The following is a 288358-nucleotide window of genomic DNA, read 5'->3' as shown; positions in this document are numbered from 1 at the left end:
AGGAGGAGAGGGGAGAGGAGAGGCTAAATCAATAGGAGTATAAAACACCTGCTCCATTTCATCTCCTGGATTCCAGATGGATACAAATGCAGAACCACCGGTGCCTTCATAATGAAATCTGAAAAGTAAAAACAACACAAAGGAATAGGGATAAGTGATGAATATGTGGTGTCGAGGGCTCAAGGCAGCACATCCATTCTGAGGAAGAGAAGCTTCAAAACAATATCATTATATCACATTTAGATACATTATTCTGTAAGAGTTCCATCTCATCTAGGCCATATTTATCCAGCGTTATGATGAGTCACCAGTGGGACTAAAAGCTAGTCTCTGTCCTCAACTCTTGAAGTCTGTGAGGGTATTGATAATTATAATTGATCAACGGCTCTCTGAAATTGGAAGCGTGAGGACATTGTTTTACATGATTCCTTAGACTCTACCTGGCTATGCAAAATGTTACAGGTGATATCTCATTTTGCTCCACATTGAGCTGTGGTTGACGATTGAGGACTGGTTTCCCAGACACAGATTAAGCCTATTCCTGGACTGAAAAACTATTTCTATGGAGATTCTCCATTGAGCATGTTTTTTTTAGTGCAGATCTAATCTGTGTCTGGGAAACAGCCCTGTATGCCTGTCAGAAGACTGATCCTTACAGAGCGGTGGCAAAGAGCGAGGGGTTGGAACTCTAATGGCTCGTGGAGCTATGATCTAATAGTATAATTCCTCAGAGTCTGCTGGCAATATGCACGACTAACCACACTGGGCAAACAGTAAGCGATGCAACACACAAGGAATGCTCTGTGCTCAGCCTCAGAAATCGATCCCTGTTCTCTTGCTGTCGGCGCTCTCTCTTTCTCCGTTTTTTTCCCCTCTCTCTCTCTCTTCTTTTCTCTGTTTCTCTGTATTCTCCTCCTCCTCTCTCCACATTATTGGAAGACCAAGTGCGTGCTTACTGTTCCATCTCTCCCTTGGGATCCCAAAGATTCTATTTCTACCCACCATCATGCCATCGTACGTTGAGTTCATCTCCTCCTGAGGAAAACTCCAACTAACTTTATTTCAGTGCGAGTGGATTTCTTCCCCATTCTTTTCCACTCCTTCCTCTTCCTCCACCTCTTCCCCCTCCTCTTTCTGTCTCTTATCTATGTTCCTCATGCTCAACCTAAGAAAAGTATCCCATCATCCGAGGAACCATCCTGGCTTGTCCCAATGCAATTACAAGGCCTGTTATTTCATACCCTCCACTAGACCGCTGCACACCACTCCACTCCACTCAACCAGACAGTGGCCAGTGCACTGTAGAGGTTATTATTTCCCACTCTCCACTAGACCCCCCCCCCACACACACACACACACCCTACCTGACAGTAGCTGTACACTGTAAAGCTAATCCACAAAACAACATCCACACAAGCAACATCCACTCAAACAGATGGCTTCTCGCTCGTAGGCTACCTTTCTCTGAGATAACAGTGAAAATGTACGCTTGTATACTGGAAAGAAATGGTCCAAATAACTTCCCAAAGATTTTGTTGATTTTGTAGTTTCTTGAGCTAAGACCCTGACACTCTATGAACAAATGAAAAGTCCTTATTGGCCTGTTGAGCAGTGGCCTCAGTAGGAAATGACATTGGACTGGTAATGGGAAGGAAAGAAAATTATATTATCTGCCCTGACCATTTCAGTAGAGGAAAAGCATCATTACAACATGATGTGACATTTCATTCACTTGTAAGCAAACACACCACACACAAACAAGCAAACCCACCCACACACAATCATTTGGTTAGTAGCAGATGTTTACAGAATCTCTCTCACCTGCAGTTCAGAGCCATTCCAAACATGGCTGCACATCCAGATCAACTCCATCTCACATGACACCACACATTCTCTGTAATTGGTCAACACCACAGGCGTGGCTCTCGCTTCATCCAATCAGGAAATTCATGGCTAGAGGTTTAGGGGGAAAGAGTCACATTCCATCGAATATTGACAAGAGAAATTGTGTGAGTGTGAGTGTGAGAGAGAGAGAACGTGAAGGTATGGAAATGGTGAATCCAGTGGAGTTGATGGTGGTTGATGGTGGACCAATGCATTACCCTGCCTGCTTTGCCCTAGAGCAGAGTTTCCCACCCCATGGGGTGCACATATTGGTTTTTGCCCTAACACTACACAGCTGATTTAAATAATCAACTAATCATCAAGCTTTAATGTGTAGTGTTAGGGCAGAAACCAAAACACTGCCCTAGAGTGATATGCTTTGCAGGCAGTATTGAACCTGTAATGAACCCCATTCCATTCCACTCCCCTCCCCTGTCTCCCACTCCTCTATCCGCATAATCCCTCCTTCCTTCTCTCCCTCGACAGAGAGAGAGATGGGGGGGTAGAGGGAGATAGAGAGGGGGCAGAGGGAGGGAGGAAGAGAGAGAAAGAGATACTTCATTTATTATTGATGATTTTATATGTTGTTGTTTTGTCCAAGAACTGCATCTAACCAGTTGGTAGAATTTGAGGGATTTGGCAATTTTCGCCCCACACAGAGTCATGCCAAGGATTCATGCCAATAAAGCAAATGGCTAATATGAATTTAAAACTAAGCGGACAAGAGAGCAAGAGAACAAGATAATGAAAGAGAAAGAGAGGTAGTTTGGAGAGCAAAATAGGAGCAGAGAGTAAGAGTGAGAGACAAGGGAAGCGAGGGAGAAAAGAGAGAGAGAGAGAGAGACTGCAGGTGTGAGTCAGGCAGACTAACTTAGTGGAGGAGGTAGAGAGGTGGATGGGGAGGTCAGCTGTTTCATCATTAGCAACTGCCTCTGCTGCAGTGGCTTTCCTTTCCTCTCTCCTTCAGAGCTCCTCTGAACAGCAGACCGCTCTCTCTCCATCCATCTCTCTCTTTCTCGCTCTCCCCCTCTCTATCTCTAAAACCCAGACATGGGGAACAGACAGTATATGCTAGCTGACAAGGGATTCTCATTCGTTCCCTTGCGTTCGCGCTCTCAGCTACTCTCTCGCTTTTTCTCTCTCACACCTTCCATCTTTCCTACATCCAAACATATCCCTCGGGTAGTGCTCGGTATAAAGTATAGGATACTATCCCTCTACCTCTCCCGTTCTCTCTCTCTAAATGTCCCTTGTTTCTGGGTCTCTAGAATACCCACATGATAAACCTATTTGATATTGGCTGATATTGGCTATAAGGTGTTGTTGTTGTTCTTCCATCTGGTTGTGATGAGGCCAGACATTTCACTCCAGCCAAGGTCATTTCACAGTCCATACACAAGCACTTTTCATCTGTGAGTCAATTCCCCCCTCAGCGATCGATATTCTGAGGAATTGCTAATGCTGACATATCACACATTTCTATACATAAACAACTGCTTAACCTTTCCAGCTAAGGAGACAGTCAGTCTGTGTCCCAAATCACACTCTATTCCCCTATGGGCCCTGGCCAACAGTAGTGCACTATAAAGGGAAAAAGGTGCGATTTAGGACACCACCCTCAGCAAATGCAGGAGGCATACTACAGTCAAGTGATTGATAACAAGGTAATAATTGGACCAACTTTGGGTTTAATGGAAATGTTTGCCATGCTATAAAGCATTCGGACGGAACAGAATGAAATGGAGTAGAAATGAATGCTGGTTCCAACACACAAAAATGACTTGATTTAGTTGATGCCTATATAGCTCGGTCCTCAAGCTAGCACATCTCAATCCCCTCACTTTGTGATTTAGTTCTGTCGTTTAAACATACGCAGGCATATTGGAATAAATATTTCTAAGGTATTTTTATTCAAACATTATCTGTCACTCCAAGGGATTGGGAATGTGTCCACGATTTATCATTGTATTGATGAGCAGCTAGAAAACATTTGTGTATATCAGTATTTCAACTCATATAGCTAGTTAGGTAGTTAGCTGTGTATTCTTTACAAACACCTTAGCGACAAAAACAGCCATTTCAACTCCATTTTCAACACCCTAGACAAACCGTCTGCCAATACGAACACCCACTCACCTACAGCCTAACGAATCAAACATAATGACACCAATAAAAATAATCCTGTACTCAGCAATGCAAAAGGTGCTATATCATGTTGTTATGACCATTTGTATTTATCACAGCCATACACAGCTGCCATATCCTTTATTGACATGGCCTCCCATTCCAAACATGTGACTCAGTGCCCCTAACCCTGTATTAATACAACATGATAAACAATATTGTGATTGTGGACTACGTCATGTTCAGGTTTCACTGGAGCCTCCAGGCCTCTTTGTCTTCCAATAAAGCAGTGGATGATTGTATGGAGCTAGAGCTGTATTACATCTGACCATAGAGCTATACATTATCTCCCTGTCACTGTATCACATCTGGCCATAGAGCCATACATTATCTCTCTGTTACTGTATTACATCTGGACATAGAGATATACATTACCTCTATCACTTTATTACATCTGGCCATAGAGATATACATTACCTCTATCACATCTGACCATAGCTCATACATTATCTGTCACTGTATTACATCTGGCCATAGAGCTATACATTATCTCTATCACATCTGGCCATAGAGATATACATTATTTCTATCACATCTGGCCATAGAGCTATACATTATCTCTGTCACTGTATTGCATCTGGCCATAGAGCTATACATTATCTCTGTCACTGTATTACATCTGAGCATTGAAAGGTCAGGGGATGTCAAAGTACACCTTATGTGTTGGGCAGTCCCAACCCAGTGAGTTACTCTTTTTAAAACATCCTCTCTCTCTATTGGTGTTCCTATTCTTGCTAAACTAAGAACGGTTAAGAAGAACCTGTAACAAAATATGTTTAAAAAAAACTAACAACAAAAGTAGATTGCATTGAATGTATGATTGTATGTATGGTCTTCAATGTGCCTTACTTACAGAGAGTATGTGACTCCAGCAGTGGTGGTGTTTTATGAGCTACATCACTAGGCTCCCTAGTCCACTATCTCCTCTCATCTAAACAACCACTCTATCAAGCCCTGCTCCACTACTGTAGTTGTGATAGCCTCCGAAATCTCCACCAGGCCATTTCAGACAGGATTTTCAGTACAAACAGTGTCGCTGATCTGATCTGCAATGCAATGATAATTGGATTCAGGAAGCTGAATAGACACCAATTCCATCTTAATAACACTCTTATTGGCTGAGGGCCCAAATAGCGAAGGGCTTTTTGAGTTCCACCGCCTCCTTTAAACACAACACTCAAGAGGCTGCTCCCTAATAACTTATTCCACTCTCAGAGATGAGACCGGAGAGAACACGCACACGCGTGCATCCTCGTACACAAGCACACACACACACACACACACACACACACACACACACACACACAGTGAGATGAGACCAGAGATCATGCAGATGCCACTGGCCCGTCTACTCTTGTCTTCGTTTATGGAAGGAATACATTATTTACCATTCATTTCTATTGGGCACAAAATATTCTGAAATGCAACCAAACTGCAAATGCATACAAACAAGTTTGTACAGTCACAAGCTTGATGTAGTCAATTTCTGCTAAGAATATAGGACAAAATACTACACGTTTGAATACTTTACTTATAAGAATCTTTAGGGGTGTCAATAATTTTGATCCCTACCTTTGAGAAAAATAAGTACTACTTGTTAAACCAAATCTTTCTCTGAGCAAATGAATTAGTACAAGACAATTCCCCAGAAATGTTTGCATACAATATAGCTCTGTATTTGAATTATTTATTTTATACAGTCATTATTGCTCATCTTTATCAAGGGTGTCAATCATTTCAGACCCCACTGTATATAACAGTCAAGCAGTGACTCTTATGCGACAGCTTCCTTATTCACTGATTACATCTACATTACACACCCTTTGACCCCCCTCATCAGTCCAATAGCCCTACCCACAGACGTCAATTCAACGTCAGTTCCATGTTGGTTCAAAGTCATTTCATTGAAATGACATGGAAACAACGTGGATTCAACCAGTGTGTGCCCATTGGGAAGTCACTCCACACCATGTCAATTAGACAATCCATGGACTCCATTGGCTAATTAGCCTTAGTGTTGGGAAGCACACGGTGTGAAAGAGAGATAGGAAGAAGTCCAAATGCCCTCCAAACATTAGTTTACTTTATACTCCAAATAGTTTTGAAGCTGAATGTACGCTTTTAATACAAAAAATCGTATTGCACATCTTAATCCTCCATTTTAAGTTTATAGTGACCTGGAGCGGCTTTCAAGAAGAGACAAATGTGCCTTGGAGAAAATAAATAAAAATAATCTTGTATATCTAGCCTATTTATTCCAATTGTCTTGTATTCTTGTTGTTTACCTGCCTGAGATAAACAGAACATTAGACTCAATGATCCAGTTCAATAACTCTTAATCTTCAGATTTTACCCTCCCAAAAGAGACATTTCAACTGGAATTTCAAGTCCAGCAGAGACCAATTCAGGCTATTGAACTAGATTGCTTATTGAAGCTGGATGACTTTGATGTTTCTAATTTGATGTCACAGGGAAATGTCTTTTTGATGTCCAAGCCACACGTTTCTGGTTCTCTGAGAACGATGAGCGATGGTTTCAAAAGTTACTCATCGGCCCTTATTGAAGTCGCCCATAGGCAGCTGAGGCTGAAATAATAAACTATGTGGTCAAAGAAGGGTTTTTCTAATCAGTTGAGATTGTGTGAAGGTGACAGAGGGTTTTCTAAAAGACTAAAAGAAAGTCAAAGAATGTCTACCCAGCTTTGCTAAAGTAGTTAAGAACTATGCATCTAAAAGTTAAAACGTGTCCACTGATGCATGTATTTAAATATTAAAAACACACTGAAAATTGTCTGTAGTGCTCAATGAAAACCCAAACCCCCCTTCTTGCTAAGCAGGAAAAATTGTTAAGCGTCTATCCTGAAAAAAAACACTTCATCTCTCAGGGGACCTGGATTCGAATGCGAGCCAGAATTTTCTTTTACTTTACCTCTGCTGTCGCAGGCTGAGCAACTGAGACACTAGGCTTTGTGATGTATAGTGTGTTCCCTTTCCACAGAAGACATTTATCTGTGCATCACCTTCACTTTTAGAGGAGACGCTTTAGCGGTTAGCTGAGGAGAGGCCTTAGGCTCCTGCTCCGAGAAAGAGAGCGACAGAGAGAGAGAGGCGATAGAGAGTGGGATCAATGCAGAGATGAATGAGTGAGGCTCTGGTCATGAATGAACTCATTGGCTGTTTCAACAGGTATCTTCCAGTGTGTCTGGTATCTGGGGCAGTAGGTAACCTGGGTGGTGATCTGGGCCCGTATCGCTGGTGTAAGAAATCTGGGCTTTTAGTTCATAGGGGATAGAAATAGAGCCTTATGTTACCTGGAGGTGTAACAAGATTGTGCAGTACGTACCGGATGTCAACTCAAACATAACATCACATTGAATACATTGTGTACATTTCTTTCTAACAAGTCACAGTACAGTGTAGCACCTCCTCCACCAGCAGCATGAGAAGTGATGAACAGGTGAAGACAGACAGGTGGGATCAAAGCCTCGGCAGCTGGTGGTCTCTCCCGCCGGAGACGCACGCACACACTGGAGACAGACAGATGGCTCATCATTAATTTAGCCGAAAACACACCGGACTCAACCCACCTGAGATCTTCCATTCCCCTCCCTGCCCGTCCACCGCTCCCGCCTGTCTGCCTGTCTTTAAATAGAGTCTTCTCCTGTGGAAACTCCAGGGATCTCTTCCACCGCGCGGCTGTGGCCTACACACAGCGCACACTCGACATGGCGTAGATACCACGTCTCATTTTAGACGGCATGCAGGCACGGAAAGAAATAGGATTGTCAGCGTGAATGTTGCCGGGGTGTTTTTGAATGTTAGTCTAGTAGCCTTCATTAGCAACAGTTGCAGTACCAACAGAATCACTATGATCTTTCATGTTGAGAATGAATGATTTACGGTCTGATTATTTTCTCTGTGCAGCCAGTAGCACACATCTCAAACTGTTGCACAAAATTGGATCGCAGACAGTTCGAGTCCCAAAGCACAAATCACATCCTAGCCCCGTGGTAACACCCTGGCCTCCATCCCCACTCTGCTGTGCGACCATCATTTCATAATCAACACGTGTGCTGCGCATTATCATCCATTTGGCCCAATGAAGTGCATCGGAGCGGCGGAGCGTGCTACCTCATTGGGTGAACTCTCCTCAATCTCCTCTCTACACCACAGAGTAAGTCTGATTTACCAAGGCTGTCATAATAATGTATTCAGTGTCAGCCACCGCTGGGCTTCTGTCTTGTCGGAACGTGTTCCAATTCATCAGCCGCTACACAGGATGACTACCGTGGCTGTGAGTGCGTGTGTGGCTGTGGGGTTCCTACCTTCCTCACCACCTCAACAGAGGGAACCCGCAGTGCCGCTCATTGTAATGGCTGGAATGGAATAGATGGAACTGTATCAAACACATCGAACACATGGAAACCACGTTTGACTCAGGTCCATCGATTCCAGTCCAGCCATTACAATGAGCCCGTCCTCCTATAGCTCCTCCCACCAGCCTCCTCTGTGCACTAAGTAGTATGAAGTCATGTATTGGCCATGCATACTAAGTCAGAGACAAGTGCCCTCTGGAGTTCACTGATTGTCTGCAGCACTTAATGAAACAAAAGATAATTACTAGATCACCTCAATCAGGTGACATAGGGGAAGAGAAGGGAAGAGAGAAGAAGAGAGAGAGAAAGAGAAAGAGAGAGAGAGACAAAAACAATAGGAGGAGAGAAAGAGGCCCCAGCAGCAAATAAACTGTTAAAAAGGGATGTAATTAGTTCAGCTCAACTAGGTTCCCCACAGACCCCAGTAGAGCCATTGATTGGGTCAGGAGATGTGACTGCTCAAAGCCAGGTGGATAGCTCCCTGCTCCCAGAAGCACCACAGACAGGTGGATAGCTCCCTGCTCCCAGAAGCACCACAGACAGGTGGATTGCTCCCTGCTCCCAGAAGCACCACAGACAGGTAGATAGCTCCCTGCTCCCAGAAGCACCACAGACAGGTGGATTGCTCCCTGCTCCCAGAAGCACCACAGACAGGTAGATAGCTCCCTGCTCCCAGAAGCACCACAGACAGGTGGATTGCTCCCTGCTCCCAGAAGCACCACAGACAGGTGGATAGCTCCCTGCTCCCAGAAGCACCACAGACAGGTGGATAGCTCCCTGCTCCCAGAAGCACCACAGACAGGTGGATAGCTCCCTGCTCCCAGAAGCACCACAGACAGGTGGATAGCTCCCTGCTCCCAGAAGCACCACAGACAGGTGGATAGCTCCCTGCTCCCAGAAGCACCACAGACAGGTAGATTGCTCCCTGCTCCCAGAAGCACCACAGACAGGTGGATAGCTCCCTGCTCCCAGAAGCACCACAGACAGGTGGATTGCTCCCTGCTCCCAGAAGCACCACAGACAGGTGGATAGCTCCCTGCTCCCAGAAGCACCACAGACAGGTGGATAGCTCCCTGCTCCCAGAAGCACCACAGACAGGTGGATAGCTCCCTGCTCCCAGAAGCACCACAGACAGGTGGATAGCTCCCTGCTCCCAGAAGCACCACAGACAGGTAGATAGCTCCCTGCTCCCAGAAGCACCACAGACAGGTGGATAGCTCCCTGCTCCCAGAAGCACCACAGACAGGTGGATAGCTCCCTGCTCCCAGAAGCACCACAGACAGGTGGATAGCTCCCTGCTCCCAGAAGCACCACAGACAGGTGGATTGCTCCCTGCTCCCAGAAGCACCACAGACAGGTGGATAGCTCCCTGCTCCCAGAAGCACCACAGACAGGTGGATTGCTCCCTGCTCCCAGAAGCACCACAGACAGGTGGATAGCTCCCTGCTCCCAGAAGCACCACAGACAGGTGGATAGCTCCCTGCTCCCAGAAGCACCACAGACAGGTGGATAGCTCCCTGCTCCCAGAAGCACCACAGACAGGTGGATAGCTCCCTGCTCCCAGAAGCACCACAGACAGGTGGATAGCTCCCTGCTCCCAGAAGCACCACAGACAGGTGGATTGCTCCCTGCTCCCAGAAGCACCACAGACAGGTGGATTGCTCCCTGCTCCCAGAAGCACCACAGACAGGTGGATTGCTCCCTGCTCCCAGAAGCACCACAGACAGGTGGATAGCTCCCTGCTCCCAGAAGCACCACAGACAGGTGGATAGCTCCCTGCTCCCAGAAGCACCACAGACAGGTAGATAGCTCCCTGCTCCCAGAAGCACCACAGACAGGTGGATATCTCCCTGCTCCCAGAAGCACCACAGACAGGTGGATTGCTCCCTGCTCCCAGAAGCACCACAGACAGGTGGATTGCTCCCTGCTCCCAGAAGCACCACAGACAGGTGGATAGCTCCCTGCTCCCAGAAGCACCACAGACAGGTGGATAGCTCCCTGCTCCCAGAAGCACCACAGACAGGTAGATAGCTCCCTGCTCCCAGAAGCACCACAGACAGGTGGATATCTCCCTGCTCCCAGAAGCACCACAGACAGGTGGATATCTCCCTGCTCCCAGAAGCACCACAGACAGGTGGATAGCTCCCTGCTCCCAGAAGCACCACAGATAGCTCGGAATAGGGAATATTTAATCATCACCGTCCCTCGTTCCAATGACCCCAGCCCCCGGCCAATTAGAAGCCATCATGGGCTGGAAGTCCAGGACCCAAGATAAGTGGTGGGCTGGTGGCTTTAAAGGTCTAAGGCAGGTAGATGAGATTCTACCGTGGTGTATGTAGATGGCTGGGTTGGAATATGTTTTAGACTGTAATGTCATCTACATACTCTACGGTAGGATCTCGTCTAACTACCGTGGTGTATGTAGATGGCTGGGTTGGAATATGTTTTAGACTGTAATGTCATCTACATACTCTACGGTAGGATCTCGTCTAACTACCGTGGTGTATGTAGATGGCTGGGTTGGAATATGTTTTAGACTGTAAAGTCATCTACACAGACTATGGAAGAATCTCGTCTAACTAGGTTTTAGATTGTAAAGTCAGGCCAAACATTGTCAATTTGTAAGTCGCTCTGGATAAGAGTGTCTGCTAAATGACGTAAATGTTAAGTTTGAAGGCAAGCGATGGGAAGAATAAAAGATAGTGTGGTCAATGTTTCTAAATGGGCATACCACCCCTCATCAACCAAGTAATAAACAACAAAATACCAAACAAAACAGATTCCTATAGTCATAAAAGAGCCTGAATAAACTGTCCATGCCGTTACCCGTTTTCCTGTTCCTTAATAATTAATATTTATTGTCTGAATAAATGGACCGTAACATTAAACAAAACTGGACAAGGCGAATGTCAAAGCGAGTGGACAAAGTCTCTCCCTAGTGTCCTGACCTTTTAGCATTCTACACACAGCCATTCACAGTCTACAACTCTAAATGCCACCAAATGTCACCATCAAGGCCCAGCATTTAGGGCCGAGCCGGGCCATGCAGGCAGTGGCATAGATAGATATAGAACACAGATAAAGTTAAGGTCCAGCTTTTATCATTCAGACGTTATTCTTGAGGAAAAGCGGTTATTTTCAAAAGGACAGCCCACATAACTACATAAATGACATGAAGACATGAACACAGCAAACAAACACGAAAACTTCAACTATCACTAACAAAATCCTTTCACAACCATAATAGAACGTCAAGAAGTGCTATGAATTGAACTCCACCACAAAAGGGCCACTGTTTTAACCAGTGTAGGTGATGTCGAGGTTGATATTGTCACGCCTAAAGCCACAGTATTGTAGTGTATTCATTCTCAGTCTGGTCATGTCTCCAGTGTTCTTTCTGAGAGGGCCGGGACCTTGGCCTGGGAGACAAAGTTTCTCTACTCTGCAGAACAGCCTGGAATCTTAAGTGCTAGGGAAACACTGTTTGATTGACGTGCCTTTGTCACTCCATCACTTCTTTGCTTTTTAACCTCGAAACAAGAAAAGAACCCTGTCAGGACCATTGTGGACAGAACCTGAGCATTGGTATGTAGGGAGGAGTGTTGCTTTCATCAAGAGGACCAGGAGAGAAACAGACTGTCTAGAACTGTACAAAAGGTCATAACCTTATCATCCTGTCGGGAACGTTATCTCTCTTCTCTCTCCATGGCTTAGTGTCGTGAGGGAAAGGCTCTGAAATGGAAATAAGTCAATGCTCATTGCTTGCTCACCTTGTGCTAAATCACGCTCAAAATGGGAGGCTCACTGTCTCAAAACTAATCTAAGAGAAGTTGCGATTGCATGCCTAAATTATATCACTGACTGGAGTGATACAGTACTTAATCATCTATTCCAACACAGACCTGAACCTCAAAATACCAAAGATAAATTGGGTCCAAAATAGTCCTTCATAACAAGACTATTTGATTATGCATTGAAAATCCTCACTTCATGTAACAAATCATTAATATGCATCTATTCATTAGCAATCTTAAATTGTTGCTCCGAGCTACTCCGCATGCACAGTCACAAAAATACACCCCCGTCCCCCCCACCACCACACACATACACACCATATTAAAACATAATGAAGCAGATGCATTACTTGAGAGGGAGAATTCATTTGGACCGTGCTCCATCTTCATTTGGTCTGTAATGGTGTAATGGCCTTGTGTGTTTTTGAAAATGTCAAGCATGGAGTCTGTATGGAAATCACTTCCTGTTGTAATTATGACAAATTGAGCCTGGTTTCATAGACTGTGTTCCAAATGGCACCTTGTATAGGCCCTATACAGGGAAAGCCCCAAGAATAGTCAAAGACAATCACCCAAGTCATAGACTGTTCTCTCTGCTACCGCAGGGCAAGATGTACTGGAGCGCCAAGTCCTAGGTCCAAAAGGCTCCTTAACAGCTTCTACCCACAAGCTATAAGACTGCTGAACAATTCATCAAATGGCCCCCCGCACTATTTACAGTGTTACTTTTTACTTTATTTAGTAAATATTTATTGAACTGCATTGTTGGTTAAGTAAGTAAGTAAGTAAGTAAGCAAGCATTTCATGGCAAGGTCAACACCTGTTGTATTCAGCGCATATGACAAAAGTAGTGCACTATGTAGAGATTGGATGCCATTTGGGACGCGGTCCAGGTTCATACTCATCTCTGAAGAGTCCAGTCAGCAGGAAGCATAGTGATGTAGAGACTGTAACCTGTAGAGACACAGAGAGTAAACACAGTGTGATGAGATAGGGAATGGCTGGATGGAGAACTAGAGGCTGTGTGTGTGTGTGTGTGTGTGTGTGTGTGTGTGTGTGTGTGTGTGTGTGTGTGTGTGTGTGTGTGTGTGTGTGTGTGTGTGTGTGTGTGTGTGTGTGTGTGTGTGTGTGTGTGCATGCGTGCGCGACGTAGGGTCCTGTCATTATACCCATCTCCACCTGGGAAATCTTATAGCTCGCTACGATGGAGAAAAGAGAGGCGCAGCTAACAATGCAGCCAACAACACAGCTAGCACAGCTAACAACCTAACACAGCTAACACAGCTAACACAGCTAACACAGCTAACAACCTAACACAGCTAACAACCTAACAACACAGCTAACAACCTAACACAGCTAACAACCTAACAACACAGCTAACACAGATAACAACACAGCTAACAACCTAACAACACAGCTAACAACCTAACACAGCTAACAACCTAACAACACAGCTAACACAGATAACAACACAGCTAACAACCTAACAACACAGCAAACACAGTTAACATCCTAACACAGTTAACCTAACAACACAGCTAACAACCTAACAACAGAGCTAACACAGCTACAGAAATTTGGATGGAACACTAGAGAGAAACCCATGCAGCCATATGTTTCCCTCCTCTCCTCCTCTAGGAACCATCCAAAGGGAGACTGTACCAACCAAGCCAGCATAATGAAGGGCAGAGAGGTTAACGGGAGAGCAAGCAGTGTTCGTCCCTCCCTCTCTGTTCCCTGGGACTAAGTGCTGATGGGGTCAGGGCCTACATCTACCAGGGCTTCTTTTGAATTCATCAAATGGGACTGTCACAATCATAGACAATAATACATCAGGTTCTGTATGTATGGTCACAATGCAGTATACCTATACTGTAAACAGGACCTATAGCATCACTTGCATCATACATGCACAACTGTGAGTCACTTGAATTATGAATAGTTGAATTATGAATCAAGGGTTCATCTTAGATACTTAATTATGACAAAGCAAAAACAAGTTTAGAAATGTTTGCAAATGTATAAAAAAAATGTTTGATCACATTAACATAATTATTCTGACCTTTTACTCAGTACTTTATTGAAGCACCTTAGGCAGCGATTACAGCCTTGAGTCTTGGGTATGACACTACAAGTTTGACACACCTGTATTTGGGGAGTTTCTCCCATTCTTCTTTGCAGATCCTTTCAATCGCTGTCAGGTTGGTTGGGGAGCGTTGTTGCATAGCTATTTTCAGGTCTCTCCAGAGATGTTCAATTGGGTTCAAGTCCAGGCTCTGGCTGGGCCACTCAAGGACACTCCTGGGTTGTCTTGGCTGTGTGCTTAGGGTCGCTGTCATGTTGGAAAGTGAATCTTCGCTCCAGTCTGAGGTCCTGAGCGCTCTAGAGCAGGTTTTCATCAAGGAGTTATCTGTACTTTGCTCAGTTCATCTTTCCTTCGATCCTGACTAGTCTCCCAGTCCCTGCTGCTGAAAAACATTGCCACAGCATGATGCTGCCACCACCATGCTTCACTGTAGGGATAGTGCCAGGTTTCCTCCAGACGTGACGCTTGGCATTCAGGCCAAAGAGTTCAATCTTGGTTTCAACAGACCAGAGAATCTTGTTTCTCATGGTCTGAGAGTCTTTAGGTGCCTTTTGGCAAACTCCAAGCGGGCTGTCATGTGCCTTTTACTGAGGAGTGGCTTCCGTCTGGCCACTCTACCATAAAGGCCTGATTGGTGGAGTGCTGCAGAGATGGTTGTCCGTAGAGTCTTGGCGGTTCCAAACTTCTTCCATTTAAGAATGATGGAGGCCACTGGGTTCCTGGGGACATTCAATGCTGCAGAAATGTTTTGGTACCTTCCCCAGATCTGTGCTTTGACACAATCCTGTCTCGGAGTTCTACGGACAATTCCTTCCACCACATGGCTTGGTTTTTGCTCTGACATGTACTGTCAACTGTGGGACATTACATAGACAGGTGTGTGCCTTTCCAAGTCATGTCCAATCAATTGAATTTACCACAGGTGAACTCCAATCAAGTTGTAGAAACATCTCAAGGATGATCAATGGAAACAGGATGCACCAGAGCTCAATTTCGAGTCTCATAGCAAAGAGTCTGAATACTTGTGTAAATAAGTTATTTTTTTTTTTGTTTTTTAATACATTTGCAAAAATTTCTAAACCCCTGTTTTCACTTTGTCATTATCGGGTATTGTGTGTACAGTCGTGGTCAAAAGTTTTGAGAATGACACAAATATTAATTTTCAGTTTGTTTGATGGCAATTTGCATATACTCCAGAATGTTATGAAGAGTGATCAGATGAATTGCAATTAATTGCAAAGTCCCTCTTTGCCATGCAAATGAACTGAATCCCCAAAAAACATTTCCACTGCATTTCAGCCCTGCCACAAAAGGACCAGCTGACATCATGTCAGTGATTCTCTCGTTAACACAGATGTGAGTGTTGACAAGGACAAGGCTGGAGATCACTCTGTCATGCTGATTGAGTTCGAATAACAGACTGGAAGCTTCAAAAGAAGGGTGGTGCTTGGAATTATTTTATTTTAATTTAACTAGGCAAGTCAGTTAAGAACAAATTCTTATTTTCAATGACGGCCTAGGAACAGTGGGTTAACTGCCTGTTCAGGGGCAGAACGACAGATTTGTACCTTGTCAGCTCGGGGATTTGAACTTGCAATCTTTCGGTTACTAGTCCAACGCTCTAACCACTAGGCTACCCTGCCGCCCCATTCCGCCGGAATCAATGTTCTTCCTCGGTCAACCATGGTTACCTGCAAGGAAACATGTGCCATCATCATTGCTTTGCACAAAAAGGGCTTCACAGGCAAGGATATTGCTGCCAGTAAGATTGCACCTAAATCAACCATTTATTGGATCATCAAGAACTTCAAGGAGAGCGGTTCAATTGTTGTGTAGAAGGCTTCAGGGCGCCCAAGAAAGTCCAGCAAGCGCCAGGACCGTCTCCTAAAGTTGATTCAGCTGCGGGATTGGGGCACCACCAGTACAGAGCTTGCTCAGGAATGGCAGCAGGCAGGTGTGAGTGCATCTGCACGCACAGTGAGGCGAAGACTTTTGGAGGATGGCCTGGTGTCAAGATGGGCAGCAAAGAAGCCACTTCACTCCAGGAAAAACATCAGGGACAGACTGATATTCTGTAAAAGGTACAGGGATTGGACTGCTGAGGACTGGGGTAAAGTTATTTTCTCTGATGAATCCCCTTTCTGATTGTTCGGGGCATCCGGAAAAAGATTGTCCGGAGAAGACAAGGTGAGCGCAACCATCAGTCCTGTGTCATGCCAACAGTAAAGCATCCTGAGACCATTCATGTGTGGGGTTGCTTCTCAGCCAATGGAGTGGGAAGGGTGACTCTTTGCATCAACTCCATATAATTGTCAATAAAAGCCTTTGACACTTATGAAATGCTTGAAATTATACTCCAGTATCCATAGCAACATCTGACAAAAATATCTAAAGACACTGAAGCAGCAAACTTGTGGAAATTAATATTTGTGTCATTCTCAAAACTTTTGGCCATGAGAGTAGATTGATGAGGATTTTTTATTTTATTTAATCCATTTTAGAATAAGGCTGTAACTTAACAAAATGTGGAAGAAGTCAAGGGGTCTGAATACTTTCCGAATGCACTGTATCTACCCACAGGACACACACTGGTTGAATCAACGTTGTTTCCACGTCATTTCAATTACATTTAGTTGAACCAAAATAGAATATGTTGAATTGACATCTGTGCCCAGTGGGTAGTAATCAGGTTAAAATGTGAAAGTAAATCCTCTACCTGATACTTTACCAATGACTCCTTACCTTAGCTCACCTTTGATGCCACATGTCTCTAGATATGACTATTTCACTGTGATAGGTCATCAGTCACGGACAATCACCTTTTCTTAACTCTTCTTGAACTGCACTGTTGGTTAAGGGCTTGTAAGTAAGCATTTCACGGTAAGATCGACCCTTATTGTATTCGGCGCATGTGACAAATACAGTTTGATTTGAATAATGTTTCACATCGGAGGTGTATTTTTCATGAATCCCATTATTATCTTAATTACATGAATGACTCATCAGTCACCCCTCGAGACATCCAGGTTAACTCCCACAATTTTCAATGCTCCGGCTTAGCAGCGTCTGTACTTAATAGAGCGTCAGTTTGACAGAGAGGAACTACAGGCACGTCACTCCCTTGTCCGCTTGAATAAAATACAAAATAGTAGCTAGCGAGAGGGAGATCATGGAGGTTATTTTTAATGTGTGCATTTTGCAAATGGCTAGTTTGCATCAACTACTGTACCTTCACTAAAACCACCACTTTGGTTTCGAATCGCGACGTTCTGGCATGTCTGCCTCATGATTTGTTGGGGTAGTGTCTGAAGAGGACCCACTCCTGAATATTATTTTTTGTCCTCATCAGAGTTGACAAAAGAGTCCGTCACTGAAACCAGACCTTAGTCACTGTTGCCTAGGGTCAGGTTTTCGAGAATATCAACCACCTTGAAAAAGAACAAACCAAGAGTACCTGAAGTGAAATATTAGCCTAGTCCCACATCAATTTGTGCCATCTAGCCAGCTTGTATGGTTATTAGCCTAGTCCCAGATCAATTTGTGCCATCTTGCCACCTTGTATGGTCATTGTCACACCAATTTAGCAAGACAGCACAAACAGATCTGAGACCAGTCTAGGGCATTACAGCATAAACCCCACTGGAAAATATAATTAAAATGTTGACAATACAGTAACTAACAGGTACTGTACACCCTCCACTGCCTCTGGTGAGAGCCATTTGAATCACAAATAACATCATACATTTACAGAGCACAAGGGAAGCCACTGATGCACAATACAGCCTTGCGACTAAGGATTAAAACCCCTATGCCCCAATTTGCATCTAAATAAATAAAAACTTACACTGCATGTTACTGGTTCAACTGTATCTCAATATGCAAGCCAGCAGATAGGGGAAAATAAACTTGTTTCATGTTGCCTTGGAGACCGTGGTCATTTTACACATACATTTTTATGCTATTACACATTTTTTCTCTGGTTTTTTTTACGTTTCATTCAGGGCCTGTACTACAGTCCTATGCCACTACTGAATATAGATATTTATATTTACATATACACTACCGGTCAAAGGTTTTAGAACACCTACTCATTCAAGGGTGTTTCTTTATTTTTACTATTTTCTACATTGTAGAATAATAGTGAAGACATCAAAACTATGAAATAACACATATGGAATCAATCCGCTGACCTCAACCAAATTGAGATGATTTGGTATGAGTCGGACCGCAGAGTGAAGGAAAAGCAGCCAACAAGTGCTCAGCATATGTGGGAACTCCTTCAAGACTGTTGGAAAAACATTCCAGGTGAAGCTGGTTGAGAGAATGCCAAGAGTGTGCAAAGCTGTCATCAAGGCGAAGGGTGGCTATTTGAAGAATATAAAATATATTTTGATTTGTTGAACCCTTTTTTGGTTACTACATGATTCCATATGTTATTTCATAGTTTTGACGTCTTCACTATTATTCTACAATGTAGAAAATAGTGAAAATAAAGAAAAACACTTGAATGAGTAGGTGTTCAACATTTTTTGACTGGTAGTGTAGACTCATCCAAGGGTGCAACTTTGGTTTTAGAAGTGGGGAGGCAGATTATTTTATATATATATAGAATAAGGCTATATATATATACACAGTTGAAGTCGGAAGTTTACATACACCTTAGCCAAATACATTTAAACTCAGTTTTTCACAATTCCTGACATTTAATCCTAGTATAAATTCCATGTCTTAGGTCAGTTAGGATCACTACTTTACTTTAAGAATGTGAAATGTCAGAATAATAATAGAGAGAATTATTTATTTCAGCTTTTATTTCTTTCATCACATTCCCAGTGGGTCAGAAGTTTACATACACTCAAATAGTATTTGGTAGCATTGCCTTTAAATTGTTTATCTTGGGTCAAACGTTTCGGGTAGCCTTCCACAAGCTTCCCACAATAAATTGGGTGAATTTTGGCCCATTCCTCCTGACAGAGCTGGTGTAACTGAGTCAGGTTTGTATGCCTCCTTGCTCGCACACGCTTTTTCAGTTCTGCCCCAAAAAAATTCTATAGGATTGAGGTCAGGGCTTTGTGATGGCCACTCCAATACCTTGACTTTGTTGTCCTTATTAAGCCATTTTGCCACAACTTTTGAAGTATGCTTGGGGTCCTTGTCCATTTGGAAGACCCATTTGCGACCAAGCTTTAACTTCCTGACCGATGTCTTGAGATGTTGCTTCAATATATCCACATAATGTTCCGTCTTCATGATGATGTCTATTTTGTGAAATGCACCAGTCCCTCCTGCAGCAAAGCATCCCCACATGATGCTGCCACCCCCGTGCTTCACGATTGGAATGGTGTACTTCGGCTTGCAAGCATCCCTCTTTTTCCTCCAAACATAATGACGGTCATTATGGCCAAACAGTTCTATTTTTGTTTCATCAGACAAGAGGACATTTCTCCAAAATGTACAATCTTTGTCCCCATGTGCATTTGCAAACCATAGTCTGGCTTTTTTATGGCGGTTTTGGAGCAGTGGCTTCTTCCTTGCTGAGCGGCCTTTCAGGTTACGTCAATATAGGACTCATTTTACTGTGGATATAGATACTTTTGTACCTGTTTCCTCCAGCATCTTCACAAGGTCCTTTGCTGTTGTTCTGGGATTGATTTGCACTTCTCCCACCAAAGTACGTTCATCTCTAGGAGACAGAACGTGTCTCCTTCCTGAGCGGTATGACGGCTGCGTGGTCCCATGGTGTTTATACTTGCGCACTATTGTTTGTACAGATGAACGTGGTACCTTCAGGCATTTGGAAATTGCTCCCAAGGATGAACCAGACTTGTGGAGGTCTCCAATTTTTGGGGCTGATTTCTTTTGATTTTCCCATGATGTCAAGCAAAGAGGCACTGAGTTTGAAGGTAGGCCTTGAAATACATCCACAGGTACACCTCCAATTGACTCAAATGATGTCAATTAGACAATCAGAAGCTTCTAAAGCCATGACATCATTTTCTGGAATTTTCCAAGCTGTTTAAAGGCACAGTCAACTTAGTGTATGTAAACTTCTGACTCACTGGAATTGTGATACAGTGAGTTATAAGTGAAATAATATGTCTGTAAACAATTGTTGGAAAAATGACTTGTGTCATGCACATAGTAGATGTCCTAACCGACTTGCCAAAACTATAGTTTGATCACAAGAAATTTGTGAAGTGGTTGAAAACGAGTTTTAATGACTCCAACCTAAGTGTATGTAAACTTCTGACTTCAACTGTATATATATATATATCTATATATTTTTTTTCAATCGGATAAACACTCCAAACAGCCTACCAGACGACCCGGAGGCGTCTGCATGGTCCTAAAGCACACCGTTGCCTCCTTTCTTATCACATTCCAATGCTAAAACTGGGGGAGACAAACATTTCAGACTGTGGGGGGGGGGCTGACCCCCCGTCCCCACTGAAAGTTGCGCCCCTGGATTCATCCTGGGTTTACTGTCTGTCTTGACTTTATGACCTCTGATGTACAATCTCTAGCAAATCCATCTAACACCACGCCATGACTGCATGTCACAGAAAGTCAGATTGGACAAAGCGACATCATTGGCTTTGACTGGCTTTACCCAACTGTAAATTTGACTTTAAAACGTACTCAGGGAAACATGAAAGCCGAGGCAGGGACTGGGATTGACACATTGAGATTGATATGTATTGCATGTGAATGGGAGGTGGGAGCACACACACACACCTTACCGCCAATCATCAGTCCCCTAACCAAACCACCCAGCAAATGAAACCCAGACTTGATTGATCTCAGAGTAACCTATAGGGTTTACTGTTCTCATAATTGGTGCCCCACAGCAACAATATTGCCTCATAAATAAGAGTGTGCTAGTGATGAAATATTCATGTATAGAAACAAAAAGGGAATGGTGGTGGGCTCTCCCTATACTCTTAAAGGGCAATTCCGCCACTTCTCAACCTCATATTCATTTTCTCTAGCAACAGACGGCATTTCCATGATCTGTGGTGAAAAAGATAAGAATAAAGTTCCTAAAATATTATTCTCTGTGACATCACAGGGTAGGATTAAAATCAGGGATTTTTTTAAACGTGCAGAGAGTTGCTAGTCAGAGGGAGGGTATTTTCTTGATCCCCACGTCACCGCAAATCTCATATTGTTTGAAAATTACTTCTTAAAAATGCTTTCACTTTTGATGATGTCATCAGGCAGAGCTTTTTTACTTTATATTTTTTTCCCAACAAAATGCTGAAGTTTTCACATACACACACTGGTATTGTGCTGGAAATAATGAAAATGAGGTTGAAAAGTGGTGGAATTGCCCTTTAATGAGGAGAGCTTGAGAAATGCTGCAGGCTCCTCATTCCAATGCCAAGCGACAGCCATTGATTCAACACAGAGGGTACATCTAGATCAGAGGTGGGCAATCATTTTGACTCGAGGACCACATTGAGATTTCAAAATTCAGCCAAGTGCCAGACTATTTTATTTACGGACCAATTTGTTTGTCAAAAGCAATTTGCGGGCCAGAAAAAGGGCAGTGGGGTAAATTATTTTTGGGGGTTAAAAAACATTCCAGGCCACACTTGAATGTGTAAAACTAGATAGAAAGCATGTAGGAATTATAAAGGACATATATATTTTCAAATAATTTCCCCCATTCCCTTTTTTTTACTCAAACCTCCCGCGGGCCGGATTGAACGGGCTGTGGAGCAGTCCGCGGCGGTAGTTTGCCCACGCCTGATCTAGACTTTGGTTGCATGTCTCGTCTGCGGCATGGGCAGGCAGGTCCACAGACTTGCAAAATCACACTCGCACAGGCTAATACGACCCCCTCCTTAAAGGTTAATTAGCTGTGTGTGGTAGCTAGCAATACAGGAGACTGGAGACACTGTCAAAGGTGTTATTTGTTTGTCTATGTTATTGATTAGGCCAGCTTGTTTTCTCACAGCACATTTTGCCTCCAATGCCCACCTCCCATTGCCTGGCAGACAGACACACACGACCAGCCCCTCCAAACAGTAAGCACACTCATGATAGCGAGCAGTGAGTGGCCAACGAGGGAGCTCAGATCGCCTTTTGATGTCATGCTGCTGTGAGAACAGAGCACAGCGGACAGCTTGATACTCATGATCATTTACTATACAGAGTTTAACCGTTCTGATTCTATACAGAGTTCAGCCATCTACACTGTTCTGATTCTATACAGAGTTCAGCCATCTACACTGTTCTGATTCTATACAGAGTTCAGCCATCTACACTGTTCTGATTCTATACAGAGTTCAGCCATCTACACTGTTCTGATTCTATACAGAGCTCAGCCATCTACACTGTTCTGATTCTATACAGAGTTCAGCCATCTACACTGTTCTGATTCTTCACAGAGCTCAGCCATCTACACTGTTCTGATTCTATACAGAGTTCAGCCATCTACACTGTTCTGATTCTATACAGAGTTCAGCCATCTACACTGTTCTGATTCTATACGGAGTTCAGCCATCTACACTGTTCTGATTCTATACAGGGTTCAGCCATCTACACTGTTCTGATTCTATACAGGGTTCAGCCATCTACACTGTTCTGATTCTATACAGAGTTCAGCCATCTACACTGTTCTGATTCTATACAGGGTTCAGCCATCTACACTGTTCTGATTCTATACAGAGTTCAGCCATCTATACTGTTCTGATTCTATACAGGGTTCAGCCATCTACACGGTTCTGATTCTATACAGAGTTCAGCAATCTACACTGTTCTGATTCTATACAGGGTTCAGCCATCTACACTGTTCTGATTCTATACAGGGTTCAGCCATCTACACTGTTCTGATTCTATACAGGGTTCAGCCATCTACACTGTTCTGATTCTATACAGAGTTCAGCCATCTACACTGTTCTGATTCTATATGGAGTTCAGCCATCTACACTGTTCTGATTCTATACAGAGTTCAGCCATCTACACTGTTCTGATTCTATACAGGGTTCAGCCATCTACACTGTTCTGATTCTATACAGGGTTCAGCCATCTACACTGTTCTGATTCTATACGGAGTTCAGCCCTCTATACTGTTCTGATTCTATACAGAGTTCAGCCATTACACTGTTCTGATTCTATACAGGGTTCAGCCATCTACACTGTTCTGATTCTATACGGAGTTCAGCCCTCTATACTGTTCTGATTCTATACAGGGTTCAGCCATCTACACTGTTCTGATTCTATACAGAGTTCAGCCATCTACACTGTTCTGATTCTATACAGAGTTCAGCCATCTACACTGTTCTGATTCTATACAGGGTTCAGCCATCTACACTGTTCTGATTCTATGTGGAGTTCAGCCATCTACACTGTTCTGATTCTATACAGAGTTCAGCCATCTACACTGTTCTGATTCTATACAGAGTTCAGCCATCTACACTGTTCTGATTCTATACAGAGTTCAGCCATTACACTGTTCTGATTCTATACAGAGTTCAGCCATCTACACTGTTCTGATTCTATACAGAGTTCAGCCATTACACTGTTCTGATTCTATACAGAGTTCAGCCATCTACACTGTTCTGATTCTATACAGAGTTCAGCCATTACACTGTTCTGATTCTATATGGAGTTCAGCCATCTACACTGTTCTGATTCTATACAGGGTTCAGCCATCTACACTGTTCTGATTCTATACAGGGTTCAGCCATCTACACTGTTCTGATTCTATATGGAGTTCAGCCCTCTATACTGTTCTGATTCTATACAGGGTTCAGCCATCTACACTGTTCTGATTCTATACAGAGTTCAGCCATCTACACTGTTCTGATTCTATACAGAGTTCAGCCATCTACACTGTTCTGATTCTATACAGAGTTCAGCCATTACACTGTTCTGATTCTATATGGAGTTCAGCCATCTACACTGTTCTGATTCTATTTAAAATTAAATGTAATCCATTTTAGAATACTGTAACTGTATGAATACTGTAACGTAACAAAATTTGTAAAAAGTCAAGTGTTCTGAATACTTTCCAAATGCACTGTATACAGAGTTCAGTCATCTTACCAAGGCCTGGTCTCATAGACTAACATAGTACATGTACTCACACATTTAGTATGGTTACATAAGATAGATGGTTACTTAAGGCAATGGTCAGGATGGATGGGTGGGCGTATAATGCGAACGTTTAGCAACCCAAAGGTTGCGATTTCAAATCTCTCATCACGGACAACAGTATTTTTGCTAATTAACAACTTTTAAACTACCTACTTAGCATCTTAGCTATCCCTTCCCCTAACCCTAACCGTAACACTTTCAGCTAACCCTAACCTTAACCCTTTAACCTAACTTCTAAACTTAACCCTAACCCTTAGCCTAGCTAACGTTAGCCAGCTAGCTAACATTGGCCAACTAGCAAAAATTCATAACATATCATAGATTTTGCAAATGTGTAAGATATTGTACGTTTTGGTAGTTCGTAACATATAATACGAATTGTACATCGTAACATATCATACGTAACATATTATACTAAATGGAGAGACGGATTTACGTATAGAATAATAGAAAATGCTCTGAGACCAGGTTGCTTACCATGCAGGGGTTAGAGCCTAGAACATTGGATCTCTGGGTATGGAGAGGATTCTATCAATATTTGCAGAGTCTATCAAGGCGTGCACTGCAAAGACATACAGTGATCCTAGCCAAAATAAAAAAGTGAATCTTGTTTTAAGAGTTTAGTAACTTCTCCTTTTCGGCTGCATCTCTGATGTTTATGAAAATATATGGCAGTTCTAATGATTTATAAAACTTATAATTTATGTCCTAAATTCTTTGAAGTCCTCGTAACATTTCCCTTTTTGAAAAGATGATAGAGCGCCAGTTATCCATAATTCTGCCTTCCATAATTTGTCATAATCAGAAGCACAGTTTTAATGACTTTTGGACCTCCAAAAGTCATACTAGTCTTTGATGTCTTAAATGCTTAAGTCGAAGCCGCAAAATGGAAAGACAAAGGCTCATATTAAGCTATACTGAATGAAATGTAATGTTCCTACTGATTTAACATCTTTCAAGTTGGCTTATCCTTTGTCCTATATTTGAGTGATGAACATCCTGTTGGGTTTAGGATAACTCATGGATAACTCTGCTCCAAGTGAGAACAACCCATATTTTACCAGGTGGAAATAACCCTGGAATCAAAACCACTCTGTCACTGTCAACTGTTTCAGAATTTAATTTCATTACAGCCAAATTTATATTTTGTCACACCCTGATCTGTTTCACCTGTCCTTGTGATTGTCTCCGCCCCCTCCAGGTGTCACTTGTTTTCCCCAGTGTATTTATCTCTGTGTTTCCTGTCTCTCTGTGCCAGTTTGTCTTGTATGTCCAAGTCAACCAGTGTGGTTTGTCCCATTCGCATGCCTTCGCTATTCTCTTTTTGCTAGTCCTCCTGGTTTTGACCCTTGCCTGTTTCTGGACTCTGTACCTGCCTGCCTGACCATTCTGCCTGCCTTGACCTTGAGCCTACATACCACTCTGTACCTCCTGGACTCTGAACTGGTTTTGACCTTTTGCCTGTCCACGACCTTTCTCTTGCCTACTCCTTTTTGGATCAATAAACCTCTAAGACTCCAACCATCTGCCTCCTGTGTCTGCATCTGGGTCTCGCCTTGTGTCATGATATATTTGCCATATCAACTACAATACACCTCAGATATACTATAACCATTAGGTGTTATACATATTAATGTATAATATAATTACAATATATAATACATATTAATTGGAGAGTAAAGAAACATGATAATTATGCAGGATCTTAATCACTCTCTCTGATTAACATCATAATTTTTTATTTATTTCACCTTTATTTAACCAGGTAGGCAAGTTGAGAACAAGTTCTCATTTACAATTGCGACCTGGCCAAGATAAAGCAAAGCAGTTCGACAACATACAAAAACACAGAGTTACACATGGAGTAAAACAACATACAATCAATGATGCAGTAGAATTTTTTTTAAAATTTTAAAAAAAAAAATAAGATTATATACAATGTGAGCAAATTATGTGAGATAAGGGAGGTAAAGGCAAAAAAATGCCATGGTGGCAAAGTAAATAAAGTATAGCAAGAAAAACACTGGAATGGTAGATTTGTAGTTTGAAGAAAGTTCAGAGATAAAATATAAATAATATGGTGCAAAGGAGCAAAATAAATAAAATAAATAAATACAGTAGGGGAAGAGGTAGTAGTTTGGGCTAAATTATAGATGGGCTATGTACAGATGCAGTGATCTGTGAGCTGCTCTGACAGCTGGTGCTTAAAGCTAGTGAGGGAGATAAGTGTTTCCAGTTTCAGAGATTTTTGTAGTTCGTTCCAGTCATTGGCAGCAGAGAACTGGAAGGAGAGACGACCAAAGGAGGAGTTGGCTTTAGGGGTGACCAGAGAGATATACCTGCTGGAGCGCGTGCTACAGGTGGGTGCTGCTATGGTGACCAGTGAGCGGAGATAAGGGGGGACTTTACCTAGCAGGGTCTTGTAGATGACCTGGAGCCAATGTGTTTGGCGACGATTATGAAGCGAAGGCCAGCCAACGAGAGCGTACAGGTCGCAGTGGTGGGTAGTATATGGGGCTTTGGTGACAAAACGGATGGCACTGTGATAGACTGCATCCAGCTTGTTGAGTAGGGTATTGGAAGCTATTTTGTAAATGACATCGCCGAAGTCGAGGATTGGTAGGATGGTCAGTTTTACGAGGGTATGTTTGGCAGCATGAGTGAAGGATGCTTTGTTGCGAAATAGGAAGCCGATTCGAGATTTCACTTTGGATTGGAGATGATTGATGTGAGTCTGGAAGGAGAGTTTACAGTCTAACCAGACACCTAGGTATTTGTAGTTGTCCACAAATTCTAAGTTAGAACCATCCAGAGAAGTGATGCTGGACAGGCGGGCAGGTGCAGGCAGCGATCGGTTGAAGAGCATGCATTTAGTTTTACTTGTATTTAGGAGCAGTTGGAGACCACGGAAGGAGAGTTGAATGGCATTGATGCTCGTCTGGAGGGTTGTTAACACAGTGTCCAAAGAAGGGCCAGAAGTGTACAGAATGGTGTCGTCTGCGTAGAGGTGGATCAGAGATTCACCAGCAGCAAGAGCGACATCATTTATGTATACAGAGAAAAGAGTTGGCCCAAGAATTGAACCCTGTGGTACCCCCATAGAGACTGCCAGAGGTCCAGACAGTAGGCCCTCCGATTTGACACACTGAACTCTGTCAGAGAAGTAGTTGGTGAACCAGGCGACGCAATCGTTTGAGAAACCAAGGCTACTGAGTCTGCCGATGAGGATGTGGTGATTAACAGAGTCAAAAGCTTTGGCCAGGTCAATGAATACGGCAGCACAGTATTGTTTCTTATCGATGGCGGTTACGATGTCGTTTAGGACCTTGAGCGTGGCTGAGGTGCACCCATGACCAGCTCTGAAACCAGATTGCATAGCGGAGAGGGTGCGGTGGGATTCGAAATGGTCGGTAATCTGTTTGTTAACTTGGCTTTCGAAGACCTTAGAAAGGCAGGGTAGGATGGATATAGGTCTGTAGCAATTTGGGTCAAGAGTGTCACCTCCTTTGAAGAGGGGGATGACAGCAGCTGCTTTCCAATCTATGGGAATCTCAGACGACACGAAAGAGAAGTTGAACAGGCTAGTAATAGGGGTTGCAATAATTTCGGCAGATAATTTTAGAAAGAAAGGGTCCAGATTGTCAAGCCCAGCTGATTTGTAGGGGTCCAGATTTTGCAGCTCTTTCAGAACATCAGCTGAATGGATTTGGGAGAAGGAGAAATGGGGGAGGCTTGGGCGAGTAGCTGTGGGGGGTGCAGTGCTGTTGAATGCAGTAGGGGTAGTTAGGTGGAAAGCATGGCCAGCCGTAGAAAAATGCTTGTTGAAATTCTCAATTATAGTGGGCTTATCGGTGGTGACAGAGTTTCCTATCCTCAGTGCAGTGGGCAGTTGGGAGGAGGTGTTCTTATTCTCCATGGACTTTACAATGTCCCAGAACTTTTTAGAGTTGGAGTTGCATGAAGCGAATTTCTGTTTGAAAAAGCTAGCCTTGGCGTTTCTAACTGCCTGTGTGTATTGGTTTCTAACTTCCCTAAAAAGTTGCATATCGCGGGGGCAGTTCGATGCTAATGCAGAACGCCACAGGATATTTTTGTGTTGGTTAAGGGCAGTCAGGTCTGGGGAGAACCAAGGGCTATATCTGTTCCTGGTTCTAAATTTCTTGAAAGGGGCATGCTTATTTAAGATGGAGAGGAAGGCATTTAAAAAAATAACCAGGCATCCTCTACTGACGGGATGAGGTCAATATCCTTCCAGGATACCAGGGCCAGGTCGATTAGAAAGGCTTGCTCGTTGAAATGTTTCAGGGAGCGTTTGACAGTGATGAGTGGAGGTCGTTTGACCGCTGACCCATTACGGGTGCAGGCAATGAGGCAGTGATCGCTGAGATCTTGGTTGAAAACAGCAGAGGTGTATTTAGAGGGCACGTTGGTTAGGATGATATCTATGAGGGTGCCAGTGTTTGCGGCTTTGGGGTTGTACCTGGTGGGTTCATTAATAATTTGTGTGAGATTGAGGGCATCAAGCTTGGATTGTAGGATGGCTGGGGTGTTAAGCATGTCCCAGTTTAGGTCACCTAGTGGCACGAGCTCTGAAGATAGATGGGGGCAATCAGTTCACATATGGTGTCCAGAGCACAACTAGGGGCCGAGGGGGGTCTATAGCAGGCGGCAACGGTGAGAGACTTGTTTTTGGAGAGGTGGATTTTTAAAAGTAGAAGTTCAAATTGTTTGGGTACAGACCTGGATAGCAGGACAGAACTCTGCAGGCTATCTCTGCAGTAGATTGCAACACCGCCCCCTTTGGTCGTTCTATCTTGTCTGAAAACGTTGTAGTTAGGGATGAAGATTTCAGAGTTTTTGGTGGACTTCCTAAGCCAAGATTCAGACACAGCTAGGACATCCGGGTTGGCAGAGTGTGCTAAAGCAGTGAATAAAACAAACTTAGGGAGGAGGCTTCTAATGTTAACATGCATGAAACCAAGGTTATTACGGTTACAGAAGTCATCAAAAGAGAGCGCCTGGGGAGTAGGAGTGGAGCCAGGCACTGCAGGGCCTGGATTCACCTCTACATCCCCAGAGGAGCAGAGAAGAATAAGTATGAGGGTACGGCTAAAAGCTATAAGAATTGGTCGTCTGTGACGTCCAGAATAGAGAGAAAAAGGAGCAGGTTTCTGGGGGCGATAAAATAGCTTCAAGGTATAATGTACAGACAAAGTTATGGTGGGATGTGAGTACAGAGGAGGTAAACCTAGGCATTTAGTGATTATGAGAGAGATATTGTCTCTAGAAACATCATTGAAACCAGAAGATGTCATAGCATGTGTGGGTGGAGGAACTGAGAGGTTGGATAAGGTATAATGAGCAGGGCTAGAGGCTCTACAGTGAAATAAGCCAATAAACACTAACCAGAACAGCAATGGAGAAGGCATATTGACATTAAGGAGAGGCATGCTTAGCCGAGTGATCAAAGGGTCCAGTGAGATTCAGACAGCTAGCCGGGCCATAGGTAGCAAGCTGGTGGAAGATGGGAGGGAGGTCTGTTTTTAGCCACCTCGTGCGTTTCCGTCTGTGGGTTAGTGGGGTTCCGTGTGGAAGGGGGGACCAGTCCAAGTTGGCAAAATAGTTAGTTATAGTGGCCCAAGAAAAGTGTCCGATAGACCTATTCAGATCGCAGCCGAAAAGACAGCTAACGATTAGCGGGCCGCAGATGGGCGATCAGGTTACGTCGCGACGGAGGGGCCAGTTGGATAACTCCCTCGAGGAGATAACGTCGGTGGTCCAGTCGTGAAGACCCGATGGGGCTCCGCATCGGCAGTAAAACGGGTCAGGATAGGTGAGTTGTAGCCCAGGAGACACTTCAGCTGGCTAGCTCAGGAATAGCCCAGGAGTGGCTGACGGAACTCTTCAGCTGGCTAGCTCCGTAATAATGTGTGTTAATTCCGTGACCGACGTTGCCAATAGTCACTCAGGTAGCAGCTAGTTAGCTGCAAGATCCAGGTGTAAATGTCCAGAGCCTGCGGTAGAAATCGGGGAAAGGAGAGAGAATAGGTTCGGTATGCTCTGGTCTGAGTCGCGCTGTACAAAAACTGCCGATAGCTTTTCGAGCTAATGGATAGCTGAGGACAGCTAACCGTGGCTAGCTGAACTTCAACGTTAGCCAGTGAAAATGGCTAACCTCTTGCTAGCTTCTGTTGTGGAATTCAGATGAGGTAAATAATACTTTCTTTTTTAAATTGGTGAGGCGGGTTGCAGGAGAGTGCTTTGAGGTTGAGTTTAGAATAAAAAAAAATATATATATATTAAAAGATAAGTGAAGAAAAAAATATGTAAATATATATATACACGGGACACGACAAGAGGAGGGTAGAGGACGTCTGAACTGCTACGCCATCTTGGATGAAATAATGACAAGATTAGTGATATGACTTATATTAATAACCAGTCTTAAAAAGAACATCTAATCTAATTTAGAAAGTGAAATGAGGAGCTGTGGATATAGTGATGTAAAATTCACATTGTGATGAGTGGCTTCCTTATCATGAAAGTTCCACTATGTAGTTTATCATAATCTTTAGAATATGTTAGTAATCAATCCAATTTCCCATGATGATGAGTGACATATTTGCCATTATCATATCATGTTTTATCATGTTACAGTAGATGATTTATCATATCGAACACCTGTTTAGAATATGTCAGTGATCAATCATTTAGGTAGTCCATGCCATCTACCGTGTTTAGTTTAGTCCTCAGATCTAAACGGTTGGAGATCCCACATGGAATAGTGTGACAGACTACACACCAAGCTGTTCTCTACCTTGGCTTCTCTCCAACAAGTTTTGTACCACAAAAAGCATTGTAATGGTGCAGTGGTCTTTTTTTCCTCAAGGTACATCTTCCTATTCCAAATAAATGGATCCAGCTTGTTTCACTGGTGGAGCAATTGGGTCTTATTGATTTTGTATCCATTACAGACCTTTTCATTACATTAGAAGCCAAACCCAAATGATCTTCCACACACTTTCAGGCAGGCAGCCGACAAGCCCCCCCAAATAATTCTTACTACAACCACTACTACTTAAGGCCACTTAGTTATAAAGTAGCTTTTTGCAAGCAGTAGGCTGTTATTTTATCTTGTTTAGCATCTAGTCCGATGTTGGGGTGCAGTTGTACAACCACTTAGTCTACAGTGAGTTCTCTTTATCACAGACCTGCGTTTGGGTTTCCACTGCAAACTGCCTTCGCCGCCCTCTTACTTTCTACAATCAATTTGAGCAACTGGTCTATTTGCAAAGCTTTTGTCTTCTTAGCGATTAATTCTTCCAATTTAAATGTCTACCTTCGGTCTTCTGACCTCAGCTGAAAATAACCAATTACTTGACACTCAATCAATGAACATGAAAACGGGGGATAATGTTTTCATTGTGGGAGACGGTGGGAGAGTCATTAGACATACATAGAGAAAAGTAAGACTTGTTCTTGAAAGAACACAGGGTGTCACAAATCATTTTATTTGTAATTATCTTTTGCAAAACTCACAAAGACTTTTCAACCACTCAGGGTGCTTTTGTGCAGACATAGGCTAGCACAGCCAGACAATCTGTACAGGTAAAATAGAAAACACCGATGATTTAGTGGCGTCACAGAGTCTTGTTCCACCGTTATTAAGGAAGCATTGTTTGTCCAATGTTTATTTAAACATTTCAAGGGAACTCTCCTGTTGTGCAAAGAATTACACAACAGTTGAGCTGTCAATCATTTTTTCCCCAGTAAAAATGCATGGTAATGGTAGGAAACCATATTAGAGTGTAAACACAAGGCACTGAGAACTCACAAGTCAATAATCATCTATGAATCAATCAATATTGACCTTTGCTGACCCAATGATACCTTCTGAAAACAGCACAGTAGCAGGACATGGAACAAGGGACAGTAAACGTACAGTACCAGTCAAGAGTTTGGACCCACCTACTCATTCAAGGGTTTTTCTTTATTTTTACTATTTTCTACATTGTAGAATAATAGTGAAGACATCAACACTATGAAACAACACATATGGACACATGTAGTAACCAAAAAAGTGTAATATTTTATATATATTTTATATTTGATATTCTTCAAAGTAGCCACCCTTTGCCTTGATGACAGCTTGCCACACTCTTGGCATTCTCTCAACCAGCTTCATGATGTAGTCACCTGGAATGCATTTAAACTAACAGGTGTGCCATGTTAAAAGTTCATTTGTGGAATTTCTTTCCTTCTTAATGCAATTAAGCCAAATAGTAGTGTTGCGACAAGGTAGGGGCGGTATACAGAGATAGCCCTATTTGGTAAAAGACCAAGTTCATATTATGGCAAAAACAGCTCAAATAAGCAAAGAGAAACGACAGTCCATCACTACTTTAAGACATGAAGGTCAGTCAATGCGAAAAATTTGCAGTCGCAAAAACCATCAAGGTCTGTGATGAAACTGGCTCTCATGAGGACCACCACAGGAAAGGAAGACTCAGAGTTACCTCTGCTGCATAAGGATAACTGTCACGTTTGCTCCCGCTCCACCTCTCTGGCACCAGGCTGCCCATCATTACGCACACCTGTCACCAACGTTACGCGCACCATCGCTTCATCGGACTCACCTGGACTCTATCACGTCATTGATTGCCTCCTTTATCTGTCACTTCCTCAGTTTCATTCCCGTGTCTACATTGATGTTGTTTTGTTTCTCTTGTCCAGATGCTGTACTTGCTTCCCATCTCCCAGCATCTGTAGTGATTCCATATGTGTTATTTCATAGTTTTGATTTCTTCCCTATTATTCTACAATACAGTAAAAATAAAGAAAAACCCTGGAATGAGTAGGTGTCCAAACTTTTGACTTGTACTGTATATATTACACATATTCTTGTATCAGACCTGAGGAACTAATTAATACTTTTCCTTGACATTTCTATAAAGTACTCTTTAGAAATACACAATAAACAACGTACACACTACAGATGTAATATCGTGTGCAGGAGTCATATTTTCTATAATGGACTCCCTTTAGAAATGAACATTTCTTAGGATGTTGAGAGCACATGTTTAACCTTACAGAGGATTACAGTTCCTCTCCATATTACGTTTTCCAACCAGCAGGGAGTGGGTGCTACAATCTAATGAGAAACTAATCCGTTTTTTAACATTCTGAAGTAGCAAGAGGGTGAAAACCCACCGGGCACAGGCATAATTTCAACGTCTATTCCACATTGGTTCAATGTAATTTAATTTGAATGGAAACAACGTTGATTCAACCAGTGGGAACCCTCCTACTGCTGAAATAAAGCCTCTTGTTAAGCACCTTGAACAATGTGTTGTGTTTATCTTTTAATTAAAGCCGGAGAGATAGTGTATTAATATCGCACATACAAATGTGATGTGATTACTCAAGCCTTCTTGTCTCCTAACAAGCTACAGTACATGCACAAGAAAGAGCGGTGGTGTGTTGCGATTCTTACAAAGCTCTGAAGTTCGAATCTCACCATAGAGTGGACACCTAAGTGCTTTTATGTATGTATGCCAAAGCACGTGTATACTTGAAGAATGTAAAACTATATTTTAAGTACTTATGTATGCTACAGCATGTATAAAGTCCTTGAAAGCACACTACAATTTTCCTACGTAGTTATTTAAACAACATGGCGGCCAAGAGACTTCAAAGAAAACATTTTGTATTTCCATTTATATGGGACTTCTTTCATTGGATTTGAATGACAAACAGCATATTCAAATGTTATCTATGGCTTTGGTGTTGGATGTAAACAACATACCAAGGAACAGATGGTCTCGTTCTCCAGAGATGAGAGAACAACAAAAATTCCACCATACGAGTTGGGCATTGTGTTCCCATAGTGCGTCTCCATTGAGTTTAAATGGGATGTTTAAACCACAAGCTGACTACACCATGATAAAGATTGTAATTTAAAGGTGCGTCACGGTGGATGAAAACATATAACTCACACAAGTTTAGGTAGGAACACCTCAACAAAACCAAGAACGCTTTTTCCACATTGGTTGATGACAATATTTAGCAGACCAGCGCTCTCCAAACGTCCCTATGTCCTCCAGAATGCTTTTTCTTTCTGTCTCCAACTTCCTCAACTGTCCTCCATTATTAACAACAGTTGAAGTCCCATCATCCAAACCAATCAAGTACCATACTTCACATCAGTATGCGCGTACATTCAATACGCAAGGCCCTCTTTACTAGATGGGATCTGACTTTGTTTTACTGTGGTCTGCTTTCATGGAGGGGAGAGGATGTGGTTTGCGGTGGACAGGCCACAGCCAGGGAACAGGGAGAATCCTGGGATAATTAGTTTATTAGGGAGTTGGTGGTTGATGGGGTGGGGATGACAGAGGGGGGATACAGGGGGATGTGACAAGCCTATAGGCTGCGGGCTCTGGACTGGGGTTGTGGTTAGAGTCCATGGGGGTGTTTAGCAGTGGGAAACAGAGGATCGGATGGTATTGGACCACGGCAGAGGAACTGTGATTGACAGGCGCTGAGAGGATGGTTGCTAAAATCCCCACGGCAACCAAATGCCAACCATTCAGTTTTGCTTACTTCATCACAACACAAAGATAATCCAAATTCTTCTTTTGATCTAAGACACAATCCAACAATAAGTGTTACTATTACAAAGAACAGAAAGAGAATTAGATGTATGTTTAGTCATGTGTACTGGATGTTTATCATGTTGTCTACTATCAGCACCTCATCTTTTGTGTTTACTTCCTCAATGAGACAAAGTGGAAATGTTATATGTTTAAATACGTTTTGAGGCTGTAATAAAGTACAATAAAATTACAAACATATAACATTTCCCGCGGGGGATCGGTGGGTCCCCCGCGGGACAGTTGATCTAATGTAGGCTAATGTGATTAGCATGAGGTTGTAAGTAACAAGTAAATTTCCCAGGACTTAGACATATCTGATATTGGCAGAAAGCTTTGAACTTGAAAATGTATTAATAAACCAATTAGGCACATTTGGGCAGTCTTGATACAAAATGTTGAACAGATATTCAATGATTCATTGGATCAGTCTAAAACTTTGCGCGCACACTGCTGCCATCTAGTGGCCAAAATATAAATTCCACCTGGGCTGGAATAATACATTATGGCTTTTCTCTTGCATTTCAAAGATGATGGTACAAAACAATACAAAAACGCATGTTTTTTTCTTTGTATTATCTTTAATCCAGATCTAATGTGTTATATTCTACAACATTAATTTCACATTTCCACAAACTTCAAAGTGTTTCCTTTCAAATGATATCAAGAATATGCATATCCTTGCTTCAGGTCCTGAGCTACAGGCAGTTCGATTTGGGTATGTCATTTTAGGCAAAACATTTTTTTTTAAAAGGGGTGGATCCTTAAGAGGTTTTAGGAGAAAATGGTGTAATGGCTCTAATGATTGTGCCACTTAGGAAATGTACAGTTATAACAGAAATAGTTCACAACAATAATGAAAAAGTACTGAGAAAATATTCTTTCTGCAATTCATCAAGGGAATGACTTTCCAACTTGAACCGATGCCTAGATGTTTTAATAGATATACACACAGAAATAATGGACATTTCTCAGCTTCCACATTTGTAGTGAGGGAAGAGAGGGTGGGCACAGACAGCCGAGAGAGAGAGAGAGAGAGAGAGAGAGAGAGAGAGAGACTAACCACTTCTGGAAAAATTGGAAAACACTAAACAAACAACACAAAGAATTATCTTTCCAAAATGGAGATGTATGGGTAAACCACTTCTCCAATCTTTTTGGCTCTATAACAAAGAACAAACAGCAAAAACACATACATGATCAAATACAAATCTCAGAATCAACTATTAAAGACTTGTAACGATCATCTGAAAGAGGGGACCAAGACGCAGTGTGGTAAGTGCTCATATTAACTTTAATGAATCACTTTAAATCACACAAGAAAACAAACGTCAACAGTTCTGCCAGGTGAACACACAAGACAGAAAACAACTACCCACAAAACCCCAAAGGAAAACAAGCTGCCTAAGTATGGCTCCCAATCAGCGACAACGATGTACAGCTGTCCCTGATTGAGAGCCATACCAGGCCAAAACAAAGAAATACCAAAACATAGAAAAAAGGACATAGAATGCCCACCCAAATCACACCGTGACCAAAACTAACTAGAGACATAAAAAGGCTCTCTCAGGACAGGTTGTGACAAGACTACCAGAACCCACTGGATTCTCCAATTACCTTGAATGAACTACTGTGGTGTTGATAGTATCCTCAATGAAATGATAAAATATACAGAAAACACATTCCAATTGGCTATACTAAAACTCTTTAACATCATACTTAGCTCTGGCATCTTCCCCAATATTTGGAACCAAGGACTGATCACCCCAATCCACAAAAGTGGAGACAAATTTGACCCCAATAACTACCGTGGGATATACGTCAACAGCAACCTTGGGAAAATCCTCTGCATTATCATCAACAGCAGACTCGTACATTTCCTCAGTGAAAACAATGTACTGAGCAAATGCCAAATTGGCTTTTTACCAAATTATCGTACGACAGACCACGTATTCACCCTGCACACCCTAATTGACAAACAAACAAACCAAAACAAAGGCAAAGTCTTCTCATGCTTTGTTGATTTCAAAAAAGCTTTTGACTCAATTTGGCATGAGGGTCTGCTATACAAATTGATGGAAAGGGGTGTTGGGGGAAAAACATACGACATTATAAAATCCATGTACACAAACAACAAGTGTACGGTTAAAATTGGCAAAAAACACACACAATTCTTTCCACAGGGCCAAAGGGTGAGACAGGGATGCAGCTTAAGCCCCACCCTCTGCAACATATATATCAACAAATTGGTGAGGGCACTAGGACAGTCTGTAGCACCCGGCCTCACCCTACTAGAATCTGAAGTCAAATGTCTACTGTTTGCTGATGATCTGGTGCTTCTGTCCCCAACCAAGGAGGGCCTACAGCAGCACCTAGATCTTCTGCACAGATTCTGCCAGACCTGGGCCCTGACAGTAAATCTCAGTAAGACCAAAATAATGGTGTTCCAAAAAAGGTCCAGTTGCCAGGACCACGAATACAAATTCCATCTAGACACCGTTGCCCTAGAGCACACAAAGAACTACACATACCTCGGCCTAAACATCAGCGCCACAGGTAACTTCCACAAAGCTGTGAACGATCTGAGAGACAAGGAAAGAAGGGCCTTCTATGCCATCAAAAGGAACATAAAATTCGACATACCATTTAGGATCTGGCAAAAAAATGCTTGAATCAGTTATAGAACCCACTGCCCTTTATGGTTGTGAGGTCTGGGGTCCGCTCACCAACCAAGAATTCACAAAATGGGACAAACACCAAATTGAGACTCCACATGCAGAATTCTGCAAAAATATCCTCTGTGTACAATGTAAAACACCAAATAATGCATACAGAGCAGAATTAGGCCGATACCCATTAATTATCCAAATCCAGAAAAGAGCCGATAAATTCTACAACCATCTAAAAGGAAGCGATTCCCAAACCTTCCATAACAAAGCCATCACCTACAGAGAGATGAACCTGGAGAAGAGTACCCTAAGCAAGCTGGTCCTGGGGCTCTGTTCACAAACACAAACAGACCCCACAGAGCCCCAGGACAGCAACACAATTAGACCCAACCAAATCATGAGAAAACAAAAAGATAATTACTTGACACATTGGAAAGAATTAACAAAAAAACTGAACAAACTAGAATTCTATTTGGCCCTAAACAGAGAGTACACAGTGGCAGAGTACCTGACCACTGTGACTGACCCAAACTTAAGGAAAGCTTTGACTATGTACAGACTCAGTGAGCATAGCCTTGCTATTGAGAAAGGCCGCCGTAGGCAGACCTGGCTCTCAAGAGAAGACAGGCTGTGCACACTGCCCTTAAAAGGAGGTGGAAACTGAGCTGCACTTCCTAACCTCCTGCCAAATGTATGACCATATTAGAGACACATATTTCCCTCAGATTACACAGATCCACAAAGAATTCGAAAACAAACCCAATTTTGATAAACTTACGTATCTACTAGGTGAAATACCACAGTGTGCCATCACAGCAGCCAGATTTGTGACCTGTTACCACAAGAAAAAGGCAACCAGTGAAGAACAAACACCATTGTAAATACAACCCATATTTATGTTTATATATTTTCCCTTTTGTACTTTAACCATTTGCACATCGTTACAACACTTTATATATACATAATATGACATTTGTAATGTCTTTATTCTTTTGGAACTTCTGTGAGTGTAATGTTTACTGTTCATTTTTATTGTTTATTTCACTTTTGTATATTATCTACTTCACTTGCTTTGGAAATGTTAACATATGTTTCCCATGCCAATAAAGCCCATTGAATTGAATTGAATTGAGAGAGAGAGAGAGAGACAGAGAGAGAGAGCAAGAACAGGAAATATAGTGATGGAAAGAAAAAGGGAGGGGGAGGGAGGGAGGAAGCACTGTATTAGACATGGCTTGATTGTCTTTATGACGTGTTGGACAGGTTCTTGTCTTGTATATTCTCTGATGAGGAACTCAGCATTGCTCATTTGGCCATACAGCACTGAATACAACATATGTGGGGCCTGGGACTGTGTGTGTGAAGGGGGGGTTCGGTGTGTGTGTGGTGGGGCATCGTTGTGCGTATGTGTGTTGAAATGGAGGTGTATCAGAGTGAGTGTGTGTGTGTGTGGCGTAGTATTGGTGTGTGTACGTCACCGCACATGTGTTTGTCTACGTATGTAAAATATGTCTATGAGCTGGGTGTGGGTCGGGAGGTTTCGTCTCTTCATACTTAGTGAACTGAGAGGAGGGCACGCCGGACCTCATACCAAGACCTCATGTCACTACAACTGCTGCCCGCCACCTCATCAATAAGGGAAGCCTGCTGTGCTCCAGATGGTTGAAGCAGGGCCTCGCTTGGGCCCCTAAACAAAGTCTTCATCATCAACTGTCACCCAGAGTGGACACCAAACAACAAGCGTGCTGCGTGAGGGGGTCATTGTGTGTGTGCGTGTGTGTGTGTGTGTGTTTGTGGATGTATGTTTGCATGCGCATCTGTGTGTGACCACAGACAAATAAGGATGAATGAAAGAAAGTCCCCTCCACACATCTGTTCTTCTCCTCTTTCTACTCCTCCCTTTGTTTTCCATCCACCCATTATGTATGCAGCGTTAGTGTTGCCGCCACGTAATTAATTGGTGTCGTTAATAGAAAATGCAGCAGATTAATGAGTATTAATTAAGGCCAAGTTTTATTGTTGTGCTGTTCAGAGAGAGAGAGAGAGAGAGAGAGAGACAGAGAGAGAGAGACAGAGAGAGACAGAGAGAGAGAGAGAGACAGAGTGAGAGAGACAGAGAGAGAGAGAGAGAGAGAGAGAGAAAGAGACAGAGTGAGAGAGAGACAGAGAAAGACAGAGAGAGAGAGAGAGACGAGAGAGAGAGAGAAAGAGACAGAGTGAGAGAGAGAGAGAGAGAGAGAGAGAGAGAGAGAGAGAGAGAGAGAGTGAGACAGAGCGATAATGTGGAAGACTAAGGCTGTGTTTACACAGGCAGCCTAATTCAGATTTATTTTCTCCCATTAACAGCTCTGAAAAAGATCTGATGTGATTAGTCAAAAGACCAATTTGTGGAAAAACGATCAGAATTGGGCTGCTTGTGTTAAACGTGTGAAAGCCTAGCAGACAGAGAGAGAAAGATCCAGACTATTCATGAGAAGCAATAAACCTCTTCTCAAGTCAAAAGTGCAACAATGCTCTCAGTAACATCTCAGGGACTCCACTCCAGGCCGACTCTAGCCAACAACACACAGTGCAGTACTACATCTTCATTTGTGTACCCCTCCTTGCCTTGGCAGTACACTAGCAGCTCTGACCTTTAGAGCAAAGGAGCCAAATAAAAGGTCTGATCCAGACGATGATGACTTTATTTCTCACCCTCTGAGGTTGTGTCCCAAGTGGCACCCAATTCCCTATATAGTGCACTACTTTTGACCGTGGCCCTGTGGGACTCAATCTGAGTCTCAGGGAAACCACTCATCCCCTATCACAGATCAAACGCTTCCGTTTTCAAATACCATCACGACTCCAAAACTGCGTTTGATCCATTTAACCTTTGCCTCCCTTCACAGTATCTGGGAAAACACTATCTTCAATACAACCGGATGTTCAATACACGTACATCAACCACCAATCAATAGCGAGAATATTAGGTTCCACTGATTAGAGATGAACGATTTTGAATCAGAAGGTCGGTTGGTCACAGAGTGAGGTGGTCTTGTGATGTCATAGGGCTCTGTGGTAAAGGCATAGCAGAGATCATAAAGTGTACTATAGCTAAGCTTCTCATCTCGGTCTCTGTCTGTTTCTCTCTGGCTCCCTGCCTCTCCTCTCTCCCCTGCAGCAGCAGGCTGCATGGAGACTGTAGGTGCATATCAATCAGGGGGCGCTTTTTGATGATGCGCACAAGCACCCATCTCCTGCTATGTTCCATTTGGAACCAGTTGCATCAAAAAGGTTCAGGGATATTTTTAGGAGCTAGGTTGTTTATCTCCTTGCAAGGGAATATGAGAGGGAAATGTTCAAATCAACAACTGGTGAAGGTAATGTTAGCATCAGCGGTTATGTACATCTCTTTGTCTAACAAGCAGTTTATGGTCACATCACATGGGGTTGTGGTGACAAATAACCAGTCAGAACAGAATGTTCCGGAGCGTTACCCTGTGGTTCCCTGGGGATCCCTCTCAACCCTCTTATATCCCCGTCTGGCTGAAGGGCTGACTGGAGAGGGTTGGGTAGGGAAGATCTGTCTGGCTGAAGGGCTGACTGGAGAGGTTTAGGTAGGGAAGATCTGTCTGGCTGAAAGGCAGACTGGAGAGGGTTGGGTAGGGAAGATCTGTCTAGCTGAAGGGCTGACTGGAGAGGGTTGGGTAGGGAAGATCTGTCTGGCTGAAGGGCTGACTGGAGAGGTTTAGGTAGGGAAGCTCTGTCTGGCTGAAGGGCTGACTGGAGAGGTTTAGGTAGGGAAGCTCTGTCTAGCTGAAAGGCTGACTGGAGAGGGTTGGGTAGGGAAGATCTGTCTAGCTGAAGGGCTGACTGGAGAGGTTTAGGTAGGGAAGATCTGTCTGGCTGAAGGGCTGACTGGAGAGGTTTAGGTAGGGAAGATCTGTCTGGCTGAAGGGCTGACTGGAGAGGTTTAGGTAGGGAAGCTCTGTCTGGCTGAAGGGCTGACTGGAGAGGGTTGGGTAGGGAAGATCTGTCTAGCTGAAGGGCTGACTGGAGAGGGTTGGGTAGGGAAGATCTGTTTAGCTGAAGGGCTGACTGGAGAGGTTTAGGTAGGGAAGATCTGTCTGGCTGAAGGGCTGACTGGAGAGGTTTAGGTAGGGAAGATCTGTCTGGCTGAAGGGCTGACTGGAGAGGTTTAGGTAGGGAAGCTCTGTCTGGCTGAAGGGCTGACTGGAGAGGGTTGGGTAGGGAAGATCTGTCTGGCTGAAGGGCTGACTGGAGAGGGTTGGGTAGGGAAGATCTGTCTAGCTGAAGGGCTGACTGGAGAGGGTTGGGTAGGGAAGATCTGTCTAGCTGAAGGGCTGACTGGAGAGGGTTGGGTATAATCTGGCTCAATAATCTAGCCCTACTGCAGAGCTAGACGCAATGAACTGTATAGTGACAATCAGAATTTCCAGTAACTCCATTCATTTGAAATTGTATTTAGACATTACAATGTCTATATCTGATTTGGTTGTTCTAAAATAAGGCCTCTGCTTATAGCAACAAGAGTTTTCCCATTGTGGGTTTTCGCGTAGAGGGACAGACGTCACGCGAGTGGTGGGCCCCTCAGCCATGTTGGCACCGGGATGATGACCATACATGCATGTGTGCCCGACAGTCCGACGTCAGTCTCATGGTAGAAAACCTCGGCGCTGTATTTCTGTCTGCCTGCGTCACTCCCAGTGGACTGCATCATTTCTGCTGCACCTCAAATGACAGGCTTCTGATGCAGATAAATAAAGGGAAGGCTACTGTGGTGTAACATCTAAAGGCCAAGTGTATTAAAACAGTGCTGGGGAGGAAGGGAAGGTAGGAGGGAATTCTAAATTGATATGAAAATAATATCCTAAAGGGCTAACACTGAGGGGACCTACAGTAGTTCGGCATGCTACAGTGCATCCTGGTAGGATTCTTTCCATTTTGTATGAGACAACTTAGGAAATTAGGTAATTGAACTATGGATATTGTCTGTTGTTGTCATTGTATGGATCCCTGTTCACTTTGGGCCAAATTCTGATGTCAACTGATGAATGACATGAAAGACTGAGTTATGTGCATAGATCAAGTCTTCATTTGGCCCCTAGGCTGCGTTTAGACAGGCAACCCAATTCGGATATTATTTTCACTAATTGGTATTTTGACCAATCAGATCATCTCTGAAAAAGATCTGCTGTGAAAAGATCTGATGTGATTGGTCAAAAGACCAATTAGCGGAAAAAACATCAGAGTTGGGCTGCCTGTGTAAACACAGCCTTAGTGAATTGCCTTTCTGAAATGGACCCAAACAATTATCAAACACAAGACATTAGCACTTACTGACTTTTGTAGTATTTGTCCCAGTTCATGTGAACTGTGCCACTTTTGGGAATATCTTTCAGCTTAATCTCTTGCTCCATCAGTTAACTGTAGTAGGTGACTCATTGAGGGCGAAAAGTCTATTCAAAAAGCATGCTAATGCAGCCCAGTTCCTAACTAGTTAGCATGTAAGGCCTAGCTTCTTGAACAGCGACACTAATGCAAAGTGGGAAGCAAAAAGGGCCTCTAAAAACAAGCCTAGCAGCGGGATGCTGTTTGATGTGTTAATTTTCTTGAATGAGACAAACGAGGGAGAAAGGTCACAAGGGTACCCCCAACAAGAAGCCTGTTGTATCGCCCAGATCACAGAACCAATGGTTAGCAGTTAGCCAAACAAGAGAGCAGAAAGTGGATACTAAAGGATGAACAGATCTGGTTTATTCACCCTCATGCTTGGTAGCCTAGACTATGGTGGATATCGGAAATTTTTTAGGTTGGTAGTTACTGATATACAGGAACACATATTGGAAAATAAACTTTTCAAAGGATGTCTCCAAAATTGGGATACATTTTGGGAGCATGGTAGCCTTATCATCACTGAAGCAAAGGTTCCTTTATAGCAATGTTATTTATATCTAATTGATACTGTGCTGTTCTGTGCACTCAACCAGTTTTCATGTGTGCTTCTTTACCACAAACGTCTGTTTTGTTTGTTGACACGACCAATCAAAGTGTATGGACTGTATTGTGTGTCTCCAAATAACATGGTACTTCAATTGGTCCTTCCATCTCCTAGAATACTTGGTTGGAACGCTGTTATTAACAGTGGCTAAGTCTGCCCCCTTGCAGCAGATTCTGTCTCTGTCTGACAGCTATCTGGTAGCATATGTAATGAGGAGAAGACAGAGGTCTGAGCTCTATTCAAAAACAAGTGCACTTAGAACAGTGTTTCCCAACACCAGTCCGAGTACATCAGATAGATAGATAGCCCTGACAGAGCTCTCTGACATCACATCACTAACATGTACTAGCAAGTACTACCTCACAGGGAGAGACAGGACAAAAGAACAGAACTTTCCAAGTGAGGGGGGGGGATTAGCTGGCAGTGATTTCCCACAATGACATTTGAACTCCTGAAATGGGCCACTGTCACCCCATTGGTAATTACCTGCCAGTCAGAGCACCCGAAAGACAGAGAGAGAGAGAGAGAGAGAGAGAGAGAGAGAGAGAGAGAGAGAGAGAGAGAGAGAGAGAGAGAGAGAGAGAGAGAGAGAGAGAGAGAGAATGTAAAAGAGAGATGGGTGGGAAGAAGCGAGAGAACAAGACCGAGAGGGAGAAATAGGACGAGAGTGAGTGAGACGGAGAGAGAAAGACAAGGAGAGAGGGGTTTGTAATGAGGGCTCTGAAACAGAGGGAAAGTCATTCAGTCAGAGGCAGGCAGGAAGCAGAGACCCTGTTTCCTCTAGTAATGACAGCAATTTCAGAGCAGAGCATCAGCGTGGGCTTTTAGCTGGGAGTTGCCATTGTGTTCCACTTTAGGGGCCTAATACTGCATCCATGCTAGCCTAGCAGTTCTATGAGACAAATTGCTAGGGATGCAACAGTCCATACTTTGTCTAGACAGGGGATTGCAAACAATAAAGAAGGAGATGACAGAGACGGCGAGAGACAATACGAGAGAAAAAGCTCAGATAAGTCCCTACCATTGATTAAAAGTGTCATCAGAGGAATGAATGGGATGGTTACTCATGCCTAGTTTCCATCATGCGACTTACCTCCGGTGTTTTACTCAAAAGGATCAGACTTTCAAACACCAAGCCTGAGATACACCCCACGGAGGGAGAGGATAGAGTTTGAATGGTGCTCCCAATGCACATTAGGCTGTTCAATGGTAATATAGATTTAGTTTTGCTCATAAAAACTATCCACATGGGCTTCAAACCTGCATCCTTACATGATTAGAACAGAGAGTTCTATCTTGTCCCCAAATGCCCCAGTGTTGCCTGTCCTGGTCCTGTCCTCCTCAGCGACAGACGGGGCTCTCCCTTGGTCTCTCAAACACACACGTCTTGTCCTCCATAACAGACTGGCCTCCCTCCGTCAGCGTACAGAGGGGTTAACCTCTGACCTAGCAGCTTGGCAGAGGAGCAGCTTCCTGTCTGTGCCCTTGTGGGGTAATCGATTTGTGGCTGCAACGCCATCTGTGTGTGTGTGTGTGTGTGCGTGCGTGCGTGCGTGCGTGCGTGCGTGCGTATATATATAGGACAGACAGATGCAGTGACCTAGAGAGATCAGCGTCTTCAGGTAGATCGCTCACGCCTCACAGTTCATGGAAGACTTAACTGCCTGTCTAGCTATTCGCTACCACTAAGCTATGAAAAAAGCTGAGGAAAATTGGTCTATCAACATTTTATTCCTGGACAATAGCAATAGAAAGAGATGTAGAGATGTTTTATAAGCGCTATTTGGTAAAGAAAAAAACTAAAGTATTTTATGACAAATTGAATTTACCCACTATTTTTTATTCAATTTACCCCTCATTATTTTCAATGTATCCAAAGCTGTGGTACATTTTCATTTTCAAGATACACTACATGGTCAAAAGTTGTCGAACATCTCATTCCAAAATCATGGGCATTCATATGGAGTTGGTCCCACCCTTGCTGCTGTAACAGCCTCCACTCTTCTGGGAAGGCTTTCCACGAGATGTTGAAACATTGCTGCGGGTCTTGCTTCCGTTCAGCCACAAGAGTATTAGTGAGGTCGGGCACTGATGTTGGGCGATTAGGCCTGGCTCGCAGTCGATGTTCCAATTCATCCCAAAGGTGTTCGATGGGGTTGAGGTCAGGGCTCTGTGCAGGCCGGGCATTGTCATGCTGAAAGAGGAAAGGTCCTTCCCCAAACTGTTGCTACAAAGTTGGAAGCACAGAATCGTCTAGAATGTCATTGTATGCCGTAGCGTTAAGATTTCCCTTCACTGGAACTAAGCGGCCTAGCCTGAACCATGAAAAACAGCCGCAGACCATTATTCCTCCCCCACCAAACTTTACAGTGGGCACAAAATTCAATATCTCTCTAAACTAAATTAATGACTATACTTCCTCAAGGCAGGGTACTCATTTTGATGAAGACCCTACGATTTTCTATAGCCACAATTTCTCTGGTAAAAACCTCAGTTTCTATAGCGAGTCTACACAGGAGACAAATGAAGCTACTCCATTATGGACCGTTCAGTAGCTATTTGGCTCTCTCCAATGAGAGGGTGTTCTGTCATGGCTGTCTGTCTCAGTCCTCATCGCCTATCTCATTATGGCTGCCGTATGAATCTCTCTCCTGTTCTGCCTGACCTGCTAATGGTGGCGGGTATAAGAAAGAGAGCGTCACTTCAGGGACTGAATAGTCGGTACAGTGAGGTATCATTATTCTCAAAAGGGCGACTGTAGCTATTCACAGGCAAAATTCCATCTTGACTTGTTTGACAATGGAAGGGTATTATGGCTGAACAGCATTTAGACCCATAGGGGCAAGAGCCATGCAGGTAATGTACAATGACTGTGGTTCGCAGGTGTTCAATTCAACAATACAGACTGTATTGGAGCACAGTCAGAGGCCAGAGATGTATTAGGTGGTCCTACCTCTTAAACGCTCACCTTATTACCTTTAGTGCTACGGTTGTTGTTAACTCTTGCCCCAGGGCATAGCTGACACTATGAGAACATGGCGTCACTGAAAGACCATTGACAGACATCTCTTTTCCTAATATATAGCGTCTATTTATTCTATACAGCCCTGTGTGTTTACACCTTCCTTGGTAAAAGGACTCAGTCTACTCTAACTTACCTCCCCAGGACTTCACACACAGTGTCACGCTCAAGGGTCCATATTCTTTTGACAAGCTCTGGCGTGCTCGTGTGTCAGAGAGGGAGCACATCCGCTTGTAAACACACACACAGGCACACAGACACACGTCGAGCCATTGTGTTTGCATTATAGATCTGTGGCGGACAACAGCGGCTCCGGATACCTGCAGGTAATCACTGGGCAATGTATTTGAAGCGATACAAGCACCGATTGATTGTCTTCGACCTGTCTGTCTGTCTGACTGTCTGATGCTCCCAGGAAGTCAAAGCAGACAGTCTTTCTGTGAAGCAATGCCTCAACAATAACATTAATAACAATAACAATACCTAGCTACTTATCATTCTTAGAAAATGCAGCAGATAAGAAGAACAGACAGATACTGAAGTTACCACCAGGGAGTCCAGGATGAGGGCGTTTACATTCACTCTACCTACTTATTCTGTCCCTATGCTGAACCGCAACATCAGAGGAGGCTGGTGGGAGGAGCTATAGGAGGACAGGCTCATTGTAATGGCTGGAATGTAATAAATGGAACGGTATAAAACACATCAGACATATTGAAACCACATGTTTAACTCCGTTCCATGTATTCTATTCTAGCCATTACAATGAGCCCGTCCTCCTATAGCTCCTCCCACCAGCCTCCTCTGGTCGACATACATTAGCAGACGTGTGGATATAAAATAGACATTCTGTGTGGGTGAAGTACTCTTTCTTTCCTCTAGGTTTGACAACCCTACTCTAATTCTGTGTCTGTCTATACAACATTATACACAGGGTAATACTATAAAAGTAACTGTCCATAGACTAAACAATAATTTAAAACACATTAGGAGCTGAAAGTTGTTTATCCCGTCTGTGAATCTTTGATAAATGAGTGTTCCTCGACAGCCTTCTGCGGCTTAATGTCAAATTAATGTGTTGTTTTTTTGCCTATTACCTTGGTGACACACAATGGATGGGAACTAATTACATTTCCGGAAAAAGAGGGAAATAAAAAAAGGTTTTTCTCTTTATTCAATTTGCATTGAATGGAGTTAATGTTATTTATTTCATCTCAGGGCCTCCCTCAGTAAGGAGAATACAGACTAGATCAGAGAATAAGAGCACGTTGTTCCGGTGATTGTCTCAGAGCTGAAGAGGAGGTGTCTGAGAGCTTTGTCTTAGAGCTGTGTCTCAGAGCTGTGTCTCAGAGCTGAAGAGGAGGTGTCTCAGAGCTGTGTCTCAGAGCTGTGTCTCAGAGCTGAAGAGGAGGTGTCTCAGAGCTGTGTCTCAGAGCTGTGTCTCAGAGCTGAAGAGGAGGTGTCTCAGAGCTGTGTCTCAGAGCTGTGTCTCAGAGCTGAAGAGTAGGTGTCTCAGAGCTGTGTCTCAGAGCTGTGTCTCAGAGCTGTGTCTCAGAGCTGAAGAGGAGGTGTCTCAAGGGGATTGTTGTGTTTTCCTTACCTGTACATGGTCCCTTCTACAGTATACCTTGAGTCTGTTTCCTTCTGAGATGAAATCCAGGGTGGAACATTGTGGAGAATACAGACTGGTTACTGAAAATAACAAACCTTTTTTTAGATTCTTTCTAAACGGTGACTTTTCAAGGGTTTGGTGTGAAAGTTTTACTTACCTGGAATTCTTCAGAAATACTTTGTCAATTTCCTTCTGAGATCAAATCAATTCATGGTGGAATTCAAATAAATTCTGTTGGAGTTCATTATTACCTTTCAATTATTGTCTGATTGAAGTAGGAGCGCATATGATTAGGTGAATGAACTCACGGGCCAATCAACCCCTTCAATTAATCAAGTCTAGGGGGAGAACCAGAGACGAGACTGCTGGACTGAACTAGGCCCGTTTTCTCAAAAGCATCCATTGAGCTCAATGTTTCTAACAACGAACTTAGCCTTAAGATGCTTTTTGGGAAACAGGACGCTAGACTTGAACACTGCTCCTGATCTTTAAGCTGTAGGAAAGACAATCTGAGGAAGATTTAACCACGCAAGCATGAAACATGTGACTGGAAATGTTGTAAAGAGACTCGGGGTGAAGGAGCGCACAGTTCCATTCACACCACAGACAGGCAAAGAGTAGGAGGTGTGTTTGTGCGCGCGTGCGCGTGTGCAATGCGTGTGGTGGTAGCAGTGAATGTGTGGGAATGTGTTAAGTCTGCCATCCTCTTGGCGTCTTGGCAGGCACAACGCACCGCGCCATGTGCAGCCAAGCCAGGACGTCTCTCTGTGTCTCCGTATCAGTGTCTCATTTAATACAGTCCAGATGTATGTGATGTATTAAGCCCTGGTCTCAGTCACTGGCTGACACCCATGCATGATGTTTCCTGTCTCCACAACAGTAGGCCACAGGGGTGGATGTAGCCCAGGAAACGTGGGTGTTCTCTCTCTCTCTCTCTCTCTCTCTCTCTCTCTCTCTCTCTCTCTCTCTCTCTCTCTCTCTCTCTCTCTCTCTCTCTCTCTCTCTCTCTCTCTCTCTCTCTCTCTCTCTCTCTCTCTCTCTCTCTCTCTCTCTCTCTCTCTCTCTCTCTCTCTCTCTCTCTCTCTCTCTCTCTCTCTCTCTCTCTCTCTCTCTCTCTCTCTCTCTCTCTCTCTCTCTCTCTCTCTCTCTCTCTCTCTCTCTCTCTCTCTCTCTCTCTCTCTCTCTCTCTCTCTCTCTCTCTCTCTCTCTCTCTCTCTCTCTCTCTCTCTCTCTCTCTCTCAAGAATCCTCTTCTCATTCAGTGAGAATGTAAGACCCGTCTCAGGCACCAGAACCCTGCCAACAGTCTGCCCGATCCGCCTCCAATCCACCATTGCCAACACTCATTATCCAAAGCGCTGTTGCTCGCTCAGCCAGTGGAGGATAGAGATCCACAATCCTCAGCTTTTCCTTGTTCTTTGAGCGTTTCCCAGCGTGTCTTCATTAACTGTTGAGCAAACTGATACTACATCAACGTAGCCCGATACAGGGAATTACGTTTTTCCACAAGTATGGGAGATTGTTCTCTCTTGAGAGAGGAGTCTATTTCCGTCATGTCATGTATGGTTTATTTGCAATGTACCAGCATTCATGTTCTTGTTTGAGGTTTGTTCTTGGAGGCAGACAGACATCCAGCACAGAACATAGAGTCCAGCACCTCTCTCTCTCTCCCACACACACACACACACATCTCGTGTTGAGGCCCTTTGATCAGAGCTGTCAAGCGGCCATTATCATGCACGTCATTGTACATGACCTGGAGGCACTGTCGTTATCATAAATCATGTGGTCTTCTTCTTTGTTGGTTTGGCGTCCTGCCGCTGACCAGCGTTTCCTTAATTATACATTCCTTAATTATACAGCGGTGCAAGTTTTGGGCAGGAGTAGCCAATTTGTGTTAAGATGGTTAAGGGCAGTTTCTCTGCCTACCTCAATGTACTGTCCACCACACCCCTGTTCTGGTCTGTGAAGCCCATTGTATTGGATCTAGTCCTAACACGTTAGAACAGTCTGCCCTGCCTGTCTATGTCCTGTCTTTCTAGGTCTGCCCTGCCTCTCTATGTCCTTTCTTTCTATCTGTTGTTGGTTCTGTTTTTCTGTGCTCCGTTTTATTTACTTAACAAATAAGGAACACTCAAAATGTGCACTTATAAATCATAACAATTTTAATCAAAATACAGCTGTAGACAGAAGTCAAAAATCAAACATCACATATACAACTGATGTCTCTCATGAGTTCTGCCCCATAGGAAAAGTCCAAGTTTCTTTTATCATGCTTGTAGTCAACCCCCTGTGATGTCATTACCTGCTCCTCCTCAGACCAAGCCCATGCATACACAGCTATACAAACTTGCAAGAGATACAATAGTTCCAATGTTTTCTAAGGCCTCAGCAGTAAAAGCCCACTCCCCCAAGATGATTTATAGAGGTATGTCTGACTAGTCTCTTATCTCTTCTACTCCCCTGCAGGGTTCTGTGTTTATCTTTGAAACGCTTTCTCACAGACCCCCCATTTCTTTATAATAGGCAGAGACTTAAAGACTGTGGAACAATTCTAAAACCTTACAATGAATATATAAATATTGTTAATCTGCAGTCTAGGACCCTATAAATGTAGAGGAGGAGGGGTCCCATAGCCCCTCCCCTTCTATTAATACAACATATTATAATCAATTATTATAATACATCAACTATTTGGTGCAGCCCTATCATGACCCCAATTTGACCCCATCACTGTGCAACTTTACATTTCTGTGTCACCAGAGGATTTTTAGATCCAGAGATAAATGATTACACTGTATTAGGGATAGAAATACTTGGATGGCTGACAACTTCCTCCAGCTAAATCAGGACAAGACTGAGGTACTTATTATTGGAGCCAAAGCACAGAGAGAGAATCTGGATAAAACACCGGGTAAAAAACCTAGGTGTCATTTTAGATTCTGAACTCAATTTCGAATTAGGAATGTGACCAAAATAGGTTTCTACCACATGAGGAACATTACCAAGGTGCGGTCGTTTCTATATCATGCTGACACAGAGAGACTCATCTATGCTTTTATTACAAGCAGGCTTGACTACTGTAATGCTCTCCTGTCTGGTCTGCTCAAGAAAGCCATTGGTCAACTGCAAAACATACAGAATGCTGCAGCATGGGTACTGACCAAGACCAGATGGAGAGAACACATTACACCGGTTTTAAGGTCTCTGCACTGGCTGCCAGTGAGTTTTAGAATTCATTTGAAGATTCTTCTATTGGTTTTTAAATCAATCCAAGATTGCGAACCCCAATATGTCAGACATGTTTTGAAGGTATGTACCCAGTATGTCCCTCAGGTCCTCTGGCCTTTTAACTCTCCCAAAGCCCAGGACCAAGAGGCATGGAGAGTTATGTACCCAGTAGGTCCCTCAGGTCCTCTGGCCCTGGCCTTTTAACTATCCCAAAGCCTAGGACCAAGAGGCATGGAGAGTTATGTACCCAGTAGGTCCCTCAGGTCCTCTGGCCCTGGCCTTTTAACTATCCCAAAGCCCAGGACCAAGAGGCATGGAGAGTTATGTACCCAGTAGGTCCCTCAGGTCCTCTGGCCCTGGCCTTTTAACTATCCCAAAGCCCAGGACCAAGAGGCATGGAGAGTTATGTACCCAGTAGGTCCCTCAGGTCCTCTGGCCCTGGCCTTTTAACTCTCCCAAAGCCCAGGACCAAGAGGCATGGAGAGTTATGTACCCAGTAGGTCCCTCAGGTCCTCTGGCCCTGGCCTTTTAACTATCCCAAAGCCTAGGACCAAGAGGCATGGAGAGGCAGCCTTTAGTTATTAGGCCCCCAGCCTCTGGAATAGCCTGCCAGAGAACCTGAGGGGGGACCAAGAGGCATGGAGAGACAGCCTTTAGTTACTATACCCCCAGCCTCTGGAATAGCCTGCCAGAGAACCTGAGGGGGGACCAAGAGGCATGGAGAGACAGCCTTTAGTTACTATACCCCCAGCCTCTGGAATAGCCTGCCAGAGAACCTGAGGGGGGACCAAGAGGCATGGAGAGACAGCCTTTAGTTACTATACCCCCAGCCTCTGGAATAGCCTGCCAGAGAACCTGAGGGGGGACCAAGAGGCATGGAGAGACAGCCTTTAGTTACTATACCCCCAGCCTCTAGAATAGCCTGCCAGAGAACCTGAGGGGGGACCAAGAGGCATGGAGAGACAGCCTTTAGTTACTATACCCCCAGCCTCTAGAATAGCCTGCCAGAGAACCTGAGGGGGGACCAAGAGGCATGGAGAGACAGCCTTTAGTTACTATACCCCCAGCCTCTGGAACAGCCTACCAGAGAACCTGAGGGGGGACCAAGAGGCATGGAGAGGCAGCCTTTAGTTACTATACCCCCAGCCTCTGGAATAGCCTGCCAGAGAACCTGAGGGGGGACCAAGAGGCATGGAGAGACAGCCTTTAGTTACTATGCCCCCAGCCTCTGGAACAGCCTACCAGAGAACCTGAGGGGGGACCAAGAGGCATGGAGAGACAGCCTTTAGTTACTATGCCCCCAGCCTCTGGAACAGCCTACCAGAGAACCTGAGGGGGGACCAAGAGGCATGGAGAGACAGCCTTTAGTTATTAGGCCCCCAGCCTCTGGAATAGCCTGCCAGAGAACCTGAAGGGGGCCGAAACTGTGGACATATTTAAAAGAGATCTTAAAACACAGCTTTTCAGCTTTGCTTTTCCTTAGGGTGCTTTTTAGTCTTTCGGTTTTAAATTGTTATTTTGTTTTTGTTTTTGATCCTCTTATGTTTCTTGTGTAGTAAACATTTCAGTTTTTCTTTTCATTGTTTATTTGTTTTTTCCTGTGCAGTGCATTGAGTTGTCTGAAATGTGTTATATAAAGCTTGATTTGGTTTTATTCGATATCTCTGCCCTGCCTGTCTATATCCTGTCTTTCTAGCTCTAGTCTTGCCATGTTATGACAGTCTGCCCTGCCTGTCTATGTGCTGTCTTCCTATCTCTGCCCTGCCTGTCTATGTCCTGACTTTCTATCTCTGTCCTGCATGTCTATGTGATGTCTTTCTATCTCTGCCCTACCTGTCTATGTCCTGTCTTTCTATCTCTGCCCTATCTGTCTGTGTTGTTTTTCTATCTCTCCCCTGCATGTCTATGTCCTGTCTTTCTATCTCTGCCCTACCTGTCTATGTGCTGTCTTTCTATCTCTGCCTTACCTGTCTATGTGCTGTTTCTATCTCTCCCTTTGAAGTTCACAAGCTTGCCTTTCAACACTCTTGATGTACTCGTCATTAATAGCCGAAACTCCCTCCATCTGCTTTCACTCAGGGTGTACGTCCTAAATGGCACCCTATTCCCTATATAGTGCACTACTTTTGATCAGATGCCCATGGGCCCTGGTCAAAAGTAGTGCACTATATGGGGAATAGGATGCTATTTGGGACGCAAGCCAGGGATCTCAGCTCATAATAATGACTCGTTGATCAAGTCCCTGAGGTATCAAGTATGATATTAATACGCTAGCTTTCAACACTGCCGTCGCGAATAAAAGCGCCCTAGTCTTTTTCATTAGCGGCCTATTACAAAATCCTGTCAGAAAGTAGAACGGATCCCCTTATTCACTCATCACACACACACACTTATTCACCTTAAATGAATTAATTGAGACTGCTGAAGAGGTGAAACCCATACAGCCCCCAAGAATGAGCAGGAAAGCGAGACAAGAGTTAAAAAAATATATATTCTCCATATAAAAGAACTATGAACATCACAAATGCAGGAGAAATGTCTACACTAATTATAGTGTCATACCTCATATGTATTGGTGAGCCGTTTGTTTTCAGTTGGAGAGGAAAACCTCAAAATCAATAGTTACCACACGGTCCAGTATCTATACTGAACAAAAATATTTAAACGCAACATGCAACAATTTCAAAGATTTTGCTGAGTTGCAGTTCCTATACGGAAATCAGTCAATTGAAATCAATTCATTAGGCCCTAATCTATGGATTTCACATGACTGGGCAGGGGTGCAGCCACTGTGGCTCTGAGAGGGCATAGGCCCACCCACTTGGGAGCCCACTGTAGAGCCAGGCACAGATAATCAGAATTAGTTTTTCCCCACAAAAGGGTTTTATTACAGACAGAAATACTCCTCAGCACCCTTTCTTCCTGCCCTCTGACGATCCCGCAAGTGAAGAAAGTTGAGGTTCTGGGCTGGCGTGGTTACACGTGGTCTGCGGTTGTGAGGCCTGTTGGACGTACTGCCAAATTCTCTAAAACTACGTTGGAGGCGGCTTATGGTAGAGAAATTAACATTAAATTATCTGGAAACAGCTCTGGTGGACATTCCTGCAGTCAGCATGCCAATTGCACGCTCCCTTAAAACTTGAGACATCTGTGGCATTGTGTTGCATGACAAAACGGCACATTTTACAATGGCCTTTTATTGTCCCCAGCACAAGGTGCACCTGTGTAATGATCATGCTGTTTAATCAGCTTGTTTATATGACACACCTGTCAGGTGGATGGATTATCTTGGCAAAGGAGAAAATGCTCACTAACAGGGATGTAAACAAATTTGTACACAAAACTTGAGAGAAATACGCTTTTTGTGTGAATGGAAGATTTCTGGGATATTTTCTTTCAGCTCATGAAACCAACGCTTCACATGTTGAGTTTTTATTTTTGTTTCAGTATAGCAGTCAAACAGCATTTTGCATGTAAGAAACCTCATTACCCTGTTGGACTGGGACTATAATGAAAAGGTGCTAATGAGGGGTCATGAAAAGGTCAAACTAATCTATTCTCTTGATAAACCTCTGCTTCTGACCTCTGACCTTTCCCATCAGCCCTGAGATAACACGCCATTGGTCACAATGTATAGTTAATGCCGTGATGACATTGCCTGATGAGCATTTTTGCTGTACCCGCAATAACATCAGCCAAATATGTGTATGTGACCGATACAATTTGATTTGACTCGCCCTGAATCTTATTCCGCTGCTCTATTGATCTCTACATACATTCAGTCTGAATTTGCCATCCTAGAAGTTGTTTGTGTGACTTCAAAATAAGGGGACGTTGCACAAAACAAATGAATCAGTGATTGGATCATCTCTAACCAATCAACAGTGGTGTAAAGTACTTAAGTAGTACTTTAAAATACTTAAGTAGTACTTTAAAGTATTTTTACTTAAGTAATTTTTTAGGGTATCTGTACTTCACTTTATTATTTATATTTTTGCCAACTTTTACTTTACTACATTCCGAAAGAAAATAATGTACTTTTTACTGCATGCATTTTCCCCAAAACACCCCAAAATACATTTTGACAGGAAAATGGTCAAATTCACACTCTTAACAAGGGAACATCCCTGGTCATCCCTACTGTCTCCGATCTGGCAGACTCATTAAACACAAATGCTTTGTTTGTAAATTATGTCTGAGTGTTGGAGTGTGCCCCTGGCTATCCGTCTATAAAAAAAAAAGTCATAAAATTTGTCTGTCTGGTTTGCTTAATATAAGGAATTTTAAATGATTTATACTTTTACTTTTGATACTTAAGTACATTTAAGCTATTACATTTACTTTTGATACTTAAGTATATTTAAAACCAAATACTTTTAGACTTTTACTCAAGTAGTATTTTACTGGGTGACTTTCACTTGAGTCATTTTCTATTAAGGTATCTTTACTTTTACTCAAGTATAACAATTGAGTACTTTTTCCACCACTGCCAATCAGAGTATCAAAGTTGATAACGTCATCATGTAGGCTGGCTCTGATCCAATCCATCGGTTTCTGGGACCAATCAGAACGGTCAGAATGTGTTTGCATTCTAGAAATCGTAGGGCAGGGAGGCAAATCCAGACGCATCGTGGAGAAGAAATGTCAGTTTGGCCAGAGCCATGTGGATGGGTATTCAGGCAAGTGATGTCACAACCCGCCATAAAAGTTCATTAAACCTTAAATAACTGAGTGACATAACTCATGCTCTTGAAACCGTGGCTACACTCTTAGAAAAAAAGTGCTATCTAGAACATTAAATGGTTCTTCGCTGTCCCCGTAGGAGAACTCTTCTTGGTTCCAGGTAGAACCCTTTCCACAAAAAGGGTTCTCCTATGGGGACAGCTGAAGAACCCTTTTGGAACCCTTTTTTCTAAGAGTGTAAGATGGCAAGTGCTCCTAAGTAGTGGCCAAGTAAGAGTGTCATCCTAAATCAGACAGTAATATATAACTACAGTACTATACTACTATACCAGGAGTGAGGTCGACCACAGTCATTAGTATTCTCTCATTGAATACAAGTTGGAGAAAAACTGTTTCCCCCCAGGGTGAGGTATGCTGATGAATGTATATTAACATAGATGTCTTGGGAATCATCCAGCGATATGTTACAGATGGTGGATATAATTAGTGTCCTTGTATTGGAGGCACTTCTCCCTGTAATTGCTGAATGGCCTCTCTCGTAGGCCTCGTCATCCCTCTCTCTTCCTCTCTCTCTCTTTCTCCTCATCTCTTCCTTTCTGTGTACCTCAGGCCTCTCTTTATTTCTTTCTCTCCCTTCCTGTCTCTCTGCTGGAGTCGTGAGCTGTGCTCCAGAAGGGTTTGTTCTGCCCTAGCTGTGGCGCTCGCCTCTTCAGGAACTGTCAGTAGCACTGTTTCCCTGCCAAGGCATAGAGGGCAGACACACACACACACGTAAGGTCACACCCTGTTCTTACATTTTTAAGACAAGCATCGACCCAAGAGTAATATAGTGTACAGTACAAACCCACACAAACACTTACCAGTGCAGTCACGCACTCACCTACTGAACACACACACACACACACACACACACACACACACACACACACACACACACACACGCACACACACACACACACAGTCTGACCAGTCAGGTAGAGAATATTGAGTGAGTAATACAAATTTGAGGGGGAGGACAAATTAGATGACTCATTTCCTCTACGACACACACACACACCTCATGTGCTGACCAGCTGGCAAGTGTCTTCACTGACATTTTCATCCTCTCCCTGACCCAGTCTGTAATACGTTTTTAATCTCTATGGGTCTTACCTGGTTAAATAAGAAAATGTGAATGTTTCAAGCAGACCATAGTTTCTTGAAACATTCTAAATTACTATCGCCACGTAGCACTCACATCTGTAGCCCTGAAATGCTTTCAAAGACGGGTCATGGCTCACATCAACACCCTCATCCCAGACCCCCTGGACCCACTCCAATTCACATACTGCCCCAACAGATCCACAGATGATGCCCTCTCTAAATGTGTAGCTATAGAACTTTGAATTAATTCTATTGTGTCGTTTCTGTGTTTTCATGTTTTATGAACCGTCTTGTTAAGCACATGACCAAATTAATTTCCCCCTGGTGGGATAATAAAGTTGATCTGAATCTATTGCACTGCCCTTTCCTACCTGGACAAAAGAACACCCACGTGAGAATGCTGTTCATTGACGACAGCTCAGCGTTCAACACCATAGTGCCCTCCAAGCTCAACACCAAGCTAAGGACCCTGGGACCGAACACCTCCCTCTGCAACTGGATCCTAGACTTCCTGATGGGCCGCCCCCCAGGTGGTGAGAGTAGGCAACAACACATCCGCCACGCTGACCCTCAACACAGGGGCCCCTCAGGGGTGCGTGCTTAGTCCCCTCCTGTACTCCCTATTCACCCACGACATCATTAAGTTTGCTGACGACACGACGGTGGCAGGGCTAATCACTGATGACGAGGCAGCCTATAGGGAGGACAACCTCTCCTTTAACGTCAGCAAGACAAAGGAGCTGATCGTGGGCGACAGGAAATGGAGGGCCGAGCACACCCCCATTCACATGGATGGGGCTGTAGAGAAGCAGGTCGAGAGCTTCAAGTTCCTTGGTGTCCACATCCCTAAGGATCTATCATGGTCCAAACACACCAACACTGTCGTCAAGAGGGCACTACAACACCTCTTCCCCCTCGGGAGGCTGAAAAGATTTGGCATGGTTCCCCAGATCCTCAAAAAGTTCTACAGCTGCACCATTGAGAGCATCTTGACTGGCTGCATCACCGCTTGGTATGGCAACTGTTTGGCATCCGACCGCAAATCACTACAGAGGGTAGTGCCGATGGCCCAGTACATCACTGGGGCCGAGTTTCCTGCCATCCAGGACCTCTATACCAGGCGGTGTCAGAGGAAGGCCCTAAGAATTGTCAAAGACTCCATCCACCCAAGTCTCTGCTACCACACGACAAGCGGTACCGATGAACCAAGTCTGGAACCAACAGCACCCTGAACAGATTCTACCCCCCCAAGCCATAAGACTGCTAACTAGTTAGTTAAATAGTTAACCAAATACCTACCTGGACTATCTGCATTGACCCTTTTGCACCAACTCTTTTGTCTCATCACATACGCTGCTGCTACTGTTTACTATCTGTTACTTTATTCCTAGTTATATGTACATATCTACGTCATTTACCTCGTACCCCTGCACATCGATTCAGTACTGGTACCTTGTGTATATAGCCAAGATATTGTTACTCATTGCGTATCTATTATTACTTGTATTATTACGGGTTTTACTTTTCTATTATTTCTCTATTTTCTTTCTCTCTGCATTGTTGGGAAGGGCCTGTAAGTAAGCATTTCACTGTTAGTCTACACCTGTTGTTTACTAAATATGTGACGTATAACATTTGGTTTGACCTTACTCAAACCAGGTTCCCTCATGGACAGGTGGTCCTCTATCCTCAGACGCTGTGACTATACATATGTGTGTGTGTTTGTGTGTGCCCTCCCGGTGGCAGTATGTCCTCCTGGCATGTCCCCTGCCTCTCTCCGCCCACGCACGGTAGCGCTGTACAGATGGGCTCCGGCGTAGTGTGTGTGTGTGTATGCTCATTTCAAGTCTCCCACACAGAGAGAACACACACCTCAGCTTGCTGTTCCACCTCCAAGTTCTCAACTCCGAAAGGTCAGTCAAACTAAACCAGGTGGGTGGACTTAACAGTCCAATAACGACTCAAACTAATCAGTAAACATACGGTGTCTGTGTTCCAAACCGTTGGAGATACTCAAATGAATCAGTAAACATACTGTCTGTGGACCAAACCATTGGTGACAGCTGCTCTCAAGATGTCCTCTAGTCTTAGTTTGACTGTCAAATGAGTTAATGTATCTCAGCCCTAGAGCTGTTATAGATGGAATTATTGGAAAGCAGGTCACCATAACCGTGTGTTTGTGTGTGTGGGGGTATACCCTAGTAGCCTAGCTCCCATCCTAGCTCCAAATGTTACTGCACTTGAGGGCATTTGGAAAATAACACAGATGAATTGAGAACGGCCATTCTTTCCATCTCCATATGTATGCCAACCATTGTGCCCAGTTCTAGATATGCCAGAAGGCCAAGGTTGTCCCTTGTGCGCCAATCAATCATGAATCCCAACAGATCAAAGAGGCTATAAGCCAAGCTGGAGACCGACGGTTACTCTCCTGAGATTAGTGATGCCTGGCATGCCGCTGGGTATACTATCAGCCATGCCTGCCACGCCATACAAGTGAAGGGAAGCGCACGACTGAATGTGAATGTGTTGGAGCCTTCACATGCAATTGTTCTCAAAATCTAGGCCCTATTCATTAGGCACCAAACGGAAGAAAACGGACTGAAACAGGGAGGGACAACCTGAAGTTCTCCAATAAGAAACGTTCGGTTTAGTCTTCTGTTGCGATGCATTTTGCTACCGTGCGCTCTAATGAACACGACCCGTCTTGTGTCTCGTCTCATTGTGCGGTGCTCTATCAGATGTGATCCTCCATCTGGTCTTTCCTGAACCCAGGAAGTCAAAAACTCATTCTAAAAGGCCAATTAGAGAAATGACAAACCTACCTAGAATCACAATGGCGTTTTCAATATCTTGTTAGAGTCCAACCTTGCCAGGGCAAAAAGAGGGGAAGGTCAGGACAGTCGAACACACACCTCTGGTTTCCCAGCAACAAGGGAGTGTTGGGTGGCGATTGCCCTCATGTCAGACTCAGTGTGTGTGTCGTGTTCATTCACAACTAGTCTCCATAGGGCCACCCTAGGTGACAAGATGAACGACTAGCACATCAGCTCCCAAAGGAATCAGGGCTATATGGTTCTCTATTTATTCCTGTCTAAAATGGCTCTGAGGAACTACATCATGTTCCCTTTATGGAGCTCCGCTAGTTAGCACTTTCCCCGCTAAGGAAAGATATCCAACCCCCCACTGGGGTCTCCCTGTCTGGGTAAAATAAGTATAGCAGGGCCACTTAGATGGAGGCTAGCTACGGAGCTGTGTAGCATAGCGTTAGCCTAGCCTAGAACGGGCCTGTTTACAGGCCCTGGTTTTGAGCATCCCCTGGCACTAGTACACTAGTGATAGAACTATTGCTGCAGGGCAGAATTACTGAACAAAGGGATGAGAGGGAGCAGGGATCCTCCTTCCTCCCCCTCCATCCCAACTCCTTTACATTAAACCCTTCATCTTTCCCCCTCCTCCACCCTACAAAGACAGACATCATCCCCCCATCAAAACCCATCTATATCACTGTAAAACAGTAGCACCCCTCCCCCTTACCTTCCCACCAAACCTTTCCAGCCCCATCTCTTATTTTATCACCCCTAGCTGGGTCTAGCTATGCATCCCAAATGCACCCCATTCCCTGCAGAGACCCATGAGCCCTGGTCAAAAGTAGTGCACTATAAAGGGAATAGGGTGCGATTGATCTCTCCTGCTTATTTTACCACCCCTGTCTAGCACGCCAGGCTAGGTTTTGTGTGAGTGGATGGGAATAGGATACATCCATCAATGGGCACTGGCTGCAATGCATATATGCAGAGTGAATTACAAGGCAGAGAAATGAATCCTGCCTGGAGGTAGGAGAAAGGGGGGGATAGAAGGTAGATTAATAGCTAATAACTTGAAGGAATAGAGCCGATTCATCACGTCCCAAAATGAAGTGCTTTAAGAGTGGCTGTGGATCTACATCAGTGTCTTGTAATGAAGCTACTGTATCTTTGCTATCCACTCAGAAACCTGTCGGCCACAACTTCCATTGGTTGAAATGTACCCGCAGGGAGCATTTTCAGAATGACTTTCCGTTGCTTGCTACCTGTATAGTCTGTCAGTAAAATGAGTGTAGAATGTATGAAACTTGTTCCAGTGCTGTAGCCGGTCTTATAACTATAAATGGTGTGGTCTTGTCTTTATAGGTATGAAACTTTGAAGCCCAAACATTACAAAAACCTTTAGAGATTCATATCAGGAAATATCACCAAATCTTACTAAATTTCACTCAGGCATATAAGAGTACATCTATTTCCCCCACGGTACCCAAATCATCCCAACTACAACCAGTCTGTATGCATCACATCTGCAGTCTCAGATGGAATAGACACGAAGGGATAAACTTGTCGACAAGAGGGGATACTTTACCTACAGTCTTCATGCCTTTGTAGGCCGTCATTGTAAAACAGGAATTTGTTAACGGACTTGGCTAGTTAAAAATATATTTTTTAGAGAGCCTTATATACTGCAGCCTGAACAAGAAAAGGAGATATCACCAGCCAACATGCAGATGAGAAACCACAACGTTAAACTGGAAGTTGTCTGAATATACCAACCACTCTGGATTTTAACAGTGCAGATGTACATAGTGGAACACAGTGAAGTTGACACTTTCAGTTGAGAGGAGGTAGTCGATGTTCCCATAGGAACACATTCGTTTTATATGCTAACACGTTCTAAGGTGGAGGTCAAGTGTTGTATAGCAAAACTGGATCCAGAATGAAGCTAGTGATATGGGTGGGGTTAGGCGCTTATGTAGTCACGGTAAATTAAATACTATGGAAATGAGACTGCCAACACCACAAGGAACACTGGCGTGAAGAAGAACCAAGCACCAGCACACTACTTAACCGTGACTCCAGGTCCGTGAACCTCATTTGTTCAACATGCTAGTAAATCGCAAACTTCATCTCTTACATGTTATCGTGGTTACCGGTTTAATTTGCGATGCGAATGTGTGTGTGCTGAAACGTGCGCCAAAGACAAAGTATTTGAAAGTATTCCCCTCAGTAATGTAATAAACCGAAGAGGCTTTATTGAACACATAACACAGTGAAAAACAGACAACTGAAATGCTTGAAATGAAAAAAAAAAAAAAAAACGCACATTTTATTGCACTTAAGTTATAAGAAAATAAAATTTCTAAGTTGAATCAAACAAATACACAATCCCTTTCAGGTTTTTTTTTTCTCCGTCGGTTTTCTTTTTGCCAGGCAGTCACATGAATGAACTGAAAAAATAAAAACACCTGCGGCATCTGATTTCTCAAACCAGATCATAAATTAAAACAGATTCAAAATAAAACGAGAGAGGAGAAAGAACAAGATAGTTTTTTTTTTAATATACAGTGTTAAACCACTTTCACAGTTCTGCTTGAGTTGTGTGTGTGACTCCTTTCTTGGGAGATTGAGTTTAACTAATCATTTTGGCTACAATGTTCTGTTCACTTGAAGCCAGGTTGCCTGTAGGTACTTTTTCCATTCACAAACCATTAGACTGCTAACTGCTGAGCGAGCTAGCTAGCGCTTAACAGTTTGACTGTAACGTGTAATATGTCATATTCATAACACTAAGAGTGTCCTGCCTTCTACTGTACTTGTCAGTTTGCGCCCATTCATCAATGTTGCTTCAAACATTTGAATGGAAACAAATTACAAATGGATGGACAATTCTTTCATTCACTCAAAAAAAAAAAAAAAAAAATTGCTATTTTCTTTTTTCTCTTTGCCAGTCCACACAGCATCTAGACAGTTCCCCACAGAACAGGCTGAAAGCGCTTTGTCCCAAGGAATGTGTTAACAATTTGCCCAAAAACATACACACGCGCACACACACACACACAACACACGTACATTACACCCTATCGTTTCCTCTACGCAGGCAAACCTGTCTTTGTCCAACACTCTCTCCTCTCAGCCTGGCTGAGGCATGTTTGGCTCAAGTTTCAGTGGCAGAAACAAAACAACAAAACCACGGTTGTTATTGTGATGTTTCTCTCTCTCTCTCTCTCTCTCTTTTGTGTGTCGTCTGTTTAAAACATTAGAAGAGTCCATTTTGGAATTTAGTCTGGGACTAAAACGTCACAGCGAGTAAAAGTTCCATCTTTATTTCAGTTTTATCTAGCAGCATAAATACAGTTTACCCACTGGGAAAACAGTACTGAGAGGGAGGGAGGACGCTATTCCACACCAAGAGCTCAGAGAAGAGAACCCCAACCTCCCCCCCCACATAAGAACCAGCATTGAGGAACCAACCCAGCCAGACTCGCTGAAAAACAAAGGACAGCATAATGTCTAAATCTGGAGACTTAACATCTCTAGCTATGAAGAAGAAAAGAAAAATGTAAAGAACAACCCAAACAGAAAATAAAACGTGGTGAGATAAAAGCAAAGAAGTGAGTGGAACAGGTTAATACTGGGACTTGTTGCTGTTGGCAACAATAGGCAACCAAAAAACAAACAACAAAAATCCTTGTCTTTGAACTGATTGAAAGAACATAGCTACAAAAGGAACGCAAATTCACAGTTGTATGTGTGCTCCTATGTGTTTTTTGAAGAAATCAAACCCTGGAACTAAAAGACTGAAGAACAAAAAGAATGGAACAAACAGAGAACAGGATATAGGGCCTGATGTTATAGGCTCATACCTGGTTTGGGGACCAATCAGATTCTTGGCATGTCGTTTCTCTCATTCTCTCCCCGACGACAAGAACCTCCTTACTTAGCTAATATCGTGTGTCTGTGTTCTCATAAAAACTTATTTCCAATTCACTTAATTTCCTCAAATGAGAATTTGATGTTTCCCTGTGTCTTTGCCTTGTGTACTGCATACAGTGTTGTTTTTCTATTAAATAGTCGGTTGGCGCTTTATGTGGGGGATAAAAAATTATATATCTTTATACATCTGAACGCTTGCGTCAGGCTTGAGTGAACAAGTCTCTGTTTTTTTTGCAAAGAAGCTGCCCCTATGGCCGCAGAGTTATTTCTTCAAGAGTTCCTGTCTTTCTTCTCTTCCTCCTTTATTGGACGAGTCCGTTCCTCCCTCTCTTCTTCCTCTTCCTCCCAGCCTACTGCAGAGGTGCGGGCGGGCCACACCCCTGTTCCAAGCCACACCCATTTCCACCCCACCCCTTATGATTCGGACTCCACCCCCTTAAGGTGGGAGGGGTAACAAGTACGGGTGCTGGCCAGTGAGGTTGGCGACTGTGGCTTTGTCCGAAACGGCCACCGACGGGGGGAGGGGAGAGGTAAGGAGGGGGCGGTGGTAGTGTTGAGGGTAGGGTGGGGCTGTTTCTGAGTGTGGGAGTGAAGAGTTTAGGGCATGTTCACCATCGATGTTGAGCCATCTCATCCTCGTCTCGCTTTACCCCTCCTCCCCTCTCCTCACTTTTCCCCGTCTCGACCATTTCCCCTCCTCTCCTCTCACTTCATGTCCACGTCAAAGTCTAGCACCAGTAGTTTTGTCTCCTCGGTGCCGTTGCGGCTTCCCACGGCACACACCAGCTTGGTGTTGGAGGCGCGGATGCGCCACACCACCCCGCCGCTGCCGCCGCTCTCCAGCGTCACCAGGTTGCGGATGAACTCGCCCGTCTTCAGGTCCCACAGCTTCACCGTGCCGTCGTCCGAGCTGGTGATGACAAAGTTCTTGTTGAACTGCAGGCACGTCACGGCGCTCTGGTGCTTGTGGGGACCTGGTGGTGGAGAGGGGGAGAGGGGGAGAGAGAGAGGGAGAGAGGGAGAGAGGGAGAGAGGGAGAAGAGGGAGTGAATGTGTGAAAGAGATAAATAGCTAGTTTCTCATTTTCACTGTAGTGTCCCTTTAACGTCTAGTTCCCCAGAGTCCGATGAACTCACAGATACCATTTTTGTGTCTCTGAAGTTGCTAACTAGCGTTAGCGCAATTAATTGAAGTTGATGTGACTTCCATCAATTGCGCTAACGCTAGTTAGCATTGGGTCGCGAAACTACCTCTAACTTGCTTCATACTGGACACAGAGACATACAAATGGCATCAATGAGTTCATCCAACTCTCGGAAAGTAGATGAAGGGCCTCGTTGCCAAAATCCAATAATATCCCTTCAAGACGAGTGAGGAAAAATAGGAGACCAATGAAGAGAAAAGGCTTGATAGAAAGAGATTATTGGTTGCAAGGTCATTGGTGGAAGACCTGGTAGAGATGGTAAACACTATACTGTTTATTTCTGGAGAGTGTTAAGGCAGGGAAATAAGGCACCCTGCCTTGTCCTCGTCTGCCATGGAAAATCCTGGGCTAGTAGAGGAGAGGAGCCCAGGGCATAGAGCTGTCACCATCTACAGCTGCTGACTAGCTCTGCTGACTGAAGCCTGCTGGCACTACAGCGGTGTGTGTGTGTGTGTGTGTGTGTGTGGTGAGCGTGGCAGCTGGCAGGAACACCCATTCGGTGTGCAGATTGTGGTGTCTGTGGCTGTTGCCTCCTCTTTCGACGAGATGCCCCTGTATGTGTGTGTGTGTCTGTGTATGTGTGTGTGTGTGAATGACTAATATTCCCTTAGGATATGCAGATGATAAATCCCCCACATTTGATCTAGTTTACACTATTAAAACAAACACAGAATCACAGTTTCAAAGACGTGGCTGACAACATTAAAACACCTTACAGCAGTTATTCCACAAAACTCTAAACAGTGAATACTAATCAGGATGAAATCTCTAATATGATGAACTACAGTCCACAATGAAAAGTGGTCATTATGAATGCAAAATCATTCATTGTATGAAGTACACTAGGAATTGTGTTCATTAGCCTACCAACAGATCTCATTTGAACAGTGATCCAGTGGCAGACAGCAGTGTAAACCCTCATCCTCTCCCTTCGTCTGTCTCTAGTGTTTTCAAAGGGCTAGACATTTTGCACTGCGCCTTTCTCGCAAAGATTGGACAATGTACCCAGCCAACCCCCACATCTCTCCCTCTCTCCCACCCATTTCATTTCCACAACAAAGCAGCTGGCTACATCGTTATCTATCCTCTCAGCTTAAGTACCTCATCTGTGGCTGCCAGTGAGTTGCCTGTTAGGCTATTGTCTTATCTAAATGCCCTAATGAATGAATGGCAGAAATTTCCCATTGACCCAATTACATGACCTACATAATCCCTGCACCCCACCCCCCTCCATGCCCCCTTAGCCTAGCGTCACGCCCCCTTGTCATGCCCCTCATGGGCCAGGCGCCCCGACAAGACCTGGGCCAGGCTCCCCGACAAGACCTGGGCCAGGCTCCCCGACAAGACAGGACCTGGGCCAGGCACCCCGACAAGACAGGACCTGGGCCAGGCACCCTGACAAGACAGGACCTGGGCCAGGCACCCCGACAAGACAGGACCCCATCCACCTTTCTTCATCCCTCCTCATCCTCCTCTCAATTCAATTCCATTTCAATTTAAGGGGCTTTATTGGCATGGGAAACATATGTTACATTGCCAAAGCAAGTGAAATAGATAAAAATTAACACTCACACAAAAGTTCCAAAAGAATAAAGACATTTCAAATGTCATTACCGTAATTTCCGGACTATTAAGCGCACCTGAATATAAGCCGCAGCCACTGAATTAAAAAATATATATTATTTTGAACATAAATAAGCCGCACATGTCTATAAGCCGCAGGTGCCTACCGGTACATTGAAACAAATGAACTTTACACAGGCTTTAACGAAACACGGCTTGTAACAAAAAATAAAACATTAGCAGTAAGCTTTAGTTGTCTTTTTGCACTGAGTCAATTCCTCACGCTGCTGTTTCCAACGTCTTATCATCGACTCATTAAGACCAAGCTCCCGTGCAGCAGCTCTATTTCCTTTTCCAACAGCCAGATCAATCGCCTTCAACTTGAAAGCTGCATCATATGCATTTCTCCGTGTCTTTGCCATGATGAGGGTGACAAAATGACTACCGTAATCAGAATGATGGGAAGTTTGAGCGCGCTCGATTTAATCTAAACAGTTAACAAAAAAGTTGTTTGACCATAACCCGTTCGGCAATTTCATTGGTCTAATGAAAGCTTCATGCCGCCCAAAAACTGAGCACGTCACAGAATGTGTTTTTTTGTGAAAAAAAAAATTGAAAGCGGGAAAATCCATATATTAGCCGCGTCATTGTTTAAGCCGCGAGGTTCAAAGCGTGGGAAAAAAGTTGCAGCTTATAGTCTGGAATTTACGGTATGTATATATACAGTGTTGTAATAATGTGCAAATAGTTAAACTACAAAAGGGAAAATAAATAAACATAGATTGTATTTGTTCTTCACTGGTTGCCCTTTTCTTGTGGCAACACGTCACAAATCTTGCTGTTGTGATGGTACACTGTAGTATTTCACCCAAGAGATATGGGAGTTGATCAAAATTGGGTTTGTTTTCAAATTCTTTGCGGGTCTGTGTAATCTGAGGGAAATGTCTCTAATACGGTCATACATTTGGCTGGAGGTTAGGAAGTGCAGCTCAGTTTCCACCTCAATTTGTGGCCAGGTCTGCCTTCAGTGGCCTTTCTCTCTGTACATAATCAAATATTTCCTTAATTTTGGGTCAGTCACAGTGGTCAGGTACTCTGCCACTGTGTAGTCTCTGTTTAGGCCCAAATACCATTCTAGTCCTCGCTGTTATTTTGTAAATTCTTTCCAATGTGTCAAGTAATTATATTTTTGTTTTCTCATGATTTGGTTGGGTCTAATTTTGTTGCTGTCCTGGGGCTCTGTGGGGTGTGTTTGTGTTTGTGAACAGAGCCCCAGGACCAGCCTGCTTAAAACCTGTTGAGGCTCGGGGGCAGTATTGAGAAATTTTGAAAAAAATATGTGCCCATTTTTAACTGCCTCCTACACCAACTCAGAAGCTAGGATATGCATATTATTAACACATTCGGATAGAAAACACTCTGAATTTTCTAAAACAGTTTGAATGGTGTCTGTAAGTATAACAAAACTCATATTGCAGGCAAAAACCTGTGAAAAATAGATAAAAAAAATTTTAAATTTTGTGACTGTACTATTTAGTGTCATTGTTTTATAGATACCATAGTGAGAAAGGATTCATTTCGCAAGTCCTACGGCTTCCACTAGATGTCAACGATCTTTATAAAGTTGTTTGAAGCGTCTATGATGAACAGAGACCGGATGGCAATGAAGAGAAGTTGACCTCCCTGGGATGTCGTCACTTCATTATTGGCTGCACCTGCGCAATCATGTGATGCGATACATTTTTCAAAGACGTTTTTCAAGACACAGGAGAGGTCGGGTTGAAACATTACTGATGTTTCACGTTAAAAATGGCTCTAAAGATTGATGCTAAACAACGTTTGACATGTTTGAACAATGTAAATAGATTATTTTTTTTACTTTTCGACGTGACTCCCCCGCGCTACTTTTTAGTAGCCTACCGAGCGCTAACAACATGGAACAACTTGGAGTTATTTGGACATCAATTATGAACTTTGTCAAAAGAAACCACATTTGTAGTGGACCTGGGATTTCTAGAAGTGCCAATGGATGAAGATAATCAAAGGTAAGGGAATATTGACAATAGTAATTTTGATATTACATGGTTACAGATGGTGCTAACCTGTATAGCCTAGCCTATTGTTCTTAGCACAGCACCCGGTTTATTGCAAATTGTGATTTCCCAGTAAAGTTATTTTGAAATCTGGCATTGCAGTAGCATTTACGAAATGTTAAACTATGAATATTTGAATGACAATAATATAATTTACCAATGTTATCGAATAGTAATTTTGTGATTTGTAACGTTGTTCACCGGAAGCATTTGAGAGAAAAAAAAATCTGATTTTCACAGCTTCGGTAAAATGCTGTTTTTGGATATAAATATCAACTTGATGGAACAAAAAATGCATGTATTGTGTAACATAATGTCTTAGGAGTGTCATCTGAGGAAGATTGTCAAAGGTTGGTGCATAATTCTAGCTGGTTATCCGCTTATGGTGACGCATGTCTTTGAATTGACAAAACATTACACACAGCTATTTTCAATGTACTCTCCTAACATAACCTAACTTTATGCTTTCGCCGTAAAGCCTCTTTGAAATCGGACAATGTGGTTGGATTTAGGAGATGTTTATCTTTCAAATTGTGAGAAATAGTTGATTGTTTGAGAAATTGAAATTATTAGATTCTTGCAGTTTTTGAATTTCCCGCCGTGGTCTCTTGACAATGAATCCCGATATCGGGATAAGATCCCCAACAGGTTGGGGCTCTTCTCCAGGTTCATCTCTCTGTAGGTGATGCCTTTGTTATGGAAAGTTTGGGAATCGCTTCCTTTTAGGGAGTTGTAGAATTTAACAGCTCTTTTCTGGATTTTGATAATTAGCAGTTATTGGCCTAATTCTGCTCTGCGTGCATTATTTGGTGTTTTACATGGTACACTGAGGATATTTTTGTAGAATTCAGCATGCAGAGTCTCAATTTGGTGTTTGTCCCATTTTGTGAATTCTTGGTTGGTGAGCGGACCCCAGACATCACAACCATAAAAGGACAATGGGTTCTATAACTGATTCAAGCATTCTTTAGCCAGATCCTAATTGGTATGTCGAATTTTATGTTCCTTTTGATAGCATAGAAGGCCCTTCTTGCCTTCTCTCTCTCATCCTCATGCAGGGCCATCACCCCTTCTTTCACCCCTCCTCTCACATCCTCCCCTCTTCTCTCATTCTAAAACAGGGCGTTATCTATTCCCTTTGTTCCAAGGGGAGGGGACACATGTGAGTTGTAGTTCCATGGGAATCGTTGGGCTTGTAGTTCACTAATAAGGCCATTTGGGGGGAAATTAGCACGGGCAGAAAACAGTGCAGCTGCACAGTAAGGGTTCATCCATATCTCCCCATTCAAGGTAAGAGTACTTAGTGCTAATGGCTGAGAGAGAGAATTGTTACGCTAACATCCAGAGCCAGGGAAATGATCCCTGTCTGGAGAGTGGCTGGCTGGCTGGCTGGCTGGCCCACAATGTGTTGGCTCTGTTTGGCCATGCACAGCCAAGCACATCATTGAGTGAATATCTCGGAGCAACAGCCTTTTGCTCGGGTCCAAAATTGGCCAATTCCAGACATTTTCCCCACTTACAGATAAAAGGAGGCTGTAGAGTTGTCTGTGGTAGATGGTGGAGTTTGAAGGGAGTTTCCCCCCCATACCATGTAAAGCATTTTGAGAGTCAAGAACGCACTATATAAGTCATATCAAATCAACCAATCAATCAAACATGGCTGTATTTACAAGCCACCAAACAGAAGAAAACGAGCTGAAACAGGGAGGGACTACCTGAACTTGTCCAATGAGAAACACCCGTTTTCGTTTCCCATTGCAAAGCGTTTTACTTCGTTGTTCCTTAATGAATACAACCCTGTTCCAACGAGGGCGTTGACGACCCGGCGACAGACACGCCTCGCAACGTCTGCAGGCACTGTGTGTGTCTGTGGGAAGGACGAAGACTCACCTTGCAACGTCTGCAGGCACTGTGTGTGTCTGTGGGAAGGACGAAGACTCACCTTGCAACGTCTGCAGGCACTGTCCCGTCTTGATGTCCCAGATCTTGACGGTGGAGTCGGCGTTGCCCGAGACCAGGATGTTGTCTTTGAGCTCCATGCCACTGGTGAGGGACTGGTGACCTGTCAGAGTGTGGATGCAGTTACCCGTCTCCACATCCCACACCCGGATAGACGTGTCCAGGCTACCGCTCACCACGTGGATCCCGTCAAACTGGAGGGGGTGGAAGGATGATCCAGTTATTGCGATACATTCCGTTTGACACCAACGGATTCCAGTCATTTCTATTCTAGCATGAATTGGAATCAATGAAAATGTATTCAGAAATCCCTTTTTCCATCAGCAGTTGTCAGAGAGGCTTTACAGAACCCTGGGATAGAACCCAAAGAGCAAACCAAACAGAGGAGGAAAAAGGAGGATCCAGATAATGTTCCATTAGATATAATGAATTCAATTCATTAGCATTCATATAATATCACATTAATTCATTAGACCTAATTAATTGTATAGATTTGTACAGCTTTTTCAAAGTCAGTGTCACATGGAGTGTATAGAGTGGAGGGCATCTGTCCATCTGAACAGTAAACCTCTCTCTCTCTCTCTCCTATTCCCTATTCAGATGAACTACATTTGAGCCTGGTCAAAAGCAGTGCACTATAAAGGGAAAAGGGAGCCATTTGGGATGCAGCGTCTCTCTCTGAAGGTGATAGTTGTGGCTCTAAACTGCTCCGTCATCACAGAGAGAGAGAGAGAGAGAGAGAGAGAGAGAGAGAGAGCGAGAGAGAGATTTAAAGGGAGAGGACATCTTCGAGGACATGAGGCAGAGGAAACCATTAACCTTCTAACACTACTACTACTACTGTGTGTGTGTGTGTTGTATATGTGTGTGTGACCCAGACTCACACCAATGTTCTGTTTATATAATGTTACTGCACCGTAGAAAGAGAAGGGGTTGAGAAAAGCCCATCGTACTGCTGCTCTGCTGCCTTGGATACAACAGACAGAGGGACTAGTTTGTTGTGGCTCTTTCCCAACCACTGTGGTTCACATGGCAACCACCTTATCATATTGTGGAATGGCGGTTCAAAGCACCAACTGCAAACACTGTTTTAAAGGGCTCTGGGTTCTCTAAGTCCTCCGAGGTCTATGGTTCTTGTTTCACGGACGCGTCAGGCACCGGATGAACCAGATGAGACCCCGTTGTACACTTTCTAAAGAGATGATTATAATTTACACCAAACCGTCCAGTGGATATATGAAGGGATTTGATTTGAATAGAGGACTTCTGTGACGGCGTGCTAAATTGATTTGTTTCGTGTTTTATTCCTAGACGGCTGCCAAATAGTAGAAGATAAAAGGAATGTAAAAATAGTGATGTTTGAGTTGGGGCGGGGTGCTCTTTGATGAGAAGGGCTTGGTTTTGCACAGTTTAAATAGACAGTTTAAATACACTGTTCACTTAGAGGACTGTAGATTAAAATCCAATAGACTCACTATACAAATCTTCAGACATTAATGAAATGATGGACTCTGAGGTGTGTATGAGTGTAAGTGAGCGTGTGCGGCAGGTAGCCTAGTGGTTAAGAGCGTTGGGCCAGTAACGGAAAGGTCTCTGGTTCAAATCCCCGAGCCGACTAGGTGAAAAATATGTCGATGTTCCCTTGAGCAAGACACTTAACCCTAATTGCTCCTGTAAGTCACTCTGGATAAGAGTGTCTGCTTAATGACTCAAATGTAAATAAATATGAGACAGTGTGTGTACACAGACCCCTACCTGTAGTGAGTAGACTCTGTTGGTGTGGCCCTGCAGCGTGTGGAGGCAGGTCTCAGTCTCGGGGTCCCAGACCTTGACCATGAAGTCGTAGGCCCCGCTGACCACCCTGCGGCCGTCGTACTGGACGCAGCGCACCGCCGCCACGTGGCCCATGAGGACGTGTAAACACTGGCCCGTCTCGACGTTCCACACACGCAGCGTGGCGTCACGAGAACCACTCACCACCCTGGGAGAAGAAAGAGGATACGGATTGACGGGACATTAACATTCAAAACGCTAGTCTATTCTTGCAGGACTTTATCAAATCTAACTGGCAGGCTCAATGTCTGCGAATTACAGGCTGAGTGTTTTTGGCTCAAAGCTACTGGTTAGATTGGATTCATATAGGATCAAGGCAATTGCTTTTATGTTTACCACAGTTTGTGTGACAGCTTTGATGGGAATCTTGACAATCTTAATGGTGTTTTTGCCAGGGCCTTGCAGACATGTATCCTTCATGTTTGTGATTTACTGGCAGTAAATTCAACAGGTTGACCTCTAGCCCTCATTCTCATTATGAGAGGTGATGAAAGCAAAACAGGAAATACATAAATAAGATTGTAGCCTTCTCATTCTGACAAAGACCATCTTCGAGTTTCGCCATCGTCATGTTGGTACATGAACGTACACAAAACCCCCAGGCCACAATACCCACCCCTCCTAAACCTGCAACCCCTCCGGCACAGGAAGCGGGAAAAACAGGTTCATAAAGAATTGGGAGGCGTACTCCATAAGTTACAAAACGGCTTCCGGCATCCAGCACTGACAAAGATGGAAATCACCGTTCTTCCACTGTCAAGCCCTGCAGCCGCCAGAGGCCCTTCACTTCCTCTGAGAGAGTAATCAAAATGTTACACAAAACCTCATCGGCCTCGAGGCAGGAAGAGCACTAGAGAGGAGTGGCAGGCGGATTCATTTAGACGGCCACTTTGGTTCTATTCAGGGTTCTATTCCGTCCCTATGAGACCCTGAGTACACTTCATGAGGCACAGTGGCATGTTGTGGTGTTCCACTGATGTGTGTTTTACTGCCTGGGTACAGTATGCTTGTAATACATGCTGTTTTGATACCAGGAAGAGAATAGAGTAGGTTTCTCAACTCGTGTCGGATAACTACTGGTCCATTTGAAAGATCACAACCTGTTGGGTAAACAGTCACTCAGTACATACGTTTTCTCGTGCAGGTGCATACAGCGCACCGTTGAGGTATGCCCGTACAGGGTGTGGATACAGTCGCCCGTCTCTGCGTTCCAGACCTTGAGCGTCCGGTCGGTGGAGCCGCTGATGATGATGTTGTCCCTCATCTGGGACGACCACACGCCCCCCGTGTGGCCCACCAGAGTCCTCAGACACTGCAGAGAGACCAGAGGGGGAAGATACCTCAGTCTAGATACTTCACAATGACAAACAGAAAACACGCCTCATCACGCATACTCCATACAGTGACATATTCACATAGATGGAAGCCACACATTGGTGTTGGATGTGGTGAGTTCCCCTCCTTTCCCATGTAATTATATAAATCCATTTCAAACAAGTTTGACATACTTCTGCTCTTTTTAAAACTCCAAAACATCACCTCAGTCTCATACATATATATAGATATCTTAGAGCTTTGAAGAAATGTAAGAAAATCATTTCACTCAAGTTTGAGATTGACCCTCCGATGATTGGATGAAAGACCAGTTGAAGACAGGATGGGATATCGGGCCGAGTTCACGTTCCATTCAGAAGGTATAACAAATTGAATTTAAATTGATCTGAACTTTCCTAAAAACCTCTAGTCAAGTCAATCCACATGTAACTGCAGCACAGTGGGGATAAAATGTGTTATATTGACCTTTCCTCAGTCTTAGGGAACTGCTTTATACTTATCTACAGTTGAGCGAGAAGCCATTTCCTTCTGTTGTTCCAAGATGACAAGTCCTGGGGTTCAAATACTTCCTCTGGGCTTTACTGAGCTTTGCTGGTGCAATCTAACCAACACATTAGCCGGAAAAGAGCAAACCCTGACCATCTGACACGCCAGGCACACTCGAGCCACCAATAAGTATTGGACAGATTTCAAATACTATTTGAATCCAGGTCTGGAGTACAGGTGGTGACAAAGCCTTCACAAAAAAAAAAGAGACCCATTTTTCCTAATTTGCAAAGCTAGATTAGCTATTGATTACCCTGCAGTGATTAAAGAAATCTTTCCAATCTATTCAATTTGTAACGGACTCCATAGCCATTATCCCCCTAAATGTAATTATCCCTGGAATTTAATTAGATTTTTTAGGGGTGGGATGGTAAACCGGAGGAACCAGTCTGTTCCGGGGGGAGTTATGATCCGTGCCGGGGTGTAAAACATGTGACCTCCTGACTGAAGCTGATAAAGTGGTGAGCGTCCAGCGATCATCAAGGCAAAGCAGGGGTTTTATTGAGGTGAGTGAGTAGGATGTAACTGCAGTCTCTCTTTCACTCTCCCATCTCACTTACACTCTCCGTCCATCTCCCTTGCTCTCCTGTGATAAACAGGGACGCTTCATTAACTTTGGGACGTAACCTTTTCTCTCCAATGTCACAAGCTATTTATTTTATCCATCTAAGTGCAGTCAGGCCTCCATTTGCTCGGCATCATAACGCTTATATTGAAGGAAGAGGAGGGGGGGAATTAGTCATGGTTCCAAGCAGGATATAATGATATGAAAGCTTCTGCTATGACTGAGCGAGTTGGTCACCATCTAACAGTGACTGTCAACTACAGTAAACGGTCAAAGAAATAATGGGTAAAAATGAAGTTGAGTTTTCTTTAGAATGTTGTTCTTTCAGCTGTCAACACAGTACCAGGTTGTGGTCATGAATGCATTGAATGAGATCAATATTATATGTATACATCTTTTTGACCGCATCACATCAAAACACAGTCCTGAGTCAAAGTACTCAACACACAGCAAGTCTGTGTTACCAGGGTGATGGATTCCCAAGCAAAACAAGCCCAGGGTTCTGACATTCCGGTTCCAAGAATGTGGAAGCTTTCTCTCCTGCTCTCGGGCGATTACAGCCTACTTCAGAGTCAAGGAGAGAAGGACCCCTGAAAGTGGAGGCTTAGGTGTCTATTTATCTGCCTGTGTTGAACAAATATGAAGAGGCATCTCTCTGCGTCTCAGAGGGAGATTAGGCATTCTCCTCGAGTGCCTGTTAGGGGCTGGTTTGAAGACCAGGGTTTGATCAAGTGCTCCATTTTTGCATTACACTTCCTTCCTGAATCCTTTGATCCTTGGCGTTAAAATGTTGGAAAAGTACCCTGTATTGCTTTTCCCCACAGTTATCTTTCAATTGGGGAGACCATTTTGTTTTTCTACTGCGACTGCTGATATTTGTCTCCTTCCCATAATGGTCACCAGAACGCATCATTTGCAGTACGTCTTCAGAACGCAAAACAAACCGACAAAACCAGGTCGGCTGACTGACTAAGTGAGGATGCCAACAGACAGATGATGCTGCTAACTGAAGGTAAAAGGCTAGCCAGCTAGCCCCGGGAGATAAACAAACAGGGTCTATTACAAGGCTATGAGAATAGCTGCACAGCGCAAAAATAACAAGATGGTCACATATACTAGGCTAGACAACATTAGCGGGAAACTCAGACTAGGCCAGACTGCAGACCTTGTTGTGTTTACCAGACAGAGCTCACAGTCCAGCAGAGGTCAGATGTAAGGAGCCTATACGCTGGAGAGGAATGTTTGTGTACAGAGGTGTTTTTCTTGCTGCCGCCTGCATTTGAACAGACCTGGCGGTTACTCAAGATCTCATTATGACTCAGAGGTACAGAGAGCGAGAGAGAGCGAGAGAGTGGGGGAGGGAGAGAGTGGGCGGGAGGGGAGAGGAGAGGGGAGGAGGGAGCAGTAGAGGGAGGGAGAGAGAGAGAGCAGTAGAGGGAGGGAAAACATGAAAAAGAGAGATGTCCTTTCAAGGACAATGAGGGAGAGATAAAGTGAATAAACCGAGAGAACAAGGGTTTTCCCAGCACTGTGCAAATGGCCCCGTGACACACAGGAGAAGGGTGTTAACTAAACGTGATAAGGCCTTCGCAGGCATTCCTGGGTCTTGATGATACGGCCTCAGAAGTTTCTGATGGACGGTCAACACAGACCTGGCGCCGATCCATGTTAGTCACGCTCTCAGCTGTGATTCCACATCTAGCCAGTGGTGACATGCCAGGTCTGGAAACGTCGATTAGTATGAACATAATAACATAGGCTAACAGTCTCTCACAACGACACGTGTCAAAACACAGTCTACAAAGATGAGACATGATCCAACCAGAACAATCCATTTAGATTTCAATCAAATAAACATTGAATGTGTTGCTTCAGTTCAATACATGTAGTTGTCATATACAAGGAGATCAATGGCCTCATTATGAGGTATACACTCAATAAGTCATGTCTGGAGCTTCACATGTTATTATCTGAGGTGAAGGTGAACCAGGAATACACAGCTAGAGTGTGTGTGTGTGTAGCATCTGGCATAACAGAAGATGCCTTTCCTCTCTGTGATGGAGGGAATCTGCCTGCCTGCCAGGCTGTTTGCCTGCCATTTTAGATCAGCCTGACAGGCAGCGGAGTGTGTGTGTGACAGGCAGCAGAGTTGTCTGTTGACGGGCACAAGGACTTTCACTGCTCTAGCGCACAGACAGACAGCTTTTGAAGCACTGGGTGCGTGTACAGTGTGTGTGTACAGTGTGTGTAGATCGAAGCTTGACAGCTCTCATTGAAAGCGAAGGCCAGCAAAGACAAAGGTGCATGCCTCAGACGGACTCAGCAGCCAGCACCATATTCCACGACAACATCTGATCGCTAGGCTACTGACAGTTTTCCTCAGTCTAACAGACAATTTAAAGTCTGGGGCTGCAGTAAGAAAAATGCTAATATGTAAAAAAAAATATAAAAAAAAACACACGAGCGTCAACAATGAAGCCAAACCGAAGCAGATCTCCCTCTAAGCCCAGACCATCATTTCACGGCATTGTGGTTTCTAGCCTCCTCTTCTTCAGTCTCAAAGCAAACGGTTTTAACAGAACTCCAATTGCGTCCTGTTATCTTAGTTAACCGCAGAGCAATGCGGAATTCCAGGTTTGTGCTTCCCAAATGGAAGGGCCCTTTATAGTGCCCTGCTGTGGGCCCTGGTCAAAAGTAGTGCACTATAAAAGGGCATAGGGTGCCATTTGGGACGCACACCAGTCTCTCAAGGAGATGAGTCAAGGAAGCGTTTGTAGAGTAATCTGCTGGTGCAATCATGTCTTGATTGCTCACAGTGGGGTGTCTTGATTCACTCCCACACTGTATGATAGTACTGACGGAGTGAGAGAGAACCCTCTGGTATCTAAAGGACAAGAATAACAAGTCTTAGATAATGATGGAATCTTTCAAAGACGACATGAAAGGCTAAATTCCACAACAGTGGAAGATCCATTATCTGATCTGAAGACATTCTGCTATGACGCATGATTCAAATGGTAAATGTTGTTGGAAGGGATACATTGTACATGAGAGCCATGTCTAACGGGGGAAATCTATGGAGACATTACAGCACCAGACACGTGCCTTGTTCCATTTTGTTCCAAGTGATGTATCAATGCCAGGTGCGACTTGGAGAAATCCAACTGGGGGACTGAACATGCCATAGAAGGGATAGAGGTCCATAACATTAGTTCTAAACAGTAGGCTTTGCACTGTGTTTGTTCTCTACATTAGAACATGTTCAGCAGAAAATGTCATTCACTTGACTACTCCCCTCTCCACCGGTCAGGGACAGAACCCTCGCCAAAAGTAGTGCACTATACGGAATAGGGTGGCATTTTGGACACAAGCTTGGTCTAATCACTGAATCCAGTGGCTGAATCCAGACTCATCCTTTTTGGGACAGAGGAATTCAAAGCACTCTAGTTGTGACATTCCTGTCTGTGCCAGCGTAGCTTTTTCAAAATAAAAGTGTCCCCAAACCAAACAGAGAGCGCGTCCGGACCGAGACCTTGTGGGCCGCAGCTGAAGGACAACAGAACTAAAAAACACAAATCAATAGGAGATAGATGCTTCAGACGGACATGGAGGCCAGTCTAGAGAGGGGGTCAACATTGTCCCTCTGTAATATCCCAGTAAAACAACAACGCAAGAGAAAAAACCTGGACCTCCTCAAAGTAGCACCTGGCTTTGATACATCACTTGAAAGACTGAAATGCATGTCTTTCAAGGTCCATTTTCAAGCGTGGGTTTCTCTCTATATCCTATTGATCCAGCGGTGAATAAGCCCTTAGTCTGGATGTTAGCTGCTGAAAGCTGGGTAGGAATAGGCTTCCCTGAGCTCCTGTGAGGCTGAAGGTTTACGCCACTTAAGCTGGGACTTGGAGTGGAACGCCAAGGTAGAAGGAGAGGAAACACACAGGCATAACCCACACACAGGCATAACCCACACACAGGCATAACCCACACACAGGCATAACCCACACACAGGCATAACCCACACACAGGCATAACCCACACACAGGCATAACCCACACACAGGCATAACCCACACACAGGCATAACCCACACACAGGCATAACCCACACACAGGCATAACCCACACACGCACACACAGGTGTAACCGATGTGAAATGGCTAGTTAGTTAGCGGTGGTTGCGCTAATAGCGTTTCAATCAGTGACGTCACTCGCTCTGAGACTTGAAGTAGGGTTTCCCCTTGCGTTGCAGCAAGGGTCGCGGCTTTTGTGGCGCGATGGGTAACGATGCTTCGTGGGGTGTCAGTTGTTGATGTGTGCAAGGGTCCCTGGTTCGAGCCCGGGTTGGGGCGAGGAGAGGGACGGAACCTACACTGTTACACAGGCATAACCCCCCCCACGCACACACAGGCATAACCCCCCCACGCACACACAGGCATAACCCACACCCGCGCACACACAGGCATAACCCCCGCGCACACACAGGCATAGCACACACAGGCATAACCCCCCCGCGCACACAGAGGCATAACCCACACACAGGCATAACCCACACACAGGCATAACCCACACACAGGCATAACCCACACACGCGCACACACACAGGCATAACCCACACACGCGCACACACACAGGCATAACCCACACACGCGCACACACACAGGCATAACCCAACGCACACACAGGCATAACCCACACACGCGCACACACACTGGCATAACCCACACACGCACACACAGGCATAACCCCCGCGCACACACAGGCATAAACCGCACACACAGGCATAGCACACACAGGCATAACCCCCGCGCACACAGAGGCATAACCCACACACAGGCATAACCCACACACAGGCATAACCCACACACAGGCATAACCACACACGCGCACACACACAGGCATAACCCACACACGCGCACACACACAGGCAAACCCACACACGCGCACACACACAGGCATAACCCACACACACAGGCATAACCCACACACGCACACACACTGGCATAACCCACACACGCACACACAGGCATAACCCCCCGCGCACACACAGGCATAACCCCCCGCGCACACACAGGCATAGCACACACAGGCATAACCCCCGCGCACACAGAGGCATAACCCACACACAGGCATAACCCACACACAGGCATAACCCACACACGCGCATGGCACACACAGGCATAACCCACACACGCGCAGCACACACAGGCATAACCCACACACGCGCACACACACAGGCATAACCCACACACGCGCACACACACAGGCATAACCCACACACGCGCACACACACAGGCATAACCCACACACGCGCACACACACAGGCATAACCCACACACGCAGGCATAACCCACACACGCGCACAAGCATACCCACACGCGCACACACAGGCATAACCCACACGCGCACACACAGGCATAACCCACACAGGCATAACACACACAGGCATAACACACACACACACACAGGCATCACACACACAGGCATGGCACACACAGGCATGACACACACAGGCATGGCACACACAGGCACACACACAGGCACACACGCGCACACACGCACACACACACGCACACACACAGGCACACACACACAGGCATAACACACACAGGCAACACACACACAGGACACACACACAGGCATAACACACACACAGGCATAACACACACACAGGCATAACACACACATACACACACACAGGCATAACACACACACACACACACACACACAAGCATAACACACACACAGGCACACACACACACACACACACACACACAGGCACACACACACACACACACACACAGGCATAACACACACACACAGGCATAACACACACACACAGGCATAACACACACACACACACACAGGCATAACACACACACACACACACAAACACCACACACACACACACAGGCATAACACACACACACACACAGGCATAACCCCCACGCACACACAGGCATAACCCCCCACGCACACACAGGCATAACCCCCCCACGCACACACAGGCATAACCCCCCCACGCACACACAGGCATAACACACACACACAGGCATAACACACACACACAGGCATAACACACGTAAGAATGAATGAGAACACCCACAACCCAAGGTCTGAATCTGTAAAGAAAGAGAAAGAGGAGAGAGAGAGAGAAGCTCCAGTCCTGTCTGGCAGCAAGGCAGACATTTTGGCTATTTGCTGTGGAAACAGAAGCAGGATCAGGAAGAAGAATGCAGTAGCAGCACTGGACTATTCTTTGGCAGGGGTCATCCAGGGGTTAGGTCAAAACAAGCCTGGCTTGTCACGGTGAGAGATGATTGATGGTGAATATAAGGGCACTGCAGAGAGTGCAAAAGAGAGAGCAAAAGAGAGCGCGAGAGAGAGCAAACGAGAGCGCGAGAGAGAGCAAAAGAGAGCGCGAGAGAGAGCAAACGAGAGCGCAAACGAGAGCGCGAGAGAGAGCAAACGAGAGCGCGAGAGAGAGCAAACGAGAGCGCGAGAGAGAGCAAACGAGAGCGCGAGAGAGAGCAAACGAGAGCGCGAGAGAGAGCAAACGAGAGCGCGAGAGAGAGCAAAAGAGAGCGCGAGAGAGAGCAAACGAGAGCGCGAGAGAGAGCAAAAGAGAGAGCGAATGTTTTTTCCTCTTCTTGCAATGGAGATCTATCCACCAGCGGTTTTAATGACTGATCTAGGATCAGCTCAAATTGCTTCAGTCCTGACTTCAACAAACAAGAGCAAACTAACTAATCTGGCCCAGGCGAAGATGGTCTCTAGATTCTTCCAAACTGATTTAGGATCAGCTCACCTTTCTACAGCTCTGACCTCGACTGTCATAATAAAATGAATAAATCTGGCACAGGAACAGCTGGTTGGGGCATAAAAGGCAACCAACCACACGGCAGGGAGGGAGGGGTGGGGGCGGTGTTTGTGGATCCAGCCCGGGTGCATCGTGGGACGTGGGAAGAGAATGGCCTCGGGCCAGCCTGCTGGGTTACGATGACTAATCACGCACACACCTGTTCTGACCTCTGTCATCACAGCATGGTGTGAGCAAGTCACTGCAGCACTAACCTGAGAGTTACAAGTCATCCAGATGGACATTACCCTAATGGTGGTGGTGGTGGGAGACAATCCGCATGGCTTCACTATCAGATGCCCTTGGTACTGATCTGTTCACATCAGCACAACGCTGAGAGAGACCGACAGACTGTATATTCACTGCTTGGCTGAGTGCCCAATGCAATCAAAAGGGAGGAAGCTTTTCTGCTATGAGACACGACGTGGCTTCTGTTTTCACTGTTTCACTGTTTCATGCACCTGGGCACCACTGACGCATTCAGAGTGTATTTGTAATTTCCCATGCAAGGATAGAACATCTGAAACTTGTTGTTCCTTCCCTTAGTCGTTCTCCTTGCACTTTAAAAAGCCAGAGAGCTTTGTCCTAAAGGAGAAATGTCATTAAGAGCTCCAGTGAAGATGGAATCGGCGAAGACCAAGGAAGAGGTGATTTACAATACTCCCCGAGCCTCCCTACCTCTTGCTCTCCCTCGCTCAGCGAGGCCCACACCAGCGCCACCATTTTAGTGGACCCTATAAACCAGCAACACAAGGTCCGTGTCAGCGCATCAGTCCCAGTCATGAATACCAACAGCCCCTCCCTCGCCTGTCTGACGACACAGATCTTTCACTGGCAACGACTAAGGGAAGGAACAATAGGTTTCAGACGTTCTATCCTTGCATGGAAAATTACAAATGTGCCAATGTTGAACGATGTCAATTGCAATCTGGTCAGGGTCTCAGGGAGATTCTGGAGCGTCAAGCGGTATCATTTGAGTAAAACCTCCAGTATGCAGTACACTAGCCTATGCATTTGAGTAAACCTTAAAATGCAAAAATCAATACAATCCCTTGATCATGAATGTGAGGTATTGAGTGAAGACACACTAAGTCATTTAAAGAGCTGCCATAGCATGTGGATTGACTTCCTGCTAACATGCTTCATTACAGATCAATGAGACGGTAATGAGAAATACACGAGCTGTTATGAGTTCCTTCAGAATAGGAACTCATTACTATGTGTATGCATTCCACATAACACAGATGCAGTGGGATGGAACAACCAATGAGACTTAAAGAGACACTTCATCCCTTTTTAAACTCCTATTCATAATCTCCAGAACCAAACCATACCAGTACCATACCAGTCTACATACCAGTACCATACCAATCTACATACCAGTACCATACCAGTCTACAACTGAGACAATGGCAATTTTCTACATTCTGTAGTCAAAAAGGTTTGGCCTAGTTTCAATATGGGGGTTGGAGAGCGAGGGATGAGTGACAGTCTTACCTTTCCTGTGACAGCCGACCAGACCTTGAGCGAGTTGTCATCCGAGCCACTGACGATGCGGTTACCACAGAACTGGAGGCAGGTGATCACATGGTCATCATGACCCTTAAGCACCTAGAGAGGACGGAGGGATGAGAGGAGAAGAGGGAGGGATGGAGAGGAGAGAACGGGAAGAGAGATGGATACAGCGGAAAAGGAGAGGATGGAGTGAGGGAGAATAAGATAAAATGTCAAGAACCAAACAGGAACAATGACAAGGCTGTATATCTCCAGACATCAAAGACTTGAGGTAAATGTCACGACGGCGCTTTGCAGGTGTACAGAGACCCCCGTTCAAAAAGACTTGTGAGTGTAAACTCAGCTGACGGACACGGGGGTCACAGAACTGCCGACTCGGCGAACGACAGAGCACGTTACAGACGGACGCAGGGGAGTGTGAAGAGCAAGCCCGGTAACCATGGTTACGTCAGCCATTCCTTCTACAGTCACAGAAGGACCTGAGGGCTTTTTGAAATTAGCCATACGAGGCATATTAGGAAGATCACTCTCCCTTGCTAGTCAAGCTCAATTTAAACTCTGAAAACAGGAGAGAGGCGGAAACACTCAAGAAACAGCAGTTTGATGTAGAAGTAGAATTGAGGTCATGTCGAGCTCCAGAGAAGAACTACCATAAAAAAAAAAAAAAATGTATCTATAAGAACTGCCATTAACCAAATCTTCTTTAGGAGAGTTTGAGAACTGACCCACCTATGGCTTCCAATAAAACCCAGCATAAGAGCCTTATCGACTTGGACGCCTGCCCTAATTCAAAGCCGCTTTATATAAAATCCATACGAGTCTCAAGGGAGTGTTAAGATATAATGAAACCGTCTAATAAGGAATGAGGATAGGCTTTAGATTCTAAGTTTTATACAAACCACCAACTCCAAAGTTGAGAACTGAAGCAGAATGAAATACTTTGGGCTAATGATGAACTTTGGGCTATTATAAACTGGGTGGTTTGAGCCCTAAATGTTGATTGGCTGACAGCTGTGGTATATCAGACTGCATACCACGGGTATGACAAAACATGTATTTTTACATTGGTAATCAGTTTATAATAGCAATACGGCACCTTGGGAGTTTGTGGTATACGGCCAATATACCACGGCTAAGGGCTGTGTCCAGGCACTCTGCGTTGCGTTGTGCCTAAGAACAGCCCTTAGCCGTGGTAAATTGGCCGTATACCACAAACACCCGAGGTGCCTTATTGCTTAATTATTTACAATGTTGACAATAAGGGGAAGCAAAGACAAAATGTCTACCTTGGGTGATCGGAGGTCTCCTCTTCTCCAGTTAGTGTCTATCCTATGCTGCCTGATGTACGCACACTTCCAGGGGCTGTGGGTGAAGCCCGGCTTGGTGACTTTCCTCTTCTTGAAGGCTAGAGGCTCATCAATGCCTGCTTGTGAAGAGATGAGAGGAGAGGAGCAGTGTCAGTCCGAGACTGCGTCAGAAAGCAGAATATCTACCGTTTGCTCAGGCCATTGTCAATCTAGTCTGACCATTGTACAAGATTGATCATATTGGTCAATGCTGGTGTCAATCGTGGTCTGAAACTACTTCAGCATGTTCCTTTCGGCCAGTACTTGTGCCTGTCATGCCCCTATACCGGTTCAGTGACTCCTATTGGCTAAGTGCGTCTAGACTGACCCTCTTCCCGGCACTTCTCCCTCCAGAGGAGGTTGTCCTCAGCCAGGATCCTCCAGTAACGACAGGTCTGAGCAGCCTGCAGCAGGTCCTTGGGCTCAAGGAACGACAGCACGTACAGGGCCAACTGACGGAGGAGAGGAAGGATGGAGGGAAGGAGAGAGAAAGGAGGAGAGAACGTTATTTTACAGCGTAAGGGCGTTGCCGTGGTTGAGTGGGTGGGTCTGGGTCTAGTTGACCAACCCCACACCTAAAATACCAGCGCTCTATAATTCAATAGCGGTGCTCTTCAACTCAAACATACCTCATCCCCAAGCCATTATTGACGATCCAGAGCAATTGAGAGCGTTTGAAAGTGTTTCATCGATGCAGCACAGCAGAACCACCGATTGTGTATTGAGTTGGTTACATAACAGGGTACTAACAGGGGGTCTCCGTCTTACTACATGTCTCAGTCTCATCCATATATGGATACTACCACTGAACTGCCCCCAGGGTTTGTTCTGTTGGAGCTTCTTTACTCTGCCTAGTGCCTACCACACCCTATCACTCTCCAGCCTGAGAGACAGAGAGAAAACAGAGGAAAAAGCGAGAGAAGAGAAAAAAAGAGCGAGAGAGAAACGAGAGAGAAAAAAAGAGCGAGAGAGAGAAAGAGCGAGAGAGAAAAAAAGAGCAGAGAGAAAAAGGCGAGAGCGAAAAAGAACGAGAGAGAAACGAGACAGAGGAGAGAAGAGAGAAAAAAGCGAGAGAGGAGAGAGAGAAGGAGAAAAGAGAAGAGAGACAGAAAAGAGTGGGAGATTGAGAAGAGAGACAGAGGAGATAACAAATGGGAAGCAAAGCAGAAACAGCTAAATGGGGAGAAACAAGGTAACAGTGAGAGGGAGCAAGATAGGCTGCCTCATGCTCCAACCTCTGTTAATCAAACAGTCTGAAGGGGCTTGGCCACTGGAGCAAGCTGGGGGAGGCTATTTAGACCATTATGGAACATTACAGACTACTTCCCACACATCTCCCTTCACTCCCCCCTCCCCCCATTACAGACTACTTCCCACACATCTCCCTTCACTCCCCCATTACAGACTACTTCCCACACATCTCCCTTCACTCCCCCCTCCCCCCATTACAGACTACTTCCCACACATCTCCCTTCACTCCCCCACTCCCCCATTACAGACTACTTCCCACACATCTCCCTTCACTCCCCCACTCCCCCATTACAGACTACTTCCCACACATCTCCCTTCACTCCCCCACTCCCCCATTACAGACTACTTCCCACACATCTCCCTTCACTCCCCCCTCCCCCCATTACAGACTACTTCCCACACATCTCCCTTCACTACCCCCTCCCCCATTACAGACTACTTTCCACACATCTCCCTTCACTCCCCCCCCCCGATTACAGACTACTTCCCACACATCTCCCTTCACTCCCCCATTACAGACTACTTCCCACACATCTCCCTTCACTCCCCCATTACAGACTACTTCCCACACATCTCCCTTCACTCCCCCATTACAGACTACTTCCCACACATCTCCCTTCACTCCCCCCTCCCCCATTACAGACTACTTCCCACACATCTCCCTTCACTCCCCCCCCCATTACAGACTGCTTCCCACACATCTCCCTTCACCCCCACTCCCCCCATTACAGACTACTTCCCACACATCTCCCTTCACTCCCCCTCCCCCATTACAGACTACTTCCCACACACTCCCTCACTCCCCCCATTACAGACTGCTTCCCACACATCTCCCTTCATCCCCCCTCCCCGATTACAGACTACTTCCCACACATCTCCCTTCACTACCTCCCCATTACAGACTACTTCCCACACATCTCCCTTCACTACCCCCCATTACAGACTACTTCCCACACATCTCCCTTCACTACCCCCCATTACAGACTACTTCCCACACATCTCCCTTCACTACCCCCTCCCCCATTACAGACTACTTCCCACACATCTCCCTTCACTACCCCCCTCCCCCATTACAGACTACTTCCCACACATCTCCCTTCACTACCCCCCTCCCCCATTACAGACTACTTTCCACACATCTCCCTTCACTCCCCCCCTCCCCCATTACAGACTACTTTCCACACATCTCCCTTCACTCCCCCCCCCCGATTACAGACTACTTCCCACACATCTCCCTTCACTCCCCATTACAGACTACTTCCCACACATCTCCCTTCACTCCCCCCCTCCCCCATTACAGACTACTTCCCACATCTCCCTTCACCCCCCATTACAGATGATTCCACACCTTGCCTTTCTCTCCCCTCCCCCTCCCCGTCCAGACCTCCCTCACACCTGACAGACAGGAAGGCAGGTGCCAGACTGAGACAGTCACTCTGATAAGGACCTCTGAGGAGTGACAGGAGGCCGTTTAAGACAGATCCCCTGAGAGCATAGAGTCCTGAACAGAGACACACTGGCCCGGTGTTATTAGTCCTCAGTTTGAGCGAAGGGTGACACACCCACCGAAAGGTGCGATTTCCAATGAGTTAAGTGGAGATAAGAAGACAGCTCAGGGAGCTTTCAGTTCTCACCTCTTTGGGCAACAGGGGGATGGATGGATGGGAGAGTTAAAGAGGTGGTAAGGGGGCTTTGGTTCTCACTTCTTTAGGAGGTAGAAAAGCAAGTGGGTAGATAGGGGTTAGAAAGAGAGAGGGAGGAGGAATGGGTTAGAAAGAGAGAGGGAGGAGGAAGGGGTTAGAAAGAGAGAGGGAGGAGGAAGGGGTTAGAAAGAGAGAGGGAGGAGGAAGGGGTTAGAAAGAGAGAGGGAGGAGGAAGGGGTTAGAAGAGAGAGAGGGAGGAGGAAGGGGTTAGAAAGAGAGAGGGAGGAGGAAGGGGTTAGAAAGAGAGAGGGAGGAGGAAGGGGTTAGAAGAGAGAGAGGGAGGAGGAAGGGGTTAGAAAGAGAGAGGGAGGAGGAAGGGGTTAGAAAGAGAGAGGGAGGAGGAAGGGGTTAGAGAGAGAGAGGGAGGAGGAAGGGGTTAGAAAGAGAGAGGGAGGAGGAAGGGGTTAGAGAGAGAGAGGGAGGAGGAAGGGGTTAGAAAGAGAGAGGGAGGAGGAAGGGGTTAGAAAGAGAGAGGGAGGAGGAAGGGGTTAGAAAGAGAGAGGGAGGAGGAAGGGGTTAGAGAGAGAGAGGGAGGAGGAAGGGGTTAGAAAGAGAGAGGGAGGAGGAAGGGGTTAGAAAGAGAGAGGGAGGAGGAAGGGGTTAGAAAGAGAGAGGGAGGAGGAAGGGGTTAGAGAGAGAGAGGGAGGAGGAAGGGGTTAGAAAGAGAGAGGGAGGAGGAAGGGGTTAGAAGAGAGAGAGGGAGGAGGAAGGGGTTAGAGAGAGAGAGAGGGAGGAGGAAGGGGTTAGAGAGAGAGAGAGAGGAGGAAGGGGTTAGAGAGAGAGAGGGAGGAGGAAGGGGTTAGAAGAGAGAGAGGGAGGAGGAAGGGGTTAGAGAGAGAGGGAGGAGGAAGGGGTTAGAGAGAGAGAGAGAGAGGAGGAAGGGGTTAGAGAGAGAGAGGGAGGAGGAAGGGGTTAGAAAGAGAGAGGGAGGAGGAAGGGGTTAGAAAGAGAGAGGGAGGAGGAAGGGGTTAGAAAGAGAGAGGGAGGAGGAAGGGGTTAGAGAGAGAGAGGGAGGAGGAAAGGGTTAGAGAGAGAGGGAGGAGGAAGGGGTTAGAAAGAGAGAGGGAGGAGGAAGGGGGTTAGAGAGAGAGGGAGGAGGAAGGGGTTAGAAAGAGAGAGGGAGGAGGAAGGGGTTAGAGAGAGAGGGAGGAGGAAGGGGTTAGAGAGAGAGGGAGGAGGAAGGGGTTAGAGAGAGAGGGAGGAGGAAGGGGTTAGAGAGAGAGGGAGGAGGAAGGGGTTAGAGAGAGAGGGAGGAGGAAGGGGTTAGAAAGAGAGAGGGAGGAGGAAGGGGTTAGAAAGAGAGAGGGAGGATCTATAAAGGGGTCACCTCTTTGGGCAGCAGGGAGATGAAGTCCCGTTGGAACTGCGGCTCAATGACCTGCATCATGTGTTTGACATGCGTGGGCTCACAGCTGTCAATCAACTCATCCAGGGCCATCAGCTTCTCTGGGCCACTCCAGCTCTGAAAAAACACACAGGAGGACGAGGGAGAGCAGGGTTAGATGGGATGTGTCGATGGTACAGTACTCCAGCTGTGGAATACACAGGAGGGGAGGAGAGACCGGTCAGGAGAGAAGTACATGGAGAGGACTTTGAATGTTGGTTGTGTTGATGGTACTTGATTGTAAAAGTAGTTGTTTTTAGTGTGTGTTGCGTTGTATTGGCATACAAGGGTGCTTGCTGTAAGTGTGGTGGAATGTAAAAGTGTTTGAAGCCAATTTGCATAGGTGTAGAAGTGTGTATATTTGTGTGCCAATTCATACACTACATATACAAAAGTATATGGACACCCCTTCAAATGAATGGATTCAGCTATTTCAGCCACACCCGTTGCTGACAGGTGTATAAAATCGAGAACACAGCCATGCAATCTCCAGAGACAAACACTGGCAGTAGAATGGTCTGACTGAAGAGCTGTGACTTAACGTGGCACATTGTCATAGGATGCCACCTTTCCAACAAGTCAGTTAGTCAAATTCCTGCCCTGCTAGAGCTGCCACGGTCAACTGTAAGTTCTGTTATTGTGAATTGGAAACATCTAGGAGCAACAACGGCTCAGCCGCAAAGTTGTAGGCCACACAAGCGCACATAACGGGACCGCCGAGTGTTGAAGCACGTAGTGTGTAAAAATCATCTGTCTGTTGCAACAGTCACTACCGAGTTCCAAACTGCCTCTGGAAGCAACGTCAGCACAAGAACTGTTCGTCGGGAGCTTCATGAAATGGGTTTCCATGGCCAAGCAGCTGCACACAAGCCTAAGATCACCACAATGCCAAGCGTCGGCTGGAGTGGTGTAAAGCTTGCTGCCATTGGACTCGGAAGCAGTGGAAGCGCGTTCTCTGGAGTGATGAATCACGCTTCACTATCTGGCAGTCCGACAGACGAATCTGGGTTTGGAAGATGCCAGGAGAGCACTACCTGCCCCAATGCATAGTGCCAACTGTAAAGTTTGGTGGAGGAGGAATAATGGTCTGGGGAAGTTTTTCATGGTTTCGGGCTAGGACCCTTAGTTCCAGTGAAGGGAAATCTTAACACTACAGCATACAATGACATTCTAAACGATTCTGTGCTTCCAACTTTGTGGCAGTTTGGGGGAAAGCCCTTTCCTGTTTCAGCATGACAAAGAGGTCCATAAAGAAATGGTTTGTCGAGATCGATGTGGAAGAATTTGACTGGCCTGCACAGAGCACTGACCTCAGCCCCATCGAACACCTTTGGGATGAATTGGAACACCGACTGTGAGCCAGGCCTAATCGCCCAACATCAGTGCCCGGCCTCACGAATGCTATTGTGGCTAAATGGAAACAAGTCCCCGCAGCAATGTTCCAGCATCTAGTGGAAAGCCTTCCCAGAAGAGTGGAGGTTGTTATAGCAGCAAAGGAGGGACCAACTCCATATTAATGCTCATGATTTTGGAATGAAATTTTCGACGAGCAGGTGTCCACATACTTTTGGTCATGTGTACGCAAGTGAATAACACATTCCCTCAACAGAAGCCAGTTAGCCCAAGGCACCTCGCCGCTAACTACACTGGCAACAGGCACATTAAAAGGCCATTTGCACATCAAGCGCCTGGCCCTCATCAGCACGGTTATTACCTAGCCATGCTCCGTGGGGGATTTCTCCTGGCTGAATATTCAGCACCGCTCACAGCCTGAAGCTCAAAGGCAAACTGTGGAGTTTAGCTAGCCAGGGCTGTAGTTGTTACTAGACCAAGTGTCTAGATGCTGGGGCCAACGTTGTTTTCATTTGGGAGAGCGCTCAAATGTAACACAGTGATTATAAGAGAGAAGGATGGAGGGGCATGGAGGATGGAAAGCATTGGGCATGTAAAGCATCTGTAATTTGGCAGTTAGACTGACGCCGCCGGAGGAGGAGGAGGAGCTGGCTGTGCTGGTAGCTAGGAAGGTAATCAGGGAGTTGGGTTCAAAACAGTACTCCTCGAACAAGGGCAAAGGGTTGGATTACTGAGTGGTTACTCAGCGCTGGCTGGCAGGCGACTTAACACCCATTGGTTATGCCTCTGGGAATTAGCTTTCTGGGTAGAAACACCGCTAGCTACAAAGGTTGCTTATGCTTGGCGGGTAACGCACCGAATGAAGGCACTACTGACAAAGCATGGGTCAGTCAACCCTGGTTTTCAACCAGACGACATAACGCCATGTTTCTTTCCAGTGTTATGACATTTGGATAGCTTTATTTTCTGGCTACACTCATCTTCAAACCTCTTAAAGAGGATTCATTGAATTTCTCTCTCACTCCACAGGAAGCACAAAGGGGCTGAGCATGTCAGGACAGGAAAGAGAATGTACAGAATGCACGTTGGTGGGTTTAGCTGCGTCTAATACAAGCTGTCGGACGAGAGGCAAAAATGGGGCCATAGCAGGTGAACTAAGTCAATAGTCTCTCTCTCACACTGTCAAAAACCCACAAACAGAGGGCGAGTTCTCACATGGACAAGCTATTTCACAGGATTAGTGGTTTTTGGGAACGATTAAGCGATAAATGCAATGATACAATATTTGACAATGGATGTCTGACTGAATTGTTTGATGCCGTGCCATGTCCCGGAGAGACAGGTACTGATCTTAGAGGTAGTTTTTGCAGAAGTAAACAGAGCGGAAAAGACCGACCTTGAACGCAACGTTGTTCTAAACGCTGCGGAATCTTAACATCCTGAAGTAAGACTTACAGGCATCCAATTGTTAATGAACTTGGCCTGACATCTCTATGTTGCAGTCTGGCTCCTGTGGCTGTAAATCAGTACAGGATGGGGATTACATTTCACAATACCAGTAAACTGGTTTATTCACCAAACAGAGATGTGAAGAAAGCTAATCACTACAATATTAGCAGAAAGATGTTGCCGACAGGAAGGTTATTAGCAAATTGCCATTTTTCGAATAAAAGATTTGACATTTTGTTGCGGTTATGAAGAGAATGCTTTGAAGACAGAGCTAAAGCTCTAATTTATTTCCTGTTGATTTCCCCAAAGATTTGGCCTTTATGACTGGCAAAGTCAATACAGGCACAAAGCCTGCTGTAAAAAACTTTAGCGAAGAAGGCAGCAGCATTACAGCGAGTTGGTTGCCAAGTCAAATAAACTCAGCATTGTTCCCATTTCGGATGAAAGGGGTGCTTACTGACGATGAATTTGATATCAACAAAATGCTGGAAACAAATCTCAGATGTCTGAGCACTAGTCATCATTATGGAGTTGCCTCAACACAAGGCTTTTGTTGCCCTATCAAAAAGCAGAGCAGGAACATTATGGCCGTGCCTGAAATGGCACTCTATATAATAAACTACTTATGACCTGAGGCACTACAGGAAGTACCTGAAAGACAAAATGATTTCTCTATTGACTATTGGCTGTGACATTAGAACTCGACCATAGGCAAATATGTCATACGAAGCTGACTGGCCTAAAATACTATGTGGCTTTGAAAGGATTACCTGAACAAAGATCACATCTGTTCGACTGTTGACATAGTACACATTGGGCGTTGGCTGCACAAATACAAGATTGGAGCCTGTATTCTAAACAGGTAGGCTAATTCCTATCCCATGCTACAGTGCATATGGTAATGTGAGGGCCAAAACATCAAGGCAGCAATTATCTTCAAGGCTTGAGGAAACATTGATTGTGCACAACATCAGTTCTTTGATGAGCTCTCGTTCCAAGGCTTCGAAGGAAGACACTCAAGGGAGGGGGCAGGGGGGGGAGACGTATGTAACAAAGGAGTTGGGAGGAACTCTAGAGGAACTAGGAACTATCAACTTAATTAGCTACTTAGTTAGAACCATCACTTCTCAGGGAGCAGAGGCCAATTAGGAAGCGAGAGCTAGGGGGTAGGAACTAACTCACCTGAAATGACCACTAGGAAGCGGAGGATGGACGTGACAGGAAGACATTGGAGGAGGTAAGTGGGAACTAACTCACCTGAAATGACCACTAGGAAGGGGAGGATGGACCTGACAGGAAGACATTGGAGGAGGTAAGTGGGAACTAACTCACCTGAAATGACCACTAGGAAGGGGAGGATGGACGTGACAGGAAGACATTGGAGGAGGTAAGTGGGAACTAACTCACCTGAAATGTCCGGAGCCATTCCTGGAGGCCTGTGGGAGAAGGGATGGAGGTGATACGCCGCCTCTGCTGCCCCTGACCGTTAGCTGTCCTGATGTGCCCAAACGTGGTGGGGGTGGCTGGGTAGGGGACCAGCCCTGTAGCACTGTGGGGACAAATATGGAGAGATGGCGAGGGAGAGAGTAAGAACATGAAAATAAATAAAATCGTTTTCACAAGAAAAAGATAAACCAGACTATACTGAAGAAAAACTATTTCTCCTGTTCTTCTGAGGAGAAGCACGAGGGTTATACTGATAGCGAGGAACACGGAGGTCATTATGAATAGTTTCAAATGCGGGCAAAGTGCAGGTGCTGCAGCAATGAAAACAGAGTGATCTATTGGGCAAATTCAGGTAGGTTCCTAGCCGTTTGATTGAGTTTGCTTCCGTTTGGGTCCTAGTGAATACACCCTGCTCTCTTCTCAATGCAACAGTTTCTCTGGAATTGAACTGAAACCAAGGTCGTATTCACTAGGCACGAAACGGGAAGGTACTACCCGAACGTCAATTAAGAAACGTTCAATAAAATGTTCCGTTGCTAAATGTTTCAGTACGCCGTGCATGAATAAATATGAACCTGCTCTCTTCCAGAGTGTTTCTCTGGAACTGAAACCAGCTGTTTATTCCCATGTTTCCATCATCATTAATCAACTAAATGCATCTGTACACAAGCTTGATTCAATTTGGTTTGGGTTACTAACTTGTTTTTATTCAACTAAAAATATTTTAATCGACTTGATTTAGGGGAAAGAGAACTGCTATTGAGGTGCAGATCAATTATGGAATGGGAATTTTAGGGGGATTTCTATCAGTGTGCACCCCTCGCCCTGAGACTTCAAAGTGCATATAGTTCCAAAGAATTAAGTTCAATGTCGTCGTCCCCCCTCCCCCCCAAAGGGAAGCCACGAGGCGTGCGCTCATTCGGTACTCGCCAAACGCCAAACCAACCATTCAGCAGTTCCTCACACCGTTCTGCTTAGCGACAGAAGTATGGGGTAAGAGAGTGAGGTCTGTTTCATAATGGGTTTATTTTTAACGGGATTGAGAGCTAGACAAACGTGTGGCAATTACAAGGCTGCAGAAGCAGCACAGTGCTGCCGGTGAGTGAGGCAGCAGTGCTTAGTCAGGATCCTCAGGAAGGCATGAAGTACACTTTAATGGGCAAAGAACACGCTGCGGTGAGCACTTTTTATGAGGATTATGTGTCTTAGTGTGAATAACCACATAATATTCTGACTTACAGGGACATCTGGGGCTGCCTGCTGGATCTTGTCTGTGATACAACAGAAATAGGTCAGGGTTTCTTTACCATTTGCATTGCTGGTCTACTGGGTAGGAAGGCTAAATCTACTGGTTAACTGGTAGGAAAGTGGGCACAGGGGGTTGGTTCTTCACCTTGGATACTGGATAACAGGGTAGGGGAGGTGGGAACGGGGGGGGTTCTTTACCTTGGATACTCGGAACCTTTGCAGGGCTTTTTTCCTGAAGGGAAAGATCGGACCTCTGGGCCATGGTCCAACTTTCTCTTCATCTGCAAAACAAAAGAGGTGAAAGGAGAAGAGATGTTAAGAGGCAGTAGAGCGAGACAGACACCACAGACGTACACCCGTGTGTGCGCGCGCGCGCACGTTCCTTCGTTCTTGCACCCCTCTATAAGAAAATAATGACAGGGCCCAAAACTAAAAAACCTCCCTGCAGCAACCTAGCATTTGGTGAAAGATGAGACCTGGCTAGAGTGTAAATGATAATTGTGGCTAGAGTAGAAATGATAATTGCTGCCTCACTCTCCAGATTACTTCTCCTCAAAGACAGAAGATATGAGTCATCTCTGCCATTAACATGTACAAGATGTACTCCCGAGGAGAACGAAGCAGCGCCTCACTTTGAGAACGATTTTGTTGTTGAATAACTGGTACCGCAAACAAACGCTGACTTGAATGCTTTTGAGGCTCACAGCAGGAAAGAACTGACTGTTTACTTCAGAAAATCATTTGAACACAACTGTAGTTATTTTTGTGCACACGGCACCGATCCTCACAAGAATAAAACAAATGCAGATATAGTTCTCTTGCCTTGCCACGGGAACCAACCATTTCCACGTGAGAAAATGTAAATTATGAGCAAGAAGCCGAAGGTTCCTTACTTATTCAGCCTATAGATAAAAAGACAAAAGTAGTTTGAATTTCAGTCATTCTCAATGCAGATGATGGCGCTGCATAACACAGGCTAGGCTGATTCTAGCCGAGAGAAAGACCAGGGTGAGGTGTGGTAGAGGTTGGCTCTAACTGAAAGACATTTTATGGTTTCTTTTTATTAGGATCCCCATGAGCCGACACCAATGAAAGGCATGGCTGAGGTGTGGTAGGGTTTATTACACTGAGGAGCTTCACTTCAATAGGTTGTATTCCATACTGAGAGCCTCTTGACAGGCGTGGGAGATTCCAAAAAAGAGCAGGGGACATGAACACACACACACTCACTGAAACAATCATTTGGGAGCAGCTATATGCTATAGGATGGGCAATGACTGCACCCTTCACTAGAAAGAATAGCTTGATTTATACATGGGTGGTTGAAGGGAAGCACACACACCAAAACCTCTCCTGTCTCAGTGGGTGCATAGTTAGAGCCTGGATACTGAACATCTAACCAGGAGAAAACAAAAAGGACTCAGTGTCCCCCTCGCACACCGAGCACAAAAATTACATTTCAATAAAACTATTTTTGGGGATGAACTTGTACAGTGAGTCTGAAATGGATTTTTATGCACTTGGTGAATTGAATGGCCGGTTAGGAAGGAGCACTGGGGGGTTTCAAAAGACAAAGCCTTTTCTTTCGTGTTGTGTTTGCTTCACACCACTTTGGTAGTGTCTGTGACTGGTACATCATGAAACAAAACAGAGATTTAGAATATTTTATATGGGACGTTAACCCAAATAGATGCAATGTCCACCACACAGTGGACTATAATAACAGAGCAGGAACACCTATTAACTATTCATATCACTGCACTCTGACCGTCGGGACTCACACATGCATGGAACACTAGCTAGATGCACTGCGACAGACAGAAACTACGCCAAGGACAAGTTCAGAATGATAAATAATTTAATTTGTTGCCAATTCTGGAGCCACAAAAAAATAGAGAATATAGCCTAGCCTGCAATGTGGCTATAGAACTGCAATGAGATCTGTATGGAGGGAGGCCTACTTTTTAACTTTGCCTATACCTGAATAAAGTTCGACTGATAATCAACGATCATTTAACTTCCACCCAACACCAGATTATTTATTTGACAGCTGGGGATGTAGCCTAGTTGATTGGAGGACCAACCTTCGATACTGATATCAAAGACTATTGATTATAGTTGAATTTCCACCAGATCATTTGGAGCTGAGTGTGTGTGTGTGTGTGTGTCTGGTGGTCTAACTGAGCTGAGGGAAGCGGTTCTGGTTTCTCTTTCTTGTGAAGAGCTGGCTGGGTTTTGATTAGGGGCCCCGCAGTGGGATGGTTCACAGCGTGTTGACGAGACAGTCGGGTCAGATCAAGAACTGTTCAAATAAATGAAAGCCATCTCCCTGAGAGAGAGAGAGAACAGGCATGGTAATTGAATAACTGTGGCGCGCATAGAGGAGACAATACATGAATCAGAATCATCGAGGAGAGATTTTGATGGGATGCACTGCAGAGAAGGCAATGAAAAGGGATTCTGGAAGAGAAATGGGAGAATAAAATAAAATAATTCTAGAATGATAACATTCCAAATGTTGGTGAAGAACGGAAGATTTGTCATCAATGTGTTTTCCATCTAGAAAAAATATTTTCTCTCTCGAGTAAGTGGTTGGGTTTTTATAAGATATTCTCTGCTTGTTAGGGGATTCATTCTCAACCCCAATCCCTTGTTCTCCAAGGAATGACCTCACTGCAATGGCAGTTCAAGTACTAGGGAGAGTAGGGGTGTGTGTGTGTGTGTGTGTGTGTGTGTGTGTGTGTGTGTGTGGGGTACAGGGGGTGGTGGCTGACGAGGGAATCTCCCAAGTGCAGGCGTTGAAAACACATTAGAGTGCAACCACCAGTCTCTTGTGTTTCAGCCGTGGGAAAAGGTAACCCAAGACGAGACGGAGAATGTTGTTTGTAGACAGCTACTAATCAGTCACTCTCTCTCTCTCACACCTCTGACCTCCCTAACAGTGAGGAGGAGGAGGAGGAGAGCTGGATAGAGAGATAAGGACATTTTGAAAAGCAGCGAGAGAGCATGAGAGAGAGAATGAAAGCGTCCATCATAAGATCTGAGAAAATCATTCTCTTATTATAAACTGTGTGGTGAATGAATGCTGATTGGCTGAGAGCAGTGGTATTATCAGACCATATACCACGGGTATGACAAAACATTTATTTTTACTGCTCTAAATACTTCGGTAACCAGTTTATAATAGACAAAAGGAAGATTTGCTCCCCGTCGGTCTGAAAAGACAGATAAACCAACTGTAATGTGTTATTACTCATTGAAATGTAGACCTTATGAAAATATTACTAATTGGAATAATGTTCTCCATGCACGCCACAGTTATTCAATTACCATGTCAAGCAGCCATGAAATCATTTCAAGATCTCCATAGGAGAAACAAATAGAATTGGGACCTAACTAGAAAGAGATGGGGCATCCGTAATATCCATTTGCACGGAACAGATAGCAAAGGGACCTATTGCTTTCAGAGAAATTAAAGTCAAACTGGATTTTCTATTAGGCTTTGCAAAAGCAGCCCGTCTCCCCCTCTGTGCCTGTGGGGGGTTAAAACAGACAATTCTTACAAGACAACACTGAGCACTACCTTCCCTTCAGAGTAGAACACACTCCCTATAACAGCAGCTAAGTGGATGGCAGAGAAAGAGCATCTAGGCATGAAATTATACGACTCTGTAGAATAGCCGATTGAATGTGAGAGAATATGAAATGAGAGGAAGAGTAGGCTACTCACTGAGGAGAATTTGCTACAACAGAAGCTCACAGTGAATGACAGTAAAATATAATTTAAGTATGAAATTATAGCCTCCTACTTGATACCTCTTGAAATGGAAATACAGAAAGGATTTAAAATATGATAATGAGCCTATCTGAATAGAGGTGGGAAACGCCTTTCCAGGCCGAACACAAACAGTCCACATTTTAATCCCACTAATTAAAAACCTGAAATGCATCCAAACCCCCAGCAGCCCAGTCAATTTGACTAGCCAGCACTTTTCTCCTTGGATTTTGTGCAAATGAATTTGAAGTGATTACCCAATTTGTTTACATAATATGATCCACTATAAATCATCAACAGCTGCACGTTCCCTTTCGTAGTTTCGGGAGGACGTGCCGAAACTGTTTAACGGTAACCGATGGTGGACACTGACACCGGAGGTGTGGGATGTTCCGCTGCCCGGTAACAGACGTTATTCAGATTTCCCGGTGTGCTCAGTTCATACCGGTTGACTGCCTCTCATAAAGGCTCGCCTTCCACACGGCCAAGTTATTAAGCGGATCAGCAACCGCATTCGTCAATGTTATCCGCACTTGAAACCGTAATCGCTCTTAAGAGACGCTGTGATGTTGGTTGCAGCAAACGACTTGCAATCTTTCAAACTCAACACCAAAGACTATGAAAAATCCCACCATAATAAGGGTACATTTCTGGATGACATTATATGATGAATAAAAATCTGTCTTAAAGGTTATTTTGTCTTATACACAGCAGTCTGACACAGTGACCCATCAGCCTCAAGCAAGTCTACAGTGTAAGGAATTTACTATTCTTCAACAGGCAATTCAACAGATACAAATCAGATAGTTACCTGTAGGCTATGCAGTGAGTCACTTGGCAACACAAGATGCCCACAACTGCATATGTAATAGCCTGATGCATAACACATAGGCAGACCAAGGGAAATATTTGGAATAGGAAACAGAATAGCTACAACCTAACCTAAAAGCATTGATTTAAAAAAATATCGATTGGAGGTTATATTCTATGCGAAAATGGGAGGAAAATTCCCATATTCTGAATAGGTCTGGTTTTGCATCCTCCATAAGCACAAAAAACTAAAGTATCTATTCTAATCATTCCTTTTGATGAGCACTCTATGCGGGTAAATAATGTGACATTGTAGGTGTAGCTCACACGGTCAGCGTGACACGCAAGTGCAGTTAACCGATGGGCAGATAGGCTGGGTCACCGCGTTTTCAACAACGGACATAATCGATGGGAAAGGAATGAATGCTCCTTGCTCAAATATTATAGTCTGAAAATGCAAAGCTACGAGAGAAAACCTCACGTCTAATTATTATGCAATAGGCCTATGCATAAAACCCAATGTATTTCATAAGCAATATTTATTTATTCTGTTGCCGACATCCCTGTACCCTGAATGTCATAATGAAAACGAGGACCGATGTGCTCAGTATGAATCTCAGTCATTCTAAAATATTAATCAAACAGGCTATGATATGAGCCCCGCATAATTCCCCTGCTGTTCCCGTTCATCCTCTGCAGTGCCTCTCCATACATATCTGCTAATGTATACAGCGGCGCGTCATTTTCAGCCATTCAATTCGCAACAGCCAGAAAATATTTCACAGGCGCTCGGTCACTATGTCAATCGTGCAACGATGTGACAAGCAAGATTGTGCGGCATGATGATGCATATAGACGTAGAAAGCCTACTCACTTTATAGAAAATCATCTTTAAAGTGCCGTAGAAACCCATGTTTGGTAATCAGGCTGTGGTTTCCTATTCCTTCACTGCGAATCGTTGAATCCCAAATATGTCAGAGTGGTAGAATCGCAGTGCAAAGGGGAGAAGGGCAGGGTGCTCGCGGGTAGATCCGTGACGATCTCTGATGTGGACATGCTCGAGCACGTCACCGAACGGGCGTGCGTGCTTGACGGTAGGTGTAGTAGATTTCTCAGTATGGAATAGCTCCGTCCCGTGCCACACCGATTGATTTCTCTCAGTAACGATTCAAATACAGAACGATGTAGCGAGGAGGCTCTCACTACCGATTGCCCCACAGGACTGCACGAGCGAGGATAATGAGCAAGGAGAGAGGGATGATAAAAAAGGGGAAGTTGCAACTCGGGAGAAGGGGAGGAGTGGCTAGGGGAGAAAGGGGAGGGCCATGCCCTCTTCAGAGCCTTTTCAATGCTAGTTTCTGCATTTCCCCCGGCGGTGAGGAGGCGAATGGTGCAGGCCAACAATCAACAGTATGCGCAGCGCATCAATTATTGGTGCGAATACACAGCAGGCAGGAAAAAGGAGGGAGAATCACGGATGGGACTAGATGGAGTACAGCTACGACCGGAAGTGACTTTTCGTAGCAGGTTGAGAGGTTTTTCCACTAACCTAATTCTCCTAACCTGCCATGTTAAATTATTCCAACCTGCTGTGTAAATTCGTGTGAATTCTCCTAACCTGCTAGGAAAAAGTCACTTTCCACACACACCCCATGGTATGGCAGCAGTGGCATCACTAATGTTCTTTCCCCATCACTGGGCAGGAGGTATTTATCACCACTAGCTTTGAATAGGATATTCTGTATAATCAGTGCTCTGCTTAGGGCAGTCGCACACAAATTACATCCCGAAAAGTGAGAAACTAATATAAATATTAGAGGGAGAATATGATATTGAATAAACAAAATGTACTTAATATTTCAGCCCATGCATAATAAACGCATAACATTCATATATTATATTCCACACTTCATTCAGCCCGGGGATAAAGAGAAATCCATTATTCTCTAGGTCGGCAGCGGGACATAATATGCACTTCAGGTGCAGCACCTGATTTACACACGAAATGAACGCTAATTCCTTTTCAATATGGGCAGAAACAATGATGGGCCTTAGTTAACAGAACTAGAACATAGGTGATGGCTTCACAACTGGGAATGGGCAATCACATGCAAATGATACTGCTGGCGTGGGGAAATAAACAACTCTAAACTGCTGGTTTGGGTTCAAAACAAAACAAAGTGACAGCTGAACAAACAAATAATAATGGCTGAGGTGAATACACATTGTTCATGAAAATACTTCATAGTATGTATCACCTCCGAGGTAAGAGGGAAGCTTTGCACAGGGTTATCCAGCTATCTGGTAAACAAAACCTGCACTGGCAGGTATCTAAGCTCGGCTATTGTTATTCAAATAATGCCTTGTGTAGAAAATAAATACACATGAAAAGCCCTTTTGTTTACGTTGATCAATGTGGACAAATGGGAAACTAGTCTGGGGATCTTGAATTAGGTCTGCAAACCCCTGCAAGCTAAAAGCAACAAGCCTGCAGTCCTGTGAACATGTTGGGACTTGTTCTCCATAGGGGCCGACTCACAAAAAGGCTGTTGCAGTGCCCATATTTCCTATTGAGAGTGTCATTGGCAACATGGGAGAGGTACGTTGTTTCATTATCTGGTTAGAACATCTCTTTAGACATCTGTCTGCACATTACCGGTGAAGCAAACATACGGTCACATTCTACAAATCCAGCTTTGTGCTTTGAAGCCCTAGTGTCAGTCGAGGTTGAGTAATTAAAAAAAACTATCCATTTTCCCCTCATCAACGCCTTGGAGATTCCCTAAAAACAGCCCACTTCCATTCAGCTACGACCGGAAGTTACTTTTTCATAGCAGGTTAGGAGAACTTACGCAGCAGGTTAGGAGAATTAACGTAGCAGGTTAAGAGAATTAGGTTAAGGTTAGGAAAAGGGTTTTTGTTATACTTTAGTTTTTATCCTGTGATGTTTGTTGTGTTGTAAATGTTTGTTTTTATTTTCATTGTTATTTATCAATGTTTTTTCCTGTGAAGCGCGTTGCATTCATGTCTGAAATGTGCTATTTAAATAAAGCTTGATTATGATTTGATTAGGGTTGGTAAAAATACACTCCCGAGTGGCGCAGCGGTCTAAGGCACTGCATCTCAGTGCTAGAGGCATCACTACAGACCCTGGTTTGATTCCAGGCTGTATCACAACCGGCCGTGATTGGGAGTCCCATAGGGCGACGCACAATTGCCCCAGCGTCGTCTGGGTTAGGCCGTCATTGTAAAAAATAATTTGTTCTTAACCGACTTGCCTAGTTAAAAAATTCCAGTCGTAGATGTATTGAAGTGCCGTGTAGATGTATTGAAGTGCCCCTGTTCCACAGTCCACCTCCCTAATCAGTGACTAATCTCAGTCAAGATGATTCAAATAACCACAGAGACAATGCAGGAGGATCACAGGAAGGGCCTCTTCCCAGGTTACTGACTGGGAATCAGATTTACCAGCTATAAAGGCCATTAAGACACTCGACACCTGACATTATCCAATCATCTGGATTCAGGTGGAAAATCGGGGGTTTGAAGGTGAGAGGTGAGGAGAGGCACTTGTCGAATTGGTGAGACAAGAATGAGAGGAGAGAAAATGTGTCAGTATCCCAAAACCATTCGAAGGAAATCGGAAAACTCACACGAGGCAAGCCATATAGCAACTGCTTAGAAAAGCAAGCCACCTGGATATCCAGATGTTAGTTTAATAGAGATAGTAAGCCATGCACACACACACACACACACACACACACACACACACAATGTTTTATGACAAGGAATTGCATGTATGACACAAACTACCTTTAAAGGGTACAATTGAGGCCTTTGAGGGGCCTCACTGCAGCCTCACCTGCTCCCCATGTAATCTAGTGTTGGAGGGGTTAAAGGTGGCCAGGTGCAGTATAACTAAGATAGGTCTGGAGCTCCGTGTGTGTGTGTGTGTGTGTGTGTGTGTGTCCTTTTCCCTGCACTGGAAATCTTTCCTCTTTTGTTTTTGTTGCCACAGCAACACCAAGCAGCACACCGAGACGATGTGTGTGTGTGTGTGTGTGTGTGTGTGTGTGTGTGTTGGGGCCTCTTGAGAACAACCCCCTCGCTGCCCAACCTTAACACAGTACATTGGAATGCGTGGAACGCCAGAGCGGTGGCACCCCAGCCTTTGAAGAGCCTGTGACCTCTGTTGCTCCCCTTCTGCCACTCGGTAAAGCATTAACAGACAGCCAGCGGCGCTAGGCTCTTACCTCAACACTTATCAAAACCTCTTAAAAACCCTCCCGACCCAGACATGGGGCTTCCACAAAACAGGTGTCCTCCGAAGTAAACTCATCAGACTCATATCTCAGCCTTGTCCGCGTTTTGTCTTCTCGTCTTTAAGTGATAGACCTCCGTGAGAGAGACTGACAGATCTCTCCCTCTATAGATATATATCCACCCATCTATATAGAGAGCGATATATAGAGACAGAGAGAGGAGCAAGAGAGTGAGAAGGCTAATATATGATGAATGGTTCTCGGTGTTGGAATATATATTGGGAACTAGAATGGAGAATGTAGTAAATTTACTATCTTGTAACAGCGCAGTGTATGTCTGGAGGGCAAATGCAAATGCTCGATTCACTTTATGTCTCTCCTCTCTCTCTCTCTCTCTCTCTCGTATGGGGCTTCCTACGCAAACAGTAGGCTACAGCATGTGGATGTATGGATTTCTATGGCAGTGTTTCAGCCAACAGAATAGAAATTAGCTTATGAGTTCTTCAGGAAAAATTGAGCACCCATGACTGTTGTTTTATGTACGTGATACTGCAGTATTTAAAAAAAAAAACTGCAGAACTGATTCACGGAATTCATCATTCTTCATGAGGTTTCATTAAATAAAGGGTAGAAAGTGAAAAATGAAGGGACTTAACCCCCTGTATAGGTGGATTAGATGGACTTGGACGTTGAGCTTTTCAAAGGCAACAGATAGCTTGAGCCAGGGTATTTTCCAACCTATAGGAGAACGGCCTCCTTGATCAAATGTTTAAACGTGGGGCCTTGTTGAACTTGAAGCAGCGAATACTTCTTGGGCAGTGGTGCGTCGCTGAATAACCGCCGCGTCATTGTCCTGGCGGTGACAAAATGGGAGACCGGGGCAGGGGGGCCTTCGGTCTCAATGGCCGCTCACCGAGAGAGCAAGAGCAGGGTGCATTCCAACCAGACAGATGACATGCGATCGACGGACGACTTACGGGGGAGAGGGGTGACAAATGGAACCTTGGATCATCGGTGGAGCATTCCATTCTGGGGAGCATTATTCTGAATAATGACATCATCTGCCTGTGGCTGCTTGGGGCCATTAGCATAACAACCTTTAGCCACCCACGCGACTGCAACCCCCGAGAGTCCAGGCCTCTATTGGGGTCAGGTCAACGAGGAAATTAAAGTGAGGAGGGCTGACATCTCCTATTGTGACATCACCAGTGTTCCATGGGAAATGAAATGGACAGAACAGAGGATGGAAGGGCAATGTCCATTACTGCCAATCACACGCTGTTAAGAGTGAAATAGTAAGTTAACCTGGACCCAAGGTTGTTCTCATGCTTGATATCTGGCAGGCTGAATGTCTGGGAAGCCTATTGGAAATTCCAGGGAGACCAATAGTCTCCAATACAGTGAGTTTTGGAGAGGAGAAAGTGTATAAAACTCTGCACTATGGAGAACAAATGTTTAACTCCAAAGACAACCTACTGGCCAGAGTGCACACACACACACACACACACACACACACACACACACACACACACACACACACACACACACACACACACACACACACACACACACACACACACACACACACACACACACACACGACACCAGGGGCGACTGGGTGTGCTATGGACCCGTGATAATAAGACCATAAATTACTGTGACAAAACTAATATCGAGCTTTATTAGTTGTTTATCCGCCATCAGGATCTAAAATTGGACTTTCTATTTCCCTGCTGAAAGCCATTGAAGGTCAGGCTTCACAATAACACCACGAGGCATTCCCACTTCCTGGAAGGAATACTTAATAAGGAAATAAGAAATCAAACCGCTGACTGAAGACTTTGATATTTTTCTGCCCCGGGGTTCAAGTGAAAAGAGAGACGTCGGATGTCACTGTGACATTTATCTAACCAACTGTGCCTCCTTCTGGATTACAACCGAGAGAAACGGAAATAAATCTCTGGCTGACAAAAAGGTCACCTGGATTATTTTCCTAATCGAAAGAAACCAGTGCTTTGTCTATTAGCAGGAAGTAGGTAGCAGGCTCATGTTTAACTTCTAGCGGCATTGTGGGAAAAAGTATATCTGGGTGGTGGGCTCCTGCAGTTTCTCAGTGGATGGGGGGGCTAGAGGCTTCTTCCTGACCCCCCAACTGGAGCCTTCCCTTCTGGGGTGGGCCAGGCACGGCACCTCCCAGCTATGGAGGCCCGGCCAGATCTGAGAACAGCAACCATGCTTACCTCGTATTTTCCCACTGCCTACTGATATAGTGTATCACTGATCTGTGACCTGTCTTTAGAGAGGGACTTCAAATGAAAATGGGGGAAGAGGAAGCTGTTGACCTTGTCGAGTAGAGCGAATAAATCAGACAGCAGGAAGTGTTCTGTCCTTTGTGGATGGGTTGAATTAACCCTTTGGCACTGAACTACAGAGAAGCTGAACACACACACACACACACACACACACACACACTACAGAACGATAAGCACACATACAGAGTTAGAAAGCCAAACATGAGTGCTCCCTCTTGGATTCTTCAAAGCCAGTCTTGACCTTTACCCATAGTCAATTAATACAGAGACGTTCTGCTAGCTACAAACGGCGGCTATAAACAAGATCAGTCAGAGCATGACTTATGTACCAGACAACCACACAGGAAAACAATGTCAGGGGTTGATATAATGTTTCTGGGAGCATTTATATAATATAGTTATATGATTTAGCTGCAGGCCTGTACCAAGAACTTACTAACACTGACACTCCGATAACGCAGTTAACGTGAATATTACCCCTCTGTCCCATCCCTACTGTGTTGCGGTTTAGCATGTTTTGCATTCACCGCATCAATATTCCACATGGACATGAACACGGAGAGAAGAGGGTTACAGAATTGGCAGTCATAAGCCAGGTGAAACTTGGCCTGCGCGGGTGTCAACATTTACAGAGGAACGGATAAACCCCCTTTAATTATTCAAAAGTGCCACTCCACGGCCCAGATTAGGCAGAACGAGCCAAATTGCAAAAAAGCAGCGGTGGTTTGCTGGCTGTTGGCTCTGGGTGTCTGGATGAGCTAGTTGGAGGAGGAGGAGGAGGGGGACGAGGAGCCCAACTGTGTCTGGGTTACCTTTGACCTTCCTGGGTCTCTGGGTTCTGCCCAGTGCTCAATAGGGGACCATAGCTCCACCTTTTTCACATCACACATTTTTCAGATCTCAACCTCTCCTAACCGTAACCACAGTCCCACAACACCCCACCTCTCCCAACACAGGAACAGGCCTCTCTGGGGAACTATTGCCCTCTCCTAACCCTAACCACAGTCCCACAACACCCCACCTCTCCCAACACAGGAACAGGCCTCTCTGGGGAACTATTGCCCTCTCCTAACCCTAACCACAGTCCCACAACACCCCACCTCTCCCAACACAGGAACAGGCCTCTCTGGGGAACTATTGCCCTCTCCTAACCCTAACCACAGTCCCACAACACCCCACCTCTCCCAACACAGGAACAGGCCTCTCTGGGGAACTATTGCCCTCTCCTAACCCTAACCACAGTCTCACAACACCCCACCTCTCCCAACACAGGAACAGGCCTCTCTGGGGAACTATTGCCCTGTCCTAACCCTAACCACAGTCCCACAACACCCCACCTCTCCCAACACAGGAACAGGCCTCTCTGGGGAACTATTGCCCTGTCCTAACCCTAACCACAGTCCCACAACACCCCACCTCTCCCAACACAGGAACAGGCCTCTCTGGGGAACTATTGCCCTCTCCTAACCCTAACCACAGTCCCACAACACCCCACCTCTCCTAACACAGGAACAGGCCTCTCTGGGGAACTATTGCCCTGTCCTAACCCTAACCACAGTCCCACCTCTCCCAACACAGGAACAGGCCTCTCTGGGGAACTATTGCCCTTTCCTAACCCTAACCACAGTCCCACAACACCCCACCTCTCCTAACACAGGAACAGGCCTCTCTGGGGAACTATTGCCCTGTCCTAACCCTAACCACAGTCCCACCTCTCCCAACACAGGAACAGGCCTCTCTGGGGAACTATTGCCCTCTCCTAATAGGATCAGAAAGAGCAGGCTATTCAATCCAGACCTCTGCAAATTAGAGATATGAAGCAGGAAGCCAGACTCCGTTGCGCTCCATCTTTCTGTCGTCAACATGGGGGAATGGGGAAATAAGCATGTATATTGGTCCCCCCCCACCACCACCACCACCAAGGCATTTACCTTCATTTGGAGAATAATTTATAAAGCCAGTAACTCAGCGTGTAGTAAAATGCCATGGGAGAACGCAGATGGGCTGGCCATGTCCATATTATCAAGCTTCAGCATCTCAGTAAACGGTGACCTTTAAATGCAGAGTGGTGTGTGGGTGTGAAGCACTTTGCCAAGATGTGGGACTGTTCATTGAGTTAGGAATGCGTGGCCGTGGCTCTGTACATCCGGAGCGCACACAACACAACACACACACATTGCGTCTCTCCCACCCACGCTCGCGCTTCAGCGGAAGAGAGACGTCACTTTCTCCTTTAAAAATAGCTCCAAATTACAGCCCTGCTGCTCCCCCAACAATACCCAAGGACTAATAGGCATTCTCCTAGACCCTGCACTGGAAGGGGCAAGCCAGGGAAGAGGAGGAGGAAGAGATGCCAGGGTAAAGGAATCTCACTAGAACCCACAGCATATTTCTCATGTACAGTATTCTAGAAAAAGCCACACTCTTTTCAACTACACCATACCGGAGCCAACTCCATACTACAAAACATCCCTCTCAAAAGGAGAAGATAACTATACAGGGTCCAAACCGGACAAAAATCTATTCTCTGAGATGTAATTGGAGTGGATGGAGCAGCTGGCAACTTTGGGCTTGGGGTCTCAGAAAAGCTCGAGAGTGGGATCGCTTTCTCCAGAGCAGAGGAAGAAAGACCTAGAACTCAAAAGCTGAGGCTAGCGGAGAAGACACGAAACGGAGAAGCAATTTGGAGCGGAGAGGGTGAGGTAGCCGTTGTTTTTCATTTTGCGGTCTATTTGAAGATTACGGCGTGATGAATCAGGAAGACAGGTGAGCCTGAAGGACGGTGTAACATGGAAGGAATGCAGGTGGAGGATCCAGGAACGGCTTGACGTGTTTAGCTGAGCTATGACCAGCAACACTCTTTGTACCAGAAAACCCATTGTACTAGCAGTCCTGAAACATTGCTCCATTTCAATACCGCTGTTCTCCCATACTTGACAGTTTATCTACCCAATGTCCTAAATGCCATCTCCACAGCAACCAGCTACAAAGAGGAGCAAGTCACAAACACATAAACAAGGGTCTCATGATAAGGAGGTCAATATGAAAGAGGCGGCGGACATTTTTAAACTCTGTCCAATTACGAGAGACTCGGGGGACAACGCTTGATCTTGTTTAGATGTCGGCCATTGGCTTATCCTTTGAAAAGTACAGGCTCTTTGTCTAAATGGACTTTGAGGGATTAGATTTATCTATAACAGGCTAACAGCAGGAGTGAGTGATAGTGTTGTGATGGAGTCAGGTGGTAAAAATGCTGCCACACACACACACACGTTGCCATGTCTTGTGTTCAAAGTGAAAGAGACATAAATGGAATTTGTTTGGGGCGTTTTGTCAGTGGAATGTGACTGACGCAACTCAACAGCAATGCAACTTGGTCTGAGTAGTTGAGGAATGCCCATAACCCCAGCCATGTCTGAAATATTCTCCTCCACTCCTGAGTATGCAAGTACAGTATATTAACATGACAGTGTATGCTTGTGTAAGTAAGCATGTGCGTGTTTGTCAGTCAGTGAGAGGGTTTGTGTGCGTCGGTGAGAGTTTACGCATGAATGCATGCGTGTGTGTTACTGTAGCTGAATCTGAAGCAGTAATCTGTTAGAGTGTGTGTACGTGTGAATGTTTGGTGGGTTTTAACACATGCTTCCTGATAGCGGAATCCTGCCGTCTTTCTGCATGACTGGCTGAGCAGCAGTGGTGTGGAAGAGCGTCCTCCCGTTCTGGGAACACACTCGTCACACTACCTCGGTTAGCCCAGTTAGCATCACCACACATGAACGCAGACACGCAGAACACACACACACACACACACACACACACACACACACACACACACACACACACGGTGGTCTGCCCTTCAGGTGCGTCACTCCCTTACACAGTATGCGATCCTCCCTTTTTCCACACGTCTCAACAGACTCAGGTAGTCACCATATCCCCTGAGGAGAAGCTAGGTAGAACCCAAATCTCTATGTTGAGAACACCTGGGTCTGTATCCATGCTGCTTGTTGCCTAGCGGTTAGAGATGTGAGTCAGCAACTGGCGGGCTGCCAGTTTGAATCCCGGGTCCGACAGGAAAAATCCGGCGGGAAGTGAGCCGGTATTAAATCCTCTATGTCTTCGCGTGCCCTTGCGCCCAGCGTGGAAGCCTCCAGCATCTCTCCAAAAGCTGGACGTGTCTTTGGTAGGGGTTGGGTTAAAAGCCGAGGTCAAATTTCTGACTGACCAATAGTGATGTTAATGTTATTTAGAGGGCCGGCCAGACCTCACAGGTCTTTCACCACCTCCACTATCCATCCTCTGCCCTGCAGCTGCAGTGCTAGCCACAATCAGCTAACACTATGCTAGAGCGTTCCAGCCCGGCTAGAGCATTCCAGCCCGGCTAGAGCGTTCCAGCCCGGCACTACAGCACAGCTATAATATTACAGTGCTGCAGTCCCTATGCTCCAAACACTTACTTCCTTATTAAATGGACAAATAATAGTGTGATAGTGTTTCAGTTTGGTTCAAATTGCCCAGAGAGGGTTGTGTGGCTTCCAAAACTTGAATGGGTTCATTTCCTAAACAGATACATTGTACAAGCACAAAACACTGGTCCATCGTTTAGGCTGCATGAGCTGAGGCGTGTGTGTGTGTGTGTGTGTGTGTGTGTGTGTGTGTGTGTGTGTGTGTGTGTGTGTGTGTGTGTGTGTGTGGGGTTTGCTTGACTCAACAGCCTGAGGCAAACAGAGTGCCACTAGGGGAGTAAGTGTGTGTAAACAGCAGCGTTGACACGGCTCAGTGACCTGCCGTGTGTCATGGGACTCTCCTCATGTAACATGTTTAAGTCTACAGAGAGGAGGGGTTAGATTAGGGAGGACAGAAGGTTACAGTGAACGTACGACATATTGGTTTCATATGAGGAAGCAGAAATAACACACAAGTGTCTAGGGAAGTGTGTTGGTTGGGAAATAAAATGGTTGAGCATTGTATGTGTTTATACAGAAATGGTTGAGTAGGCCATATGTGCAGTGAAACAGTTTCCTTTTTTTGAGAGTACCAGTGAGGCCGCTTGTATAGGAGAAGGGTAAGCGCTCTACAGTCCTATTAACCAACTGAACTGAGACAGTTGAGGGCAGGGATGGCTGGGAGGGAGGGACGGCTGGGAGGGAGGGTGAGACTGAGGCCTTGAGATAGGTGAGGTGTCTTGCTGGGATTCAGAGTGCTGGATGTGAGAGTAGAGGGCCAGGATTATAGTACCAACATTTTACAAACGATCCGATACCAGGCCAAGTATCACGACGCCGATTTAGTATCGCGATACTTGGCCTGATATTGTATTGTTTGTAAAATGTTGGTACTCTAATCCTGTTTGTAAAGCGAAGCAATGTTCTTAATATTAGGAAAGCTGTTGTGGAGAAGCCTAGTCACCGTAACAGCCCTAACTCTGGCCCTCTACTCTCACGTCCAGCACTCTGAATCCCAGCAAGACACCTCACCTCTCTCAAGGCCTCAATCACGTTGCCGATTTAGTATCGCGATACCAAGGTGGGAAAATAAAATAAAAAAATCAGTGGCTTAGCATCCTGTTTGGCCCGGTTTGTGAAATGATATAAAATGTGTGTAAATCCTGATAGAAAGACCAAAAAAAGGAACCTCCGGTAATATGGGTCATATTGTTTATTTTTTTACGTTTAGGTTAGAGAAGATTTTTTGCTGTAAAGCTGCAAGCATGCCTGTCGTGAAGCAGTGCTCCATTTTCCCTTTCTGACACCCAGTGGCTGCAGGACAGTGAACTTGCAAAGTCTACTCAGACTGCTCTGTGCTTTTGGTTATAACAGGCGCCAGCAGGTTCTTTAGATCAGTAGGGCTGAAAAAGTTGGTAGTATCACATGTAACGGTACTATGGGGTTCTAAAATGTTGGTATCATAAGTATCATATGTAACGGTACTATGGGGTTCTAAAATCTTGGTATCATATGTAACGGTACTATGGGGTTCTAAAATGTTGGTATCATAAGTATCATATGTAACGGTACTATGAGGTTCTAAAATGTTGGTATCATAAGTATCATATGTAACGGTACTATGGGGTTCTAAAATGTTGGTATCATATGTAACGGTATTATGGGGTTCTAAAATGTTGGTATCATATGTAACGGTACTATGGGGTTCTAAAATGTTGGTATCATAAGTATCATATGTAACGGTACTATGGGGTTCTAAAATGTTGGTATCATAAGTATCATATGTAACGGTACTATGGGGTTCTAAAATGTTGGTATCATAAGTATCATATGTAATGGTACTATGGGGTTCTAAAATGTTGGTATCATAAGTAATGGTACTATGGGGTTCTAAAATGTTGGTATCATAAGTAATGGTACTATGGGGTTCTAAAATGTTGGTATCATAAGTAATGGTACTATGGGGTTCTAAAATGTTGGTATCATAAGTATCATATGTAATGGTACTATGGGGTTCTAAAATGTTGGTATCATAAGTACCATGATGTTTTGGTACCTGGCTGGCATGAAAATGATCCACGGGAAAAGCGTCCTCCATTCGTTATTTAAGTGCATAGATGACATTTGTTTCCCCCCTGCCCCTGTTCAGACCGGTGCAACTAATTTCACACATATTATTTAGTATATGTAAAGACAAGACTAAATTTAGAATCGTCTGATGCGTGACAATATCACTTGTGAATGATGCCCAGCGTGTGCAGTAAGGCAAGAAACAGCGCATGCCTTTTTTTGCGAGTTTTTCAAATCATAGTTGCACACATGTAGCCTAGCCCATAGGCCTATATGTTTGATAAGGTTTGTATCAACTAAAATGGCCAAATAACTCCAAACGTAGCCCATAGGCCTAGGACCTACACGGTTAGAGTACAGAGACACGTGTTCTTAGAGACCCAGTTAGTGTCTAGGACCTACACGGTTAGAGACCCAGTTAGTGTCTAGGACCTACACGGTTAGAGACCCAGTTAGTGTCTAGGACCTACACGGTTAGAGACCCAGTTAGTGTCTAGGACCTACGTTAAGACCCAATGTCTAGGACTAACGGTTAGAGACCCAGTTAGTGTCTAGGACTACGACCAGGTGTAGGACCACAGGTAGGACCCAGTTAGTGTCTAGGACCTACACGGTTAGAGACAGTTAGTGTCTAGGATAGAGAATTAGTGTCTAGGACCTACACGGTTAGAGAGGTGGACCTACAGTTAGAGTACAGAGCCTAGTGACACGTGTAAGACCCAGAGTTAGGATAAGGGTAGAGCACAGAGCCTAGTGACACGTGTTCTTAGAGACCCAGTCACTGCATAATCTCATGTGAAAACAGAGTTTTGACTGGCCACTTTTTAAAAAGAGGATCCCAGCTTTCTCGTGCTGCTATATTTATTTATTGTTAAATTCCACAGCCATATGGCAGATCAGGACCCAACATAAGGACAACTCAGAGTATGCTATTCTGTTCTTCTGAAATAGACAACATTTCCTTCATATCATGCTTCTTTACACCTCTAAAATAAATTAGGGGTTCATTGTGATGGTGTAGGCTATATTACATGGATTTAGTAGACTGTTTAAAATGAAGATGTTCAAAAAGGGCTGCATCAGTGACTTGTAGGCCAAGCGTGGGAAGCCACGGGATGCTAAACGTGTTTATGTTAATTACTGGTCGCTTACCGTGAGACCAGCAGTTATTTGCATGACAATCAGCGGCTGACAGAATTTTAGGACCGCCACAGCCCTTAGGTCAGAGTCAGAACCAGTTCATTTCAGAGAGGGTAGATAGAGGGCCCTGCAGAATGTGCACAGTGTGTGTGTGTGTGAGAGAAGCACACATTGTAGTACACACACACACACACACAATCTGTGAAGAACTCTGAGACCAGATAGACCAGGGATGGGCCACTCCATTCCTCAGGGCTGGAGTGTTGTCACCCTATCCCCTCATCCCTAACAAACACAGCTGATTCAACTACACTGCATTCTAAACTGAAGATCATTATTAGGTGATTATTGGAGTCAGGTGTGTTAGCTGGGGCAAAAGTGTGACACCAATCAGGCCCCCGAGGACTGGAGTTGGCCATCCCTGAAATAGAGCAAGCAGCAAGAGGAAAGAGGCAGACTGCAGGGATAAATATTAGTGTTGTGTGTGTCTGTGGGAAAAGGGGACAAAGGGAGAGCGAGAGAGAGAGAGCATTGCTGACATGTCACCCAGGCAACAAAACCGAGCAGAGAGTTCTCTTATGACTATAAAAAGCCCTTGGCTATAGTCACCACAGCACAGATAGAGCACCACTCAGAGAAACCGGTTACTACCCACAGGCAGAGACAGAGAGAAGAGAGAGATAAACACTGGTTATTACCCACAGGCAGAGACAGAGAGAGATAAACACTGGTTATTACCCACAGGCAGAGACAGAGAGAGATAAACACTGGTTACTACCCACAGGCAGAGACAGAGAGAGAAGAAGAGATAAACACTGGTTACTACCCACAGGTAGAGACAGAGAGAGGAGAGAGAGAAACACTGGTTACTACCCACAGGCAGAGACAGAGAGAGAAGAGAGATAAACACTGGTTACTACCCACAGGCAGAGACAGAGAGAGGAGGGAGAGAAACACTGGTTACTACCCACAGGCAGAGAGAGAGAGAGAGAGAGGAGGGAGAGAAAGTGGTTACTACCCACAGGCAGAGAGAGAGAGAGGAGGGAGAGAAACACTGGTTACTACCCACAGGCAGAGACAGAGAGAGAGAGAGAGAGAGAGAGAGAGGAGGGAGAGAAACACTGGTTACTACCCACAGGCAGAGAGAGAGAGAGAGAGGAGGGAGAGAAACACTGGTTACTACCCACAGGCAGAGAGAGAGAGAGGAGGGAGAGAAACACTGGTTACTACCCACAGGCAGAGAGAGAGAGAGAGAGAGAGAGAGAGAGAGAGAGGAGGGAGAGAAACACTGGTTACTACCCACAGGTAGAGAGAGAGAGAGAGAGGAGGGAGAGAAACACTGGTTACTACCCACAGGCAGAGACAGAGAGAGGAGGGAGAGAAACACTGGTTACTACCCACAGGAAGAGACAGAGAGAGAAGAGAGAGATAAACACTGGTTACTACCCACAGGTAGAGACAGAGAGAGGAGGGAGAGAAACACTGGTTACTACCCACAGGCAGAGAGAGAGAGAGGAGGGAGAGAAACACTGGTTACTACCCACAGGCAGAGAGAGAGAGAGGAGGGAGAGAAACACTGGTTACTACACACAGGCAGAGAGAGAGAGAGAGAGAGGAGGGAGAGAAAAGTGGTTACTACCCACAGGCAGAGAGAGAGAGAGGAGGGAGAGAAACACTGGTTACTACACACAGGCAGAGACAGAGAGAGAGAGAGAGAGAGAGGAGGGAGAGAAACACTGGTTACTACCCACAGGCAGAGAGAGAGAGAGAGAGAGGAGGGAGAGAAACACTGGTTACTACCCACAGGCAGAGAGAGAGAGAGAGAGAGAGAGAGGAGGGAGAGAAACACTGGTTACTACCCACAGGTAGAGAGAGAGAGAGAGGAGGGAGAGAAACACTGGTTACTACCCACAGGCGAGAGAGAGAGAGAGGAGGGAGAGAAACACTGGTTACTACCCACAGGTAGAGAGAGAGAGAGGAGGGAGAGAAACACTGGTTACTACCCACAGGTAGAGAGAGAGAGAGGAGGGAGAGAAACACTGGTTACTACCCACAGGTAGAGAGAGAGAGAGGAGGGAGAGAGAGAGAGAAGAGAGGCCATGCTCTAACGCTCCATGCTGTCAGTCCTGCTTGGAGTCTCAGGGAAGCAGAGATTTGTGATTGGCAGGTAGGAGACTGGAGTTAAACCTGAAGCAGAGGTAATGTGACCAGCCTGGTGGAGGTGAACACTGCCCTGAAATAGACACCGGTAAGGAGCAGACTGGAGATGCCAAGCAACATATGGGAGAGAGGAGACACCTTGATAGTAGCTGCTACAGATACTACCAAGTAGCTACCAGCTAGTAAAGTAACAGATACTAGACCTTGACAGTAAGATGAAAACGACAAGAATGAACGTTCAAGGATTGTTATAGCCACAGAAAGGTTGACTTGAAATGGGAATGCCCGTTCTAGCCTAGTCTATTTCTATGGTTATAGCAACTGTCTCTGTTGGTGGTTCCCTCTTGCTTTCCAGAGCTGAAAGGGCAGACCAGACGTTAACAATTACAAACCTGGGGGTGTATTCCAAAATGGTGCCCTATTCTCTACATAGTGCACTACTTTTGACCAGAGCCCTAGTTAAAAGTAGTGCACTATGACGCAGCCCTGGACTGAGACAGTGCAGAGGCAGACCCGGGCTGCTGCATGGGGAGAACCTCACATCCCTGTGTGGGGTCTGGATTTAGGATATCCTGTTGAAGAGAGCCAAGGGCTGAGGTGAAGAGGATTCTCCTCCCCTCTTCCTCTTTGTCCCGCTCGCTCTCCCTCTCCTTTTTGTGAGCAGTGAAAGGTCGGTGTTAGACAACCCCTTGCTATTCTCCCCCTCTCAGTTCCTACCTCCTTTTAGTACAGCAGTGGAGAGACAACCATCTTGCTATTCTACCCCTCTCAGTTCCTACCTCCTTTTAGTACAGCAGTGGAGAGACAACCATCTTGCTATTCTCCCCCTCTGTTCCTACCTCCTTTTAGTACAGCAGTGGAGAGACAACCATCTTGCTATTCTCCCCCTCTCAGTTCCTACCTCCTTTTAGTACAGCAGTGGAGAGACAACCATCTTGCTATTCTCCCCCTCTCAGTTCCTACCTCCTTTTAGTACAGCAGTGGAGAGACAACCATCTTGCTATTCTACCCCTCTCAGTTCCTACCTCCTTTTAGTACAGCAGTGGAGAGACAACCATCTTGCTTTCCCTCCATTTCTTCTTACAATAAACTTTTACGTAGCTCATTAATTTCTTTGCACATCTCAATTTGGGAGAATAAATGCCGGCCCACCGGAAGGACATTTTTCCAATTAAGCCGCTTAGATAACCGCTGTGTTTTAATGTAGTTATCGGAAATTACACCGCGCAAAACAGCGACTTTAATAATGTGTCTTTCATTTTCATTATCATGAGGAAGGGGATGAGGTCTTTCTGTCCTTCAGAACAAGTCTCCAACTGGGCCTCAATTAATGCTGTAGATAGAAACGGGTTTTTCTGGTGTCTAACTTTGAAAAAGTTAACAAGGCTGAAATTCTCATGCAGTTAATGCGGAGCATGAGTCAGCGTTTCAGTCTTGGTGGAGAAGGCGCTGGGACAGGGCTGGTTGGGTAGGCCTCGCAGGTCGAGAGGGGCTGCTGAAGGGCTCAGGAGGTGGGACAGGGTAGGTAAGGTAGGCCTCGCAGGTCCAGAAGGGCTGAACGAGGCCCTCAAGGACAAGCCTGAGGCGGGGAAGTCGGGGCTGCAGTGCGGCAAACACGGCTACACAACAAGCCCTTGTATTATTGAGAATGGCAATCTGCCGGTCATTATTTATACATGGGGGGCTGGTGGATACAGGAAGTTAAGTGCTCATGTATAGTTAAAGAGGCCCATGGGGTTGACGAGCCACCTCTCTCCTAAACGGCCGCCCCTGTGGGAGAATCGGTTACGTATCTGCGTTAGTACACTTGATTTCATTCCGCCACCCCTACAGCCAAACCCCCCCCCCCCTTCTTTCAGCACTCAGTAGATAGTACATAGCGGTACACAGCCCACACAGCTCTCAGGAAGAGTGCTGGAGAAGACAGCATCATCAGGAACGCTCCTACTCCCTCCATCTTGTGTTTATAAGTGTGTGTGCGCGCGCGCGCGTCTGTCGGTCTGGAGTGGTATTCAAACAGCCAACCAGAGCCAAGCCCATTGGCACTCTAATCAGTTGTTCATCTTTGACTTCTCCCATCTCCATATTGGTCTTCTCTTCATTCTTTGCAGCGTTTTCCACAGGCTGCCCGTTTCGCTTGTCTTTTCACTCTGACAGCTCCCCTCAGTCCGTATTGTGCGGAGGCCATTTTGTTTTCAGAGTGAGGCTGTTGCTACGAGTCCAACAAACTTCAATAGCCGGTATCATTGAAAGTGTAACCACACAAAGCTACTGCCTACGTCTTCGGGAAGAGGGTGACGAATAAAGAAGTGAAACATGGACAAACATCGAAGGATGTCGGTTTTTGAAAAACCGTTGAGCGGCTGGCAGTTAATTAACTCGTTTCATTGTTGTGGCGACCATTTTCTCACCTTGTTCTCAGGAAAATGTGAAGGGACTGCAAATACTGTATACTGCTACCCTTTCTCCTTAGACATTCATACTGGACTGCTGTAATCAGTGAGAATGATCAGCCTTTCAATCTAAGGTTACAATGTCAAAGATGCTGCATTGACTACGAACCTGTTCATAATTTGTAAAGTAATTTGCTATTCAACTTCCTATGCACTATTGTATGCAGAAAATGTCAGGGTAGTAAGAACAAAAACATACTTAAGGGGTACACAACAGAGTTCTTTGAGCTTTTATGTAAGAATGTTTTTGTTATTTAGTACAATGCAATCAATTCCATTGTGGAGAAATGACAATACCAGTCCTTTCACACACAATCTGTTATCACGACAGGACAAAAGACAGGAGGATATGACTAATAGCAGCCCATCTTCCTAGTGACTCTGGGGTTGAAAAGATTCAGCAACTCAATGGACGCTTCCTTTAAAATCACGCTAGCGATTCCAGGGATAAAATCCGAGGTGTAAGATTGCCTCTGGGTTAGTTCGGTCACAGTGACCCTACAGCACCAACGGACACAGAAGAAAGTGTGACATGACCCAGCTACGCCTGTGAGGGAAAGGAAGTTGGCATGCGTGCTGACAGCTAGAGGACACAGCAAGCGTTCACGCCGACCGTGTCACCGCCACGCTGCAGTAGTGACGTCGGGGCATGTCACAACATGTGTCATATCCTCCAGCTGTAGAATGGCTCAACGGGTTGCCCACCCTTTCCACAATCAAAACGCCAGCTACTCCGACCATGGCAAACCATTGTTGGACCTTGCCCACTCAAAACATGAATCATGGCTATTCAAAAAGCATGCCCAGGGTAAGTTCCTCACCCATTCTAGGCTGAGGTGTAGGCCTGAACCCATTACCAATAAAAGCCTTTTTGACAAAATATTTTAACATTAGCTACAGAACAGAAAAGCCTTTTCAAAAACGATGGCCGTCATAATGGAAACTAACGAACGGAGAAAAAGCAAACAGTAATGTTATAAGAGACTGTCTCTTTTGGTCTCTCCCCTTTCCTAAAACCCTTGCTTTGCCGTAGATGAGATGGTTGGTGGAGCCTTTCCAGCGTAGAGCTCTAAAAATACAGCCTTTAAAATGCTACTCCCTGTCACAGTGTATTCTCATCATGGTGGGGAGGCCAGGCCTCTGCTGAGAGGACCGTCTGTGTAGCAGCAATCTCTTTAGGGCCAAAAAGAATTCACCAGTTTCACTGTGGACAGTGTTGCTCTGTACTGATGTAACTTCATCTTCTCGCCCTATGGTTCAGCTGTGAAGCGACCTTAGCTGTGACCTCCAAAGGAGAAGGGCAGAACATTGTCCAGCAAGCTTTCAGCTCAAGCCATGCTCTGCAGTCCGCGCGTACCAGTAATTCTTACGGATGTGGGGAATCACTACGAGTAAAAGCATTGCTTGTGCAGAGGCAGTTTGCAGAGGGACTGAATAACAGATGCTGATGATATGTTTTTGAGTGGTGGCGTGTTCTTAAATGCAGGGAAAGAGCATGCATTATGTGGCAAGAATTATTAGTCTGTCAGTGCTAGGGAGTCTGCAGCATTGCTTCCCTTTCTCTGAAAACAACAAGCAGTTTTTTTCTTCTCTCTCTCTCTCTCTCGTCTCCACCCAAAGTAGTGTGTCTACTGTGAGTCTTGATAAATCATGTCAAATTCCAATTTGGTCTCTTAGCAGGGAAACGATTGCCTTTGAAACGACTTTCAGTCAATTACTTCCAAAACGATTTAAGTTGTCGGCTGTATACAAAGCTCAGATTTCCTTTGTTTGGTGCGAAACACAACATGACCCTTTCAACTAGAGGTCGACCGATTATGATTTTTCAATGCCGATACCAATACAGATTATTGGAGGACCAAAAAAAACTGATACCGATTAATCGGCCGATTGTTTTAAATATATTTATTTATTTATTTGTAATAATGACAATTACAACAATAATGAATGAACACTTATTTTAACTTAATATAATACATCAATCAAATCAATTTAGCCTCAAATAAATAATTAAACATGTTCAATTTGGTTTAAATAATGCAAAAACAACGTGTTGGATTAGAAAGTAAAAGTGCAATATGTGCCATGTAAAAAAGCTAACGTTTAAGTTCCTTGCTCAGAACATATGAAAGCTGGTGGTTCCTTTTAACATGAATCTTCAATATTCCCAGGTAAAAAGTTTTAGGTTGAGGTTATTATAGGAATTATAGGACTATTTCTCTCTATACCGTTTGTATTTCATATACCTTTGACTATTGGATGTTCTTATAGGCACTATAGTATTGCCAGTGTAACAGTATAGCTTCCTTCCCTCTCTTCGCCCCTACCTGGGCTCGAACCAGGAAAAGAGCCACCCTTGAAGCATCATTACTCATGCAGAGCAAGGGGAACAACTACTCCAAGTCTCAGAGCGAGTGACGTTTGAAACGCTATTAGCGCGCACCCCGCTAACTAGCTAGCCATTTCACATCGGTTACACCAGCCTAATCTTGGGAGTTGATAGGCTTGAAGTCATAAACAGATTAGTGCTTGAAGCATTGCGAAGAGCTGCTGGCAAACACACGAAAGTGTTGTTTGAATGAATGCTTACGAGCCTGCTGCTGCCTACCACTGCTCAGTCAGACTGCTCTATCAAATATCAAATCATAGACTTAATTATAACATAATAACACATAGAAATACGAGCCTTAGGTCATTAATATGGACAAATCCGGAAACTATCATTTCGAAAATAAAACGTTTATTCTTTCAGTGAAATACGGAACCGTTCCGTATTTTATCTAACGGGTGGCATCCATAAGTCTAAATATTCCTGTTACATTGCACAACCTTCAATGTTATGTCATAATTACGTCAAATTCTGGCAAATTAGTTCGCAACGAGCCAGGCGGCCCAAACTGTTGCATATACCCTGTCTCTGCGTACAATGAACGCAAGAGAAGTGACAATTCCCCTAGTTTAATATTGCCTGCTAACATGAATTTCTTTAAACTAAATATGCAGGTTTAAAAAAATATACTTGTGTATTGATTTTAAGAAAGGCATTGACGTTTATGGTTAGGTACAGTCGTGCAACGATTGTGCTTTTTCCGCAAATGCACTTTTGTTAAATCATCCCCCGTTTGGCGAAGTAGGCTGTCTTTGTTAGGAAGAAATAGTCTTCACAGTTCGCAACGAGCCAGGCGGCCCAAACTGCTGCATGTATCTTGAATCTGTTGCACATTACGCAAGAGAAGTGACACAATTTCCCTAGTTAAAATAAATTAATGTTAGCAGGCAATATTAACTAAATATGCAGGTTTAAAAATATATGCTTGTGTATTGATTTTAAGAAAGGCGCTTTTTTTGCGAATGCGCTTGTTAAATCACCCGTTTGGCAAAGTAGGCTATGATTCAATGATAAATTAACAGGCACCGCATCGATTATATGCAACGCAGGACAAGCTAGATAAACTAGTAATATCATCAACCATGTGTAGTTAACTAGTGATTATGTTAAGATTGATTGTTTTTTATAAGATAAGTTTAATGCTAGCTAGCACCTTACCTTGGCTCCTTGCTGCACTCGCGTAACAGGTAGTCGGCCTGCCATGCAGCCTCCTCGTGGAGTGCAACGTAATCGGCCATGATCGGTGTCCAAAAATGCCGATCACCGATTGTTATGAAAACTTGAAATCGGCCCTAATTAATCAGCCATTCCGATTAATCGGTCGACCTCTACTTTCAACCTGCCTCTGACGGGAGAGTGAAGGGTTGGTGCAAAACACAACATGACCCTTTCAACCTGCCTCTGACGGGAGAGTGAAGGGTTGGTGTGACAACTTAGGTAAGGACATTTTTACAAGGTTCAATGACAGTGAGTTTTACTCTACTCTTCACCCTGCAGAAGTCAGAACATCTCTCCGTACCTCCTGAGCCAGCTGACCTCTGAGAATGAGATATAGAGAGACTGCTGGAAATGGGGAAGGAGTGAGGTTGGTTGGACTAGCTTCCCAAAAATAGACATTCCTCTGCAGACGGAGTGTCTTGCCTCTCATACCACAACAGCAGTACATTTTCCAAAGGAGGATTCTGAGGTTTTCCGGCTCTGGAGCCACACTCACTGCCTTCTTAGGGGCCGCGGTTACTGCTGCATTTCAAGACCAGCGGAATGGAGCCGGAGGGGGGTAACAGTCAGTCCTCTTTCGCAGGTAGAGAAAAAGCTAGAAAGAAATTATCTACGGTTTTAATAATCTATGAGGGTAGTCACTCCCGTTATATCCTGGCCCCTATATTTTCTCTCCGCTCTCGCTCTCCACAGGGCTTTAGGTCTGAGGGTGAACAGACCTTGAGTGGGTGTTGACACAGCATTTGTTTTGCACACAGCACAGGTCAGAGTCCGCCCCTCGGCAGGTCGGACAGGGCTACTAACGGGTGATCATTATCACACCAGTCAAAAAGACCCAATCTGTGGCCTTTAGCACTAGTCAATAGTGCTGTTTAAGGATCAATACTCTCTGGAAAGGCCCAATAGCAGCAAGCAGTAATACCACAGCAAGTCTATCTCAGCTTGCGTCCCCCTCAGGCTATGGAAACAACCAGTGCAAGCAAGCTGGGGTCAAGAATGATGATTCTGACCTCTATAACTCCTGGGGTATGACCTTTGATGTCACTAGGGCCCCACAATGGCTGCCATGCACCAAATGGCTTAACACTAGAACCGTTAAAGCAGTCATTTAGATTTTTTATTACTCTGCAATTTTTTTAAGTCACCCCCTCGGTCCTTGACTTTTCATAAATAAGCCTATATAACACGCCCGTCATTGTCAGAATCTTAATATCAAGAACAGAACCAGTTTTAGGAGGGCGTCATTTTTTTTATTTAATAAAAATATATATGTTTTCCCCCATTGCCCCTCCTTCTCCCGACAGTAGGGCCTGCTCCATTCCTTCTCCCGACAGTAGGGCCTGCTCCATTCCTTCTCCCGACAGTAGGGCCTGCTCCATTCCTTCTCCCGACAGTAGGGCCTGCTCCATTCCTTCTCCCGACAGTAGGGCCTGCTCCATTCCTTCTCCCGACAGTAGGGCCTGCTCCATTCCTTCTCCCGACAGTAGGGCCAGCTCCATTCCTTCTCCCGACAGTAGAGCCTGCTCCATTCCTTCTCCCGACAGTAGGGCCTGCTCCATTCCTTCTCCCGACAGTAGGGCCTGCTCCATTCCTTCTCCCGACAGTAGGGCCTGCTCCATTCCTTCTCCCGACAGTAGGGCCTGCTCCATTCCTTCTCCCGACAGTTGAAAGTGCAGTGCCCAGCTGATAATCACTCCAATAATTGCCTCGAAACAACCTAAACTAACCCAAAACTAATTTCACACATAACAGAGGAAGTAAATTAAGCAAAGTATGAAGGGGAGAAAGGGGGGACAATGGGTGAGTTAATGAGCGAGGGGAAGTGAACGAGGCATAATTATGTAATCACCAATTGAAGAACAGGGCGGACCATTCTATTGTATTAATCCAGTCTAATTATAGGCCTAATCTCAAAATGGTATGTACCCTATATCAGTTCACCCAATCAAAGCAGTCTTATCGGTCTACTCTGGCCTACTTGGAGTAGGCTACACAGCGAGAGTGTGTGTAATTGTACACGCTGAACGGTTTTAAATATCTGGGAAAATATCCACATCGGGCATTAGGCGCGAATGTGGTGATGAGGCTTGTGGAACCTCACATTGGCAAGGGGAGCAATGTCACCATGGACATTTTCTTCACTTCACTGTCATTGGCGAACAAGTTGCTTGAAAAGAAAACCAGTCTGGCCGGCACCATGAACAAAGTGAGACGGGAGCTCCCTCCCTCTATGGAAAATAAGGCACCTGCACCGCCGCTGTGGTACAAAATATTCAACGGGACACAATAAAGGAGAAAAGCGGAGACTATTACACACGGCAACCAAACAAAGGTCTGTTGTGGATAGGAAAAGGAAGGAGATAGTCCTATTGATCAAACAACCAACAGGTAGGCTAAAGTTCAAAAGTAAGACTCGTGTGGTATTTATAGATTTGCAGGAAACCATTCAAGTTTCTTGTGACTTTTGCTAGCTACTGCTTTCTAAACAATGCTCTGAACAGAATGGTGCTGTACTGCTGCCTGTCCAGTGGAGTGCAACATCAAAGTGAAAGGCATATGACCATATGGCACAGCTATTTGCATAATAGGCCTACTCTAGCTGTGATTGGTTGACGCAGCAGTCTGTGTAGAGTCCAGGCCTAGACAAGACTGACATTTATTCTACATTCTATGAATGTATATAAAAATAATTGAGTCATATTCTTCCTGAGGGTGGATATGAACATATTTTAATAAGATGGTTCTAAATCTGTCAGTTCCTCGGCAGCCCGAAGCGGGCTACTAACGGGTGATCATTATCATACCAGTCAAAAAGACCCAATGTGTTGCTTTTAGCACATTCAACAGTGCTGTTTAATCATCAATACTCTCTGGAAAGGTCCAACAGCAGCAAGCATTAATACCACATCTAGTCCATCTCAGCTTGCTTTCCCCTCAGGCTGTGGAAACAACCAGGGCAAGCAAGCTGGGCTCAGAATCATCATCATCCTTGACCTCTATAACTCCTGGGTTATAACCTTTGATGTCACAAAGACCCCACAATGGCTGCCATGTGCCTAATGGCTTAATCCCCAGAGACCATCTGCTTGCTGCAGACCCGGCCCTGCTTGAGGAGGGTCTGTGAGGGAGAGGAAAGGGCCAAGGCAAGCCTGCTCTCCCTCAGCTCCTTGGTGTCACCCTGTTCCCTATATAGTGCACTACTTTTGACCAGGGCCCATGGGGAATAGGATGCCATTTGGGACGCATCCTCTGTCTGTCTGGTCGCCTCTGGAGGCAGCTGTATTGTAATGAATCAGGCAGAGGTCCGGGACAAGCGGCACTGTCACAAGGACCGCCCGGCATCGCTGGAAACAAGGACCCCCTTCTCAGCGGCCAGCCCCAGGCATGAACTTGGCAGATTAGCCATTCAGGAAACAAATAAGGCCTCCACACAGACGGGCCCCCCCCTGAAATAAACAAAAACAATCCACCGCCCGGGACCGGAGACAAGGAAGCGCCTTGGAAAGAAACAGATTTTTTTCCTCTAAAGCCTTTTGTCTGAGGGAGTGAAAAACCCTCAGCCTGCCATCTTGTTGTTGTCCTCTTCCACTCTCTAATAGGAAACATACTCTTGGTGCAGTAGTTCAGCCACACTGCAGTATAGACATCTTCGTGAAGTTCATTTATGGGCTACTGGCCTCCATCTTGCTGGTTAAGACCCAAAGGAGGAAATCAAAGCTCAAGAATAGCAGAGGCACGCTATCAGGTTTCTAGTAGGGAGAGCAAAAGGGAGTGAATTGCTTTGATCAAACTGACTGGCCCCTGTTGTCACTGTAACTTTACTGTCTTGACCCTGTTCTGTCGGGGAAAGATAATGTTCTACTCGCCCACCTCTGGTGCTGGGAATCAGCCAGTGGGGCTTATCTCTTAGGGAGAGGCTGGGTCAGGGGAACTGACTATGTTTACTTGCTAGGGAGGCCAGATGTATGGCTCTGGGAGGTTGGCTCATTACACGATGCTGGTTATCATAGATATTAAATTCCACGAGCCAAGGTCTTTGGGAGCTTGAGAGGCCAGGCTAGGCGAGTGGCCGATCTGCTCCCTATGAGTCTTCTCGCTGCCCGGGCCTGTTATGAGGGACGGACGGGGGCGGCAGCCACAGCCGAGACTCCACCACCCTCCATCCATCTGTAAACGGTTGCCTGGCAACACTGACGGAGAGCTCTGGGCTGGCCTCCGGGCTGCAGTGAGCTAGCTGCCTCTGCCTCTGGCCGCAGCTCCAGGATGAGGATGAGGGGGGCTCGTCTTGTTTGCTGTCAGAGACCCAGTCCAGTCCTGGCAATGGCCGCCGGTCTTGAACCTTTCAGTAATGAATTCTGCTAATGAAGTCTTCTCTTTCACAGCATCGCTTTATTTCAGAGGCCCCCCGTCCGTCATACAGGCAGACAGGCAGTGATTACTTTGGCAAAGCAACAACACCAATAGGAGTAAAGGGTTAGTTGGAGGGAGAATCAAGGTTGGTAAAAAGAGAAAAAAGCTGAACAGAGCAGCAGCGGCAGCTACATTTTCAGATGTTCCGCTTAACTGATTTGCAGTGATTCCATGCTTATTAGCCCAATCATTCACTTCCCTTCAGCTAACAAAGCCACGCACCACAGACCGGGCATAGCCCCCCTGTAGTCAGCGTTCAGAGTCCCATCCCGCTGAGATGGAAATGCCTCTGATAATCTTTAGAGGCAACAGCCAACCTTTAGAGTTGTTTCCCCTCCTCTTCCCCTCCCTGGTGTACGGTCTGCCATCTGTCTCTGATTCAGACCATGATAATGTAGGTTAATTATTATGCAGGAAAGGGAACGCATACTCTACCAAGAGGCAAGCTCCACAGCAGCCCGGTCCATGAAGTAGCCACATCAACTGCTCTGACTAGATCACCTGGATAGTAGTAAGGAGAAGGGAAGCCTCAACTATATGGAAAATGCTTCTTACATGGTATGAAGGGAGAACTAGTGAAAAGAACATATGGGCAATGCAGTAAAGGATAGCCTATACATGACAGTAAAGGATAGCCTATATGACAGTGTGTGTGTGTGGGTGTGTATATATACAGTTGAAGTCGGAAGTTTACATTTGTTGAGTGTTTAAACCACTCAACAAATTTCTTGTTAACAAACTATAGTTTTGGCGAGTCGGTTAGGACACCTACTTTGTGCATGACACAAGTCATTTTTCCAACAATTGTTTACAGACAGATTATTTCACTTATAATTCACTGTATCACAATTCCAGTGGGTCAAAAGTTTAAATACACTAAGTTGACTGTGCCTTTAAACAGCTTGGAGAATTCCAGAAAACGATGTCATGGCTTTAGAAGCTTCTGATAAATGATGTCAATTAGCCTGTCAATTGGAGGTGTACCTGTGGATGTATTTCAAGGCCTACTTTCAAACTCAGTGCCTCTTTGCTTGACATCATTGGACAATCAAAAGAAATCAGCCAAGACCTCAGAAGAAAAAAAAAAACTCTAGACCTCTACAAGTCTGGTTCATCCTTGGGAGCAATTTCCAAATGCCTGAAGGTACCACGTTCATCTGTACAAACAATAATACGCAAGTATAAACACTATGGGACCACGCAGCCGTCATACCACTCAGGAAGGAGACGAGTTCTGTCTCCTAGAGATGAACATACTTTGGTGCGAAAAGTGCAACTCAATCCCAGAACAGCAGCAAAGGACCTTGTGAAGATGCTGAAGGAAACAGTTACAAAAATATCTATATCCACAGTAAAACGAGTCCTATATTGACAAAACCTGAAAGGCCACTCAGCAAGGAAGAAGCCACTGCCCCAAACCGCCATAAAAAAGCCAGATTACAGTTTGCACATAGGGACAAAGATTGTACTTTTTAGAGAAATGTCCTCTGGTCTGATGAAACAAAAATAGAACTGTTTGGCCATAATGACCATCGTTAAGTTTGGAGGAAAAAGGGGGAGGCTTGCAAGCTGAAGAAAACCATCCCAACCGTGAAGCACGGGGTGGCAGCATCATGTTGTGGGGGTGCTTTGCTGCAGGAAGGACTGGTGCACTTCACAAAATAGATGGCATCATGAGGGAGGAAAGTTATGTGGATATATTGAAGCAACACCTCAAGACATCAGTCAGGAAGTTAAAGCTTGGTTGCAAATGGGTCTTCCAAATGGACAATGACCCCAACCATACTTCCAAAGTTGTGGCAAAATGGCTTAAGGACAACAAAGTCAAGGTATTGGAGTGGCCATCACAAAGCCCTGACCTCAATCCTATAGACATTTTTTGGGCAGAACTGAAAAAGCGTGTGCGAGCAAGGAGGCCTACAAACCTGACTCAGTTACACCAGCTGTGTCAGGAGGAATGGGCCAAAAATCACCAAATTTATAGTGGGAAGCTTGTGGAAGGCTACCCAAAACGTTTGACCCAAGTTAAACAATTTAAAGGAAATGCTACCAAATACTAATTGAGTGTATGTAAACTTCTGACCCACTGGGAATGTGATGAAAGAAATAAAAACTGAAATAAATCATTCTCTGTAGTATTATTCTGATATTTCACATTCTTAAAATAAAGTGGTGATCCTAACTGACCTAAGACAGGGCATTTTTACTAGGATTAAATGTCAGGAATTGTGAAAAACTGAGTTTAAATATATTTGGCTAAGGTGTATTTAAATTTCCGACTTCAACTGTATATGACAGTAAAGGATAGCCTATATATGTAGTAAAGGACAGCCTATATATGTAGTAAAGGACAGCCTATATATGTAGTAAAGGACAGCCTATATATGTAGTAAAGGACAGCCTATATATGTAGTAACGGACAGCCTATATATGTAGTAACGGACAGCCTATATATGTAGTAACGGACAGCCTATATATGTAGTAACGGACAGCCTATATATGTAGTAACGGACAGCCTATATATGTAGTAACGGACAGCCTATATATGTAGTAACGGACAGCCTATATATGTAGTAACGGACAGCCTATATATGTAGTAAAGGACAGCTTATATATGAGAGTGGGTGGTGGTGAATGGGTAAACGAAGGGGAGGGCTTCCAGTACCATTAACGAGTGAAGAAACCAATGATTGAGGGACGGGGGCAGGACTGTGACAGTAAAATGGTGGGGGGAGTCCAGGTAGTCCTTTCGTCTCCGTTTTCTTCCATTTAGAGCTGAATAAACATGACCCAAGATGAGACGGGACGGGGACAGCCTCCTCCTCGTTAGGGATGGGAGACAAGTGAGCCGCTGTCAGGGATTCCCCCTCTAGAACAAGGGTCTGTTTGTAGGAGGCTCACATTCCAGGATGTAAAAGGGTAAACAGAGGGCGGGAGGTTGGACCTCATCAACCCCCGATTCCACTCCATCAATCCCTGACACCTGGCTGGGCATCTCTGCTTTGCAGGAGTCCGGGCGGGCACAATGTACAAAAACAACAGCACCGTATTTATGCTCATTAATGTCTCTGACGGATGGAGAAGAGGGGAGGGCGGGAAGAGGGGGTGGAGATCATTTGGGCTACCAGGAAAAGTGCTGAGACAATCAAAAAGCTGACCATGCGAATAATAAACATACTATGTAAAAGGGCTTTGTGGTAGGGATAGCTTTAAGGTAACATTTGCCTTGGCTCTTGGTGCTAATGAACCTTAGTGGGAGGAAGAAGAGTAGAGCTTTTAGCTTTTTAAGGGCCTGTCAGGATAGGACCGTGAAGCCTGAAACAATTCCAAAGCGTCTTTATAGACGAGCCGAAAAAAATCACTCTCCAGAGGATATGTGGAAAGAAGGCCCACTTTTAATTAAAACGTACCCTAATCTTCAGTGCTCCCAGCGAACGCTTTCATGCACCAAACTCCTCGAAGTCCTACGTATTAATTTGTCTCCCTTTAAAAATGACTTGAAGGGGGGCGCTTTATTTTAGGTCCCCGCATGACCCACTTGATGTGCACACCTACACTCCCTAACCCCCTCTGTTTGGGACGCACTTTCAGGAAGTAAGATCCTGTTCCTATTAGGAGAAGTAGCTCCAGGGTTCTGCTACCCTCTCATGTGAGAGCAAAGATAGATTTGAAAGACTTGGCCGTCCCAACAGAGCTAATAAAGTTTCAAGTGGTCTCCTTCCCCATATACCTTCCATCAATCAAAGGCTTTCAGATGTTTTATTCATAAGTGAACATGGGAAAACCGATAACACTTGAGCACTGCAGAGCCCTTCCAAGGGAGGCCATTTTAACCAGCTCGTCTTCCATTGATGACAGGAGAACGGCTATGAGTGTAAGCAAGCGGCAGTTATAGGCAGCACTGCAGCAAACTGACGCCCCCGTTGGCAGCCCTCACCGGCCTCTTTCAAAACATTGCCTGCCCCCCCCCCCCCCCCCCCAACAAAGGAGAGAAAAGATTCCACACACACATACGTTTCATGTGAGGATGGCTTCGCTCAAGGTCGGTTTACTGTTCTGAGCCTGTGTGCGCACGTTGTGTGTGTGTGTGTGTGTGTGTGTGTGTGTGTTCGAGGGCTTCCTGTTTGTTCTGCCAGCCTGCCACCTGAGAAAGTCTGATGCAGGCCCGCCTCCATCTACCAGCTCCTGTCTGGGGAATAGACTTTGGAGAGGCTCGCCTCCTGCCTGCCTGCCTGCCTGCCACACTGAAACAAAGCAATAACACAGGGACACCAGATTCATCAAAAGGGCAAAGGGATTGTGTGTGTTGTATTCTGGAGGGGGGACTCGTCTTATTACAGTTGACACAACAAGCCTCAGAGAGGGGCTGATGGGAGAGGACATACCACTCAGGTACATAGTGTGTACCTCGGTATTGGCCTGGGGTGATTGTACACACACCACAGGATATTCAGGAGAGAGAACAAGAAACCCTTTCAATTACCAGTACAGCAGAACACACAATGGGTACAGGACCTGGTCACACAAAGGTATAAGGTGACCTGGAGCTAAAATGAATGGAAAGACAAATTAAGAATAATCTCTTCATTGTGTTACCTTGTTTTCCTGTAAAGAAAACCGTAACTAACTTGTCCCCAAATGCACTTTGTCCTGTACAATATGCTGCTTGTATTACCAAAGATAAATAACAGGGCTCTGTGACGCCTCTTCACGCTGTAGTAAATGACCTGGGGACGTGAGGCTGACTCAGCAGGTGCTGCTCCACAGCCAGTCTGAGACCCAGCAGCAGCTGGCCACCAGGCTCTCCGCTTGCTTACCCCCGGGGGGGCTCTGGCTCTCCCACACTAAAATTAAAGAGGCCAGTCGGGCCACATCAGCACTTTCTCTTTCTCCCTCCCTCTGTCTGTCTGTCTCAGCTGCTTGCTGCTGTGTTGGGACAGGTAGGAGGTAGCCATACCCAGAGAGACGGTGGTGGTGTCCATAGAAATGGAATTACTAGAATAGGGATTCCTCATTCAAGTTAATGTACTGTGCTAGGTATTAATTATATTTCTATGGTGGTGGTGGTGCCCATCCCATGTGAGCAGCCTGAGCCTTCGAGCAACAACTCTGCTCAACCAGGACCAATTCCCCTCTCCCCCATCTCCTCTCTCCTCGGTGGAGAACGAAAAGCAACCCACGGGCACGAAGACGAGTAATTAAAAATCTAATAGTTCTCCTCTCAGCTAAATGATTTGTGGTCTTGTCGCCTCTTGGTTTTGTTTACATGCGTCAAAGTAATCCTCGGCACGTAAATAACAAGCGCTGGATAGAAGGGGGAGGCCAGATTTAACTAAGTTAGAAACCACAGATGACCAGCTTCTCATTTATTACTCATCCTTCTCATTAAGCGCTGGTTGGTGACAGTTCAGGAAGCTTTGGATGGTGCACCACGGCGAAAGGAAAAGGCAGGCTCCTTTCCCCCCAGTGTTTGCCAGTTTCGAGGACTCGTGCCTACTTGCAATGGACACCAACTGAGAAGGACCATCATCCCAGTCCATGGAGTGTGAAGTCAGCAAAATATACTACAAGTATGCAATAAAAAACCATTACCACTACTCAAACTGCACGGTATGTTAAAAAAAAAGGGAGAAAAACTCTAGATTTCTGGAAGACAAACATCCAGAGGGCTAAATGTGAAGTCTGTCCTCAAAATGGCTGACATATTTCACAGGGGTAATGGTAAACAAGCAGTGGCCTGGCGTAATGAAGGGAGTAATGAGGCCCTGCTAATCACATCAGCAGTCCAGTAGTCAGTCTAACAGGAGGCCTGCTGACGCTGCTGGGACCGGGACAGGGTGGGAGGAAAATCAAATGTAGCCATGGAATCCCTGCTCATTATCATCCATCACGCTAACACAATAGAACACGCCGGGGCTCACACAACTGGGGCATCAGAGATGTATTGAAGCCCCCGTACTCAGAACAATGCTATCTGGCCTCAGGCTGTATCTGAAGCTGAGAGGGAAGACAGGATACCCCAGCAAGCCTAGTCGGCGGATGCTGTTGTTGAGATCCACCTGGGGTACTTATGGCGTGTGTCTGGGGGGGGGGGGCGTACCATTGATTTAATTACGATGTGCTCCCTCTATCCTCAGCGGAGGACTTGATATCGATTGCTGCGTTATATCGCCGTTAAAGAGGGGGCTGCGTTGCTAATCAAAATATAAGTTCTGCTGGGAATAGTGTCGGTGTAATATTTAATTCTGGGCCATGCAAAACAAACCCTAGCTAAACTGCTGGGGGGGGGGGGGGATTCGGTGGGGAATTTCTTAGCGTTCAAAAAATGTGCCCTTGCATTTTGTTTGGGTTAATTAGACTGTCTGGTATGGCCGTTGTCCAAGTATTTCTCAAAGACAAATACTGTAAATTCTCCCAGATACCAGCTCATTCCATTCAAAGATAAACGCATTCTAAATTCCGCACTGTGGTTTGGGGCCTATAGTCATTATTCTACCATGGTCACGAAAACAGTTCCCTCATCAGTCATGTTCTAAACACATCCTGTCAACAAGGACTAATCTCATTAGGGTTCTGGAACCCCCATGACACTCAGCAACTGATCCAAGAACAGATGTCGTACTACTCCATCTTGGCTGTTCTGTTGCTGCTAGCGTCCATTTCTCTGGGTTTTAATGATCAGTGTGTGGGGAGAGGAACAGCAGCAGCATTCTGGACTTGGATGGGGGTACAGCTATACAGCTCTTTTCAGTTCAGTCAAGGGGTGCGTCCAAAATGGCACCCTATTCCATATGTCATGCAAGACTTTTGACCAGAGCCCCGTAGGCTTTGTATAGGCTCGTGTCAAAAGTAGTGCACTATATATGGAATAGGGTGCCATTTCAGATGCAGCCAAGGGAACATCACCGCATCAAGGGAAATCCATCCGTTTTAATGGGAATTGGAAGGAGAAGACGCAGAGGGAGGGGAAAAAATCTTCAGCAAAGAAGAATGTAATGAAGAGTAATGAAGCAATAGTGGCTAGGAGCTAATTAAATATTACTGGTTGTGGGTTACTACTGCAGGACGCTGCAGGACTTGACTGGGGGCAATCTGAGTGAGAAGGCTGTTGACAATATTGCATCAACCACCACCTCCCATTCACCTTGCCGATATTCTCCTTTTCACCTCGCATAGCGAGTGGCTGATGAAGGATGATTCGTTTCAGTCCGAAAGGGCAAGGACTAGGCTATAAGTAGTACAGCTGAGGTATATTGTTTTATTCTTACTAACGTCACATTGTGCAGCCATTGTTCTTCAAATCATACCGTCACTGCCACTTAGACATGCAACAAAAAAGTTACAAAACAAGTATATATTCTGATCCTAATGTCCAATAGATCTGAACAGGCAAGTTGACAAACTGATTATTAAGGCAATTAAATAGAAAGACGTTTGAAGAAATGTTACAGGTCCTGGCACAACACTTCCTGATCGTTCTTAAAACAATCTTAGAAAAGTAAGCAGTGGGTTGAAGAGGGTGCAGACGGAAATTGTTTGTGGCTGGTACGGATTCGTTAACCAAGTGTTTGACAACGCTATAAAACCGGTGGGTTAGCCTACATGTTCAGGAAAGAAACGCGGTTCTGAATCTCAAAAAAAGACTGGATAATATTACAGTACTTGTTTAGGCAGTAGTGTCACGGTATGTTCCACAATTACAAGTGATATCACCTCTTTTTTTCCTTTGGGTCCTTCACTTTCCTTCTTTTCAAATGCCATCTTCAGAGTCTGAAAGCCCCCCGGTAGCCAGCGGTGCCGATGCCACACCAGGGGGAACTGGGCTGTTTGAAGTGCTGCCTTTTACAGGCACCTGGTACTCATTGATATTCCAACGGTTACTTTCCCTGCCTCAACTCAGAAATGTAGCCTCTCAAATTGAGAACCTGTGTGTGTGTGTGTGTGTGTGTAGTGTGCTAACATTTGGCTCAAGTGGAGTGTCACAATGAGATAGAAAGCTAGAGCCTCAGTCAGTGATGTTTTTGTTCTACAGAGGACCAGCTGATCCTGAAGACATTGCTTCTGGGTGGAAGTGGAGGTAACTGCTGAGGTGAGAGCCGTAATGGTGTGTGGACAGGGAGCATGCAGGTCCCCTGTAGAGGTTGGCCAACTGGGTTGTTGTGGTAACATGAGAGCCATGGGGGGACGCAGTTTCCAAGTGGCCAGTTGAACCACACTGAGATTGGAGAAAAGGGAGCCTCCAGGAGGAAAAGGAGTTGTGGTGGTAATGGCTCCGCACACCTTTGTCTTGGGGATTGTCGTGCCCTCAGAAGGCCCTTCTCAGTGCCTTCTGTCACAATATAGTTAAGTTCAGGTCTCAGACCAAATCAAACTCCTTATATAGACTAACCCTAGGCTCAATAGAAAAGTATAGGCCATCCAAGAGTTCAAAGAGGATGGAGTCTTGAGACCAGACTACCATTTGTATAATAAATCCCACAACCAGTTCTGAAACCAGACTACCATGGTATAATAAATCCCACAACCAGTTCTGAAACCAGACTACCATTTGTATAATAAATCCCACAACCAGTTCTGAAACCAGACTACCATGGTATAATAAATCCCACAACCAGTTCTGAAACCAGACTACCATGGTATAATAAATCCCACAACCAGTTCTGAAACCAGACTACCATGGTATAATAAATCCCACAACCAGTTCTGAAACCAGACTACCATGGTATAATAAATCCCACAACCAGTTCTGAAACCAGACTACCATGGTATAATAAATCCCACAACCAGTTCTGAAACCAGACTACCATGGTATAATAAATCCCACAACCAGTTCTGAAACCAGACTACCATGGTATAATAAATCCCACAACCAGTTCTGAAACCAGACTACCATGGTATAATAAATCCCACAACCAGTTCTGAAACCAGACTACCATGGTATAATAAATCCCACAACCAGTTCTGAAACCAGACTACCATGGTATAATAAATCCCACAACCAGTTCTGAAACCAGACTACCATGGTATAATAAATCCCACAACCAGTTCTGAAACTAGACTACCATGGTATAATAAATCCCACAACCAGTTCTGAAACCAGACTACCATGGTATAATAAATCCCACAACCAGTTCTGAAACCAGACTACCATGGTATAATAAATCACACAACCAGTTCTGAAACCAGACTACCATGGTATAATAAATCACACAACCAGTTCTGAAACCAGACTACCATGGTATAATAAATCACACAACCAGTTCTGAAACCAGACTACCATGGTATAATAAATCCCACAACCAGTTCTGAAACCAGACTACCATGGTATAATAAATCCCACAACCAGTTCTGAAACCAGACTACCATGGTATAATAAATCCCACAACCAGTTCTGAAACCAGACTACCATGGTATAATAAATCCCACAACCAGTTCTGAAACCAGACTACCATGGTATAATAAATCCCACAACCAGTTCTGAAACCAGACTACCATGGTATAATAAATCCCACAACCAGTTCTGAAACCAGACTACCATGGTATAATAAATCCCACAACCACTTCTGAAACCAGACTACCATGGTATAATAAATCCCACAACCAGTTCTGAAACCAGACTACCATGGTATAATAAATCCCACAACCAGTTCTGAAACCAGACTACCATGGTATAATAAATCACACAACCAGTTCTGAAACCAGACTACCATGGTATAATTAAGCAATAAGGACCGAGGGGGTGTGGTATATGGCCAATATAACACGGCTAAGGGCTTTTCTTAGCCAGCACGCAACGCGGAGTGCCTTGACACAGCCCTTAGTCGCGGTATATTGGCCATATATCACAAACCCGAGGTGCCTTACTGCTATTATAAACTGGTTACCAACGTAATTAGAACATTAAAAATACATGTTTTGTCATACCCGTGGTATACGTTCTGATATCAGCATTCAGGGCTCGAACCAGCCAGTTTATAATAAATCACATATAAGCAGTTCTGAGGGAGCTTTGGTGGTTCTCCAAAGTTGTGCAGAGTTACAAATCACTCAGACACAGCAGGTTGGGTACAGGCCCAGTCTGTAAACTGTTGTATTGAATTTGGCCCAGGTCTAATAAAGGACAGTGTGGATATCACCGGTCAGCAGACAGAAGGAAGGCCTCAGCAACATCTCTCTCAGTGGAGAGGCCTAGTGCCATTATCCTGGTTTGAATAAAGGATAGTCTAGAAATAGAAAAACTTAAATATCTCTTAAGTGCACATGTCCTCCAACAAATCACTATTCGCAAGCATGCACACACACCGCAAACAATGACTGGATTACAAAAGTCATGTATTTTTTTGGCAAGCACCCCAACTTGCCCATAACTAGGGCTTTATGCTGGTCCAGGCCTGCAAGGGGCTGTTTAACTCAAAAGTTAAACGCATAAAAGTAAAGAGCTTCATTTCATCTGCCACTGACTGGACTAATTAACTGCGGTTGGTTTGTTTGTCTTATCGCGCTGTGTGGAGGCTCAACTCACAGACCTGACCAAGAAGTCTACAGAACAGCCCTAGGAATGAATGACCACGCCCCAGTTATAAACACAGGCGACTAGCGCTAAAGGAAAAGAGGGATATGAAAAGCCGTGCAGCTGTTTAAGTTAACATTCCCATTGAATTTGGCTGTCGTTGACTTGAATCTTTAAGGTAAAGGCTTCTAAACAGAGGGGCCCCTGTTGCGCTGCTAACTAAGGCAGGTGTGTGTACACGTGTTACTCCTACAGCCTCACTGTAGGGGGGATCCGTGACCCGGCAGTGGCCTCTTCCCTGACAAGAGGCAGCCAACCCGCGGTGAGTCAGGCTCCTGTGTGTGTGTGTGTGTGTGTGTGTGTGTGTGTGTGTGTGTGTGTGTGTGTGTGTGTGTGTGTGTGTGTGTGTGTATCGAGAGGAGACAACAGAGACGTGGCTTTTCGACCCGCACTGTTATGTTGAGTTGCCCGTTGCATAAACTTCATTGATGCCTCGCCAGGGTCCCCACTTAGCCCCCGCCATCCCACACTGTGCCGGGCAGCGTGCCGCTGGGTTGGCAGTCAACGACCCCCATCATGCAGTGACGCGTGGCCCTCTTTCGTGTGCTGGGACCCAGGGGGACCACCCCTGCCGTGGGGGCTGAATACACTGGCCCCTCTGTCCCCTGATCTTTGCCTATAGCTAATCGTGTTGGTGGAGAAATGCAATTATCAGATGGCTTTACTTGACTTCTTGCCCTGACTGCCACAAATGGGCCGCAGGTTGAGCCAACACTTCATCCATCACACCACTGTATAATAACAACACCACAACACTATCACCACAATGGCCAGCTTGTCCACAGAGCAGAATCTATAGACCATTACCCGGGCACTGCAGCGCATTTCACCGAGCACTGACTGAATGCAGTTCATTTCACTAGGCACTGAATGTAGTGCATTTCAGTCTGGCTCTCCTTTGAGTGGTTAACAGAGCTCAGTAATATGTAAGACGGGCCAATAACACTGTTAAGTCAATGGGAACACAGTCGGTGGTCCACTTCCCTCTCCACTGAATGACGATTCATCTACATTAACAAGTCAGTTAAACAGGCGTTTCTCTACAAAAACACATATTTGCTTGATTTCCATTTACTATGAATGTAGCTAAAGACCATATCGTCCTCTTTCCTTCAGCTCAACTGAGAACATACATCCAATGCATTCAATTCAAAACAGCCTGTTACACACACACACACACACACACACACACACAATATATATATATATATAGCCTTCACAATGGAAATTGATATTGAAAGAAATACCACTGCTGAAGAAACAGGCTAAATTCAAAACTTTCCAGATTTATTTTTTTCTCCTGGTATTGTGAATCTCAGTCATTCATGACCAACATCATATTCATCTGGAGATGTTCCTTCTGTAGAGAGAGACAGACAGAGAGAGAGAGAGACAGCGAGAGAGACAGCGAGAGAGACAGCGAGAGAGACAGCGAGAGAGACAGCGAGAGAGACAGAGAAAAAGTGTCCCTCAACATCCTAATGCAAGACTGAGTGCTGCATGCACTTGTAGTTGTCATAACAACATGCACATTCAATGGGGCTCTAAACCGTGTGTGTGTGTGTGTGTGTGTACATACAGAGGGGGCCACTCTACGTACATACAAATGTGTGTGTATGGGAGATGGCCAGTTGGCAGAGAGCAGAACAGGCACTGTTTCAAAGCACGCAAAGTGGTTGCTGGGAAAAGGTCCACACTGCTACAGTCAGACAAAACCAAACGATGACCCGAGGGGTTCTCTTCAGGGTGTCACTGCCCTAATCCAATCAACTGCAGCTCGTTTAATCAGCCTAGCCTGGCGCGTTCCCACAGCATCTTGTTAAAACGCACAGGTACAAAGCACCTCTAATGCGGTACACTGGTAAATAGAACAGGGACAGGCAATTAAGCAGAGGGCTGAATGAGCAGTGGTGCTACAACCAACCACAAGTCAGGGTGAGTAACAGAGGAGTAACATGAGGAAGGGGACGGGGTGGGCTGTCACTGGGCTGAGCTGCTGCATGCTGCTCTCTATCTGAGTGAACATGTAGGTAAGTATTGCCCCCTAGTGGTGATTAAACACCCGTTCACCCTGTCACAAAGGGTATCATGACGAAGGTGCATGTTTGACTGACAAATGATGCGTCCGAGGACAAGGAGCCTGGAGGGCGGTGTGGCTTACACATATAGAAAACAAAGTGAACAAACATAAGAGCTGCTTACCTGAGTTAGCAGGAATCCACAACGGCAGAGGGAGGAGGAACATGAGAGAGAGAGAGAGAAGACTGTTGTTAGGCATTGGACACGTCATTAACTGCCATTAAGAGGCAAAGCTCGCTTTGCATTGAAGCAATGTACACACTGCTATTCCTACATAATGGTAGGTTTGCATTCATTGTCCTCTCCCAGACAGGCACAAAGCCATCCCATGTTCACGTTCAGGAAAGGAAACCGGTGGTAATTTCACTGAATGAAAAGCCAACGTACTCCTTCTATGAAGATGACTGCTCGTGATCGGGGCAAAAAGTTGATAGTTACATGTCGAGATATTATTTTTGATGATTATTTTGACAGTATCCCAATATTATTTGTGCACTAGTTGGCTGTAACTGCTCCAAAACTCCAGGATTTTTCCCTCGTAGCTTGTTCTCCATCTTCTTTTTAAAATAGGGAGCCAATATGTTTTCAGCACTTCTATTTCCATGACTGATCAAGACTCGTGTTCTCATTGCTCTATCTTGTCCGTCTGCAGCAGACATATGGTGAGCAATACGTTCGGAACATCGAATCGCAATAAAATCAGTATCGGATCGCAAAACATATAGAATAATGAGAATCGCAACGCATATCGTCTCGGCACCTTAGTATAGTGATAATATTGTATGGCGAGGTCCCTGGCAATCCCCAGCCCTAATGACTACCAGACAATCGCACACACAGTGTGACAAACGGCACAGTGATACAATATCCGTGCAAGACTGCTGCTTAGAAGAAATATACCATGCCAGATTCCCATCATACAGTAGTGAATCAGATAGGAGATAAGAGTCTTAGCTATGCTAGAAGACTGGGACAATGTCATGATCCACAGAGAGGTTTAAACGACTCAAATAACAACTATGAAAACAGTGAACTGTAGCTATTCTATAAGGGTTGATGGCGAGCAAACTTCCTTTAAAATCGCTCCGACTCATAACCTGTAGACTCAGTAATAACACAAAGACTTGGACTGCGCCAGCGTAACGTTGTTATTTTGGATATCAGCTCTTTGCTCTAGATTGTCTGTCTTAAATGATAAAGCGTGGGGTTGGTTGGGAATCATCAGAGTACATCCAAACAAACAAGAGGCGGTGCTTTCCATACTAATGGGCCAATTTGAATGCGGAGAGGAATGGAGAAAGGAGTTTTTTGGGGGGAGGGAGGGAAGGGAAACAGGCCACTTGAGGAGGAACATACGAGGATGCGCTTAAAGCTCTGTGATTAACAAACAAAGACAAACAGAAGGTTTAGCATAAGCTATTCAGTTGGGGTGTGAAGAAATCAGGAAGTGTGAGAAATGAATGCTTGTCCATTGCTGACTGAAATAAACTGCTGTCAAATTTCACATATGGGAAGAGACTTCTTCAGGTGACAACCATTCCAGCAGACCAACAATGAATCTGTCAAATAGCAAATTAAGCCGTCAGTCACATTATTGCACCTCAGATTTTCTGAGTTTCTTTGCATCTCACTGGCAACAACATTTTCAAAGAATAGAGGGAACATTCAGTCCAGTGTTTGTTGGGAGGGAGAATTCTCACCTGGGTGTACAGTATGATCCACCAGGGGCTGACAGTCAGGACATGGTCCACACAGAGCCTGACTGACTGCCCTGCCACCCTCCCTGCCTGGCTGACATCTTGCCTGACTGACTGCCCTGCCACCCTCCTGCCTGCCTGGCTGACATCTTGCCTGACTGACTGCCCTGCCACCCTCCCTGCCTGCCTGGCTGACATCTTGCCTGACTGACTGCCCTGCCACCCTCCCTCCCTGGCTGACATCTTGCCTGACTGACTGCCCTGCCACCCTCCCTCCCTGGCTGACATCTTGCCTGACTGACTGCCCTGCCACCCTGCCTGCCTGGCTGACATCTTGCCTGACTGACTGCCCTGCCACCCTCCCTGCCTGGCTGACATCTTGCCTGACTGACTGCCCTGCCACCCTCCCTGCCTGGCTGACATCTTGCCTGACTGACCCTGCCTGCCTGCCTGGCTGACATCTTGCCTGACTGACTGCAGGGTATTTAGTGATTCCAAAGAGACAGCATCCGCCTCCTCTGATCTCTGTACAAGGCGGGAGTTGCACAGCCTAAGATAGCTAGAACCTTGGCACAGCCTAAGATAGCTAGAACTTACTGGAATACAGATGGCAGGACTAACTATTGCAATATGATGGTTGAATAGACCACAAGGAAAAAAATATAATTTTTTTACCCCATTGTCATGGTATCCAATTGGTAGTTACAGTCTTGTACGGACTAGGGAGAGGGGAAGGTCGAGAGCCGTGCGTCCTCCTAAACAAGACCCAGCCAAGCCACACTGCTTCTTGACAAACCGCTTAACCCGGAAGCCAGCCGCACCAACGTGTCGGAGGAAACACTGTACACCTGGCGACCGTGTGTCAGTGCGCATGCGCCCGGCCCAGTAGTCGCTAGAGCGGGATGGGACAAGGACATCCCAGCCGGCCAAACCCTCCCCTAACCCAGACAATGCTGGGCCAATTGTCCGCCGCCCCATGGGTCTCCCGTCGTGGCCGGCTGCGACAGATCCTGGACACTAACCAGGATCTCTAGTGGCAAAGCTAGCACTGCGATGCAGTGCCTTAGAGCACAGCGCCACTCGGGAGGCAAATGTCAATCTAGGCTCCTGGGAGAAGAATGAGAGAGCTAGAAGTCTTCACAACAGTGACAAGAGTCTCTTCAGATCAACAAGATGGGACCCAAACAAAGTGATACCGAAATGATTTCTTAAATTAGCCTAAGTAGTAGCTACACATTTCATTCAGTTGCATTGCTCCTGCTTCATAACAAACTCTGCTCTAAGTTTTGTCCACTGGCAATAGGTCCTTTGGTTTGCCTTTGTTTTAGCTCTACCCAGTGGAGGCAGAGGCATTTTCTCTAGTTATGAATGTTTTATATAGGTCAGTTATGCAATGGTAAATAGCATTAATGTTTCAAAGCCCTGTTCACACTCGGTCATCAATAATGGTCAAAACAATATGCTCTATGAATATTTAACTTCTGAAAGAAAATGTCTCCACAGAGGGTTTACGTGATGGCTGCTTTGAACAAGTAAAGCCAGCAGCAATGAACATTCTGTGCGATAGTTCCTAGTGTAAACAAAGTCTCTTATCCAAGTCGTGAGTCTCAAAACAGTCGTGGAACGTCGAGTGAAAAATGGCATGGAGACATCCATCGGTTGGTAATATCATTATCGCCGTATCAAATTAGACAAACACTCATGGATGAACGTTAATCATTGCAAATCTGCTTTCTGGAGCAGTGCGGGACTAGCTAATCAACTGGCAGGCATCAAACAGTATGCTTGCAAAGAGGTAGTCTGTCAGCCTTCCAATGAGAATTCTTAATGAAGAACTACTGGCAGAGTCAAGAAATCTGAATGTAGCTGCAGAGGAAGAAGTCCTTTTCCTATACCACTCAGAGAAGGCACTGCAGCATACTGCACTGTTAGAAAAACTCAAAACGCCTTGATTTACCAAGCAGAGTTAATCTACAGCTGTTCTATACAAACTGTTCTACCCAGAGATGTATTTTTCTGGCAGCTGTCATAACAATTTTGCTTCAGTGAAGTTCGCATATCATGCTACTTGGAAAAGTCCCGCAGCAATCAAATGGGCTACATTCTTTGTTCAGTAAGTTTGAGCTCTACAGATATTAGACAAGACTAATGGAAACGGTAACAGTAGGACTTGTCAAACCCTTAAGTCTTAATCCTCAACCACATTACACAGCAAATAGCCCAGAAATGACTTTTAGGTCAATATTAAATCCCTCCCAACGTTGGTCTGTAGTTTCTATGAATGCTAGTTCAAACTGCATCTGCGACGGGGACAGTTGAGGAACGCAGTGGCATTCAGGAAAGAAATCTACCTCCTCATGGGTTTAGAGACTGAATGATTCCATTAAGCTACGGCTAATGAAGATACCACCCAGTCCACAGGAAAGGGGGGATCGGGGTGCTGTTGGCCGGAGATAAGACAGGGAGAGAGCGAGAGAGGAATGGAAGGAAGGAGAGAGAGGATGGGTAATATGTGGAGAGAGAGAGGGTGAAGGAGAGAGTGGGAGCGAGTGGGGACTGTGTGGGAAAATAGAGAGGGAGCCACTGGACCAGCGTAGACACAATCAATACTCTAAGACATGCAGCTCTCGCCCCTCCACTCAGTACGATGCTTTAAACGGGAAAAGGGGGGAAAATGGGGGGGTGAACCTAATTGCATTCCTCCTCTCTCAGTAAACTGTAAGGCTATCCAAACTCAAATGAGGAAGTGGGTCCTGTATGTCCTTGAGTCTGTAAACGTGAGAGAGCTGGGTCACTGTACTACTAAACCAAAATCATTTTTTTTATGTAAATACGGACAGTGCAAGTGGTCTGCAGTAACAAGCAACACAACAGAAATGCCTTGGATGCGACGTGGAGAGGTGTGAAAGGGTTGCCTTGACACTAGCCTCGCCTCCCCCAATGAATACAGATGTAGGAGCCTACAGGCAGAACGAGAGATGCCAGAAACAGAGAGACGGGTAGGTCCAGCTGAAGTCCATTAAGTTGCATAACCTATCCTCCTCCATTCTTCCTTGGCTGGTTTGTTTTCCTCAGAGAACGCTCCTCCCTCCTCCAGACGTCTCCTGACCTGACTTTTTAAAACACGGCAACAAGCGGCTGCTCGGAACTCCCGCTTCTTCCTCTTCAATCTACTGGCCTGGCGGGGCCAGGATCTAAGGTTGACAGCATTCCCTAAACATTCCAGCTACTGGAAATGGCCCCAGTGGGAATAGTGGGAATGGGCCTTTAACTAATGGTGGTAATGTCCCCTTCTCTAACATGGAGAAAAAGGCTGTTGAGATGAAGGGTCAGAAAGTTGATGTAAAACACAAGTCAACCTGACGGTGAGGAAACGGACCTTAGACAAGGTCAGTGATGTCAACTAGTCCCTGCAGTGGTTAGCTAAAGGTGGGGTTTAAATGGCTGCCTTGATCTAGGCTCGTCTTCCAACAGATGGAGTCACTCATACGAAACAACGCCAGTCCCTCAACTTACAGTCGCAGACGAATGTTGCACTGTGACACAAGACAATGACGGCCGTCATGCCAAGGTGTGGTCAGTCTTCCCTGCTGCTAAGGACGGTCCGCTACAGTTCGGCAGAGGAGAGCGGCTGGATGATGAGCATTGTTGTATCGCTGCACACAAAGCCTGAGGGCTGAAGGAACTGACAGGCAGGGTCCTATTAATAGCCGGCTGAGTCACCGGAGCTACATTAGTGAGAGGCTGGCGACTCGCTTTTACATAGAAAACGCATCCATCTCCCCCCTGTGCCTGGGCGCCTTGATGTTATGTATAATTAAATACAGCGAAAGCCAAGAGGGGGCAGGGGGAAGCTGTCCTTAATTGGACAGGGAGCTTGAGTAACAAGTTTAGAGAGAAGACCTGCTGGAAAGAAGGCCTGGTTGGTCGGGAAGGCAGGAAATGGAGGAGGTGGACAAAGTTCAGGCTGCTGAAGAGATGTGGGAGTTGGGCTGCATCTGAAAAGGCACCCTGTTCCCTGTACAGCGCAATACTTTTGAGCAGGGCCCTGGTCAAATGTAGTGCACTACACAGGGAATAGGCTGCCATTTGGGACAAACCCGTGGCCTTCTGAACTGAAGGGATGCGATGTGCCGCTTGCCTTTACTTGGGTGATGACGGAGGTCTCTCAGACGGGGAGGTGGACGGCACAGCGAGCCCGGGCAAGGGGAGACATTTCTAAAATGGCGCAGGGTTTATAAATAGGGGGGAAGTTGAAGCCTGGCGTAACATCTCCCACATGATACATGGTTATAATCAAATGTGAGAAGAGACCTCGGGTTTCCAACGTCTTCAAAACATGGTCAGCTGTGTGTGTGTGTGTGTGTCCGCTAACTACGGCAGCCACGAAATCCTCATGAGTTGTCACTGCGTTTCCTTGGATAAGTCGTTCCTTACTTTATCATGACATGCAACAAGTTTGTCTCTGCCTTTCTGCTTCGATTCTTTCTAACAGAGACATTAACATTGTCCCTGTACCCATTGGTTTCCCTCTACATGCTAAGCGTTAGTCTTTAGGAGGCCTTCAGTTCTAGACACGTCGGTAGAGGACATGTGGAGATCGATGGAAGCGTGACAGGTCTGTCTGTATTCAGAATGAATACGCAGTACATCTGAGGACTAGAAAACCACAGGGCCCCTTAAAGTGCTCCTTCACATCCAGGGATGCAGACTAACTAATACAATGTGAGAGCGCGCACACACACACACACACACACACACACACACACACACACTCTTTCCGAGGATACTCATATTAAAAGCAGAAACAAAAAGGAAGCAAGCAGAGTCTTTCCTCCTCGCTCCCTTTTACATGTTTAACCTTTATTTTACTAGGCAAATCAGTTAAGAACAAATTATTTCTTACAATGACGGCCTACCCCGGTCAAACCTGGACGACGCTGAGACAATTGTGAGCCGCCCTATGGGACTCCCAATCACGGCCGGTTGTGATAGAGCCTGGATTCGAACCAGGGTGTCTCAAGCACTGAGGGTAAAGGGTAATAAAGAGCCACTTGATATGCATGTGCAAGACCAGGAAGAGCAAGGCAGGCTCCAGGGAGCCTCTTAGTTTTCTAAAGCCTCAATGTGCGAAGAGCATTACAGGGCACTGTGTTTTGTTAGCGGAGTGGGCGAGGCACTGTTCAACAGAACCCAGTAACAAGGCGTCTAGGACTATTAGTTATTTTGAACTAAAACGAAATTGTGTCAATTTTCACACTGTAGCGCAAACATTGATATCTAAACAATGTATAGTAAAATAATCCAAACCTGTATTAAGTCTATGGGATATCACAGAAATCATACTACAAGGTTCGGTAGGGTCCAGCGTTCACACATTCCGTATGCCAGAGCCAAGATGGCGGACCAGCTGGCAGCAGACTCTGCCTGTGCTGCAGAAACCGCTGGCTGTCCAGCTGTTCATCGCGGAGCCCTTAGCAGGCAAACCCAGAGACGCAAGCATGGCCGCCAGACACAAATAAAGTTAAGGGCAGGGTGAGGGTGAAGTCGTGGGCTAGAAGTCAGCCTACACTTCACTAACGATGTCCGTCACGACTCGTTCGGTGCCACTGAACAGTAGCAGATGTGACGCTTGTCTCAAGTAAGGTTGAAGGCATAAAAAGTTAGACTAGCCTATACTTTACACGAATGACCTTTGAGCATTAACGACTAGTCTCAACTAGTTTGGTACCACTGAATGGTGGGAGCTCATCTGATACTGGAGCTCCTTTCGACAGAGCAGCCTAAGCAGCTCTACTCTGGCCAAGGCATGGAGGGGATCATTACCAGAGAGCTGGTGACAGGCATGACGAGGGACTCTACAGTGACAAATGGGTGAACTGAACCCACTATATTAGATATTTGACAGAATACCAGCCAACCCGGACTGACCAGTACCGTTGTTCAAAACCAAAGTCTGCTTAAAACAACTCATTCAAATCACACACTCATTCAAGCAACAAAAGGCTCTCCACTCCTTGAACAAACCGCCCGGAGGTATTTCTTTAGTCTTTTAGTCTGTGCAATACACTGGATTTTCAGCCGTCTGCAACAACAGAACAAGCAATAACGCTCCTCTTTCCTCTCTATATTCTGCAGGCGGGGCCGCTGTGCTTCTCTCTGCTGTGCAAGGCGATCTTGATTACTCCCAAAGCTGAGCCTGGCTGCACTCTACAGTGGGTTCACTGCGGGTGGCGGAGAGAGAGAGAGAGCGCGAGAGAAACTATTTGCACATAATATGACATTTGAAATCTCTTTATTCTTTTTGGAACTTCTGTGAGTGTAACTGTTCATTTATTGCCTATTTCACTTGCGTTGGCAATGTTATAATTGGTTTCCCATGCTAATAAAGCCCCTTAAATAGAATTGAGACGGAGAGAGGAGAGAAAGAGTGGGCAGAGAGGGAGAGAGAGGGCAGAGAGGGAGAGAGAGGGCAGAGAGGGAGAGAGAGAGCAGGGAGGGGTAGAGGCAACATCATCTGCCAGCTCATAGCTCACAGGATCCTATGACCGTTATGTCTTGCATCTAAGCCTTTCGCCTAAGAAATGCCCACCACTCTCTCCCTCCCCCTCTCTTTATCCTTCTCTCAGTCTCAGTCGCTCGCTCTGCATCTCTCTAACTCTCAGCACCTGCACCCTCAGAGCAGCGCCAGGGGGACCACACACAGAGAACGAGGGACGGAGGGGTTATGCACAGATTAAACAAACCATGCAGACAGCCGCATCAATTACAGCCGGCCGGTTGGCCATCTATTCACCGGCTGTGTCCGACTGCTGCTGACGACCCAATTACGTGCCGGCTAGGCGCGCAAGCCAGAGCAACAGAGAGATGGGTGGGTGGGTTTTAAAAGGGGAGTAGAAACAGATCCTGAGGCTTGGAAAGGAGGACCAGACAGACGTTTAACCAGCTCACATTTCCAACCATGGGATCCCAGCCCAGAACACAAGGCTGTGGAGGCGGGGAGTAGGGGCAGTGTTGCACAATTACACAAATGAGAAAATCTATAATTGTGGGGGGTCTGTTGTCCCTCGGCCACACGGCCATCAAAGCCAGAGACAACTGATCAATGAGGAAGATTGTATATAAAGAGAATCTCACACACACACACACACACACACACACACACACACCACACACACACAGTGAGGGCTGTGGCGCCCAGTGAGAAGCATAGCATCGGTTCCTTGGAAACTGTTGATTGAAAATAAACAGTCCAGTTGTTTCAGTGGAAAAGAGGCGACAGGGTAGCTTAGCCACTCTGGGTTCAGGCTGGCAGCTTGGAGACGACGGCAAAATCACAACGCCCAAATATCCCAAAACTTCTAGAGCAGCTCGGCCCCGTGTGGCTCCTGACACAAGTACTTAGCAATACTAGATCACAGGCGAGGTGCAGGGGCCCCGATACGTTATGCCTCTGACTCACTTCAAAAACAGACTCCCAAAACAAGCTGTTAGTGAAGCAGCAAGGAGAAATCAGGCTACGACAACAGTCTTGTTTAACCTCAGGCTTACTCATTGGATGTAGTTGTTGGTAATGATGACTCTCAGTTTAGTCTGCGGAGTATGTGTGAGTAGACCCTGAGGTACTGTACACCAGACACGACAACTGAGAAGCAGAGCAGTGTGTATCTGCGTGCGTGTCGAGGGGTTTTTAAAGCTGTCACCCCAACTTCAGTTTCTCTCCGGTTGGGGAACATGGCGATGCTTAGGCCCTGTGACACATTCCTGAGGGAGGAGAACGCCTCTTCTTAAGCCCCTCTTGCCCCCGCCTGCCGTGGGAAATGTCAGTGCCTCCAGGCAGCCCTGCTGCAGGTGGGAAGGGCCGTGACTAAACTACGACCTGAGCCAGTCGGTCGTGAGCCTACTGAGCAGGTCTTGGCCACACTGCGTCACGTACAGCATACCACGGGAAAGACGAACGCATGCAGCGTTTAGAGAGAGAACTCATATTCACCTGTAAAGGCTACAGTGTCGAGACATGCAAGACATGCATGCGAGAGATCGCCGTGTCATCGATGATGACCAGGCTAATTTATGTTGAAGTACTTGGAAACAAGTCAATGTTTTCCAGGACACTCTGATGAACATTGACTGATAAGGAACAGTGTTTGTTTACCATGATTCGTTGTGGGTAAACAGAACAGAAAACTCATATTGGTTGATTAGATTAGAGGAAATCAAACAAAATCAGGTCAAGAGGAAGTGAAATTAAACAGATGATTCGATAAGACTGCTGTTACAAACCAGAAACACGAAAACCGACCGTCCTCCCTGGCTACCGAATCCTTGCCTCTTCATTTTCTTAGTTGGGGACAGAACAGCTTGGTTGGGCCGAACTGCTGGCTGGCTCTCTCCCTCTCTCTGCCCTGGAATTGGTCTGCCTAGAATAGCATGGAGCAGATGCCTTCCCCCCTTCAGTGTTATTTGGAGCCCAAGGGCAATGGAATCCCAGCACCTCTCCCAGGAGTGAGGGAGCAGAGCTCTGGTCCTCGCCTCAGGAGAGAGAGTGGGGGTTGAACGGGGCCGGGCATCAGCTGTCCAGATCACAAATCCAGAGATGAAAGTGGCAGCCAGCCGCCCATATAGACATTACAGATATGGTCAAATACGCCAAGGTGCGGGAAGGGAGGCGGGCGCTAGTGAGGCTAGCTAGCGAGACGGCTAACACCAGGGGAACGCCGCACGAGTCCATGCCCCACAAATCCCTTTGACATGATTTCACCATCACTTCTTCCTTGGCTTTGAACTGAAGAGGTGGTCAGTACGTCTGAGGCGAACGTGTTGTGGGTTTCTCTCAGCAGCTGAGCCATAACAGCAGAGAGGAGCTGTTCTTATGTGGGTTCTATTAATAGAGCGTAAAGGAGCAGCAGGACAGATGGTTGTGATGCACAGCCAGAATACTATGGGTATCCATCGCACTGCAACACTTAGTTGGTGATGGGGACTTACGGTCAGTTTGTGAGCGAAGACCGGATTGTCTACTGATAATGGGGAAAAAGGACATTGAGAGCTGGAGGGCGATGAATAAAAGTCTTAAGAGTATAATCTGCAATAGAAAAATGACAAGATGGACACTGAAGGATTAGAAGTGGGCGAGGGTGCCAGAAAGAGCTCCCAGGTAGCACTCATCTCTAGTGAACTTGTCGGGAAAGGAGAGACTGCAGATACAACGGACCGACTGCCCAGTGGCTAACCCTGTCGCCAAGGGCACGTCTTACCCCACGAGGCCCATTGAAGGGACATAACAGGCGGCTCCCCCTGTGAGAGCAACACCGCTCTGGGAGTCTGTGTTTCATCCTCTGCTCAAAGCTGTGTCACTGCCCAGCAGGATACAGAGTAAAAACAAGCGTACAGGTCTGTTCAATACTCTAACCTGTTCTACTTGGCAGGGAATAGACGGGCGATTAGTCGGAGGGACCTTGGATTTCTAGTGTGTGGGGAGAGCGTGAAATTGTGAATGCGGTCCTCAGTGGCAGAGTACATTTATAAGGTCATCACGTTGAAATGTGACACAATACTGACACAATAGAAACAAATAGCTAAATATGTAATAATTCATCCAAAAAGAAAGCCAGAACTCAGCAAGCAAGTATCGGAGTGGTAATGTATTGCTTTATTATTCCAGCACAAGCCCTGTCGTCTTGCAGTCTATTGCATCAGCAAATAGACTGCATCATTTTAACTCTCTCTCCTGCAATGACACCTTGCTGTCTGTCAACTGCAATAACGTGAATAGGGCCGCTAAAGCGACGCGGCGAGGAGCCTCGCTCCAGACCCATAAAGACGATTGCTTCGGTGGGCCATGATGCAGAGTCAAGGGATTGCGAGTCCCATTTTGATCTATGTAGCACCAAATGAGTACAGGGTGAAGGTGAATCCAAAAAGTCTTATCTGGATCGACCGCCGCAGGCACCTTACTTAATACATGGCTGGGCCTGACCGGCAAGAAGTTGGTAAATGTGTTTACCAGGAGATGGATTTGAGAAATAATCCACTGCAGAGATTGGAGTCTTGGGAGGAGCGTGAGGGAGTTAAGGGAGTCAACTGGCAGTGCACTGATCTCTAAGGCCTGGTGTGGGCTTTTCTCAACATCTCTTCATTGGCATAAAGGTGCAAACTTTTCTTGTGCTTTCTCTGCAAATAACTTGTTTGAAAGTATGATGAATGACGCAGAGTAGTGCTAAGCAGTTAGCACGCAAGGGCAGATACAGTATACAAACAGCACGCTGGCGAAGATGAACAAAATAGCCTAAAACCGATGCATTCTCATATCCCTTTTATCCAACACTCTTGGAAATGGGGATGTTTTTGAAATGTGATCAAAGACATGACAGCGAGGTTGCAATCTGCACCTGGCTTGCAGCAAACATCGTAGGCCGCACCTACCAAGAGTGTCACGTCGCCCTGCTTCACATACACAACCTTACAAACAAACAAAAAGGCCGTATGAGCACTCAATTACAACATATTGTTTTATACTACATAATTGGCTGATTAACTGCTAAATCCGCAACAGCTTACATGTACCCGTTAAGCTATACAAAAATACTTTGAAGAAAAGCAAAGAACGGATTTATAAACGGACAAAATAGCAAAGTGTTTCCTTTCGTGGCTTTTGAGATCTAGCTATTAGCTCATCCGCTTTGCACTTGATATCAGAGTCTCTTGGGAAAGTTGTAGCCTATACTGAGCGAAAGTCCAAGCAGCAAATGGTCCTGGCTGATGGCAGGGGACAGGACACATAGCTGTAATGGGCAGGTCCAGATCATCTTACCCAAAATGGCATGGCAGCAGGATGAGCCAGGAAACTAACACCAAGTCTCAAATACACTGCTGTGTAAGTCTTATTCCCGATAACCATCTCTACTGCAACAGCTGGATGCCTGTTCCGGCTTGGGAAACGAGGTTTGCGTAACCCATGTTAGCACATTTTAATTGGAAACTCAAGCAAAGTCCCTATGCTATTTATATCAGGAGATTGACAGAGTTGAAGGACGATACAAAAGATCCTGGAGATATCCTCAGACAAGGACCGTATTTAAGCTTGTGTGCCTACATTTCAGGAGACACATTACTGCTAAGCTATTACAGAGGAAGCAAATGTTACATAACCTTATTGCTGAGCGATTAACCAAGATTTAGTTTTCTTTTTTGGGGGGGGTTATTAAACAACTAATTGACCGATGTCAGTTCAATTACTTGAATTCCATTCAGGAATTTTGTGAGCCCAACGCGCCGTTTCTTTAGAGAGAAATCTAATCATTCACGACAGAAATGCTGGCCTGAAGGGGAATTGTAGTTTGCATAAAGCAAATACTCAACCTAGTTCAGTGCAGAAACCTGGTAATTAACTACAATGACCATAATCAAATCACATTTTATTTGAATACATACGACCTTACCGTAAAACGCTTACTTAAGCTCTTAAACAACAATGCAGTTCAAGAAATAGAGTTAAGAAAATCCATTGCACCTGTTCTTTCCAGCTTGGACAGAGATACTTTTACCCATGCTACATTAGGTTAGATACACACGGAACGCATGAGAGCGGAATGTACACAACAAAGAGAGGGATAGAGACCGTTCGTGAAAGTACTTTGAAGAACCAGAAAAATGATTTTGTCAGGCTAGCCTAGCTAAATAGGATGACTAAAGACCGTACAGTATGGGGAGCACCGAGATCACGTTAAATGGTCTGGCTGGCTGCTATTCCCTGAGCAGAGATGAGATAATGACTTTAAGGAATGAAAAAAAAATCAAGTCATAATATAAAAAAACGTACACAATTTAAATATTTGATTATTTCATAGTCATTTCCTATTTCTCTATTGACCTGACTGAAAATATCCCATTGTCTCTATGTTTTTGCAATTGAATGTTCATAATGATTGACTTTGGAATTTCCATAAAAAGAAATATAAAATATTTTTACTGTCAATATTTCAATGCATTTAATGTATAATCGAAACTGAAATCCATGATTATTTTCTTATAATCAAACTACCTCAAAAATCACTAATTGCTCCGTACTATGGAACATATGTATTCAGTTAACTGAAGTTAACGAACGTATTTTTGTTAAAATAACTCAACTTTTCGGCAATTATCTCAGCAGCAACACTGTCGCATTAGAAATGACAGAAATGTCTTGTGAAAGCTCCTTGGACTCTGAGGAATGAGCTCTCTTGAAAGCAGAAGCTCCGGGGACTTAAGTTCTAACGTCCCATAGAGACCAGAGAAATACCAGCAATTCCATTCACTGGAGCCAGCTGCTGCCTCCACAGTAGAGTCTGATGGAGTCTGCGTGGCACACCAGCAAGAGCAGCCCCACAACTGGGCATGGCATGGGGGACCTAGCTACTGTTTGGTTTGGTCTACTGAGCCAAAGTCCTTCCGGAAGGCAGCCAGTGGCAAAGTTAGACTGTTTTTCAGCTCGGGGCCTGGAACTCTCTCCTCGCAGTTGGTACCATTTTAACACAGCGACAAAGACGCAAAAACAAAAGAAACTTGTTCTTGAACACGACCCACTAAAGAACAAAAGGGGAAGCCTATAAGGACCCATTTTGTCTCTTCGTACAAAGTTAATCTTACTGGGGGAGTGTGTGCAAATTGCTGATAGAACGCCTGTATTCTGCAGTCTTTTAGTTAGTGGGAGAGAGTGAAAGAGGTAGAGAGGGAAGGCAAAGATCCCCCTGATGTGGAGGAGTGGTTGGCATGCCGAGGGCGCTGCACTGCTTTTGGAGGGGGAAACTGCACTCTCGCAACGGGAAGCCAGGGATTAAGCTCGACTGGCAACAGTGGCGTAATCCTACATTTACTTTTTTAATAAATAAACCAATTACTATCCGGAGATTGCCAGAGAAGGGGCCTTAAGTAACTTTTTTCTTCCCGTGTTCGGTTCCCTGTGCCAGGGGTATCTCGTTTCATGCTCCCCTGGAGGCCTTGGTCTGGTTGGTACCTAAAGGTGTATTTCAACCTTCAGCTCAAACGATTAAATCCTAATTAGAGTCAAGGCTGAATTTCCCTAGCAGCTGTAGAAAACAGGGCATAGAACATTCCTTACCAAAGGAGAGGGAGGTAAGGAATGAAGGGAGGGATGAACTAGAAAGAGGGAAGTAGCAAGAGAATGAGGGAAACACAGAAGGTACCCAGCGGGACACCTTATTTACAGTTATAACACCCTCAACACCATTTTACAGCCCACAACACATCTGAAACATTACACGGTACAAATAAACACTTGTCGGATGGAGGTCAAGACATTCTGCATTCATGAAATTCTTGGGCAGAATCACCTCACAAACATAGCCTTTTAAAGGGCCAGGGTACCGGGTCCAAAACAACCACTGAGGTTAAACAAGGGCGATAGCCATCATATGCCTGGACAGCTGCTCATCCTGCTTCGTGATGTGTGTGTTGACTGGACGGCTGCTCATCCTGCTTCGTGATGTGTGTGTTGACTGGACAGCTGCTCATCCTGCTTCGTGATGTGTGTGTTGACTGGACGGCTGCTCATCCTGCTTCGTGATGTGTGTGTTGACTGGACGGTTGCTCATCCTGCTTCGTGATGTGTGTGTTGACTGGACAGCTGCTCATCCTGCTTCGTGATGTGTGTGTTGACTGGACGGCTGCTCATCCTGCTTCGTGATGTGTGTGTTGACTGGACGGCTGCTCATCCTGCTTCGTGATGTGTGTGTTGACTGGACGGCTGCTCATCCTGCTTCGTGATGTGTGTGTTGACTGGACGGCTGCTCATCCTGCTTCGTGATGTGTGTGTTGACTGGACGGCTGCTCATCCTGCTTCGTGATGTGTGTGTTGACTGGACGGCTGCTCATCCTGCTTCGTGATGTGTGTGTTGACTGGACGGCTGCTCATCCTGCTTCGTGATGTGTGTGTTGACTGGACGGCTGCTCATCCTGCTTCGTGATGTGTGTGTTGACTGGACGGCTGCTCATCCTGCTTCGTGATGTGTGTGTTGACTGGACAGCTGCTCATCCTGCTTCGTGATGTGTGTGTTGACTGGACAGCTGCTCATCCTGCTTCGTGATGTGTGTGTTGACTGGACAGCTGCTCATCCTGCTTCGTGATGTGTGTGTTGACTGGACGGCTGCTCATCCTGCTTCGTGATGTGTGTGTTGACTGGACAGCTGCTCATCCTGCTTCGTGATGTGTGTGTTGACTGGACAGCTGCTCATCCTGCTTCGTGATGTGTGTGTTGACTGGACAGCTGCTCATCCTGCTTCGTGATGTGTGTGTTGACTGGACAGCTGCTCATCCTGCTTCGTGATGTGTGTGTTGACTGGACGGTTGCTCATCCTGCTTCGTGATGTGTGTGTTGACTGGACGGTTGCTCATCCTGCTTCGTGATGTGTGTGTTGACTGAACCTAGTTTGGTCTCCCTTTTTGTTAGCCATGTAACAGAGGAATGTAACAATCTGTTTTACCTTGCAGAAAATGATTATGGTGATTATTATGAGTGCCACTTGAATCCCATTGGACAGTGAGCGATACACTTACAAAGAGAAACATCTCTTTAATTCTGACTCTGTGGCCAGGAAAGACAGAGCATAGTGGATATTATCCTGCCTAGCCACCACCTTAGATCCTTTCGGCTCCGCTTTTGAACCTACAGCTAGTGCATAAACAGAGCTAATGAAGTACAAATTACCATTCTGATCCCTTTGTCTCTGAGCTGTTTTAACCAGTGGCTGACTTTGATCTCAGACAGCAGAGAGAGAGAGAGCGAGAGGGGGGCAGGGAGAGGGAGAGGGGGGGGAGAGTGAGCGAGAGGGGGGAGAGCGAGCGAGCGAGCGAGCAAGCGAGAGGGGGAGAGCGAGCGAGAGAGCGAGGGGGGAGAGCGAGCGAGAGAGCGAGGGGGGAGAGCGAGCGAGCGAGAGAGCGAGGGGGGGAGAGCGAGCGAGCGAGAGAGAGCCAGAGGGGGGAGAGCGAGCGAGAGGGGGGGAGAGCGAGCGAGAGGGGGGAGAAGCGGCGAGGGGGGGAGAGCGAGCGAGAGGGGGGGAGAGCGAGCGAGAGGGGGGAGAGCGAGCGAGCGAGAGGGCTGCAGGCTCCTCAGTCACTGTTTTAGCGGTGTCCTCTCCTCTCTCCATCCTTCACTCTGTCCCTCAACTCCCTCTGTGAAAGCTGCAGAAGTGGAGGTGTAAAGAGGACAATTTTATTCTCTCAATCTTTCATGTCCTCTCCCATCCTTCCCTCAGCAACCCCTATAAAAAGAGCCCTTCGTCTAAGATCCAAGGCATTTTTACTATGATGTAGCCAACACCCAAACATTGAGGTGCCAGTCTAATTTGACAAGAAAATACCAATGCTGTTAGCTATAGTCAATTCAATTCCCCGAGTGATGAAGTTTTTTTAAGGGTTCACATCAGTACAATGTCACAAAAGTGCAAATTTCCCATCAAGGGCTGCCAACATTTCCCACGTCACAGACAGGGGTACAAAAGCTGTGGTAGGTCTGATTCCTTACAGGGGAACAACTATAAAAGAGGTAGTGTGGGCCGCAATTCAATTTGGCAGGATATCAGCTCAACATGGCAGTCAAAGCCTTGGTCAGCCTTTCACAAGTGTGCACCTTCTCCACTTGTTGCCGCAGTGCGCCACAACACACACACACACACACACACACACACACACACACACATATATATATATACATACATATACATACATATATATATATATATATATATAGAGAAATAAAAAGCAAGTACGTGCAAGGATGCTGGACTGGTACGAGCATGGCGTAAGCGGTGCATAAAGAGACCGGGTTCCCAAAATGGAAGCCGGTTTAGCGGCAGGATATGCTTGCCTAAACACGGCAAAAGTCATTTTCCTACGCCCATTTTTCCCCCGAAACATTACAACGGCCTAATTTAGGTTGCTAAGCATAAGGAGTAAAGCCGCAGGCCAGTTGTCGAGGTGTAACGTTCCATCGCGTGCCGTATCATTGAACTGTCCTGGCCGTCACTTACTAAACCCCCCTCCTATCTAGCAGCACCTCTCCCATTAATCGGATGACATCACCGAAACACGTCAGCAGTAAAAGACTACTGAAGGGAGAGGACATCCAGAGCCTTTGCCTTTTATGCACTTGTCCCTATAAAACGTTCAACTTTATGTTCTTGAAACATCGACAACTGATATTTCCTTGGACTACAGAAGCTGCCAGGTGTTTATCCCTGCGATCAATACGTTTGGTCGTCGTCTCCTAAACATAATCTATAAATAGAGAGATACCATGCAGCCTTTTTAAGGTCACACGTAGGAGTCCTGAACGGCGCTTTGGGCGAGGCTCCCCGAGCACATGACCGCGTCAACAAGTGCATTGTTGCGCCCAGCAGTCTACCCAGGACACACGGTAGCATAAACCCGGATTTTAGAGAGACACTGAATTTTTAAACACAAATAAATTGGTTGGAAGCTATTTTTGCTGAAGTGGGCACATGATTAAGGATTGGGTAGCGTGTAGCATTGTTAGCATTACACAACATGGTACAATGTAATTGTGACAAAACCCTTGGTAAAAGTCCTCGGGGAATAGGGTATTCTACCAAACCGACAAGCTATTGCGCTCATTCACGTGTTGGCAATATAGTTTTCATATTATGAAACGCTTTGACAAGAATAAAACCTGTCACTGCTTTTACAGTCAAGGACAAGCGCCAAGAAATACTATCGCTGTTATCTTTCCATCTTGATTCAATGAAACAAGACTAGACATAACAGTACATGGTAACAAATGACTGTTTGTTGACTGAAGTGGGAAGAGATGTAGTAGGTGGGGCGGGTTATTCCTAACCAGATACCGTGTTTATATCCACGTTGAGAAGGCTTGTGCGTCAAGAGGTCAGAACTATTTTTGAGACAGCCTCCACTGTGCTTCCCTTTGACAAAATACAACCCAGGGAAGAAAGACTCTTGTTGAACATTTCAAAAACAAAAGAAAAAGTCCCCAGAGCAGAAACAAAAAGACAAAAAACAAACAACTGTCAGATGGAGACAAACTGTCACCTTGATTAACTACAAACACAACAAACTGAAAAACTGACAAGGTGCAATTCAACAGAAGAGAGGAAACGGGGAAGAGACCTTGACGCTAAAACAGAATCACAGTTGCACTAGTTCGCAGACAGTTTTGCTTTTGTCAGTCCCGTCTCACAGATGAGCCAGCAGGGTGCGGAGTGACCCCTTGACATTTTATGTGGGTGACAGGCGAGATTCCTCGCTCATGACTGTAAGCATCTGGCCAACCCCAACCCCCCTTTAACACACCTTGGGCCCAAGCCTGGCAGCACTCACCCGTCTGCGACAGAAGGGCAGCCCCTGAGTGATGATGTTGATGCTGAAGATCCGGAGCACTTTCTGCGGGGGCAGCGGGGGCTCCTTAGCCACCTTGACCACCACCTTTGGGTCTGCCACTATGTCCAGGGCCTGGCTTTCTGGTGTTGCCAGGGGGGCCTTTTCTTTCCCAGAGGCCTTGGGCATCTTCTTTCGGGATCCGGAAGATGCGAAAAGAGGTATGGGGCAATGCCTCAGCATTGCAAGAACACGGGCTAGTAGGTCATATCCCAGAGGGGGAATCAGGGGCGGGGCGGCTCAGGGAGCAGGTTGTCGTACAAACTGGCCGGGGGGAATTCCACTCTTCTCTCCGGAGCTCTTGAAAACACTAATACAACCCTCACGGTGCGCTGTTGATGCTGGTCTGTCCACTCCGAGCTCGCTCCCCAGCTCATCGGCCCTCTTTAAAATATCCCAGGGCGTGATGTCACCGATGCAGTCCCTGCCAGGCAGAGCAGCTGTCTGCCATGCCTCAGGATAGGCCACTCCCCCTCGGAACGACGAGTCACTGTGGAATCCGGCTCCCTGACCCCCTGGGGAGGAATGAGTTCCACCGGTCGTCCAAAACTGCAGTTATAAGGAAGTTCAATGGGGTGACATGTGCAATCCCCCTAGACCAGCCCCCCCCACCCTCCTGTCTGCTCCTCCCTGATTTACCACTGTAATCAGCTGCTTTCATATGGTCTCAACGCAGTGGATCCCAAACTGTGTTTTTTAGGAACTCAGTTGGGCTTTCAACTTACTCTTGAAAGCTGCGATCGTAGAACGCACAAGGTGACATTTCTAAATGGGGTAGTGCATCAGTAGTTCCTCTTGTCATGTCAGTCACTGCATACCTTAGAGAGCTATTTACAATTTGTCAGAAATGTCCAGATAGTCCGTGTCAGGTAACTTTTTTTTTGGGGGGGGGGGGCATAATGTTACAGTATCGCAGTGGGACATGACACCTGTCATAAACAGTGCCAGTTCATGCCATCTCATGTCAAGCAGATCAAGAATGTTAGCACATAGCATATTTAGGCTAAGTGGTATGTACATCGAACAGCAGGTCAAGTGATTGTTCCTCACACTCAGAATGACTTAGGCCCATGTTTATGAATGCCTGATGCCGTCGACCACATCAAATCTAAAGTAAGGATTAACAGAAACTCGAACTCTTCAGTGCTGCCGGCCAGGGAGTTACGGTATCATAGTAACCTTGACTATGATGATGAAGCGGATGAAGGATATTTAGGGCTGCCGTTCACACAGCAAATCAAATTTATTTATAAAGCCCTTCTTACATCAGCTGATATCTCAAAGTGCTGTACAGAATCCCAGCCTAAAACCCCAAACAACGCAGGTGTAGAAGCACGGTGGCTCGGGAAAACTCCCTAGAAAGGCCAGAACCTAGGAAGAAACCTAGAGCAGACAGATGTTGGAATGTGTGACATGGTCACTTCATCAAGGCTTTATTTGTCCTGGAGTCAGGATGGATAGGCTTTAGGCCTACAGTAGATGCTCTGACCAAGGCATAACTGCGGAAACGTTACCCTGTCCGGCAGAAAATAAAAAAGGTGAAATGGGGGGGGGACGTCTTTTTGTCACATTTTTTAAATAAACTTTTTGGAGTGCCGCCGTTTCCCAACGTTTCTTGAACTTGGGATTTCATTTGAAGGTCTAAATCTCCCTTAGAAGAGCAGGAGAAGTTCTCCAACTTTTTTAATTGCCTCCACTTCTTCTTCTTCTGGGACGATGTTGTCCACAGAATGTGCTGCTGCATGCCGGCTAGGACATTTCTCAATATAGTGTGTCAACCTATAGGGAATAGACCCCATTACCATACCCACATAGGTCACACATCTCAGCACGTGGACCTTCCTCAAATTCTAGTCAAAAGGCTGTAGAAAGAAGGCTGTAGAAATAAATAATTGCTATGGGAAAATTCAACTACAGAAGAAGAAACAGGTCTGGATCAGTGGGGATTACAGAGTCTTCACAACTCGGCAGAACTGACTGACAACAAAGAATGCTGACTGCCCCCCTACGCTGCCCTTCCCTTATCAATAAAGATGTCATGAAAAACAAAGCCCTAGTCCTCTTGAACCGAGAGGCCTCTTCATTTTGTGTTGCTTCTGGATGTTGGCAGGCAACTGAATAATTCAGAAATACAAAAGAACTCCCCGGTGTATGACTGTGTGATTCTAGTCTGAATGCGGAGCTAGCAGCATTTGTACCTTGTCCCACTGAGGTTTAGTGTAAACAGTCAAGAGTGCAGACACGTGGATACAAGCAAGGCAGGCCCATTAGTGATAAAGGTGACCACAGCAAAACTGCTCGTTTCCAAACACATCCTGAATAGGCTACAGCAAATGTATCTCCCATGTCTATATTCCGGCTACGTGAGCTTTTTGGCTAATCTCCAACTACCAAACTATGTGCCATGGGCCCACTGCTGAGGCTTATGTCTGTTAACATGATAGGCCCAAGGTAAATGGTAGGAATGTCAGCCATGAGGGATTTAACCTTGGGTCCTGGGGAATTCAAGCCCAAAGCCTTCGGTTTGAGGGAATCTCTTATCCTGAATGCCATACAGTTTTATATAGCCTCCAGAGGGATGATGACTTCCAAGACTTGAGGAGATTTAGAGGTCAAGGTTTAAGGTAGAACGGGGGATGGGGGATCAACTGAGCGGTACTATAAAAAGGTTAATGGTTGTGGTTACAGTTAAAGTGGACGCCAATATGCTAACTCCAATGTGCTACATTAGCCTATAGGATCAACCTATGGTCTGATCTTCTTAATGAGAATATGCTAGGTTTACCTGCATGGTGGTAACTCATCCTCAGTAAACAAAGCAATTGACTTGCTCAAGCAATGAGCACACACACACACACCACCCAGTGATTTCACGCACGAGCACACACTCTCACACACACACAGCAGAGCTATTCCAGAACACACTTCACTCCTGTAGTCTATACCGCGACCGTGCAACCGTTTCCCTTCGGGGTCCCTAAGGTTGCATTCTGTGAGGAGAAGGCTCCGAAACGCTGATGTGTCAAAGGTCAAGCCTTTTTGGACCTCGAGTTACTCAGCACACTTACAAATGTTTCTGACCATGACAGCCAATGCTGCTAGGACTAGGACCTATATTACTGAAACTGAAACTCCAAGAACAAGTCGAAATATGGCTAAAAACTGAGGCAACATATTGGAGGATGTTAGCCTATGACTTAAAGATGGAACCCGCAGTAGGGGGAAACGGTGCCACTGGCCGCCCCACCTCCGTTGTCGTTTTTGTCGCCGAGCTGAGAAGCGTGGCGCAGCACGGTCAATTGCAGTACATATTGTGTCCTTCTATAGCACATGCAAGGATGTTACTGTATGCAGTAACTTTGTTTTAAGCATGCTTGCAAATCCGTTAAAATATGAAACAAATACGGTATATCAGATTATTCAGAAACAGGAAACTGTTTACGTGTAACCGTAGCAACACATTCCCTTATTCACACATCTGTAAGGCTCTGACAGCCAAATCAGACAAGGCATAACAAACAAGGCTCTTCTGGCCTGGGCTTGTATGGTGACTGGGCATGATGGATCGCTGGGAAGGCTTAGCTCACACCGGACCACACACAGACCGTTTCCTCTCTGTTTACATTATAACACACTTGCAGTCACACCTCCCTTGCAACAGTGAGTGATTAGCCGTACCAATCTATACAACACATGCTAGAACACAAAGTTGATGAATGAGTAATCACACACACAAGCACTTCGCTACACTCACAATAACATCTGCTTACCATGTGGATGCGACCAATAAAATTAGACTTGATTTGATTTTGAATGAGTAGTCCCTTGAACAGCGACAGCCTGCCACTGTGTACAAGTGTGGGTTGAGGTTCCTTCCTGTTTACATTAGCATCTCCGTGGGCATAAACACCAGCCGACGATTACGGTCGCAGAAGCTATTACCCTATAACAATAGCATTGAAGATACAGGCAAACGTTAAAATGACTTTCACATGGATCGGATGCCGTAAAGAGAAAGGGAGATACCTAGTCATTTGGTACAACTGAATGCATTCAACACAGTATTTGAAAAAGAGTTTGTCCTAGAGAAAATAACAGCCACATAGAATTAAGAAAAACACTTCTGGTTGGTGTTTGATTAGTTCCTAAGAAAAACAGCTGTCATTTAAATTAGACACTGTTGGGACATAGGGCTGTGTTCAGCTCTGCAGAGGCACAGGTCCATTTCCATATCCTAATTGCTAGACACTGTATTGCTTCAAAATCTGAAAACGTCCATGGAGGTAAGTCAAAAAGCCAACAGCTATTTAGCCGAATGAAGACGAGTGGCAGTGCTTCCTGTTGCACTACTGGCCTGGGAGCAGCAACATGTCAATTCCGTCAAGAGCGGTTTAAACCTGCCTCCAGTCTATCCAATAGGAATCCAGACCTTCTCACCCACATTCAGTACACACACACACACACACACACACACACACACATACTAAAAGCGCAACAGAAAGCTCATTTGAGAGAAGAATAACTAGCTGAAGAACATAAAAATTGCAAGCAGCTATTAATCTTTAATGTCTAGGGCTGCTTGTGTGAGAAATAGTCCTTAAAAACACATTTCTCCAAGGACAAACAAATGACAAATTGGCTTGGTCCGGGCACACATAGGCGTGTGTGTGTGTGTGTGTGTGTGTGTGTGTGTGTGTGTGTGTGTGTGTGTGTGTGTGTGTGTGTGTGTGTGTGTATATATATGCACACTTATCTCATAATCCTGAAAGGCCATAATGTACAATGGAAAGTTAGGATGTGTTCTAAAAACGCGGTGCCCAACGCCCTATGCTCAACGAGGCGGGCGTCCCCAAAATAAGGGCACTGTGGCTTTGCCACTGGGGCCTAATAATTGCCCCAATGCTCACTCCCGACGCAAAGAGGCCTGGGGACAGACAGTTGTCAGAGAGACATTCCAACCTAATCCCGGGTGGCAAATGTCAAAGCTGTGGCGCTCGTCAGCCAAGCTGGGTGGCGAGCAACAGAGGCTCTGCAGCTACAGGGGTGAGGCAGGCGACAGGGGAAATGCCAAAGACAATTTGCATAGAGATGGAAATGGGTGAGGGAGGAAGGGACAAGAGGACGTGGGTCTGTGGAGGCAGTGTGTTCATTGAGCCAAATGTTTATCCGTGTTACTCAGTGATCCCAACTGTTTGGCTCCACTCTACCTCTCGACATGTCGTGTCTGGAGTGTGCCTACGAGCTGCCACAACTACATAGGGTTGAGAGGTATGGCCCAGAGTAGGAGGTGTGTGTGTGTATTTTCCGCCAATTTAATGAGTACCTTTGCATTCACCGCACAGTGTTTGAGATGAGGTCGTTTAAAAGCTGGGATTGAGTTCACGCTTCCTCTTTAATGAAGAGGTTGTCAGTGAAATAAACAAATCTACTGCAGGCTTAGGCTAGACAGCAGAATTCATCCCAGCGCTCATCAAGTCCTCAGCCGTTGACCCTCATCGTATCCACACAGCCGACCTCTCCCGGTATCTCCATCCCCCTGCATTGTGCACCATTGTGGCTCTGTCTCTCAGAGGCTCTGACGCTACCCCAGAGGAGCAGACAGAGTGGGCCTACACACACACACACACACACGGCTGAATGAGGCTGTCCAGTGACCGTGGGTAGCAGATGGGAAATAGCTGATTTGTGTATGAAGCCTGGGATGCTGCTCTGGCAGCACAGCTGCAGCAGACAGTCAGCCGATGGAACCCCACAGCCAGAGCACTGCCTCCCTCTGGTGGACATTGTTGAAACTGCACCCGGATTCTGAGCAGTTTTCTATGCTGTTTTATTCAGGCTACATTAAAATCCAAGTTTATTTGTGGCATACACAGATTAGCAGATGTTAAAACAGACGTTCAAGCAGGTGCAGTGAAATGCTTCTGTTCTTTTTCTGAGCTGCCAGTGAGCGTGTAATACCACCTCAGAGAGATTTCAGCACAGGAAGCTTAATCCTCAGTCACTCTTTCCCTGAGACGCCCTCTAAAGGGGAGTCTTGTGGGGTTTGGATGAAATAGACTGGCACTAGGGTGGAATCATGAGAGTCGCATAGCAACAGCTACCAGGGTCAGGATTTTTATTAAAACATCCAACCAGTGTGGGAGGGAGGTTGACATGGAGCAGGCTGCCTGTCACCTACAGACCACACAGCCATCAGCAGCCAGGGCCGTTGTCATAGAGACCTGGTGCCATAGCCAATCATCCCTCCCTCCCACACCACAGTAGGGATCCAGATACAGTGGTGTGCATCACACGAGCCAGGTCCAGTGATTCAAGTCTTGTCCGTGACGTGCAAAAATTCAACCGCCGTTATTATTGGACGTTGTAGCTAGCTCACAATGCCCTCTGATGATGGGTTCAATTAACGTGAAGCGGCAGGAGGTTGTCTGCCATCTCCATGTGTCCAGGCCGGCCAGGTTTCCATGAGAACTAGCGTAAGATTGCGTCGGCGAGGGCTGAGGCGCCAGCAGCAGGAGAGTTGGACGGGAGTTCAGCTGCATTTGCCTTGGCGTGGGCGGACGGGTGCACGTGACCTTTTGCGGCTCGTCTCTGACGGGCAGCAGGCGTGTGGGAAAACACCACCTACACTACGACAGGCTGGCTCTCAGAGTTAATTACACATAACAGGTGGGAGAGAGGGAGAGGGAGGACAAAGCGGAACCACCTCCATCGCAGAAGTCAGGCAGACCTGAGTTTACAGAGCTGTTCAGGGGTACACTTACTTATTTCCTGTACCGCCATATGCATATCCATTTACCCATATGATTGGATGCAAAAATGTACTTCAGCTCACACGCTCGTAGACGTCTGTTTGCAAGCAGGCAGAGTTCTGTGAGTAAGCGTGTGGGCTGAAGTGTCCAAACTTTGCAAGTACAGACAGGCAGAGTGTTCCTGTGGCCTGGGCCAATAAAGCAGTAAGTGTGGCGGCCGGACAGGCCTTCGCGGCGGCAGGACAGGCCGACAGACTAATGTCTCTCCCAAGGTCAAAGAGGAAAGCTATGGCTGAGCTGCGGCAGAGTGCAGCCCTGTCCTGGAGATGGCAGACCAATTCCAACCGGTCTCCACAGAGCATAACATGCAGACCACTGAGTCTCCTGTAATGAGGTGGCCCAAAGAGACACCTGCCAGGAAAGGAGAGCGGGGTGGAAAGAGAGAGAAAAGGGCCCGTTTCGTTCAGACTTCATAAGTCCCCTAGTTTTACAAAAGCACAGTAGCAAAGCACAGATAGATAAGGTAGATAAGAGCATACTGTGGAACTAGTCAATGTCACTACTGCTACACTACCAACACAAAGCTGAGGCTATGGAACCCTGACCTGTTCACCGAACATGCTACCTTGTCCCGGACCTGCCGTTTCCCACTCCCTCTCCAACTCTCTCAAAGTCTGAATGCTCAGCTATGAAAAGCCAACTGACATTTACTCCTGAGGTACCCGATGACATCAACAGTTAAAACAGTGATTTTCATACCCTCCCTACCCTGTGAAAGAGAAGCATTTTTATAGGCCCTTTTGTCTTTATAACCACCCGTCATAGAAATGCTCTGTTTTCACATAATGTAGACACTGGTTTGGTGCTGGAGATAACGAACCTGAGGTTGAAAAGTGGCTAATTAGTTGCTCTTTAAGCGATGTAACGTTCTGAGAGTACCTGAACACCCCTGTGGAGGCTGTGTTGGCCCTGTTACCTGGCAACCTGTTGGGGAGAACTAGGAGAGATAAAAGGGAGGAAGAGATGGAGGGATGGGTGATTGAGAATGACTCGATGCAATGAGTTGTTGTAACTCCGACAAAATGATGCCATCTATCTAGGGCTAGCACTTTTAGCTGGATATCCAGGCCTCTGTAGCCTGAGGCGAAACACACACGACGACCCAGGAGCCATCTTGTTGCTATCAATAGCTTAGGACTGATGGACAAGGCAATCAGCATTGACATTCTCCTCAGGCCTGGCTAGAGCTGGCCTGCTTTTTTAGATCAAACCAACAGGAAAAGCATTAGTATTTAGCCTAACAAGGTTCCAGTTCACCCCAAAAATATAATTTACTGGCAAAAATATAATTTACTGGCAAAAATCCATCCATAAACGAGCATTTGAACACAGAGCTCCATTGCATACAGAATAACAGAGATTAAAATGGAGTGAGCATTTAGCTTCCATGAGGCATAGACTGTTCATTAACTCTCCAGAGAGTAGGCTGAATTATGGGTGAACTCCAAAGACCGACAACCAGTGTACATCACACCAAGTCAATGCTACATTACGCTAGCCGTCGACTAGTAAGCCAAATAATATTGTCTGGATTTAACTAACTTTCAACTCCAAAGTAGAACTGTGTGAAACGTTTTTCATGCTCTTATTTTCAGACTTTCAGCCTAAAGCTACAAACAAGGTTTCTATGGACGGCAGTTGAACAGCCCCCTCCATTTAAAACACTTCAGTGATTTCTCATTAATGAGACACACAAATTAAATTTTCTAAAGTTTGAAGGTTGAGGTAGAAACTTCTAATGAATTAGACCCATTGAGTTTATTAAACACTGAAAATGGGAGCCCAAAAACAAATCCAAGTTTTACCTCTGATCCTCTATTCCTAGCAGGCTTGGATCAACAAGCCGGCATTCCTGAGACAGCTGGGACGGTTCCCTGCTGGGTGTGTGGATGCTTTTGAGTAGGCTACATTACCGTCCGTAGAATCAGTAGAGTAGGCGTGTGGAGGCTATTTTGTTTGAAGGACGCGTGTGCAGAGCTCCAACCAGGCGACGCAGAGCTCCAACCAGGCGACGCAGAGCTCCAACCAGGCGACGCAGAGCTCCAACCAGGCGACGCAGAGCTCCAACCAGGCGACGCAGAGCTCCAACCAGGCGACGCAGAGCTCCAGCGTGACAGCAAAACAACAACCTTGGCTGCGTAGCCTTGAAGCCAGCAGGGGCCCGGCTCAGGAGAATAGCAGTGCATCCTCTCCAGTAAAAGGGCATAGTTAATTAGGCCGGTATCAAATATTCAAACACCATGTCTGTGATGTGCCTGCTCCGGGCTCGGGACGGCACAGTACAACCAACCGATGGGGCAGCGGGAGGGGGGACAACTCTGCTGGTCTCAGCCCACGCTGGCCTCCCCTCACCTGGGGAGCAGACAGGAATATGACCCAGCACACCTCCAGAGAACCAGGGTGCAGCTATAGAGAAAAGCTATGGGGAGTGATTCACTGTCGGATGTTCCGATTGATTGAAGCCACCAGACTTGATTTATATGATCAGTGCAAGTGGGCTTTATATTTTGAGTCATGGTTAAGAGGCTGGAGGAAGTTTGAGTAGGTTTCTACAGGAAGTCCAAACGGTAGCCTAGCAACACAGTAAACATTGATTGTTTTTTACGCAACGTCTCAATGTTATGAAATGTATAAATTCTCTTTGCAATAACTTTTCATTATCGAGGCTTTTAAGCCACTTAAAACGATCAAACGACTCGAATCCATCCGGACTCTTAATTCTTCTGCTAACGCGAGCGTTGCTTATCAGAACTTGTGAGCCCTTCTTTTTCATCCGCAGCAGAACCAACAAAAATACTTGAGTAATCCATGAGGAAAGAGAAAGAGACAGGTGCCTTTAAGTGTTTGCATAGCAGGTAGCATAGCTACTCACACTGCAGAACAGATGTCAGTCACAGTGTGGTGGAGCAGCGGGGTTACACCAACAGCGTTGCTTCCTCTGCTGCACACAGAGTTCCTCCATTGATTTATAGGGGAAATCTCTCTCCTCTGTCGCACCGGAGACTCACAGAGAGAGACTAGCATAGCAGGGGCCACGGGTGCACAACCAGATTTCTGCCGCGCGGTAAGGCAACACTCAACTGTTGTATCATGTCTCGGGTTGTATCATGGGTGGACATGGCTGCCTGTGTTACTGAATGTACTGTACGACCAGATTTCTGTGCCGAAAGGCAATACTCGCAACCGTTAAGGCCTGTTTGTTGGCATGGCCGTGTTATTGACCATGATCCAGAAAAGTGCCGTAAGGTAATACTGAATTGTTACAGCCCGTTATGCTTTTCTGTTTTGTGTTATTGGCTGTGTTATATTGGCCTTGATCCAAAATGCCTTTAATACCATAGAGCCAGGGTCAATGACTCAATGGTCCAGTCACACAGTAGTGGTGCCATGTCACAAGACATGAACTCCTGCCTCCCATTTGGTCCTGCTCTAGTCCTCATCTGGGTCCCGCAGCACAGACCATGCTATAACGGACATCTGCCCTGCTCTGCCCCATGGACTGACTGGCAGAAGAAAAAAAACCTTGTTTTCATTGAAAAACCCATCTAGCAACAACACTAAGAGTAGACTAACAACCCGAGCTGGCAGTGTTGATCATGTCAGGGTTGTGCTTTAATTCAAAGAGGACAAGTTTGCTTTAAGATTCACCAGAGCAGAGCACCACATCAAGAGACACTTGGGTAGTTGTTTGATGATCAAACTCCAATTCACTTTATTCCCCAAACAGTCATCTGGAATTCCTTCAGTTGAATTTTTAAGAGGTTTCTTTTAACTGTCAAGCTGAATTTTTTAAAAACCAGCAGGTTGGTTATTTACGAGGAAGAAAGGATACACTTCTCTGTTGACAAACTCGGAGGGGTTAGAGTGTTAACTGCTTCTAAAATAAATCCCCTGAACAATAATCAAGCAAGTGAGATAATTTATCTTGTTATAAATATATTTGTCTTTAAAAAACAGCGCTCATTAGTCGGTAATTAAGAACACAGCGTCATGTAAACAAACATTGTTAGACTTAGTAGGTTGATGGAATCCTATGGGCATTCCTTCTTACGCAATCTGTTAGTTACTGAAATGGTTTACCCGCTTCATTTCAATAGGATTCTAATTGTGGGATAATAAGTAAAGTTAAAGTGTGTATCTAGAAAGCTTAGTGGAAAACTAGTCTCCCATTAAGCCTCTCATTAGGTCTAGCAAGTAAATAACAGGCTTCGGGTTCGAGAGGATAATTCGTACAATGTACCTTTAACAAGTCTAAGTAAATCGTTATATTGAGTCTAGACTGAAAATCACAACTTAATTTGATGAAGATTCACACCATGTGAGGTCATACATTTAGTATTAGCATGTGATTCCAGCACCATGCTCTTACAAACTGAGTGACACAGGACCACATATCAGTAGTTAAGGATATAACATTGCTCTCAGACAAGGCCCAAATCCCCGTCATTTGCATTTAGAAAATAAGGAAATATAGGGGGTGGAGATTAGGGTACGTTGTAAGAATTTGTCGGTGAGTGGGTAACCCACCTCTAGTATCCGTTCTATTGGCCGCCGTGCAATCCCTGGAGAATAAACTGGATGAGCGCGGTTGAGACTATCCTACCAACAGGATTTTCAAAACTGTAATATCTTGTTTCACCGAGTCGTGGCTGAACGACAACACAGATAATATACAGTTGGCTGGGTTTTCCGTGCATCGGCAGGACAGAACAGCTACGTCCGATAAGACGAGGGGTGGGGATCTTTGTCTATTTGTCAATAACACCTGGTGCGCAATGTTTAAAATTAAGGTAGGCTCGAGGTATTGCTCGCCTGAGACTGAGTACCTCATGATAAGATGTAGACTACACTAAGAGAGTTCTCACCTATATTTTTTTGTAGCCGTCTATTTCCACCATAAACTGATGCTGGCACTAAGACCGCACTCAACGAGCTGTATAAGGCCATGAGAAAACAAGAAAATGCTCATCCAGAAGCGATCCTAGTGGCCAGGGACTTTAATGCAGGCCAACTTAAATCCGTTTTACCTCCTTTCTTCCAGCATGTCACGTGCAACCTTCACTCCACACACAGATGGGTACAAAGCTCTCCCTCGTTCTCCATTTGGAAAATCTGACCATAATTCTAGCCTCCTGATTCCTGCTTACAAGCAAAAACAACAAAAAGGAAGAAAAAAAAATGACTCGCTCAATAAGGAAGTGTTCAGATGACGCGGATGCTACGCTAAAGGACTGTTTTACTAGCACAGACAGGAATATGTTCCGGGATTCATCCAATGGCATTGAGGAGTATACCACATCAGTCACCGGCTTCGTCAATAAGTGCACCGATGACGTCGTCCACAGTGACCGTACGTACATATCCCAACCAGAAGCCATGGATTACAGGCAACATCCGCACCGAGCTAAAGACTAGAGCTGCCGCTTTCAAGGTGCGGGACACTAATCCGGACCCTTATAAGAAGTCCCGCTATGCCCGAACCATCAAACAGGCAAAGCATCAATACAGGACTAAGATCAAATCGTACTACACCGGCTCTGACACTCATCGGATGTGGCAGGGCTTGCAAACTATTATGGACTACAAAGTGAAACCCAGCAGCCCAGTGACGCGAGCCTGCCAGACAGGCTGAATGCCTTTTATAATCGCTACGAGGCAAGCAACACTGAAGCATGCATGAGAGCACCAGCTGTTCTGGAGGAATGTGTGATCATGCTCTTCGTAGCCAATGTGAGCAATCATTTAAACAGGTCAACATTCACAAAGCCGCGGGGCCAGACGGATTAACAGGACGTGTACTCAGAGCATGTGCGGAGCAACTGGCACGTGTCTTCAGTGACATTTTCAACCTCTCCCTGATCGAGTCCGTAATACCTACATGTTTCAAGCAGACCACCGTAGTCCCTGTGCCCAAGAAAGCAAAAGTAACCTGCCTAAATGACTACCACCCCGTAGCTTTGAAAGGCTGGTCATGGCTCACATCACCACCATCCTGGAAACCGTAGACCTACTCCAATTCGCATACCACCCCCAACAGAACCACAGATGACGCCATCTCAATACTGCCCTTTCCCACCAAAAGGAATACCTATGACACAGCCTATAGGGAGGAGGTCAGAGACCTGGCAGTGTGGTGCAAGGACAACAACCTCTCCTTCAACGTGAGCAAGACAAAGGAGATGATTGTGGACTACAGGAAAAGGAGGGCTGAACATCCCTCGAGTCACATCGATGGGAATGTAGTGGAGCGGGTCGAGAGTTTCAAGTTCATTGGTGTCCACATCAACAACCTATCATGGTCCAAACACACCAAGACAGTCGTGAAGAGGGCACGACAAAACCTTTTCCCCCTCAGGAGACTGAAAAGATTTGGCATGGGTCCTCAGATCCTCAAAAATGTATACAGCTGCACCATTGAGAGCATCCTGACCGGTTGCATCACCACCTGGAATGACAACTGCTCGTTATCTGACCGTAAGGCGCTACATAGGGTAGTGCCTACAGCCCAGTACATCACTGGGGCCAAGCTTCCTGCCATCCAGGACCTATATACTTGGCAGTGTCAGAGGAAGGCCCCAAAAAATTGTCCAAGTTTCCCAAGTCATAGACTGTTCTCTCTGCTACTGCACAGCAAGTGGTACAGGAGGGCCAAGTCTAGGTCCAAAGGATCCTTCACAGCTTCTAACACCAATCCATAAATCTGCTGAACAATTCATCAAATGGCCACCCAGACTATTTGCATGGACACCCCCATCCCTTCGTTTTTACACTGCTGCTACTTGCTGTTTATTATTTATGCATAGTCACTTTACCTCAACTAATTTGTACCCCCGCACCGGTACCCCCTGTATATACCCTCATTATTGTCATTTTATTGTGAAACTTTTGGGGGGTTTATTTAGTAAATATTGTTGGTTAAGGGCTTGTAAGTAAGCATTCCACGGTAAGGAAAGGTCTATATGTTGTATTCGACGCATGTGACAAATAAAACGTGATTTGAAACATGGACATGTCCTGTTTTATTTTATTTTAAATTGAACCTTTATTTAACTAGGCAAGTCAGTTAAGAAACTCTTATTTACAATGACAACCCACTGTTCCCCGGTAGGCTAACTGCCGTGTTCGGGGGCAGAATGACAGATTTTTACCTCGTCAACTCGGAATTCGATCCAGCAACCTTTCGGTTACTGGCCCAGCGCTCTAACCACTAGGTTACCTGCCGCCTCTATTCATCAAAGGGGCGCTGTACCTAGTACCTACCCTACTTGCATTAACTCAGTGTCCAGATGCCATCTGGGCTGACCCCTGGCTGTCAGACAGGCATATAAAAAGGCCTCCCTCCCCCAGAAGGGCCTTGGCCTTGACTGCACCTGGGGCATTGTCTGGAGAGGATCCAGGTCCAAAATGGGACTGAACAATGCTAGTGGCATGTGTGGTGAGACACACACACACAGTAGCGGTCTATGTGATGTCTGTACATAGGCCTACACACCTCATCCACATAGAAATGAAGACATTTACAAGCCAGGCAGCAAGGCCGACGCAGCCTGGCCCCCTCCCCAGACCCAGGCTGGCCCCCTCCCTCTCTATGCCAGAACACAGAGGTGTGTCATTGAGATCACCAACAGTGGGTTCCAATTGTTCACATGTTCAAAAGGCCAGTAGCATCCCCCCTCCAATTGTCCCCTAGATTAGGGCAGTTAAAGGTTACACACACACACACACACACACACACACACGCAGACAGTTACAAGGCAGCTCAGTCACCACGGAAGCCTAATCTCCTGTTCTGTCTAATCCACCACCCCAGATGGTTTATGGGGGATTTATTGTCAGGGCTAATGGGGAATCCCAGAGGAGGGAAGTGCATATGCATATTACACATAAACCATCTGTGATGTTGAGACTATAAAGGTTTAGAAAACAAAATACCAAGGAGGATAGTTTTATGATATCATAAGCTATCTACCACAGGCTGACCGATGCTAGATTATGTTAAGGCTATTGCAATGAACTAACCTTGTCCTTTATATATACACACACATTAGACAAACTGCACGACAGTGGCCCAACGGACAGCAGCCATATCTAAACCCTACACATCCAATACGGCATTGAAGGATCATCACGTTGTAATACTGTTTGAAGGCATGCCTCTTTAATTGCTTGGAATAGAAAGGTATCTGTTGTAGAGAATACAATAGATGCTGATCAGAGCGCTACAGCAGGTTAGCCTTCCCTGTAGCTCAGTTGGTAGAGCATGGTGTTTGCAACGCCAGGGTTGTGGGTTCGATTCCCACGGGGGGGCCAGCAAAAAAATGTATGAAATTGTATGAAATGTATGCATTCACTACTGTAAGTCGCTCTGGATAAGAGCGTCTGCTAAATGACTAAAATGTAAAATGTAGTTACAGGTTTAGTTAGAGGTCATTGGAAGAGGTCGTCAGTGGTGTAGAGATCGTTAATGCACAGCATGTGAGTAGTCATGGAGCGGAGGTTAAATCCCAGAGTTCACTGTACCTTGTGGGAAACATGACCCCACTGACTTCCACTGGGAGTGGGAGAGTGCTTTCTGTCTCTGACTCTGTGTGTGTGTGTGTGTGTGTGTGTGTGTGTGTGTGTGGTGTTCAGCAGCAGAGGAACTTGGCAGGCAGTCAGGTTGAGAGTGATGGAGAGTAAGGGGAGGAAGAGTGAGCGGGTCTAATTCAGGAGCCTCTCCTAACCCAGGCTCTGTAGTTCAGAGAGCCACAAGCCCCCCATCTGTCCCCTTCTCAAGACATGCCAGGCAGAACAGCTTACTGACACATTCCTCCACACAGGCAGCAGCCTACTCAGACTTTAACACAGGGCTGTCTCTACATACCAGCCCCGTGTTGGTTCCAGCACTTCCACACCTCTCACGGTGTTTACTATATCACACATACGTCCATCCCACCGTGATTCAAAACACTCGTATTCCAATAGCAAAGCCCATAAAGCCTAAAGATGCACTGCAATCAAGGCTGTTTCTACATTCAGGCCTGATGTTGGTAGCAACACTTGAACCTCTCACAGTTTGTCATCTCTGCTCAATCACATACACCATTGACCACCACACCACGATTGGAAACACTGGCTATAGTAGTATAGCATATGACATAGCACAGCCTATTTAGTCCACACACCGCTAACACGCACATAGGCTTGTTTAAAAGCACTTCTCCCATCCCTTGAATATAGGATATTTGACCCTGTTCAGTTCCTCCTTATTACAAACAGACCGAGTCTCCAGCTGTGAAACTGTATCTCAGACACAGTCCAAAAGGACTGAATAGACTCTGCTGGGGGGGAAGGGGGACTTGATCACCAGAGGCACTAAGAGATATTGCCAGTCTGAAATACCCAGCTGGTTGTCATGAATTCTGAACAAGAGCGCTCGGTCAGAGAACTCCAAAAGCTTATTTTCTATATTAAATATTAAATTTCTCTAGCTGTTTGGCTTCTGGAGATTTCAATTCTGATTGCATATTCTCGATAATGAAAGAGCATTCTTGTTATCCCGCTAAGCCATACTTCAGGAGCTGCATGCCAAGGACACCTCAACAAACAGTGAGCCAGAGAAAGACACTCGTCTTAACACTTTACACACCGCTATAAAAACACTGGTAATATCAACTAGCTTTAGACTCATATCGTAACGCCTGAATACATATTGGAACTAAGAATCTAAGTTTAATCCATGATGAACTCTTTCTTGGTACTAAAAACCAGTGATTCTCAACTGGTGGGAGGTTGAGTGTGTCTGAGCAAAACATAAATACTCCAGTCTGAACTGAAAACGCCTTAAACCAGGTATTAGGTGTGTAGAAATTCTAATGAACTTACATTTAATTATTTCATCGTTTAACAATTTTTCTTCAATCATAATATTTTTAATATAGAACTATTAGCAGCGCTATGCTGGTTGATTTTGGGGTCTCAAGCCAGTGAGTCAATTAACGTTCTTCATCAAGAATATGGGCACCATTTAATTACTGACAATGAAAGAGGTGGGAAGGTTGTTCCCTCGTCATATAACTGCTACATTTACTACCAATATAGAATTCAAAATATTATCCAGATTGTATTTTGGTGATTATTTTTCGCGATGCTACTATTGGGTCGCGACTGAGACAACCTAGTGCAATTTGGGTTCCGAGGCAAAACCAGTTGAGAACACTGCTATAAACTGATGTCTATGATTAGATATAGGACTATGCCTGCAGGGGCAGAGCTAACCTAGATTACCAGGACATCGTCCGACATCTACTATGTCCATTACCACAGCCTAGGCTCTTGTACAGTAACTTTTTATCTAACCTTTATTTAACTGATTGCTGGTGTTGCTGGCCATTTGGCGCTAACGTGGTGAGAACCAGAGAGGGACATGACTTTTGACCCCAGAGGTCAATAGGTCATGGCCGGTCGTGGGTCCGTGGGAATTCTGGGTCTTTGCGTTCAGTCTCCTTGCGTCACTCACCCGTGAAGAGATCTCTTTTCTTTCAAAACAATAACTAAGGAGGATGGAGGGAGAGAGCATGTGGTGGGTTGAGCTTAGCCCTAACCAGAGCTTCTGGGCTGGCCACTACAGGGGAATTCAGAGCTTCTGGGCTGGCCACTACGGGGGAATTCAGAGCTTCTGGGCTGGCCACTACGGGGGAATTCAGAGCTTCTGGGCTGGCCACTACGGGGGAATTCAGAGCTTCTGGGCTGGCCACTATGGGAGAATTCAGAGCTTCTGGGCTGGCCACTATGGGAGAATTCAGAGCTTCTGGGCTGGCCACTATGGGAGAATTCAGAGCTTCTGGGCTGGCCACTATGGGAGAATTCAGAGCTTCTGGGCTGGCCACTATGGGAGAATTCAGAGCTTCTGGGCTGGCCACTATGGGAGAATTCAGAGTTTCTGGGCTGGCCACTATGGGAGAATTCAGAGCTTCTGGGCTGGCCACTACAGGGGAATTCAGAGCTTCTGGGCTGGCCACTATGGGGGAATTCAGAGCAGATGTGCTGTTCTCCAGCTATATTTCTCCCAACCTCCCTCTTCATAAAGATGGACTGTCTAAAAATATGTTGGCGTTTATGCGTTCTAAGAAAGTGCTCTCCAACTGTAATGCATAACAACGAGAAATAACAAATACTCTGTAAGAGATGAAACTGAATCAAGGTCAATTACAGAGCAATCTGAATCACCTGCTGGAGGTTGGCTTTCCTCTAGGTCCGACAGCAGTTGAATTTCTACTTGCACATCATCATCTGCACATCCATCACTTCAGTGTTAATTTGCTAAATTGTAATTGCTTCGCTACTATGGCCTATTTATTGCCTTACCTCCTTACTCCATTTGCACACACTGTATATAGATTTTTCTATTGTGTTATCGACTGTACTTTTGTTTATCCTATGTGTTGTTTTTGTCGCACTGCTTTGCTTTATCTTGGCCAGGTCGCAGTTGTAAATGAGAACTTGTTCTCAACTGGCCTACCTGGTTAAATAAAAGGTGAAATAAAAAAATACTAAATAAATAAACTTGTGTCTTGTCGCAAAGTCAGCAACACCAGACAGTCCGACACACACTAACCAAATTGAAAACGCTTGACACTTACGGAGATAATTGCATGAGAAGAGAACAGAGGATTAAGAGACTGTAGCCGTTAGCGGTCCCGTGAGGCCGCCACATTAACAACTCCACACATGCTCACCAGTAGCAGCACCACCTTCATGGTGCGATTCCCCATTGCAGGAGGAAGACAACGGGTCAGGCTGGACTGGAGGATGAGGAGCAGTCAGTCACTGTTACTGAAAAGCTCAAGGAGACAGACGGGCCACTTCCCTGTTGTTGACAAGTGTTACTGTCACAGCTCCCCCGCTTGTGGCGCGCTCGGATGTGAATGGAATCGCATTCACTGCTCCAGTAGCTCTCCCTCCCTCCCTCTCCATCTCTCCAAGGTGTTTGACTGCTACAGCTCGATCACGCTCACAGGAGAGAAGGGGGTGGGTTGGTACGGCAAAAAAACATGTGGCACATTTCATGCCGCCCGGCGGCTGCACAACACGTGTGAAAGGTGAACAGAGCCACATGGCTCGGCACAAAGAGACACATTCCAGAACCGCCTGAAGGGACGCACCACGCGGCCGAGCCCAAGTTACCTCCCATGTTATGTAGAACAAACATGCCTCTCTTAACCTGTTGGGGCTAGGGGGCAGTATTTGCACGGCTGGACAAAAAACGTACCCAATTTAAACTGGTTACTACTCTTGCCCAGAAACGAGAATATGCATATAATTGTTAGAGTTGGATAGAAAACACTCTAAAGTTTCTAAAACTGTTTGAATGGTGTCTGTGAGTATAACAGAACTCATATGGCAGGCCAAAACCTGAGAAGATTCCATACAGGAAGTGCCCTGTCTGACAATTTGTTCTCCTTCATTGGCATCTCTATCAAAAATACAGCATCTCTGCTGTAACGTGACATTTTCTAAGGCTTCCATTGGCTCTCAGAAGGCGCCAGAAAGTGTAATCAGATGTCTGCAGTCTCTGGGCTAAGTACAGCAGCTCTGTTTGTTACTGGTCAGGCTGAGAACAGTGACACTGGAGATGCTGGCCATGTTTTTCTTTCTCTCTTTGAACGAATACAACGTCGCCCGGTTGGAATATTATCGCTATTTTACGAGAAAAATCACATACAAATTGATTTTAAACAGCGTTTGACATGCTTCGAAGTACGGTAATGGAATATTTTGCATTTTTTTTGTCACGAAATGCGCTCGCGCGTCACCCTTCGGATAGTTACCTGAACGCACGAACAAAACGGCGCTATTTCAATATAACTATGGATTATTTCGAACCAAAACAACATTTGTTGTTGAAGTAGAAGTCCTGGGAGCGCATTCTGACAAAGAACAGCAAAGGTAATCCAATTTTTCTTATAGTAAATCTGAGTTTGGTGAGGGCCAAACTTGGTGGGTGTCAAATTAGCTAGCCGTGATGGCCGGGCTATCTACTCAGAATATTGCAAAATGTGCTTTCGCCGAAAAGCCATTTTAAAATCTGACACCGCGATTGCATAAAGGAGTTCTGTATCTATAATTCTTAAAATAATTGTTATGTATTTTGTGAACGTTAATCGTGAGTAATTAAGTAAATTCCCAGGAAGTTTGCGGTGGGTATGCTAGTTCTGAACATCACATGCTAATTTAAAAAGCTGGTTTTTGATATAAATATGAACTTGATTGAACAAAACATGCATGTATTGTATAACATAATGTCCTAGGAGTGTCATCTGATGAAGATCAAAGGTTAGTGCTGCATTTAGCTGTGGTTTTGGTTTTTGTGACATATAGGCTTGCTTTGAAAATGGCTGTGTGATTATTTTTGGCAGGGTACTCTCCTGAAATAATCAAATGTTTTGCTTTCGCTGTAAAGCCTTTTTGAAATCGGGCAGTGTGGTTAGATTAACGAGAGTCTTGTCTTTAAAATGGTGTAAAATAGTCATATGTTTGAGAAATTGAAGTTATAGCATTTATGAGGTTAAATGTCTTAACATGTAGAATAAGGAATCACGTCAGCTCTATTCATGATATTAACTTTCATCTGCAGTGTTCCAGACGTTGGCCTACAGAACGGAGGCACAGCGAGCTCCAAACCAAGCTCCAGCCCTAACTGAAGGCCTGTCCTGTAAATCGGTAGCCCCAATGTCATACAAGTCCTGGGATAAACTTGGCACTTGCCCGAGGACAAAACAGGGGTGGGGGGTAGATGGCACACATTCGTCCTTCTCTGGAGTGATAAATCTAGTCCAATAAAATGGTCTGCGGCCTGGTCTCCTCGTCTTTCAGGAGAGGCTCTGTCCTTGTAGCGGAGGGCTACCCCGGGAGCAAGGCTACCAGGCAGGCCGAGTTTGTCACTTTACTGTCGTTCATTATTTCTCCTGACTAATTAAAGAGTGATTTCCGAGGGCGGCGGAATAGATTTCCCTTCACGGGTTGGCTGAGTGATATGAGAAGAGCAGCGGGGAATGGATGACCTGTCAGTCCAACACAGCACCGTGTCGATCCTGTTGCCAAGACAGACAGCAAGATGTGGTTAGACGAGGACACACTAGAGTAGGTGGGCGGCCAAGCACTGAGCTGTGTCCTTGGTGAATGCTCTAGTCTATCTCAACTGACTGAGCTTTACTTGAAGTACTATAGGCCTACTTAAATGGATACGTAGGGTCTCATTGCCAATATCCTGATCTACTTCTCCAGAGAACGCTGGTAGCTACCATAGGCTTCGTCATTACGCTGACGCTATTTAGCATTGGCTCACAAAACTACCTCCAACTTCCCTCATACTGGACAGAGTAGATAAAGAGTCTCATTGCCAAAATCCCGACATATCCCTTTAAGAAATAGTCAACCCTACTGTTTCTACTGTATCAGTCTTTCAAACAATATTTCTGATTGTGTCAACAACAGTTGATTGACGACCCATAACCTGATAGCCAATTAGAGTTTAAGTAAAGCTCAGCTGAAGTAAACATAGTGGTGCTCAACAGCGACTTTGAGAAGCGTCGCTGGGAACAATCCTTCAGGACACTCAATCTTCACTTATGGATCCTCGAAATAGAAGGTAAGGCTTCTTGAAGTCAGCACCTTTGCTGCTTCTACCAAGAAGGAATGTCAGACACGGGTCAGGCATGCAACCCAAGAAAGGTTGCCAGCTACCGCTATATGTCAATCAGCACATAATTCTCCCTGTATGACCTATGCATTGTAGAGTATAGAAATAGAATGTCTAGTAATTCCATTTCTATCTTGAAGATCAGAGGTATTCAACTCCTACCGTACGAGGTTCAGAGCCTGCTGGTTCTCTGTTCTACCTGATAATTCATTGCACCCACCTGATGTCCCCCAGGTCTACAAATCAGTCTGATTCGAGGGGAACAAATGAAAAAAAAACGCAGTGGAACTGGCTCCGAGGTCCAGAGTTGAGTTTGAGGGTTGTAGACCTTCTCATAGTACCTATTACAGACTACTGGAAATGTTCTCTTAGAAGTTTCTATAGGCCAATATGCTATAATTGTTTGATATGGGATTAACACATTGCTGTAGCATTGCAATCTGACCAGAGACAGCCTGACAAATGGCTGAGGGGTACAGCTAGTGGAGTGTAGAGGGTATGTGAATAGCATTTCAAGACCAAATCACAGGCCTTTTTATTGGCATTTTCAACAGTTGAGAAGTTAACTCCATGAATTTAAAAATGTTGTTTCTTCTTTTGAACACAAGAGGGAGCCATTGGATTAGAAATACAGCAATACTGTACTGCTCTGTTAAGGACTACGACAGTTGTGGTTCACGTTCAGTATCAACAATTGCTCATGTCATGCCTGGAGGCAAGGGTCGCTAGATTATTATGCACTGTTCGAGGTTTTGCACATTTCTGAAAGTGTCTGCTTTGAAACAGAGCTTGACTGCTTACCGTCACCTTCTCAGGGATGTGGAAAAGCAAGGAGCATAACTTACTTTGATCCTATTCACACAATACTGTACCTGTTTCTATGTACATTCAGACCATCACAGTAGGACACACACACAACATAAACACTGACCACAGGTTAGTGATGTCACAATACCAGAATTAGTATCATAATATTAGATACCATCATGATAGCAAGGGGGAAAAGAAGGCCTATTAGCCAGTCACAGAACGCGACTTGATCCAGACAGATCTTTAGGAGTTCAATATACATATTTTTATTTAACTAGGCAATATCATTACAATTGACATTGATCTAAAACAAATAATTGTATGCATTAATGAATCAATTTGACTTTGTTTTTACCAATCTAACTGCATAACAATAGAAAAGGTAATCATTCATTTGAATGGTAAATCTCTGATAAATTGGGGAAATCAAGATGTAGCCTTGGCCTATTCACAATACAGGTGAATGCATATTCAATAGGAGTGTGTACAAGCATTGAGTTATTGTTTTGGCTGATTTCACAGGGCTACAGATGACAAACAATGTTACCCTTCCATGAGGGACTTATTTTATTGAACTGATCAACAACATTTGCATAGAAGTCTAAGACTCATGATGTCATTCACACTCAGTTTGTGGCTCCAGCAAAGACAATCTTGACTGGAAGAGACGTGAGGCGAGGGCGATTACATGAATTAATACATTTTTTGGAGACAATCAGCAATAGTGTGTGTTATGGTTTGCATATTATCGCCAACAAGGTACATGGGTAGTGAACTGATGTACACTTCAGCTGTAAGCTAGTAAGGAAACTTAGCTAACAAAGCTGGAAGCAGTATCTTCTTGTTCTAGCCTGTAATGGACACGGGTGTTAACTTCTGTTCAGCATAAGTGGTGATGCAGCCCAGACTCCCAGGGAGTGCACTGGTTCCTCAGGCCAGGCTAGAGCTAGCAATGAGGAAGTGGAATAGGCACGATAAGGCGACGTTGGCTGCGCTGATACAGACTTGATCCTCTCTCAAATCAGAAGATGGCGTGAGACATTTGACAGAAGAACGAAAGTAACAATTCTAGTAGAGAAGCGTTTTTCAAGGTTCTAGTATCTAGTAAGTTCTGGTATACTGTGAAACACTAACACTGTTCAGGTCTTACCTTCTTCTTGATGGGTGAGCTTTGGTGTTGGTATCCCGAGGACTGGTCCAGGTTGTTGTTGGGGACAGACGCATCACTCCTGACGGAGGGTGAGTGGAGGCCGTCCTCCTCCTCCTCCTCCTCCTCCCTCCCGCTCTCCTCCGAATGCTCAAAGTCATCACTGTCCTGGTCCATCTCCTCCTCGTCCTCCTCCTCCCTCCCCGTTCTCTCTCCTCCCTCTGTCCTTTCCTCCTCCTCTTCTCCCTGCTGGCTGCCACTGTTGTTGTTCTCCTCTTCCTCCTCCTCCTCGTCATCCCCCCCCTGTTGCCGTCGCTCCGCCTCCCACATCCACCGGCCGCCCTTGGTCCCTCCTCCGTTCACCTCGTTGGGTACTCCTCCATCCTCCTCCTCTCCGTCTCCCCGGGGCCCATTCTCCCTGGAGGTCCACGGCTCTTCCACTCCTTCCCCCCCTGCCGAGGCCGCAGGCTGGACTCTGGACTGCTGGTGTTCTTGGTCCTCCACCACCCGGTTCATGTGCTCCTCCTCGTCGGCCTCCTCTCCAGGCTGCTGGCCCTGGGGCGTCCGGGCCGAGGAGGAGGCGTTACCTCGCTGGGCCCCCGGGCCCCCTCGCCGGCCCCCCAGGCCCCGCCTGCTGCCCCCCGACAGCAGATCCTGGTTCATTTCCAAAAGCCAGCTTGCTACCTCCTGGACCTTCACTAGGCTGTCTGAGGAGGAGAATGGCTTGGCATTCTGTAGGAGAGAGATACAAAAGGAGCGAGAGACAGAGGAAAAAAACAGAGAGGGGGGAGAAAAGAGGAGATATTGGAGTTATCCATCTCATACACACAGACAATTGCAATGCTGACGCTCACCAAAAGAAAGTGGAAATAACCCCTTCATCTTTTATTCATAACGGTAGAAATAAAACAAAGCATTTGTGCTGGGAGATGCACGAAATGGTTGCATTTTGGTGGAGAGACAATAGAGGAAAGCTTTGGATCACACAGCACGGGCCTTGAAACTTCTACAATAACTAAGTACCAAGCCTCAGCGTGACACACACACACACACACACACACACACACACACACACACACACACACAGAGCTACTGGTATTCTAGCCTCTGACACAGCCCATCTGTCATGATATGAAAGCAACGACATTCCTGGCTCCATATGGAAGACTCCAGTCCAACTACTGTTCTTAACCATTGGGGTAATTTGGAATTGGATGGCGGCTGTGGAACATTGTTCAGAATGAGAATCAAAAGTCCAGCTCTGTTATGTTTAGAGCTGTTTATCATCCGAGGCTACTGGTCTACTGACAGTGAATCTGGTGGTTCCCAGAAACTTTAGCCTAATCAAAATAAATCAAAATAAACCGTGCTGAGGAATTGAACTCGTCTTGGTAAACATACTGTAGGCTTGTGTCAGACAGCTTGTTCATGCTGTTTGAAGCCTGCCGTTATTCACAAAATTATAGAAGTTAATCACGCAAGCATTATATGATGTAGCCTGTTTGTGCCATCTTGCCAACTCCTATTGACAGCACAAACAGATCTGGGACCAGGTAAGGGCGTAAGCCGACATCACAATAAAAGGCCATGTTAGCTAGTTAGATGACAGAGACTCTGTACCAGAAACTGATGGAGTCAAGTTACCCAACATGGCACCGCCTTCACTCTGAAGCCAAAGGGTCAGAAAGCTCATTATGTACGGCCTGAAGATGAGAATGAATATGACGTTAGTCCATTAGCCGTGACAGCTAGAGTTTGGAAAGACAAGTGAGGGACCGAGTGAGGGAGCAGGGAGGAGTGCAGGCTAGAGGAGAAGGAGTGAGGGAGCAGGGAGGAGTGCAGGCTAGAGGAGAAGGAGTGAGGGAGCAGGGAGGAGTGCAGGCTAGAGGAGAAGGAGTGAGGGAGCAGGGAGGAGTGCAGGCTAGAGGAGAAGGAGTGAGGGAGCAGGGAGGAGTGCAGGCTAGAGGAGAAGGAGTGAGGGAGCAGGGAGGAGTGCAGGCTAGAGGAGAAGGAGTGAGGGAGCAGGGAGGAGTGCAGGCTAGAGGAGAAGGAGTGAGGGAGAGGGAGGAGTGCAGGCTAGAGGAGAAGGAGTGAGGGAGAGGGAGGAGTGCAGGCTAGAGGAGAAGGAGTGAGGGAGCAGGGAGGAGTGCAGGCTAGAGGGAGAAGGAGTGAGGGGAGCAGGGAGGAGTGCAGGCTAGAGGAGAAGGAGTGAGGGAGCAGGGAGGAGTGCAGGCTAGAGGAGAAGGAGTGAGGGAGCAGGGAGGAGTGCAGGCTAGAGGAGAAGGAGTGAGGGAGCAGGGAGGAGTGCAGGCTAGAGGAGAAGGAGTGAGGGAGAGGAGTGCAGGCTAGAGGAGAAGGAGTGAGGGAAGGAGGAGTGCAGGCTAGAGGAGAAGGAGTGAGGGAGCAGGGAGGAGTGCAGGCTAGAGGAGAAGGAGTGAGGGAGCAGGGAGGAGTGCAGGCTAGAGGAGAAGGAGTGAGGGAGCAGGGAGGAGTGCAGGCTAGAGGAGAAGGAGTGAGGGAGCAGGGGAGGAGTGCAGGCTAGAGGAGAAGGAGTGAGGGAGCAGGGAGGAGTGCAGGCTAGAGGAGAAGGAGTGAGGGAGCAGGGGAGGAGTGCAGGCTAGAGGAGAAGGAGTGAGGGGAGCAGGGAGGAGTGCAGGCTAGAGGAGAAGGAGTGAGGGAGCAGGGAGGAGTGCAGGCTAGAGGAGAAGGAGTGAGGGAGAGGGAGGAGTGCAGGCTAGAGGAGAAGGAGTGAGGGAGCAGGGAGGAGTGCAGGCTAGAGGAGAAGGAGTGAGGGAGAGGAGGAGTGCAGGCTAGAGGAGAAGGAGTGAGGGAGCAGGGAGGGAGTGCAGGCTAGAGGAGAAGGAGTGAGGGAGCAGGGAGGAGTGCAGGCTAGAGGAGAAGGAGTGAGGGAGCAGGGAGGAGTGCAGGCTAGAGGAGAAGGAGTGAGGGAGCAGGGAGGAGTGCAGGCTAGAGGAGAAGGAGTGAGGGGAGCAGGGAGGAGTGCAGGCTAGAGGAGAAGGAGTGAGGGAGCAGGGAGGAGTGCAGGCTAGAGGAGAAGGAGTGAGGGAGCAGGGAGGAGTGCAGGCTAGAGGAGAAGGAGTGAGGGAGAGGGGAGGAGTGCAGGCTAGAGGAGAAGGAGTGAGGGGAGCAGGGAGGAGTGCAGGCTAGAGGAGAAGGAGTGAGGGAGCAGGGAGGAGTGCAGGCTAGAGGAGAAGGAGTGAGGGAGCAGGGAGGAGTGCAGGCTAGAGGAGAAGGAGTGAGGGAGAGGGAGGAGTGCAGGCTAGAGGAGAAGGAGTGAGGGAGCAGGGAGGAGTGCAGGCTAGAGGAGAAGGAGTGAGGGAGCAGGGAGGAGTGCAGGCTAGAGGAGAAGGAGTGAGGGGAGAGGGAGGAGTGCAGGCTAGAGGAGGAAGGAGTGAGGGAGCAGGGAGGAGTGCAGGCTAGAGGAGAAGGAGTGAGGGAGCAGGGAGGAGTGCAGGCTAGAGGAGAAGGAGTGAGGGAGCAGGGAGGAGTGCAGGCTAGAGGAGAAGGAGTGAGGGAGCAGGGGAGGAGTGCAGGCTAGAGGAGAAGGAGTGAGGGAGCAGGGAGGAGTGCAGGCTAGAGGAGAAGGAGTGAGGGAGAGGGAGGAGTGCAGGCTAGAGGAGAAGGAGTGAGGGAGCAGGGAGGAGTGCAGGCTAGAGGAGAAGGAGTGAGGGAGCAGGGAGGAGTGCAGGCTAGAGGGAGAAGGAGTGAGGGAGAGGAGGAGTGCAGGCTAGAGGAGAAGGAGTGAGGGAGAGGGAGGAGTGCAGGCTAGAGGAGAAGGAGTGAGGGAGCAGGGAGGAGTGCAGGCTAGAGGAGAAGGAGTGAGGGAGCGGAGGGTGCAGGCTAGAGGAGAAGGAGTGAGGGAGCAGGGAGGAGTGCAGGCTAGAGGAGAAGGAGTGAGGGAGCAGGGGAGGAGTGCAGGCTAGAGGAGAAGGAGTGAGGGAGAGGGAGGAGTGCAGGCTAGAGGAGAAGGAGTGAGGGAGCAGGGAGGAGTGCAGGCTAGAGGGAGAAGGAGTGAGGGAGCAGGGAGGAGTGCAGGCTAGAGGAGAAGGAGTGAGGGAGCAGGGAGGAGTGCAGGCTAGAGGAGAAGGAGTGAGGGAGAGGGAGGGTGCAGGCTAGAGGAGAAGGAGTGAGGGAGCAGGGAGGAGTGCAGGCTAGAGGAGAAGGAGTGAGGGGAGCAGGGAGGAGTGCAGGCTAGAGGAGAAGGAGTGAGGGAGCAGGGAGGAGTGCAGGCTAGAGGAGAAGGAGTGAGGGAGCAGGGGAGGAGTGCAGGCTAGAGGAGAAGGAGTGAGGGAGCAGGGAGGAGTGCAGGCTAGAGGAGAAGGAGTGAGGGAGCAGGGAGGAGTGCAGGCTAGAGGAGAAGGAGTGAGGGAGCAGGGAGGAGTGCAGGCTAGAGGAGAAGGAGTGAGGGAGCAGGGAGGAGTGCAGGCTAGAGGGAGAAGGAGTGAGGGAGCAGGGAGGAGTGCAGGCTAGAGGAGAAGGAGTGAGGGAGCAGGGGAGGAGTGCAGGCTAGAGGAGAAGGAGTGAGGGAGCAGGGAGGAGTGCAGGCTAGAGGGAGAAGGAGTGAGGGAGCAGGGAGGAGTGCAGGCTAGAGGAGAAGGAGTGAGGGAGCAGGGGAGGAGTGCAGGCTAGAGGAGAAGGAGTGAGGGAGCAGGGAGGAGTGCAGGCTAGAGGGAGAAGGAGTGAGGGGAGAGGAGGAGTGCAGGCTAGAGGAGAAGGAGTGAGGGAGCAGGGAGGAGTGCAGGCTAGAGGAGAAGGAGTGAGGGAGCAGGGAGGAGTGCAGGCTAGAGGAGAAGGAGTGAGGGAGCAGGGAGGAGTGCAGGCTAGAGGAGAAGGAGTGAGGGAGCAGGGAGGAGTGCAGGCTAGAGGAGAAGGAGTGAGGGAGAGGAGGAGTGCAGGCTAGAGGAGAAGGAGTGAGGGAGAGGAGGAGTGCAGGCTAGAGGAGAAGGAGTGAGGGAGCAGGGAGGAGTGCAGGCTAGAGGAGAAGGAGTGGGGGAGCAGGGGAGGAGTGCAGGCTAGAGGAGAAGGAGTGAGGGAGCAGGGAGGAGTGCAGGCTAGAGGAGAAGGAGTGAGGGAGCAGGGGAGGAGTGCAGGCTAGAGGAGAAGGAGTGAGGGAGCAGGGGAGGAGTGCAGGCTAGAGGAGAAGGAGTGAGGGAGCAGGGAGGAGTGCAGGCTAGAGGAGAAGGAGTGAGGGAGCAGGGAGGAGTGCAGGCTAGAGGAGAAGGAGTGAGGGAGCAGGGAGGAGTGCAGGCTAGAGGAGAAGGAGTGAGGGAGAGGGAGGAGTGCAGGCTAGAGGAGAAGGAGTGAGGGAGCAGGGGAGGAGTGCAGGCTAGAGGGGAGAAGGAGTGAGGGAGCAGGGAGGAGTGCAGGCTAGGAGGGAAGGAGTGAGGGAGCAGGGAGGAGTGCAGGCTAGAGGAGAAGGAGTGAGGGAGCAGGGAGGAGTGCAGGCTAGAGGAGAAGGAGTGAGGGAGCAGGGAGGAGTGCAGGCTAGGGAGAAGGAGTGAGGGAGCAGGGAGGAGTGCAGGCTAGAGGAGAAGGAGTGAGGGAGGGAGGGTGCAGGCTAGAGGAGAAGGAGTGAGGGAGCAGGAGGAGTGCAGGCTAGAGGAGAAGGAGTGAGGGAGCAGGGAGGAGTGCAGGCTAGAGGAGAAGGAGTGAGGGAGCAGGGAGGAGTGCAGGCTAGAGGAGAAGGAGTGAGGGAGCAGGGAGGAGTGCAGGCTAGAGGAGAAGGAGTGAGGGAGAGGGAGGGTGCAGGCTAGAGGAGAAGGAGTGAGGGAGCAGGGAGGAGTGCAGGCTAGAGGAGAAGGAGTGAGGGAGCAGGGAGGAGTGCAGGCTAGAGGAGAAGGAGTGAGGGAGAGGGAGGAGTGCAGGCTAGAGGAGAAGGAGTGAGGGAGCAGGGAGGAGTGCAGGCTAGAGGAGAAGGAGTGAGGGAGCAGGGAGGAGTGCAGGCTAGAGGAGAAGGAGTGAGGGGAGGGAGGAGTGCAGGCTAGAGGAGAAGGAGTGAGGGAGCAGGGAGGAGTGCAGGCTAGAGGAGAAGGAGTGAGGGAGAGGAGGAGTGCAGGCTAGAGGAGAAGGAGTGAGGGAGCAGGGAGGAGTGCAGGCTAGAGGAGAAGGAGTGAGGGGAGCAGGGAGGAGTGCAGGCTAGAGGAGAAGGAGTGAGGGAGCAGGGAGGGAGTGCAGGCTAGAGGAGAAGGAGTGAGGGAGCAGGGAGGGAGTGCAGGCTAGAGGAGAAGGAGTGAGGGAGCAGGGAGGAGTGCAGGCTAGAGGGAGAAGGAGTGAGGGAGCAGGGAGGAGTGCAGGCTAGGGGGAGAAGGAGTGAGGGAGCAGGGAGGAGTGCAGGCTAGAGGAGAAGGAGTGAGGGAGCAGGGAGGAGTGCAGGCTAGAGGAGAAGGAGTGAGGGAGCAGGGAGGAGTGCAGGCTAGAGGAGAAGGAGTGAGGGGAGCAGGGGAGGAGTGCAGGCTAGAGGAGAAGGAGTGGAGGGAGAGGAGGAGTGCAGGCTAGAGGAGAAGGAGTGAGGGAGCAGGGAGGAGTGCAGGCTAGAGGGAGAAGGAGTGAGGGAGCAGGGAGGAGTGCAGGCTAGAGGAGAAGGAGTGAGGGAGCAGGGAGGAGTGCAGGCTAGAGGAGAAGGAGTGAGGGAGCAGGGAGGAGTGCAGGCTAGAGGAGAAGGAGTGAGGGAGCAGGGAGGAGTGCAGGCTAGAGGAGAAGGAGTGAGGGAGAGGGAGGAGTGCAGGCTAGAGGAGAAGGAGTGAGGGAGCAGGGAGGAGTGCAGGCTAGAGGGAGAAGGAGTGAGGGAGCAGGGGAGGAGTGCAGGCTAGAGGAGAAGGAGTGAGGGAGAGGAGGAGTGCAGGCTAGAGGAGAAGGAGTGAGGGAGCAGGGAGGAGTGCAGGCTAGAGGAGAAGGAGTGAGGGAGCAGGGAGGAGTGCAGGCTAGAGGAGAAGGAGTGAGGGAGCAGGGAGGAGTGCAGGCTAGAGGAGAAGGAGTGAGGGAGAGGGAGGAGTGCAGGCTAGAGGGAGAAGGAGTGAGGGAGCAGGGAGGAGTGCAGGCTAGAGGAGAAGGAGTGAGGGAGCAGGGAGGAGTGCAGGCTAGAGGAGAAGGAGTGAGGGAGCAGGGAGGAGTGCAGGCTAGAGGGAGAAGGAGTGAGGGAGCAGGGAGGAGTGCAGGCTAGAGGAGAAGGAGTGAGGGGAGCAGGGAGGAGTGCAGGCTAGAGGAGAAGGAGTGAGGGAGCAGGGAGGAGTGCAGGCTAGAGGAGAAGGAGTGAGGGAGCAGGGAGGAGTGCAGGCTAGAGGAGAAGGAGTGAGGGAGCAGGGAGGAGTGCAGGCTAGAGGAGAAGGAGTGAGGGAGCAGGGAGGAGTGCAGGCTAGAGGAGAAGGAGTGAGGGAGCAGGGAGGAGTGCAGGCTAGAGGAGAAGGAGTGAGGGGAGAGGAGGAGTGCAGGCTAGAGGAGAAGGAGTGAGGGAGCAGGGAGGAGTGCAGGCTAGAGGAGAAGGAGTGAGGGGAGCAGGAGGAGTGCAGGCTAGAGGAGAAGGAGTGAGGGAGAGGGAGGAGTGCAGGCTAGAGGAGAAGGAGTGAGGGAGCAGGGAGGAGTGCAGGCTAGAGGAGAAGGAGTGAGGGAGCAGGGAGGAGTGCAGGCTAGAGGAGAAGGGTGAGGGAGCAGGGAGGAGTGCAGGCTAGAGGAGAAGGAGTGAGGGAGCAGGGAGGAGTGCAGGCTAGAGGAGAAGGAGTGAGGGAGCAGGGAGGAGTGCAGGCTAGAGGAGAAGGAGTGAGGGGAGCAGGGAGGAGTGCAGGCTAGAGGAGAAGGAGTGAGGGAGCGGGGAGGAGTGCAGGCTAGAGGAGAAGGAGTGAGGGAGCAGGGAGGAGTGCAGGCTAGAGGAGAAGGAGTGAGGGAGCAGGGAGGAGTGCAGGCTAGAGGAGAAGGAGTGAGGGAGAAGGGAGGAGTGCAGGCTAGAGGAGAAGGAGTGAGGGAGAGGGAGGAGTGCAGGCTAGAGGAGAAGGAGTGAGGGAGCAGGGAGGAGTGCAGGCTAGAGGAGAAGGAGTGAGGGAGCAGGGAGGAGTGCAGGCTAGAGGAGAAGGAGTGAGGGAGAGGGAGGAGTGCAGGCTAGAGGAGAAGGAGTGAGGGAGCAGGGAGGAGTGCAGGCTAGAGGAGAAGGAGTGAGGGGAGCAGGGAGGAGTGCAGGCTAGAGGAGAAGGAGTGAGGGAGCAGGGAGGAGTGCAGGCTAGAGGAGAAGGAGTGGGGAGCAGGGAGGAGTGCAGGCTAGAGGAGAAGGAGTGAGGGAGAGGGAGGAGTGCAGGCTAGAGGAGAAGGAGTGAGGGGAGCAGGGAGGAGTGCAGGCTAGAGGAGAAGGAGTGAGGGAGCAGGGAGGAGTGCAGGCTAGAGGAGAAGGAGTGAGGGAGCAGGGAGGAGTGCAGGCTAGAGGAGAAGGAGTGAGGGAGCAGGGAGGAGTGCAGGCTAGAGGAGAAGGAGTGAGGGGAGCAGGGAGGAGTGCAGGCTAGAGGAGAAGGAGTGAGGGAGCAGGGAGGAGTGCAGGCTAGAGGAGAAGGAGTGAGGGAGCAGGGAGGAGTGCAGGCTAGAGGAGAAGGAGTGAGGGAGCAGGGAGGAGTGCAGGCTAGAGGAGAAGGAGTGAGGGGAGCAGGGAGGAGTGCAGGCTAGAGGAGAAGGAGTGAGGGAGCAGGGAGGAGTGCAGGCTAGAGGAGAAGGAGTGAGGGAGCAGGGAGGAGTGCAGGCTAGAGGAGAAGGAGTGAGGGGAGCAGGGAGGAGTGCAGGCTAGAGGAGAAGGAGTGAGGGAGCAGGGAGGAGTGCAGGCTAGAGGAGAAGGAGTGAGGGAGCAGGGAGGAGTGCAGGCTAGAGGAGAAGGAGTGAGGGAGCAGGGAGGAGTGCAGGCTAGAGGGAGAAGGAGTGAGGGAGCAGGGAGGAGTGCAGGCTAGAGGAGAAGGAGTGAGGGAGCAGGGAGGAGTGCAGGCTAGAGGAGAAGGAGTGAGGGAGCAGGGAGGAGTGCAGGCTAGAGGAGAAGGAGTGAGGGAGCAGGGAGGAGTGCAGGCTAGAGGAGAAGGAGTGAGGGAGCAGGGAGGAGTGCAGGCTAGAGGAGAAGGAGTGAGGGAGCAGGGAGGAGTGCAGGCTAGAGGAGAAGGAGTGAGGGAGCAGGGAGGAGTGCAGGCTAGAGGAGAAGGAGGAGGAGGGAGGAGTGCAGGCTAGAGGAGAAGGAGTGAGGGAGCAGGGAGGAGTGCAGGCTAGAGGAGAAGGAGTGAGGGAGCAGGGGAGGAGTGCAGGCTAGAGGAGAAGGAGTGAGGGAGCAGGGAGGAGTGCAGGCTAGAGGAGAAGGAGTGAGGGGAGCAGGGAGGAGTGCAGGCTAGAGGAGAAGGAGTGAGGGAGCAGGGAGGAGTGCAGGCTAGAGGGAGAAGGAGTGAGGGAGCAGGGAGGAGTGCAGGCTAGAGGAGAAGGAGTGAGGGAGCAGGGAGGAGTGCAGGCTAGAGGAGAAGGAGTGAGGGAGCAGGGAGGAGTGCAGGCTAGAGGAGAAGGAGTGAGGGAGCAGGGAGGAGTGCAGGCTAGAGGAGAAGGAGTGAGGGAGCAGGGAGGAGTGCAGGCTAGAGGAGAAGGAGTGAGGGAGCAGGGAGGAGTGCAGGCTAGAGGAGAAGGAGTGAGGGAGCAGGGAGGAGTGCAGGCTAGAGGAGAAGGAGTGAGGGAGCAGGGAGGAGTGCAGGCTAGAGGAGAAGGAGTGAGGGAGCAGGGAGGAGTGCAGGCTAGAGGAGAAGGAGTGAGGGAGCAGGGAGGAGTGCAGGCTAGAGGAGAAGGAGTGAGGGAGAGGAGGAGTGCAGGCTAGAGGAGAAGGAGTGAGGGAGCAGGGAGGAGTGCAGGCTAGAGGAGAAGGAGTGAGGGAGCAGGGAGGAGTGCAGGCTAGAGGAGAAGGAGTGAGGGAGCAGGGAGGAGTGCAGGCTAGAGGAGAAGGAGTGAGGGAGAGGGAGGAGTGCAGGCTAGAGGAGAAGGAGTGAGGGAGCAGGGAGGAGTGCAGGCCTGGGGAACAGTGGGAAAGCTCCATCCCGGTCATGTTGTTTCGTTAGCCTCTTGGGTGATCACGGCGATGGTCTATGTGACAGACTAGAACAGGACACATTCACCTTGTCCAGGTACGCAGACAAAGTTGAACCTGAATGAGTTCCCTCAGAGCCATGCATTTAGAGAAATACATGACTGAGTTCAAGGTCGGTGTCCCTCACTCTTATAGGAGATGACAATAGGAAGGTTGTCTGACACCCACCCCCATCAAACCTGTCTATCACCTGGTGGAAAATAGCCTAGCTTAACCTACATGCCATCCCCTCCTTTTGAAGTCGGCCACATTCCGTCTCCAGTTCCCCAGGGGAGGTGACAGTTTGAGAGACTGGACCACCTCCACTGACACCAACAGGAAGTGAGTGCACTCCGTTATAACAGGAATAGACGCCGGCCTGCCTGTGAATTCCAATCAGAGGACGAGTCTCTTGATAAACTGGCAGGACACTGACACTACGCCAAAGCAATGAATCAGCCACCGAAAGAAGAGCCAAGAGAACAGGAATCTGTAGGCTAAACATGACAGGTTCTACAAAGGCTTGTCAAGAACATGTGAGAGCACAGTTTTTAATCCTAATCTAGCGTCAGAAACATTCGTGATGTTCATTCTGAGAAGAGGGATCCTCTTCCAGTACTTGATTGAAGAACCAGCAGAGGGAGTACTTTGACAGAGTCCTGCTGAAATCCCATTCAAATCAACCAGAGAAGACTTCAACGCCGTAGGTCAGAGATTCCCAAACTCCTTCCTGGGGACCCTAAGGGATGCACGTTTTGGTTTCTGCCCTAACACTACACAGCTGATTCAAATTAAAGCTTGATGATTAGTTGCTTATTTGAATCAGCTGTGTAGTGTTAGGGCAGAAACCAAAACGTGCATCCCTTAGGGTCCGAGGACAGAGTTTGGGAAACACTGCCATAGAGCATTCATCATAACTTCAACACCAGATATCATTCATCCACTACGATCACCATGACTAAGATGCTTACTATGATACCGGACCAGTATAATGGTCCATAGACAGATAGTAGCCTATGCTTCATTAAGACAACCTGTATGGCTGCTAATGAGATCATATAAAGGTCAAAGGTGACGGGTGAGCAGCAGAGGTGTTACATGCATAGAACTGGAATTACATTGTGCTTTTTACCATTCTAGTATTTCTATTTCTATGGTTATAAAGGGCAGTGTTAAGTCAAGACGAAATAAAACATTTGTCAGTGTTAATCAGACAGCGAAAACAGTGGGAGGTCAATACAAATTCTATAAGCCAGCAACGGCCCTGGGAGAGCGCGCGCGCACACACACACACACACACACACACACACACACACACACACACACACACACACACACACACACACACACACACACACACACACACACACACACACACACACACACACACACACACACACACACACACACACACACACACACACACACACGGAGCTGTGGTGTGTAATGACAGGATGCCATTAGGTTGTGTGTAACAAGGTAAAAGGTGACAAGAATAAAATGGCAGCACTCAGGACAAGACTCTCTCCACAGCATATAATGTGGCACAGAGCTGGCCCTTCTGTGGGAGCGGGGCCCATTCAAACATGCCCAACTGTTGCTTTACTGTTATGGTTAGACCTATTCTTTACTGAGCAGGTGCCTCTAGTCTAGCCAATACAACGCAAGTACCTTTCAGCAGCAGTTAAGAAAACACAATAATTATCCAGCTGCACATTTACTACTACAGCAATAACCTGGAAGTACGGAGCCCCAAGGGAATAACAGAGTAGTGGCGTGGACTACCTGGAATTTCTATCAGTCACAAGCACCTGCTCTAGCTAGTTTATTTCCTAACCAATATTTCCTTCTTAAAATGTGCTTTTCATTTTGGGCTTGTTTTAAGATAGAGGCAGCTTCTCGTTTGATGACTTCAACCTTGGACAATCAGCGGGGTTCCTCCAGCAATGCTTAAATCAGCCTCCAATTAACGTAAGAGAATGTTTTCCGACCGCCGTACCGACCCAGTGCTTTGCTCGTTAGCGTAACCCCTCTGATTAATGTCGTCTCCAACAGGAGGGGAAATGTTATTGCTAATTAGACCACCCAATCAAGAGAGAGAGAGAGAGAGAGAGAGAGAGCCCAGACAGAAGGCTGGCGGAGGTTAGAGTTTGAGACACTGGCTGGTGTCAGTGTCTGCTATATTGCTTAAAAACAGAAGCTCTCTCGCTCTTCCCCTCCCTCCCTCCCCCTCCCTCCCCCTGCTCGGTGTAATTGAGGATGGTTAAAGCCTTCTCGTCGTTTCATGTTTGGCTCTGATCTGTGGGGCCCCAAAGCCTGCTGTGAACACATTGCTAAAATCGGCCACAGGGGCAGGAATTACAGTAGAGCGGAGGGATTATCCGGTGCAGGGTAGATCCAGGGGTGAATGGAGGGATACAGCAGGGCAGCACAGCTGGGGGACTGATGGAGGAAGCTATTAAAATGCTGGTTAGGGGAGGTGGAGGGGGGAGTCAATGCACCTGTTGGGAACCGTGGGAAAATTGACTAAATCCTAAATGGCACCCTAGTCCCTATACAGTGCACTACTTTTGACCAGGGCTCATAGTGTTCTGGTCAAAGTAGTGCACTTTCTACGGGACAGGGTGCTATTTGGGATGCATCCATAATGTGCTTAACTTTTCCTGGAAGGACGCTTGATTGGTAGATGTACCTTGTCTTTATAGGAGTAGTTGGAGGACAATGTCGCTGTCCCAACATGCCTTGCACTGAGGTTATTTCCATGTGACTGAACAGATGTGCTTAGACCCTTTAAGACTGTTTGTGCTATTGAGAATATTAGTAACTCAAATAGTGTTCTCTCTCGCCTACCCTTCCTGCCTGCCTCGCTCTCACACAGTTCTCAATGGAACATGACTAAGCCACTCTCTCCGGCCAGTGACATACTGCATCTGTAAATATGTCCTGAATGGCGCCCCATACTGGCCATCTGCTCTCTGGGGACTCAGGCATCCGGGCATGGCTGTCACCCCCTTTACCCCCTCAATGCCCCCCAGGGCAGCAGGGCTTCCCAGTACACTAGGGCTTGGGAAATGACCTTTATCTAGGCAGGGTTCCTTCATTTCATTCCATCGTCCACTCTTCACTGGTTGTGCTCTAGCTAGACAGACTCCTGGTGGGAAGATGGTCTAATCTTTAACCCCGGACACTCCAGGGAACTGGCTTTTACGGATAGGGCTAAACTGAAATGTTTCTTACAGAAGAACTATGGAAAGAGTCTGCATAACCATGGTAGCAATTAGAAATTAACAGTTTGAAGATCATGGGAAAATTAGACTAAAAAAGGTGAGAACAGCAGCTCACCTGACAAGACTAAATCTAAACATTATGATTTTATGTGCCTTTTACATTTATTCTACCTTTCGCGGGATTTGTTGATAACGAAATCGGAAAAAACTCTGGATACATTCAGTAACATAAGAACATTCCTGGGAAATGTGGGGTAGGCGCAACAAAACACCAAAAAATGGCAAGGGTTTGAGTGAGAGGTCTAACTGGTGTTTCCAAGTCACCACACACACACACACACACACACCTCTCCAAAGTGTGCACAGTTGACTCAGAAAAAGAGTATTCAACTATAAGGGGCTTTTGGAGCTCTCGTAGCTGTGCCGTTGAGGAACTGGAGCAAGCACACTTGCAGTTGTTTCGTTTGGAACACAGCCCTGCATCCCCGCCATCACACAATTACTGTTGTTTACGCTATACAAAAACGGTCCCTTATAAATCTCAATCTGGGTCAGGTGGACATCTGAAAGCTTGTTCTATTGCCAACATGACTAGCTAAATTACAAAACCCGATTTTACAGCGTTAGGCTTTCACAAAGCAATTCAGAGAAGCAGATCGTCATTTTGGTGCGCGTAGAACGGAGTCGTTTGCATTCAGACGTGTGGTCCGTTGCAAATGTTCTTCACAAAACAACATAGGCTTATTCTGTTCAGAACAACCCAGGGTAGAGCGCCAAGTAGTCTTGTAACTGTACATCAAACAGTGATCATAAATGTTGAGGCTGTATGACGTGGCATTTTGTGAGGAAATGTAAAGTGCACATTTGGATACAATTGTTTGACATGCTTGAATGACAAAGCGGTATTTATTATAATCCTTATTGTCTCATCTTTTAAAATATATAGTCCGCGTAATTTACAGCATTTCCTTCAAATCAGACAAAAATGATTTGCAGACGCTGCCCAATTAGCGGGAGGGATGAGGGCAACTTCTTGTCGCTCAAAGTCAGAACATCTGTCAGCCAAATCCCATCCAGCGCCGTGAAGCAGAGCCAGGGCTCTGACGTCATGTATAGCGTGCTACTGTAGAGCCACTACGTTCCAATTTAGGCTCTTATCCGTGTCCAAATCTGCCATTTTCAACCCGTATACGGGTACGAGTGTAAAGGGCTACGTATGGACTTCTCATGACTATGTGAAGTGTATGTAGTGTGACCATGCAGTGTGACCACTTCAGCTCCCTGACCTGAGTTACTATGCAGCCCAGTCCTGGTGTCAGTTCAAAACACAGCCAGTGTTATTACTCTGTGGATGAGAGAGCACAGCCTCTGACTCGGAGGCGTCAGGGCCTGGCACCACGTCAAGAGTTTAAGTGGAAGAGGGAGGAAGTGGGGGGGGGGTGGCTTGCAGGGGGGAGGAGTTCTTATGTACACATCTACATTGCAAACACAACATTGTAATACCCATCCAGCATGTAAAATAGCAGACTGTCTGGTTAGCAAGTCAAGGTCCAGCCACTGCATCAGAGGATTCAACTTTTATTTCTCTGCAGTCTTCACAAGAAGGCTATCGGCCAGTAGTCAGGCTGTCTCTATAATACTAAGCGAGCGGTGTCTGTTCTCTGACGTTAGGGTCTTTGACGGTGGGGGATAGGGGATTGGGGGGGGGGGACTGGGTGTCAGGGGAGACTCTCTGGTGGCGTGGGCAGCTGTCACTAGGCAACTCTGGGGATCAGAGAGGTGACCGTCTGACAGCCTCCTCACCACATCACTGACCAAACAACCCCCACACACACCCCCTCCACAGGTCTCACTGAACTGTGCCAATTAGGCCTACTAGAACATAAAAGACAATAGTAAGACATCGTACTTAGTGACCTAAATAATGTTTAGTTCTCAGAAACGCCTGTAGCAAATGCTTGATTAAATAAATAAATAAATAAATAAATAAATATCCTGAGAAAGCGGCAGATGGGTGATTTTTCCAAGTGGTGTGTCCACTCTAGCGGTCAGATTTACAGCAGACAGAGCTTAGCTAAAGAGGGTAAAGCCTTGAAGGTCCATTCAGCCGGGTCAGCTGTTCTGGATTGACGAGTGCCATGGGGGCAGAATGGGATGTCCGTTTGGATCGCCATGGCGACAAATGATGGACATGCAGTCACACACACACACACACCTATCAGAACCTGGATCCAGCAGTTGGTTTCCACAGGTGACAGTGCTGGAGGAGTTCAAATCAAACTTTGTCCCATGCGCCGAATACAACAGGTGTAGACCTTATCGTGAAATGCTTACAAGTCCTTAACCAACAATGCAGTTCAATAACGAGGCTATATACAGGGGGTACTGGTGCCGAGTCAGTGTGCAGGGGTGCAGGTTAGAGGTCATTTGTACATGTAGGTAGGGGTGAAGTGACTATGCATAGATAAAACAGCGAGTAGTAGCAGTGTACAAAACAAATGTAGGGGGTCAATGCAATAGTCCGGTGGCCATTTGATTAATTGTTCAGCTGTCTTATGGCTTGGAGGTAGAAGCTGTTAAGGAGCCTTGTGGTCCTAGACTTGGCGCTCCGGTACCGCTTGCTGTGCGATCGCAGAGAAAACAGTCTATGACGTGGGTGACTGGAGTCTGACAATTTTATGGTCTTTTCTCTGACACCGCCTATTTTATAGGTCCTGGAATGCAGGAAGCTTGGCCCCAGTGACATACACAGGGCCGTATCGCACTACCCTCTGTAGCACCTTATGGTCAAATGCTGAGCAGTTGCCATACCAGGCGGTGATGCAACCTGTCAGGATGCTCTCGATGGTGCAGCTGTAGAACTTTTTGAGGATCTGGGGACCCATGCCAAAACTTTTCAGTCTCCTGAGGGGGATATGGTTAGGCCGTGCCCTCTTCACGACTGTCTTGGTGTGTTTGGACCATGATAGATCGTTGGTGATGTGGACAACAAGGAACTTGAAGCTCTCAACCTGCTCCACTACAGCCCCGTTGATGTGAATGAGGGGATGTTCGGCCCGCCTTTTCCTGTAGTCCACAACCATCTCCTTTGTCTTGCTCACATTGAGGGAGAGGTTGTTGTCCTGGCACCACACTGCCAGTTCTCTGACCTCCTCCCTATTGGCTGTCTCATCGTCGTCGGTGATCAGGCCTACCACTGTTGTGTCCTCAGCAAACTTAATGATGGTGTTGGAGTTGTGTTTGGCCACGCAGGTCGTGGGTGAACAGGTGTCATGACGTTGCCCTCTTTGAGTACAGGGAGGACAGTTGACCCCCTCCCCCTTGCACCATCCCCCAACCTACCTCCCCCCACCCAGGCCCTGTGTGAAGGGGTGGTAAAATTCTAGGGAAGAATCTCCGGCCACATGGCCCATAGAGAGACATAGGAAATTCTTCAAACTCACAGAATTGGGGAACCGAACGACATTTATGTTCTGGAGAAGGTATAAAAGAATGGTGAAGAATCCAGCTACGAACTGGTCCGCTTGGTACAATTTTGTGATACTCAGAAGAGACAATATAGCCACATTACCATAATACTGTTTATATAATAGCCTCAGCTATGGGACTTGTATCCAAATGGTTGTATAAAATGTATTAATAAGGATAAAGCTATTTGGAATACGTTGAGATGCCATGTACTGATGTTAATGTGATAGAATGTATTTCTGTTCAAAAGCTTAGATCAGTCATCGGCACGCCCCCCAGGGACACAGACAGGACCAGGCGTCATGTGACAAGCCTGTTCTACGTTCACGTATAAAACCCCACCTAGAAGTTATTTCTTTAGACCAGCTTACCTCAGAAGAGAGAGCCAACGTTTGACCCGCAATTCCTCTACTGAAAGTTAACTATACCACATGGAAACACCCATTCTATAACGACATTAATGAATGTCGCTTTGAAAGATACATTCTAACCGAGAGAGAGAGAGAATGCGGACAAAAAAAAAAAACAAGGATCCCAACGACACACTGAGCGTAAATATATATTGATTGCAATTGTTCCCGAATGAGTGAGCGTTCATGTGCAAAGGATTACCAAATCAATTGTTAATATTAATGAACTCTGTGTGCCTCCTCAGCTGCCCTTTTATGACCCTTTGTTTAACAAGACACCAGCCATGCCTGTTTAGCCCACTAGGGCACATTACTCTACCAATTCTTTGTGACAATAATTACTGTTTGTATGCTTTCTGTGAATTACTTAGTTTAGTAAATAAATGATTTTAAGACAATTGATGTATGGATGACTTTAGTAAAGGCTGGATTCATGCACATACAACAATTTACGACGTTTGGAATGAGACTGGACGCGAGGTAAAATACACAATTTAAACCAGAAGATTAATCGGCCTATACTATAATAGAATATAATATATAATGTTATAATATAGGAAAGTTCTAACTTTGTAATGTGAATATTTTCCTTGGTGCCCCGATCTCCTAGTTAATTACAATTAAACGATTAATCAGTTTACTCGCGTGATAATAATTACAGGGAGTTAATTGCTAAACATGTCTTCAGTTTAATGGTGACCCAAAGACACGACACAGGGAATACAGGAGGGGACTAAGTACACACCCCTGAGGGGCCCCAGTGTTGAGGATCAATGTGGCAGACGTGTTGTTGCCTACCCTTACCACCTGGGGGCGGCCTGTCAGGAAGTCCAGGATCCAGTTGCAGAGGGATGTGTTTAGTCCCAGGGTCCTTAGCTTAGTGATGAGCTTCGTGGGCACTATGGTGTTGAACGCTGAGCTGTAGTCAATGAACAGCATTCTCACAAAGGTGTCCCTTTTGTCCAGGTGGGAAAGGGCAGTGTGGAGCGCAATTGAGATTGCGTCATCTGTGGATCTGTTGGGACGGTACGCGAATTGGAGTGGGTCTAGGGTATCTGGGAGGATGCTGTTGATGTGAGCCACTTCATGGCTACCGATGTGAGTGCTACGGGCGGTAATAATTTAGGCAGGTTACCTTCGCTTCCTTGGGCACAGGGACTATGGTGGACTGCTTGAAACATGTAGGTATTACAGAGTCAGTCAGGGACAGGTTGAAAATGTCAGTGAAGACACTTGCCAGTTGGTCCACGCATGCTCGGAGTACACATCCTGGTAATCCATCTGGCCCCGCGGCTTTGTGAATCTTGACCTGTTTAAAGGTCTTGCTCACATCGGCTACAGAGAGCGTGATCACAGTCATCCAGAACAGCTGGTGCTCTCGTGCATGCTTCAGTGTTGCTTGCCTCGAAGCGAGCATAATAAGGCATTTAGCTCGAGTGGTAGGGGTCCCGTGTGGATCAGTTGGTAGAGCATGGTGTTTGCAAAGCCAGGATTGTGGGTTCGATTCCCACGGGGGACCAGTACGGAGAAAAAAAAAATTATGAAATGTATGCAGTCACTACTGTAAGTCGCTCTGGATAAGAGCGTCTGCTAAATGAGTAAAATGTAAAAAGGTAGACTCGCGTCACTGGGCAGATCGCATCTGGGTTTCCCTTTGTAGTCCGTAATAGTTTTCAAGCCCTGCGACGAGCGTCAGAGCCGGTATAGTAGGATTCAATCTTAATCCTGTATTGAAGCTTTGCTTGTTTGATGGTTCGTCTGAGGGCATAGCAGGATTTCTTACAGGTTGTCACATCAATTACTTATTTATCAGGCAGGAGATGAGCAACTTAGCAGAACAGCTAAGAGCTGTGTTACCGAGAAGTGGACTGTGGGTATGTAACAGCCGATATCATCAGTCTCTTAGTTTGCTCATTGTTAACGCTCCTAAAAAGGTGCACACCATTGGAAGTGATAACAGCTTGCAGAAACCTTGCAATGATGTGTTTTGCATTTTGACCTTTGATTAGTCATGGACGTGAGCATTTCTTATTGTTACCATGTACCAGATACATATGACAGAATATGATGAGTGAAAATAAAATAAAATCTCAAACCAGTTCTTACCAGTCCACTGGCAAAATGTGACGAGCATGACACACCAAAGCCATGTTCGATTCGGATGGCCACATTGATATTCCGGTCGAGTGATACTCGTCTGCCAGACTGAAAAGAGGACAAGGCCAGAAAGACAGGCCGGAATAGCACATCTCATCCAGTTTCCCTGAACACTAATCATTCTGTAATGGATGACTGATATCTACTTCCAAATTCAGCACCGGATGGGACAGAAATCTCCCCAGTGAACATGGTCTCAGACTGTTGGGACAGCGAGAGGGAGACAGCAAGTGAACAGATAAGAGGGGTGCAGTGCGTGTCATTTTCCTCTTGCTTTCTTCCTCTTACTGTGGCCGATGCTTCTCTGGCAGGCCATTTGTCTCAGAGGAAGCTGGGCCATGGGAGACGGCAGAGGTTCTGAACTACTCCCACCAAATGGCGTACACACTAGCTAGCTAGCTGGCTACCACCCGGTACTCTACCCTGCACCTTAGACACTGTTACTAACCGGCTACCACCCGGTACTCTACCCTGCACCTTAGACACTGTTACTAGCCGGCTACCACCCGGTACTCCACCCTGCCCTGAACTCGGTCACTGTTACTAGCCGGCTACCACCCGGTACTCCACCCTGCCCTGAACTTAGTCACTGTTACTAACCGGCTACCACCCGGTACTCTACCCTGCCCTGAACTCGGTCACTGTTACTAGCCGGCTACCACCCGGTACTCTACCGTACCCTGACCTCAGTCACTGTTACTAACCGGCACCACCCGGTACTCTACCCTGCCCTCAGTCACTGTTACTAGCCGGCTACCACCCGGTACTCTACCCTGCACCTTAGACACTGTTACTAGCCGGCTACCACCCGGTACTCTACCCTGAACCTTAGTCACTGTTACTAACCGGCTACCACCCGGTACTCTACCCTGCACCTTAGACACTGTTACTAACCGGCTACCACCCGGTACTCTACCCTGCACCTTAGACACTGTTACTAACCGGCTACCACCCGGTACTCTACCCTGAACCTTAGACACTGCTTCCCTATGTACATAGTCAATGAACACTGGTCACTTTAATAATGTTTACATACTGTTTTACTCACTTCATATGTATATACTGTATTCTAGTCATGGCTCATCCTATATAACTACTGCTGTACACACCTTTTCTATTCATATACTGTCCATAATGTCTATACACACCATCACATACATATATATTTATATGTATAAATGTACTTGTTTTGATGTGTGCATGTTTTTGTATTTTTGGGTATTACTGCACTGTTGGATCTAGAGAAACAAGCATTTCGCTGCACATGAGATAAGACCTGCAAAATATGTACGCGACCAACAAAATCAGATGCGTTCCAAAAGGAACAGCGCCGACAAAATTGGAAGAAAACAAGCCGTTCCCGTGGTTACCGGTAAGCTGCTTCCCTCTAAAAAGAAATGTTTCAGAGCAATCATCTGTCCAGCTCGCCTCTAGTGTATGAGCCCCTGGATGGATGAATGGATGGATGATAATGAAACTAAAGGATGAAGTAAAAAGGAAAAAGGGACGAATGATCATTTCAGATAATTCTTTTGTAGGGTTTTTCTGTAACATTGACAAGATTTGGGACACACTGAGGTCCCCTTGTTTTAGCCCACTGACAAAATGAGACACCAGCCAGGTACATTTCTCTAGCCACACTTCACCTCCTTAGAAACTGCAGAGACACAGTCGTAGGCTACACACACAAAAGGAAATGAATGCGCTTTGTGTTGTGGAGCTGTATGCGCCGGCTGGCATTGACAAAGTGACGAGTGGATAGATGGCCGGCCATTTTGTGTCCGTTTCCCTGAAACTACTTTTCTTTGTGACCTCCAGGAAAGAAACTGGGTTGGCTGAGTGGCTCCGTGTGTGTGGATGCCTGGCTCTCCAAGTCTCAAGCGCTGTGGTGGAGACTGGAGCATTAGCCTCATCTCAGATTGCAGGGCTCCCCCTGGGACCTGTATTTCAGAGCTGTGAGCTCGACAGAGGAAGGCTATGAATAGCTGAACCCGGTATGCCTCCTATAAGGGAATTGCAAAGGTTCTGTAATTAGGTTCTTAAACATCACATGAAAAATGTTTTGTTATTGTTGCCGAAAACAATCGCGGTGGAACACACACACACACGACAAGAGCGCATGTCCGCGAGAGACAGTGACGTATTGAATCACAGGGGAGGGATGAAGGTAATTATTTCTGGTTCATTTACAGCCTCTACAAAGCGTGGACCACCAGTGAGACACCTCCACCAGCTAGCACTATAGCGAGGGATTTTACTCTAGGTTGAGGTCAGAGGGTGAGAGCAGAACGTATACCTAGGAAGTGGATGATGCAGGTGTGAGCTTGGCTTTCCTGAGTGACACACAGCCCAAATGGGTACTGTATAGAGAGTCTCACCTCATACAGGAAACAGGTAGGATGAGGTCACTAGGACCAAAACAACAACTGCCTGGCAGACTTCCTCTTCAGACTGTGGCAACCTGCCCATAGGTGGTAGAGGGTAAGAAAGCAGCATTTATTTCCTTATTAAATAACAGAAATGGCAGAATGCTTCAGTTGCTGACAGAAAAACGTACTTTTTTTTTTTACTTAACTCTTAGTCGAGGTAATTGGTGGAGGTGTATATAAAAAGTGTAGAAGTAATTATAATTCTATGGTGGGAACTAAGTTACCTCCGTCAGCAGAAAACTCCTGAGGAGTAATCTCAGCAACATCCCAAATTCCATTACCATGTGCTTTAATGCGATTTAAGAGACAGATCTTACACGAGCGGGAATACCCTGCGGCAAAACAAATGTTTGTCATTCGTAATATCCCATAGGCATATTGCAGTTTGTCTTCATCCACAACTTTGCTGGATAAACAAAAAAAATACAAGCTTGACTTGCTTTCTAATAAGCCTACAGATGGTTCATGTTTTAATACTACAGTTATGGGATTTTAGACTTCAGAATATGGCTATCGTAACAAACAATATTGGCATCCTGGCATCCTGCTAAATGAAAGCTGTGTTGAATTTAGTACGGCAAGGGTTTATAAAAGGCTGAGATCGTACAGGATGATAAAATACTTCTGGCACAATGAACTGGGAAAAGTTACCTGAGTGTTTAAAACGGAAGCCATTATCTCAAAAGGTTGTGCATATCAGAGCATCTTGCAAGATGACCAAGTGAAAGCAGAAACAGAACACCATTAGAACTTAAACATTAAGCTTGGGGTTTTATGCTCTTCTTATCAGACCGCAAATGCATGGGAACTTTCACAGTCTCCGTTTAATGGACAATGAGCCAAAAGCAATAATGGGGATGTAACGAGCTGGTATCGTTCGTGAAATATGCTTTGATTGCGCTGTAAAAAAAAAAAAAGCCAGCCAGCCATTGGACTCTTTATCGACCGACCAAAAGCTTTTTCCCCATCCACAGGAATAATATAAATGGGTGTGAATGTTTATAGTTTAAGGCTGGGTCTTGTTAGTTAGCCTAGCGCACAGAACTGTGGCAGCTGGGCCCAAAACAGTACCCAGTGTAGCTGCTGATAACAGGGGTTGTTGGGCTTCTGTGGCGTGCTGTGCCAAGTCTGGAGCTCCAGAGACAAAGACACAGCTGTGTGTGGCACACCCAGGCACCACTTCAGCTTCTTCAGCCCAGGCACAGTGCCCTCATCTGGGGGCACTTCAGACCGGCAGAATGCCCCTTATGGTGGACTGCTGGGCTGCTTCAGGCCGGGCCAAGTTCTCCACGGGCCATGAGGGGTGGCCAACGGGTAAGCACTTTAACTTGTGAAGGCCCCATTTCGCACAGCAGGCAGTTGGTCAGGCCGCCAGCTAACATCAGAACAGTGGGCATGCTTGGCCTCTCCCCTCAGCAATCTCCCTACTGTGTTTAGCGCAGACGTATTAGGCTCTCTATCCAACCGGCTGGCAAACTGCTGAAGGATTATTAGCCCAGTGAAGGGGGTCAGTGAGTAAATGGCTCAATCTAAACAGCAGCCACAGACATTAACCACGCGTGGATGAGCTGTACTCATCACGACCTGCTCTTTATGGCAGATCGTTAGAAACTATTTTCAAACCAATAGTTTTGAAGTGTCATCAGTAACTTTAAGGCCCAATACAGGCGTTTTTATAGAAATATCACATCATTTCTGGGTAACAATTAAGTAACTCAATGTGATTGTTGTCAATTAAAATTGTCAAAAAGAAACAACAAAAAAATTGCTTCTTAGTAAATATCTATTTCTCAAGCAAGAATTTAGCTAGGACTGTCGGAGTGGTCTGAGTATGGAGGGGAAAACGTGCTGTTTTTGGCAGAGGTGTGGAACTCTTATTGGTCGATTAACCGCTGAAAACATCATCCCGCCAAAACAGGCTGTAATTTCATGTAGTCGTTTCAAACAGCTCTTACACTTAATAGGCATTATCATTTTCACAGTATTATTCCAACGACAGTGTGGGAATATATATAAAGAAACAGGAAATCACATATTTGACTGCACTGGGCCTCTAAGACAAGCCCAGATATGCTATCAAAGCTGAAAAAACACCAGTCATTTTCTCTGCTGCTGAGTAAGTAGTCTGAAAAGAAACACAGGACTATTGAGACAATCTATTCAACCACAGACAACCACATATTGCCTACAATCCTCACTGCCTGCTCTTTATGGAGCATCGGACATACGGTCCGGTCAATCATTACAGACCTTGAAAGTTTATTCTGATGCTTAATCAGTAAGTTAAGACAAGCCGAGATTGGCTGTGAAACATTCATAAAAACACCAGCAATGTTCTCTCCTGCGGAGCATGTCAAGCAAGTAGTTGGAGGGAGTTTGATCCTGCCACAATCAGCCTGTATGGGTCAAATACATTATTTTGCAAAAGAAGAAGTTATATTCTCACTTGCTGTGCTCAGAAGACGGCAGGCTCGAGGCAACACCACAGCCTACATACTGATCCTGAGTTTGGACAACAGGGAAAAGGAGGCACTGAAATACCCCGCTGTGGTTGCAGGGACTTTCTCTACAGACTTGTGCTAATACCTCAAGTGAAGTATGAAAGGACAAAAGCAGAGTTGCTGAGAGTCCATCTATCAAAGGGTGATGAGGCTTACGGTGTTGTGACCAGTGAGACATGGGCACGCCAACGAAGAGCGAATCGGACAGCAGAACCCCTTTGAAACCGCGGCAATAAATCAAACGGATGTGATCTGAACAGAGCAAAAAGGAGAGGGGTGGAACATGCAGCTAGATATTCACTATGAACTCAGTCCATAAAAAGAAAGACCACCAGCAACAGATAGCTGGAGGAGCTGCCATCTTATTAGCTAAATAATACAAATGTACATTGATGAAAGCATAGTCACCAATGGAACATCGGGAGGTTAACTCGGTGAAAGGGGGGGAGAAAAAAAAACAGCAATGGAATGAACAGTGTCAGACTTGGGCTGAACAAAACATGTTCCATGCTGAGAGATTAATTGTATTATGCAACATGCCAACCGCCTAATCAGTGGTAAAGGGATGTTAATATTTATAATTATGAATTTCTGCCCAGCGGCCATGGGCTGTTATATACAGGCCTTCTTTAGAAGCAGTAATCCTATAAATACAGAGCTTAGTGCTCAGTGGGACCTCCTGGGTCTACATTTCATTGCAGAGGCTATTAATCGATCTCTCCATTTAAAGCTGGTGCCGATTGGTGCCTCAAAAAGGAGGGAACTGAAACCGTTCAGGCCTGTAAAAAAGGAAGGACGGGAAGAGGGGAATTATTTCTCCTTGAATTTGACACTGAAACACTTAACTCGATAACAGATGGATTAATAGTAAAGAGACGTTTTAATGTTACCTCTCATACCGTTTGTTAAACAACGCAGAGATGTTTTAAAGAGAACTCTCCCTCATTCAATAGTTGGCATGCGGGCAACAGATGAAAACCAACCAGACATCCTCTATTTTACTTTGCGGTACTTTCTCACCTTCCATCAGGACATAAATCTTTCCAGAGGAAAACAGGATCAATCTTGTACAAAGTGAAAATGGCCAACTGCCAAACCCAGCCCAGGCCGCTCCCCGTCAAAACGGGAAGAAGCCACTCAGTCAATACCGGCAAACGGTCAAAAACAATACGGGTAACAAGTGGGGAAGTATGAAAAGAGGAGCCGACCTCCGTAGGGTAAGGGAGAGACGAGAACAGGGTGGAGGCTAGTGATAAGGGTCAGAGCCCTAACAACTTGTTCAGGTGTACCCTTCGCCTCCTCTCCCTTCTACTCATCTTTCTTCTTGTACCGTCTTGGAGTTCGCTCCATTACTCAAAAAGCTTTTTCTCCAATTGAGGCGGCGCAGCAATCACTCAGTATTAAACCACCAGGATGTCTGAAGTCATCCATTTAGAAAACCGGCCAGTTTCAAAGCAAGCCCTATGGTTGGCAAGGCAACAAAGCTAGACAGCCATTAAATCACCTGGTACCATTACAAAATCAATTACTGCAGTGCACTTCCAATAGCTCCGCATGCAGCCCGATAATGGGAGAAATAATCTTGGATAACCAAAAGCAAGGTCAGTCTGACCCAAACATACATAATTAATATGATTCTCAGTCCATCCTGTATTACTCGAAGTAATAGCTTAGTATTGTCTACAGTACTAGGACGGAATGCTAGTAGCTTACTAGCCTATACAAAGTCCAAGCACAGATTGTGAATGACTAGTACTTCCTCACTCCATTCTAGTATGCACACTGCATCTTTATACAGATAAGTCGTAAACAACAGTAAGATGGAGAGATCCAGTCAAATCCATTGAAGCGCCCTGTCTATGCCATGGATGTGGGTGGCCATGTGGGAAGGCATCGCGTTAGGCATCGTTACCTTGGGGGGCGGTGGGCAGCCGGTGGCCAGGCGCTGCAGCTGCTCGGAGGTGTGGCTGCAGGAGAGGAGGTCTGAGCAACAGGCTGTGCGGCCCAGCCTCTTCATCAGAGAGGAGATGAAGCTGCAGCCACAGCCACACATTGACTTGCTCATTAGTGGCCTCTCTGGTCCAGAGGAAAATAAGACGACAACAAGGGAAGAACGAGGGATGAGGGAGGGAGAGCTAAAGACTAATGCTGTCCTTCTTTAGTTCCTTTCAGTTGCTCCTCACAGCATTCGTTTAGTTCCCAGATCAAATAACTGCCTTGTCCCGAGTCGCTCAGAGTCCTCCAGAGACACCCGACGCTTCCGGGTTCTCCTGTGTGTCAAGCCACAGGCTGCAGTTGCAATGTCACTTCTCCAGTCAGTTAAATCTCTGATGGGATGCAGGCGCCGCAGTCATGCCTGGCGGGAAGGCCGGAGGCTGCTCACCTTGCTACACACCGGGGAGGCTGAAAGTCTGCCGCTACAATACGGATGCTCCAGTACATTCCCCTTGTGACTCCCTCCTCCTTCCACTCTCCTCTTCTTCTCTCCTCTCTTCGCAGCATCCAGACACACGCCTCTTCTCCGAGGCTCCTCCCTCTGCCCAGCTCACTCTGGAGCAGGATGCTGCTGGGGTTACTGCCTCTCCTGCTACTGCCGTCTCCTACTCTCTCTCTTTGTTCCTTCCTCCCACCCCCCCCCCCCCCCGGATGAGGCTGCTAAAGTGATGTGGATGTTGTCCCTGTCAACGCCGCTGACTGCCACCACTGTACCTGCCTACTCCCCCCTCCAGCAGCTCTGGCAATAAGCCGCTCAGAGCCGATCCGCCGAGTCGCCAATCAAAGTATGTTGCCCTTTTATGACATGGGTGCTCCCGGGAGCCCGTTAATCAACCCAGTGCTGCGAGGATAGAGCGGAGTGGAGTTAAGAGAAATCCAAACCGTGGCTCTGCTCCTTCCCTCCACAAGGTTTGACAGCTGGATACAAAAGGAGGGGGTTAGAAAGGAGCATCTAAGTAGCTGAGTAGTGGAGCGGCAGAGCACCAGACAGCGTTATTACCCTAATTATATGCCCCTCCCGGGTCACAGAAAAGTAATCAGACGAAAGCAAGAGAGAGACAGCCGATCAATGTAAAATTCACCTCCATATTCCGCACAATACATACTGAGCAAAAATATAAAAACGCAACATGTAAAGTGTTGGTCCCATGTCTCATGAGCTGAAATAAAAGATCCTAAAAGAAGCTTATTTCTCCAATGTGCACAAATTTCTTTACATCCATTAATGAGCATTTCTCCTTTGCCAAAACAATCCATCCAATGGAATCCACAGGTGTGGCATATCAAGAAGCTGATTAAACAGCATGATCATTACACAGGTGCACCTTGTGCTGGGGACAGTAAAAGGCCACTAAAATGTGCAGTTTTGTCACACATCACAATGCCACAGATGTCTCAAGTTTTGAGGGTGCGTGGAATTGGCATGCTGACTGCAGGAATGTCCACTAGAGCTGTTGCCAGAGTTGAATGTTAATTTCTCTACCATAAGCCGCCTCAAACGTCATTTTAGAGAATTTGGCAGTACGTCCAACCAGCCTCACAACCGCAGACCACGTCTAACCACTCCAGCCCAGGACCTCCAGCGGGATCGCCTAAAACCAGCCAACCGGAGAGCTGATAAAACTGTGGGTTTGCACAACCAAAGAATTTCTGCACAAACTGTCAGACATCAGGTTTGCTGATGTGAACGTTGTGAACGGAGTGCCCCATTGTGGCGATGAGGTTAAGGTATGAGAGGTATAAGCTGCGGACAATGAAACCAATTGCATTTTATCAATGGCAATTGGAATGTGATGTGATGAGATCCTGAGGCCCATTGTCGTGTCATTCATCTGCCGCCATCATCTCATGTTTCAGCATGATAATGCACAACCCCATGTCACAAGGATCTGTGCACAATTCCTGGAAGCTGAAAATGTCCCAGTTCTTCCATGGCTTGCATACTCACCAGACATGTCACCCATTGAGCATGTTTGGGATGCTCTGGATCGACGTGTACGACAGCGTGTTCCAGTTCCCGATAATAACCAGCAACGTCGCACAGCCATTGAAGAGGAGTGGGACAACATTCCACAGGCCACAATCAACAGCCTGATCAAGTTTTCTGATCCACGCCCCTACTTTTTTGTTTTAAGGTATCTGTGACCAACAGATATATATCTGTATTCGCAGTCAGGTGAAATCCATAGAATAGGGCCTAATGAATTTATTTCAATTGCCTGGTTTCCTTATATGAACTGTAACATCTTTGACATTGCTGCATTTATATTTTTGTTCAGTGTAAGATTCTCTCTCTGCTGTGGTGAAGGTTAGGCAAGCCATTTGGAAGTGTATACGGGGGGGAAACCACATCACATGTGCTTACGTTTAAAGCTCGAGCACCGTGAGAAAATGCACAGATAAAATAAATGGAGAGAGCGAAAGAAGCCTAGATAGAAGGGACTTGCTTGCCTGACGTCATCTCTTACTCTGTGGGGGCGCTCGGTACAGCCTCCATCTCCAGGGATAGTCAGGTTAAACGCCCCAGATAAGGTGAGCGAGCAGTGCTGTGGAGGGAGGGAGGGAGGGGAGGATGTATGTATGCAAAAGAAAAAAAACATATCTTAGACCGGTACAATTTCCAGCAGCATCTCCCCTCTTCTACACTCCTCCCTCCACAACACTGCTCACTCACCTTATCAGGCGTTTAACCCGATTAGCCCTGGAGATGGAGACTGCACCGAGCGCCCCCCACAGAGGAGACGACGACAGGCAAATCATTCACCTCATCACTGAATAGTAATCAGAGTTGATGAAGCAAGGAGGCCTTGAGAGAGAGAGAGAGAGAGAGAGAGAGAGAGGCCATGGTGAGGGTGGAGATTTGAGGCAGAATGAGGGAAGGAGACTAGTGCTTGTGCTCAAGGCACCCTGCCAGCTCGATATAAATAGCCCCGGAATAAGCAGATAGAAGATAATCACCTTTAAGAATACAATCACCACCACCAATATGCAGACAGAAGACTAGGCCAATCACCACCACCACCAATATGCAGACAGAAGACTAGGCCAATCACCACCACCACCAATATGCAGACAGAAGACTAGGCCAATCACCACCAATATGCAGACAGAAGACTAGGCCAATCACCACCAATATGCAGACAGAAGACTAGGCCAATCACCACCACCAATATGCAGACAGAAGACTAGGCCAATCACCACCACCACCAATATGCAGACAGAAGACTAGGCCAATCACCACCACCAATATGCAGACAGAAGACTAGGCCAATCACCACCACCAATATGCAGACAGAAGACTAGGCCAATCACCACCACCACCAATATGCAGACAGAAGACTAGGCCAATCACCACCAATATGCAGACAGAAGACTAGGCCAATCACCACCACCAATATGCAGACAGAAGACTAGGCCAATCACCACCACCACCAATATGCAGACAGAAGACTAGGCCAATCACCACCACCACCAATATGCAGACAGAAGACTAGGCCAATCACCACCACCACCAATATGCAGACAGAAGACTAGGCCAATCACCACCACCACCAATATGCAGACAGAAGACTAGGCCAATCACCACCACCACCAATATGCAGACAGAAGACTAGGCCAATCACCACCACCAATATGCAGACAGAAGACTAGGCCAATCACCACCACCAATATGCAGACAGAAGACTAGGCCAATCACCACCACCACCAATATGCAGACAGAAGACTAGGCCAATCACCACCACCACCAATATGCAGACAGAAGACTAGGCCAATCACCACCACCACCAATATGCAGACAGAAGACTAGGCCAATACCACCACCACCAATATGCAGACAGAAGACTAGGCCAATCACCACCAATATGCAGACAGAAGACTAGGCCAATCACCACCAATATGCAGACAGAAGACTAGGCCAATCACCACCACCACCAATATGCAGACAGAAGACTAGGCCAATACACACCACCAATATGCAGACAGAAGACTAGGCCAATCACCACCACCAATATGCAGACAGAAGACTAGGCCAATCACCACCACCACCAATATGCAGACAGAAGACTAGGCCAATCACCACCACCACCAATATGCAGACAGAAGACTAGGCCAATCACCACCACCAATATGCAGACAGAAGACTAGGCCAATCACCACCACCAATATGCAGACAGAAGACTAGGCCAATCACCACCACCAATATGCAGACAGAAGACTAGGCCAATCACCACCACCAATATGCAGACAGAAGACTAGGCCAACCACCACCACCAATATGCAGACAGAAGACTAGGCCAATCACCACCACCACCAATATGCAGACAGAAGACTAGGCCAATCACCACCACCACCAATATGCAGACAGAAGACTAGGCCAATCACCACCACCACCAATATGCAGACAGAAGACTAGGCCAATCACCACCACCAATATGCAGACAGAAGACTAGGCCAATCACCACCACCACCAATATGCAGACAGAAGACTAGGCCAATCACCACCACCACCAATATGCAGACAGAAGACTAGGCCAATCACCACCACCACCAATATGCAGACAGAAGACTAGGCCAATCACCACCACCACCAATATGCAGACAGAAGACTAGGCCAATCACCACCACCACCAATATGCAGACAGAAGACTAGGCCAATCACCACCACCACCAATATGCAGACAGAAGACTAGGCCAATCACCACCACCACCAATATGCAGACAGAAGACTAGGCCAATCACCACCACCACCAATATGCAGACAGAAGACTAGGCCAATCACCACCACCACCAATATGCAGACAGAAGACTAGGCCAATCACCACCACCACCAATATGCAGACAGAAGACTAGGCCAATCACCACCACCACCAATATGCAGACAGAAGACTAGGCCAATCACCACCACCACCAATATGCAGACAGAAGACTAGGCCAATCACCACCACCACCAATATGCAGACAGAAGACTAGGCCAATCACCACCACCACCAATATGCAGACAGAAGACTAGGCCAATCACCACCACCACCAATATGCAGACAGAAGACTAGGCCAATCACCACCACCACCAATATGCAGACAGAAGACTAGGCCAATCACCACCACCACCAATATGCAGACAGAAGACTAGGCCAATCACCACCACCAATATGCAGACAGAAGACTAGGCCAATCACCACCACCACCAATATGCAGACAGAAGACTAGGCCAATCACCACCACCAATATGCAGACAGAAGACTAGGCCAATCACCACCACCACCAATATGCAGACAGAAGACTAGGCCAATCACCACCACCACCAATATGCAGACAGAAGACTAGGCCAATCACCACCACCACCAATATGCAGACAGAAGACTAGGCCAATCACCACCACCACCAATATGCAGACAGAAGACTAGGCCAATCACCACCACCACCAATATGCAGACAGAAGACTAGGCCAATCACCACCAATATGCAGACAGAAGACTAGGCCAACCACCACCACCAATATGCAGACAGAAGACTAGGCCAATCACCACCAATATGCAGACAGAAGACTAGGCCAAATCGGTAAAGGAGAAAACGGAGTATTTCAGTACCATACAAAACACAGAGAGCGATAACATTTGAATGGTGTCGTATGAAATAGGATGGGGTGGTGAATATCCCAGTATAAGGCTTGGTTACTGTGCTGAGCAGTACGCCTCGACCTTATCAGAACTGTTATCGCTCCACATATAGCAGAGGCCAAGTAAGAGACGTGGATCCACAGACCACAACAGTCCCTCTCCGCCACAGGCTGGGCCTGCCTGTTCAGTATTCAGCTGGTCGGCTGTGTTCAGTGGGGCGATAACTGGGGACTTTAGCTAGAAATCAACAGTAGTTAGCCTCTCTCCAGGTGAGGACTGTGAAAAAGGACAGCGGCTGCTTGAAGTCATGACTGATCGTTGTATAGGGTGAGAGATATTTCACTTGCTTTGGCAATGTAAACATGTTTCCCATGTCAAAAAAGCCCATTGAATAGAATTGAGAGGGTGAGAGAGTATATAAATGTCTATTCTTTTGGAACTTCTGTGAGTGTAGTGTTTACTGTTCATTTTTATTGTTTGTTTATTTCACTTTATTATCTACTTCACTTGCTTTGGTAACGTTAACTTGTGTTTCCCATGCCAATAAAGCCCTTAAATTGAATTGAAATTAAAATTGAGAGCGAGAGGGTGAGATTGCTCCCCTATTGCCACCTCACTTGAACACACAGTGCAAATCAACAAGCCTGCTGCCTGGAACAGTCTGCCCAGAGACATCTTGAAATGAAAAGAGGCTGTTCAAATCAAAAAGATCAAGATGTAGCATGAGGGAAAACAGTAAGATCACAACCAGCTGTTCAAACAAACATGACACATGTAAACGTCACAAAAACATTGAGAAACCGCTTTAGCTTGAGTGGAGAGAACAACGTTATTTTCCTCAACTTTCCAGTCACAATTTCTGTATGCAAACATCTCTCTCTCTCTCTCTCTCTCTCTCTCTCTCTCTCTCTCTCTCTCTCTCTCTCTCTCTCTCTCTCTCTCTCTCTCTCTCTCTCTCTCTCTCTCTCTCTCTCTCTCTCTCTCTCTCTCTCTCTCTCTCTCTCTCTCTCTCTCTCTCTCTCTCTCTCTCTCTCTCTCTCTCTCTCTCTCTCTCTCTCTCTCTCTCTCTCTCTCTCTCTCTCTCTCTCTCTCTCTCTCTCTCTCTCTCTCTCTCTCTCTCTCTCTCTCTCTCTCTCTCTCTCTCTCTCTCTCTCTCTGTGTTGCCGTGCGGAAAAGACAGGACTGTACACACCGTTATTATTCTGGGTTCAATAATCCCCTATTTGAGCATTTTGTTATTGTCCTCTCTAGAGAGAATGAGAGAGAGAGAGGGGGTGAACGAACATCCAGTTCATTATTTATAAATATTGCTTTTCACTGTGTCAGCTCCCGGCTTCCATATTGATCCCTGGAGCGGAGCGACTCGCTGCACCACAGTACCGGTGGAGGTTTTCAGAGGGAATAGAGGAAGAGACGGACTGAACGAGATGAAAGGAAAAGGGGGAAGAAAAGGAAAATAACTGGATTTGCTTTGCTTACAGTTAGAGTGAAGGAAAGCACATTAGACTGTGCTTTAAAAGGATCAAGTTTATATTTCTGCAGCCAGGATGTGGAGGCAAGCCTTTTAGTGCAGTCTAGGATCATTTAGCCTAAAGATAAACACTTGCGAGGCGGAAGAGGCAGCCACGCAGTCATTAAATAAAAGGCCACATCTCCGACTCCAACTGTTCTCCCGAATTAGCCTAAAAAAGGTCACCACGTCTTTTGAGAGCGTGCATTTCAAGAAATACAGAAACACACATGGCATAAAAAGGTGGCAGCTTCAGAAAATCCAACCAATGTTTTGACCGGAGGCTAGTTTCCACAACATCCATTGTGTGTGGCGAGGAGCAAAGGCTGACAGAGTTATCAGTCTCCGGCAATCAGGAAAGCGCGGCGAGCCTCCAACAGCCAACACCATACAATTACAGCTCCATTGTGTGGAGCCAGACCAGGCTACAAAAGCCTTCCCTTTCTGCAGATGGTGTACAGAGTGGGCCTGGAGTTGCAAGGCCTATGTTCAGGTGATGAGCTTTCCCCATTCATTGCATTGGGTGTTTCTTCAACCCTGAAAGTGAATCTTTGAGGGGAGATGACAAGTGTGTCAGGACTAAAACGCAATAAGCAACAGGTAGGTTTGAAACAAAAATAAACGGAACTGGAAAAAGGGGTGTAAAAATAAAAGGGAAGCAGAAAACCGGGCTCATGATGAAAGCCAGTAATCCTCTACACACCATATTAATAAAGTCTCCTTGTGAAATTCCAGACTTTAGCACACGGCAAGATCAGCCGTTGACGGGCTGACTTCATTTCCACGGAATCACATGGACACCACATAAAACCAAGCAAAGCAAGAATGTCACTGACAAGATGGCACTTGTCATCTCCATCACTTGCCCTAGCTTGAGTACCTATTGTCACCTCAAGTCGGTCTCTGAGCTTACTAGTCAGTTTTGACACGTAAGACGTGAGTCTTGGGAGTACAGTACTGCTGAGCCAAGCACAACGAGACGCGGGCATCTCAGCACACCATTCACAGCGAGGCAGTGCTACTTTAATGCACCTCAGATTCAATTACCTCACAGTTCACACAAACCCTGTTAGCCGACACTCCACGTGACGAAGCATCACCGCTCCTCCCACTCTGGAGACAACGGACAACCAATACACCACAAGGTGACACTGCTAGGCGACGTCTACCTTTCTACCACAAGCTGTGTGTCTTTCCCAGTCCTCTGAAACTCTCTCAACCTTCCAAAACAGTTAGGAGTCTTAGGGAGATGGACCTGTGTCAGACACATTATGACATGATACTGCCTGGTCAAGATTTAAGTCTGGTCTGAAAGGCCTGGCAACCTGGCAGACAGTCTAATCCTGCCAGAGTGGAGGGTGGAGCGAGGGAGGGTGGAGCGGTAGGTTGGTGCTGCCAAGTACAGAATGAGAGGCAGTCACTTCTCCATATGGAGCCTGGAGCTTCAGACAGTCATAACTCAGACAGGAATGAACCCATTAAAAGAATCACCTCAGCCAGGATATCTCTCCAGGAACAGGGTTGGAGTGTGAACCTACAGGACTGTAGCTCTCCAGGAACAGGGTTGGAGTGTGAACCTACAGGAATGTAGCTCTCCAGGAACAGGGTTGGAGTGAAAACCTACAGGAGGAGTAGCTCTCCAGGAACAGGGTTGGAGTGTGAACCTACAGGAATGTAGCTCTCCAGGAACAGGGTTGGAGTGAAAACCTACAGGAGGGTAGCTCTCCAGGAACAGGGTTGGAGAGGCCTGCCCTAGGGAATACCTAGAGTCCTTACAAAGCAGCATCTTTTCATCATAACAGAAATCGTTCACTGAAAATGTCTAAATGCTTTTGGACACTTGTGTGAGTGCAATTCCCCTAGGCAGTAGTACCTAGGGAGTCCTTAGATCACGGTGCAGCTGCAGTAGTACCTAGGGAGTCCTTAGATCACGGTGCAGCTGCAGTAGTACCTAGGGAGTCCTTAGATCACGGTGCAGCTGCAGTAGTACCTAGGGAGTCCTTAGATCACGGTGCAGCTGCAGTAGTCCCTAGGGAGTCCTTAGATCACGGTGCAGCTGCAGTAGTCCCTAGGGAGTCCTTAGATCACGGTGCAGCTGCAGTAGCCGGAGGCTGTGTGATGCTGGCTATCATCCTCCTGTGTGATCAGACTTGTTCAGTCCCTGGAGAGAGGGGGATTGTGGATGACTAGTACACTGCTGTGGGAACAGGTGTGTCTGCGGGGAGGCTGGCATCGCTCGTGACGGCAGCGCAGTAGTATGTCAGGACTACACCTTCACACATTGTACAGAAACAGAGTTTATTAGGAACGACACCTTCTGTAACAACTAACAGGAGGAGACCTCGGGCTAAATCTGAAACCAGGATGTTGAGAAGCCTGTGTTTCATTCTATAGCACTGAGGTGAAAGATAAAACACACGATACTTGAATCATGACCAATTTCATCAACTCATCAAGTTAAACTGTCATTACAATGTCGGAAAACTAGGCATAAGCTTTCAACGGTAAAACACATGGTTAGAACCTCAGACCTATTTTCCATTTGAGTTGATTTATTATGTTTATTGAGACGGGGACAATGTGCAACATATAGTCTCAAAGCACTGAGAAGTTGCACCAGATTTAGCTAAGCGCTAATTTACAGCTGTAGTCCCCAGACTACATGATGGCAATGATGTTCCACTGCCAATATCATGCTATGGGAAAATGTATTCACTGCCAACATTCAGCCTACAGCGACTTTCTTTGCCACTGAGTCTTACTCTGCTAAGTCAATTAAGGAGCCCAGGCAGAAAGCAGGCATTTGTCAAGGACATCTTAACAGTCTTTTGTTTGTTTCTGACGGAGGAAGCCATCTGTAAAGACATGATCCACTCCCAAGTATTAATTGTGATGCGGTTGTAAAGACGGCCAGTAAATCTACAGTCTGTCTTGATGTAGGCCGCAGGCCTAGCCACCGACCAGACAGCCAAACATAGGGCTAGGGTGGGGTGAGCTTAGCCTGGCATCGGAACTGAGGGGGAAGTGAAACAAAATACATAGCAAATTCAGTTAGGACACCAGGCTAGGGGTGCGCTGCATTGAGCCATTGGAATTCCCAGATTGGCCTAGGGACTTTAAAATGGAGAAACGTGAGAGTGCATTAAAAACTCCACAAACCCATGGCCGCAAAATCATTACCCACTTGTGTCACTTGGCCTGATGTGATGCAGCGTTTATATAGCGTTTGTCCAGCGTTTTCCCACTTTCTAGGAGTGGTTTGCGGACAGTGGATCTGGGGAATAAGCATTGATTCCAACCTTTCTATTTACAAAGTAGTGACTTGTTAGCGGATTATTGAATTATCTAATTACCATCGTCGGTCTATATCAAGCAAGGGCTGGGTCCTTCATTAAAATCTCTGCCTTTTTCCTTGATCATTAATCTCTTCCCAACTAATTCATGGGGATCAAAGTATGTATGTTTCAGGATCATTTTGCCCTCATTGTTCCTGCTGTAGGCCTACCTCACAAATCGCTGACACTGGGAGAAAGGACAATGGCGACTGGCCAGGCAGAGGAGTTCTGGGGAATAATTAGGTATGATTATGTATCAAACTATGCTATATGTGACTTGAGACTGGAGTCCCCTTTTAAGACGAGCCTAAATGTCAACAAGTACCAGCTTCAAAAAACGCCAATAGTGGTAGGCAAATCTTACTACAATCTAGCTAACATGACCCCATAAAATAAAAATAAATATATATTTCTTAAATGACTTTTTGTTAATTAACACCTAACTCTTTTCCTAACATTAACCTTATTCTCCTAACCTGCTGTGTACGTTCCCCCAACCTGTAACTAAAAAGTTGTAGCTGTATCGAAGTGGCGTGTTTTCAGGGAATCTCTCTGGCGAACAGTAACCACTCCAATGACATTTGTACAGAGAGACCCAATAGGATCCAGTGAAGGATGATTCTCTCCCCTCCATCTGACCAGGCTTGCCATGTCCATTTCCTCTGACTAGACTGTCCTCTAGTGGGGAAAGACGGTACAATGCCTTCCCCTCCACTACAGAATGAGAAACACAGGTACTACTACTACTTCCTCTATTCTCAACAGAAAAGTGTCCGATTTAGGCCCACTGATCGCATGACGTCCTCAGCGACAATAAACCAAAATGCCTAGGCCGAGTAACCCACAGGGCTACAAGTGTCTATCCTCTTCTATTTCCAACAGAGAGGAATGTCACATTTGGGCCAAGTCCACTGACTGCCTGCATGACGCGCTGAACAACAATAACAATGTTCTTGGTGGACAGGGTGGGCCCTCCAAGAGCGAACGATGCCTGTGAAGCCACAGCTTCCTGCCGCCCCAGGAACAGAACAGTGCAGGGTGGCTTCCTGGTTTCCTGTTTTCGTCCGGAGCTTCCGAAGCATGAATGACTGGGTTGAAGTGTGTGACTGACCACCTTTTTTCTCTGACGAGGGAACGTACACACAGCGCCACCTACAAACAGCTCCACCCTACTACCCAGCTCTCACAGTAACAGCAAAGAACACGCCGCAGCTAACAGTGCGTGTTTGAGTCATTTCACCCCTGTTCCCCACAATAAAGAAGCAACATCTAAAAGCAGAAACAAAATGGCCAGCAGGTTTTACTCCGGTGCCATGTAAACACATTGCCCTCAAGTGGTATTGTGGTCAGGATCCCGGTATAACCTAAGATGTGGGCCTACGGGAAACTGTATGGCATTTATAGTCTGGTGGGCCAATAGATCATCAAGAGAGGAGACGGTTCTCTCAACATGTTATAGTATTTCTTACAGTCCAGTCGACATGTCTTCCCACTGCATGGATCCACTCCCGATAAACTTTTCCAACTTTAAACAAAAAAAGCGCAGCGGATTCAATACCCACCGAGCAGCCCTTTCATTACGCCCAAATCTAAGCTGACAGCGTGACGCGACCATTCCAAGTTGTTTAAAGCCTCGCCACTCTAACAGAGAGTGCATCTGCAGCTAGTTTTACTATCCGACCCTGTTAGCCATTGCTTAAAGCCGTAGAGTGCAACCGAAATAGCCCTACGGGCCCTGGTCAAACGTGTTGCACTACATAGAGAAAAGGGTGCAATTTCAGATGCAGCCTTAGCATATCAGCAGCCCTTTCTACTGTCCTCCGCTGTCCTGTGTCATCAATTGTGCGCTGGCCATTTTCTTCCCCTGGCTGCTGGGCTGGCGAAAGGAAAGGGCCTATAAATTATTTACATAGGATGTGTGTGGGTTGTGGGCGCTGGGGGGCTGATTAAGGAGTGACAAAGGATGACTGGCTGAATCCCAGACCTGTTCTCTTCTGCTGCTCTGCTGTTGTGGAAAGTGCCTTGCTTTCGCCTCAGGATATGACAAAGCCAAGGTCTACTTGTCTTCTCCCTGTGCTCCGTCTGTACTTGTGAAGAAATGCTCACCTCTTCCAGGAAATTATCCCACATTTCCCCTACACCACTGCTTCACACCTCTTCTAAGTAAACGTCACAGCCTGAAATTCCAACTACGACCTGTCTCTTCAGGTGAATGAAGACACACCTAGCTCATCCTTTAAAAAGAAAACAAGGATCTTTTTTTTTTCTCCCCCCAGAGGAATGAAGTCCAGTACCTCCCCGTACCTTGAGAAGATGAAAGCGACAGCGCCTGTTGTGACGGGCACAGCAGTTCCCGTGGATATTACCTAATTACTATATCAAACATGGGGAGGTAACCAAGCCGGTGCTCTTCCCCCTCTCATACCGTCTACAGACTGTAATTAAGTTACTTCGAGAGCGAGAGAGCGCGAGAGAGAGCGAGAGAAAGAGAGAGAAAGAGATAGAGATAGAGATAGAGAGACCAACAGCCCTGCTGCCAGGACTCTGCAGCAAAAGGTTTCTCTTAATAAAAACACAGACAGGCAGTGAGAACCAGAGGGAGTAGAGAGTAGGCGGTGCCACCAAACACACACAGTGTGAGAACGACAAACACTACAGCAGTTCTTAACTGGGCGCACGCACACACACACACACACACCGACTATTTTGATCATTGAAATAAGCAAGAGATGACTGATAGCTGACGTGACATCCATTCATTGTAGCCTACACTGTCCTAATATTGATGGCAAGGTGAAAAGCCTTAACCGCAAATCTCACCGGCCACGTGGATGTTTGAAAGACAAGAAAAACGAAGTTCCGCTGGAGTAGAAAAACACACCATTTTGTATGACTCGGGCTCAAAAATTCTACAAAGAATACGCTAAAAACAATGACCATATGCACGTCAGATAAAATAACAACCCAACATTCATCTCCCAGGACAAACTAGCCAGCAACAGCTAGCTTAGCTAAATGTCCATGAACGTTTCATGTGTTTCAACTTGCCCCCAAATGAATATAGTTGGTTTTGATATTTTAACCTGCATGTCATGATCGCCTCTGGTGTGGATGGACAAAATCAACGACACGTAGCCAGCTTAGTCAGCATGTTATTCAAACAACCCAACTTGCACCCTAACGTAGCATACTACTATTGCAACTGTTCTTTAAAAAAGCGTGCACCTCTAACTCACCTGCTTCGACTCAGTTTCTCACCAGTGAGCCCAGACATATCAACCTCAGCTTGGGTTGAGGTGACACCCATCTAGCATCCTGAGGAAACTGCATTGGAAGAATGAAGACGGTGCTCCCTCAGGATTCCAATCCAAACCTACCCATTATTAACACCCCCAGCTATGATGCCACATTAGAAAACCGTCAGAGAGCCTCAGAATTGTAGTTTTAGAAGGCAGGTGAGCAGTCAGGACCATCCCTTTAAATATTCAACAGTTAGCAGAGACAGCACCCCGTATGAGGCTCTCTATAAGCTACCCAATCCCTTTACCTTTAATTTACAAAAGCGTGCCAGCAATGAATTATTCAGGGTCTAGGCTGGCTGCACTGTCGTCTGTAAGGAGGAAGAGTTCCCCACAGCACACACCCATACGGTAGAAGGATACACACATACTAAAAGGTGAACCCATTCTGCAAGAATTCACATATTTGCTCTTTCATTAATCTTAAGTGGCTGGGGAGAGGCCGATATGAGAATCCACCTTCAAACTGGGGAATACACGTCGGGAAACAAAGATGGTGAACGCCTACTTCAAATGAATTCAAGTTACTACCAAAACAATTGTGCATGCATGTGCACAGGAAAGGCATTGCCTCTATGCGCCTTTGCCCCAACAGTGGGACAGACACACACACTTCAAAGTTAATAAACCTCCTGTTTCTTCATTGGTAGTTGTAAAAAAAAAAATCCCCTGACGCAGAAGTGTGAATGTGAGGCTTCCTGCCTCTATCACTGAGAACAATGAGAAGGGCTGGGAGGGTGGATCTCTCTCTCCCTCCACTCCCCTGTTCATCCCCTCTCTAACCCTCCTGCTCTCTCCCTCCCTCCCGCCTGCTCGCTGTATCATTTCCCTCCCTCTTTCGACATTGTTCCCTTCCCTTTCATTCCGGAGGAACGACACACGGCTAACGCTTCCTGAGGAGAGATATGGTACAATAAAGGCCTCTCCAAATGGTTCAGGGGGAGCCTGCCAGAGGATGCTGTTATACAATGAACTGCTTACTCTGGTAGTCAAAGGGATCCTTCGGGATTTTGGCTATGAGGCCCTTTATCTACTTTCTCAGAGTCGGATGAACTCGTAGATAACATTTATGTCTCTGCGAGTGGTTTGAAGGAAGTTTCTAAGTAGCGTAACTGCTAACTAGCATTAGCGCAATGACTGGAAGTCTTATTTAATACTTAAGTCTAAGACTGCTAGCTAGCAGATACCCATAGACTTCCAGTCAGTGCACTGACACTAGTTAGCAACTTCTTTCAAGCTGCTCGCAAAGACAAAAATGGTATCCACGAATTCGTCAGAGCCTCCCTGGGGAAGTATTGCCAAAATCTTGAAGTATCACTGTAAAGTCATTGTCAGAGCAGGTCTAAGAGCAGGACCCAACAACTAATGTTCAAACTTGGTAGGCTCATTTTGATGTTACAGGCTAGGCTAGCCTTTCGCTGTTAGCTTTCAGTACAGTGTATAGGTTAACTGTTCCTGGGGATATGTCGCAATGTGAAAAGTAGTCAAATGTTGGAGTGACTCGTCATATTTGGTTAAATATTGTTTGATATCCCTATATGGAAGTTATGAGAACAAAGGTATAGGTTAGTGTTGATTTGATTCTCTCAACTAGAGACTAAGCATAACAGAAGCGGTCCTCAGTAACATAAAGAGGTTGTAATAACGCATCAGGATCTCTCTGTACTGGAGGAGAAAGGGGCAGGAGGTAAATCACGAGGCGCTGTCGACTGGGCTCACAGTTGAAAGCCGAATGAAGTCGCGGTAAAATGGCCACACAGTGGAAAGACGGTCATGAATACTAAGATACTGAAAAGACAGGAGGAGAGAGGGATAAATCACAGCCTAAAAAGGGGGAAAGCTTAATTGAGCATTAAGCCTCCACCGAGAAGTCAATGAAGGAGAAAGAAAGGAGTCTAATTAGCTAGCTATTAAATATCAGTCTGGTTTCCTGTAGCCTCAACCCAAAAGAAACACACACACGCCTCTACAGCCGCCGCCCCCCCCCCAATACCCATGGGAGTGTAAGTGAAGCAGTTAAGATTCTCCTTGTCAGCTCCACACAGTGCACACACACACACACTTAACATCTGTGCATCAAGGTATGCAGCTGGTGATCATGGAAAAATCCACCACACCCACCCTCCCCCTCCCCCAATCCCCAGGGAGTGGAAGTGAAGCGGTTACTCACGATTCTCTCGGTCAGGCCACACTGGGGGTTGCTCTCCTCTCCCGGCCTGGCCCCACTCTGTTAGGGCTGTCAGTGGAGCCTGAGGAGAGAGAAGGGGATGTCAGTGCATCATGTGTTAAGCAATCTCAGAGGTCATCACAGAGTCAACATGCCACAGGGCCGTCTGGGGAGGGGGGGGTGAGAGAACATAATGATCTCCCCCCCTCAGGGCTCTAGGGGTATCTCAGTTCCATGTGTTTTGGTCTCATCCTGGCATCTCACAGTTTATCCCCCTGAAACCCAGACCCCCATAACAGATACAGCACACCTCCACTCTCCCACAGTTAGTCACAACATAGACTCACACAGGGCGATAACACTAAGGAAACAAATGCACAAAGCCTTAAGACAGAGATTAAGTCACACTGGGGACTAACAAAGATACAGACAAAGAGCTATGCAAAGAAACAAAGTTGTATGTAGCAGGAAACGGGCCATCTAGGATCTAGGACGTATAGGTGAACATTCCCATGTGAAGGTGAGGCCTTACAGCTCGACTACATAACATGACCCGACTACACCCTGATAAAATCAATACTTTACTTCTACAGCAGCTATACGAAGTAACAGGGGTGCGTCGGAAACGGCACCCTATTCCCCATCGAGGAAGACACCCAGGGTGTTTCTTGATCTTTCTGACACCGAAGGTGTGGGGAATTCCTTCCAGGAGCCAGCAAGAGTATAAAAAATAAATTTTAAAAAACAGGTAGACTTGAAGTCAAAAACCCAGGCAGGAACAGACCGGCTGAATACTGACTACACCGGTGTCAACATGCAACAATGCGTCACCACTGCACCTGTGAGGCAGATTGATTTACCCGCTGATAGTGGCTCATTAACATTTAGTAATCAGCCATGCATTCACAAGGGGCAGCTGCACACTTAGGGCCTAGGCCCTACAGGCTAGGTAACATTGTGCAGCAGTAAAGCAAAGGAGAGCAGCATTAGGCTAAACAGTGTGCAGGTCTTCCCTTGTCTTATCTGCAGTATATGGTTACCCAGCAACCGGGTTTGGTAAGTCTGGGATGTGCATGTCATGTCACTCGTGTATGTTCCCTTTTCATACTGTATTCGGTTGCCATAATCAACTAGGCAAAACCTCCTGAAACCAGTAATGGCGGACGGTTGTTGGGCATAAAAAGCCCTTATGCTACGGAGACATTGACGACGGGCTCAACAAGGCAACTCTCTGGGAGAAGAGCTGTCCGTAGCGTGCGTAGACGAGGGCCTTGCTGTTAACCGTCGGAAGCAGACCGACGGCCGCTGTTGGACAGCCACTTTGATGCATCCCCTCAGGTTCTGTGAGCCCCTCTAACCCCACTGGTGCCACTAACCCAGTCCTTATGGTAAAGTGTTTAACTTTCCTCCCAGCTGAAAGAGAAGACAGGAACACGAGCTGGGTCAGCTACTCTAATCTGCTTCTCTGGTGAAGTTAGTTTCTTCATGGACCAAGTTGGAGAGCTATTCTTTGGCCTGACAAGGGGGGGGGGGGGGGTTGAGACAGACAAAAGAAAGTGCAGTTTGATATGGGAAGCGGTCGGAGCTCAAGTCGGGCAAAAGTCAACATGTAACTTGAGTAGCCACTGGGGATCTATTGGCAAGGCAGTTGTACGAGGCACAGTTATCGGCTTCCAACTCCCGTCGGTTTCTACCTCTGAGCGGCTGCCAGTGCCTAGAAAACAACCCCTAGATATGACAGGCTATCCCATCACAACAGTACTAAGAACATGGACAGTGCCAAGGGAACAGGCCAGGGCTTGCTGTTGGCTAACTGGGTGTTAACACCAGACAGAGTCGGATAGGAGTCCTGGGAAAGACATTGAGAACAGCAGAGGCAGACTATTCAGCTGCTTAACAGTGGATCACCCTGAGACAGGAGTGAGTGTGGATGCATGTTTGAGACAGACGATCACCGTGGCTGCGTTTAGACAGGCAACCCAATTCTGATATTTTTTCCACTAATTGGTCTATTGACCAATCAGATCTTTTTACATCAAGAAAGCAGTTGGTTTATGACTCTCAGGAGCATATGGAATTATACGAGACGAGAGAGGGAAGTCAAGGTTAGTTTGTAGCTCCATTATGTAACTTGGCAGCACAGCAGCTGGGAGATGTTTACAGATTCTGGTGAGAGGTTCCAGACACACACCGAGACAGAGAGAGACAGAGACAGCACAAGATATAGAGAGAGCACTATCGAGAGAGCGAGAAAGCGTGAGAGGGCGTGCGCAAGAGCGTCCAAGGGAGCACGAGAGCGAGAGCCCCCGAGGGAGCACGAGAGCGAGAGCACGAGAACGAGAGACCCCGAGGGAGCACGAGAGCGGGAGCACGAGAACGAGAGACCGAGGGAGCACCCGAGACCACGACAGAGACCACGACAGAGACCACAAGAGCGACCACGAGAGAGAGACCACGAGAGAGACCACGAGAGAGACCACGAGAGAGACCACGAGAGAGATGGGAGCAAGAGAGAAAGACCACGAGAGAGATGGGAGCAAGAGAGAAAGACCACGAGAGAGATGGGAGCAAGAGAGAGAGACCACGAGAGAGACCACGAGAGAGATGGGAGCAAGAGAGAGAGACCACGAGAGAGAGCACGAGAGAGATGGGAGCAAGAGAGAGAGACCAAGAGAGAGAGACCAAGAGAGAGAGACCACGAGAGAGACCAAGAGAGAGACCACGAGAGAGAGACCACGAGAGAGAGACCACGAGAGAGAGCAAAAGAGCGACCAAGAGAGAGAGACCACGAGAGAGAGACCACGAGAGAGACCACGAGAGAGAGACCAAGAGAGAGACCACGAGAGAGAGACCACGAGAGAGAGACCACGAGAGAGAGCAAAAGAGCGACCAAGAGAGAGAGACCACGAGAGAGAGACCACGAGAGAGACCACGAGAGAGAGACCAAGAGAGAGAGACCACAAGAGCGACCAAGAGAGAGAGACCACGAGAGAGACCACGAGAGAGAGACCAAGAGAGAGAGACCACGAGAGAGACCACGAGAGAGAGACCAAGAGAGAGACCAAGAGAGAGAGACCAAGAGAGAGAGACCAAGAGAGAGAGACCAAGAGAGAGAGACCACGAGAGAGAGACCACGAGAGAGAGACCACGAGAGAGATGGGAGCAAGAGAGAAAGACCACGAGAGAGATGGGAGCAAGAGAGAGACCACGAGAGAGATGGGAGCAAGAGAGAGAGACCACGAGAGAGACCACGAGAGAGACCAAGAGAGAGACCAAGAGAGAGACCACGAGAGAGACCAAGAGAGAGACCACGAGAGAGACCAAGAGAGAGAGACCAAGAGAGAGAGACCAAGAGAGAGAGACCAAGAGAGAGAGACCAAGAGAGAGACCACGAGAGAGACCAAGAGAGAGAGACCAAGAGAGAGAGACCAAGAGAGAGAGACCAAGAGAGAGAGACCACGAGAGAGAGACCACGAGAGAGAGCACAAGAGAGACCACGAGAGAGAGACCACGAGAGAGAGACCACGAGAGAGAGACCACGAGAGAGACCACGAGAGAGACCACGAGAGAGACCACGAGAGAGACCAAGAGAGAGACCAAGAGAGAGAGACCACGAGAGAGAGCACAAGAGCGACCGAGAGAGAGAGAGCGCAAGAACAAGACCATCATACCACCCAGCTGTGGAACAGAAACTCTGTTCATCTTATCGCTATGTTGAGCCCAGAGGCCAAATAAACTTGCACTTCTGATAGTAAAAGAATGTGCAAATCCATCTTATTTCACAGGTTTCCATAAGTTTGACCTTTCCCAGCATTCCTTTCCTGTTTTCAGATGACCGTTTGTAGTCGTCTGGTAGTCAAACCGGCGACAACTTTCTTTTTATAGAAATAAAATACAGAAAAATTACTTGGGAATGACCACATGAAGTCATTGCTCCAAAGTTCAGAGTCCAACATACCAGGACCACCGTCTACAAGAAGGAAAAAAATGCAATCCATCCAAAGAAAACATTGAATAGAATCGGGGTCAAATATGTATTGTTGGACATGAAGAGAAAAAAGGATTCCCAGACCATGCCAAGATCTGAGAACAGAACAAGTTCATCTACAGCCTTCCGTTGACGTCAGCTGCTCGCCAGGCCAGACGTTAATATTTATATTACAAAACAGAGTGTTGGCGGGGGTGACCGCCAAAAAGAGTGCTGTGGGAAAAACGCTGAACAATCGGTAAAAAGGTACAATGGTTGCAGGACCATCGGACGAGTCGGCCCTCATTCTTCAATGACAACATGTGGTCTTATAGACAGCCACAGGCATCACAAAATACATCACGGAAGTTTATTGAGAGTCCCTGTATACCGGTTCTATTGAATCCCTATTGATTTGTTCTCTCGTAAAAAAAAAAAAATCTGTCATTGAATGAAGCAGAAGCTTGTCTCCTCAGCAGGAGGGAAGCATGCTGTGTTGAGTCGTTGGGTAATTTCAGAATCTGATTCAAAGCAGAGCGCAGCATGTATCAAATCAAAGCCACTGATTCAGAATGGCAACAACAAGTACGTACACACACCCATTCAGAGTGACCCACTTACAGAGAGTCAGTGGAATCCAAGAGGAGATGCAGGCTTCCACATTGACCAGGGAGGGTTGTTGTGAGTACAAGCAGTAGACCTCTCCTTGTTATGGTCGCAGTTGGCCAGAGAGAAGCACTGGGACAAAGTGCACTGCGTGAAAGGTTGCACGTTCCAAAATAGAGAAAAGTTCTCTCCCCTTCTCCTCTCAACAGGCCTGTAACACATGCTGCCAAGCTTGGCGTTCCATAAACCAACAGGCTGACATCATGACCACAATATCAGGTGGATAACAAGGGGCACTTTCAAGGAACAGCTCAGAGGTTCCCAGAGATCTGAGAGTGTGTGTGCGTGTGTCAACACAGTACAGAGGTAGTGGACTCCTGTCCAGGTCAGCTGTAGTGTGTAGAATTGAAAGACTGCCAACAGAAGACTAGCAATGAGTTCTAGAATCTTGGTCCATTGTCAAGACATTCTGTTAAACCCTGGGTGAGAAGCATTAGGGTGTAGAACGACATAACCAAAGATGAACACAACATTCTCTTACCCAATAAGTTTTTCGAAATGTAGGCCTACCTATTACCCGATTTAACAACACTAATTCAACAACACTAATTCAACAACATTCACTTGCCTCGTGATTGTGTGTGTCCGCGAAATGCAGTCCTCAAAACGCAGATGAACAAACAACCTGTGCTTGCCTTAAGTCTTCAAAATGGATGAATTCGCTTATTTAATTAAAGTGATTTAACGTCGCAGTCAAATCGGCCTGGCTACATCTCATTAACCCGCAGTGGTTTCCAGTTGAGTACTGTACATCTTTAGAAGAGCATTATTCACGTCAGGCCTCAAGAGAAGCCTGGCAGGCTATAAGCTAAGGGAGAGGAGACCAGCAGATCACTGCAGCTAAAGCAGTTCTTGATGGCACACTTCGTTCATAGGGACTCCGTCTATGGTCATAATGAGCCTCAACTTCAACCTGGTCGTGTACTGTGACAATTTCACACTACGAAGGTAAACCGAGCCATATTGGGCTGGCCTGGTTACCACATCCACCATAGTTGGACAATGTGAAGAGAAAACAGAGGCAGCATAGTATGAGTCGCCCAATAATGTGAAATAATGTGAAAACGCCTAACTGGAGCCCAGGAAGACTTCAATTATTAACTCACTGCCTGTGTAACAGGTGGTTAGTCTGGAGGCCAATGACCCCAGCAGTATCCAACCCCAGCCTGGGCTCTGGCTAATCCAGGTTAGACTGTAGAGGAGCTGAAGAATCCCCAGCCACCACACTGTCATCCAGATGGAGGACACCTGGCCTAGGCACATGCTTAGAGCTGCTCAGGCACACACACACACACACACAGGGAGGTGAAACAGATGGGCTGTATGTATGTATGTATGCATGGACAAAGCCATCGATCACGTGACACCACTCATTCCCATGTGAAGACTCAATAGCGCATTGAAGCCAAGTGAAGTCTGTTAAGATGGCGTCTCATGGAGACATACATGCACTGTTAGAACTACTCCAGGAAGTGACGTTGCAGGCTAGCTCAGTGCTGCCCCCTCTCATCGAGTAACTCAAGTTGAAGGCCGACCGGAGTACTGCAGGCTGCCATTAGCAACTAAATGATCATTATAACTTCTGTGTGCTATTTTAAAATAATCAGTTCAAGGACATAAATGTGGTTTATTAGAAACAATTATTGGTACCATGATTGTGTAAATACATCATTTTTTTGAAGACAAAGATTTTTGTTCATTCACCCAAATGAGGGATCCTGTTTTCTGCTAACAATGCCTGCAGTACCGTGGTCGGCCTTGAACCTCCGGGACAGTCGTTTATCTCTAGCTGGTACAATTACCATGTAACCAACGGTTACGGATGAAATTAAATAACCTTTACCGTTTATTTAAAAAAAAATGTCATACAATATTTTGTTTGTGGAATTAACAGCTGCCTGAAGACTGGATAGCCAGGCATTCGTGTGTCAATTTTGACTTGTAAACTCATGGGTACACTCGCAATGGCTGCCTGGTATTGTCTTGCAATAATTTACGGGAATGTAGAATGTCCATTCAAATGATGTTAACTGATGTGGCTCATGCAATGGAATGTCATTTTTGTAATGTCAGTTGAGTTGAATCAACAAATCACAGCACATATTGATGGGTACACTTCCTGCTTTACTCCTTGCCAATCCACCCACCCATTATGCTATCATTGACTTGAATGGGAACACCCGTTCCGTTCACTCTATTTCTATGGCAGCACATGCAGTCAGGAGCGGAGGAGAGGAGAAAATGTGTGCCCACATCAAAATGTTTTAAATTGCTATTCGAACGGTTATTGCGGTTACAGAGGTCATTTGGCTGGCCAATTATCGTCGTTCAAAATTTCATGACAGTCACAGCCCAAGCCAAGATACATGTAGCCCCTGATTTTGACACCATTACCTTATCCAGTGACCTTGGCCAGCACAACAAACAGGCATTATGGCTGGACTGGACAGAAGGTAGTAGAGGGAATTAACCAAGAGAAAGTTCAAATCCCAGACAGAGTTCATACAAAGTCCTTTGTTGAATGAAGACAGTGTATAAAGGGAAGGAGGATGCATTAAGTGAGTCCTGATGGATAAAAACATGACATGGGTTACACTAAGCATCCTTATACCAATCACACCAGTATGCAAACTGGTTTGAAATGAGCGGTTATTGGCAGAGAAGTTTGTAACTCTTTCGTCATGGTCTACGACCATATGTTGACGTCACCAGGAAGGCCCAAAAAGTTTTTCCACCAAAACAGGCTGACATTTCAGATGGTCTTTTCAAACAGATCTTACACTAAAAAGGGCTTTATCATTTTCACAGTACTATTCCAACCTCCGTGTGAATGAATGAAGTGTGCGCACGCACGAACACTGTGTGTGTGTATATGCGTTTGGACACAACTACTCATTCAAGCGTTTATTTGAACTATTTTCTACATTGTAGAATAATAGTGAAGACATCAAAACTCTGAAATAACACATATGGACACATGTAGTAACCAATATACACTGCTAAAAAAAATAAAGGGAACACTTAAACAACACAATGTAACTCCAAGTCAATCACAATTCTGTGAAATCAAACTGTCCACTTAGGAAGCAACACTGATGGACAATAAATTTCACATGCTGTTGTGCAAATGGAATAGACAACAGGTGGAAATTATAGGCAATAAGCAAGACACCCCCAATAAAGGAGTGGTTCTGCAGGTGGAGACCACAGACCACTTCTCAGTTCCTATGCTTCCTGGCTGATGTTTTGGTCACTTTTGAATGCTGGCGGTGCTTTCACTCTAGTGGTAGCATGAGACGGAGTCTACAACCCACACAAGTGGCTCAGGTAGCGCAGCTCATCCAGGATGGCACATCAATGCGAGCTGTGGCAAGAAGGTTTGCTGTGTCTGTCAGCGTAGTGTCCAGAGCATGGAGGCGCTACCAGGAGACAGGCCAGTACATCAGGAGACGTGGAGGAGGCCGTATGAGGGCAACAACCCAGCAGCAGGACCGCTACCTCCGCCTTTGTGCAAGGAAGAGCAGGAGGAGCACTGCCAGAGCCCTGCAAAATGACCTCCAGCAGGCCACAAATGTGTATGTGTCTGCTCAAACGGTCAGAAACAGACTCCATGAGGGTGGTAAGAGGGCCCGACGTCCACAGGTGGGGGTTGTGCTTACAGCCCAACACCGTGCAGGACATTTGGCATTTGCCAGAGAACACCAAGATTGGCAAATTCGCCACTGGCGCCCTGTGCTCTTCACAGGTGGAAAGCAGGTTCACACTGAGCACATATGACAGACGTGACAGAGTCTGGAGACGCCGTGGAGAACATTCTGCTGCCTGCAACATCCTCCAGCATGACCGGTTTGGAGGTGGGTCAGTCATGGTGTGGGGTGGCATTTCTTTGGGGGGCCGCACAGCCCTCCATGTGCTCGCCAGAGGTAGCCTGACTGCCATTAGGTACCGAGATGAGATCCTCAGACCCCTTGTGAGACCATATGCTGGTGCGGTTGGCCCTTGGTTCCTCCTAATGCAAGACGATGCTAGACCTCATGTGGCTGGAGTGTGTCAGCAGTTCCTGCAAGAGGAAGGCATTGATGCTATGGACTGGCCCGCCCGTTCCCCAGACCTGAATCCAATTGAGCACATCTGGGACATCATGTCTCGCTCCATCCACTAACGCCACGTTGCACCACAGACTGTCCAGGAGATGGCGGATGCTTTAGTCCAGGTCTGGGAGGAGATCCCTCAGGATACCATCCGCCACCTCATCAGGAGCATGCCCAGGCGTTGTAGGGAGGTTATACAGGCACGTGGAGGCCACACACACTATCGAGCCTCATTTTGACTTGTTTTAAGGACATTACATCAAAGTTGGATCAGCCTGTAGTGTGGTTTTCCACTTTAATTTTGAGTGTGACTCCAAATCCAGACCTCCATGGGTTGATAAATTGGATTTCCATTGATTATTTGTGTGTGATTTTGTTGTCAGCACATTCAACTGTAAAGAAAAAAGTATTTAATAAGATTATTTCATTAATTCAGATCTAGGATGTGTTCCCTTTATTTTTTGGAGCTATAATATATATATATATATATTTTTTTTTTTAAGTGTTAAACAACTCAAAATAGGTTTTACATTTGAGATTAGTAGCCACACTTTGCCTTGATGACAGCTTTGCATAGTCTTGGCATTCACTCAACCAGCTTTATGAGGTAGTCACCTGGAATGCATTTCAATTAAAATTTAAAAGTTAATTTGTGGAATTTCTTTCCTTCTTAATGCGTTTGAGCCAAATGAGTTATGTCGTAACAAGGTAGGGGTGGTATTTTACCAAATAGGGCTAAGTCCATATTATGGCATTTACAGCTCAAATAAGCAAAGAGAAACAACAGTTCATCATTACTTTAAGACCTGAAGTTCAGTCAATACAGAAAATGTCAAGAACTTTGAAAGTTTCCTCAAGTGCAGTCGCAAAAACCATCAAGCACTATGATGAAACTGGCCCTCATGAGGACCGCCACAGGAAAGGAAAGCCCAGAGTTACCCCTGCTGCAGAGGACAAGTTCATTAAAGTCACCAGCCTCAGAAATTGCAGCCCAAATATAAATGCTTCTGAGTTTAAGTAACAGACATATTTCAACACCAACTGTTCAGAGACTGCGTGAATCTGGCCTGCGTGTGATGGTGCTTTGCTGGTGACACTGTCAGTGATTTATTTAGAATTCAAGGCACTCTTAACCAGCATGGCTACCACAGAATTCTGCAGTGATACGCCATCACATCTGGTTTGGGCTTAGTGGGACTATAATTTGCTTTTCAACAGGACAATGACCCAAAAGGGCTATTTGACCAAGAAGGAGAGTGATGGAGTGCTGCATCAGATGACCTGGCCTCCACAATTAGCTGACCTCAACCCAATTGAGATGGTTTGGGATGAGTTGGACCAAAGAGTGAAGGAAAAGCAGCCAACAAGTGCTATTATTTTATTTAACTAGGCAAGTCAGTTAAGAACAAATTCTTATTTACAATGAAGGCCTAAACTGGCCAAACCCGGACGACGCTGGGCCAATTGTGCGCTACCCTATGGGACTCCTAATCACGAGCGGTTGTGATACCGCCTGGATTCGAACCAGGGTGTCTGTTGTGATGCCTCTAGCACCGAGATGCAGTGCCTTAGACCGCAGCACCACTCGGGAGCCCCCGAGTAAAAAGCATTCCAGGTGAAGCTGGTTGCGAGAATGCCATGAGTGTGCAAAGCTGTCATCAAGGCAAGGCTATTTGAAGAATCTCAAATATATTTTGATTTGTTTAACACTTTTTTGGTTACTACATGACTCCATGTGTTATTTCATAGTTTCGATGTCTTCACTATTATTCTACAATGTAGAAAATAGTAAAAATAAAGAAAAACCCTTGAATGAGTAGGTGTCCAAAATGACTGCACTGGGCCTTTAACGTTCTTTGTTTGTGTTATTAACAGGTGGTTTGTGACAGGCTTTCTTTGAACACATGATGTGACAGGCCAATAAATTACACAGTCCTATGAACTGCTAGATTGTTCTCCGTGGAGGAAGAGGAAATAAGTTACGACATAAGCCAGAATAATCAGTACACATTATCAACCACACAACGAGGCTAGTTTAGGGATAATCCAAAGAAAATAAGCTACTGGGAACTACAGTAAATCTGTATGCTGATGCAAGGCACGTAATCTACATCAGAAAACATACACTGAATCTCCGGGAGCTACGGTCTTTCTCAGAGAGTAAAGTAACATCCATCACTATACATGGGTGGAAGATGCCATAGAAACAAACTAACACGCTCTCCTTTCAAGGACCATGCTACAGTTTCTCCTCTGCCACCCACACCATGAGGGATCCGATTGCCTCAGCAGGGCCATAAGAGTCGACACACTTCAAATCAACAGCGCCAGGTCTCTCGAGTGGCAAACAGCCGGATCTACACACCTCCGCACACTCCGGACTAAAGAAGAAGATTAAAGTACATCATGCACACAAACACAGGCCTGTGCAATACGTGAACAAACATCCTACTTCAGAAAAATGCCGCAAGGCTGCCAAGACAGATGTACTGTAATGACTAAACGCAGACAACGTCTGTGATTTGATGTGTGTATAATTCCCAGACCGTTTCCAGATGTGCTAGACTGAACCTAGCCAGGGCCTGTATTCACAAAGCGTCTCAGAGTACGAGTGCTGCTGGTCTAGGGCCTAGGTTTTGACTAATGAATAAAACTGAGGGATCTGATCCTAGATCAGATGCTTTGTGAATACGGGCCCAGCCCTTGTGCTGCTCCTTGAATTCGTTTTTTAATGCATGGTAACTGGACTGAGGTCTGTGTTTAAGAAACAAGTCTAGGCTCCAAGGAGGGCCATGGGACAAAGAGGAATCTCCACTTACAAAACAAACTATTCGTACACGTCTATCAACAGTAAACCACCTTGACCTTTGGGGGGGAAGCAGACATCGCAAACAATGTATGGGCATGTACAGGATGGCGTTTGGTTTGGTTCAAATGGAGTGTATTTTTGTTACAAGCCCTTACTGTACCATGATATGTGTAAGTAGACATTTCATGGTAAGGTCTACACCTGTTGTATTCGGCGCATGTGACAAATAAAATGTGATTTATTTACCTAACTTTTATTTGACCCGGTATGGAGGACAATGTCTTCTGAGCTCGGACTCTTCTCCCATAACAGTCTAGGCTTAGCGGCGTAAGATCACTTGTCATGTCCTCATAACAGAGAGTTCCCTGTAAGGGCGTGATCTTTGGGAGGTCTGGTATTTCTCCAGGCAGGGCAGACGTGTTCTCACAGCTGTAGGCTATTTACTGAAAACACACAGCAAGAAAAGGTAAAAGAGCAGGTAGGTGAGAGGCTAACCACTGAATAATAAACAAGGTCTTGTCAGGTCACACCCGACATGACCTAGCTGCCTGCACTAGACCTGGGTTCACATACTATTTGAAATCATTTAAAATACTCTATCCGTGCTTGACTGAGCTTGCCTGTTCCAAAGGAACCAACGGTCGAGGCGCAAACGCCACCCATCTGGCACTCCAGCAAACACTCAAAGTATTTGAAAGATTTCAAATAGTATTTGAACCCAGGTCTAACTGTGAGAGGTGACACATTCAGCTGCCAGTCTGTTGTCGTGTTTCTCAGGCTTGGTAGCCATGACATAGCACAAGTCAAGATATTTTCCCTGACTCAAAACCACAGTCTGGAACCTGGGGGTGCCAAGCCAAGGGTGTAAGGGGTTATAAAAGCCTTAATGCAAGGGCATTAAAACCATGTATGTAATGTGTGTGTAAAACCCATTAGTCAACAGTGAACAGAAAGGCCACGTGTGACTTCATTTTGACCTTTCAATTATTATTATTATTATTTTTTTTTAATCAGTGAGGTTATTAGTTTGGGTAATATACATAATAGTTCAACAGGAACCTCAGTCATTAATTGCCTCTCTTTCAGCTGTATTTTCATAGGGTGAAAATCTTTTTCCCGTTACAATTGGCCCTATGCTTTAGCTGTATACACCACTCAAAGTTGGGCAGCAGTGTCATATGGAAAAGAAACCTGCTTCATGGCAGCCCCTCCTAGTGAATGAACATAGTAACTAGGCCTACTACAGCTAGCCTAGCCCAGCTGCAAACACCAGGCAGTAGGGAGAAAGCAAGGAGGAGTGACGGTCCTCAAATTACTGCAGGAATGCGGAGGGAATCATTTCCTCTCTACCTCATTCTCATTCTGCAGCTTTTCACACTGAGCCGTGGGTGAAATCCAACGATCCCCGTGATGCTACCTTTCCTCCAGAGGCGAGGGCCACAGCAGCGGAGGTCTCCACCAGCGAAACACAGATCACATTTCATCCACACAGGGTAATGATAATGAACGCCGGGACGGGCTGCCAAAAGCTTCAGTTACGGGGGAGAAGATTGGCGAGAAGAAGTAATAAAGAGAATGAGTGGGGGAGGGGCGAGGGTGGGAATGAAAGAATGGGATAATACATGTTGAAGAGAGGAACAGAAGAGGAGCGACCACAAAGACATTCCAACACAACACGCCTTGCTACTATCTATTTCAAGACGGGTTTGTTACGGTTCTTCTAGTGCAGGTTTTTCAGGCACCGCCTTACTGCACAAGGTTGGGGTCTTTGGCAATGACAATCCTATTTCCTTCCCAGTCAAATGAATAATTTATCTTACTTTGGAATATGTCTTGTGTGCATCTTGAGGCAAGGCCCGACACTTATATCTGAATGAAACTTGGTACGGACTACGGACTGTCAAAGAACTAGAACATTTTAAATGAAAACGTCAACTTGCTAAGTGAAATAGCAGGTGTTAAAGATCGACTGAACTTTCTGATTTGGCCTCGTTTTGAAGATTGCTCAGGTTAGGTTAGGTTAAGAAACGCTAGCGGCCATGACTCAAGACAAACAGGGGTTGATGTTTGATGTGGGTGTGTTATGTACGCATATCAAACCCTGGCAGGTACTGTTTGTCCCCCTGAGTCACCGTAGCAACAACATAGCCACTTCCTCAAAATAGTCACCTCAAAATAGTCCAAAAATAGTCCAAGATGAATCAAGAAAAATGTAATTCATTTAGACATTTTTGTAGAGGTTTTAGTCGTGCAATTTTACATCTAGCTATGGTGTTTGGTGCAGTATTTCTCAAGTAAAAAAAGAAACCAGTCAGTGTACTGCATACAGTCTACCGAATCGGGACGGATTTCTGAGATAACATGTCTACAATAACATGTCTACAACTTCATCTGTAAGTTGTCAAACTATTGTAAATAAAGCACAAGCTGCTACAAGCTGTTTATCAGTGCCCAAAATCACTAGCTAGCTAGCCAAGTTACATTTCTGTTTGTCAATTAAGCTAGCTAGTAGTAGCTAGCAGGTACATTTAGCAGCCAGGGCACAATCAGGTTGTCAAGTCCCGTGTGATTTGTTGTCATTCTGTTTAATACAACCTAACTATCTATTACCAGAATGTGAGTGTGTCTGGCAGTGTTTCATAGGGATTCATGACGTTACAAAACAGGCCGGACACAAGATGCTCGCAAATGGGGCGGCAGGTAGCCTAGTGGTTAGAGCGTTGGACTAGTAACCGAAAGGTTGCAAGATCGAATCCCCAAACTGACAAGGTAAAAATCTGTCGTTCTGCCCCTGAACAAGGCAGTCATTGAAAATAAAAATGTGTTCTTAACTGACTTGTCTAGTTAAATAAAAGGTAAAATAAATGTTTAAAAAAAAAAATACAAAAATTAGTTTTGGAATATTGCCAAGTTGCATTTGGGATTCAAGCACGCTCTGATCGCCTCAATCCCTATTTTGCCACCCCCCAAAAAAGTGGCAGACATGAGTGATTATTTATTTAGCCTTTATTTCGACAGTGAGTCATGCTGTGACCAACGTCTCTTTCACAGATGCGCACACATCAACACACACATCAATATGCGACCACTATCAAACACATCAACACACACATCAATATGCGACCACTATCAAACACATCAACAAGAGGCCACTCCATAAAGGGCTTAGGGCCAAGGGTTATTTCAACATAACATTGTTTAGTGTTGTCTTACGTAAACAAGTCCAAGGCGCTGTGTAATGGGACAGGTCTGTCTCACTGTCTGGAGGTTCGGGCAGCTCTGATTGGATGGAGCGTGCGCAGTTGATAGAGCGGAATCAGCACAGCTGCTTCTCTCGTGGTAGTGGGCACGCGGGCACGATCGTCATCCAACCCAACACTCAGTAAGTTGTGACGAACTCAGAAATCTCAGTTTTGGATGAGACTGACTATCACCAAAACGATCCTATTATTACCTTGTAGTGAATTTTGACACTAGAATAAATGTTTGACTAATATCGATGCCACAGAAGCCATTTAAAACCAAAAGAAGTTGCTCTTTAGCACAGAGTTGATTTACAACCAAGAAAGATAGCCCAACGCATCTCAAAGCCCTCTCAGATGAAGTTACTAAACTAGCATCTATGACACACCAGTGCGCTTAACACCCATGTGACATGACATTCGCTGTAAAGACTCATCTCTTCAATTCTTACAAAGAGGAGCATAGACAATGGGCCTATTGATGGGCCAACATTTGCCAGGCATATGGTTCCTCTTTCTATGTTTTTCTAAGGGCCATGCCCCCCCCCAAGGCAGAAAGGAATGGACAGTGGGAGGAGTTTTGAAACAAACCCATTATGGGTCAGGGGAACTTGTCAGTGGCAGGCTTGACAGTATCTGGATAGATTGGTAGTGTAGGGCGATAAAGGAATGTAGAAAGAAGGGTAAGATTGGGAGAGGCCTGAGTGATAGTGGGAGAAAAAGTTAGAGAAACAAGAGCTAAACATTTGAAAATGAAAAGATATATAATTATGATGAGTGATTACGACTCGTGGTGTAGTGGCAAGTAAACGCAGGTAACAGTTCACCCACCTTTTGCAGAAAAATGCATTGAAAGTATAGGAAGCGTGAGTTTCTGAGACCGGCGTTCAGAGTTTACCCACCGATTTCTTTAACCACTACACGTCACTGATTACGACGATGATTAAGACAGGCTTCTCTTCATATGAGGTAGCCTCCCTAACGAAACGACTGATCTCTCGTGGCCCTATGCCTCTGCTCTGGGGACAACAGCAGAACAGAGCAACAGTCAAGCCTCTTCAGGGAGAAGCAGAGCCCTGGCCTGACTCCAGCCACCCCTCTCTCCCCACATCTCAGCTACCCTACCCAGCTCAAAAAAGGCATGTCTTCATTAGGCCAGACACGATGAATAAAACAGACCCGGGTCGAAAACACTCTGCCAACCATTCCCTTCTTCCCTGCCATCTCTTATCCGCTCTCCCTCCCTCCCTCCCTCACTCCCTGCTTCAATTCATAAACACTGAATCCTAATCGACTGTTTCACACAACCGCCGGTCTCTGGGACATCGACCCACCCACCCCAACTTTGAGAGCTCGGCCGTACAGAAGACTGCCCCTCTACTCCCACTCGTTCTCCTTTCATGTGAAGAAGTAGAGACTGCACCAGTTAGTGATCCACTGACAATGAAGGAAAAGGAAGGAAATATCAGATCCATTTTGGCTGAGTGACAACAGTCAGAGCTGGAGACAGCAAACAGGCTACTACTTATACAGCGAAATAGAAGAAAATCGATACCCTACTGCAGCATGCCTTTTAACTTGTCTTGCCAAGGTTTTGTTGAATGTTGAAGTAGCAAGTGAGACATAGCAAAAAAGACATAGCATGTGGATGGGTCCCAGAGCGCTGACGTGTATAGTCTTATACCTATCAACAGCTATTCATCATTTCCCCCCCAAAGTGATTCTGGAGACGAGGAGAAAATGCAGATTACATTTCCAAAGGCAACAGGAGCCATCATCTCAGTGGCTGAAATCCAACACTGTCAGCCGAATTTAAAGCACACACAGAAAAATACAGACACCCTCTTTCTCAAAAAGGTGATGGAGAGTTGGAGGTGCTACTGTGCTACTGTGGGAACCTGTGTAGTAAGACAGTCACTTTTACATGTACTGCTGCTAGGCATAGCATCATGGGGGAAGTTAAAATAGGACTTTAATACACAGGCCTAGCCAAAGCCACACTAAGATGTTCTAACCGTAAGAAATCACCTATAATGCTCCAATTCATCTGTTAAATCTCTAAAAGCTCCGAATCAGACCGGATAGTAAAAATGCCGTGTTGTTATCGTCGCTGTGAAATACGGAGAGGAGTATGAGCTCCAGATGTTGTAGGTCAGGAATGTCTTGAGTCACTAAATCAAATTCATGTTGCTGTTCTACGATCATCAAAGCACTAACAATTGTGCTACCACAACAAATTCTCAAGCAGCTGCAAATCAGTAATTTTGCAGAAGGGAATTTTTGGGGGAGTTGGCAGTGTTAAGACACATCTAGGTTGATAAAGGCCGACACGAGTCATGTTGAGGCATTTGCCACGATCTTCTAGAACCTAGATCACATGTCAAACTCATTCCACGGAGGGCTGAGTGTCTGTGGGTTTTAGCTCCTCCATTGTACTGGACTGACGCAGCCACTACGCCCTCCATGGAATGAGTTTGACAACCCTGTCCTAGATGCACTACATCTCAAGGTGATCTAACATGGTATCGTTACAGTGAGTTTCATGCATGCCCTGCCGATTAAAAACCAGCTGTAGCGTGCAGTGACAACCCCTTCTCAAAAACTTCCGGCAGCATTTATAAGCCACAGACCACATCATGGCATTGGTTGTTTCAGTGGCAGGGTACAGTGCAGTGGAGGGAGCTGCCTCGTAATTACAGACTGGCAGCTGCTAGAGGCTTAGATGGGATTGAACCCATCACCGGACACACCATCCCCTCCCTGTAATGATCTGGGCCTGTAACTTCCACACGGATGTACTTTTGCCTGTAGCGAGCGATCAAGCTGGCTCACCCCAAGGCCTCCCCTGGCTTTGGATTACACAGGTGACAGTAATCGTGCTGTCTAAATAAAAAGGTTGTCGAGGTAAAAAGCCTGTCACCATAGAGCTTTTCACACTACTGAGTCGAACAGAGCGGAGCCACATCAAGCTGTACTAAGCTGGCCTGGTTACACATCCAATATACCGTGAAAAGTGAACATCTCTGAGAACTTTTCCTCCTGTGGTCCCTCTGAAGTGTCCTTATATCTTCTTCCATAACTCCCAGGTCCACTGGGCATCCTTGCGGAGCGTTCAAGTGTCTGCCTTATCCCACTTGGCTAGAAAGTAGCCAATCACTCAGTCACTGATGGAAACAGAGCGGCTCTTTCACCTGCTCTGGAGGGGGGAAAGTTAAGCTAGGTGAGGGGCTTTTACAAAAAGAAGGAGCCTGACTGGAAGACACACTGGCCCTCATTGTCAGGATTTGCTGTCCTGGCAGCAAGGGAGAACTGTGGGAATGGATGGATGAAGCTGAAGAGGTACAGGAAAGGAGTCCTCTTGTCTCCATGCTCTGTCCATCTTCCCAACTCAAAACTCATACTCACCAAAAACTACTTGGTCTGATTCCATAGCCTCTGAATATCCTAAGTAGGCCCAATGCATGTTTTAGAGGTCAACCACCACTGGTAAACTGGGGCAGGGTATGATAAATATCCATAGAAATAGAATTAATAGAACAGGCTTGGAACCTCTGTCCCCACGAGTTAACCAATCGAAATTGCCACGGTTACTCACAATGGCTGCCTGGTGTTGTGATGCAATAATTTCCAGGCTAATGAAGAAAGTTCAAGCAAATTATGCTAACTGATTTGGCTCATGCAATGGAATGTATTTTTGTAATGTCACTTGAGTTGCTTCAACAAATCCCAGCACAGATTGATGGGTCCACTTCCTGTGTTGCTCCTATGTGTACACTCAAAATTGCAGCCAGTTCATCTATTACGCCATAATTTACTTGAATGGAGATGCCCATTCTATTAATTATATTTCTAGGATTATTTCACCCAATTAAACATCCAAACCTCTGGCCTTTCCCTTGTCAGGCATCACTTAGCAACACTTAACTGCCTCCCAGCATAAGGATATTAAGAGTATCTGGGAGGAAACAGAAAGTGTTTGGCCTTCTATCCAAGCTGTTAGTTAAAAACAGGCTACAGACACACAAAGGGCTGGGTTAAACACGTCTGTAAACAGTACCATGCCTCCCTTTGAGGAAAAAGAGAAAACAGATTGACTTATTGTCTCTAGATTAGTACAAAACAGTTATTTCAAGGGACAGCGTATCAACATTGATGACTGTTCTAATGCAACTGTATTTAAACACTAAGACCCATATTTCAACAGAAATGTAATTTGACGGGAACAGAGTCCAAGGACTACAGGAAACCTGACTATTATTACTGTAGGCCTACCACAAAGCTAACACATACAGTTCCTGTTTAAACACACTACTTGCCCTGTTCATTCTGGTGTAGGGTTACAAAATTCCAGGAACTTTCAATCAATTCCCCGGTTTTCCTGAAATCCCGGGTTTGAGGATCCCGGGATCAGGAGGGAATAAGCAGTACATTTTACAACCCAATTCTGGTGACCTGTCCTCACCATAGGAGACTACTCATTTTGGTAAAAAGAGAGTTTCACATATCATTACATATTCCCGCTATGCAGCTCATACTTCCATGGTCCAACGCCAGAAGCTACAATTCCATTCAATTATGTTCAAGGGGGGCCATAGACTAGGCCATTTAAGTCTTATGTTTTTCATTTAACTAGGCAAGTCAGTTAAGAAAAAAAAAATCTTATTCACTATGCCGGACTACCCCGGCCAACGCTGGGCCAATTGTGCGCCACGCTATGGGACTCCCAATCACGGCCGGGTGCGATGCAGCCTGGACGTGTCTCACTAAATCATACACACCAACAAGAACTGTGAACGACTACATTTGAGTCATTTAGCAGACGTTCTTATCCAGAGCGACTTACAGGAGCAAATGGGTTAAGTGCCTTGCTCAAGGGAACAGACAAGATTTGTCACCTAGTCAGTTCGGGGATTTGAACCAGCGACCTTCCGGTTACTGGCTCAATGCTCTTAACCGTTAGGCTGTGCATAGGTCAATAAAAGACTCAGTGTTTGATGACAGACATTTCTTCTGTCCTTCCCATCAAGAATATAGGGTATAGATTCCTGGCTGTTGACATGTGATGCCAGATAGCTGAGAGAGAACCCAACATTCATAATGACCCAAATCAAGCAACAGCAACGGGAGGTGATTTAAAACTGCTTCCCACTGACATACATCATGTTCCAACACAGAGCTCCAGCCGCTTCACTTCCTTACCAATACAAGCCTCTGCGCTCTGTGTTCGAGTGCCTCTTGTGAAAGAACGGGGGCTGAATCCCAGACCTACAGCCACCTGCTGGGCCCAGGGGAGAGAAAGGAGCAGGACCTGGGTTGAAATACTATTCAAAATCATTTCAAATACTTTCTTTGTGCTTGATTGAGCTTGCCTGGTTTACTGGATGAATAGCATAGTCCCAAAACTGCAAAACGCCACCCATCTGGCACCCTAGGCAAATGCTCAAAGTTCTTGAAATATTTTGAATAGTATTTGAACCCTGTGTCTGCAGAGGAGTAGTCCAGCTGGGAAGGCTAATAGCATGGGGCTTGGGGATAGCCTCTCTCCCTGCTCTGCCTCTGGTCTACTGCTAGGGGAGGCAAGCACATCCTGATAAGACGCAATCTGGAGAAGAGGGTCGCACAGCCGAACGTCTGGCAGTGGCAGCATGTAGCCCTAGCTGACAAGCCTCCTGAATTATTCAATTTATTTTTTTATAGTTGTGCTGGGCGGTCCTCGTTTGCACAGCAAGGACCATGAAATCACAGATAGTCGCGGTAGAACAATGTGTCAAACAATGTGTTGCTACGACGCCAGGACAGCGGAGTCAATCACCACCTTCTGTAGACACCTGAAACCCCACCTCTTTAAGGAATACCTGGGATAGGATAAAGTAATCCTTCTAACCCCCCCCCCCCCAAAAAAAAGATATAGATGTACTATTGTAAAGTGGTTGTCCACTGGATATCATAAGGTGAATGCACCAATTTGTAAGTCGCTCTGGATAAGAGCGTCTGCTAAATGACGTAAATGTAAATGTAATACATGGAATACCTCATTAATTTCCCGAGTGGCGCAGCGGTCCAAGGCACTGCATCTCAGTGCAAGAGGTGTCACTACAGTCCCTGGTCGAATCCAGGCTGCATCACATCTGGCCGTGATTGGGAGTCCCATAGACGGCGCACAATTGGCTCAGCGTGGTCCGGGTTTGGCTGTCATTGTAAATAAGAATTTGTTCTTAACCGACTAGTTAAATAAAAAAAGGTTAAATAAAAAAATACTAAATTGAGTGAAGCTTGATCAAGCCACAAGCAAAGGATGGATGGAGCTAATAAGGTAGTAGGCTAATAAAAGCCCAAGCATATAAAGCCCATACTTAGAAAGACATCATGAGCGTAAGCTGGAGTGTTTCCGAGGGCCTTTGGATGTTGAAAAGCCAGATGCCTCCTTATTGCTTTTTTCGGGATCCCCATTCGTTTTTGCGGAAGCAGAAGCTATTCTTCCTGAGGGTCTTGGAGAGAATACTGGACCCTGTTCCAAAACGGTAGATAACGGTACAGCAGCAGAACAGGCTATAGGGGAAAACATCTAACCGTAGGGCTCGAGTCACATTCCCTACTTACTATTCCTCTCCAAGTGGAACGGTCTGACTTTCAACTATCAGAGATTAGCATTTTGCAACCAATGACTGCATAGAAGTGATAATTGAGGGAAATTGTATTAGGCTAATATCAGAGTGCACGTTATGCTTATCAAATCACGGCAATAAAGAAAAAGAAAATAGTGCCCATATGTTTAGAAGACCCAATACACCCAGAGGGCTCAGGCAGCTGCTGTCACTGACAAACTATTGTGCAAAAAAACTATTTCACCGAAACACATTCTTTTAGGGACTGTATGCTGTGCAGCGTAGGACTTTTCCCAGGCAAAGCCATGCGGGCTGCCTTCCTCCAGCTCACTGAGAGACTTCTGCCCCAGAGGTACCAGGAGGGACTGTCTGTGTATGTGTGTATACGAGTCCCACCTGGTACACACAAATTAGCCCCGGAACTAGGGTTGTCAGTACTTCAAAATCCCCTGGTATACGGTGTATTGTCCAAGCCTACCCAGAACTCTGCGGTCTCCACAGGTGCTTCCCAAATGGGGAATAGGGTGTAGGGAATAGGGTGCCAATACAATTTGGGTTGTAGCCCATCTTTAACCCCCTAAATAAAAGGACAGCTGTCTCTACAGTGACAAGAAAATGAGTTATGACACACCGGGCAGCGGCCAGACATGGGCTCTTCTGAACATACTTTCCCCCTCAAATGAGAGCATTAAGGGGTGAGGACTTTGGCTGCAGTCAGCCCCCTTGGTCTCAGTTCTCTGGGACTAGTCTAGGACTGCATAATACCCCTTAATGAGCTGGTCTTGGGCAGAGTGGTGCAGAGAAACACTTAAGTGACTTGAGTGGGGTGTTTGCACACACACACAAGGCATAGTAACATAGCCTCAAAATACATATTTTCCTGTCCTGATTATAGCATGTCAATGGCTATCGATCCGCTTGGTTGGGAACAATGAATGGTTGAAAGCAGAAGTCATACCAGTCGGGGTCTGACAAAGCTGCCAGTATGTCTAAGCCAATAATCCTATTGGTTCGTTTAGTTTTACACTTGTTTTACACTTGTGTCAGTGTAAGAAAAAAGAAGAAGTTAACGATTATGCACTCTTTACACTGCCCATATTCAGCTCTGAAACTTGGTCTTTGCTCCTATGCTGTTGAGGACTATTTGCCGAGTCAGTCAAAATGAGAGAAACGGGAGAAGCTTATAGCCAGTTGCCTTATAGCGTGATAATGTTGGGGACCTGGACCCTGTATGGACCCCCAATACAGAGGTGGGCCGTTCCGTTTGGGCCCTAATGATTGTGTGGCACAGCCCACCCAGGGAAACAAAGGGGGGAGATTATCCAGCCCTGCTGCAATTAGCAACGTCGATAACACGAAAGCGCTCAACTCCACATCAATAATAGGATTATGCTAATATTGCTAATCATCTGATCACTCATCTGACGCCTGATGTTAGACATGCCACAGTGCACCGACAACAGCCACATAGCACAGGTTGACTTTTCAGGATCCGGGAACAAAAATCAAATGATATGCAGAAGTGAATGTGCATTTCTTGGATGAAAAGAATCTCAAATTGACAAATGACACTACTTCAGGAGGCTGGCCGACAGAAACACACACATCCATCAGATTGGGTTTCAGATCATACACCATTCTCTTGCCAGAATGTCAAACACCGGAGAGAAGAAACCATAAATCAGCTGGGTGATGATCTGCTCTACAGCTCATCAGAAATGACCTGATTAGTAGTGCTGCTCTACACTGACGTCTACCACCCCACAGAGATGAAAGGAAAGAGCAGATAAAAGTGGCCATGCAACAAACTGGCGGCTGAGGCTCTGTGATGCTGTGATCTAAGGGAGATCCTGAACAGTGGGCGGCCTGGCATCTCGATATGAACTCCGAGACTAGCAAGTGCGCTTCAACGTCAATTCACAAGACAACAATCAACAGAGCTAGAGTTCTAGACGTAGACCTGCTTTTAAATTAGTATACGAGGTGAGGTGTAACACTACTTAAAAAAGACAATGTAGCACCTATTTCTCAATGCCAAAAACACAAACAGCAGTAAGACCAGATGGGGTGTAAAAACGGGAAGGAAGGAGAGGAAATAATTAACTTTATTTAATCTGCTGCTAGCTAATACATTTCCACTCAAACAACATTTTTTCCACATAATTTCTGAAATTCGATTTTTATTCTATAAAAGATTGTAATTGTGTCAATATGTTGTGAATATTGTACAAAAATCCTCACAGCCATTTTCCAAATAAAAATGTTTAGTGCCACTTACAGTAGGCTACATGTGCCTCCACCGTGTACAGTAGGCTACATGTGCCTCCACCGTGTACAGTAGGCTACAGGCAATATGTGCCTCCACCGTGTACAGTAGGCTACAGGCTACATGTGCCTCCACCGTGTACAGTAGGCTACAGGCTACATGTGCCTCCACCGTGTACAGTAGGCTACAGGCAATATGTGCCTCCACCGTGTACAGTAGAAATTACAAATTTGCTTTCGGGGCTTTCCTGCAGTCTTAATGGTTTTTATACACAGGGACCATGAATTGTAAAATAAGAAATAATTGTTCCAGTGAGAACCAATGTATACTAGTTAATACACAGCACCTACTAAAAAAATAGGTGCATTATCTGCTACCTGGACAAAAAAAAAGAATCATCTTTTTTTTTGTACAATAGGCAGAAATCACTTCCTGGTTGCAAAAATTGTGTTTGCCTGATTTCAGTTTGAGACCAAACAAGCAATGAAGTGTAGAGCATCAGTGTACCAAAAACAAGGCTTGGGAAGTACACCGTATAATCTGGAAATAGCCACGGGATGGTTTTTCAATAAATGTTAAAGCCACTTAAGTAAATACTTGCAGTCAACATGTGCAATATGTTAGGGGATAAAGAAGATCGCGTTCATTTGACATTATGAAGCTTACCGTAGTTCCCCAGAACAGTTTAGCTAGTCACCGGTTTGTTTGTAAATGGTACAACACGAGAAAGCGAGAGCAGGCGAGTCCAGCTGTGACAGGGTCGTGTTTTATATTGAAAGTCAGTGTTTTTTTTGCTTCAATAGGAATTATCAGGGATGTGCAACTATGGTTTTCCTTCACAGAAAACACACATTTGGCAGAAAATAGCTTTGTTTTCATCAGATGACAACAGAAGCGCAACGCTATTTGGCTGACACACACACACACACCTAAATGAGCTTACAATGAAAACCAAGGTCTTTTTGTAAAACAATGTATGGACATTATATTTCTAATGTTTATCAGAAAGAATGTAGCCAGCTACATTTCCTAATGTTTTGCTCGAAGTTTCATTTTCCCGGAGAAAAGTAGGCTGGCTACACCAAGAAAAGTACCGGAGAAAAGTTGGTAGCTGACTTGGCTAGTTAAATAAAAGGTTAAATAAAAAATAAACCTACACAGTCAGAGCGATGTCTACTGATAGCTGATACCGAGCAGAATTTAGAATAAATAACACTTTAGATCTGCGTTTACAAAATGAAGAAAGACATTTCTTATTCGTGCCCCCCCCCAGAGTGAAAAACTGAGAAATCTGCTTTAACACGACCACTAACTTTAACTTGCTAGTTAACTAAGTAAGTGGCTGAATTGTGTTAACTTTGACGTGTTTGAGAAGTCAAAGCCCTTCGGATAAGTTCTGTTAATTTCCTTGCATTTTTTTCCCTCCTCTCTGTCTCGACAGAGCAGCTCGATAGAATCTCTCACTTGTAAATGTCGAAGACAGGCAATCCAGCTCAAAAGTTCAACATATACTGACCAAAAATATCAACGCAACATGTAAAGTGTTGGTCCCATGTTTCATGAGCTGAAATAAAATATCCCAGAAATATTCCATACACGCAAAAAGCGTATTTCTCTCAAAAGTTGTGCACAAATGTGTTACATCCCTGTTAGCAAGCATTTATCCTTTGCCACGATAATCCATCCACCTGACAGGTGTGGCATATGAAGAAGCTGATTAAATAGCATGAATATCACACATGTGCACCTTGTGCTGGGGACAATAAAAGGCCATTCTAAAATGTGCAGTTGTGTCACACAACGTCACAGATATCTCAAGTTTTGAGGGAGTCTGCAATTGGCATGCTGACTGAAGGAATGTCCACCAGAGCTGTTGCCAGAGAGTTGAATGTTCATTTCTCTACCATAAACCGCCTCCATTTTACATAATTTGTCTGTACTTCCAACCAGCCTCAACCGCAGACCACGTGTAACCACGCCAAGTCACATCTGGCTTCTTCACCTGCGGGATGGTCTGAGACCAGCCACCAGGACAGCTGATGAAGCAGAAGTATTTTTGTCTGTAATAAAAGCCCTTTTGTGGGAAAAAAGTCATTCTGATTGGCTGGGCCTGGCTCCCCAGTCATGTGAAAAACCATAGATTAGGACCTAATTAATTTATTTCAATTGAGTGATTTCCTTATATGAACTCTATCTCAGTAAAACCGTTGAAATTGTTGTGTTTAAATTTTTGTTCAGTAGATATAACTTTGAGCTGGATTTCCCGTCTTTGGAATGAGTTTATTTTTGTTTGCACTCGTTAGCATATTTAGCTAGCAGCCACCATGGAAATTCACTATTACTTGTGCTAATTTCGTTAGTATGTGCCAATGGGCATTTTTGGCAACCCCTTGTGTACCAGGCCGGTAATAAAATGACGGAATGACGGTATAGAAATCTGGATACCGCCACAACCTTATATAAAAACCCTGTTTTAAAATGTATGAAATGTATGCATTCACTACTGTAAGTCGCTCTGGATAAGAGCGTCTGCTAAATGACTAAAATGTAAATGTAAATATATTTTCACCCCAAATATGGTATTTTCCGCTGGTGTACAAAACCGAAAGTAAAATGAGAAAAATCTGACGTAAAGAATGGGAAGCATAGACAAAGGTGGCTGTAAAACTAAATTAACAGGAGGAAGTTGATTTATTCAAACGGAAGGTGGACCCAGCAAAGGATTCATTGGTAGGCCTTACACTCATAAACAATACAGGTAGGTGTGTGTACACTGGTATCCAACTGTACATGCATGGTTTAGCTGTGCTTATGAAAAAGTCATAAACCATTTAGGCTACACAGCAATATAGTCAATGGGAAGTAGCTAAATTCTCTCACACTAGCCAGAATAGTGAGGAAGTCCAATATAGGGAATATGGTGCCATTTGGGACCAATACTTGATGTAGTTAGTTGGGCAAAGCCATGCTAGCCTACACAGATAATGTGTTTACAGAGATGCCTGTGGAATACAAAGTGTGTTGAAAAGAATGCAGCCGTGACACAAGGTGCTATACCCCAGAGGAAATTATGGGGGAAATTGAGAGGCAAGAAGAACCTGCTACCATGGCAACAGTGATAAGGCAACTGCCGTCATCTGTTGGAGCTTTGTTTGTCCATCCTTCTGATGCAAATGAATTAAAAGGAAACCAAATAACCAAAACATGGGCTACTTACAACGGGCTCAGATTGATACCTATACCATCTGCGTGTGCCAAATCAAAATGCCACAAAAGAAAGCATATAGGCCTAAGAGGTGAAACGGACCATTCAGTGGCTGTAGAAGGCAAACGTGTTGGAGTGCTGTGTTGGACAACAGTGTTTAGCCTGTGTGTCTGTCAGTGCAAAGGGGTGGCTATATAGACAATGGCATGAAGTAATCTTCACAGAACAGGTTTGCGAGCGGCGCCGAGATAAGACAGACACAGCCAGCATAGCAACCCCCATTATGGGGAAACAGAAAAACACAGCACTACTCCTTCCAATGAGACTAAATGGCTTCTCATCCCCTGGTTCCTCTAACAGAGTTAAAACGCTGCATGAGGTGACTGCCAGCCAGCCGAGGGGAACCGTCACTGTAGACAAACGGCTGGGGACACACACGCCTTATTACCTGGGCTGTAGGCAGCTGGAAACAATGGAACACTAATGTTGCCTAAAGGGGGGAGGGAAACCGTAACTAAAGACGGGAAGAGCAGAGTTAGCAAAAGGGGGAAAAGAACAGGTACAAGTCAGTCTTTCCCACTAGATGACGAAGACATACCCCAGACCTGCCGGGGGGGGGGGGCTCAGTGGTACAGTATGTTATTCTTGAGTGCTGCAGAGCCTCCCTCTTTGAAGTGCTGAGGCCACAGACTGCCAGCCAGAGGAAGTAGGATTGGGGGGGGTGAAACAATGCAGGGGTGACAAAGGGAGAGCATGGGTAGAACTACTAGGACAACATCAAGGAAATTCTCACATCTATATATAACCCTAGGAGAGTGTCAAACACTAAACGTAATCATCCATCTCATTAACCTGCTAATTTTTATTAATGGAAGCCTCATTAAGACCAGTGTCTGTTTGCAAATGGTGCCATGAGGACAAATATTTCATCAACAAAAATATATTACAAGACAGCTATAAATACATAAGAGGTTATTACAAGTTATAATTGTCAATTGAAACAACTGCACACTTCTTACCAAAACATTGCATTCTAGCTATGCTGGACAGAGGTTCGCATTAACTTCCCCTCTTTGAAGACCTGAATGCTTCCCTAAGATAAGGAGTACACTGCATGAAGTTGTGTTCTCCCACCACTGCGACATGCCATTGCAAAATGGGATGACAACTATGTTGTTTGCTGTATCGGTCGGAAAAACTTGATGGCGTTGGCTTGCCTTGTCGTTCTGCAGGCTGGCTTTCCTTGTAGTGGAAAGGGGAGTAATCTGGAAAGCAGATGGTTGCCATACATTAGAGGAAGTCTGGCTGCACTGAGGGAAGGCGTGAGCAGGGTGTTGGGGGGGGGGGTAAGAGTAATACATTATTGAGAGAGAGAGAGAGAGAGGGGTACATAGTGATGTTTTTACTGACTTTGTCGTCCTCTCTATCTACTGCTGGACTGGACTCTCCCTAGAGGATTATCCTCCCTAATAGACCTTAAGGCACTTTGATCTGCCCATCTCTACCTGCATAGCCTGCAACACACACACACACGGGCTAGGCCAGATATTGGCCAGCAGCCTGTCACTGCTGGTCGACCCGTTCGCAGGTCCTCAATAACACTGCTGCAGGGGGGTAGCCACATAGCAGCACAATACGCCTGCAGCATTGCAGGAGCGTATGAACTACGCGATGTCACTGACCCCGCCGTGTTACTGTGTGTTATATCACCCAGCAGGCTCGTCGGCCGGCTCGTCGGCCGGCTCGCCTTCACTAGGGTATAATTAAGTTACCCCTCCTTGAGACTATAGAAGAGAGAGTGAGTGCGAGTGTCCACGGTCAATGACTGAGAAGAGGCCTGCTGTGCCTCACACTGCGAAACATTCTCATCAGGTGAGATCCGACCAAGGCCTTTCCGGTCTCCGCTTAGAATTTTGATAAGCAGTAAATAATTCATGGTCCTCGGGGAGGGGAATGTGGGGCAGAGCAACCATGATTTAAAAAACTTTTTTTAAGTGTTCCAAATGGCACCCTATTCCCGATATAGTGCACTACTTTTGACAAAGGCCCACTGCACTATACACCCTTTGGAACGCAACAGCCACTTATTACAGGATCTCTGTGACATTTCTGAGGATGTGAAACGGCGTCGGCATTCCTCTCCGTTTACATTTTTCATGGTATGTTTCAAGATCTATAATGTCGTTGTTTCGACGTTACATCACATCAATATAAGAGCTAGTCTAGACCTGTGTAGTAAGAGTGAGCGTTTTTCTCAAGCCCTCTATCACATTATGTAAGATTTGGCTTTGTCCTTTAGTTTGGGGAAATTTGTGCAACTGAGCTTCAACAGTACAAAATAATAATACCGTTCTAACACCCCCAACAGTATTTCATAAGAGCAAAGACCCAAACAAAAAGCCTTCAAGTTTTGGAGTTCAGGAGTTAATCATCAGAGCAAACCATGTTGTGGAGCTCGCTGTGGGGCCCAGGCTTCCTGCAGTAGAGGAGGGTGGGAGGCCTGCTGTCTCTGACCAGGGCTGAGCTTGTCAGGGAGGCCTCTCCATTCACAAAGACAGGCGTTTCTATGTGAACAGGCCCTCTGCTGGGGGGTCTTCCTTTCATGGGGGTATCGTCCTGCTCCCTCCTCAGCCTCAGAAAGAGGGGTGGTGGGGATTGCTTTTAAGGACAGGGGCTGGGGTGAGAAGGGTGAGGAATGGGGGAGAGTGTAATTGTGCACCACCAAGACAGTCACAGACACTGATAGCACCATGAGAGACATGAAGGGGCTGCCTGCTTCGCTTAAACAATCAGCGGTGCTCCAAGCTCAAGAGTGCAGGTCGGGAGGGAAGTGCACTCAGGAACAGAGAGACATCCCAGAGATCAACTGACAGGAAAAGAAGAGCAAGGGGGCATAGAAGGCACCACATCAGGATGAGCCTGGTCTGGGCTAGGTCTGTTCCCAATGATAAGAGGGCCAACTTCCTGTCCGAAAGATCCCAGGAAGGGACATCCATGCATAGAAATAGAGCACCTAGAACAGACATTGTGTGTTCTACCCACGAGTGTTGCAGTCAAAGAAGGATCATGGCATAGAAATAAGTATTAGAACAGGAATCAAGTGTACCCATGTGTTCTATCCCATCACATTGACGCGGTCAGGCGTTTCCTGTTCTTGTAATTCTATTTCTATGGGGATGGGGACAGTGCAGCTGTTTTGAGACAGACTGCAGAGTGAAAATGTTCAATGCCAATGAGAAGCGCAGAGGACAAAAAGAAAAACCTCAGCACTGCCGGCCGGCAAGACAATGCCATGGTTTCCCTTTCACCCCATTTCAGAGGTCCATTGAATTAGACTGCCAACGCTCTTGTGGAGGTAATCCTTTTAGATAACTTTAAGAGAGGCAAAACAACGCTTAGACAGCGAAATGTGGGAATAGGAAAAGAGAAATTTCTTTCTTTATAAAATGGGGTTGGTGGAAGGCGGAGGGTTTTTCCATTCAACACATCTCAAGCGTCGATGTCTAGCTAGCTACCACGGCCCTCTTCAAATATGGACCCACATTTTGGCTGAGTAGGATTTTCTACAGCCCAAGTATTGCTTTCTTTCATTAGAAATAGAAGCTGAATGTGTCAACGAAGAACAATGAATAAATTATTTGGATTCACTTTGATGTTAGTGGGCCAATTCCAGATGCCTCTGCAATGGGCGGAAAAGAAAATCTTTAAGGAATCAAATAAATATTTCCAGTGAAACGATGGAAAAATACTCCTAGAATTTGTGGTTTTTATTGCTTTGTTTAAAGTTCTGGCAGGAGGCTCCATTTATACTGGACAAAAATATAAAACACAACATGTAAAGTGTGGGTCAAGTTTCATGAGCTGAAATAAAAAGAACCCAGAAATGTTCCATACGCACAAAAAGCTTATTTCTCTCAAATTCTGTGCACAAATTTGTTTACATCCCTGTTCGCGAGCATTTCTCCTTTGCCCAGATAATCCTTCCACCTGACAGGTGTGGCATATCAAGAAGCTGATTAAACAGCATGATCATTCCACACCTTGTGCTGGGGACAATAAAAAGGCCATTCTAAAATGTGAAGTTTTATCACAAAACACAATGCCACAGATGTCTCAAGTTGAGGGAGTGTGCAATTGGCATGCTGACTGCAAGAATGTCCACCAGAGCTGTTGCCAGAGAATTTAATGTTAATTTCTCTACCATAAGCCGCCTCCTACGTCGTTTTAGAGAATTGTTTTAACCAAGCCAGTCCCTCCACATCCGGCTTCTTTACCTGAGACCAGCCACATGGGCAGCTGAAACTGAGGAGTATGAGTACACACACACACACACACACACACACAATAAAGCCCTTTTGTGGGAAACTCGTTCTGATTGGCTGGGCCTGGCTTGCCAACAGGAGCGCTTGGTTCCCAAGTGGGTGAGCCTATTCCCTTCCCATGCCCAGTCATGTGAAATCCATAAAATATTTAAATTGACTGATTCCCTTATATGAACTGCAACTCAGTAAAATCATTGAAATTGTTGCATGTTGCGTTTTTTTGTTGTTGTTCCGTATAGTTTTTGGCATGCATGGTTCTCTGGGGTGGAGTCATCTTATGAAATTATATTTGCCCTGAAATTAATAACTCCTCTAGAAAGCCACAGGGAAAGATGATAGTGCACAAGCCATTTCAAATGTAAAAATCATACTATATCTACAAGTATGCCATCTCCTTATCAAATGGGATTCACCACAGTGGTCAGAAAGAACCCAGAATACTCTTCATAGAAAATTCCTTTAAAAAATAAATGGAGTGTTCTATCAGTTGTAATCATCCTGAGATGTATCTATCAGAATCACCCCCTCCTCCCCCAGTCCCTTGACTCACTGTGTCCCATACATAGGCTGGTATTCACACCACAAGCCCACATCAAAGCACAGGCTGCCATGCTAGGAGACTCCTCAGTGATCCCAGCCCTAGAAAGGCATGCATGGCAGGGCTCTGAATTATTTACATGGTCCTTCTCGCTCACCACCGCAGATAGGGCGCTGCATGATGCCATTCACAATGGGACAGAGAAAAAAGGTCGCCTGGGCCCTACTGTGGAAAGGATGATGCTCCTGCTCCAACTTTAATGACGCCATGTTTTAAAAATGGAGAAGAGGTGGAGGGGAGAAAATAACATTCCACCTTGATCCTGTAATGTCTTAGGTCTGAGAGGAAGTCATCGTGGCAGGCAGGGTCGCCTGGCTAAGGTTAAAAGAGGGGGTAGCCTATTCCGTTTGTTGGAGGCGACTTTTCCAAGACACACAGGAGACCGGCCTACAGTATGAAGGACACCCCGGGGTCGCCTCTGTCAGTTCAATGGTCGGCTTGGAGCAGTCATAAGAGCCAGCTGGTCTTCTTGATTAGCGAGACCCCTCTGACATGCGTTTATCAGAAAGTCGGCTTTCAGAAAGTCTGCCTTCACTCGGAAATTGGAGTGAAGTAGTCAGACGAACGTCCTTTCCACTCGGCAAGGCCCCATGGTCCCAGTCACGCATACATAAAACGACACCTGCACATCAAGAGGACAGAGATGCACGGCTACACCTTTTGCCAAGCCCCCTTTCATCTCCCCGGTGTTGTGGCAACATCTACTTCAAAGCCAGGGAGTGACACTGTGCCGTGGATGAGAATGCTTTTAGCAGAGCCCAGGGGTCAGTATCCTACCGCCTGAAACAGCCATGGGTGACTGAGAGAATGTGGATAAGGCACACCTCACAGTAAGACAAAACCATTAGAGCAAGGTAACATTCTATAGGCCCCTGCTTCCAGCAAATGTTCTCTAGCCCATAGTCCCAGAAGTCAGTCAGCACGAGACAAATCCATTAGACGTAGGAAGCATTCTATAATGCAAAAACAAGACTGCAGTCCAAGGATGGATCTGTTACCTACTGAAACCAACCTGTTCTCCACACAAGCAAGAGAAACATTAGCTACATCCTCCATTTACAAAGATAAAATAAAAAGGGAGACCCACGAATGTCTATGAAGATCCATGAATGCTCTCTATCAAATGTTTTCACTGACCTTATTCTGGAAAGCTGTGAGTGGAGAAAATCCCTCAGTGTGAGAGGTAGGAAACAGAAAATAGCTATTACAGCTCATAATCCAGTAGGAATATAGTTCTCGAAAGCCATGTCAAGTCCCTAAATCATTTTGACAAAAGACATTAATGCATAAACCCATCAATTCCACCCTTGACCTGAACCAAAGTCCTTTGAGAACCTGAAGAATGCCATTGTGTGGCTAACACACAGGCCTAAATTAAATGTGACACGTCTTGTGACAATGGCCTCTCCCTCACTGAAGCCCCCCTCTAGCATTACCAGAAGAACGGCCCTATAGCTTTGCCCAAGGAGGTTCCACTTCCGTCAAACAGTTACAGTTTCATTGAGAGACCAACTTAAACAGCAAGGCACATTCTTTCCACCTGAATCTGCCCAATACGTCACTCTGCAAACACTGCAGCTACCTCAAACTTAGATTGTATATCATATTTTAACCTGTAGGAGCCAGACACGTATCATAAAGGATTATAAGAACCGTCAAACCACCACTGTTCTGCCGCCTGGTCCTCAGCCGTCAAAACAGCTTTTCAATCCCTGCAGATTGTAGCTCAGGAAAACAAGAAGGCTCTTTGCTGTGGGCTCCAAAGAAAACACACTGTTACAGGGGTCAGGTCGATCTCAAGCTACCGTAGCTCGCAGCCCACCTATGAATAGCTCGCAAATAATTCTGAAAGTAAATTAAAATCTGGACATGTTCCACTGCAAAACTGTCCAAGAAACCTCACAAGTATCAGACACCGCAAGCTCCAAGCTACTATCTAATCATCGCAACATTATCCCAGCCCTGGTTAGTCAAACCTAATACATTTTTGCCAATTAATTTCCAGCAATATTGTCCGTCTGTCTGGTGCGCGTTTGTCTATCACTCCATGTTTAGCCAGTTGATGTGATAACCGTCTTGTGGCTTGACAGAAATACTTTAACCAAAATCTTCAATTAAATGTTAACTGAAAAGTAAGCTTAGCTGGCAGAAGTCTATCAAGAGTGAGTATATCCTTTATTAGGGATGTATGATATATTGGTGAACATATCGGAATCGGACGATATTAGCTAAAAATGCCAACATCGATGTCGCCCGATGTCTAGTTTAACGCCGATGTGCAAAACCGATGTCATAGCTGAAGTGCATTCCTAGATAACGTAGGTACATGACGTAATGACACCACATAAAATTTTGCACAACACGTGCAACACAGCATTCCTAACCTAGCCCACAATGTCTGCTATGTGGATCGAGCAGTCAACAAGTCGAGCAGTCATTTGAAAGAGCAAGAAAATTTCAGCGAGACAACAACTCAAAAAGGCGAAATCCATTAAAGCCAAGATAACGGAATTAATTTCCCTTGAAAATCAACCAATCTCTGACGTGGGTGATGTTGGCTTTCGCCAACTGGTCGAGCATCAGTACACACTACTAAGTGCGCTATTTTTCAGATGTTGCCCTATCGGAGTTACACTAATAGCGTTACTGCTATTAGGTTCATGACATACATACTATGGAACGCCGGTTGGGTCTTGCGTGTCAAAAAAGATAGTAGCACTGTCAAAGCTGTAGAAAAGTCTGCAAACAAGCAAACAACGAACGATGTGCTTACAATACCGCTTTGGTAATAAAGCATAATTTGTTCGACCGCAACTTCTGGGGTAGCTAGCTTTAGCTAGGTATCTAGCTAGCACCAATACACCAGCCTGAAAACAATGACCAGTAGAAACTACAGTCATTTTCATTGTTCTTAGCAATGATTTAGGAATCCTTGTAAGTAAGTATTAACTAGGTAGCCACTTGCTGTTTGCCTATAGAAATTGAACTTCAGATCATGAAAATAAATAGCTAGGCAGCTACTTAACCCTGTTGCCCAAAGCTAACGTTATAAGCAGCCAGCTAGTTTCACAATAAGGATTAGGCACAAGTGGAATTTGCGGTTTGCCTTCAAATTAAAAGTATGTAATTGACAGTGAAAAATCATAGATTTAGGCCATACTTTTAGTTTGAAGGCTAACCAAAGTCCACTGTTGTGGCTAATCCTTATTGTGGCTAGCTTCAAACAGATGGATCCAACCACCATTAAGCAAATAAGAACAATATTATAAATTAGGGTTATTCTATATGACACCTAGCTATATATAGTTGAAGTCGGAAGTTTACATTCACCTTATCCAAATTCATTTAAACTCAGTTATTCACAATTCCTGACATTTAAATCCGTCTTAGGTTAAATTGGTGATCCTAACTTTTAAGAATGTGAAATGTCAGAATAATAGTAGAGAGAATGATTTATTTCAGCTTTTATTTATTTTGTCACATTCCCAGTGGGTCAGAAGTTTACAAGCTACAAAATACTAATTAAGTGTATTGCCTTTAAATTGTTTAACCTGGGTCAAACATTTCGGGTAGCCTTCCACAAGCTTCCCACAATAAATTGGGTGAATTTTGGCCCATTCCTCCTGACAGAGCTGGTGTAACTGAGTCAGGTTTGTAGGCCTCCTTGCTCGCACACGCTTTTTCAGTTCTGCCCAAAAAATGTCTATAGGATTGAGGTCAGGGCTTTGTGATGGCCACTCCAATAGCTTGACTTTGTTGTCCTTAAGCCATTTTTCCACAACTTTGGAAGTATGCTTGGGGTCATTGTCCATTTGGAAGACCCATTTGCGACCAAGCTTCAACTTCCTGACTGATGTCTTGAGATGTTGCTTCAATATACCCACAGAATTTTCCATCCCCATTATGCCATCTATTTTGTGAAGTGCACCAGTCCCTCCTGCAGCAAAGCACCCCCACAACATTATGCTGCCACCCTCGTGCTTCACGGTTGGGATGGTGTTCTTTGGCTTGCAAGCCTCCCCCTTTTTCCTCAAAACATAACAATGGTCATTATGGCCAAACAGTTCTATTTTGGTTTTCATCAGACAAGAGGACATTTCTCCAAAAAGTACAATCTTTGTCCCCATGTGCAGTTGCAAACCGTAGTCTGGCTTTTTTATGGCGGTTTTGGAGCAGTGGCTTCTACCTTGCTGAGCGGCCTTTCAGGTTATGTCGATATAGGACTCGTTTTACTGTGGTTATAGATACTTTTGTACCCGTTTCCTCCAGCATCTTCACAAGGTCCTTTGCACCAAAGTACGTTTATCTCTAGGAGACAGAAGGAGTCTCCTTCCTGAGCGGTATGACAGCTGCGTGGTCCCATGGTGTTTATACTTGCGTACTATTGTTTGTACAGATGAACGTGGTACCTTCAGGCATTTGGAAATTGCTCCCAAGGATGAACCAGACTTGTGGAGGTCTACAATTTTTTTTCTGAGGTCTTGGCTGATTTCGTTTCCCCATGACGTCAAGCAAAGAGGCACCTAGTTTGAAGGTAGGCCTTGAAATACATCCACAGGTACACCTCCAATTGACTCAAATGATGACAATTAGCCTATCAGAAGCTTCTAAAGCCATGATATCCTTTTCTGGAATTTTCCAGGCTGTTTAAAGGCACAGTCAACCTAGTGTATGTTAACTTCAAACCCATTGGAATTGTGATAGAGAATTATAAGTGAAATAATCTGTTTGTAAACAATTGTTGGAAAAATTACTTGTGTCATGCACAAAGTAGATGTCCTAACCGACTTGCCAAAACAATCCTTTGTAAACAAGAAATTTGTGGAGTCGTTGAAAAACAAGTTTTAATGACTCCAACCAAAGTGAGTGTAAACTTCTGACTTCAACTGTAGCTAGCTAACTATAGCTACTGGAACAGATTGTCATTTGCTATGTTTTTGGGGAAGAAAATTGTTTACATCCATGAGCTTGCTAGCTTATTTAATTTTTGTTTATGACCAGCACTTTAGGTGTGCAAATCATAGCATGTATCGATGTATTGATGAATCGTTGTGACATGAAATACAAGTGATTGATTACACCATGTGCAAAACGCCTTAAATTATGTGACGTGTAGTCATATTCAGGTCTTGATTGGTCAACAAGCTTAATTGACATGTCAAATAGTGTTAAATAGTATCTTTGACACGCAGACCTAAATGGCGTTCCATAGAAATCCGGGTTGAGAATGAAACGACTGAACAACGTAACAGCACAGCAAGTAAGTGAAAGAAATAGGTTTTGATTATGTTTTACTAGTAATGGGAACATACGTAAATGCCAACAAAATAACTTTAATCAGTGTGGTGTGTTTGTAACCGTTATTTAACCAGGCAAGTCAATTAAGAACAATTTCTCATTTACAATGACGGCCTACCCCTGGCGAAACCAGGACAACGCTGGACCAATTGTGCGCCGCCCTATGGGACTTCCAATCATGGCCCCTGAGGTGATACAGCCTGGACTTAAACCAGGGACTGTAGTGACGCCTCTTGCACTGAGATGCAGTGCCTTAGACCATTGGGTCCATGTGTGTGTTAACTACTTAACTGTACTAGAAAGCTTTTAAAAAGGATCAGAAATACAGTGCAGACATTGTTAATGTTGTAAATGACTATTGTAGCTGGAAACAGCTGATTTTATGGAATATCTAGATAGGAGTGATGGTTGCTGATAATGGGCCTGTGTTCCAACGGCACGTTGTGTAAACTAATCCAAGTGTATCATTTAAAAAAAGCTAATTGATCATTAGAAAACCCTTTTGCAATTATGTTAGCACAGCTGAAAACTGTTGTCCCGATTAAAGAAGCAATAAAACTGTCCTTTAGACTAGTTGAGTATCTGGAGCATTTGTGGGTTCAATTACAGGCTCAAAATGGCTAGAAACAAAGAACTTTCTTCTGAAACTCGTCAGTCTATTCTTGTTCTGAGAAATTAAGCCTATTCCATGCGAGAATTTGCCAAGAAACTAAAGATCTCATACAACGCTGTGTACTACTCCTTTCACAGAACAGCGCAAACTGGCCCTAACCAGAATAGAAAGAGGAGTGAGAGGACAAGTACATTAGTCTAGTTTGAGAAACAGACGCCTCACGAGTCCGCAACTGGCAGCTTCATTAAATAGTACCTGCAAACACCAGTCTCAACGTCAACAGTGAAGAGGCGACTCCAGGATGCTGTCTTTTGCCCATCTTTAATTTTTATTGGCCAGTCCGAGATATGGCTTTTTCTTTGCAACTCTGCCTAGAAGGCCAACATCACGGAGTCACTTCTTCACTGTTGACGTTGAGACTGGTGTTTTGCAGGTACCATTTAATTTTTTTAAATTATAAACTTGGATTAGCTAACACAACGTGACGTTGGAACACAGGAGTGACGGTTGCTGATAATGGGCCTCTATACACCTATGCACTAATTCAATTTAAAATCAGCCGTTTCCAGCTACAATAGTCATTTTCAACATTAACAATGTCTACACTGTATTTCTGATCAATTTGATGTTATTTTAATGGACAAAAAATTGCTTTTCTTTCAAAAACAAGGACATTTCTAAGTGACCCCAAACTTTTGAACGGTAGTGTATATTTTTTTACACCTTTATTTAACTAGGCAAGTCAGGTAAGAACACATTCTTATTTTCAATGACGGCCTAGGAACGGTGGGTTAACTGCCTTGTTCAGGGGCAGAACGACAGATTTTTACCTTGTCAGCTCGGGGATTCAATCTTGCAACCTTACGGTTAACTAGTCCAACGCTCTAACCACCTGCTTTACATTGCACTCCACGAGGAGCCTGCCTGTTACGCGATAGCAGTAAGAAGCCAAGGTAAGTTGCTAGCTAGCATTAAACGTATGAAAAACAATCATAATCACTAGTTAACTACACATGGTTGATGATATTACTAGTTTATCTAGCCTGTCCTGCGTTGCATATAAATCGCTAACCATAAACATCAATGCCTTTCTTAAAATCAATACACAAGTATATATTTTTAAACCTGCATATTTAGTTAATATTGCCTGCTAACATGAATTTCTTTTAACTAGGGAAAATGTGTCACTTCTCTTGCAACAGAGTCAGGGTATATGCAGCAGTTTGGGCCGCCTGGCTCGTTGTGAACTAATTTGCCCGAATTTTACGTAATTATGACATAACATTGAAGGTTGTGCAATGTAACAGGAATATTTAGACTTACGGTTCCGTATTTCACTGAAAGGAGAAAGGTTTTGTTTTCAAGATGATAGTTTCTGGATTCGACCGTATTAATGACCTAAGGCTCGTATTTGTGTTTTTATTATATTATAATTAAGTCTATGATTTGATAGAGCAGTCTGACTGAGCGGTGGTAGGCAGCAGCAGGCTCGTAAGCATTCATTCAAACAGCACTGTCGTGCGTTTTGCCAGCAGCTCTTCGCTGTGCTTCAAGCATTGCGCTGTTTATGACTTCAAGCCTATCAACTCCCGAGATTAGGCTGGTGTAACCGATGTGAAATGGCTAGCTAGTTAGCGGGGTGCGCGCTAATAGCGTTTCAAACGTCACTGGCTCTGAGACTTGGAGTAGTTGTTCCCCTTGCTCTGCATGGGTAACGCTGCTTCGAGGGTGGCTGTTGTCGATGTGTTCCTGGTTCGAGCCCAGGTAGGAGCGAGGAGAGGGACGGAAGCTACACTCTTACACTGGCAATAATAAAATGCCTATAAGAACATCCAATAGTCAAAGGTATATGAAATACAAATCGTATAGAGAGAAATAGTCCTATAATTCCTATAATAACTACAACCTAAAAGTTCTTACCTGGGAATATTGAAGACTCATGTTAAAAGGAACCACTAGCTTTCATATGTTCTCATGTTCTGAGCAAGTTACTTAAACGTTAGCTTTTTTACATGGCACATATTGCACTTTTACTTTCTTCTCCAACACTTTGTTTTTGCATTATTGAAACCAAATTGAACATGTTTCATTATTTATTTGAGGCTAAATTGATTTTATTGATTGATTTTATTGATGTATTATATTAAGTTAAAATAAGTGTTCATTCAGTATTGTTGTAATTGTCATTATTACAAATAAATTAAATAAAACAAATTGGCCGATTAATCGGTATCGGCTTTTTTGGGGGGGTGGTCATCCAATAATCGGTATCGGCGCTGAAAAATCATAATCGGTCGACCTCTAATTGACACTAAGGACACGAGGCAGGGGAGAGGAGAAGAATGTGCCTATTTAAAAATATATATATTTTTTGTGTAGCTCTCATGCTAAAAAAAGGTTGGAGACCCCTGGTCTCTATTACAACTCCCATAAAAAGGAGACTTATATAGCCTATATTCATGACCTAATATTAATGGTATAGACTAAAGAAAAGCCACTTGACGAGGTCAACCTCGCAAAGCAATCACACAGGCATTGAAGTGAGTAAGAGTTAGGCTATACATTACATGACTAGTCTATACAATACATTACTAGTCTATACAACACATGACTAGTGTGTATAAGATGTTGGTTAATCTGTTATTGAGTAGCGACTGGCAGTATCACCTTGGTAATTCCAAGCACAAACTGTACTGAGAGAATCGTGTGTGTACATGTTTTTATGCTGTGAGAGAAGCAGCAATGATTTTGTTATCTGTTATTTGCATGGCTGTAAGAGCATGATGCAAACCCTCTTGGATAAATCACCACTCGACACCAAAGGGTATTAAATGAGTGGACAAGTTAATAACCAGGCCCGTAGGCTTAGAGTTTCAGAGGCCCTCAAAGAAACATCCAGCCAGCCCACATAAACAATTTGGATTAATGAACGTGTTCCATTACTAATCTCTTACCAACATTCTCCATCACCACCACAATCAGTGTGAAAAAAGCTGTTATTCAGAGGGAAAAAAACCTTCGGTTGTCCCACTTCCTGGCTTTCATTAGAGAGGAGAGTGCTGCATTGTTTTATATATCTCTTTGAGTCCTTAAGGGCCTTCTCTCTCCCTCCCGCTTCTCTCTCTTCTTCCATTCTGTTAGTCTGTGGAGGGCCTGAGCTCTGAGGAGTTATTGAGGACTCACTGTGCAGGGAGAGAGCAGAGAGGCTCTAAGCCTTATGAAGACAGAGGGACCGAGGGAGAAAGAGAGCAGGAGGAGAGCACCGAGGGAGTGTTAAAAGAAAGGAATTATTTGAGCAGGAAAAGAAAAGGGTTTCCTTTGTCTTACTTTCCTACTTTTAATTTTACTTTATTTTGTGCAGGGGACAACACAAAAAGGGACCACACTGAACTGTCAAGATTGCATGAGAACCCTCAGCACCAAGTCTTGAGAAGAAAGAAAGTGGCTGGAGAGACTAGCAGTATGTACCTGCCCACAGGACAATGCATTGTTATAGGCATACACCTTTATTTTGAGGAACTATAGGTAGCTCAGTTGGTAGAGCATGGTGTTTGCAACGCCAGGGTTCTGGGTTCGATTCCCACGGGGGGCCAAGTACAAAAAGAAGAAAAAAAAAATTGTATGAAATGAAAATGAAATGTATGCATTCACTACTGTAAGTCGCTCTGGATAAGAGCGTCTGCTAAATGACTAAAATGTAAATGTATTCATGAGGCCCAGATTTGTTAGGGGAGAAACACAGTTGAAAAGACTATTCAACTGGTGTCTTATTTAACATTCCTAAGTGCTGCATCACATATCCTTACAGTTGTTAGAGAAGAGTCATCAGGTACATTTCGTAAGGGAAATGTCACATACAGGAAGAACAATAATACATTTGACAATAGTGATTACATAGGAAGAAAATACAGGTATTGCTGACATGACACCCTATAGTCTTTCATAAGAGTAGACACCAAGTTTTGAAATGCACCGTTTACTTTACTTGATTCACAGTGGCAACTCAGTCAAGTATGACAGTTAGTGATACTGGGATGGTAACAGTAGTTACCTCAAAACCGCACATCAAACCAAACCCATCTCACTCCCCATCATTTTAAATGGGACCGTGCACACTTTGGCTAGTTTTTGTAACTGTTCTGGTGTAATATCTAGGCTATTTTGATACGTTTGCAAAGCTACCCATACAGGTTAGTGTAAAGAGAAAATCGCAAAGTGACAACAATATTATTTATGTCAATTTAAACACATAAATAGCCAATATGAGAAATCACTGTGCTTGGAAGTTTTGCCTAGGTGTGCAGAAATTGCTGTATTTTCTAGATGTATAGTTAGCACGTGTTTATTTTTTGATGCATGGTTTATATGAAATTGCACATTTACAAAAAAAAAAAAGTTGCATTTGTTATCCTCGCTTGATAATCTCGAATTTCTACATTCTCCGACTGATGCCATAGCCAGGAGCATGTGCTCGGCTCACACTGGCGCCGTTCCTCGCGGCTAGTAAGATGCACTCCAAAACGTTTACCTTGCTTCACCAACCGTACGAAAAAACACTAAGCAAAATCAAAATGTAATAAAGTACAATCCAATAAACGTTAGCCTGCGAAGGTATCGAACTCTAAAGTCAGCTCTTACAAACTAAACGTCATTGTGCTTGCACGCTGTGTTGTAGCGAGTAAGTCAGGATGTTATGGTATCAGAAATTGAATGACTAGCATTAGCATAACAAAAGGAGTCTGGCTAGCTAGCTTGATTTAGCGTGCAGTGCAATCTAGTTGGATAGCTAACACTCTCCAGCGAATCACTGAAATTATAAGCCAACACTAACATAACGTTAGCATACTCTAGAAACAAAACAAGCAACATAAAAAAGTAAGACTTGTTTTTCGTGCAATCAAAGTGTTTTCTTGTCAGCCAGCAAGATAGCTAGCTAGTGCTAGTTAAAGTCCAGCAGATGGTTGGTACCTAGCTACTAACGTTAGCCGATATGGACTAAATCAAACTAGCTAGCCCCATTAGCTAGGTCAAGGTGGTCATGTTATTTATAACAAATGTATTCGTTTCGTCTGAAAACCCAGTTTAACACATTTAATTCGTTCTCAATGTATATGCAAAGCTGATGTTTACAAAAAGCTTAGTGAGAAACACTCTTGCAGCTGGCTAGCAGGGAATTGCTAGCTATCTCGCTAAAGTTAGATAACCATTCCGCTGCTGACTGTCTGGCCCACCGCTCTATTGTAACGATTTCTACGCCGGGGCCACCCGTTTCCTTGTACTTCTTACCTCGGAAATGATCAGAGTAGAACACAGCAAAATGGACTCCGGCTCCTCTTGATGTGTCCAGAAAAACGGAGAGCTCCTCTTCAGGATACAGCTCACGTCGATGGCCCTTTTTGCCGCTGAGGTCTCCCTCCGCTTCGTATTTTCTCAGCAGAAACTAGCTAGGCAACCTTCCCAGTTAGCCAAGTGGCTAACCTCGGATACCACTCTCAATACTTTCGTTTCTGCTTAGATATGACGCCAAATTATAATATTTTTCAATTCGTCCAACAGTTCGGGTCACCCACAGACAAAAAATCCACTCGGGGATGGTGTATGGCCCGTGTCCGACCAGCACTGAAGGGGAATTAGCTGAAAATTAGACAGAGTTTATCCGCTTGATGCTCTCCGCTACCTCAAGCGATAGTGCTCTCGGTTCTCCGTTCACTGACTAGTAGAGCCGTGGTAGTCGCAGGATGATGACGATCCCAAAACATTTTTTTTAGAACGACGCAAACATGTTACGTCCGAAATAGTTGCTTGAACCTGTACTGTGTAGGGTAGTAATTATAATGAATATGATTGTTTTCATATAATTGGTCCAGTCTATTAGCTACTGTTTCTTATATTTCATACAAAGTGTGTGTGTGAGATTGTGCGATTTATGTTTGTATCTTTTATTATTTTTTATTGTTGTTGCATTTCGTTGGATGGTGCATACCATGTGTATCCAGTACATATGACTAATACAACTTGAAACTTGAAATGCATCTGTATGAAAAACCCAGGAGATTCATACCAAACAATTTGAGCATAACTCTATTTCCTGGACCAGTGTCTAGCACAGCGCTGAAGCGAAGCGGCTGTGTGCCCGGCATTGTTTTGTTTTGTTTTACGGTCATTTCCATGTCCTGTATCTTAATCTGCCAGGGGGAGCTAGTCTGAAGGCCTGAGATATCACTAAGCGCCAAAGAATGTGATTCTGAGGAGCATGGAATTGACACTGGCACTGAGCCAACGAAAGCTGAAAAATATGCCACAGAGTGAGAGTGAGTGAGGGAGAGCTTTTCCAGGCCAGGCAGACACAAATAAACTAAGAGCCTCTGTGGATAGCAGAGCAGCCTGGCAGTTGAAACCTCCACACGCAGGGAATCCTTATGTGGAAATTGAAAAGTCCCTCTGACTTGTCTGTCTTCATATTCTAATAGTACATTAGGTTTATTTGAGTATCCATACAAAGTCAGAGGAATCAGTATTGTCATATTAGTTTTCACAATGAAATACCAAAGGCTTTGTTGGAGTTATATGTTTGGACCACATCACATCGGGCAACATAGAGTTGCGGGATATGAGGGGAAATTAATAACGCTAACATCCTATATGTCTCGGGACAGACCCAGACTCCATAGAACATTTAGAATACGGCAGGAATCCATCAATGACAGAATGTCAGCTCTGTATGTTAAACCTCTGGACAGGGACACAACAGGACAGCTTATTGCTGTGACGATTCTCAATTTACACAGCGATATTCCTCACATAACTGCACACATTACTTTGATTAACATGGAGCCTAGGCTAGGCTGTCCAGACCACAGCTACAGAGAAAAAAAACACAACAAATGGCTTCCATCTGTTTTTATGACTGCTCCACCACTAGCATCCAGACCAGTGCTGCTGGAGAGTGTTCAGCCACGTTTGGCTGTTAAGACACTCACTGGAATTGGGCCTGGCCTGTGCATTCTCATTGTGCCTTTTTCTTACAAATCATAACTCCGCTCTCAGAAATAGACAAGGCTTCCCATTCTATTTGCATCATATGTTTTTTAAAGACCAATGACAAATCCCAGATGTCTTTCATCTCGCTCACAAAGTCTGAACTGAGTCTCGACTTGCGCCAAGGTATTTCCAGGCCCGCAGAGTTCATACTTTGACACACACCCAATGTCCATTGATGGGCTGCTGTGTTGTGTTGAGAAATATAGGGTCACAGTCAGTAATGGAGAACTGCTGTTGTCTGCTGACCGTTAGGTTGGATGGTGGTCATGTGGCTAGTTTGTGTAATGATGGATGGAAAGTGGGTTTCATCATAATAATACAAAGCTTTCCCACATTCAGGAAACTTCTTTGCTCTGTTTTGACTAGATTAAACCATTACTCTGAGGTCAAGCCCTTACAACCGCCAACATGACCATAGGGAAACACAGCTCTTACTCTGTACAATAGGGAAGATGACATCGGTATTGTTTGTATAGGCCTTTCCCTGTGCAGTAGTTAAATGAGTTCACAGAGGAAGAATATAGCTCAGTTGGCTGCATCAGGGTTTCTTGCTGTGAATGAAAGGGTTAACCCAGTATTGCTGGGAAAGGATCATGTGTTGCTCATCGGGCGTGCTGTGCCACACAGCAGCAGCATAGTGCAGTGTGAGACCTCATATCTTTGATGATGAGTGCGGGAAGGAAGGGGGGCTTTTCTCTTCTCGCCGGACACGACTCGTCAAGAGGGCCTAGGCCTGGAGGCAAAGTGTGTCACTATCATGGAGGATGATACCGCACACACACTTTCTCTGTTTCACACACACACACGTCTGTTTCCCCGGTGTGTACTGTGGCTGTGTGTGATTACCCTCTGCCCACTGGTTCAGTGTAGTAGGTAGCATAGATAAGCCACACACAAACAGAGAGATGAAGAGATGAGAAAGAGGTCGCCTCAGAACACCGCAGCCTCTCTGGAAAAGGAAAACATGGCTGACTGTGTGGCTGAGAGAGAGAATTGAGTGGATGTGACAGTAACAACGGCTCAGGCCAGATAATGATACAGTGCACTACAGTAAGCCATGGATCCAGTACAGGGCAGAACAGACTGAGGATAGTGAACACAGAGAGAGAAACAGAAACCTGGTATGGCATTTGAAGTGAATGTACAGAGTTGATATCACAGATTTCAGATAAATATATTTTTATGTTCTGGCAGGGCAGAATGAACACAGACAAAACAGAAGGCTGACTTGATGAATGTATTGATATCTCAGAGGGATGTATCTATCTCTGTGAATCGTCATTCATCAGTCTGTAGATTCACTTATTCGTTTCCCATGAATAGATACTGTCTCGTTTGTATAAAGAAAAGTTATTTGCAAGTTGACCCAATTCTCAGAAGAACTCTTCTAGCTAATCGTCTCGTCTTCTATTTTTCTCACGGACAAGAAGTTGTCTTGTCATCTTGGCTCGTCTCCTATCTCTTTGGATTATCTCATCTGTTTATTTTAAGTGGCCTTTGTCTGATATCAGTGAGCGTCAACATTAGACTTAGGTCATGTTTAGGTTGTGTCAGATCACCTTTCTGCTACGTACAAAGACACGACACAAACCAGTGCAACCAGAATCTAGCTCTGACTGTGAGAACAATGCTCACAGCCCTGGAAATGCCCATATGTTCGCATACACTGCTGTCATGAAGGTTACATATGAAGCAGTCTGAGGCCAACTACCATACACTGCAGGCTGTGATGAAGGTTACATATGAAGCAGTCTGAGGTCAACTACCATACACCGCTGTCAGGAAGGTTACATATGAAGGAGTCTGAGGCCAACTACCACACACCGCTGTCAGGAAGGTTACATATGAAGCAGTCTGAGGTCAACTACCACACACCGCTGTCAGGAAGGTTACATATGAAGCAGTCTGAGGTCAACTACCACACACCGCTGTCAGGAAGGTTACATATGAAGCAGTCTGAGGTCAACTACCACACACCGCTGTCAGGAAGGTTACATATGAAGCAGTCTGAGGTCAACTACCAGTCCAGTGTAATATGTGGTAGTATAATAGTTATTAGCTCATCTGTGATCAGTTTTGTATTTCAACTGTTAACAATTACAGTAAGTTCAGAATCAGGTAAAGTAATATTAGGTCTGTGTTTAGGGGCACACTTTCCCTGGGGAGTGCAGTAGAGTACCAATACACACAGTGCTATATCAACTAGATGTTTATTTATTTATTTAACTAGGCAAGTCAGTTAAGAACAAATTCTTATTTACAATGACGGCCTACCCCAGACGACGCTGGGCCAAGTGTTCACCACCCTATGGGACTCCCAATCACGGCCGGATGTGATAAAGCCTGGACTCGAACCAGGGATTGTAGTGACACCTCTTTCACAGAGTTACAGTGCCTTAGACCGCTGCACCACTCGGGAGCCCAAACTATATCAGATATATCTGACAAGACATTTATTTATTTTTTGATCAAATGTTTATTTAATTTCATTTATATTGACATAGGGGTACAAAGAAAATATGGAGGAGACACATTAACCCTCCACCCTGCCCCCCCAACCTCCTTCACTCAACACATATTTATAAAGTAGATATATAGACTTCTTACATGACTTTTAAAGGTCTACTCTAGACACTCATCAAAAAACTGCAGATGTTTCAATGATCTAAAGGGATAAAACATGTTTATATGCCAAATACTGGCACTATAACTGTCCAGGTGAATGCGAATGGAATGGCATCAAACGCATGGAAACCAAGTTTCTGATGTATTTGATACCATTCCACTCATTCTGCTCCAGCCATTACCCCGAGCCATCCTCCTCAATGAAGGTGCCACCAACCTCCTGTGTTTTACTCCTTCCTCTCTCACTGATTCCCTCTCTCACTGCATGACAGCTGAATACAAAAGGCAATAAAACAATCACATAAAAAGTGAATATGAACTTGAAACAATGACTAAAAGGCACAGTACTGAGTTGATGGCGTTGCAAAAAGCATTCATTATTAGGCCGACCACAATCAGGATCCGTGTAGTGAAAGGACTATTGCCGCACACTGTTTCTCCATAGAATCTATACCACAGCACATTTGACGGTGGACTGCGCAGATTTTAAGATGTTACGTTCTAAAAACGTTTACCTTGTGCATTTATTGTTACTTGTCTTTTGTTTATGCTGAAATGGAAAATCAATTCAGAATTTCCTGTTTTTTGCAGTCACCTTGGTGGAGGTGTTGCTTCCTTGTTGTCAATGTGGTCTGTTGATGACGTTGCTTTGACATTGACATGAATAGAAGAAGCCTACAGTGCTGCTGGGTCACAGAATGTCCCCTGCGCTGGGGAAATGTCCTTTGTCACTGGCAGTACAGCAAGAGGACGGTTGGGAGAGAGAATTGACTGACTCCATGACTCTTTAGAGACTAGCCTAGAGGAGACAGACAGACAGGGAGAGGTCATGTGACTACATACAGTACAGTACATGTTCATACAATCAATAGAATAACATCCTTCATTGGAAGGAGTGACGTGATGTTTTAACATTCGTTTGGTTGTCACACCACACCCTCTGACCTACAGTATGTAACTCACAAGCCAAAGGTCCTTGGGAAGGAATGAGAATGATGTAATTTCACAATCAGATAGCTGGCATGTTGATCCTCTAGTCTACACCAAACTGTCAATAAATCCCCCATTGGAAACAACAGATATTTACAGTTGATTTTTATGTAGTTAGAGTAGGTCTACAATAGGGCATGCTGTCTACAGCAGTGGAGGCTGGTGGGAGGAGCTATAGGAGGACGGGCTCATTATAATGGCTAGAATGGAATACATGGAACGGAGTCAAACGTGTGGTTTCCATATGTTTGATGTGTTTTATACCGTTCCATTTATTACATTCCAGCCATTACAATGAGCCCGTCCTCCAAATAGCTCCTCCCACCAGCCTCTACAGTAGGCCTGCCCTACACAGTTAACTGAGTAGTCTATGACCCTCCACCCTTATGGCACGCTGCAAACCAACAGAACCCTGGGGGAAAAAAGCTGTGTGTGAATGACGTGAGCTCACAGCTAGTCTAATGGACCTTGACCCTCCCAGCCTTTCTGAGAGAGAGAACAAGGGGCCATCCCTACGCCCTGTTGCGCCACACTTCCATGCATGCCTGTGGTAATCGCTAACAGATGTCAGGACACTTCCTGCTTCAGAGGGTTAGAAGGTTACAATGGGTACAGAGGACTAGGGGACAGAGTTCAGCAGTCACTGTGTGTGTGTGTGTGTGTGTGTGTGTGTGTGTGTGTGTGTGTGTGTGTGTGTGTGTGTGTGTGTGTGTGTGTGTGTGTGTGTGCCCTTATGTCAGTAAGTGAGGTATGTGTTTGTGCAGTCATGTGTATATTTCTGTGCGTGTGAGTGTGTGTGTCAGAGAGATAATAGAAGCATGTGTGGGAGTATGTGAGACTCTGTCTCGCTCTGTATCTGTATTTATGTGTGAATGTGTGTGTGAATGTGTGTGTGTGTGTGTGTGTGTGTGTGTGTGTGTGTGTGTGTGTGTGTGTGTGTGTGGCCACCACGTATCAAAACAAACTATGCAGGGGGAACAGAAATTACTGTTGTGGTGGGCCGGGCAACTGCAGGCTGACTTCGGTAGTCAGTTGAACAGTGTTTCCTCCGACAAATTGGTGCAGCTGGCTTCCGGGTTAGGCGGGTGGTTGTTAAGAAGTACGGTTTGGCGGATCATGTTTCGGAGGACGCATGACTCGACCTTCGCCTCTCCCGAGCCTATTATGGAGTTGCAGCGATGAGACAAGATCGTAATTGGATCGCAATTGGATATCATGAAATTGGGGAGAAAAACATGGTAAAATACAACCCCCCCAAAACAGAAATGACTGTTGATAAATGGGCTCCCGAGTGGCGCAGCGGTCTAAGACACTGCATTTCAGTGCAAGAAAGGTCACTACGATCCCTGGTTCGAACCCAGGCTGCATTACATCTGGCTGTGATTGGGAGTCCCATTGGGCGGTGCACAATTGTCCCAGCGTTGTCTGAGTTTGGCCGTCATTGTAAATAAGAATATGTTCTTAACTGATTTTCCTAGTTAAATAAAGGATAAATACCTGTGCATGATGAGTATGTACACTACCGTTCAAAAGTTTGGGGTCACTTAGGAATGTCCTTGTTTTTGAAAGAAAAGCACATTCTTTGTCCATTAAAATAACATCTAATTGATCAGAAATACAGTGTAGACATTGTTAATGTTGTAAATGACTATTGTAGCTGGAAACGGCAGATTTTTTATGGAATATCTGCATAGGTGTACAGAGGCCCATTATCAGCAACCATCACTCCTGTGTTCCAATGGCACGTTGTGTTAGCTAATCCAAGTTTATCATTTTAAAAGGCTAATTGATCACTAGAAAATCCTTTTGCAATTATGTTAGCACAGCTGAAAACTGTTGTCCTGATTAAAGAAGCAATAATACTGGCCTTCTTTAGACTAGTTGAGTATCTGGAGCATCAGCATTTGTGAGTTCGATTACAGGCTCAAAATGGCCAGAAACAAAGACTTTCTTCTGAAACTTGTCAGTCTATTCTTGTTCTGAGAAATGAAGGCTATTCCATGCTAGAAATTGCCAAGAAACTGGAGATCTCGTACCACGCTGTGTACTATTCCCTTCACAGAACAGCGCAAACTGGCTCCAACCAGAATAGAAAGAGGAGTGGGAGGCCCCGGTGCACAACTGAGCAAGAGGACAAGTACATTAGAGTGTCTAGTTTGAGAAACAGACGCCTCACAAGTCCTCAACTGGCAGCTTTATTAATAGTACCTGCAGGTTGGTGGCACCTTAATTGGGGAGGACGGGCTCTTGGTAATGGCTAGAGCGGCATAAGTGGAATGGTATCAAATACATCAAACAAGGGGCAAAACTTTCAATGGGGACAGAGGGGACATGTCCCCCCCACATTTTGAAATTGCATTTTTGTTCCCCCGAGTTTTATCATTGGAATGTGATACAAAACGGACGCCTCCGAGCGGTCAGGCAGGCTGTTTGGAGTGTTTATCCTACCGGATGTTTTTTTGTTTTTTTTAAATGTCCCTCCCACTTCTAAAACAAAAGTTGCACCACTGCATCAAACATGTTGTTTTCAAGTGTTTGATGCCATTCCATTTGCTCCCTTCGAGACATTATTATGAGCCGTCCTCCCCTCAGCAGCCTCCACTGACCAAGGCCTGTATTTATAAAGTGTCACAGAGTACTGTGCTGATCTAGGATCAGGTCTCTCCATCCATGTCCATCTTATTAATTATGATCTAAAAGGCTAAACTGACCCTAGATCCTTTCTCTTAATCAAATGATAGACTGTTGAGTTTCATGTTACAGTAACCCACGTCAACAGCAGCAGGTCATGTTATTATGTCACCAGGACAACACATTATGTCATCACCAGGCTGTCTGTCCTCCTTCCCTGTTCCTGAGTTGCATTGATGGATGTGACTGACGCATTCACCTGTCACCACCTTGGACTCTATTCAATCCGTATTACAGATATTCAGCGTTAAAGCGTGATTGAAATGTAAATGCAATATTACGCATTAGCGGAGACTACGTTCACGGTAAACGCTGCCTATCTCGGCTCCATCAGGAATTACCTTTACATTTATATCGCGCGATCTGTAACGTTTCAGTGATGCAGATTGAATAGAGCCCATTATCTTATCCTGCAGCGTTGCTACATAAACAGCAAAGTACAGTAGAGTTGACTACTATAGTGTTAGTAAGTAACAGGTGTATGTTTACCATGATCTCATGTTAGATCCCTTGTCCAGAGTCCATTCGAACTCCACCTAAAAAAACAAATAGACAACTCATGTGACGAATACAATATCCCTGTATAAATCACAAACATTATGGACATTTACAGTCTACGAATAGCTTTCCTATCAGTATGTACTTAGATATTTAAAGTGCACATACAAAAGGAATTGACTCCAGTCTGGCCCATGTATGAACGCTATTGTCGCACTTGCAGTGGCTCAGTAATAAAGTATACAATGGCGCCCTCTATTGGAGAAAAGTTATACTCAACCAACCTGTTTTCACAGTAGCATTTATCAGGGAAAGGCATGTGATTACATATGTCCACATTTCAATTACAAAACAGGAGTGAGTAGTCAACAGAGTTTACAACAGACAGATCTTCTTATTGTGGACCAAGAGTAGTCTAATGCTTGGAGAACAAGGACGGCCATTGCCAACTAACAGACAAGATATACAGCCTCAGCTCAGATTGTTCCACTTATACATTATTTTCAAAGATAATCATTAGTGGGCTGCTATACATTTTCTTTTGGGGTTTTTAGATGACTCACCATCTTTATTCATCCACTGTTCCAGGTCTTCCATCTCCAGCTCCAACACAGAGGGGACATCATCCTCAAACATGGGCCTGGAAAACAGCCAACATAGTCAGCCCATCATATTAGTGTTTTGACATTCGAAAATGACAAAATAAAGGGACTAAAATGAAGGGAGTGTAGAGGGGAAAAAATACAAACATCCACTGTTGAGGTATAAAGACAATCCAAAACAGTTTTGAGGGGTTTCTCACACGATGTACTGGTCTCAAATGAAACTCCTAAGGAATATGCTGTTTTTCACTGATTTCCATCCAAAACTGTTCGTATTTGAATAAGCACTGTCCTTCCCTCCCATAGTTTGACATGATTTTCTACTCAAGGCCATTTGAGTGGTAGTATTGCTGATTCTCACAGGAGGGCGCTCTCGTCATTGATTCCAGTTTCCTGTCAATGCGCTGAAGTCATCATGGACACATGATTGGCTTAGAGAGAGAGAGCGTTCATGTGCACTGTAAAGTTTTGACAGGAGATCGTTTTTTGATGGTTATTTCCTTTATGTTAGTCTGTCTCTTCCACTAAAGATACCTTAGTCATACCGTACATTCTCACATGGAGGCTGGTTACCAGGGACAGGGTTTCATATCATAGCAGGAAGAACTGGAGCTTTGCCATATTTCTGCTGAAATGCTCGTTCATAAGTTCTCAGGCTAATGCGTAAACACTTAGATTCACACATGATACTTCTTGACTATATACTTTATGTCAGATATGATTGACTGGTGTGTGTGTGTTTGTGTGAAACAACTTGTTGAGGAAAAGAGCAAACGCGCGTGCGCACACACACACACACACACACACACACACACACACACACACACACACACACACACACACACACACACACACACAGAAAGAGAGAGAGAGACACACACACACGGCGTGCACACACACACACACACACACACACAGGGCACACACACACTCACACACGCCTGTTTCAAACTCCTCAACGTCTTTCTTTCTAAACAGGAAATAACAAACAGAGGCGAGAAAGGGTGAGGTCAAAATCATACCAAGGGAAACAGATTTACTGCCATATACGAATTTAAGTGACTTCAACTTGAAATGTATAGAGAGCACAGTCAAGACAGCAGTAGCCTAGATACAGTGCATTCGGAAAGCATTCAGACCCCTTGACTTTTTCCACATTTTGTTACGTTACAGCCTTATTCTAAAATGGATTAAATTGTTTTGTTCCTTCATCAATCTACACACAATACCCCATAATGACAAACCAAAAACAGTTTTTTAGACATCTTTGCAAATTTATAAAAAAAATATAACATTTGCATAAGTATTCAGACCCTTTACTCAGTACTTTGTTGAAACACCTTTGGCAGTGATTACAGCCTTGAGTCTTCTTGGGTATGACGCTACAACCTTGGCACACCTGTATTTGGGGATTTTTAGGTCTCTCCAGAGATATTCGATCTGGTTCAAGTCCGGGCTCTGGCTGGGCCACTCAAGGACATTCAGACTAGTCCCGAAGCCACTCCTGCGTTGTCTTGGCTGTGTGCTTAGGGTCATTGTCCTGTTGGAAGGTGAACATTCGCCCCAGTCTGAGGTCCTGAGCACTCTGGAACAGGTTTTCATCAAGGATCTCTCTGTACTTTGCTCCGTTCATCTTTCCCTCAAGCCTGACTAGTCTTCCAGTCCCTGCTGCTTAAAAACATCCCCACAGCATGATGCTGCCACCACCATACTTCACCGTAGGATGGTGCCAGGTTTCCTCCAGACGTGACACTTGGCATTCAGGCCAAAGAGTTCAATCTTGGTTTCATCAGACCAGAGAATCCTTTTTATTATGGTCTGAAAATCTTATAGGTACTGTTTGGAAAACTCCAAATGGGCTGTCATGTTCCTTTTACTGAGGAGTGACATCTGTCTGGCCACTCTACCATAAAGGACTGGTTGGTGGAGTGCTGCAGAGATGGATGTTCTCCTGGAAACTTCTCCCATCTCCACAGAGGAACTATGGAGCGCTGTCAGAGTGACTATCGGGTTCTTGGTCACCTCCCTGACATTGGCCCTTCTCCCCTGATCGCTCAGTTTGGCCGGGCGGCCAGCTCTAGGAAGAGTCTTGGTGGATCCAAACCTCTATTTATCCATTTAAGAATCTATTTAGTTTTTTTTTTAGGTTTAAGGTTTTGGACCCTTGTGTACTAGGCAGTAAGTGAAACTCACTACACATTAGCACAGTTTACATGATTTATTTCTGCTGTGTTCTTGTGGACCTTCAATGCCTTTCCAAATCATGTCCAATCAATTGAATTTACTACAGGTGGACTCCAATCAAGTTGTAGAAACATCTCAAGGATGATCAATGGAAACAGGATGCACCTGAGCTCGATTTCGAGTCTCATAGCAAAGGGTCTATATACTTATGTAAATAAGGTATTTCTGTTTTTTGCAAAAATATCTAAAAACCTGTTTTCACCTTGTCAATATGTGGTATTGATTGTAGATTAATGAGGGAAATACTATATATGTTAGAATAAGGCTGTAATGTAACAAAATGTGGAAAAAGTCAAGGGGTCTGAATACTTTTCGAATGCACTATATAACTCATACTGCAGTGTTCAATACTTACATTGGAACGTTTTCTGTGTCATCGCTACCATGCAAATATTTATCCTCTTCTACATTATCTGTAATAGGAAACCATCATTATAGCCAACATCGTGCACCATCTAATAAAGTAATGTCAAAGTACATTAACAATATCCACTCATACATTGTATACTGTATTGTGGTTGAGTATACAACTGTAGGCCTACACACTATTCTAAATAAGTGTGCACAAAGCTAAACATAGCCCTACTCAGACCAGTTTTTCACATGTCATAGTGTTGTAACGTACCCATGCAATGAAAAGGACGACTGAATTGTACAATACATCTAGTCATAAGAATTTGTTCTTAACTGACTTGCCTAGTTAAAGGTAACATTTTAAATAAAATAAATAAGCAGATCTGTCATGGTGTATGAGAATTGGGTCATGTCGCCTGTTGCTTCTCATCATGTGGACATATTTCCAGCTATAGCACAGTTCTCACGACTTACCAGAATTGCTCTTTTCTTTCCGATTCCATCTGCGGTTGATTATGACTACGCCCACTACCATGGCGATGATCACGGCCACCAGCACAACAGGAACCAGGATGAAGGTGGGACTCAGACTTTCCTCCAACGGTGCTTCAGAGGATTTGAGATGATCCTCCCCTGGAAGAGGAACCATCATGGTGGGAAACTGATCATGTTGCTACAGATGTAACATCAGCTTGTCTGCAATGTTTCTGCAATTATTTTCACCATCTCAATAATCGCTTCTAACACACTGTTTTCTTAAACACTACATCAATGTTGTTGTTTGTGTTCAATCAATCAAATCAATCAAGTTTATTTTGTAAAGCCCCTTTTACATCAGCAGTTGTCACAAAGTGCTGATGTACTGATGTAATATACCTTCTAAATGGACACCTGGACTGTATCCAGAACCAGATTCAGCTTCAGTCTCATATCCCTCTGAAATGACATAAAATGAAATGAAAAACCAGAGGGCCTTTTTGTTGTTGTCATGCAAGGCTCTGATGGAAATCAGGTAATGCAATTGTGTTATGGAGACAGGTGTAATCTCACCTGAAGGACTCTCAGATGATAGGTATGAGTCTGGTGTAGGGGTAGCATCACTTGCAGTTGGGATCACTGGGAACATTGAGAAAAGTATCAACACAAGCACATCTAATGCCAAACCCGTTGGAAATGGACAGTTATGAGCTATTGCCACCAGGTTGTTTTGGAGGAGTTTGCACATGGGGGAAGCAGATAACAGCTAAAGCTCACCTGAGAACCCCGCATCATTTTCTGTTTGTGTTTCTTCAACAGTATTTGTGTCCTCATCACTCTGGCAGAGCACTGCAATGAATGAAAGAGTCAATGGTTAAGCAACATAGGGCCAGGAGTTTTTCATTATAACACGACCTGACCTCAAGCCTACTGTATAATGACAGCCAAGAGTTTTCCCGGGACACTTGGCCAGGAAAAAAATCATCACCCTAGTTTTATGCAATTTAGAATATTCGGGATTCATAAAAAACCCACGAAAGACTCCACGATGTGCAAACTACACTGAGTCAGATAGTATGATAGTGTTTCCCAGAAAAAGGAGCTTAAACAGTCATCAGATCTTTGAATGTGAATGAGTTTGGGCCTGTCAGTAGTGTACTTGGTTGAGAGCTGTGACCTTAATCATGTTTATCATCAAAATGAGCCTATGTATCATACACTCTAAAAGCGTTCTTCAGCTGTCTCCATAGGCTAACCCTTTTTGGTTGCAGGTAGTACCCCTTTGGGGTCCATGTAGAACCCTCTGTAGCTGGAACCAAAAGCGTTCTACCTGGAACCAAAAAGGGTTCTTCAAAGGGTTCTCCTATGGGGACAGCCTAATAACCCTTTTAGGTTCTAGATAGCACCTTTCTTTGTGTAGGTTAACCCCGGACATTCCTAGAACCATCACAGACACATCTTACTGTAAATGTTTGGGCGTGTACAGTGTAATTCAAAATTAATGTGTTGAGGAGACATGGACATGGCATTAAAAACCCTTCAAAATAAACATATCCCTTGGTTACCAGCCAGTGGTTACAGTGAAAAAGGCAAGGCACATATACTGGCAGTAGACACAGATGGAGATAACACACACCACAGAGGGAACAAACTGTGCCATTAGGCACATATACTGGCAGTAGACACAGATGGAGATAACACACACCACAGAGGGAACAAACCGTGCCATTAGGCCTAGGTAATGCCATTGCGAAAATGTTTGTTAATGGTTTTCCTACTAACAAAACACAATGTTCTCGTTCTTTTGGTGAAGATGGGTCTTTTGAAATAAAACAGGAACATCAACGTTTCACTGTGTTTATAGCTGATTCTTATCATTCGTAACTAACAACCTGTTGCAAGAAGGGATGTGAACTCAGCCTCTTTCACAATTGAAATGTAACAGAGATGTACAAAGACAACAACATCCGTTTGAATAGAAGTGAAAAAGCTCTAGGAGAGCGATTCAAATATTCAACTTCAGAAAGCATTGTGAAGCAACTCAAAGACACATGTAACCATACAGCAGCGATTACTCAGGTACTCAGTAGGTAAGACCTACTGGATAGAATACCATGTAGTCAAAAGGCCTAGAACTTTCACTATCTCTTCATAAAACGTGTCCACACATATTTCAGCAGCCACCACCCGCCAATATAAACCACATTTCAGCAGACTATTACATTCTCAGGCAAACTGAAAAAAAGAAAAGAACACAGAGACACCAAGAGAAAACAGACAGGTAATGAAAGTGAGTGAATGTAGTAGAGTAGAGAAAGCCATGAAAGCTCTGTTTCCAATGAGCAGTAAGGGCAAATGATCTTTCCAATTCCACAGTCCACACCTACCAGTCCCAGCCAAGCAGGCTGTCAGCGCCAGCAGCAACATGATCGACGATGGGGTCATTTCCCTGTGGCCTTTCCTCCCTCTCGTCCTTGTGTTACCATGGACAGGAGCAGCAGCAGACATGGTGACATTGTGTGGTGGTGGTGCCCATTTCCTTCTGCCTACTAATGTCTTTCACGGCATCCTACTTCCTGATTCAGGGCTGCTTTTGACTCACCTAGAGACTCACAGAGAGGAGGAGGATGAGAGAGAGGGCGAAGGGGGAGAGAGACAGAGATAGGGAGGGGGGAGGGGGAGGGAGGGAGGGAGGGAGGGAGGGAGGGAGGGAGGGAGAGAGAGAGAGAGAGAGAGAGAAAAAAAGAGAGGAAGAGAGAGAAACCTAAAGAGTACACAGCCACATAGCTACACACACCCAGCTAGATCACTCTTGCGGATGTGATGTAATTAACAGTGTGCTTGTAGCCACAAGCCTGGCAGCTCCTCTGCTCTCTGTTGAAGCAAATTCCTCCCAGTTAAGGTATTCAAGCAATCGGGGCATACCAAAGAGAAGACAAGAGCTGAGCAAACTTACTAAATGGGGGAAAGGAAAATGTTTTTCTTAGTTACATTCAGTAAGGAGCAGCTCGTAGTTGTTCTCAGGTTAGCTTCTGTTTGGATTTGAATTCAAACCGCTTACAGCGTCAGAATTGAGCTCTGAAAGTTGTATACTGTACTATCTATGGATATGTCGTTATACCTCATTAACCGTCCCCCATACCCTTAACCACCTATCCCATAAAGCATAGCCCCGGCCATGACAAGTTTAGACATGATGTCACAGGTGAATGATTTTTCTGAGTTGAAACATTTTTTTATGTTTTTTTTATTTCACCTTTATTTAACCAGGTAGGCTAGTTGAGAACAAGTTCTCATTTGCAACTGCGACCTGGCCAAGATAAAGCATAGCAATTCGACACATACAACAACACAGAGTTACACATGGAATAAACAAAACATTAATACAGTAGAACAAAAGAAAACAAAAAGTCTATATACAGTGAGTGCAAATGAGGTAAGTTAAGGCAATAAATAGGCCATGGTGGCGAAGTAATTACAATATAGCAATTAAACACTGGAATGGTAGATGTGCAGAAGATGAATGTGCAAGTAGAGATACTGGGGTGCAAAGGAGCAAGATAAATAAATAAATACAGTATGGGGATGAGGTAGGTAGATAGATGGGCTGTTTACAGATGGGCTATGTACAGGTGCAGTGATCTGTGAGCTGCTCTGACAGCTGGTGCTTAAAGCTAGTGAGGGAGATATGAGTCTCCAGCTTGAGAGATTTTTGCAGTTCGTTCCAGTCATTGGCAGCAGAGAACTGGAAGGAAAGATGGCCAAAGGAGGAATTGGCTTTGGGGGTGACCAGTGAGATATACCTGCTGGAGCACGTGCTACGAGTGGGTGCTGCTATGGTGACCAGTGAGCTGAGATAAGGCGGGACTTTACCTAGCAGAGACTTGTAGATAACCTGTAGCCAGTGGGTTTGACGACGAGTATGAAGCGAGGGCCAACCAACGAGAGTGTACAGGTCGCAATGGTGGGTAGTGTGTGGGGCTTTGGTGACAAGACGGATGGCACTGTGATAGACTGCATCCAGTTTGTTGAGTAGAGTGTTGGAGGCTATTTTATAGATGACATCACCGAAGTCGAGGATCGGTAGGATGGTCAGTTTTACGAGGGTATGTTTGGCAGCATGAGTGAAGGATGCTTTGTTGCGATATAGGATGCCGATTCTAGATTTAATTTTGGATCAGAGATGCATAATGTGAGTCTGGAAGGAGAGTTTACAGTCTAACCAGACACCCAGGTATTTGTAGTTGTCCACGTATTCTAAGTCAGAGCCGTCCAGAGTAGTGATGCTGGACGGGCGAGCAGGTGCGGGCAGTGATCGATTGAATAGCATGCATTTAGTTTTACTTGCGTTTAAGAGCAGTTGGAGGCCACGGAAGGAGAGTTGTATGGCATTGAAGCTCGTCTGGAGGTTAGTTAACACAGTGTCCAAAGAGGGGCCAGAAGTATACAGAATGGTGTCGTCTGCGTAGAGGTGGATCAGAGAATCACCAGCAGCAAGAGCGACATCATTGATGTATACAGAGAAGAGAGTCGGCCCGAGAATTGAACCCTGTGGCACACCCATAGAGACTGCCAGAGGTCTGGACAACAGGCCCTCTGATTTGACACACTGAACTCTATCAGAGAAGTAGTTGGTAAACCAGGCGAGGCAATCATTTGAGAAACCAAGGCTGTTGAGTCTGCCAATAAGAATCTGGTGATTGACAGAGTCGAAAGCCTTGGCCAGGTCGATGAATACGGCTGCACAGTAATGTCTCTTATCGATGGCGGTTATGATGTCGTTTAGGACCTTGAGCGTGGCTGAGGTGCACCCATGACCAGCTCTGAAACCAGATTGCATAGCGGAGAAGGTACGGTGGGATTTGAAATGGTCGATAATCTGTTTGTTAACTTGGCTTTCGAAGAACTTAGAAAGACAGGGTAGGATAGATATAGGTCTGTAGCAGTTTGAGTCTAGAGTGTCACCCCCTTTGAGGGGGATGACTGCGGCAGCTTTGCAATCTTTGGGAATCTCAGACGATATGAAAGAGAGGTTGAACAGGCTAGTAATAGGGGTTGCAACAATTTCAGGCAGATAATTTTAGAAATAGAGGGTCCAAATTGTCTAGCCCGGCTGATTTATATGGGTCCAGATTTTGCAGCTCTTTCAGAACATCAGATATCTGGATTTGGGTGAAGGAGAAATGGTGGGGGCATTGGCGGGTTGCTGTGGAGGGTGCTGGGCAGTTGACCGGGGTAGGGGTAGCCAGGTGGAAAGCATGGCCAGCCGTAGAGAAATGCTTATTGAAATTCTCAATTATAGTGGATTTATTGGTGGTAACAGTGTTTCCTAGCCTCAGAGCAGTGGGCAGCTGGGAGGAGGTGCTCTTATTCTCCATGGACTTCACAGTATCCCAGAACTTTTTTGAGTTAGTACTACAGGATGCACATTTCTGTTTGAAAAAGCTAGCCTTAGCTTTTCTAACTGCCTGTGTATATTTGTTCCTAACTTCCCTGAAAAGTTGCATATCACGGGGGCTATTCGATGCTAATGCAGAACGCCACAGGATGTTTTTGTGCTGGTCAAGGGCAGACAGGTCTGGAGTGAACCAAGGACTATATCTATTCCTAGTTCTACATTTTTTGAGTGGGGCATGCTTATTTAAGATGGTGTGGAAGGCACTTTTAATGAATAGCCAGGCATCATCTACTGACGGGATGAGGTCAATGTCATTCCAGGATACCCCGGCCAGGTTGATTAGAAAGGCCTGCTCGCAGAAGTGTTTTAGGGAGCATTTGACAGTGATGAGGGGTGGTCGTTTGGTCGCAGACCCATTACGGATGCAGGCAATGAGGCAGTGATCGCTGAGATCTTGATTGAAAACAGCAGAGGTGTATTTGGGGGCGAGTTAGTTAGGATGACATCTATGAGGGTGCCCGTGTTTACGGATCTGGGGTTGTACCTGATAGGTTCATTGATAATTTGTGTGAGATTGAGGGCATCAAGCTTAGATTGTAGGATGGCCGGGGTGTTAAGCATGTCCCAGTTTAGGTCACCTAGTAGCACGAGCTCAGAAGATAGATGGGGGGCAATCAATTCGCATATGGTATCGAGGGCACAGCTGGGGGCAGAGGGAGGTCTATAGCAAGCCGCAACAGTGAGAGACTTGTTTCTGGAAAGGTTAATTTTTTGAAGTAGAAGCTTGAATTGTTTGGGTACAGACTTGGATAGTAATAAGGAACTCTGCAGGCAATATTTGCAGTAGATTGCAACAACGCCCCCTTTGGCAGTTCTATCTTGGCGGAAAATGTTATAGTTAGCGATGGAGATTTCAGGGTTTTTGGTGGTTTTCCTAAGCCAGGATTCAGACACAGCTAAGACAGAGTGTGGTAGAGTGTGCTAAAGCAGTGAGTAAAACAAACTTAGGGAGTAAGCTTCTAATGTTAACATGCATGAAACTAAGGCTTTTACAGTTACAGAAGTCAACAAATGAGAGCACCTGGGGAGTGGGAGTGGAGCTAGGCAATGCAGGACCTGGATTAACCTCCACATCACCAGAGGAACAGAGGAGAAGTAAGGGTACGGCTAAAGGCTATACGAACTGGCCGCCTAGCACATGTTCAGAGTTGAGAATATAAACACAGACGCTTCCAACTGATACGAACTTTTAAAGAAATGTTGGCCGGCAAATAAAAAGTAACAGTACACACCAATGCAAATGAGGGTTTGGCAATACATAGTTAGGGTTGGGGTTATCCAGTGTACTTAAATTGTTTTAAAAGTATTATTTTATACATGTGTATTGATGATGCAATGTATTATAGACATGTATCATGTTTGACCATGATTGTTTTTGTGTCTCAAAACTCAGTTGGAGTGTTCCACAATGTGTTTCAGTATTGTGTATTATTGTATCATTGTGGAGTGACACTAATACATTTTTCTAACTCCAAGTCTAGTTGTGATTCATTGATGATGTAATTCAGGAAAATCACAGAGACATAATCTACCAGTCAATATAGGCTTTGGTAGATTAATATATTTCCTCTTTCTATCAATACTGAAGGCTTTTAAACATATTTATGTATTCACCAGCTGTGTCTAGTCTGGCAAGAGAACTAACTAGGAGGCCAGCGTGCCCGAGGATTTAATACGTCTAACTTCTATGGTCCATTAGCACCCCCATGTGGTAAAGTGTAATATGAGTTCATGAGAATACAAAAGATGGCACTGTGCTCCCATTCGACCTCAAATAGAGTCATCTCTTCTACCTCTAACTCTAGTGGAGTTGCAAGTCTGTGACCACTCAATTATATTATTTCCACAATAATGAACTAGACCGTTGGTGATCCCAGTTGGCCCGTTTAGAGATAACCTTGAAGGAACTTTAATTAGCATACATTGACTGTATAAGATTATGACCGCAGTTAGAGTTCAGAGCGCTGAGGAGATTAATATTGAACGTTTCCATGGTTTTAATTAATTAGGCTAAACAGAAAATGCTTTCGCTCTAAAAGGCAGTGAGTGTGGAGATGAAATGCTTGTTCACATCAAGCGTTACACAGAGACATAGGGGAGTCAGCCTTAACCTCTATGGGATTGGTGTGTGCCCCCCACGCCCCCACCCCGTGGGACGGTTGAGTTAACGTAGGCTAATGTGATTAGCATGAGGTTGTAAGTAACAAAAACATTTCCCAAGACATAGACATATCTGATATGGGCAGAAAGCTTAAATTCTTGCTAATCTAACTGCACTGTCCAATTTACAGTAGCTATTACAGTGAAATAATACATTTACATTTACATTTAAGTCATTTAGCAGACGCTCTTATCCAGAGCGACTTACAAAATGGTGCATTCACCTTATGATATCCAGTGGAACAACCACTTTACAATAGTGCATCTAAATCTTTTAAGGGGGGGGGTTAGAAGGATTACTTTATCCTATCCTAGGTATTCCTTAAAGAGGTGGGGTTTCAGGTGTCTCCGGAAGGTGGTGATTGACTCCGCTGTCCTGGCGTCGTGAGGGAGCTTGTTCCACCATTGGGGTGCCAGAGCAGCGAACAGTTTTGACTGGGCTGAGCGGGAACTGTGCTTCCTCAGAGGTAGGGGGGCCAGCAGGCCAGTGGTGGATGAACGCAGTGCCCTTGTTTGGGTGTAGGGCCTGATCAGAGCCTGAAGGTATGGAGGTGCCGTTCCCTTCACAGCTCCGTAGGCAATCACCATGGTCTTGTAGCGGATGCGAGCTCCAACTGGAAGCCAGTGGAGAGAGCGGAGGAGCGGGGTGACGTGAGAGAACTTGGGAAGGTTGAACACCAGACGGGCTGCGGCGTTCTGGATGAGTTGTAGGGGTTTAATGGCACAGGCAGGGAGCCCAGCCAACAGCGAGTTGCAGTAATCCAGACGGGAGATGACAAGTGCCTGGATTAGGACCTGCGCCGCTTCCTGTGTGAGGCAGGGTCGTACTCTGCGAATGTTGTAGAGCATGAACCTACAGGATCGGGTCACCGCCTTGATGTTAGTGGAGAACGACAGGGTGTTGTCCAGGATCACGCCAAGGTTCTTAGCACTCTGGGAGGAGGACACAAGGGAGTTGTCAACCGTGATGGCGAGATCATGGAAGGGGCAGTCCTTCCCCGGGAGGAAGAGCAGCTCCGTCTTGCCGAGGTTCAGCTTGAGCTGGTGATCCGTCATCCACACTGATATGTCTGACAGACATGCAGAGATGCGATTCCTGGCCGCCTGGTTATCAGAAGGGGGAAAGGAGAAGATTAATTGTGTGTCGTCTGCATAGCAATGATAGGAGAGACCATGTGAGGATATGACAGAGCCAAGTGACTTGGTGTATAGCGAGAATAGGAGAGGGCCTAGAACAGAGCCCTGGGGGACACCAGTGGTGAGAGCGCATGGTGCGGAGACAGATTCTCGCCACGCCACCTGGTAGGAGCGACCTGTCAGGTAGGACGCAATCCAAGCGTGGGCCGCGCCGGAGATGCCCAACTCGGAGAGGGTGGAGAGGAGGATCTGATGGTTCACAGTATCAAAGGCAGCAGATAGGTCTAGAAGGATGAGAGCAGAGGAGAGAGAGTTAGCTTTAGCAGTGCGGAGAGCCTCCGTGACACAGAGAAGAGCAGTCTCAGTTGAATGCCCAGTCTTGAAACCTGACTGATTAGGATCAAGAAGGTCATTCTGAGAGAGATAGCAGGAGAGCTGGCCAAGGACGGCACGTTCAAGAGTTTTGGAGAGAAAAGAAAGAAGGGATACTGGTCTGTAGTTGTTGACATCGGAGGGATCGAGTGTAGGTTTTTTTCAGAAGGGGTGCAACTCTCGCTCTCTTGAAGACGGAAGGGACGTAGCCAGCGGTCAAGGATGAGTTGATGAGCGAGGTGAGGAAGGGGAGAAGGTCTCCGGAAATGGTCTGGAGAAGAGAGGAGGGGATAGGGTCAAGTGGGCAGGTTGTTGGGCGGCCGGCCGTCACAAGACGCAAGATTTCATCTGGAGA

General features: G+C 45.7%; 2 protein-coding genes across 11 annotated transcripts; both read right to left on the bottom strand.

Annotated features, from left to right (window-relative positions):
• Nucleotides 1-62456: 62456 nt before the first annotated feature.
• LOC106610174 (F-box/WD repeat-containing protein 7) lies at nt 62457-267067 on the bottom strand. 9 transcript variants are annotated; one of them, XM_045722727.1, is made up of 14 exons: nt 266641-267067; nt 235452-235648; nt 223676-223754; nt 181485-182213; nt 95031-95113; nt 93546-93687; nt 89280-89414; nt 85327-85450; nt 84939-85078; nt 83635-83748; nt 73965-74146; nt 72757-72982; nt 70985-71195; nt 62457-65156 (listed from the first exon to the last, which is right to left on the bottom strand). In XM_045722727.1, the coding sequence occupies exons 4-14, from the start codon at nt 182142-182144 to the stop codon at nt 64888-64890; spliced, it is 2286 nt and encodes a 761-aa protein (XP_045578683.1). In that variant the 5' UTR covers nt 182145-182213; nt 223676-223754; nt 235452-235648; nt 266641-267067; the 3' UTR covers nt 62457-64887. The 9 variants fall into 9 exon arrangements, with proteins under 9 accessions (XP_045578683.1, XP_045578682.1, XP_045578685.1 ...); XM_045722726.1 differs by lacking the exon at nt 235452-235648; XM_045722729.1 differs by lacking the exon at nt 235452-235648 and having other exon boundaries at nt 84939-85075.
• Nucleotides 267068-270851: 3784 nt separating this feature from the next.
• LOC106610175 (transmembrane protein 154) lies at nt 270852-281567 on the bottom strand. Of its 2 annotated transcripts, XM_014209368.2 has the most exons (9): nt 281264-281566; nt 279654-279725; nt 279450-279515; nt 279276-279335; nt 278874-279032; nt 278401-278458; nt 275763-275839; nt 275191-275237; nt 270852-271819 (listed from the first exon to the last, which is right to left on the bottom strand). In XM_014209368.2, the coding sequence occupies exons 1-8, from the start codon at nt 281382-281384 to the stop codon at nt 275203-275205; spliced, it is 648 nt and encodes a 215-aa protein (XP_014064843.1). In that variant the 5' UTR covers nt 281385-281566; the 3' UTR covers nt 270852-271819; nt 275191-275202. The 2 variants fall into 2 exon arrangements, with proteins under 2 accessions (XP_014064843.1, XP_045578681.1); XM_045722725.1 differs by having other exon boundaries at nt 279276-279515; nt 281264-281567.
• Between the last annotated feature and the right edge of the window lie 6791 nt (nt 281568-288358).

This window comes from Salmo salar, chromosome ssa08 (assembly GCF_905237065.1).
Source record: "Salmo salar chromosome ssa08, Ssal_v3.1, whole genome shotgun sequence".
In the NCBI taxonomy this organism is placed as follows: Eukaryota; Metazoa; Chordata; class Actinopteri; order Salmoniformes; family Salmonidae; genus Salmo; species Salmo salar.
The sequence above is the reverse complement of the archived record's forward strand: the minus strand, read 5'-3'. Positions and strand labels throughout refer to the sequence as shown.

What these genes read in the sequence shown, in the direction of transcription:
- LOC106610175 (XM_045722725.1), bottom strand. Translation starts at nt 281,384, where the DNA reads ATGTCTGCTGCTGCTCCTGTCCATGGTAACACAAGGACGAGAGGGAGG. An exon ending in TCCAGGTGTCCATTTAGAAG is followed by an intron (nt 279,033 to 279,275) that starts GTATATTACATC and finishes TTCCTCTTCCAG; the next exon opens with GGGAGGATCATCTCAAATCC. An exon ending in GACACAGAAAACGTTCCAAT is followed by an intron (nt 275,840 to 278,400) that starts GTAAGTATTGAA and finishes GCTGTTTTCCAG; the next exon opens with GCCCATGTTTGAGGATGATG.
- LOC106610174 (XM_045722727.1), bottom strand. Translation starts at nt 182,144, where the DNA reads ATGAACCAGGATCTGCTGTCGGGGGGCAGCAGGCGGGGCCTGGGGGGC. An exon ending in GGAGAAGTGCCGGGAAGAGG is followed by an intron (nt 85,079 to 85,326) that starts GTCAGTCTAGAC and finishes TCTCTTCACAAG; the next exon opens with CAGGCATTGATGAGCCTCTA. An exon ending in GAGACCTCCGATCACCCAAG is followed by an intron (nt 83,749 to 84,938) that starts GTAGACATTTTG and finishes CGTCCTCTCTAG; the next exon opens with GTGCTTAAGGGTCATGATGA.